We start from the raw sequence: 288358 nt of genomic DNA on the forward strand, positions 1-288358 counted from the left end.
AACCTTCTCAACCCTGAGAAACACAACATGTAACTACTTATAGTTACGTATCGCATTGTATTTAGTATTGTATGTCGTATTGTCATAAATAAAATGAATAATAATAATAAATGATATGGGGAAAAGAACCTTGCCGTTTTTCGGAGTCACGTGACTCAAGCGTCACATGTCATGTGCGTCACGCCGCACTCTGAAACAGGTGAACTTAATCCGGAAGTGAGATGCTTCGCGCACCGAGGATGGTGTCTTCCGCAGCGTAATGTCAGTCAAACAATACAAAAAATAAATGATAGATAGTTTAAGTCCAATTACAGACAAAGCGACAACATGAAATATCTTGTATGTGAGTGTCTGGCTGCTGATGTTAATTAATGAATCGCCTCTGAAGGCTAACAGGATGCACAACATCAGAGCTGTCGGAGGCTCCTACACGGTGAGGCACAGCACTTCACTTAGTTCACTTTTTAATCGTCGTTTCAGTTTATTATTATTTTTTCAAATGTTAAAACTACTTTAAGGACATTATTGTATGTGTATTTTATGTCTATCCACGTCAAAAAGTGTATTTAATAACAAAATACATGAGAATACAGCAGACTACGACAGTAAACAAAAGTGTCCTGAAGTACGATATGATAAGTGGCCACAGAGACGCAATGCTAATGGAAATACTCAACTGAAATCAATTTTTTGTTAAGTATACTATATAATTATTTATGCCAGTACCATGAATGAGTTTATTGAATGTAACAGACTGTTTCTTTCTTCTGTAGGACAATCTCATTGGGACTTTGCTTGCTATTTTTGGAAATGTACTTGTAAGCATCGCCTTAACTATTCAGGTAAAGAGGAACTTCTTCTATCACATAAATGCTGATATTTATATACTCTGGTGCCTGTTACCATATCCTTGATAATAAGGTATTAGCTCAAAGTAAAAGTACATTTATTAAGCCTTCTATATATCATTTAACCTCTTTATTGCTGTGCCTATTACGTCATTGCTCTGTGTCAGCATACATCATCTTCAGTAGGGCTACACTTCAATTGTTATATTAGCTATTAGCTTTCATACAAGCTTTTATGCATTCAATACTCTACCACCATGATACATTCGTTTTTCCCCTATTCCCCACTGTTGATTTATAATCTCTCAACTGCAAAACCATTTTGGCTTGTTTGTTTGGTTTAAGACTACTTTAAATGTTTGCAGTAGGTTTTCTGTTAATCTTCTGCCTTTCACCTGCAGAAACACAGCCACGTGACATTAGCAGGGACAAAAGACCCTCGTGCCTTCTACCGCACTAAAACCTGGTGGTGTGGTTTTCTGCTGACCTGTCTTGGGGAGGCTGCCAACTTTGTCTCTTATGCCTTTGCACCCCTCGCTCTCGTAGCTCCTCTTAATGCTGTGTCTGTCCTGGGTGAGTGTTTGTTTCACGTTCCATGATATATTACAAGTAATGTATGAACATAAATATTCAGCAAACCAAAAAAGTTTCACTCTGAAATAGCCTTTAAAATATGTATTGGCGGTATCAAACTTGTACATCAAATAAATGAAAAGTAAAGTTTTTATTAACATTTTGCATCATGCTTTGTTTTTCAGCAAGCTCAATTTTGGGCCTCATTTTTCTGCGTGAGAAATCTAAGCCAAAGGACTTCATAAGTAAGTTCAACATAAGTAAAAAGGGATTCTGCATGTATCTGCCAGCAATATGCAGCTGAATCAGGTGCTACTCAGATAAGGCACAGTACATTTTAGAAGGAAAAACTGTTTTATAGTGCCAACTGTAAACTATTAAAAGCTGCAAATCAATCAAATAGTTTTGCATGTGTGTTTGCCTGAAGATGCTGTTGCAGGGGAACTGTCACTGACACTCACAAGCAAATGATACTGAACGTATGCCATTATATGCAAATTCCTAATCAGTCTTATGGCAGACTGTATTCTGCCTCTTTAGCAGTTATACAGTGACTGAAATTACATTTGAAAGTTTTGCCCATGTACAGGCCTTATTTTGTTGAAAACTAATGCTATAAGATTTTTAAAAAGTACAATTTGTTGTGTCGTAAAATAAAAAGTTTCCTTCTTCTATCATCTTCTGTTTAACATTTTAACACTTTTCCTACTACACAGAAACTGAATACATGTAATTGTTTTTGCGTGTTATTTCAGAGCACTATGGGCTGTCCTTCCTGGGCTGTATCCTTACCGTGGGAGGAACGTACCTCTTTGTGGCATTTGGACCAAACTCTCATGAAAAGCTGAAAGCAGAAAACATTGTGTCGCACATTGTAGGATGGCCGGTTCTCTTGTATCTGGTGAGGGATATTCATTTCATTTATAGAAGCTCAAGGCTGTAGACGCATTGGATTGAGTTGTTTCCAGTCTTCAAATCTACTGTACTTCCACTTTACACTGAGATACAAAACTATTGGTTTCAGGTGTGGCAGACAAATGTATGAATATCGCTAAATAGTATATTCAACTTATAAAAGTAACAGCATTTTGAAAAATCAAATTTCTGCTCACTTTACACCCATCATTCATGTTACACCAATATAACAACAAGGTTTGGCAGTTCTCATGTTAGACTGTCAAATGTGTTCAATTCAATCAGTGCTGATTTTTTAGGCTGTAGTGTGTAGTGTTGATCTGGAAATGCACCATGTGTTTGAGTCAGAGTTAGAAGTGGTCTATTTATGAGTGTTGTTTGACAAAATGTGTAGTTCACCTTCCATAATTGTAGTTTATACATGCCAGATGTTCAGGCAGTAGCTACTGTAATCACAATTATAATGACATCTGCAGAAGTGAGTCATGAAATATTATGTTAAATACCAACTACTAGTATGTGTCATCATTGTCTGAGAGTCACCATTTTTATGAATGTTGAAGGCACCACATTTTCACTCCCTGAATTTCTGGTGTCACAAATCATCTTTTAAAGTGGCAAGAAGTAAATGTCTGAATAATCATACATACAGTATGGCAAACACTAGACAAGTGCAACATTAATTATGCTATCGTTGAATCTGCTGTGATCCCTGTTTTGTCTGTTTGATATTAATTTGGTGTTTATTGTTGTTATCATCCTTATTGACAGCTACTGGAGATCATCATGTTCTGCCTGCTTTTATACTTCTACAAACAGAGTAGTGCTAACTACCTCGTTATTATTCTGCTGCTGGTTGCTCTACTGGGTGAGTTTTCAGTATGAAGGCCAATCATTTTCCTACCATCTTTAAATTGACCCTATTACTATAATTTATTGGACCACATGGTGCAATATAGGGGTTTTCTCCTAATGTTTTGAATGTTCTTTGATTAACTGTACTTTTGTGTTTGGTGTGCAGGCTCTGTCACAGTTATAACAGTGAAAGCAGTGTCCGGCATGTTGGTTCTCACCATTGAAGGCAACATGCAGCTCAACTACCCGATCTTCAGTGTCATGTTTGTGTGCATGGTGGCTTCAGTGATCTTCCAAGCCAGGTGAGTGTCTGGAATGCCAAAAACAAAGTATTTACTGCAGTTGACTGTTGAGTAGCAAAAAGTCATAATGACAACAACTAAAGATACATACACTGTCATAAAAGAGCTTTTATATATTAACCAGGCGGGGAGTTCCGGTCCTCTGAAATGAGGCCATTGCGGAAGTAACTTAGAGCTGCATTCTATCAAAAGGCCACCAATTCAATCACTGTTCTGTGTGTTACTGTCTTCTTAGATTTCTCTCCCAAGCTTGTAAGCTGTACAACTCCTCTCTGATCGCCAGTGTTAACTACATACTCTCCACTATCTTTGCTGTGACCGCTGGTGAGTTATGGGATTCTTTGCTTCAGGGGGGATTTTTTTGTGTAGTGACATGTAGTTGTCAGTCTAACTGGGATTAACAGGTATGTGCAGTACACTAGCCAGAACAGAAGAAAAGCAGCAGTGTTGTGGAGCCTGAGGAGGAGTGCTCATTTGCTCCTTTTACACACCTTTACAGTCACAACATGTTGGTCATCAAAGGTTTGTTTGTTGTTTGTTTTTTTCAGGTGCTGTGTTTTACTTGGAGTTTAAAAAGGAAGATATTCTTCACATCTGCTTGTATTTGCTGGGGTGAGTGACCATCAACCAGTGCAGTATTTATAATGCTATAGGCCAACTCTAAGTTACACAGAAAACAGACATCTGACAAAGGCTGTAACTGATTACTTTGTACCATGTGCAGATCTGCAGCCTGTTTCCTGGGCGTCTTCCTCATCACCAAAAACAGGAAGAGGACCAAGACCTTTGAACCTTATGTCACAATGAATATGTCTAACGGTTGGTATTAACTGCACATGAATAGAAAATACTTTTAGTTAGATTTAAAGCTACACTTGGCACATTTCTTTATCAGTAGAGATACGTATCTATTTAGTTTAACTCATTACCATGCACACCTTTGAGTGTCTCACCAAACTTACCTAGTGTACCCTTGAAACACTAGATACAAGGACTGTGAAACTAAATATTTTCTATGAGATTTTAACTCTGCAGTTGCTTATTTGAAGTTGTCAAGGAAGTGTGTACGGAAGTTAAACTACATGTCTTTTCTGTGATCAGGTGTCCCAACTATTCATGACAAGGGCCTGGTAGTTCAGCCAGACTTCAACGGTTCTTTCTCTTATGGTGCTCTGGTCAACAACGATGGAGTGGCTCCTGCTAATCTACCCGTCAACCTCGAACAACCGTCAGTCAGCTCCAGATCCATCGATCCATCTCATGACCTGAAGAAAGATTAGAACCAACCATTTCTATCTTTTTTTTCGTCTTCACTCCATTTTACTATAAACACAACTCAAGGACCTTGAAAGGCAAATATGGGTAGCTTCAGTTTTCTTTTCACATAAACACCAGTAAAGGAAGATTTCCTGACTTTCCAAACTCTCCAGCAAGTTGAAGGTGTCCATTGGGTGCTTTAATGTTCTCTTTACTCTGTCTTGCACACCTCTCTACATACCTTTTTTTTTTTTTACATCTCTAAACCAAAACGTAACCTGTAGAAGCTTTCCTATTTTCAGATGATGTCAGCTATATTCATTCCAAAAATTAACAGAAGTAACCGGAAACTGCTGGATGTCAGTGTTTGTAGAGGCCACGTGGATTCACAAACATGGCTGCAGAAATACAACAGCAGATACAGTGTTGTGCCTTGAAGCTTACTGCCCTGTGTTAGCTTTGAGATGTGAGGGCTGACCTCTATGACTGTTAAGCAATGCTGTTCCCATTTACTCTTAAATGGGAACATACAATGATGCGTTCTTCCATTTGTAAAGAGGATGGTCTAGTTACTCCTCAATTTCAGGTCATTATCAACAATATTATGTACATAATGTTGCTGTAGACTTTTCCAGAAGACTTGCCAATGAACATTTAAACTTTGAAGCTGTTTTAAATATCTGCCTGTCTTCTTTGAGAAGTTTTCACTCCACAGTCTTCTGCCTCATTCGTGGGATTGTATTAATACTTTTTTCCGATGTGACCAAACAATAGTTGCAATTGTTCTAATTTATTGTAATTTATTTATTACATTTGAAGTATGCTTTTAATGTGCCTTTTTAAAAGTAGCTTTACACTGGGTATACTACGTAAAGGCTGTACAAGTTAGGTTAGGTGAGGGAAAACCTTACTGCAGCAGTTCAGTTATCAATGGGAATTGGATCTGTAATAATGGTTTTGACAAAACATTTGCATTTTTGAGATTGCTCATATACTGTATAAGTAGAGAAAGTCTATTTGAGTCTAAATAGCTTTTTTTGCCTTAAAATAACTAAAAAATGATTCATTTGGGTTGTCCTTTAACTTAATGCCTTGGAGTTGATGGCAAATCAAGAAAAACTGAAAACATGCAGTTGATGTTGTTAAATGACCATGTTTAGTGTATTTCTGATGTAAATTGTTCATGCATTTATCAGAAGCTGGAAGATACAGCACTAAGTGAAATGTCTTTTAAGTGCTCTGGGATAAATACTCCATAATGAACTAAAGGTAAATTGGATATATTCCACTTCTGCATACAGTATGTGGCAATGTGTGTATACAGTGTTAATAAAGCAAAGTCTTGGCACAGTATGTAGTACGTGATTATTTTGGTTTGGCCCATGATTGTTTACTGAAGTGTGTTGTGTGTCAACATTTGCATCTCTTTGTGAACTATCTGAAACCAGTTTTGCTGGACTTCTAATGAAACCCGAATAGCCTTCGAAACACTGTTAAACACTCTGATAAACATTTAATGCACAACATTTTCTCAGCATCGTAGTTTTTAAAGCTTGTTATAGGTCTAATAGCCTACTGTAGTCTGTAGAAATGGTTTTCTCACAGAATAAAATGAGGTAAAAGATGAGGATGAAACCTGATTTTCTCTGTAATTCACACTGGTCTACAACAGAACAGCCATGTTGTTGGATCATTCTACAAAAAGGAAATCTTCCAGCTCTTTCTGATGAAAAGTAAAATCTACTTCACAAACTGCACACTCCAGCTCTCCATACAAGCTCTGTGACAGCAATGAGGAGGATTATTTTGGAAAATATCAAAAATAGCAACTATTAAACGACCATTTAATTTATTTGGGTGTATGTGAATGTTGTCACAATCCCATAATCATGTGTGCAGTCTGGTGCGTAAAAATGCTACTAAAACCAACAACCTGGCCCCTTTTTGAAACCGTATGACCTCATGTTGTCTGCAACAAGTACATTGAAATATTTTGTCCTGTAAAAGTGTGAGCAACAGGTGGACCCAGAAGTATGCACTGCTATCTATCAAACAAACATTAAACCATTAAAAAGGTCGTAACAGATGTAACTACGTCGTAATGTAGTACATGTGATTATTAATTGATCCACAGGCGGAGTGACACGGCTCAAACAAACCGATGCGTGCGCGTGCAGCAGGGCGTGCACTGTACCACTTCGCCGTTTAATCGCCACCAATCTTGACCCGGAGCATCCGCCCCTTTGCTACAACGTGATTGGTCGCTTCGAGGCTCCGCCGGCATTTCATTGGTCGCACCTGCAGGCCCTGACGCTGGAATAGGCTGCATCAAATAGTGTCCAGTAATCCAGCAACAACAAACAACAACGACGGCTCTGACATCAGCATTTGAAATATAACAGCAGCTGTAACAAATAAAGCTGAAAATTCTCCTTTTAGTCCTTTAAAAAAATGAGTTGTCGTGGCTACTTTCTGTGACGGCAGTGAGGTGAGTTTGAAAGTCATTTAACAGTATTTGAACCGAGAAGAAATACATTATAACATTAACTTCATTTCTAGGGTTTTCTAGTCGTGTGAGGGCTATGACTCAATGGAAACTTTCCTTTCACTATAGGCTGAAAATAGTATTTAGTTTTGCAGATGAAAAAAGTGCCTTCAAGGAGAGAATCTGTTGTCTATCATAAACGTGCCGCAATTTTCACAGGAGCCCTGTGCGTAATGTGTGGAGTTTCCTGCTTATGCAATGCAAATCTTTGATGTCACGATCCTCTCCGGCCATTTATACATCATACAGGACCTGTGATGTTATTGGTGCCACTGCCTTCGTGTGCTCCAGCTCCACGTCATTGTACAGGTTTAAATTTACTGCAGGCTTTATATCTATAATCATCAGCCACTCTGTTCTCTGAATATGAGTTTTACGACGTTAATGTGATGAACAAAAATACAAATGAAGCTTCATTTGGTTAAACTTGCCGCTAGATGTCACTCTATACACAGTACAGTATTGGAAATGTTGGCGTTACAGAAAATCAGACAATTAAATATGTTAGTTTCAGACTTGGCTTCATCATAATATTTTCTTTAATCATTACAAATTATGTAAGAACATAAGATCCCAATTTTAAAAGCAGCCCAACAAAGAACTTGTACTAATATATATTTAAAGGGGAAAGTTTGTTAGGAGACTGTTAAGTTAGTATAGATATTAAGCATTAGATAACTATGATATTTTTATTATTATGGATTAGTGACAGTTACTCTTTGGATTAATCGATTAATAGTTTGGTCTATGAAAAAAAAACAAGAAAAAAGGCAAGGTGGAGTCTTCCGGTATTTATGTTTATCTTTATTTCCAACATATAGCAATTAAGAAAAAACTATAACAAAAAAAGAATACAAGTAAAATGAACAGTAAACATGCACTACAAACTCTTAATAAACAGATACTCATAAACAACTTAAATACACAGTATAAATATGTCTGAATAGCAGTAGGAAGAAGTATACGCTTATAGTCCCACCCCTTCTTTATAACTTTAACAACTGATTCATTGTTTATCATCAATACAACTCACAACCAACTACCTCAATTCTATAATGTATAACCCAAATATTCACCAAGTGCCAATCAGATTTAAAAAAAAAAAAAAAAAAAAACATAACCAAAAGATATTCAATTTCTCTTTGTCATATATTTAACTTTTAAGATGCTGGAATGTGAGAATGTTGCTTGAAAAATGACTGAAAGATGAACCCATTATAAATTGTTTTTCTGTTGATCAACTGATCATTTCAGCTACAAAAGCACCTCTGCAAAATTGCAAGATAGTTCTCTAGTGACTTTGTACTGGGAGCAGCTGCTATATTTTCTCTTATAGTCACCAATGAGTGCCCTGATGTAATTGAAGCATTAACAGGTATTTTAAGCAGGGAAACTGACATAAAAGAAGGATCTAAACATGGTACTTGAAGCTTTTTTTCTCCTCTCTGTTTTCCAATTATTTCTTTTTTTACTTCATCTTTGCTCCTGTTGACATTTCTTCCTCATTGTGTGCTTTTTACTGCCGCTCACTCCTTAATCTTCATTCTTGCCCATCTTCCCGTTTCTCTTTTATCTCTCCTGCACCTTGTGTAGTATCATCCCTTGATTAACACCTTACTGCGGTCCTGAAATCTTCACGCACCAGTGTCTCACTATCACCTCATTTTCTCCACAAACATCCAGCCAGTATATTCCCCTTATCTGCCAGCGTCTAATCTCTTAACCTACCCTTCTCCCTAGTCGGATCTTTCCCAGCCTCTGTGGTCCCACTCCTGCCTGTGTGCAGCCTCCTAAAAGGCTCAAGATGCTGCGAGAGAGCTCCAAGGCTTGGAGCAATGGCTCAGAGGCCTACAGCAGCGATCCTGAGGAGGACGAGGAGGAGGAGGAGGACATGGTGTTTGGGGAGAATGATCAGGACGGCATGGTAGAGGAGATGATGGATCTGAGTGACCTCCCCACGGCTCTCTTTGCATGCAGCGTCCATGATGCCGTGTTCGAAGAGGACATGCACAGGGTGAGATGGAGCAAACTCACTTTATTCACACTATTTTTTTTGTCTGTGTGTGTGTGTGTGTGTGTGTGTGTGTGTGTCCGAGTCATCTTGCTAAATGTGTCAGCACGTCCAAGACTCAGAGCCCAGCAACACGTGCATGACGTAATCCACAGCTTTTGCTCCTGTCTGTCAAAGTCCAGTCACCATTTCAAGCTGCGCTGCTGATTGCTCAATGGCACAGGCATACACACACACGCACCTGATGCCGGCTGTTTATTTTCCAAGGAGGAGAGGATAACAATATGACTTGCACGGAATCGTGAGCCTTAATCCATGTGCCTGTGCATGTCATTCAATCATCACCCAATGTCTCATACATGCCCACTTATTCTTCTAGATGTGGCAACAGGAATCATACAAATGCATCAAATACAGTCACACTTATGCATAAACATCCTTGCAGCTGGTATGCTTCATATCTTCTTTACTCTCTTTGTATTTTGCCCATTCCAAGTCTATGCTTTTGTCTCTATTGTATCTTAAAGCTGTCCATCTAATCTTCCTCTTAACACTTTTCTCTCATCTTTATCTTTCTGATCACAATATACACACTTGCATGTTAACTTTCTTCTATTCTTTTAATATTTCCCTTCCCTTCTTTCTTTCTATCTTTCTTTCTTTCTTTCTTTCTTTCTTTTGTTCTGGAAACTTGATATCAAGAAGCAAAACGTTGTTTGTTGTCTTTCTGAGAGTTTATTCGGTCATCTGCAGATGGACTCTTTGCTGTCTCAAGTGTGAGATGGCATGAGTGAGCCCAGAGCAGAGGAAGCTGTCAGATTATATACAATACATTATCTTGTCAAAAAGGGTGAACTTGTTCTACCATCAGAACAATGTCAGCACAATAGGCACATCATAATATGGACAATCAGGACAGTGGTTAATCAGTAGATTATAACACACATGATGTACACTTAATCAGCAGGTTATGACATACACAGGTCATGTAGCATAAATGGTGCCATGGTCATCAGATTATGAAACACACATAATCTTAATACATCAATAATCTTATGACATAGTTACTCATTTGATACAGAGAAGATGAATAATAAGAATTCCCATTAAGACTCTCTCTCTCTCTCTCTCTCTCTCTCTCTCTCTCTCTCTCTCTCTCGCTCTCTCTCTATCTCTCGCGCTCTCTCGCGCTCTCTCTCTCTCTCTCTCTCTCCCCCCCCTCTCTCTCCCTCTCTCTCTCTCCCTCTCCTAAGTGTTTGTTATTTATCCTCTCTGTGTATATAAATGCAAAGCAGAGAGGCTAAATCTGGCACATACACAAAATCCCTTTAAATGAATCACTCCTGCTTTGTGAGTTTGCTGTTTGTATACCCATTGCTCCTAGCAGGATCAACCCCCCCTCCCCTCCTCACTCTTTTCGTTTTGCCTCCACACTTCATTACGATTCACACTCCAGCTTTTAAGTGGAAATGCCACCCACGCACCCTTCAGTCAGAGCATGTCAATAGATTGTTCTCCATATGGTTCAATTGAATGAGCCATGCTAAAAATAGAACTTTTGACATTTATTTAAACTTTCAAAATGAGGACAGGAAAGGGATGAGGTATGAAATATAAAAAGCCAGGTTGCTTGTGATATTTTCAAAGCACGAACGGGGACTTTATTAGGTTGTTTTTGGCTTGTAGCAGTACTGGTTGGATTTGTACACTCACATACACACACAGATTCATTAACTTATTTTAAATTGCAAAATTTCAGCATTTTCTTAACTGATAAAAACTTGACATCTCTAAACTCTACATCATCAGTGAAGAACAGGGACATGGCAACCTACATTTTTGTGTCTTTGGGCTCTTGGCTCTCTCCCAACACCGACGTTACCTTCTGTTTCTGTTCTCAAAGGCCTGCATGCAGGAGGATGTGCTGTTACAGTAATCACGCTGTGCTCCTTTAGAGAAGGAGGGAGGCACAGAGAGAGAGAGCGAGAGAGATGTGCCCTCATATTTATAAGACACTCTTAGCAGGCTCTAAAAGCATTTTCCTTTCTTCTGCATTAGTGCAAAGAAAGTAAAACCTAGTGGCACACTTTCTCTTTTATGTGCAGTATTTGTTTCCTTGACCAGCTTTTAGATATAATGGAGAGACGCTTTAAAAGTGTTTGTTTGGAAGTTCAGCTTTATTAGGGCTGTGCGATATGACAATATATATATTGTGCAACAATAGAAAAACATATATTGTTTCATATAATGCTCTATCATATATTTAGTTGTGATGCAAATTACACACTTTACAGCAATATTTTGTCTGTCCATCTTTCACATTTATAAATTACTCTTCTTGGAGTACTGACCAACTATTTATTCATTGAATTAAAATGTCAGGTATCATTATTGGGGTATGAAAATGACCTACATCAGGATGTAAGATCTTGGTCATATTGCCCAACCCTAATTCTTGTATTTATGACAGAGCTGCACTTTCATATTTTTAAACATCTGTCAGATCAGTTGCTCAAATGGCCATTATTTTTAATTCTTCGTTCTCCATTTGAATTAAGTCTAGTAGCCCATTTTGTACTTTGTCTCAAAAGGTCAAAAGTCTGAATGCATTTTGAACAGCAAGACTATTTCTCAAAGCCTTTTTTAAGGATTTTAGATTACCGTAATTAATTTGTTGTTCGTACCTTCTGGACCACTATCAATAAATATCAAAATGAAAACATGAGACTTGCTCACAATGAAAAGCACGTCAGCAAGTCTTTCCTGTTGAATTCTTTGGAAAAATGTCATACCAATACCATTACATCCTTCATTCTATTTTTCTTCCTGAACTGTATTTTTATACATATGATTAAGTTTTGTTTTTTTTTAGTCAAATGCCTTTCTCCATCATCTAAAGGTTGGTGGACTGTATAAACAGCAGGAACAATAATTGGAAGTAAGGGACTTTATCGTGTTCTATTTCAATGTTGTCTATAACCCAAAATAAACCAAAAGAACCTTTACCCACCCTGCAATTGTTACCCAAATTGAATTGTACTGAATCTGCATTGAGCTATATCAGATTTGACTTGTAAAGTGCTGAGTTGGATATAGCCCTGATTAGCTTCCTTAGCCTGATTTTCATCTCATTACATTGTGAATACGATTAACAGTACTGCACAGAGTGAACGCAGCTGCAGCCAGTGAGGCTTCTAATTTTGACACGATTCATTATCTATAGCACACTCAGCAAACAAGTGTGCACAAAGAGTGAGGGAGGTAGAGACAGAGGTAAACGAGGCAAAGTGGTTACTGTGCCTGTCAAGAGAAAGGTCAGAGAAGGCATCATAAGTGGTCCCTCATAGGGCCCAGTGTATATCAGGCCTAATCAGCACAGAGCAAAGCTTTCATCACTGCTGCTGCTGCTGTCAGATTGAGCTCTCCTCAATCCATAACCAGCACAATCAAGCAAGCGCCAGCTGCAAGCTTAACACAGCACCAGGGAAAATGTTTTATCTGACATGTAATCAAAACCAAACAAAATGTTTTTAAGTTGGTGGTCTACATTGATGCAGGGTGATGCTAAATAATTGTTTTCAACTTGAAGCTGCACTAATCAGTATTTTTTTATATATTAAGAGTGAGTCAAATTGTCAAGTGCAATGTGAAAGATGTCACTCGTAGTGTTGAAGCCACACAGAGTTATCACCCAACGTAGGCCCTTATGAAGATAGGAGATAGGACAAGACCCCCCTGGAGTTTAGGCACTGGCGGTGGTAGAGTGGAGCCAGCAGGTGGTTGACGTCTTCCTCGATATGAAGCTACTGGTGGGGATGTGGAGGAGGTGGGTAGATGTGAAAGACAGAATAGCAGAGTTGAGTCATATGTAAAGAATGGCATCTAGAGGCATCCAATTGGCTTGAGGAATATGGGTAGAAATATTATTGGTCAGGTATGATGACATCAGAATTGTGAATGAAGGGATTTTGACAGCATGAGAAAACAGATGTTACGGAGAGAAATGGAAGGGGAGAGATAGCAGACATTCAGCTGTAGAGGAATAAAGTCAAAACACAGAGGTTCCTCCTTAAACTCTTGCCAAAGCTTCATTGCCCACTTTTTTTTGCTACATGCCCAGCACCAAATGATAGCTAGCAGGTAAACATAGTGGAGTATTTAGCAGCTAAAGAGCTAGATGTCTGCTTCAGGAGTTGATGGAGAGGTGAAGAACACATCACTCTAAATGAATGCAAATGTCGACCTTTGATTTCTGGATGTGTAAATTGGCAACTGTTTGCTAAGACATATTTATATAAGCGGATAATATGTCAATGGTGTGTTCACAGCTTGTTCTGCTGCCCCCAAGTGACCAAAAATATTAAGACTGCTTTCAAGGTTTGGCTTACCCAAATTACAAAAAACATATTTTCTCTCTTATCTATGCAGATTATAGTTTTGGTTTTACGTCTGTTTTTGAGATTTCTGCCTCTACATCATTAGAGTTGAATGTCATTTGTTTGTGTCGCCCACAGCATTGAAAACTTACATTTATAAAATTCACCAGTAGGGTTGTGTATCTTGAAATTCCTCCGATGACAATAATGCCTAAGTTTTTAAAGAGATCACCAAGCACAAAAAGAATATCTATTCTATCTGCATGGCTAGGTACTACTACTGTAGAGGAGAGAAAATATGTTCCTCTATTTGGGCCAGCCAACCCTTTAATGATATGCACATTGGTTTCCCAGTCCCAACAATACCAGCAGCAATGGATAACTTTCTCTATCTTTGCTGCAGAAGTGCTGCAAGGATTTTTCAAACAGTTCCACTTAAGGATGCATTAGCAGTGTAGCAGTAATAGAATACTGTAAGTATGTGAAAAGTTGAGCTGCTCTGATGGACCCACTTCAGTCTAATGTGTGTATATATATATATATAGTTCGGTGTGTGTGTGTGTGTGTTTTTTATATATATGTGTATATATATAATGTGTGTGTGTGTTTTTGTCAAAGTACAACAACGCCAACTCAGAGTGGAGCAATGAAACCCATCAGGGACTAAAGATAGCATGATACAGGATGTGAAAAGGGAGATGTAAAGTGAGTGTCAGTGTGTGTGTGTGTGTGTGTCATCCGCACACACAATACATGTACATACAGTGTGCATGCAAGCGCGTTGTAGTGATATGTTTGTCAGACTACAGTCTATTTTTGGGCGTTGGTCTCGGGGGGGGTGAACATGAGGGAGAGGGTGCTTGGCAGGCTGAAGGTCAGACATGATGCAGTGCAGAGTGAGTGAGTGCCGCTGGCCTCTGCTCCTGCTGCGGCCTAAATATATTATTCTGGTACACTGACTGGGGTTGTCTCACTGACCTGGTGTGCTTGTTTTGCATCTATTTATCAAACTGAGGAAAGCATAGAGCAATTTCATTTTTGAGCAGACTGTATGTGCAACACAATTCAAACAGAAATTTCTAAATTATTGATTTTTATTGAGATTAAACCAATTTTTGCAAAGGTTAAACACATAAAGGTATTTTTGTGTGGGCAGAACTTTAAACAGGGAAGAGATAAAGTAACAGATAATATTAAGGGCCTGTACACCCATGGGAAAGCCACACATGTCATTTTAATAGTTTTGGTTGATTAGATCTTCTCTCATGACTGTGCTGTGAGCAGATGTGATTGACATCTGCTTGACTCTCCTGTTAGCCTTGTTGTGTGTGTTAGGGCAGGACAAATTGGTGTGATCACACTAGATTTTACCTGGTGAAATGTGCTCATGTGGTGTGTTGAAAAGCAGACAGGACATGAAGTGATACCGGTGTGATTGTAAGCCTAAATCGCAGTCTATTTAGCTAGCTGGCTGTGTGTGTGTTCTCATAATTTTGAGACCATTAGTTCTGTCAATAAACAACTGTGACAATGATGATTATTTAATGTGTTAAACAAACAAAAATGCCAAACAAAAGCAGCAAACCTCATATTCTCAAACATGAGGTTTGCTGCTTTTTCCTAATTTCATATCATTGCTGGAGTGCTACTGATAAGCACCTTGAATATATCACATTGGGCTAACTATTTTCTGCCATTTTATTATCATTAATCAAATCATAACTTTTTATTCACACTGTCTTGTCCCTCTTTTTTATATTCTTCAAAGTGGTTGATCCCAGAGTTGGCTCATGTTGCATTTTTGAATCCATTAATCATATCTGTACTCTGATATTAGATTAGAAAATACCTCTTGAACATATTAATTGTGTTTCAATTCAATTGCAATTTGGGCAAAATGCTTCCCACAGCTTAGTTTATTATGTCTTGCTGTGCTTTCTAAATCCCTAATCTATAAACATCTATCTACAAACATCTATTTAAAGGCATCATGATATTCCCTCCATGATGAAAATCATTTCACAGCAACAGTTTGATCTTTTTTTTCACTTGACAGTCATACAGTACCACTCCCACACCTTCAAATAAAGAGCTTCAGGGAAACACATTTTTGGCTCTTTAATGAATGATTATGATTTGGTTTTGTGCACAGTTGCCTCAGTAAAAGCATCAGCTCTTCTTGCCCCCCCACTCTTCCTCGCCTACTACACAGGGGCTGATTATGAAACTATAAGATTTAGGATGCTATGTAAGCCGCTGTGTCATTTGTTCTTGTGCGATTCTATTTAAATTAAGATTATTTTCTGGTTCAATCAGTCTAAAAAAAGAAGTGATGCCAAGACTCCTATGAATTGAGGCGTAACTGCAATCATATAATCCATAAAATTAGCTAAAATACCGCACAAGCAACAGCAAGTTTAGCTAAACTGACTGTGAGGGTTTATGAGAAGCAGTCAAGTGAAGAAGAAAGGGTTTCCTCTTCACAGAAAATCTGCTGCACTGCAAACAATCATGAATGTGTCTCTCCACTATTCATATTTTGGTTCATGTTTATTTCTGTTTTTCTTTAGATCTTTCATTTGTTCATTTCTCCATTGAGTGTGTTTCTCCCTGTTAGTTAAATGTGCAGTGTGTACAATTTTAGTGGCATCTAACAGCAGACTTGGCAGAAATTGAATATAATATTCACAAGTGTGTTTCAATTAGTATATAACTACCTGAAAATAAGAATCATGTTTTCATTAACTTAGAATGAGCCCTTGAGGGAGCGGGTCCTCTTCCACGGAGCCCCCCATTTTTCTACAGAAGCCCAGACTGGACAAACCAAACACTGGCTTTGGAGAGGGCCTTTTACATTTTTTATGAGTTTCACGGCGACTGCAGGTTCTCCTACACCCTTGGAAGAGGAGGAAGTATTCAGTTTGTTACATTCTGCAACTTCACCTCTAGATGCCACTAAATCCCACACACTGCCACACTGCACCTTTAAGCGAGTCTGTGTTTGCATCTCCCTCTCTCTCCCTCTCACTGTCTTCATCATGTTGCTTGTTGACGGTCTGTACCCATGATAGCGACGTCTGGGGGCCCATGTGGCCGTCTGTTCCTGTGATTTGTACAGTTTGAGCATCTGTTGCTTTGGTGGCTGCTCAGTTTTCTGAAACAGATCTGAAGCTATATCAAAAATCCTTCTTTTCTTTTTCATTTAGTTTGCTTATGGGCCAGCCTCATCCTTTTAAAGTTTGCCATCTCATCGCACCAGTTTGCCACTTAGGCTCCTCTCAGTTGCCATATGGATCCCATGGCTTTAAATTAGATCTGTTTGAAGAGAAAGAATAGAGAGCTCTCTCTATCCTCTGGTGAAGCATCTATCATCTCTTTCTCCCTCTTTGTTTGCCTGCCTCAGAAAATGGCACCCACTTCTCAGATTGCTATGTTGTCTTCGGAGCAGTGTGTTTATGTAGATCTGAAACCGCCTCGGGTCCTTTCTTTCTTTTCTGACCTTTTTTTTTTTTCTTTTGTATTTTTTGTTGTGTCTGGTATTCTAGCAGTAGCAATGGCTGAATGGGGGTTAGAGAGTCTGCCTAACCCATCCTAGGATTTGACCTGATTTCAAAGCAAAGTAATCAGCAGAACCATCGGCACGTGTCGCTCTGTGCTTCCTCTGTCCCCCTCCTCTCCCTCTCTCTCTGTCCTGCTCACACAGCTATGGCAGCTCATCTCTGCAGCTCCTAAGCTGCTGGACTGGGTTAAAACACTGAACAGCTGCTGGTGGCCCACCAGATGTGGGCTGTGAACCAGAAACATACTATACTCTTATATATCGGTGGCACTGTTTCTCAATGTGTACTGTACATAAAGCAGCCTTTTTGACAGGTATTTGTATTTGTTTTACAAATTAACATCATCAAAAGGTATTCCCAAAGTAGTTTCTGTGATATCCTATAGCAAGCATGTTTTTCCCATCATGCCCTATCTCTTTTTGGGGTTAACATACCTTTTTACAATTGATCAAATAATCATCTAGTCTATACAAATGTGAAAAATGCACATCATCATCAAATCACATCATCTCAGACCTCAATCTGACCTCTCTATAACTTTGGTAAGTAATATATTTTTACCAAAAAATAAAACCACCAAAAAGTACAAGATTCTCACATTTGAGAAGCAGTAACCAGAAAATGTTTTCCTAAAAAAAAAAAAAACGACAAACATTGTTGAAGTATTTGCACAAAAACTATTCTAGTGAATTATCCTGCTTATTAGCCAGTACATTTAGTTTAGTGATGAAAATAAATAATCGAGGAGAAAATATTTGGATCAGTGCATCCCTCTTCCAAAACTCATCTATTAATATGTGTTTCCATCTCACACGTTCTTTTAGTACAAATGATTGTACACATTTCCCGTGAGAACACCGTTTTTGTTAATAAGGCGAAATGAGTTGGAGTCAGAGTGGCCTTTGGGAGTTGTCTATCACTAATAATTAAAACTTGATTGCCAGAGGCCATGTACTGTAAATCTATATCTGTCAACATTTTTAACATCCAAATGACTAAATGCTGCAGCAGCCACATTCCCTCCTGCACATTTCATCCTGTCAGCTCGTCTGCACAATTCAAACCACCAGAGAAACAAACTTGGAAAGAGTGTTTATCAAGGCTACTCGTGTTTGTCATTTACAGTGGATGACTGGTGCCTGCTCGTCGTCAGGTATTCATGCCGTCTTTTGCACCTGACGACCCTTCTGCCTGCATCTCTTTCTGTGTCGGTTTTTCTATGTTCATTCACCCTCTCACTACTTGTGTTCCCTCTGTGTTCTCCTGTCTCTCTGTGCCTCTCTGTTCTCCACTCCTCTGTCTCACCTACACTCTTTAGATCTGTCTCTTTGCCCTGTAGACACTCTTTTATCCTCCCATCCCTCTGTCTCCCCCTGGCTCCCTGCGCCTGTACTTGGCTGCTTGCTTTATAAATAGCTTGGCCTAGATTACAGCAGCTGCATTGGCGCTGGCACTAGGGGTTGATTTGGCAGAGCTAAGTGAGGTAGCCTGGTATAACAAGGGCTTGGCAATGAAGAGATTGTGTGTGTGTGTGTGTGTGTGTGTGTGTGTGTGTGTGTGTGTGTGTGTGTGTGTGTGTGTGTGTGTGTGTGTGTGTGTGTGTGTGTGTGTCTGCATGCAGGTGTGTGAAGAACATGAGGACTATCCACATGCCTGCTGTGGCCATTCACCAGAGTCATTCCTTTCATTCTTCTGCTTTCACATCATACACATACAGACTAAGCTCATATCGCTTGTGTGTCTGTGTGGACTCATATTTGTCATATGTTTATGCATTTCTATTTTGAGTTATTGTAGTGAATACATATTTAGTAATGCTCTCTGTTAGTATGTGTATGTATGTAGGTGTTTGTGTGTGTGTGCATCCACGTGTGTGTGTTTCTGTTTGAATCCAGCGATGTGTTATAGCATAAATACAATATATATTTGATTGCAGATTTCAGTGTTTGTGTTTGCTGCTTTGTTTACCTCCTGTGTGTGCGCCTGCATTCACATACATGTGTGTGTTATGAGCATGCGTATATCAGGACACCGTGATGATCCACTGCCCTGATTTCCTCCCTCCTGCTCCTCTGCAGAGCTCCACTTCAGAATACAAATTCTGCTCGTCAGTGAGACTGAGACACAGCATCTCACCCTTTGAGCCTCTCTGCTTGCTCCTCTTCTCATCTCTTACAAAGTGCATCATGCATTTTAAGACTCTGCTGTAACTAGATTTTTACTCTTCAATTAACTGTGTGGCTCATCAGTGAATTCATACCGTATGCATAACATTACAATACATTTATTGTAAATGAAAAAACAGGAAAATGAAACACTAGAGAAGCATAGATTTTCTTAATCTAACCATCTGTTTGTATTTTTTAAAAACAGTTATTATAATTATATTTTTACTTGCATGTAATTATACATATTACATATATTTGATGGACTAAAACAGCATTTCAGAGGTGCTGGTAGGTGGATTTTGTGACTGTTACGCATATGATACAGACATGAGTAGTATTGATCTTCTCATCTTACTCTTGGCAAGAACGTAAATGTATTTCCCAAAATTTCAAAATATTCCTTTGTTTACTGTGTATTAATCTATTCCATAAATTAGACATTTGAAAAGAATAGCATCTCCTATTTTGAAATACTTGACATTAAAGTAAAACACCTACTGTTATGAGCATTTGTTTATACTTTACAACATGGAGTCTTGTTCAGGCCGTGCTTACTGTGAGATCTAACAGAGGGAATTGTGAATGAGGAGCGGAGAATTGAGAATGAGGAGGAGGAGGAGAACTGCAGAATGAGGCCAGAGAGGAAGAAAAGTGCTTCATCATCCACAGCGATCCATCCAACTTATCAGCAGTGACAAAGGGATCAGAACAGCACATCGACGCAGTGCTTTGATAACCAAAAAACATTAATCCAATGGGCTGTATGTTTATAGCTAATACTATACAGCATGAAAACATGACACTAGATCATTTTAGACTGGACCAGATTAAAGTGCATGTGAGGTTTTAGTTCAGCCAGGGTGGCTTCGAGGACCCTGGTTCAAATCACTGTGCACCAGCAAGCATCTCCTCTGCTGAAGTTTCTTTGAGCAAGACGTTGAATCTCTACATTAGATCCCAAAAAAAACAGTGTAAATTCAAAAGAAAAGGTGACACAGGCACGCTGCTTTATCTTGTGATTAATGAGCTGCGGGGGTGACTCTGAAATCATATCTAAACTTGTCATGTAACATCATCTGTGTCGCCCGCTCTTACTACCGTGACACGAAAGAATGAAAGGGATTCGCTCCCAGCAGATGAGCGGGCTAACGATGCTGTCCTGGCTTATGGGCCAACATGCTATAGTGTCTGGTGTGTAGAGGCAGATTTTTTCCAGACTTGTGCGGGTGACTGACTGATGCTGTCTGGTTGAGGAATGTCACAGTCATCCTCACATATCTCACTCATGTTCTCCGTCTGCTCAGCATGGACAATGCCTGACACACACAGACATAAATAGCCCTTACCGCCTAGAGCCTTAATATTAATGGCTTATAGTGGACTTAGCTGTCTCAGTCAGCTTGGCAATTATTATTATGAAATGAAGGGAGGGAGCGAGAGAGAGATGATCTGAGTGATGGAAAGAAGACTTGGTTTGTTAGGATATTATGCAATGGCATAATGTCTATGGGATTTTTTTATGATCTGTCTTGAGCTGGAGTGGAAACTCACTGTATCATCGTAAAGAAAAAAAAGGAGCTGTAGCAGCAGTGGTGCAGTCCTCAGCTGCTGCTTTTATTGTGAGTGATAAAGAGACACGGTACAGTTAATCTCTCATCAACAAGTGAACACGAAAAGTACACTACAGCTCACTGAGAAGTTATTTTAAAGTTTTCATATGTTGGGTCTTAAATGAGATCAACAGAGTATCTGCATGGCCATTTTTTAACATTTAATGCCCAAATTAGGTGCCTATTTATTTTCTATCAATTGTACCATATCTATTAGCTGCATGTAGAGAGACACTGTACACATCAGCATGTTCACCATACACTGCAGCCATGAAATCGGTCTGTTATTCTTAAGCCAGCAAAGCCACAGATCATGTCAACTGAAGGCAGCTCTAACTCCGGAGCATGCAGCTGACAGGTTTGCTTATGCAATGTTGCATTGACGGGGTGGAAAAAGTGTTGCGGATGCCTACATTAGACAGTGAATGTTGACACCCAGTAATTTGAGCCCATTTACTGTATACAAATCAATATTTTATGAATGTTAATGTAACTGTTCAAATATAGCTCTTATATTATTGTAATTTGAATGATATCAGTGATCTAAAGCACTGAATCGTGTGTGTTGCTGGTACACAGATCACATGGGCACAAAAACAGGAACCTGTATAGTCTGATGCAGTGGTTTCCAACCTTTTATTTCTTGTGACCCCTTAATACAAAGCATCATCTACTTGTTTCACAAGGAATTTAAGACAGATTTTCCATTTTTCATTGGCTACTTTGAAGACTGAAGAAATACAGAAGAAACAATACAAAAATACACATACAATTATTCAAAAGGATTTAGATTTTCTTGTTTACGATCTCAGAAATGATCAAACAACACCTTAAATTCATCTCACAATATCCTGTGAGGGTCCAGAGTAGTAGGGAACCTCTACTCTAATGTAATCCAATAGACAACCCTTCTTTGACGTGACTGTGTCAGTGAGATGTTGGTTTAACTTGATGTTGATTTTTTTGAATATTAATTTTGCAACTTTGTCCACCTATCTCTACTTTTGCTTTCAAAATGGCCTCAACATCTCTTCAACACAGGCTGAACTGAAAAAAATCCATCAGCACAGTTATTGCAAGGCTGTTAAATGAGACTCGATGTGTGTCATACAGTGTAGATGTTCCTGTTTTTACGTCCAACCTCTATGGCACCTATTGTGTTCATTGTCAATACAGAAGAAAGACATCACCGCTAAATCACAGGCTGGCTCTCTGCTGGAATGCAGGGTTAATCAGGGACAGGGATGCTGCTGGTATGCCATGTAGCTATAGGTTGCCACAACACGCATTTTGTTTCTCCAACATCTCAGCAAACACAAAACACACCAACAAAAATATATAAGAAAAAAAAAAGCGGAATAAACCGGACCGTGAATTCTGCAGTGCCCGTGCCCGGTTCGTCGAGCACTGTAGTGGCGTAAAAACGACGAACGTGAGGATGGTAATGACGTCAATGTGAGGCAGAGGGGAGGGGGAGGACAGGAGAGAGTTTGTGCGGCTGCTGCAGCATCACTGTCAGCAGCGCGCCAGTGCAGTGAGGAGTCCAGCAACTCTACCAGCGCACACAAGACACCACAACAGTCCGCTGGACTTAACGTTGAGTTTGCGGAGGAAAAACAGATTCTGACTCTTTCTCTGCGACTAGATAAAGAGGGAAGAACTTCAACTCCATTTTGTTTTTTTTTTTCTCCCCCCCCAACCACGAAAGGGAATGCCATCGATAAATATGAAACTGGAGATGGTGACCATCATCGCCTGCGAAGTAGACACCGAGGTGTTTACGTCAGACAAAATGCAGGTACGGTTTTAGCACAAAACGCACGTTGCAACTAATCAGTAGGGTTTTGCCCTTGTGGTGTGGTTGTGCAGGAAGGTGCTCGGGACCGACTGCATGCTGCCCTGTACAAGTGCATGCATGTAGTGACGTTGAATGCAGCCCTATATCTCAGACGAGGATTTTTGTCAATGGGAGTCGCAGCTCGCCAAGACTCACGGCACAGTGATTGACGCTGGATGAATTGCAGAAATGGGTTAGATAAGAGAAAGAATGGCACAAGCATAAAACGATGCTTCATGCACCAATTGTTCTATCGTTTGGTTTTTAAGTTTTTACAGCACGAGTTTGTTGGGAGATGCTGCGCAACTTGAATGGGAGGGTGTGATGAATTTGATTGTCCATGCAAGGCACATGCAGTGGAAGAAGTGAGGCAGTTTTTAGACGCAGTGGCGGACAGACCCTCATTCTGCATCTCTGCTCTCTCCTCATCCCATCAGCATTGCAGGTGCGCTAGGTTAGATGATATATACTGTAAGAAAAAAGAGCTACAGCATACTACGTAAACATTTTGGAGAAATTTTATAGAAACGTCACATTATGCTAAAATATTGTATTAAATAAATAAAACTACTACAAATAAGGGTGGTGTTGATGCCATTGAACCTACAAATACAGTTGGCATAGGTAATGTGAAGGGTTTTTTCTTCTACGGTTTTACATTTTTAAAAAAATGAACACAATGTTCATTTAGGTCATAAACTTAGTACTGACTAACCAAAACACACCCTATAAAAGAATACAGATTAGTCTGAAAGGCAAGCACAGGAAGCCTATTTGATATGCAGCTTGTCAGTCACAGAGCAGGAAAGCAGTTGCACTTCATTGTGTTCAAAGTGAGCCTAGGATCCCTAACTTTGGCACTGTAAAGTGCCAGTTTGGGGGCTTAAAAGGCCACACAGATGGTCTACCAAAACTTGGCTCCCCCACTAAACCCTTTAGAAATTCCATGTCAGAATATATTCCCTCACTTGCTTGTCTGGTTTGACTCATCACCAAAGAGACGCAAAGAGATGCAGGAAGGGTAAGAGAGAGAGAGAGCGAGAGAGAGAAACACCAAGTTACAGTGCCACTCAGCAGTCTAACACCAGTGAGAACACCTCACCTTTGACCATGATCAGCATGTTTACAGACATCATATATATGCATAGTTCAACAAAAGCAGCCGGTGTAGACTGGGGATGGGTTTTTTTCTGTTGTGGAAACACAAAGAAACAATCAGATTTCTTTCTCTGTGCCAGTTACTCTTCCTTGCCAATGTGCTCTGGTGCGGTGAAGACTGAATTCAGCTGTTTCTCACAACTAATAGCAGCAGTTGCAGGTTTAAAGCATTGAGTCATCCCACACTCATCCCCCACAGCATCTTGATCATATTTTATATATTTATGTCTATCATTAACCTTACACTAGACACCCAATGTATATATGTGTGTATACTGTTCCTACAAAGGCATGATTTGCACGTAAGAACGGCATGTGCTTGTAATCTGATGTCACTGAAAAATGCTCACACAAACAATGCATGTTGAGCCACCCTGTGGTCAGTGTTTCCCCCTGTGAGCCAGGCAGCTGCTGTTCTATGTTTGCTTCCAACTCTCATTACACTTTCTAACCACTGCAAGGTGAAAGACACCAGTGTGTCACCCTGCAGTAGTGCTGTAATTATGTGGTTGTGGTTATATGTAAGATTTCCAAAGGCCTCAGATTGAAAGCAAATATACTGTGAAACCTCAGAGGTGTTGATTGTGCAGTGTTTCTGCTAAATCAAACTTCTAATACTCCTGATCATGACATAAAGCTAATGTCTCTAGTTGTGTTTTTCAATAGCAGATTTGGAACACACATGTCATTGTTTTGTCAGCTTTGTTAATGAAACTCGGTTAGCACTCTAAGATCAACCATCCTCTCCAGACAGGCTTGACACAGTCTCAGACAGGACAGTCTGATCAGAGTGTAGGCTTCACTAAAGCTCCCTGTCAACCAGCTCTTATCAGACAACCTTTCCCATACCCGTCCAAAGAAAAAGGGGGTCCGCACACAATTAAAAGAGCAGACAGAGGGTTGACTTTCGAATGGCACAAAGAACACCACTAATCCTGCTTTCTGGCTCACAGAGAATGATGGAGAGCGCTGGGGGAGAGGGCAGATTAAAGCTAGGGCACGTGGGGAACGGCTTCTGATTGAGCTCACCTCCCTGTCAGCCTGCTCTTGTTTTTGTTATCAGTCGACAAGATCTGAGCCCATCTTGAGGCTCCTGTTTTTATTAATATCCCTGACTCTGAAGATGAGAAGCAATAATCAGACTCCTGGTTTTTTACAAAGCACTTTGGGTGAACTAATATGTGGATTGCTGCTATTTATAGACACTTCAGGGAGAGATTAGGCAATGGCAGTGGTGCTTAAATGGGCGACATGAAGAAAATAAGTGAATGGTAGGCTTTTAATTAGAGGAGGAGGGTTTGTGAATGGGCTGTGGTGTTTCGGTGCCATTGTTTTGACACAGCTGAAATGGCTTGAATCTGGAAAGCCCACGCCTTGGCTCAATTCCTGCTGGTTACATCATTAATGAGCCAAACAGAGAGAGGCTGTAGACAGGACAGTTTATAATCATCATAATAATAATAATAATGGCAGAGCCTGTGGTAATGTACTGTACAGTAGGCTCTCACTCTAAAGTGCTGTGTGTCCATTTCGGAAAGAAACAAAAGGACTATTGTTGGGAGGTTTAGTGACAGCAGAGCTGTGGGTCGAGGCCAGACGCTGTAGTATGTGTCTGTTCGTCACAACACTATCATTACCTGGAAAATCTACCAGCATCAGCAGATGATAGCACAGGACACATGGTGAAGGTCATAGCATGTTGGCAGACCGGCTGTGAATGTATTACTGAACACAGAGTGTGACGCAAGCTTTTACAGTTACCTTGCATGCTTGATTTGATGCTGGCATTTACATAGAATCATTTATTTTGTTGCTTGTTAGTTTAAAGGTTGCCTATTTATTTGCTCTTTTTTATACATATAAATAAACAATCAGCCTGTCAACTTGTTCTTTCTCATGATAAAATGCCTCTCTGGCTTCAGCCGGTTACTAAATGAAATGTGTTTATTTTAATTAGGAAACATTTAACACATCAAGGTTTTTGCTTGGATACAGATTGGACATTACGGCCTGTTCTCACGTCATCATATATTTATTAAAATTAAACTCAATACCATATGGACTACATCACAAGACACAATTGACATTTATTTTCAACTTAAGCCTGCTTTCCCACACACAGAAAACTGTAGTAACACTGACACAGTCACACACTCCAACCACAACAGTGAGTCAGCGGACTCACAGACCTACAGACAAACACCTCTGTCAGCAAACACACACACACACACACACGCAAAAACTCTTCGCTGAGGATGCCTGGAGAAGTTTCCATCAGCCTGGGTCACTTTCCGTCTGTCCTCTTGTTTGTCTGACATTTGTGTCATGTCTGTTCTCAGGCTTTATCATCAAAGAAATTATGCTGGTAATAAGGAAGGAGGAGAGATTTGATGACTAATCTGCTATTTGTTGTTCAGCAGAACTGGAGTGAATTTTCTGACGTCTGTGATGTTTTCTTTCTCTCACAGTCTTTTTTGATGCACTGACTACCTTATGTAAGATGGTGTCATTCCCTTTGATTAGTGATGCTTATTTTGAGCATCTAAGCAACAAAGGAAGGCACAAACTACACATAACTGTATTATTTAACATGATTTCTCATCAAATGTGGAACTCTTTTCTGGGCCCACTAAATTACTGTGTGTAGCAGTGTAGGATGAGTTAGTGTCATGGTTGGTTTAAATATTATTTTTAATAGGATTGCAACTAACAATTAGTTTTTATCAATTGGTAGTCAGATTGTTTTCTACAATACGATACATCGAATGGTCAATAAGATGTCAGAAAATAGTGAAAATCAGCCTTCCCGTGTTCCCAGAGCCCAAGTGGAAATTGTTTGTTGAATCAGATGAACAATAAGAAAATATACACACGAGAAGCTGCAACCAGTGATGTTCTTTCTAATATATTACTAGATTCATCAATTCATCATGCTATTCATTAATCGTTTTATCTCTTGTTAGTTCTTTGTTAATTCGTCACCAGTGTCAATTTTAATTGATTGAACAAACGTTTACCGTTCATGTCGAATGTTCTTTGCCCCTTTTCTGAATCGCTCTTATTTTGGGTAAGGACACTACCAGACCTCTCAGGCCATGCTCATCAAACATACATCACATCTGATTGTTAATATGATCTAGGAGCAGCATTTGAAAACACTGTTGATGTACTCTGACCAGACATTGAGGTGAAGTAAAGAAGCAGAGGAGCACAGGCAGGACAGAGAGGATGGATGTAGACGGTGACAGTATCATGTTCTGAGCTGGTAGGAAACCAGATCTGCATCTTGGCAGGGTTGAGCGATCCTGGGCCAGAGCAGTGGGCTCAGGTGTGCCTGCCTCCCCCAGTCTGGGCACTAGGCAGGTGGAGATGGGCAGCTCACATTGGCCTGAAACCCTAGAGAAGTGCATGGGCTCAGGTGTCAGCTAAAGGTTAGCGCTGTGTCCGTTAGGGTGACGTAGAACAAAGGACAGTCTCCTGGGTGGGGTGTCTGGTTACCATGTGGCCAAGATGACACGACTGTGAAGTGATAAGATTAGAAGCAAAAAAAGGCCTCACAATAGATTGTAAAGGCCCACAATTTATCCGCCATGGAAGAACATGGCGGAACAGCGTCACACAATAATTAGCCTTTTGTCATTGAAATGACCAAATGAGCATTATTTTTGTGTCAGAATTTCCAATCGAATTTCCACCCTGACACAAATGCTTCTGGAAAGACTGTACTTCCAAAAATAGTACCACATATCATATATATATTTATATATACAGCACACGGCAAGCTTAAGGTAAACTCCAGCAGTGTTTGCTTTTCTGAGGACATGTTGAATCTGTAAATGGATTGACAAAAGTTAAATTGACTACAATTTTGACATTTGCTGGCTTCAGGCTTTCAAATGTGAGGGTTTGCAGATTTTCTTAGATGACTTCTTTCTTTGGACATGTAATGCTTGATCATCTGTAGAGCTGTGAGCTGCATCACCACCAAAGTGATGCACTGATGCCACCAGAGAGAAAGGGAAATGTAAGAGAGAGAGCAATAGAAAGAGCTCATCATATATCCTGTGGTGGCATAAGGTAGGAGCTGTCGGTGCGGCATCTCTTAGCCACCTTATGTAATGTTGTGTTTCTCTTTGGATTACTGCCGCCTTTCAAAGTGTGTGGGTCTGCATGGGAGACTGTGTGAACACTCTTGCATGATAAAAGTGTGTGATGTAAGAAGAATTTGTGCATGTGTGTTCAACTGAGCCTAAGTGCCACTGATGAGGAAAAGCTCCTGCTGCAATAAAAACCATAACGACCAGATTGCTGGTAATAGGATTAATGTGTCCCCGCATGCCGTAAACTGATTTCAATCTCCCTGCCATGGACAGAGTGTCCCCGAGGGAGCGACAGTGTAGCGCCGCAGCGTCGGCCCCTGTCGATAGCGCTCCCTGCTCGAGGTATTGATCCCGTTGTAATAACACTTGCCCCATTCATATGCTTCTGCAGCCATCACAATGCAGACAAAGCTATTATTCATCGGGTGTTTTTGTTGTTTTGTAATGCTGAGGATGTGCTGTTATGCTAATATTAATGGCTGCTTTGACAGGACTCATGTTTTTCTTTGTGTTGTGAATATTGGGTCACTGCACACACAGCCCCCACTTTATCCACTGCTGTGTTTTTCCTGTGACCACATATTACATCATCATAAGTAGTCAGCAAGCTAACTGCCGATTACAGTCTTTCTTAGTGCTAAACTATTGACCACTGAGTTACAGGCTAAGTGTACAGCCAGCAGTGTGAATAACATTCTTGGGTAGACTATGTATGTAATTAAAAGGCATTTATGGAAAGGATAAAATAAGGTAAGGGTGGGGAGGGGGGAGGGGTCACGAAAGTTAACGGACTCACTGATATCGAGATGTTGCAGATTCCCCCCATGTCGAAATGCACACGGTTGGACTATTATAACACACAAACAAATCAACCACACAGTTTCATTTCAAATCTACCAATTAAAACAGAGGGTAGTATTTTGAGCCTGTGATGCCACAGTGCTACTGTAAGCAGTGCTACTGTAAGCGTCTGCGTCACACACGTAGTGTTGCCAACTCTTAGCGACTTTTCTTCTCAACTTTTTCTGGTGTTATTGGAGAGTTTTCTGATATTTTGGAGACTCTGACATGACAGCATGTATCACACTGCATTTACTGACCTCAACGAGCAGCAGGTGCTGCCGTGAGCCCCTCCCCCACCCCAAAGCACTCACAGGCGGTCAGGTCCTAGCTGCAGTTAGAGCAGAGAGGAGACCCACACCACTCCACGCCCAGACTGAAAATGAATTGCGCATGTGCAAAGCTGCTGCTGTTCCCAACTGTACTGATAATAATAATAATAATAATAATACTCATTAATAATTTGGGGGGGTTGAGTGGGTGGCGCCGGGAGGGGGGGGGGGGGGTGGGTGGCAACTGCATTGAACCAGCTTTGGGGGGGCCTAGCTTGCAAAAGGTTGAGAACCCCTGATTTATCGTATTGTCAACAAATTCCTTAAAAAGACCAAAAGTGTGTAGCCAAAGAAGGCCCTTCAGTGTTATCCAAAAAACTCATCAGTGAGCCACACTGGGTGACATGTTCCTTTATTATAATGAAGACAGGCACTTCTTCAGTCAGTCCCACAAACACAATCCTGTCGCAGTAAATACTCACTAGAGCATCAAATGTGTAGTAATCTGCGGGTGAAGATGGTCCCCAACAAATGCACCATTTACTCCTGTTTGACTCATCATTTGGAGACAATCACAGTATCCAGGTTTGAAGAAAGTACTGAGTTGTTTTTTTAATGGAACATATTTGTAGCTTGTTTTATTTTTATTTTTTTTGCATTTACATTTATAGTAAGAGTCCCACAGACAGGGTATGGAAGTTAGACAGTATTAAGAGGCGGGTTGGTCAAATCAAACACTCTTTTTTCTTGCCCCAAATCCTTTGAAGATGCAGGTGTTTTAAAGCAATAAAATATTAGGCAGATACTTGATTCTAAATAATAGGTGGGGATATTCATTTGCATAATTTGGCACTTAGTAAAAGTAACTGTTATTTTTCAGCCCAGTTGCTGTAGACCAAGGCTGAAGACATGACAAAACGTAATGGAAACATTTTCATATTTTGAGTGTTTGTTTTGCTTTAGATAGTATTCCTATTGGAGTGTGGCGGCTGAAGGCTCTGCCCTGTTTCAACATAATATATTTTCATGTCACAAAAGATAGTTGTAGCTGCACACAGACAGAACCGCAATGGAAAGTTGGCTCTGCTTTATGGAACAGTCATGGAAAAAAATGTGGAATGTGATAAGCAAAAATGTGCTGGAACAGGCACGCATGCAGGTATGAGATTTTTCATCCAGCTCCGTCTGTTATCTATACAATCTGCCGCTCTTGTTCGACCTCATTAGACTGGTTCCAGTTTGGCCCTTCAGGGAGGACGGTAATTAAAAATGATGGTCTACACACTTAAGAAATGAATTTTCTTAATTATTCCAATGTGATTTGTCTATTTTTAGTGTAACCCTGTCCTTGACTCACCCTGAGGCTCCGTGGCCTAGTTTGTTGGTTTTCACCCAAATCCCATTCAAGCACAGGGGTCTGGATTAGACTGTGCTAAACCCATGCACGTGTCGCAGAGAAAGATGAGTGATTTGCCAAAGGAAAAAAAAAAACCTGAGTAACCCTTCTTTACGTCCCAATTATGTTCTCTTAATCTCTTCATTTTGATCCAAAATGCCAAATGGTGTAATTCAACATAAAATTGAACTAGCTTATGGATTACAGTGGTGGACTTTGGTATGGGAGTGTCAGTGTTACTTAAATACTATGTACTAGCTTAAATGAAAAACCAAACCAAATTAGGACAGTGACTCAGTCACTGAATTTAAATGCTACAACTGCAGACACTGCAGGCGCTGAATTAGGGCTGCAAAGAACAATTCTTTTCATTATTAATTAATCTGAATTCTTGATTGTTTGGACTAAAAAATGTCAGAAAGAGCCCATGTTAACTTCTTTAAATGACTTAAATTACAACAGTCTAACCTAATAGTATTACATTTACTATCATAGACAAAGAAAACTGGCAAATATTCAAATTTGATAAGACAAAACCAGTGAAATTTGCTTGAGTTACAAAATGACTAATATAATGAATGGCTTATTGAAAAAGCTGCAGATTAATTTCCCATTGATCAACTTTTTTTTTCAGTTCTATGCTAAATTCAGTTCTCAATTCCTACATGACTATTGTAGAGTTATCTCTATCAGTTGTCTACATGCTGCTCTCTGTCAGACTGAACTCCAGCAGTGTAATTGTATGCAGTTTGAAATCTATTTGGGGTGATTTTTGTACCTACCTCTGTGTGTTTAGTGCATATTTGAGGCACATGGTCAATCAAAAGGATGATGCAGTGTGTTGGTGTGTTGCAGACAATGTGACTCCTCACCAATGTGACTTCTCACCAGTGACAGAGAACAAACAGCTGAATATGTGAACCTTATTTAACTCCCTCAACTGCACGATGAGCTGACAATGACAACAATGAAAGTCGACATCATGCAGGAGCTTTTGTTGAACATCACAGTTTGCTGAGGATACATTCATAATATTTCATAATGTTTCTGTGCGTGCAAATGCATGTTTATCTATCTTTGTGTTTACTGTGCTAACAAAACAGCATAGACCTGCAGCTCTGTTAATTATCAGTGAAAACGTAATCTTGCCTTTACACGAGAAATCACTGAAGTCACAGTTGTCTGTCACAGGGTTACACCTAAGTTCGCCACTTGACTGATTCATTACCTGGAAGGTGTGATACATGTGCATATATTTTAATTCCTCAGCTTTATTACTCCTCCTGTCCTCCAGGTGCCTCTGCACTCTTCTGTCACTCACTGATGTTTATTGTTATGCCGCGGGACTTCGCCCCAGAAGAAACCTTGTCGTCATCACCAAATAAACCCCACGCCTCATCCCTAAGCTGACTGATCTTTTTTTCAGATGATTGTGTGTCAGGACTACTAGCTGGCTCTGCGCTGTGCTGTGCTGCTGAATGTGAGTCATGCCCACAGTCATGTCCTGTTGCCACCGTGATGACAGCCTTTCCATTACCGTCAGGAACATGACTGCCTCATTACCCAGGAGGCAATCTGCTGAAGGATGGCCCTGCAGCCACCATCGGAGTGGCTGCGGTTCACTAGCAAGCTTTACATCGCTCCACATTGGACTTTTTATGGTGCTTTCAGTCTCTTTGTTGGGCCTCTTGTATATAGCTTTTCTTTTCTTTGTCCATCTGTACTTCCTGTTTCCCTCTGGACATACAGGCTTTGCTACAGCAGTAACCTGAGTGAATGTTAGCACTCAAAAGTTGATTTACTTCACTTCCTTCTGTACATATATACATCATAGAAAGGGTTCATGCTACATAATATTAAAAACTGTGTGGAAATTTGACATTGAAAATACAATTAGAAGTGGAAAAACTAAAAAATGGCTGTCAAGAGGACTTTATTGTAAACGGATCAGTGTCCTTTTGCAGTGGATACTTGACCACTTTTGATTGTACGGGGGCATAATTTTCAAAATTGTAGTATATTTCCTTTTTATTAGCTTTTTTTCTGGATCACTTAATCAGTCGTGCAACAGCAGAGCTACAGTTAAAGCCACATTCTGGGAAAGGAGAGGAAGGAAATTGAACCTGTTGAGGTACACGCTGGCTGTTATGTAAAGGTGACATGGAGAAACATGCGGTCAACAATGACAGCACTTGCCGTTTCAATCAAGCCAAGTCATTAGCTATTTGAGAACTGTGACTTAACACCTCCTCCTCCTCCTCCTCTTCCTCGTCCTCCCAAAAATACATCATCTAGATTTCTCTTATCAGCTTAACAAAACGTGGGAGTAAAACATAGACTTTTACTTCATGTGAGAGGGAAACATGACAGTGATATCAGCAGAAACACATGAACTTTCTTTAAATTTGTTCTTTAAATAAATAATTTTTTTTTCCTAGCTACCAAGATAACTTACTATTACTCTACTATTTTCATCCAGCTTCCTCAGTAGATGTTGTCATTTGCCTCGTTGAGAATGAAAAACAAGAACACACTGTCCTTCCCAGCACTCTCACCTGTTGTCTTACAGCTCTCACTCACTGCAAAGACAGTGGCAGGTGCTGCATCAAGCTGTGTGCATGTGTGTCTTATGTGGTTAAAACCAGCCCGTCTTTGCTGGCAGACCAACAGTCATCTTTTATTGTCACGTTATTTTACCATGCAGACATGCCCTCCCTCTGTATGTGTGTGTGTGTGCCCGTGCTATATGAGCTTGGTTACCTACACAAATAGCAGCTAACTAATTGTGGAATCACAGGGAAAAATCCTGAGCACATCGTCCACATCACACACATGCTTACTCACTTGCTAAGTCTCCCTTTCTCTCTCACACACACACACACACATAGAGAACAAAGGGAGTGGGTCACCGCAGGGAACATTGCGATGGCAGATGAGTAGGCCACTTTTCAGCCGTGTGTAACTCAACACCCCTCTCCTCTTCCTCATTCCCCCTCCTCTTCCTCCTCTCATTCCCTCAGGATGTCCGCTCATAGAGCCCACATCAATTAGTGATCAGCATGCTCACTTGTTACACACGAATCCGTCGTGGGTGTATCACGGTCCATGTGCGGGGTTCAAAACAAACAGCGCATGCTATTATGGAACATGATCTTGGAGCTTTCCCACATCTCTCTTCATGCCAAAACATCAATTTAGGTTAAGGAAGTACCCACTGTGTGTATGTGTGTGTGTCTATTTATGTGAAAGACTACCTTATCAGTTATCACACATGGAGTTTCATGACATGTGAGTCATAGTAGCTGGCTAAGGCTCATGGAAAATTCACGGTTTGAATAAGGGCTTAAGTGGGCTGTGCAGACAGAGCAGCCTTGTTGTTGTTCTCAAGCTAATTATGATCAAACCCAAATCAAGACAGTTTGCAAAAAAAAGCAATAGCTGGTTACTGTAAAATGCTCTAAAATTAGTAGCTTGATTGTAATGCTGTTCTATAAGCCTTTTGATGTTTTAGTTTTATTTCAGAAATGATCCAAAATATACACAGACAGTTTTGGCCAAGATCATACTATGAAATGTTCACGCTGACACACAAGCTATATTTCTTGGCTTTGGAAATGATTGACCAACATTTCTTCAAAAAGTTACACTGATCAATATTTAAATTTTTTTTATAGCTGTTAATTGAATTAAATAATTGAAACAATGTGTAATTGAGTTTAATAGATTTACCAGCAATTTAGCATCTTTCAACTCACTGTTTTGGTTTTGCTCCCCACAAGGAACCTCATTTCTAGCAGCAGGCAGCGGTTTCCAGTGAAGAATCTCTGATATATGCAGGTCTACTGTACTGTACTCTACTTGCTCAGCACCAAACAGCAGACACCAGTTACCAACTAGCCAGTGAATATATAGTGAGCATTAAGCAGCTCCAGAGCCAGAGTGAGTTTTGGACTAGCATTGACCGGGTGGTAACTGCTGTACGTGTAAAAACAGTTTGCCAACATGTTTGCCATATCAGCTTTATAAGTTGATAAGATGTTAATGCTCTGCTTACGGCTTGTTGTGCTGCCTCCACATTGCCAGAAAAAATAAAAAATCAGTTAATCCATGTTTAAACAGCAACACTGTTTTAGAAAACGAAAAATCTAAAACTGCGCCTTACTGGGTCACATAAAAACTTGCTATGCCCATGTGAAAGCCATTTATAAACAGTTTTGCTGCAGGATGTGTCCTGGTTTCATGGGCACGCAACACCAGGAAATAGCCCCATAAACAAAGACTGTAATTAAAGGGCTGCTCCATGCTTTTCTCTTTTATTTCAATTAATTTTGGAACCTCAGAAGAGACTGAAGCTTAAAAGAACAATCAGAATCATTGTTTATTCAGATATTCAGATTTTGATTCCCTATAAAATTGGAGGAGTCAGCTTTTAATTCAGTATTTTGATATGTTGCTCCTTCTGCTGTCTATGTACAAGTAAAGAAAGGAAGGTCTTTGGTTAACTACTATTTTGCAGTTGACTGTGTTGTCTGTGGCTTGAGAGAATCAATTTTAAATGAGCACACTTAACACTTGGCTGCCCTTATCGTGGTGACTCACCCTCTTCTCTCTCCTCTGGCTCTTCGGGATTGTTGCGTTCTAGTTGCTAAGTTAGCTGGTAATTCTCCCCAAATGCAGAAAGATATTCACACATTCCTGACTTGACCTCTTTTCCTTGCTTCTCTTTTTAGAATGCACCTTGTAAGGAGCAGACCTGACTAAAAATGGTATCACAGAGCCTGGATGTGACGTTAGCTCTCGAGTTCAACCTGCAAACCCTTTAGGTGTTTTAGCAAGGGAACACCAGATGCTCTTACATGGGGAGAAGAAGGGGAAGTAAAACAAGAAGGGAATGGGAGGAATTATGAGCAAAACTGTTAATCTGCTTATTTTCTAAAATGCAAATTATTTTACCACAGTGTACACCACACTGCAGCATAACTGTGGCTCACAGCTTGCTGAATCATTAACAGCTCTGCATGTGTCAGACAGAGTGATGGTGTGATTTCTCCGCAGAGATGCAGTACAAGCTGTATTTTAGAGCATATTCACTGTCTCATAATAACAACTGCTAAAAGTACTTAGTACCTAACTGTAGTAAAAAAGGCACTTGATTCATAGGTTCATCATTATAAGACGTAACAATTGCTCTACTACACTTTAAAAGGAAAATCAACTAAGTTCAAATACTGTTACATCTATGTGTGTTTTTTGTCTTGTCACTTGTGATAGAATATGTATTTTTAGGTGTTCAAATTTGCAGATGATATAATAAGTATAATATACTACATTCTAACATAGTGACGGATAAAAGCAGTTATTTAAAGGTGACTTTAAGTGGATTTAAAGATGTATTTTGACTCTTTTCTGTATTTTGTTGATCCAACAATTAATTGCTTAATAGAGAATAAGTGGCAGATTACTGAGAGATAATAAAAATATTATCAGCCTCTTTCAAGTATTTTGTAATCAGTATGGAAGTAACATCATATTCAGCTTCACATTACGATAAGGTCCATGTAATAAGCACACCCAAAGCTTTGCAGTGTGTTGCTTTGTGACGTACACTTTTAAAATCTGTCGAAGCTGCCAAAAATAAACACATCAAAAAAGATAAGACTATAAAGTTTATGTGTTACAGTTTGTGGGGATTCACCAAGACTAACAGGACACATACTGTAGGCAGAACTAAGGTGCTGAGTTTACAGATAATCTCTCCCATCAGTAAACTGTCACTGATGTGCAGAGGCAGATCTCACAGCCTACATGCAGCCTGTGTTCCTTCAGGTAACAAGAACCCGCTCCATCCTGGTGAGTGGTGCTGTGTCAGCTCAACAAGGGAAGTGCTGTGGGAGTATTTCAGTCTTCTGTCTCCGACTGCCTGGAACTGAAAAGAATACATTTGGACATCTGCCACACAACAATACAATCACAGACTGATGCCATAGTGATACTGATATTGATGCCACTGCCTGCACACACGTGGTTCTTGTAAATGGGCATTGCACATTTGCCCTCAAATGTTTTCTTTGGTCACAGTTTCAATGCAGTGAAATGCAGTTGCGGAATGAGCAAAGCTGTAAATGTTGAGTAGAGAGCAGATTTGACACTTATATTATTATATTATGTGTTCATTCTTAAAAGGGCATGTTGATAGTTCAATCATTTCTGCATCGCTTTGTCAATGAACCTTGCACCCTTGGGAAGGGCCTGCAAGACTCAAAGCAGTCTGAATCAAGACTGTCATCAGAATGGCACATTCAGTCCGCCATCCATCTTGATTTTTAGAAAGAAGGCTCGGTTTCATCATCATGTTGCTGCAGGTGATGGGAGACGGTCGGTTAAAAGACAAAGAATGGTGCTACCGATTACTTAGAAACCAACTAGTCCCCACTGCCTTTTTTCCTTTTCCTTTAGCCCTCCTACTGAGCTGCTTGATTGAGTTCACAGCTGAGGAGGCCAATTTGGTGCCCATGGAGAGGACTGAGTAAAAAACATGGGAGGTGCAGGAACATAACGTATGGGTAAAAACAAAGTGCCATGAAAAAGGAGGAGGGGGAGTGTTAAGAGAAAGGAGAGTAGAGAGAACAGAAGAGTCAGAGGCAGGCAGCATCAGAGAAGATTGCAGGATAATGCAGCTGGAAATCTAATTTCCCAATTAACTCAATAGCAAATGAAATGGGGGCAGCGCAGTTAGAGTCACGTCTGCTGCTTCGATAGAGGTGTCACTGAATAACTTAAACTCCGGAAAGGTCTCATCTTCTTTGCTAAATAGTTGTAAAAAATGCACAGATGGCATAGTTTGTGTCAAATGATTGTGTAAGATGGCATTGACTGCTAGTCCAGGGGATATTTTACTGGAAGATAACCACTTCTCTGTGCAGCTAGGGCTGAAACAATAAGTTGGTTAAATGATTAGATGATGAACAGACAATTAATCAATTTAATTAATTGATTTTAATTAAATTGATTAATTTTTTTAATCATTTATCAAGGGAAAAAAAACCTATTCAAAAACCTATATAAACCAGCTTCCTAAATGTGGGAATTTGTTACTTTTTTCTTTTTTATATTCTTGTAAATTAAACATCTTGGGGAACAAGATGTCACCAGTGAGCCTAGTGGGAATTGTAACCAGCATTTTTTACTGTTTTTCTAGTTCTTGCCTTCTTGCTGTTGATACCGTCTCACTCACACTATTCACTTTTAAGTGCATCTTATCTAGATCAGATAATGGGAATTTTCTCCTACATTATCCACAGAGTATAAACATACACATCAAAAAAGTGTTGAACAGCAACTTCAAATCCATTTCCTTTTTTGCCCCTCTACAGGAGAGATTTGAGGCATTGTTTAGGATCTACGATGAACAGACGACTTTCCAGATGTTCAAAAGCTTTCGGAGAATCCGGATCAACTTCAGCACCCCAGAGGCTGCTGCCCGTGCTCGCATCGAGCTGCACGAGACAGAGTTCAACGGCAAGAAGCTCAAGCTCTACTTTGCCCAAGTGAGTGTCAGTTAAGGCTCTGGGATATGGACTATAAGATGAACAGCACATCATTTAGTCTAACATACATTCACTCACAAATACACTTGCAGAACAATGACTGAAAACTCTTTTCTAGTGATTCTCTCTACACCACACCTGACTGCCTCCTCAACCCACCAACCCACCTGTCAAAACCCATCAGTCATATGATTGATCTCATGAAAACAGTGGCTGTGTTTATGTGTGGGTGTATGTTACCTCTGGGAAAGAAAGAGACAAGAGAGTCGAGTTTTTCTAGTGTGCTGATAAATAAGAAGAGCATATATATTCAGCACTGTGATGGAATCATTATGAATATATCTACAGTACCAGTTGACAGTTTGGACACACCTTCCCATTCTTCTTCTTAAACTCTGTGTCCAAACTTTTGACTGGTACTGTTTATTATTTCATATCCATAAGAATAAGAGCGTACGCATGGATTTTATCATTTGGAGATGAAAAGCAGGTTAGTAGTTTAGATTAACATTTTTGAAATTGGACCTTTAGCTGCCTACAAATTAACAAAGCACGTCCTAACTACCACTGAAATGTCGCCATCGAAATTATGTCAAAACCTAGATTTCAAAAATGTAACCATGTTGTAGCTTACACGTCAAATCATAAAATTCATGCTTATTCATTCTTAGGAAATGTTATTGTATTCTAATTTGTGTTCACTTTTATCAAAAATATATCAGCAGTAAAGACCCCTGCTGCACCTCTCAGTACTTTGATATAAGAGGATTATGGATTTTACAGCTCAGACAGATGTCACATGTAGGTATTGTAATTATGGCAATTGGCAACTATCAAAACACCAAAATCCCCTCATAAGACAGACTTTGGAATTTGAGACTAAAAGTCCCGAAGCTGTGATTGCAAAGCTAATGTGCTTTTGACACTCTTAAGTACTGTATAAGAATTGCAAGTAATAAAAATAAAAGAGAAACTTTGACTGGTACAGTATATATCAGCAACAGTCTCATCCTCTTTATGTCTGTTTTAAAAAGTATAAATCTCAGACTAAGATCTAAAAACATAAAGCATAGAAAACAACACACTAAAGCATTTAACACACATCATTATCACATATCAAAAGCAGATCTGAAAAGGTGAATTTTGAATTTGTGATTTGAACATAGATCAGTGCAGTCTCGAGTGTGTTTGGAGAGAGAGTTCCAGGAGGAGTCGGTAGCTATGGAGAAGCCTCCGTTGCCCCAGGTCCCGTGCTTGGTCCTGTGTGGTGAAGACAGGAGGTAATTTTGTCATCTCCCTTTCCGACAGGTCCAGAACGGCGACGAGAACATTGACAAGTCGTACCTGGCCCCTCCTCAGCCGGTCAAACAGTTCCTGATTTCACCGCCTGCCTCGCCACCTGTGGGCTGGAGCCAGAGTGAAGATGCTACACCCGTTATCAACTACGACCTGCTGTGTGCAGTAGCCAAGCTAGGACCCGGTTAGTAGTCTCATTCATGCACACAATGAGCATAATGTGCACAACACTGTGGAAATAGTGTATAATGAAGGTATAAAAATCTAATTATAAAGTCTCTATTTGAGCTGTTCATCCTCATATAAAAAGGAAGTAATTTCACCCTCCTCAGTGGGGTGTTGCAGAAAGGTTATGTGGCTAGGAAGCAATTAGGACAAAGGAACTAGAGTGGATATTGTTGACTCATCACTGTTTTATTCTGGACGTTTCCTGCAGGCTTTTGTCTGTGAAGCAGGATCAGATCTAATTTGCTTGATCACAGACACAGATGCATTGTTATGTAAGAGTGCCATTACGTACCTTTTTATAATGTCATTACGGATTTAGAGTCATTTTGAAAATGTTCTGTGTGAAATGGCTGTCAACATAGAAATTCTACTGTGCCTGACACGTGGTCTTCGTCAGACAGCAAAAAAAAAAAAAAAAAGAATCTTAAAATCCATAAATTAAATACACAGTGTGAGTCACTTTCTGTCAATATGCTCTATACTTAGCCCTTACTTGCTGCATTCTGACATCAGTGCCAATGTGTGTAAGGTTTTTCTTAATGGATTTTCAAAAAGTCAGCCACAGATGCATTTTCAACCAACCCACAGAGCTAATGTTAGCATAATTAGAGCAAGCTATTCTATAAAGCAATACAGCTTATGAAATCTGTGAGCAACACTTGTCAATTAAGCCCACAAAATTGACAGTAGAAATAATAAGCCTGCTTTGTCTACCTTTGTTTGAAATCAAGGAAGAGTAACAAAGGATCCCTCCCAGTAGTGGTTTTGAACACTTCCAATCATAACTTTTATATGTCTTCAAAACTTTATTACTAATTCAACTCTTGTTTTCACTGTCATCTAATTGTAACTGTAATAATGGTCGAGGGTACTTATTTGTTCATTAAGTGGAAATGAAATAAAACCAACAGCTTGATTAAGCTGTACTTGGGCTACTTACGTGGTATTTGCACGAGTCAAGGGGTCACCTCATTAATCAAGCCTGTTCCAGTGTGCGCTGATAAACTTCCATACATTTGCTGTCTTAATGAGCATTTGGGCGCTGTTCGCAATTACTAAACATCAGTTTAAAGGATGTCACACTAAAGGGCACTTGGCTACTTGCAAATACCACAAATGTGGACTCTCAATTCTTCTAAAGAAGGCAATGAAAGGATTATTTTAAATGAACACGCCACCATAAACTGATATAATTATGAATATGGTTTAATCAGGAGTGACATGTGACTGACGTAAAGATAATTGTAATTGTACAGATGATATTGATAATTAGTGTGGTCAAAAGTCTTTGATTCTTAGACTCTACAAGGAGATTTTTATTATTGAGGGACATTAGTCCTCAGCAGCAGCAGCAAGATAAATCCCTCATGGAGTCCAGGAACTGAGACTGATGAGGATGTGGTGGAGTGCACATAATGGCAGCATGAAAGCATTAAGGCAGAGAGGGAGGCAAACATATTTAAAAAGACAGCAGCAAGATAATAGGCTGACATTAGAGGTGTGTCATCATGCTATTGGACAGATGTGACGAGATGGTGTGAACAACTGATAGCTAAATTGATAGCCCCAGATATGATCGCAAAGGAAATGATGAGTTAGTATGCGTGAGAGATGTAAAAGCTATGATGCTAGGAGGAATAAAACTACAGTCATATGTATGCAAAGATAGTCTCCCTGATTGCACTTTCACTATCAGTTTCTCTATACCAAGAATAGTCCTTTTTGCAGTTCCCATCCTATCACAGTTTCAGAAAGTACATGAAATGTGTGGGCAACTCAGCATAGCACCGTTAGATTTGGATGGTTTTCAAATCTTTCCCAGTAGCCTCACTCCCTGGTAGCTTTTCTGCTCAAAATAATGTCACCACTGTCTGCCTTGTCAACAAGATTTCAGATTGCAGCAACCTTTAGAAAATGTCACCTTACACACGTGAAAAGGTGCACCGTGGCAACAATGTCTTTCCATGTTTGTGTACTGTATGTGAATGTGGGTATACTCGTGCTGATGAAGTGGAAAACAGAACTTCTGAGTCTGTATTTATTTGTACTGTATTATCTTTTTTTATTATCAACAAAAACATGATTACACTTTCCACACGCACATACACACACGTCGTCCAGCCCTTAGGACCACTTTTGACACCTTCTTCTGTTACCATAGCAACACGAGGCATCAGGAAATGGCTTTGTTCTTTTGCCTCACATCCTGGCATCTAAAATCAGATTAGCACTGGGTTGCAGCACAGCGCGCTGACTCCCTCTGTCAACTCCCTGTGGTAACAGCAGGACTCTTATTCTCTGTCCATCTTTCTGTTTGGCACCACAGTGAAAAGCCTCTAGACCAATTTTGTCTGCCAGCCGTCTGATCTCATCTCCATGGAAACTGTGATACAATCTTGCGAGTTTACGTATGTTTTTCAATCCGAGTCAGCTGAGTTTGGCATCTGGACAAAGGAAAGCCTTTAGTTCTCTCTTGAATCCCTGTCCTTCCTTCCTTCCTTCCACCTCAATGACAAACTGATCTCCAACAGACAGACCAACAGCAGATTGTTTCTGTGCTGTAAAAATACCCCTAATATATAATACATTACCACAGTAAATAATACATTGAATAGTCATATTATTTGAAGTAGAGCTGCTTAAGGCTATCTTGAAAGACACATGGTTCTGGTCTCACCATCCACAGTACTCAGATCCTTCAGTAAATCCTTCAGTAAAATAGCAATACCACTGTATAAAAATACTCTACCTTAAAATTCTATACTCAAACTACATAAATATAAATTGAATTTATTATGATATTATTTATGAAAATTAAAGTATCACTATATATGTTATTTTGAATTCTGATTATTTGTGCCTTATCTTGTAAGCAGCATTTAAATGTTGAATGTCTAATAAATCTAATTTTATGAGTGTATCATAGGTTTTGTATGTAAAATCTTACTCTTAACAGCATGTATTGAGTACAGTTGTCAAATATGGAGAAGAATATATTTTCCACTGTCAAACAATTCCATTTAAAAGTAAAAACAACAGTGTTATATACTGTAATACTTTTCCAACTTCTCTACCCTGTCTGATGCTTCCAGCCCATTTGCAACTACTGAAGAGATGAAGATTTCAAAATGCGTCACAGATACATAGTTTAAAATAAGATTCATAGGCAAAGTAATATCTTTAAAATAGCTATGCACTGTAGATATACGTAAACGTCACTCAAACAGAAGTCAATTTTACATTTGCTGTGGGCAGTTTCTCAGATGCAAGCAAGTATTTAATTTAACTTATTTCAAAATCAAGACAGTATATGTTGGATCAACTCAAAATCAATGAGTGCAAGTGCCATTTCTTTTCATTTGTGTGTTTTTAGGTTTCAGTCAACAAAAGCTTTTGCTACATTAGGATTTGATTTACTATCCTTTTTTTGCCTCCCACAGCAGACATTTTGACAAGTCTTCCTTCGTCTTTAGTAACACATGCGTCTGCTTTTCATCTTTTCATGGGGTTTGCTGACCATAAGAAAAATATAGATTGACCCCAGCCTTATCCTTGAAGTACGTGACTTGAATACATGAATTATTTTCCTCTTTAACTCCTTTTTTTTTTCATCCCCTCTCCCACAGGTGAAAAGTACGAGCTCCACGCAGGTACAGAGTCCACCCCCAGTGTGGTCGTCCACGTGTGCGAGAGCGAGACAGAAGAGGATGAGGCAGCGCGGCCAAAGCAGCAGATTGTCCAGACCAGACGTCCCGACGGACCCCCCAAAGTCTTCAACTAGAGGGCCTCACCCCCGACACCGGCGCGGCCCCCGACCGCCCCTTAACCCGCAACACACCTGCCCTCTCTCTCTTGTCTCTGCACTCACAGAGAGCGTTGATGCCCCTCATTTCAGTTCAACTACAAGCAAAAACAAACCAACAAGCATTGCTCGAAACGGTGTTTGTGGGGAGCGTGGCGATGGAATGAGGCGGCTTGAAGGGGATGGATGAGAATCACACACACACTCATCACATTCTGCGGACAGCATAGGGAGCGGCGGGCAACGCTTGCCTCCACCCCACCAACCCCCCACTTGTTTTTAGCAAGAGGGGTCAAAATACCTGTCCCAACGCAGGCACCTGTCACTTGTCACACACACACTCAGCTCTCATTGCCTAGTCCTGCCCAGTAGCTTGCTCGTCCGTTAGCTTGTTAGCCATACCTCTCCCTCTGTCTCACAGTCATCTGTACAATAATCTTTGGTTGAGGACATGCAATACTTCAATATAGACATTTTCTTACATTTTCTTCTTTTTTTCTTCTTTTTTTTTTTACAATGAAATGTGTTTTCAGGTTGTTCTTTTTCTTCTTTTTCATCCATTTTCATATCTCCTGGTTTGTCGCTTCAGCTTGCATCAAGAATGAGTGTGTGATGTTCCCGCTCTTGTCTGCATGTATATACTGTATTACAAAAAATACGTACAGAAACACAAATACTAACAAGATATATCAAGAAAAAGGAACCTATTTAACATCACACACAGCACGAAGCGCCATATGTGACTAACAAAGTTGTGATGGTTGTTTGACTTTTTTTTTTCTTTTTTTCTTTTTTTTGCTTGTTTTTGCTTTCTGTCTTTTTTTTTTATTTGGAGAGGTGTTGTTTTTTGCTAAAACTACTAGATGTGTATTCTTAATATGTATTTGATACCCCAACACTTTTTGCATGCTTAGTTACTTCTGTAGATGAGGAGCTGAGGTGTTTTTTTAATTGTTGTTTGTGATGACAGGGAAATGGTGTGATGCTTTTGACGCAAAGTGCATATCCCCACGCAGAGGTTAAAGTGACGTCTTAGGGAGGGAGAAAAAAAAAGCGTAATGGTTCGGTCTTCAATTCAATGGCAAATTTGCATTTGTCGCTTTTGTCGGGATTTGATGGATCAGAGACAGTTCATCCCCCCTCATTTTCTTCAAGGGGTTTGGGGATGGGGTTTTTTTTTCTGATTATAATTGTTATAATTCACATCTCTAATTTAATCTCTTGGTTATGTTGTTTGATCAAATTCACTTTCTAATGTGTCAGGTTTTCCTCTGAAACCTACCACTTGCTTGTTTTGCACTGAGTATCTCTTGATATCTCCAAGCAATTTGGGGGCTCTCGACTCATCTTCTGCGCATCAGAGTACTGCGCTGCTTCTTGCTGTACATAGCTGAGCAGTAGATTTGTGGAAATAGTCCTTTTAGAGTTTGTAGTTTACCTGAAAGCATTTTGCTGAGAAAAGGGAAAATGATGTAGTATCATGAGATATCAACCAAAGCATTCAGTCACCTCATATTATCATAGCAACACAAAATGATTTTTCTTACTGAAAGATGGTATATCGTCAAACTGTGTGGAAAGAAATCATATTTTCCCAACACAACTGCAGTACTTTTTATTGTATTGTGTTTTTTTATTTTATACTAACCTACATACCTTTTTGCAGTATGTTGTTCAGCATAAACCCAAACAAATATACATGAGAGGTCATAAGCTCCTTACATTTATGGTTAATTCTCCCCAAAGTCCCTTACAGATCAGCATGTTTGACCTTCCCATTTGATTAATTCTTTCAGTGCTTTTGAAGCAACATGAACAAATGTTCCTAACAGGGCTTTAAGATGTCAACGGTGAGTCTGAACCTTATTTGTTATTAGGCAGCATGAAATCTAAAAAGACTTTTTTGCTATATAACAATATTAGTAAGCAAAAGACAAGTCTGTCTGCATGTGAGCACTTTATTGTCAGTGTTTGGTTTCCTTCACATAAAATAGTCTTTCTCAAGACAAAGTAGGAAGCACATTGCATTTCTTCTGTTTCTTTCTTGTGTTGTCTTTCTTTTATCTGAAGCTGAACACCTGGTTAGCCTTTTTCACCAGCATATTGCAGTGAGTGAAACACTCCACTTCCTTTTTGCTAGTGTAAACCTTGGAAAAAAAAATTCAGGCCTTTTGGATCTGTGGTGAGTGTGTGTAAAAGGTGTAGACATGCAGTACAGTTGTAGGTTTAAAATGGGGCAGGATGACACAGCAGAACAAAATCAGTGTCTTTGTTTTCGTGTTTGTCCACAAGAAACATTCATCTTATCTCCCGGAAAAGTTGAAGCAGGTCTTTGAAATGCGCCACGTTGGCAGATGTTGCAGATGTTTATTGGCACTACAGTAGGGCTGTCACAGTTATCTAAGCAGACTGCAGTTTGGTGGAACTACTGAGGTGAATTATAATAAAGAGGAAGCAAGAGGAAGATACTCGTGAAGACTTTTTTACTCTCTGTGGTCATGGTGTTTAAAACTGGGTGCATTTTGGTCACAGTTGAAATGAAAATGTATATTTATGTACATATGCCAAGTGTTTTTTCTTTTTTTTTTTTTTTTGTTGTTGCTGAGGCCAGTCCCAGTGTGCGGTTTGTTATGGCTTCTCTTGGCAATGTTGTAATGGAGAAATTTAAAAAACAACAAAAATGTGTAATAATAAGTTCTGAAGATGCTCGATCAAAACCAACTGTCATTGTGTTGTGTTCAACATGGACTCTGTTTGAATGTTTTATTTCTGGGGAACGTCTACTAAAAAGGTCAATAATACCGTTTGTCACTGTTGTACCGTTTTGTTGAAATATGAATATTGTGTCTTGTATTGTAGGAATCCAGAAAACAAAGTAGCAAAACAAGCAATAATTTACAGTTCTATAATACCGGTTTGTGTATTTTCATGTTCTGTACTTATTTCTCAGAGATGGTCTCTGTCTCTTACAGTATCCGCTTCTATTTGTGTAGTATAATAGTAATTTGTTTCACATAGAGAAATACATAAAGACTTATTCTTAAAGCCATGTTTAGTGTTGTTTATTTTAAATTTTACTTTCACTTTTAAAATGAACACCCTTTGGATGTAAATGCAGAAACATGAGCATTTAAGTTAATGGAAGTTTCATTAATTAAAGTTAGCTGTAAGTAATGTTAATATACATTCACAACTAACCTTTAGACCCAACTCCTCTTTTACATCACAGATCCAAGCATCTTTTCCTGAAAGACAAATTCCTGACAATCTCCAAAAACCCAGAAGGTTGTTTTACAACACCTGAATGTATTTCCTGAATCCTCAGACTTTGGTACAAATGAATTAAATAAAAAAGATTATGCTCTATAGCAAGTTGTGGCTTTATTTCCTAATATAAACGATGGCTGAAGTGATATATTGCCTTCCTTGCTTGTTCATCTTTTTACCATGTAAACCAAAATTTATCTTTTATTGATTTCAGAAATAAAGTCACAACTTAAAAAATGTAATTGAAATATTTGTTTGTATTGAGCAGTGGACAGAATATGTTTTACCCTTATGAACAAAAGAGTTTTTATGGATGGAAATAACAAAAACTGTGGTAAGTTATCAGTCTACCTTTAATTCTTTTTTCAGCCATGCTAGCAGCCTAGCTGTCTAGTCTCATTAGTCAGTTCACCACTTTGGTCCTGCTGTACATTGTGTTTAGTGATAATTAGCCAATGTTGGCATGAAAACACTATAAAGATTATGAGTGTAACATATATTATACCTGATAAACAGCATGTTGTCATTGTGAGCATTTTATCATGCTATCGTTAGCATTTAGCTCAAAGCACTACCTATAAGTACAGCTTTGTAGAAAGATTAAGAAATACAGATGTTTAGCTCCGAGTCAAATGTAATGATAATACATTAAAGACTCAAAATGGAGCCTACTGTCATTCGAACACACCAACACAACATATAGTGTTGATCATACACTCCACCCTCCTAAATTCTGCATTTCTTTGTTCTCTTTATTTCAAAAGAGTTCAGCCTAGCCCTGTGCCAGTGACTCAGAAGGGTTCAATTCCCATAGGACAGGTATTGATTTTTGTTTCACACAAGGCAATACAGTGAAAAGCCTTTATCACCACAGTGTCATGTATTTACATCTTGCTCTATAGAATACAGCAGTGGTACTGTCACTTGCACTTCACACCTCATATTTTCCCTAAAGGATCTGGCCAGAGATAATCACAGCAGGGTCAAGTTAATGATTCTTTTTGAGTGAGCAATACTAGACATGAAGTTTATAACATGAAAGACAAGGTGAATGTTTGGCAATACAGCCATGACCTACACTTCAGACACCCTATTGAATTTCACAGCTACAGTTTCGCCCCCTGTCAGCCATGAAGAAAAGACGAATGACTTCTTGTGAAATCAGTAACAATAGATTGCTCTTATCCATTTCCTTTCAGACAAACTCCACTTAATTATTGTGTCAAAACACAAAGCAAAAATGTTGGCACGTTGTCATCCCTGAATAGTGATGTTTTGCAAGCACATAGTTTCCTCACGAAGGGGGAAAATATGTTTATCTACATAAAAACGATATCTTTGATTATATAAACCTAAAATATCTGGTTTGTTTGACCTAACCTCTCCAAAACTACACGCTTCATGTTAAGAAGCAGCTGATCCAGGGTTGTAAAAGCTACCTGTGTCATTGCTGATGTACCTAAGTAACAGCTTAGTAACAGCTGTGAGATGAGGCATACTGTCGGTCTTCCTCTCCGTGACACAAAAAGCCCTCTCTTCAGGGTGCGTGGAATGGGGAATTCCTCCTCACAATGACCCCTACTGTTGAATGTGACGATGCGTGTACACCTAAGGGAAACAGATCAGGTTAAAACGTGGCTCTTGTGGGCTTTACTGGGGCCAGTAGATTCCCTCACAGGGACTCTACAGAATTACACAGCACAAAGTTGCTCAGTAATCCTAAATGATGCATTAGTCATGAGCTGAAAAGAATACTATAAATATAATGTTGTAAAGTGGATACTTAAAAGTACACAGTGGCGTGAGTGTAATCAATACTGGATAATGGGTTTGTTCGGTCTTAAATTTAACATTTTTACCTTTTACATTGATGTGCTCAATCATTCTTCCTCAGTAAGAAGAATATGTTTTCTACTGTCAGGAAATGTCCAAGAACAATTATCTTGTTAGATATAATATGAGAGAAATGTGATTCTTGGCATGGTATATGTGTTGTGTATATAAGAAATTATGACAAGAGACAAGAGGATATTAATTTATGGTTTTAGTCATGCTTGATGTCTTTAGTTTTCAGTCTGTAGGTTTTAGAAAATTGTCTCACCCCTTAATACCTGCTATGACCTTCCCACTATGCCCAGCTTTGTGTTTACTTTTAATAGGTACAGGTTAGCATACTAACATGTTATACTGAACATGGGAAACATATTATACCTATACATTAGTATGTTAAAGCGGCTATAATTCATTTTTTAATATCAAAAATGGCTCAAATGGCAGAGGCAGAGGCATCCCTCAGAGTGATGAACCTACAGAGAATTTTCCCAACTTTGCAGTTCCTCTCAGCTCCTCTCAGTGAGTTTCAGCTCATCATTTAGCTGTCCATTACAACGCCCTTGTTTGGTTCATTCTCACTGCTCTCACAGGCTACGTTCACACCGCAGTTAAAAGTGACCTGAATCCGATTTGTTCGCTCAAATGTGACCGATATCTGATTTGTTTCTGAAATGTGAACAGCACAAGTCACACTGAATCTGACATTTTCAAATCCAATTCAGGCCATTTTCAAATGTGGTACTGAATCATACATATCACTTTTTTTGAATGCGACTGCAATCTGAACAGTCAGGCCGCATTTAATGCGGCTTTGACGAGCAACACACAGCTAATGCTCCGCATAAAGACATCATTAAAGTATTAATTTTCTCCTGTTCCTCCTTTTTAACATCACCTGCTCATAAATTTGCCGGCTGCCGCCACACACTGTTTTTGACATTAGACCATAAATGAGACTACCAGTAACTTCACCAGCTGTTGCTGTTGCCATGTTCGCTTCGGTAAACACTGTTCTGTGCGTGACGTCATTAATGATCAACTGAGCATGCTGATCACTTCAGGAGCGTCAGCTGTTCACATCACAGTCCGCAGACAGGCCACATTTAAAAGTGTAATATGAACAGCCAAACAAAAAATCGTATTTGAGCAATAAATCGGAATTGAGCATTAAGGCCTGTGGTGTGAACGTAGCCCTAGCCCTAACCCAAAACTAACTGCATACTACCGGCTCAACCCCAAACGGCAAACAAACACAGTGACTATCTTGTGAACGTTGGCGCATTTAGGAGCTAAATAGCCAGATATTTCCCTCAGCAGTTGATATTGGACTTACTTTCAACAGATGGACAGAAAGAAACACAAGACAAATGAATGCCAATGTTGCTCCTTAACTGCTGGAGGTGTAAAGAAGTAATTGTTTGCTAGCAAGTTCAACATCATCAACTTAAGAGGTGATTTACAATTGTTTCTGCTGCCCCCAAGTGGCCAAAAATATTAGGTACTGCAGCTTTAAAATTGTCATTGCGAGCGTTTATTTTAAAAAGCTACTATGACTAGGAAGTACAGCTTCAGAACATGTTTAAGGATAAATACATGGATTCATTCTTCACCTATTAAATCCCTTTTAAGTACTTATTAACAAATAATGACTCTCCTGTCTTTTCACCTTCAAACTGTTTTGGCACATAGGGCATTTACACCATTTGTACTGGTCTGAGACCAACACAATGACAGGGTGCCATTTAGAAAGATGTTTTTCTCCTCTGTGAAATCTGACCTCCAGCTTTTAGACAATTTCTTATGTAATGGTCTTCCACAGCTGAACATTAGGACACAGGGACACCAACACTTAAGCAGGATGTAAACAGCACTCTCAGCCCATTGGGTAAAGCAGAACAATGTGTGTCTGCTCAGATGAAGTTTAGTTACACTTACTCACAAAAGCACAACACTGACTGGCTTCATAGTCATGGGCACCACCTAGCCCCTTGGGGTAACATGAGGCTCGATCCGGGCGACTTGTTGGCACTGTTTGAGGCAGGTGTGTTACAGCAGCTTGCTTACTACAATAAGACTTGGACAAGTAGTAGGACAGTTAGGAATGTGGGCTGACTTGCAAATTGATGCCTGTAAAAACATGTTTCCTATTCAGTACTCGACTTTCACATGAATACTGCCAAATGTTTGAATATCTTATTTTTTAAAAACAATCTCTCCTCCAGTTGTTGGAAATCACTGACACAAAAGAAAAGAAAAATTGTTACATAGTGTATTTTTACTGCAAACACACCCAGTACCCTTTGGACAGGCTTTGTAATTCACATAGTTAATTTTCAACTACATACATGAAATGCAAAGATGAACAGATTTGTGATAACATTGAAACCACATTGTCTATGTCTACACACTCTCACACAACAGGAGCACATTCAATGATTACATAATTACATGATACAACAAGATTAACAAAGACACACATAAACCTTACAGTATACACATGTTGCACCCTGGATTTTATTATATGAGGTATTATTTTTAAATCATGACTTATTTTCATCTTTTCTGACAATATGTAGTGAGCCAAACCCCGTGCAGTTCATGTGAGACATCCCACAGATGCAGCCAGTGTGATTTTGAGAAGTAAACATGATGGAAGCAGAGCAGAGCAGACAAACTATGGAGAGGAGCCTCGCTTTTTGATCAGTGGCCGCGTCACGCCTAGGGGCCAAGCGGAAGGACCTGAAAAACCAGCTGCCTGAGATTATTACTCTCAGAAAGGAGCACTGAGTGAGCAAGCGTGGAGCCTCCTCCTCCTCCTCCTCACTCTCCTCCTCCTCCTCTTATAAACACTCTGGTTCCCACACACGGAGGCATCTCTACTCAATTTTTGTTCCTGTTTGTATCTGTCCCGTCTGTTTGTACCTGTGGGACTGTCACTTTTAGCTGCAGGTGTGACATATTCCTCTCTTGGAGTAGCATACTTTTCCACTCCCTCCTGCCTCCCTTCCCAGACGTGGTGTTACTGTCACCCCTCTACCAGTGGACTATGCCCCCCTCAGTCAGCTGAGGGAGGGGGCCGTGCTCAGGTTGCTGCTCAGGCTCTCATCTGGAGAAAGCTTGGGCTGAAATCAAAGTGGAGACGGTTAGGTAAGTCTCAAGGCTAATCACTGCTCATGACTCATTTTTCTTCATAGCTTTTGTTTCCATCTAAGCTTTGTCTCTTGTTTTTAAGGGTAACTTCTCAGTGAGTTTGTCTGTTTATTCTCTGTGGGTGTGTGTGTCTGTGTGGTCCAGGTATTCCTCATGTTGTGGGGATGTAAACCCTTTCATCTAAATCATTCATGTTGGGGTGAAGACTTGGTTTAAAATGTATGGTTAGGGGCTTGGGCCAGGGTTAGACATGTGTTGGTCATGGTCAAGGTTACGATAAGTCTCCAGGAAATGAATATAAGTCAATGTAATGTCTTCTGAAGTGATGAAAACAACTGTCTGTGTTTGTGTGTGTGTGTGTGTGTGTGTGTGTGTGTGTGTGTGTGTGTGTGTGTGTGTGTGTGTGTGTGTGTGTGTGTTTTGTGAGAACCGGGGTTCTCCCAGACAATATGGCGAGACAGCAGGTGAATGTCAGGTGAATAGCTCACATTCCAAAGAGCTTTCATATTTAGAAATCCACTATTACTCCTGAACCAATAGAACGACACAGATTTGCGTCTGTGTTGGGAAGGTTAAATATAATTTCCCAACACTATCTGACCATGTATCTCTTATTGATAAGTGACTGTTTGATGGAACGGCTCCACTTATCCTTTCATCAGTTGCCACTACGTTGTAGGAAAATATGACTGCTGTTTGTATGGCACTGCTGCTGCTGTAGAGCTCACTGGTGTGTCTGCATCAGGGACATGTAGTCTATGATGATAATGTATTTACTCATTTGGAAATCGTGGCTTTGTTTGGGCTTATATTAAACAAATATACTCTAGTTTAATGAATTTGTAGTTTCTTGACAAAGGGAGTAATCATTTAAGCTCTAAACATAGGAAAGTTATTTGTTCTTACAGTCACTCCCCCAAAGGTTAATAACTATGTTTGCATACCAGCTACACCACTAGCTTGAGTGAAATGTGAGTGTAGCCTGTTACTTTGGCTTAGATTGAAAGAGTGACAGCGAGACTCGCATACATGTTGTATATTGAGTGAAGTAAGATTGCTTTGGCTTTTAGTGTCACCAGTGCCTTAAATTGACTGGGAACAGAAAGAAAAGAGTTGTAAGTGGGTAAGATATGAAAGGATAACTTTGATGAGTATTGTTTGAAAATATGCTCTATTATTTAGCCTTCGAAAACATATTTTACATATGAGCAAGAAAGGTTTTCGATTGAAAAAAGGCTATCAATTTACACCTCTTACTGGAAATGAAGCTGTATTTCAGGATACTAAATTGAGACATATCCTTGACATCAGCAGAAAAATTAATTAACTAATTAGAAAATGGGGGATTTGTTCCAAGACACATCAGAGCACAATGAAGTGTTAATATTTACAATAATAGGGGGGACTCAAAATGGATCATTTGAACAGGTTTATTTCATGATAATACAGAGATTAAAAAGACAATTATCAGCCTCCTGTAAATACCTTGCATGCATCTCTCTACTTCAGCCCTTTGCCTTCATGCCAAAAGCAGACAATTGTTGTCTATGGCTGACTAACATAGATGCACGTAATAGATTTTAACTACAGATTTAAGTTTATTACTTCGGAAAACATGTAACAGTGTGTCACAGTTAGACTTTTGGAGTTCCTTTTTACAGTGGCTGTCTAATTCTTTTTTTGTTACAGCTTTAAATGTGATGTGAAGACTATACACTGTTTTTCAGCATTACATCTCAGACAAGAGTTAATCTTCATGTATATTTTTCTATCTCAGCTCAAGTTCAATTCAAGTCACAACAACACGTGAGACACAAATAGTAATGGGTGCCTTTCAGTTTCTTTCAGTCTTTTGGACCAGAACAGACACTGAGGCTGTTCCAAACTCAGCTACATGCTGGTTTAGACAATGAATGGTTCAATCAAAGTATTTTTAAAAAGCGAAGACTTGTTTGTACTGTCAGCTCTTCATAACTGCGAAAAATACATTTAAAGCCAAGAAGTAACAAAGTGGTTTTCTTCTTCCATCTTATTTCTTTTGTGTGACGTTTTATATAAATAATTATTTCTAATATTCGTATTTTTTCTAAACCAGTTTGGTATTTGGATGACAGTTGCCCATCTTGATTTGTAGATATTTCAGGGACAATGCAGCCTGTATTTTCACTACGACATGAAGAGTTTATTGACGAACTCCAAAGACTTCATTTAACTCTTCCTGAGATTTCTGGCTGTCACAAACTCCCACACTGAAACACGGTCTGGATATATCGCCTCTTTACGACAAATATCTTTTTTAATTAGCAAGTTTTTAAATCTCTGATGTCATCTCATCATTTACATCAGTTACCGGCCACTGTGTGCCAAGCCAAAGGCCTGTCCGTGTTGTGACACACTCTTCTGTGACTTATTGAGGTCGTTAAAGTCATAGTTAAATCCCACTTCAGTGTGACATCCGGATAACAAATGGCATGGTAAAATTTATATCTGACTGGATGCAGATGACCTCTCTGCTGTGACTTCAGACTACATGGCTGCTCTTACAGAGAAAGCTGAAGCAATAACTCCGCCTGTGTCTTATCAACCTGGGAACTGCTTCAAATTGACTGCTCAAATATTGACTCAGACCATCATTTGACGAGGGTTATACTTTGAATGTGTTTGTGAACGTACATGCAGAAGATGCGTGTGTGGACGAACATGTACGCAGGGGAAAAGGTCGAGCCAGTCAACAGCCTTGTCTGGTTTTTCCTCATATAAAAAAGAGGAAACTAAATAGTTCCTGTTCTGCACATTGAGAGAACACTCTCTGAACAGGCAAATAAATTGTTTACTAAGGGTGGAAGAAAGGATATTGAATTTGCAGTGTGAGGGAATAGCCACAATTTGTGGAACAACAAACTAACTATAATTACATCAAGGGGAAACTGGCCAACGAGGAAGCAGATACAGTACAGTCAAAACAAAATGATTTATATTGGCTCCAGACTCCAAAGAAATGCATTGAAATGATTTCACAAAAATGATTTTTGCTTTGTACGTCAGCAAATATTTCAGACTGAAATGATATCTCGCAGTAATGTGACTGTTATGTCTTTTGAAATCCGATAAATGCAAATATTTCATAACTGTACATGACTGTCCTATACAGGGAAAACCAAAACTTTTAATTTTAGGTACTTTTACCCCGTAAATTGGATATTCTATCATGCTGCCATGATAGAATGGGAATGTGGGAGTAATGTGCTGATTGATAGAAATCCTCAAAACTTAACATAAAAAGTCAGAAATATCACTCAAGTCTGCATAATGATTGTGTAACACATGTGGTAGTTTAATGCTAAAGTTGGTTTCTACCAATATTCTTCTCACACACGGGAGATGTATTTTCTGCCCCTAGATCGAGAAATTGGCCAACACTGGCAGTAAAATTTGAATTTGCCTGCCAGATTTCCCTTCTCTGAGTTGGACAGTAAAAATGTGACGGTATAATTTAAATCTTTCAAATCTGTGTGTCATCCCATTGTTAAATGACTTTGATTTTGCTCCTGTGTTTGGTTAGTATGTGAGCCATAGCTATTGATGCTGACACTATGCTCTTAGGCTGAAGAGGTCACAATGTAACTGCTTCTTCAACACCCACCCAGCGCATCTCTCTTTAAAATATTATATATGTGTAAACAATTGTTTAGATGCATCAATCAAAATTGATTGGCATTCTAAAGCAATTCTGTTTTGCATGGTTTCAGTTGACATTAATATGGAACAAAAAACATTTTCCTGTTTAGCTTTCTACCTCTGTAGCTCTAGAGCTTCTCAATGGGCACCAGAAGAATGGTTGCCAGGCTCTTGTATGCTTAAAAGGAACACCTTTTCAGCATGTGGTAATTGGCTAATGTGTGTGCGTAATAGTTTTGGCAATGTGCACTGCTTAGAGCAATTATAGTATGTGATATTTAAACAGCCCCAAGTGCTGGTTGTTTGTATTCCTGGGAGTCCAAGTGAAGTCATGATCCGGCTGCAGAATGGCGGTGAGTACAAGGGTTAGGTGTACATTAAGAGTAATGATTTTGTTGAATGTAGGTGTTTGCTCAGTTGAAGGTTCTCCACATGTTTTACCACACCAAAGCTTCACCAAAACCTAACCTGCCATCAATCTGATGTATTACCTACGTCTATCGACACACCCCATTCTGTGGGAGTCAACACACCCACCTACCACTGATGAAATACCAGGGATGTGTCAGGTCATGCAGCTACATTGGATATATCCTGTATGTATTACCAAGAAGGTGGTGATTTGCCTAACTGGAGTGACTACGTGAACAAATGACAATATTTTGTTTGGCAATTGTTAGTTGCAACAACTTTGTGCTACTCGAGCAGTTAGATGTTGACAGGCACAGTTTTTATTTATTAATATCTTTTGCTTATTCCAACCATGACCTCAACTTTTCCTGATAAAATCTGATCACAATTCATGGCAAAATCATGTTGTGCTGGCCAAGACCGTGTTTGTTGAGAGATAGCAGTGATACCATCTGCAGATGCATCACCACTGCTGAAACTACAAAACACATGAATAACATTCAGTGAATTGTCACACTCAGACTCAAGATTCAATTAGTTGGATTGATCCATTTAAAACTATGTTGTAAAGGTTATATTCCAGCTGACTTTAGGTGATATATAGTATAGTGATGTGCAAAGTTGGAAGATCTCAGTTTCCAGACAGCACACTTTCTTGAGGTGTCATTTTGGTTGTCATGGTGATAGCAAGATGCTGTTGTGTTTTTTTCCTCTAAGAAGCCTTGTTGTGATAATTAAGCTTTTTTTTAAATTATAAAACAACTTTCCCATTTGTGACAGGACATTTTTCTTGTAATCACATACAGTATACCTTCTAATTATAAGAAGAAAACATCTGTGCAATCAGCACATTAACTGCATAAGTTTTAAACTGATTTTAGTAGTGTTTGCAGCTGCCATGTGTATAAAACCCTGTTTAAAACATTTTTTGATGATTTACCCTCAGTAAAACTTTCTTCTTGTTTCTTCTCATAATATTAAACCATATTGAAAATCTGACAATAGGCAGAAAATACATTTGTGTAATGAACTCCATTAATTTAAAAAAGTCAAATGTAAGGAGAGCATTTGTGGAATCTCATCTAAAATTTGTGAACAGGATGTGTCTTGTGGACTTAAATGTAATCCCATCAGTACACAATTGAATAACTCAGGCTTTATATTTATTTGTTTCTTTTTTTCTGTCAATATATACACGTCACTCTTAACGGCATACTGTTGGTCACTGAACTTTGCCAACATCAACAGCATGCTGTGTTACCAAAGCAATGGTGTTACCAACCTTAGACAGCATATGATCAGTTAGCCACTTATCAGAACCTGTCACCTTTGCAAACAGTAAATGTGATATATGTCATTACTAATCTGTATGGGTAATGGTATGTCAACAGTGGGAGAATTGGTTGTGTAATATTTACTGTTGAACAGGAAGCTGGATAAGGCACACAGTACACATGAGTATCAAGTACAGGCTTTGAGTATCTTTTGTTCATCACATCTGTGTGAGAAAAGCCAAAATTCTCCTTTTATGGATTATTTTTTACAAATCTTGTCCATAATATATGAAATGTGGTACTTTACTCTTTCCAGGATATGCACAGCAAAAATGTAGAAATGTACATTTTTACCCTCCATTAATTGGTTAACGATATGTAGACATGCTCAAACGTGGTATCCAGATATCATTCAAAAACTAATCTCACAACCTCTCCAAGATTTTATTAATGTAAAATACATTTGGAAGCCTTTTTATAACTACTTAAGATAAAACCTTAATTAAGAAACAACGCACAGCAGTGACAGCGAAAGAAAGAAAATAATTAAGCGTGAGATGTAGATGTAGATGTAGATGATGCACATACCTGAAATTTAACATGGATATTAAATTTGAATGCAAACTCAGTCAATAAACCGAAAATTAGCTACTGCATGTCTATCATTTATTTTCTCTATACACAAAGGTTTCCTGCTATCCTCAGTTAGTCTGACAGCAGTCTGATGTCTGTCAACAGCCTCTCATTAAGTTAATCTGTAGTTTATATAATTATTCATGTTCAGCGGTAACTTCACAGGCTGTGATGCCATGGAATCAAAGGTTTTGCATATTTTCTTGTGAATTTGAATACAATCAATAGCGCAATCAGTCTAACCTAGAGAAGAAAGACAGTGAGGGATGGACCAACACAGGGGTTACTCTTCCGTGTGCTACAGTTATTGAGCTTTTTATAGCTGATGCAAATTTTGTCCCCTTGAAGCACCTGCTCTGATTGTGCTGCTGTGCTTCACTCCCAGCAGACTTGGGATTAGTCACTGAGGCTGTGAAACAAAGTGAAAATGAGAACTGAGAGTGAATAAGCACAAAAAGCAAATTTCAAAAGTCAATAAAAAAAAAAAAAGTTTTAAACTGTCTACAAAAAGAATTAGACTTTGTATTAGGGTGACAAGTCAGGTGCTATAATCAAAGATGTGATGGCTCATTATACTTTTCTAATTAATGTTCACATATCTTTGTCATTGAGTCACACTTGAATGACTCAATGACCTCATTATTTACTTATTGTTTTACATTGCTCTACGTGAAAGGGATGAGGAACTCCCATGATGACGCGCATCCAGCTCCAGAGCCATTGAAGTGTAAAGTGAAATCCAACTGACATGCTAAAACAAACTCCCTGTGAAGATTTCTGCAATAAACTTCAAAGTATTCACATTTTATTGTTTTCCTTAAGGAACTTTAAAACAAAGTGACTCCAATTGTAATGCTTTCATGTGAAATGTCTGTCTCTGAGCATGCAAAGGCTTATTATCGTGACACTGGGGAAGTATTAGTTACAGGGACAGCCCTGACCTACAGCTGTGTGCGAATTGTTTCCTGAACAGTATCAGGGATCCTCCTAAATGACAGATGATCTCCGCATGACACATAACAATTACAGCACAGTAGATTAGATCATAATCAAGATTAAGATTTGCCAATATCAATAAAAAACATAATAAAGCTGCTCTGATAGTCTGCCTGAGGCCAAATAACATCTGAGAGCATACATTGATGATGATGTATGATTACATGAATCATGAGAGAGAAAACAAATGTTATCAGTCTGATCTTGATTTCACCTTTATTTATGACAGCATGTATAACATGTTGAAGAGACTGGAATGACAAATTCAAAGGAGGATGTGCTTCCTAATTTCACATGCAATTTTTCCTGACTGGACACCAAAATATAGCTCAGAAGGACTGTTGAAAAGACAGCACAGATTTTTCTCATGGAGTTACACATGACTCTAGAGGAGGAAATCTTTCAAAAGTCAGCTTGTGTCATTTTATATTTTTCTCACTGTCAACAAACCCCATAAAAAAGACCAAAACAGAAAACACATTTGTCTATTTCTGAATACTTTGCAACTTCCCTACAACGACCCAAGCCCATCTGCTCCCACTGAAGGTCTAAATCCTTTTTTTTTCCAAAACATTCAAAAATATATAGGTTATATTATTTCCTAAAACAGTTGGGCACTGTAGTTTTTTATCATATATTACTCAAACAGTAGTAATAGTGAATTTTGTTGGGGACTGTTTTAAGATGTGGTATGCTAGTGGGTATTCACGGCAGTAAGACAGTGTACGAGATTTAAAATAAACTACAATATCCATGTTTATCGTAATGAAGAAACATGTCATCCGGTGTAACGGTGTAGCTAACTCACATGTTTTTAATCGTTTTTTAACAGAAAGGAGGTCTATGGCACAGAGGAGTCATCTATATTAGACTTGACTGGATACACAATAGTTGTCAGAAGAATCAGTTCATTGTTGGTTTTGGTCTTTTCATGGGATTTATTGACAGTAAGATTAATAACCTACATCATCTCCAAGGAAACAACATAATAACTGTCATAAACAGTTTTAATCCATTTAAATCCTGTTGGACATTTGAGATGTGGAACCTTGAAAAACAAGGATTTGATAGGTTGCCTATATGTGTATACACTAAATGTGCGTGTGTGGTGAATCATCTCATGAATTCATTGTAAATAGCTTTGGGGCGAAAGGGTTTGATGTCTAATGAATGTAATGGAACTGTCACACCTGTCATCATTCTATCTAATGATAACACCTCTTAAACCGCAAATGTTTTTGTAAAACTGCGGCAGACAAGACAATGATGCATGACCCTGCTGTGTCATCCTAAAGCCAGAGAGGAAACACAAAGCTGTTCAGTCATGTCTTTGCAATACATTAAAGATCAATCATGTTGAGTGGAGATAGTTTTTCATTGCACTGTGATAAGTGATATAGGGAGTAGCATGTTTCTGCTTGGATAAGAAAAAGAAAGTGTACTTTATGAGCTGTACTTGTAAATGTCTTAATAATAGCTTTAGTCTGGATGACTGGCAGTGAGTTGTGTGGTAGTGAAATTTACTTTGTTCTGTACTTCGTCCATAATGCTCTGCTGAAGATCTTCATTCCTGTGGTTTATATAAAACATGAATTAATTTCTGCCACTTCCTCTGCTATTCCGCCTACTGTTTATACAAATCAAGTCACAAATGTTTTCCTATATTCTTCTTTCCTCAGTTATTTGTTGTATGACTGTGGCAGAAACAATATCTTGAAATATTTCCTTTTATAAATTATGTTTAATTTTGGTTTCAGGGAGTAAAACAATAGTCTTTTTTCTGTTTGTGCAGGTTATCACTGAAGATGCAAGCTTCAAGTGCCTCACCTGTGAGCAACACTACAACACCTTCAAACACAACCACCGTCACCAAATCAAAAGAACAAATACTGATCCAGAGTAAGGACATCACAAGTCACCTCTATGTGTGTGTGATTGTGTTTGTGTGGTGTGACTAAAGTCAATTTCAGAGGTACACACTAGACCTAGGACCAGTTGATTGGGAATGGCTTGAGGAACTGGGGACAAAAGCCCTGTCCTCAATTGGTAGGCAAGTAGTGGTTATGGGTAGGGTTAGGGTAATTCATATACCACAAAATGACTTCAGTAAACCTGTGTGTTTGTGTGTGTGTGTGGGAAAGTGTTTGTGCACATGTCCACACAGACATTCATGTCTGTGATTTATAAATAAATGACACCCTTATGAATGAGTTATTTGTTGTTGAGACAATCAGATCTCGATGTCTATCATGGTGGCGATTCAGATGAAAAAAGATATTAATAGCAACCTCTTGCATCATGCATGATAATCTGCATGGTTTGCATGGGAGTGGCGCCCGTGCATTTAATAGAAAATATTTAACATGTTCTGTTTGTGTTGCTAAGCTACTAGACAGGAGACAGGAGAAAAAGAAGTAGCACTGTGTGGAGCAGGGGAATATGTAAAATGTAAAATGCAAATTTTAAATGAGATGCAAGACTGAAAACAATTTCCAACATGTTCATCGCTCATTCGCTCTCTCTCTCTCTCTCTCTCTCTCTCTCTCTCTCTCTCTCTCTCTCTCTCTCTCTCTCTCTCTCTCTCTCTCTCTCTGTCTATCTCAGGTTCTGGGGCAATGATTGCTGTCATTGTCATAGGTATTATCATCATTCTTGCCATTCTACTGATCATCTTGAAGACATATAACAGGTGAGGCCACATTCTTCATAAACAGAACAGTTACTGCATACTGATTGTCATGAGTCATGAAAGACACAATGATACTATTTTTATCAACTACAAGGCAAGGCAATCTTATCTTATCTATGACATGAGGAGCACAAGAAACATAAAAACAAACAAAACACACAATCATAATAATACATTATATGCCTTAGAAAAACTAGTGCCTTCACTAGATCTGGATCATATTCTAGGTACAGTTAGACTACTGGACTGTAGTCAGTGAGCAGGTCAGTAATATACTAGAGACCCAAACCATTAAGTGTTTCAAGGGGGACTTGACATTTCATCAGGCTGCATCTATGAAATAATGTAAAGCATTCAAAGCAATCATATATATCATCATATTTTTTGTAACTCTGAATACTTTTTAGAGGCCAGAGGAGCAAAAACTATCCACAAGTTAAAAGAGAAACACAAAGTTGAATGTCAGAAATCTTTATAGACATAGACATAAGTTTTAAAAAGATTATTTCCTATCTCATTAATCATTTTCCAACTGCAATATTTGACTGTTATGACTCAGCCTGCAGTGGTGGCAGAAGTACTTAGATGTTTTACTGTGATAAAAGCAATACCTCAATTTAAAGATACTCTTCTGCAAGGAAACATTTTAAATATAATATCTAAAAGTATTAGTAGCAAATTATACTTAAAATATTAAAAGTAAAAGTACACTTTAGGCAGCAGAATAGCTCCTGTCTGTGATATTATATAATGGATTTTTCATCATGATATGCATAATTGTGTAAGCAGTATATCGGTGGTTTGTACTGGCGTGAGCTAATTGTAACTTCTTTATGCAGTTGGTTAGTTTGATCTACAACAAACCACCACATTTTATAAACTGAAGTATGTAAAATTGTACATAAGTACAGTACAGTACTTGAGTAAATGCATTCTGTTATGTTCTACTTTAAACATAACAAAAAAATAATGTTAAGAAAGGAGAGCATATAAAAAAAATAAAAATACTATATAGTTTCAGGCATCATACTCATTGCTTCATTTCAGTCATACTTTCAGTATACGGCGTACAGTGTAAGGTATAATATTAACAGTTATGACAGAAAATCCCAGCTTTATCTTTCTTATTTGTCCTCCATGTTTCTGTTCTTACTTTTTGGCAGTATTTATATTTCTCTTATGACTGATGTCACTGATGCTTGGTACCTTTAACTCAGTAATTAAATCATTATCTTTGTCATTTACAAATAAAGTATACCATGATCATACACATTTAATTGCTCAGTAAAATCAAATAACATTGTGAGTTACTGATGTGAGTTGTCTTAACATCATTGTCTCTTTGTGGCCAGGCGGACACATGTATCTCGAGTCCTGGGAGTCAACAGGGGCTCCAAACCTCGTCCAAAACTGTCACAATCCACAGTTCAGAGCAACATGCCACTGAGCACCTTGGGAGTCAGCTCTGTGTCAGGCATCATGGGCAACTCAAACCAAGGCTCACCGAACGGCTTCCAGTTTCCCAGAATGGAACTGAACAGCATGGAGGGAAACCAAATAGAGCAGTTCAGCACCACCAGTGAATCCACTGTAGTCACCATGCATGACCATCCATCACTAGGAAACACATAGCAACAAGACTGCGGTTTAGTCTCACAACAGGCATTGACTGATGTGTTGTCTTCATCCGTGACCACATGCTGCGTGCTGACTGAAATCTGTGGAAACTCAATCCGTGACGTTAGTGTTGTCACCGTCACTCTCCACCCACTGAGCCACTGCCCGCGATGACATGGATAACAAGACAAAAATATACATTATGAACAAAACTAGACCATAAACAGACACAATGGACTGCATGAAGGATGGGACAAAAAAAAAACTTCCTTGTGAAGAATCGTTTTTGGCTACAGTCAGTGTTCAAAGTATAGATGCCACAGGTTCCTGTACTCTTACAGATGTTCCATCACAACTAATACAATGAAGAAAATGTGTAGTAAAGACTGTAAAGTTGGTCTTAAGTGTGTACATTTCTGTATTAAAGAGGACCATATAGGTTCATGAGTAGAATTAGTATAAACTTTAGAAGAGACAAAGACAGTATGAAGTATGATAGTGGTAACCAGTAGGATTTATTTGTTAATATTGCAGATCTACACATTAACACAATCTAGTTTACCTTGTATCATGCTTCATATCTTTGTCTCCGGCACATAGATTTGTCAAGTTATTTTTTTGATTAAAAAAATCTATAAAATGTCTTTTTTTAAAAATCCTGTAGAGTGAAGAGACCACAGAGATATTTTATTTGATTATCAGCTCAATACGCTGATCCTTTTTTAGTTGGACCCCAAAGGATTTTGCACTTTATTTTTGTTGCTCCCCGTATTTGTATTGTTTGTGGTTCTTTAAATGAAATGAGATTAAAATAGTTAAAAGTTTCTAAATGTTTCTGGTTGTTTGGTTGTAATGTTTTCTGGTTGTTAGAATTGAGTGTTATTTATACAAAGAACATGATATGAATACTGGAAAGGACATTTGAAATAATGAAGCCTTGCAGGTGCAGAAAAAAGAAGAAAAGAAGAGAAAAGAGCTAAATGTACGTAAGTAATGCAAAGGACAGAAAGTCACATAATTGAAATCACACAGTCAAAGGTGAGTGATAAAGAATTTAGAGTAATTTAATGTAAATGATATAAACATGAACATACATAAAAAAAAATTGCCAGTTATTATCAGATTGTGTTTATGCATCAAAATATGTGGTAGCATGTTTCATTGTTTGTTTGTTTTTCTGTCAATTTTTCATTCCCACTTTAAAAAATGTGGCCTGAAATGTTGGACAGCATGGTGTTACTAATGTGGGACAATAATAAATGTTGTTAAATTAGTGAAATATGCATTTAGGCCCATTAAATATGTGATACCAATAGTTATTCGGGGGTCTTAGTCTTGTAATACTTTTTTTTTGTTAATTTAGGCAGACTGAAAAATATATTATTACTAATAATAATGCATAATATATACACTATTGTAACAGAAAAGACATTGTAATAACTGAAATGATATAACATGGGCATTTACTTTGTCCATGGGCATTTACTGATCAGCCTCCCAATGAGTGTCCCAGGTTTGAGCCTGAACTGTCCCAAATTAGAAGAGGCACATAAATTGGGACTATTATTAGCCAACCCTAACCCTACATAAAAACACAACACAAGTAAGGTAATAATAAGCAGAGCAATATTGACATTAAAAAAAAAGAAATATATTACTAAAGTGACAGTAACAACATTTTCCTGCATTACTCTAATCACAGACTGTCTTTTTAGTTGATGCCTAAATTCCCCCCATGTTGTGTAAGTTCTAAATTGCAGGCGCCCTCAGCTGCCAACTCCTGGCTTTACACCACTCAAAGCTGCATTCACGACAACAAGAAACGTTGCAAAACATTCACGAATGAGATTGTGCACATAAAATCGGTGCCTGTCTGGATTTTGACTTATCACTTAATCCTTTAATAACTGACGATAGACAGAAGCCGAAGCCTTTCATAAATCAGGGCGAGTATATTTAGGTTCACCAACAGTTGAAAAACAGTCTTGAATGCGACTTCACTGCGAGGTGTTTGTATAATCACGATGGTGACTATTGGTGAGTGGATAACAAGCTAATTTATCATCTGGAATCATGTATTTGCTGATGATTTTATTGCCTGATAGATTGCCTTTGTATTTTGTGTTTCATTATGTATTTCCAAGTGTCCGCTTTCTCTGTGGCATTAATAAAAACGGAACTAAGCCAAATGTAGCTATCATAATATACAGCTCATGCTAAGGAAGTAAGCTAAACTTCACCTTTCCAGCTAACGCAGGTGCTAACTAAAGCTACACAGCTATTTGGCATACACACAGAGACAGTACAATAACAGTATTTGATAGAAGTCGATATGATGCTCGATGTGTGACTTTGTGACGCCTATTTTACACCAATGGGGCCAGATGTCGAAGTGTTTAAAAAAATGTATGATCAAAAATGTAGCTGAAGAGACATCTGGTTAAATGAACAAAGTGTAAAATAGTAAAATGAGAGTGACGTGTGTCGTAGTGGAGCTGCTGAGTCTGCTGCTGGTGGCAGTGCTGTGGGGCTGCACCAACCCATTCCTGAAGAAGGGCACAGAGGGGATAGAAAATGTTTCAAAGACCAGCAGAGTCTCGCAGCTACTTGCTGAGGTCAAGTTTCTTCTCCTCAATCTCAAGGTAAACTCTTAGATCTTTTTTTTTTTTTTTTTTTGCACCATTGTGGAAGTCAAGAAATTATTGCAAAATAAATTGGTTTTAATTGCACCCTCTTCCTTGTCTTGCTGCCCAGTACCTCATCCCATTTCTGCTGAACCAGAGTGGCTCTCTGGTCTACTATTACACCCTTTCCACCACAGGTGAGCTGCTTCAAGTGTAACATCATCACTGTTTGACAGCAGCATTTAATTAAAAAGTTTTCAAAAGTCTAGGTGTTACTAATAATGTCAGTTACTGTATATATCAGTTTCACTAAGTCTCCCTAAATCATCCCAGTATGCACAATACCAGGGTCCCAGAGCCAGCTCATCTAAATAGTCATTTTCTTCATTAAAAACCTCTGTGCCTTCCCTGTGCTGTGATAAGTCATTATCGCTCATTTACTCATTTTCATGTATGTACTGCTTGCCCACACAAAAGAAGTCACCCACATTTTACTGATATTTTTTAAAGAAGGGGACTGTAAATATTTGTATTTTTTGAAACTAAAACAAATAAAATAAACATGCTTATGAAAAAGAGATCAACACTAAACTTTTCCATGACTTTTAAAAAAAAACCACACACACAAGATTCTTGTCCACCTACTCTACGTTCATGTTGGATGTACCGATATTGATATGAATGTGTGTAAAAGCCTTACAGCAGAGTCAGTCTGTCACCTTATCTTCTCTTCATAGGGTCAAAACTCATCAATAATATATTGCAGCTATTTATTGTGTATGAATTAGCCTAAATCTACTGTTGTAACTCCTGTTTTTAGTAGACATGATGGGTCCCTGATATATCACTTGTCTTCATTAAGAAAACCAGAGCTGACCTTTAATCAACATACATTTTTTTCCTCCATTTTGTGTGATAATTGAAACCTTATATAACAGAATATTATACTCAGATGTTCCTCCCTTTCTTCTTATCCAGAGTTATCGCTTGCTGTTCCTGTGGCCAACACTCTCACCTTCCTTTGCACTCTGCTCACTGGCAAGTTACTTGGTGAAGAGTTTGGAGGCAAACGTAAGTGACTCATGTTATGTTGGTGATATGGATACTGCTGTATTAGCATGCTTTTCAGCTCGGATGCAGTCACACAGTCGTTAACGTTGATTCACACAGGTGTAGGGGTAGCCTCACTACCCCTACACCTGTGTGGAGTGGAAGGGAGTTTGATTATGAATAATGACTAATAATTATCATAAATAATTATTAATAAGACATTAATTAATACTAATTATTAATTTGGGGCACCACCTCTTGTTGAGGGGGCCACAGGTCACAGGTTTTGTTGAAAAATACTGCTTGTGCTTTCTTTAAAGATATGCTTTTTTTTTTTTTTTTTAAAACATCCTCCCCTATATCTTTTTCTCTTTTCAGAGGCTGTTGCAGGAATGCTCCTCACCATGGTTGGCATCACTTTGTGTGTTATAAGCTCTATGGAGGATCCTGGCAAGCAGAATATGAATCAGACTGTGCGCTAATGGTAACCTGTCTCGATCATGAAGATCAGGGATATACCTTCCAGTCAGCTGTGAACGTGAAAGTACAGAAGTGCAAAGCAGAGCTGGCGCTGCACTGAGGAGGGGGGGGGGGCAATTTAGATTCAGGCAGCGACTCCTTAGAGCAACAGTTCTGGTGGGAGAGTTGTGCCTAAATGAACTCAGCGTAAGCTTCAAAAGACCTGCCCAGAAACTCATCCCAAATTGGAGGAGAAGTGGGTTCACGTAGGGTTCAGCCCCAGAGCGACACCAGATTTATGGAGCTAACATAGAAATCGGTGGTTGTTAACTTTGACTTTTTAGCAATGAGCTTCCCCACCATGTGACTGGCATCTGCATAAACGCTATAGAGACTACATACAAATAAAGCTGGGGTTTGAAATGGGCCAATTAAATGTCAGCCCCTGGTTTAACAGGACAGGAGCATTTTACTGCGACTGGCTTTTTCTCAGCAACGGTGTGTGGGAAAGCAGGACACAGGAGAGGACAAATTTCTCTTAAGCTTGAGGATAACATCGTTTTTTTCACAATTCTCTTCTCTTTCTTCTCCCTTGTTGCCTTGTATACATGATGTATTACTAAATTAGACACACTACAGTTAATTTGTTTAAAAAGATTAATAAGGACCTAGTTGCTTTAAAATCCAGTGACCTCGTTGTAGGTTCTTTAAACATGTGGACAAGTTATGAAGTATTCAGGAATATGTCTAATACATAGTAATATATATTTTTATTGTCACAGTATTTAATTGAACCAAGACATTGTTCTTGCATTGTTGTGATCTATTATTGTGAATACATTTAGTGTGGAAATGTCCCAAAATATTGTTTCTTATGTACCTTTTGTATATTGAATAAATTGCATCATTGAACAACTACACATTATCTGCATCAGAATTATTCTTGCATCATATTCTACCTTAAATATGTCATTTTCTTTGTTCAGACTGCATTGATTTAACTGTGTGATCATTTTCAAGGTGAGTTCATGGGATTATTGCAGTGAATTGTAATGCAAAGTAATAGATCATGTGATATTGTGTTCTTACAATTGCTATAAAAAAAATTCAATGTTGTAACTTGGCTCATAACCACAGGTAAAGTACAATAAATCAAACATTCATTAAGCCGCATAGGTCATATCAAAGCAGTAATTGCTAAGTTATCTGTTGTGCTTGTGGCTGCAGTTAAACTGATGGGGGTTATTAGGATGACGTGACCTCGTTGATGAAGCCTCTGTTCTCTTTGGCCACTGCTCCTTCCTCATGATGGTTCTGCTCCAGTTGTATTGAAGGGGAATCCTGCAAAAAAAGTGTAAAAGCAGAAAAAATCAAGCATATTTTCTTGGACCCTAGATATGCCTGCCTCCAAGAAAACTTGCCTCTTCTCCTTGAAATTCATTGTTCCTTCCTTCAATTCCTCTGCCAGAGCTGGATGATGGATGCCTTGACTTTGATGACGTTTGCTTCGGCTCAGGCTCCTTTTGAGTCAAGTGACATATTAATTGCTGATTATTTTTTTGTTCTCATTATAAGCTGTCAGACAGTACAAAGAGTTGCTAATGTAAGTGAGTGTCTGTACCAATATTTCAGCAGTAGACCCTTCAGCTCTTGGAGTATTTTCTGTCATATCCTGAGTATCTCTTAATGTCTTCTGTTCCACTTCCAACACCTTTAAAAGGCCAAAAGATAAAAAATAAATAAAATAAAATGTAGTTTTCCTGAACCCATTTATTGCAGAAAAAGTGAACTGAACCTTTTTATTAGGACTGGTCGACTGGATGATTATCTAAATGCAACCAACCACTCACACATACTGTACCTGCTTTATATTGTGTTTGTGTGGATGTTCTCCCTCTATAATTTGTCTCTTGAGAAAAATGTGGGAGGGGGGGTTAACACGTGTGCTTGTGACAGTGAATAAATAACTAGGGAATATTGCGGATATTAGTGTGTTAGACAGATGAATTTATACAATTGAATGTTTTTCTGGACTGGTTGCTATTTGTTTTTTGCATTTTCCGATAAAAATGTGTCACGTAATCTGGCAAGCAGTGGTGGTCGCCCCCCCTCGTGGCCCAATTGTTGAAAAACACGCGCTAAAGTGTCCTTTTGGGAGCCAAAACGCTTGCTAAGGTGCGCTCATTGGAGCCAGAACATGTGCTAAGGTGCCCTCTTGGGAGCCAGAACGTGTGCTAAGATGCTCTCTTGGGAGCCAGAATGCGTGCTAGGGTGCTCTCTTGGGAGTCAGAACGTGTGCTAAGGTGCCCTCCTGGTAGCCAGAACACGTGCTAAGGTGCCCTCTTGGGAGCCAAAACATGTGCTAAGGTGCCCTCTTGGGAGCCAAAACATGTGCTAAGGTGCCCTCCTGGTAGCCAGAACACGTGCTAAGGTGCCCTCCTGGTAGCCAGAACACGTGCTAAGATGCCCTCTTGGGAGCCAAAACATGTGCTAAGGTGCCCTCCTGGTTGGCAAAACACACGAAACTGCCCTCTTGGGTGGCAAAAACATGCACTAAAGTGTCCTCTTCAGTGGCGAGAATGCGCTGTATGTGCCCTTTTTTTTCTTTTCACCCCTGCCCTTCAAAAAGTCTGTGCACGCCACTGCTGGCAAGGGCACCATAATCAATGAATATATAAATATATTTCTTATCCAGACCATTATGGATCCATTTTGCCAAATTTTATTTTTTAAAATTGATTTTCTAAATCATACACTCTATGGCTTTCCCTTATGTAGAAAGTCGCCCTACGCTTTACCTGATAAATGAATGTGAATAACGTATATATATTCACATAGAGTTTGTGTTAGGCCTACCTGCTGTTTGCTGTGCAGATCATTTGTGTTGTTTTGTTCCTCATCCTCCACTATTTCTGCTACTCTCTTTAGATGGAAAGGGTGAGACAGATTTAGATTTGGTTATGTTTTAAACAATGAAAACATGCCTCCTTCAGGGCTATTTTATCACGTAGTTATAAGGCTGCAAGGACATTGAGATGACTGCAGAACTAACCTGGTCAACAGGAAGCTCTGTAGCTGTATTCTCATCTTCCTGCACCTCCTCAGCTCCTCTGACCTCCTCTCTCCTCTGCCGTGCTCCCCTTTTAAACATGCTGTGCTGGACTGCAATACAAACATTCAAAGATCCATTTAAAAATAAATATATTCAATTCTGAAAGAAAAACAGAACAGTGGAGATCCTAACCAGATCCATTGCTGAGTGGTGGTCTTGGCTGCCCTCGGTTTTTGCGGATCTTGACTGGCCTGGCGAAAAACATGGATGTCTCATCAGCCCCTTCTCTCCCACTCCTCTGCTGTGTGGATTGTGGAACTGCAGCTTCGTCTCCTGTTGACTTCACCCTCCGCCCGTCGGACATCTGAGATTCACAGGATACGACAGAATTAGAGTCACTCTACATAAAGATAAAACTTTTTTGTGTACTTGGTGTCTCACTGGTGTAATGACTGGGTTAGGCTATAATGGACAAGCAAATGAATAAACTGAATTGAACTCTTGTACTGAGAATACAAGCGAGAGGAGGATTGTTCTGTTTTGTTGTGTTTTTGGGTTGTTGTGTTTTACCTCTGGAGACTCGAGGAGAGCAGAGTCACTATACTGGTCTTCTGGGCCACTCCCTGCTTTCCTGTTCTGAGACAAACGCACAAAAGATGTCAATTATTTGTTTTTGTCTTTTAGTTATCTTTTTAGAGCTGACATGTTGTATATTAACTGCAGGCTGCAGTGTAAAGATGATCAGTAAGTATTTCTATGGCCTGAAAGTAAGCAAATGGATTAGTTACCGTAGCCCTCCTCAATATCCTTCTCTTTTCTGGGTAATACCTACAAAATAAAGAAAAGCAGCATTACTTCTGTCATTATTTTGTTTTAGAATAAACACACATAAACACACATCCTTATGCACACCCACACACACACACACACACATGCACATGCACATGCACACGCACACACACACACACACACACACACACACACACACACACACACACACACACACACACAAACACACACACACACACACGTACATCTGTCTTTATGTCTTTTTGAGGACACTGATTGACCTTAAAACCAAGTCTTTACCCTCAAATTGTCCTTTGCAGTTGTGAGGACCGGCCAAACCTCAAGACACAATAATGTTCTCACAATGCTAGTTTTCAACTGAAATTGGTTCTTTCAAAGATAGAAAGACATGTGCACACACACACACGCGCACACACAAGCAGGACCTTGCATAACAATACCTCTCTGTGGCTTTTGAAACCAGCAGCTCCACATATGGAAGTTTCTTGAACCTTTCTGTACCCACGGCAACATAACAGTGGCCAGTCTCCAGCTCCCCAACTGAAGACACAGTCACTCCTTCCAAAGAGCACAACCTGTTAAAGCACAGGGGGTAGAGCATAATTATTCACTGCATTTCTCTCTCTTTTTTTGTATTCAGCAGAGTGTGTGAGTATGTCTGTCAGTGTCACTGACCTGCGCACAGCTCCGGTCCGTAAGCTGACTTTCTCTGTGACCAGGCTCAGGATCTGCTCCAGGTCCTGCTGCATGCTCCGTGGGATGATGAATCGGAATGGCGGACACAGGAGATCTCCATTTCGGAAAACACTGAAACATTACAGGGAGTGATCTCAGATGCTTTGTACGTGTACTTTGGATGACTGTGTGTTTGCATGTATACTCTCCTACTCACTGTATAATGCAAGGTACAGGTATGAACTTCCTCCATCTGGCTGAAACATTTGGCCTCTGGATTATTTTTGCCTGCAGAGGACATTCAGAAAATATGATGCATTGTACAGCAGAACATCATAATATTGTTATTTGCTCAGTAATATGGAAAATTCCCTCTTCAGACTCACATCATCCATGTTCTGTGCATCAAATGCACTACACGTCCATTTCAGCCAAATCAGTTATCCAAAATGTGTAATGACTGAGTGATTATTCTGCTCATGTCATCTCAAGAGCTGCAGTCATGGAAACCAGCGTCACTCCAGCATTATTTCAATGGCGCATTCACATGCTGGGTCTGATCCAAGGTCTCCTCTCAAATTTGTTACCCATGTCTTCCTCATATCAATGAAATCTGGAGCCAATATCCGCGTCTGCCTCTGATAACGTGGCTGGACTAAATCAATCAGCTCGAGCAGACACTGATAATCTTACTTTATTGTTTTTTCATTTGAAGTGGCAAAGGTTTAATGCATTTACAGTGTGTCTGAAGGGAAAGAAAATAGGCATGGGGCGTTGGTTATGGGCATTAGGCCTGCCCAGACATGCACATAGCCCTGATAACACTGTGTGGAAAGCTAACTCTTTGTTTCACCTGCAGCATAAAATACACTCATATACGGACATACTTCCTGTATTGCTCCACAGCAACCACAACACAGGCATGTAAGACTTTAAAACCAAACACACAAGCTTAAAAAAAACCCCTTCTTTCCAAATGGCAGACTCCCAAGTCACACACAATTACTCTCCACTCTTTTATGTTTTTTAGAAGAGTGGCTCTGATGGCTTAAGACAGCAGAGAGCACACTCTGGGTCTGAAAAGCGAAGCAGTCTGACCCTCGCCAGCTGGTTGGAATATAAAGCCAGCACTTGTCAGCATGAGTGGCTCTATGTGTGTATTTTTGTGTGTGCGCCTTTGAAATTGATTTTGTGTGAGAATGCAAAGAGAGGCTGTCTTTGCATAATACCTGCCTTTCATTGTACAAAAAAAAGGTTCAGTTCTAACAACTCAAGAGTTCAGATTCATTCAGAGGATTTTCTTGAAATCATAACCTCTGATACAATCTCAAGTCAAGTCAAGTCAAATTGTATTTATAAAGCAACCAAAGTGCTGCACAGTTATTAAAATACAATATAATCACACACAATATAATAATAAATAAAAACAATAAAGGAATAGTAAGAGCTCAATCTGGAAACTTCTGATCTGACTATATCCTCATGTATTTACTGAATCTAATGTCACTTAAGAGCACTGAAAGGGCTCCCTGCGAGCTCTGGGTGACTGTTTGATGGACAGTACAATGATTAGCTCATTATTTCCGGTCATTTACATCACAACCAGTGACATCAAAAGGGACCGTCAGCGCAAAAAGGGTGCTTATTGAACTAATCTAACTAACGCTAACATAACAATGTGTTGTCAAATTTATAGGCAAATCTGAAAATCTCATCTGTAATGGAAAATCCTGTACTAAACCAAACACAGAGTAATTTTCATATTTGACTTGGCAGGAGTTCAACTTGATATGAGTACAGTGTGGTGTGGTGGTGCATTCCTCTTGGTTAGACTGGGATTAATGAGTGATGGACTGTTCTGTTGGTCTTAAAAGAAGTTGCCCACGTGAGAAAATACTGTAACAGCCTACCTGAGTTTCTTCACGGGCAGCGGTCTGCTTTTTCATCCCTGCGCTCAGGTAACTATACATGAGAAACAACACACATGATGAAGAAAAGCCTGCAATAACATTTCACCTCTCATTCTGCTGTATTATCCAAAAACAGCCTGAATTCATTCCTGAATTTAGAGCTCCAAAAACAATCTATTACAGGAAATAGATTTTGTACTCACTCCAGTTTTTTGAACCTCTCAAAACCAGCAGCAACATACTGGGATCCTGTCTGAAGATCCTGAAGCTCTGTGACCCTGTGGCCCTGTCTGGGGGTGTACAGAGTCCTGACAGCAAGCGGAGCACCAATGTTCTGGGTCACTTCATTTAGAAAGGCCTCCATAGTGATCACTTGTCGCTGGTTAACTATGAACCTCCGTCCGCTGTAGAAGGGGTCTCCATTCCTGTACACCACCACACTCTTCACCGGAGGTAGAAGAGTTGTGGCTACAGTGCCGGCAGCCATCTCTGGGCCAGCTGTTACACACACATACACTCAGATACAAATGTAGAGTGCTTTTGAGCCCAAATACACAGAATTCTCTCTCAAAACACACACATGTAGTGCCACTAATTAAACGTTGAGATGCATTTACAGACCACCTTTATACAGCCATAGCAACATTTCTTTGAGTCACACTTGTTCAACAACCACACATTAACACAAACAAATACAATGTGATCTTCCATACAGACACACTGTTCAGTCACTCACAACGTCTGGTGGAGGATGAAGAAGGGACAACCGCAGAATTGAAGCCAAAGGTGAAAATCAGTCCTTTCTGTTGTTGTGGTCTGTCTGGACTCCCACTCACTCTATTCCTCCTAACACACACACGCACACACACACTACTCCACTGACGGCAGTGAGTATTTCCTGGTTGCTATGGCAGCATGGCCAGCAATGACTGGCTTTGTGGGCCAAACCATCAGCAGCAACCACAACAAAAGAGACAGACAGAGGAGGGGAGAATGGGTGGATTGCTGCATTGTAAGCTGAATAAATAAGATAACTGCTAGACCTTGTCTGTCTTTTCCTAAACTGTGCCAAAATAACAATGAATAATAGCGATATCAAACAAGTTGAAGTACCTGAGGCTCACAGCAGCATTACTGAAAATCCAAACATTTGCAAAGCTGCACATCCATTTTTTTTACAACTTGACAGCACCTATTTTTTTACCATTTAAGTGCTTCTTCCCATGCGTGCTACTTTAATGACATTAATAGCCAAAGACAACAGCGGCTTAATAGGAGACTGCTGAGTGAATATTGGTGGGATGACCTTCTCCGGTGATTAGTGAGAGCTCATTCAAAGTGATCCAAATGGGAAATATGAGCTTGTGTGAGACAAAACACAAACTTGTTTACAGCGGAGTATCCTCCCCTGAATTCTTGTGATTTGACCTTCCTCCATCACAATAGTGGCTACCTCAGCCTCTCACAGTTCATGCTATTCTGAAGATAATATCAGTGGCAACAACAGCAGCAGAAAAAAGACTTATAGAAAAATACAATTTATTATTTTTTTTTACATCAACAAATAACTGTACAGGTTTATTCACTCTTAATTTTCTGTAAAACAAATAAACATTATTTGACAGCATTTTAATTTTCTGTGCAGTTGTATGTCCTCATATCATAATGGATTCCATTACAGCAAGTTCAGTTGGCTGACTGTAGTCAGGACGTCGCTTCCAGTTCAGATTACGTCTGCTGTCAGGATATGCTCAGCCTCTCCTTCAGTGACAAGTACTGGAGGGGAGAAGAAAGGAAAGGAAAAACAATCATTAAAAGTTTATTTTCTGCAGCAAAGTTATACCCTGCAATAAAATGTGTGGGTGAGCAAACTCCCTGTTCATGATAACAAGTCGATGAAAAGTTTGAGATTGTATAGTTGAAATAATTCAATATGTAAACATATATAGCAATTTTGAAATAGTGTTTAATTACGATTATTTTTTACTGATATTGCAATTTTGATGTAATTTGAGATATTAGAGGGAAAAACACAATTATAGCAATGCCCACTCATTCTTAGGTCTCCACCATGAACTATTCTTAGAATACAGCTAACGATTATTTTCATTACCAAAGAATCTGTCAATCATTTTCCTCAATTAGCCATTTGGTCAATGAAATGTCATAAATGGCAAGCACTGTTATCCAAAACCCCAGGAGATGCCCTCAAATGTCTTTTTATGTCCCGATCAAAGATATTTAAGTTTATTATCACAGAAAACCAAACAAACCGGTAAAAATCCACATTTAACACACAATTAATTGCTACAATGTTTAAGTTTTTATTACCAATACAAATTGCGTCCAAAATAAGATTGTGACAAACTACAACTGCACTTAAAACTGTATGATGTGTTCTCTGCACATTACTCCACATTTTGGCACCCTTTGGACTGCATGGTGGGTTCTGGAAGTAGTGATGTGGAATTCATGAAAAATAAATTGAAGGAGCAATTCAATGCTACACAGTCTGAGTGAAAATAGTGCATTGGCTCTTTCTTGACGTACTAACTACAAAAGTCAGATTCTGACCGATTGCACTAAATGTACAAACACTGAAACACTACATTTCTCCCTTGCTCTGCCTTACCTTTTTCCTGCTGTCAATGGCCTGTTGGAGCCAGACCAGCTCCATGGTCAGGGTGTTTCTATGGAGACGCAGGGCCTCTGAGGTACGTGGCACCTCCTGGGCCAGGCAGTACTGCTGGGGACCTGAGAGAGGGATGGCAAATTCAGAATGACTGATAAGGCCTTTACCCTGCAGGAGGCAAATGTGTTTGCAAACTAAACATGTTTCACAAAAAAGTATTTCTGCATTAATCTTTTAGGTGAGTGCCAAAATGTTCTTTCTTTTGGTTTTATTTCACCCATTTTGACCATTTTCTTGAAGCTATTCAAAATTTTAAGCATCTATATAGGTCACTTGACGTGTCTTATGTCAACCAACTGAGAGATTTGTTTTTTTTAGCCTTTTTTATAAAACCAAGACTGGAATACTCTTGGACAAAGATGGGCTTTCTCCACACAGTTTCTGAAATGTCATGGCCTATTCTATCTATTCTAATCTACTGTTAAAATGTTTATAAGTTTCAGCCCTAAGCAAAATGCTGTAACTGTGTCACTAATGAATAATGACAGATGGAGACACATACATTAAAAGTCTTATTTCAAAACCCTTAAATTGCCAAGCATATACAAAAAAATTAACAGGGAACATGAGTGCTAAATGCAAAAATTTCACCTTTGTGAGAGTGACTGTGGTTCATCTCCAGCTCTGAACTACTCCAGATGGTGGTGGAGTCTCCTGTGCTCTCCATCACCCCGACAGTGCATACTTTGTTGAAGTCTCTATCCTCTCTACCAGGGCTGCCATGGAAACAGTCCCTGGAAAGGCATATTGGGCTTTTGGTTTGACAGTCATCTCTCTCAGCTTCAATCTTCTGTGGAGGGAGATGATGATCCTCCCCTTTCTGCTTAGATAAGGGAAATGCTGCTGTTGCTGCTGGGCTCTGGTAACAAGTACTGACATCTAGTTTACTGGGTCGTAGAATTGGGCCATCCTGTTGATGCATGAAGCAACAGCATGAGTAAAGTACTGGGAAGCTTAATAAATCACGCTTTCGTTGCAGTTACACAAACTTACAGTGTCTGTGAAGTGGGGAATGGGGATAATTGTCTCTTTCCATTGCAAGTGGACCAGACCCCCATCAATCTCTTTCACGATGTCTTCAAAGTCTCCTCGTGCACGATGGACCTCTTTTCTCACCAGGTGTCCCCGTGCATATGACTATAGCGAAGGGAGGAGAGTTACAATAACTGTAGTAACAGTAACAGTAACTATAGTAACAGTAGAATAGACTTGCCTATAGTTACGTCAAAGCTAACAACAATAGCCGCTATTAGCAAATTCAGCTAAGCAACATAAATAACTAAATATCAATTGACAGCATTCACTACGAGCACAAGCACACAGGTTACCGCTTCACAGTAAGAAAGCCAATTAGTTAGCTGACGTTATTACCTGAAAACAGGTGAGTATCTTCTCCCATTTGCTTCTGTCCATTGCTATAGCAACACTACTCCGGAGTTCCGGAGCGGAGAGCGGGAGATGAACTCAAACTTTTGATTTGGTTCCGGTGTTACACTGAAAAATTAAAAGCATGTCATTTTAAAATTTGACCACATAAGTATGCTAGTTCAGTGTTAAGCTCGCTACATCGCCATAAATACAATATGCGGACATTTTTACTGTTGAAATTGTACTCAAATGTCTGAAACAGCGCTGGTGTCATACAGTTAATATCTATGTTGTGTTATATTTTGGAAACACGTGGCGGAAGTAACCCGGTGTTAGTATATATTCGTTTTGCAATGTAGCTGCACGTCACATGGCAGTTTCCACTATGTTTTTCGGCGTAACTATTGAAAATGAGTAGTGGTTCAAATCAGAGGACTTTGTTCCAGACCTGGGGTGCGTCTGTGTCTCAAAACAAAGTTGTACCGCCGAAGAATGACGGCAAGAAAGCTGCTGGGACGTGCAGGACAACCCCAGGCAACACTGCAAAGGTAGCTACAGCACATCCTCCTCGAAATCATTTATGGGATGAAATAGGTCAGGGGTCCACATACACGTCAGAGAGCCCTGTGAGGATAGGGGACCCTAAACCTGCGTACGAAGATGAAGAGGACGATGATGATGTGATGGTGGTCGCTGTCTATGAAGCTGAAAAGAGCCTGCAACTTGATAATGCAAACTTTTTTCCAGATGACAACACTGTAGGAACAGAGAACACTGCCCCCTCTCCAGTTGGATTAGGTGGACAGTCATATCCAGACTTTCCTGGCTTTGATAGCTCCTCAGCAAAGGTATGGATATACCCCACCAACTATCCCATCCGGGATTACCAGCTGAAGATATCAGAGGTTGCCCTGTTTCAGAATACACTGGTGTGTCTCCCCACTGGCTTGGGAAAGACTTTTATAGCCTCTGTGGTTATGTACAACTTCTACCGCTGGTATCCATCGGGGAAGATTGTTTTCATGGCTCCCACTAAACCCCTGGTGGCACAGCAGATTGAAGCCTGTTATAAAGTGATGGGGATTCCTCAGGCACATATGGCTGAGCTGACAGGTGTGTTCCAGTTCAACTTAACAACAGAAAACACTGCATTTTACTGATTTAGCTGTTATTAACCTCTCATCTCCTTATCTGCAGGCAGCACAGCAGCAAAGCAGAGGCAGGAGGTGTGGAGGTCAAAACGTGTCTTCTTCCTCACTCCTCAGGTCATGGTTAACGACCTGTCCAGAGACACCTGCCCAGCTCAGCAGGTCAAGTGTGTGGTGATTGATGAAGCCCACAAAGCGCTGGGCAACCATGCCTACTGTCAGGTACACAGACCTGATTATCACAATATTACCACTATCAGTGTTCCCCAAAGCCCAGTGTGATGTTCTCAAATGTATTGTCCGCCTGACCAATGGTCCACAACCCAAAGATATTCAGTTTATTGTCATAGAAGACCAAAGAAACCAGAACATTTTCAGAAGCTGGAGTTAGAGAATATGGGCATTTTCATCTTAAAAAGTAACTCAAAACAATTCATTGATTATCAAAATAGTTGCTGATTAATGAAATAGATGGCAACTAATTGATTGATTGACTGTTGTAGCTCAGCTGCAGTTACAACAAAATCATGTTGCAATCAGTGTATTGTTTCCTAGCAGCGACTATTCCTTTATTGTTTTTATTTATTAATATATTTGTGTATGATTATATTGTATTTTAATAACTGTGCAGCACTTTGGTTCAACTGAGGTTGTTTTTAAATATGCTTTATAAATAATTGACTTGACTTCATCGTTAGGTGGACAGTCAACATCTTTGGCAGCTTACATGTTTGTGTCCTGTACTTGCTTTCTCCCTGTTGTTCAGGTGATCAGACAGCTCGGCAGTCAGTCTCTACAATTCCGCATCCTGGCTCTTAGTGCCACTCCGGGGGGGGATACAAAGGTGAGAACGATATATTTTTGTTTCTATCCGACTTTAAAAAAAAAAAAAGATTCTCCATTTAACTTTCTCAAATCTGATTCCTTCTTGTCCCTCACTCTGTCTCTCCAGTCAGTGCAGTCGGTCATCTCTAATTTGCTCATCTCCCACATTGAGCTACGTTCAGAAGAAAGCCCAGATATCCAGGCCCATTCCCACCAGCGCAGTGTTGAAAAAATGGTGGTTCCTCTGGGAGAGGCCTTGGCTGCTCAACAGGCTCGCTACCTGGAGGTAGGCTCCCTCAGTGATGCTCCATATTTAGCTAAACCTTTCTGTACAGCCCCCCAACACATACACCACAATCATTTGCTCATAATTCAACCATGATATCATATTACACATGGATTTTTGAGTTGGTCTTTATCGTCCAGGACTTTCTTACATTCATTTTCATCAGTAATAAATGCACTAACACCTTCCAGACTTGGGCAACATCCCCTCATTGGTACTGTTGTTGTTTGATTATTTATTTCGGTCCTTTGCTGCCACCTTGTGGTCAGTGTTTGCTTGCTTCTGTTATAACTGATCCTTTTCTCAGCATCACGTCTTTCCTGTCTTTCCTCTGTGTGGTTCTTACTGGTTCAGTTAATATTAAACAGATTGATTTGTTTTGAGAGCAACATCCTGTTACACTTGGAGGTCTGGCTTTCAGTTTTTAAATGGTTCTGGATCATTAACAGGCTCCCCTCCTTGTTGCTGGTTGGTTGACTGTGTGTGTACTGTACTGTAAATCTGCAGCTTCACTTAATCTGTCTGAAGTGTCTGAACAGCTGGAATGTGACACCTGCATAAAAATTTAGGACCTGTTGTGTGTCAGCTCAGTTACAACCTCCTTCCAGATTCTTTTTGGATTGTTTGTCATTGTTTTTTTTTGCTTATGTTTTAATTACTTTGACTTCACTTCATTTTCACTTTCTCTGCATACCTCCAACCAGAAGGAGTCTGTAGCCCTCTTGTTAACCTCCTGTTCTCACTGCCCTTCCTTAATTTGATATGGCATTGCACAAAGAAGGGACACACTGTGCTCGGGTGTGAAATAAGCATTACTGCAGTCATTCAGGCAGAATTTAATGATTGCTGGACAAATCAGAAAAATGAACCAGCCACGCAGAGGATTTTATTTTAGGCTCAGTTGTATGTTTTGCTTACAGTTTTTGGCCCAGTTTATCAAATGCAGTGAACTGACAGAGAGAGGAGTATTCATCCATATAACCAGTGAAGGATACCTCTTTCCTTATGTCTTAATTTTCACTGAGTATGTTTGGAGATTATATTGAGTTCACAGTGCTGAGATATCCTTCATTCAATTTACACCGTGTGTTGTGTTGTGTAATGTGTGCTTAAATGTATGAACGAAACAAAAATAATCCATACATAAAGACAAACAGATGTCGCATAGGCACTATATTAATGTTTTGTTTTCACATTTATGCACATCTGTTAACCTTTGCCTTTGAAGCAAACTTCATGTTAGTTCCCATCAGCTTGTTGTAGTATCTCTATCATTATTGTAAAAAATGCTGTAGTATGATACACTGCTGTGTGTGTGTGTGTGTGCGTGCATGTGTGCGCATATTGTGTTGCTAGGCTGCACTTATGAAATAGGCTATACTATATGTTTCAGAACAAAGTAAGGTGTGGCCCTTTTTGTTTGCTGATCCCATAAAAAGGGTGGAATGCCCTTTAGGGATTATTCTATAGGAAGTGTACAGTACCTGTTGATTTGTAAAAACACATTAAGTCTGAAGCTCTGCCTGCTATGAATGCTTCTGTTAATGCTGAGTATGAGGTATATTGTGTGTAATAGGAAATTGTATGTGAATTGTTAATTATATTCTACATATTTAAACTGGAGGGATTTTATTAACAGTTGGAGCGGTTTTGTATTTTTCAACAAATGAGAATATGACTGTACAGCATTCACAGAAGCACTTTTCTGCAGTAATATCTGTGGAATTGTGTAGAAATCAAAGAACTATCATGGAGATTTGGACAATGATACTATAACTGCTTTAGCTGTAGCTACACTAATGTAAGAATGTCTGCTGCTGTCATGCTACTGTATGAACCAAACAAAACACAGCATCACTGTAGATTTTAAAAGACAGGAGACAAGCATGTTTATTGAACAAAGAAACCACAGTAGCTCTTGTTGTTGCACTTGAATTTTCACAGTACAGCACACATTTGCAAAACTAAAGTAAGCAAAAAGGAGAATGACTGTATCCTCAAACTTGATGTTCCCATATAACCAGGCTCTTAGAGGGAAATCCAACCCACATGAATCATGGCTTTGCAAGTGTTAACACACTACAATTGTCATATTAGCGCTACAATCATTTAATGTAATATAAATTCTTTGGATTTTGATGCCTTGAACCAAACATTAAGACTGGGCAACCTCCCTAACCCAAGACTCATGTTCTTGAATGATGAAGTCTTTGATTTGACCTGTTTGTGGATAATGAGATGAAACAGTTTCTTTTCTAGTTTAGGCTTAATTTTACTTGTATGTTTACACTTATTAAACAGGCCTCAACAGCAGCCTGCTTAAGTATCTAATAGAATGCCCCTGTCCTTATCGAATCCAACACTGTGATGATTTTGGTGATGATTTGGTTAGTTCACTTCCAGTTTTTGCGGATGCATAATAAAATGATTTGTGTGACACCAGGGCAGTAAATGTAACTTCCTTTAAAACAAAGCAGAAACATTTGACATTACTGTTAACTGTAAGTGTAGCTGGTACGATGCGGATCACTTCATTTTTGTTGCATTGCACTTTTAAGTTTTATTTTAAAACATAGTGAAGAGAAACATACATACTGTTACTCCGACTTTATAATCTGTCTGTACATCGGTGATAAAACATTAAAAATAGTTTTAACTAAAACAGAGTATACTTTTATCTATTTAAAAAACGATTATATCACAGTCGAGATATTCTCTGTGCTCCAATTCTTTTTGTAGTTGCATCGTCTCTACCTGGCAGCAGTGGAATTTTCAATACAGTAATGAATGCATACTCACTAACATTGACACAGACTGTAGCAAGTAGAAAGAGCATGAGAAAGAGGTACATAGGTAACTATTCCTGTGTGTGAGAACAAGACTTGTGGAAACATGAGGAATGCATCATTTTCTTGACAGAAAAAGGATGTATGTAGTTAAGTGCTTTGATTGTCATGCAGCAGCAAAATCAGTGAGAGTTTTCACTGTTTGGTTTGTAGAAGTGTGATATTTGTTTTCAGCCTCTCCTTGTAGCTGTACATTCATGTACAAACCACACACGGACATGTTGTGTTCAGATGTATTTGTTTGCTAAATTACTGTCACCTATTGTGTTGAGCTTATTGCTGGTTGAAAGTGAAACCCCAATATATTCCAAGTGTTAATGTAGTTTACTGTGTTGTGTTGCAGGCTACAGATCCCCTCTCCTCCCCTCCACAACTGAACACCATTAGATTTGGTTTAGGCTAGTGACCCATGAACTGTAAAACCAGCTTGTTGATTGTGGGTTATCCGATAAATATTGCACTTATAGTTGAATCATAGTAACTGTTTATGCAGCGTGACTGCATCCTATAAAGACTGCAACCTGTAGTGAGTTATATTATCCAGAGATAAAGACATTGCAGATCAACAGTGACAAAGTTTAAGTCACTCCAGAATGACTGATGTTCACCGACCTACACCCGACATGACAAGACATCATAGCTGTGCAACAAATAGAAAAGGAGCATAATAAGGCTGCATGTCCACTGGGAACCTGTTTTCCGTTGTGGAAAGACAGGTTGTTGCATGTTTCAGACAGAACTCCATGGTCATTGTGTTCACAGAGTGCTTAAGAGTTAAAACTATTTAACAGGAGGGCACTGTGCTTAGGAAAGGTTTTTAACCATCTCATAGTAAGAGCAGGAGATTAATGCTATGCTTCACCGTAGCATCTACGTTGTGCCCCATGAGAGTATGGCAGTGGTATAGTTTGGTTCTTTTGGGTGAAATGACAATCTGATGAGGATGTAAGAAAATTCTTTGAGGCTGGAACAAGGGCTGATTTTTCTTCTTTTTTTGCAAGGCCCAACTGATCTGGAGTGTGCTGGGCTGGTGTTCATTTCAGGTAGAGGTGGTGACTAAAGAGGATGTTGCACCTGAGGCTGTAGCTGAGCTGGGGCAGTGTTAAGGGAGTCTTAAGAAGCTCAAGAGGGCCACACATAGGACGCTGCTTTATCCTTTCACCCTTCAGTTTCGCTCAAGGAACCAGATCTCGTTTTGACGGTTGCTGTGAGCAGGGTTGGTGTAGCCGGCCACAATGAACGAGTCGTTGACACACACACCAGGAGAGTCTAGCAGCTCAGCCATGGCATTAATCTGATTAATGATGGTCACTTCATTGGTGGGACCGCCAAAAGGCCTGGAAGACAGAAGGAGGGATGCATGAGGAATTACATGTCCAGTCAATGCAGGAAAAGGAGGCCAATTTAATTCTCATGATAATTGTAATTTTTTTGGTTCTCTTCTTACCTTGTGTATACAACAGTGGCAGGCCAGATCTCTAAGACGATCTCATTGTCTTGAGGTGGAGGAGGCTGGGCCTGGTGGTGAGCAGGGAGGTAGTATGCCACCGTGACATCATTGGAGATCACAGAGTGGTTCTCATCCGTGCGCACCACTGTCACAATGGGCAACGTCATACCCAGGTAGTCCCCTAAACATGAAGACAGCAAAATGAGTGATGAAACAGTGTCCTTCACATATTGTGTTAGAAGACCATTGTTGCTTATAAGACCAGATTCTGATTGTATGTGTAAAATGTGTCCTTGCTTGTAGACTCACCTGAAGAGTTCTGCTCGCAGATGTATCTCATTATCCTCATAAAACCATAGCAGATACTCTGTTCATATGTGTCCTCACGCAGTGTTATACAAGCCCAGTGGCCTTTTTCATAGCGGCGTTTCTCATACAGCAGCTCCCCACACTGTTGACAAGAGACAAGGGAGTTAGTTAACTTTAATATCTTCTGATTAAATTGTGAAATTGAATCAAGTCTTCTTTCAGTAGCATTTTTTATTATAACTGGAAAAGGCACTGAGAATGCCAACAAATGTTCAGACTCATAAGAAGCTATTTTCTGTCTACAAATGTGTTGAAACACATCGCACACAACATCTGCTGTTGCAAATATAGTCATTCAAGATACACTGTGATTTGGCCTGTGTGTATTCAGGATGTGATGTGCTGTAGGAAGAGGGTCTTTCCTCCATCATATTTACAAAGGCCTGTTTGGACAGAGCTTTGGCATTTTCTCAGGGTACATATTGTAGTGTTATTACAGCCAGTGCATCTTTGTGATTTTAATAATTCTACAATTAAATTCCCAGTAAATAAGACCCCAGGATAAAGCAATCTTGTCCAGTTGATGTCTTTGAACTTTTCTGATAAATGTTTGATAGTGAATGAAAAATACATTTTGCAATCTTATTTTTCATCAATTATTTCAAGGCACTGAAACCCACTCTAATAATAGGGTGCCATAGTCGCCCTTTGTTTAACCCAAGTCTCCTGCCAAGTTTTAATGAACTAATTAACTCAAGTTAAACCAATTAGCCCTCTTTATTTATATGCCCCCCTAAGGAGTTTAAACAGCTTATTGTATTGGGTGACACAATCGTGTTGAAAATAAATAGCTGACCCATACTGGCACAGAAGATGTGTATGTGATCACAACCTGAAGATGATTCTGGTTAAGTTTTTTTCTTTCATGTCTAGTAAGGAGAACTGATTTGTTTCACTTTAAGTGCAGAGTAAAGTGTCCATTTCTTGTTGATTAAAACCAGAGGTACAAGTATATTGGTCACCCCAGCATCACAATTTGCACAGTCCTTTGTATGTTCATGTGGAGGCAATATCTGACCTAAAATGAATCAATAAATCAACTCAAACTAATTTAACTGGAACAGCAGAGAAGGAGCTCTGGAATAGTTTGTTCCTCCAGGAAAATCTTTAATCTCATCATGTTGTTATTCTCATATCCTGAATTATTCATTTATGGCAAAGTTGTTTTCATGAGCCACTCCAGTGCAGACATTTTGCATGTAGCAGCTCAATGTCTAACTGGTTACACTGCGTGCAAAAACTGTTGTCATGCAAAGTCCTAATTTGCAGGTCTAGTTCCTGGAGCACATGCACTTTAATACATTAAACTAGGTCACTGCTAACAACTTGGTAGCTTTTATAGGGCCCTATGAAATTAGTTTTCATTTTTTCCAGATCCCATGTCATGTTTTCCCAAATTTCAACTATTCAACAAGATATTATAAAAAAAATGTAATCATAAATGTAATCAAATGCCCTATTTTTTAATCAAAGAAAGAACTTAAGTACACAGTACACTTAGGTATTACTTATAATACTGAATGAAATTTAGAAAGAATTGAACTGAGTATTGAAGTGCTTTTGCTAACTCTTAAAATGCAAGCAAAGTTGCTGTGCATCTTATACAACATGTTGATGTGATTTCACACCTAAGACATCATCATGCAAACATTACACCCCTGTCCCAGCATGCCAGCTGTTCTTTTTACACAGGCGTAGATCCAATAATGTGACGTAATTAATGTACAAGAATTTCCAACAGATTTGTGACTAAAATACCCCATACAGATTGTTTTCATTTTAGCTTGTTCTTAATAATTCAATACACAACAATTTTTTCTCAAACGGGTTTTGATAAATTACTATAAATTACTCTTTTTGGCTTTTTACTCAGAAAGCTTTCATTAATCTTCCAGTAACTAATGTAGTATTCTGTGACTGGAGTAAAATTTGATCTTTTACTTAATGTGTGTCCATGGTGGCCTCTCTGCTCTGAGTATGCGTGTGTGGTGAAACTTCAACAGACAGAAGGAGGACAGAAGCAATTTGACCATAAATGACACCAATCATGATAGAGACTCTCAGCATAGTTTTTTTGTTTTCTCCTCATTCTGCTTACGTGCGGTTTATAAATCTTAAAATGGTGAACAAAATCCTGATTTTTATTAAATGCGTCCCCATTGTGTCTTCCACCATGCAGAAATCACAGGGCCCTAAAACTTTCCCCTCTTAATGCAGAAAAGGCTGGTGGTGCTGAGGATATAAAGATAATGCGTCATGATCATTGTAATAAAAGTAGAATGAATACCTTCTCTTTGCGTGTGAGGAGGGTGAACGGGATGTGTTCTCTATTACTGCGTCCTTGGTTGTTGCTGGTCAGCTGCTGAATGGGTCTTGACATTTCTGTCAACAGACAAACAAACAATACTTGTCAGTTTAAACCATGATCTAAAAATAAAGTATTGTTGACACATGTACTTTTGTGTAAGAGCATACATATATTGTCATTGTTTGTTTGTATGTGTTAGGTGAAGTCATAGCAAGTTTGTGTTAAACACAGGCAGCCTGAATCAGATAATCTATTGGTTGCGTACCAGACAGGAAGTGAAAACAGATGTTTCTGTCCATTAATTAAATACAATTACATCTTTTTCTTTCTGTATTCTGTGCATTTTAGGGCTGCATGTTAGGCACATATACAGTACAAACACTTCAATACAGCTCTACATGTTTCACATCATATCTACTCTTGAAATCTCCTGGCTCTAATCTGTATAACATCTGCACTTCCAGCAATCTGCTGGCAGGCGATGTTGGTAGTTTGTGTGTGAAGAGGCTGCCAGATGGGCAGAGTGCTGTGCCAGGATGTCGCAGAGAGTAATGTTTATTAGAGTTGATGGAGAGAACACTGACTAAAGCTGCCCAAGGCCAGGTATAGACTGTTATTAACAGAGAGGGACTACAGCAGTGATCATCGCTTTTGAAATACTGGAGCATATTTTACCGTCCTATTAAGCAACATTTGTATTAAATATTGTAGTTTCTATGCATCAACAAAGTCCTTATGTGTATATCAACAAAGTAGTTAACATATGTTTACACTTGTAAACAATGGTCAGGTTCATTTTGTGATGTGTGCATTACTTGCACAATACTTATGAAACAACAGGAATTCAAATCTAGGCTTGGATTGAATGCATTGTGGAGTGGACCGCAGAGGCAACTCATTTACAAACACGTTACTGTTGCAAACATTAACATCATCAACATAACAGACTCTTTTCTGATGCCCATGCTGTCAGATTAAACAATGGCATTATGCTCCATTGTTGAACTGTCAAACAAGGCGCTCAAGGTGAACCCATTTCAATCAAATTTTGTCAGTCAATACGATGGAGGACATCTAGGTCAGAGGGATCTGTGGTATTTAGGTGATCAATCATTTGTCAATGAACAATGCTGTGGGTTGGAGTGTGCGTGTGTCAGTACATCTCGGCAGTATAAAACTCATCTAGCATCATAAAAATGAGGGTTACACTGCAAGTCATTGATAGGAGGGCCGGCAAAGAAAAGATAATTAACTTTTGACAGGAAAATATTAGCTGCCAGTTTGCATGCAAGTATCCTAAATGAGAGAATGACAGAAAGGAGACAGCAGCCACACATACAGGCACGCACTGCACGTACACACATGCAAACTCATCTGTTTCTATGGCAGCACCTCTAGACTCGTTCAGTGTTAATAAAAGAAGACACACTTGCTTTTGTATCTGGATTTTCCTATCAATACAGAGCTGGAGTCACCTCCCACTTTCAGGCTGGAATTGCTGTTCCACTAACCTCTGACCCACAATGGTTTTTTTAGTAAATTCTCTGAAAAACTGACACATCATTTGAGGTATTCTATTCATAATTAGTAACTACACTTCCAATAAGGTTACACACTTTCCTACCATTACCACTTTCCCAATAGTGCTTTAATGCATATTCTTCATACATTACCAGATGCATATTACACAAACTGTGTTCACTTTTTGGGTAAAACTTTACTTCAAGTCCTCTTATTTTGCATTCAGAAGCACTATATAAACAGTTTACGACACTATTATTTATCTGTAAGCAGATACGAGGATATTAAGTGTTTATTAATTATATTAGCAGTATGTCAGCAATTATAACTTCTATGAAAAAGTTATAACCCACTTACTCATTATTGATACTATCGATGGAAAGAAACTTCTTAAAATAAGTTTTCAAACTTTATCAGCAACAGTAGAAACAGATTTAGGGCTGGTTAAAAAAGTAGTAGTAGTTTGAGTTCTATTACAATACTTAAGTGCCCAAATTAACATTGAAACAGGTTTTGCTTGCTGTAATCAATCCTCATGTTCGGACTGGCCCTAAAAAGAACCCTTCCTATTATGCTTAAAACTGCAAGTGATGGGGATAAAATCTACAGTCCTCCTCCAAAAATGTATTTAAAAGTGTATCTGAGCTGTTTAGTGTGACGCTATCCTTTTTAGTGGCAATCGTTCATTCCATTTGGAGATTTTATTACATACATTTGCATACTGTAATGCACATCAGTTAGACAGGTGTGTAGAATAAGGACATTGTGTACTGCCTTTAATCCCCCATGTGCCAATCTTAAATACGTCACTGGGTTGATCAGCTCTATACAATAACTTTAATGTTTTCAATTTGCCAAAGCTGAAGCCCGTTGTGGTTTAATAGTAGATGTGTGTTGACTGACTGACTATTATGTTAAACCCAAAATCACCTTGCTGTAGTGCTTCAGGGGTGATGCTGGCTATAGTTCAGCGTATACTTGCATGTCATCATAGGCTTTGCCAACCACTGCAGGGAAAATCTGATGAGCTGACTTGTCTGTAATATTAACTCTTGCATTACAGTGGCACTGCAGATAAAAGTAGCCAGAAACACTATTCACTGATGGGAACAGACCACATTAATGCAAATGTAAACTCCCGCCATATCACTAAAGATTAGTGTGGCAGAAGGAGAACAAAAGGTTTCCTCTGCAAAAAGGATCAACATGAACTTAAGTAGGGTATGTGCTATTTGGCATGAGAATACTGTTGCTTTGTTTGTCATTTCTTGGTAGTGCTAAAGGCACTAATAATTGTCAATATTTATGATGGGAGACTAAGACAATTTTGTTCATTAACTCCTCAATTGGCGTTCACTGATTTGAGGTTGAGACCGCTCTTGGCCTGAATCTATGGGAAATTAAATTCCATCTTGTTTACAAGCTAGAAGGCCTCAGTACATCCACTTCAGGTGATTGTTTCTGCTCCCCTGAACTCCTTTTAAATTGCAGTGAACCATTGTGTATTTTCATTGCAAATAATATCATCTTCGTTTCCAGCAAAGAGCTTTTCTGAGAGGGCATTAACATTATACAACTGTTTAAGGACTCTCTTACAACATGCAGTAGATTTCACTGCAGTGGGTCAAACACAAAAAACAGTATAGGTGGGTCTTGTGTTTATGGCCACCTAGTTTGCTGAAGGCTGCAACGCTTGTTACCATGGATACAAATGAAACCATAAGGTGTTTTCTTTTTTTTTTCACAATGAAGGACTATGAAGACAATTAACAGGTAGCTACAACAGACTTAAACTTGCATGTAGCATTAATGAAACCTGTAATAACTGATTTTATGGCCACTTGGGGATATTAGAAGAAAATATGTGAACACAATGTTGGCTTATTATCACTTTAAATTCTCTGTACGTAGCAGGTTCTCATGGAGGTACAGCAGCCTGCATGACAGGTAGTGCACCAACCCCCCCTTGTCTACCGGACTCCATCCCAATTAGAGCAAATTAATTTAGGGTGGCCTGGGCTTGTGTCCTTAGCTACAGTAGAGCATTGTAGAGCAGGACTTAGCGGGCACAAGCACCAGTACAGGCAAGGTAGCTAATCCCCCCTGAGACAGAAAGCCCCAGCAAGTGATTTGGTGTTAAGTCCTCAATTAGTGCTGAGGACAGGGGGAGGACGACATGCCAGTCTGTGATACTGTATTCTCAGTCGGCCCCCACAGAGAGGTTTTCAGTTAGATGGCAACCTGGGTGTCAGGGCTCCCCAACGGGATGCACAAAATTATAGTTTGACTTTCCTGTAATACACGAGCCAGAAAGGTTGAAACCGCCTGACAAACTAACAAATGTTTACCATACATTACCTAATAAAGACCACCTTGTTATTTACCTTGTATGTTTTGTTGACCCTAAACAACTTTACTCAATACCTTAAGTGTGTTTTGAAAATAGCACTTTATTGTTGTGAAGCGAAAAATTAAATTGCGGATGTTTAGTGCATCTCAACTGGTGTGTTGTTCTGGTCTGTAGATCCAACATGTGTTAATAGCAGTGGCTTAGCAGGTTTTAAAGTTCAAAACAACTGCTGTATTTGTCTCTAGCTGAGTGCCACGTTGGGAAATGATTGCCGTTTGTTTGATTGTTAGTTGAAGGCACCGAAAAACTGAAATTAATTCAGGTGTTATGAATTATAATGGAGAGAAAATGTTTGAAAAGTGTTAGACTTTGACGAATTGAGGGAAATTTATTAACGTCTTCTGTGTTTCCTCTGCCCATTAACCAATAGTCCACCTGAATCAGTAGATCAACCAAAGAATATGATTGCTCCACCGACCACTTTCATCCACTGTAGTAACCCTTATGTTGTGTTCCGGTCGAATCACACTACGGGAACCTTTGCCTGGTAGAGTTTCTCTCCTGTGGGAACACCACCTGTTGGCAGTTCTCACAGGCAGTTGCAACATTGTTTCAATAATATTGAACTTTTCTCATAGTTTTGGTAGCCTATATAATGTTTTTTGAGGCCTTGCTCACAATTCATTGTGTGGAAGCACCATGGCAGATTTGATCACCACACTGGTGAGGAGGAGAGAGGCCAGGAAACTGACAGTGAGGATGGATTAGAGGAGAAAGTGTCAGAAGATGAAGACCCCAGGACCTACAAAATATGCCGTATCCCGGATTGATTACATCAAATCCTGTTTTGAACTGTTCCTGACTGAGTCCTTCGAAACCATGGTGGTAAACTTGACCAACTTGGAGGGGAAACAGATTTACAAAGACAACTGGAAGGAGGTAACCCAGACAGACATGAAAGCATGCATGGGTGTTTTGATTTTGGCTGGTGTGTACAGATCCAGAAACAAATCTACCAGAACTTTATGGGAGGCAGAGTCTGGTCGGAAGAAGCAAGATGACTTGCTGCAAGAGAGGTGACAAAAGAGGTGCAGTCTGTGTGTGCCAACAGATGTGAAAACAAGCATAATGTGCCATAAACGCAATGCATATGTTTGCAAGGCACATGCAACAACCTGCACATATTGTCCAACATTGTCCACACCACTGAAGTTTGAGTAAACCCCCTCCATCAAGTTTAGAAGCCTGATTTTATTATCAGTTTTCAGCTGTTTTCTGTTATCAGGCAAAAACACATCTGCTAGACAGATGAACATGGTAATGTTATTGTTGTTGTTGTTAGTTCTTTAATGTATTCAGACATTGATCTTGGAATATTGTGAAATTGTCAAGTTTAGTTTTTGGATAATTTCCTTTGTACACAATAAAATGTTTCCGGTCAAAACACGACCGGGAACACGGCAGGTGTTACTTCATGTGACCGTATAATATTTTTAAATGATTTCAAAACAAATGTCCTTGATAACTTTTACCCAAAGTAGTCTGTGATAAACAGTGTACTATGAGTCTTAATGGAACAGTAATTTTTGACTGGGAACACAAAATTGTTTAACATGAAATGAAGACAACATGAGGGTAAAACATGGGGAGGCTGCAATGTTCTAATTGAAACCCAAAGTCACAAATCCAGTCAACTGAAGACTGCAACATTAAAGCCCAATTATGCCTGTGAAGCTACAGTTGTAAGTCAAACGTGGCAGGAACAAATACCAGTGATTGTAAATACAGCCCTCCGACATGGGAAGGTGAGGTCAGACTCACAATCTTTTAGTCAGCTTTACCTTACAAATTCTAGGTCAGCCGTAAAACCAAAGATTTAATTGTACAGTACAAAGCTCAAAAACATAAAACCATTTACAGTCCAGTTTACGTGGCGTTTAATCTTGTGTGTTTATCCAAGTAACCCTACTGAGCTCCTGGAGAATCAGGACGTAGTGTCAAATCAAAAGGTGAAGGTAAACCCATTATGTGAACGTGTTAACGGCCTGCTATTATCACAGCGTATTTATCATTATCCTCGGCATTTCTCTATCAAGACAAAGCAGCCCCTCATCTCATCAGATGCAGCAGCTGAGAACACAGCGTGTTGGCTGTACTGATGTGCTTTTTGGGACTATTTCATTTTGAGCTCCAAATAATAAAATAATTTAATTACAAATAACAGAGATTCCTCATTTCAATAAATATGAGATATACCAACACAGTTAAACAATTAATTTCATAACAGGCAATATTTTTGACAAACGATGGGCAGAGAAGCCTTACATTGTCAATATTTTGCTTTTTTTTGTTTGTCGACTTGGCTCTTTGTACACATCACAAAATGCCACATGATTATTTATGATTCATACTATTAATGTGGTAGTATTAGAGCATACTCTCACAGTAATGCCACTATTGTATGGTGTTATAATTGTACTGTATTATACTGTCTTTGGGTAAATTTAACCTAGCAAGAGGAAAAGGTTATTTGTTTTTATATATTTGATGATTTTTGTGAGGTGGTTCTGATGAAAAGCTTTGCCTTTCAAACATTAGTCTCCATGCTTTTTCCAAACACATTGTTGCAATTGTGATCTCCTGCTGTATGGTCAACTGTTAAGTGTGACAGAGGACTTTCACTCACAGGGCCTCTACATGTACACATATTATTGACTATAGACCCCCTGCCCCCATTTAATAAAGCGGGCCAAATAAACTTATCTTTGTTGCAGTGTTGTGGAACCTATAGGACACTACCAGTCAAATGTCATTTAAATAATAGGATACAAAACTATTGCTCACTTTTCTGGGGCCATGCTGAAATCCACACAGGGGACCTTAGAGATCTCATGACTACACTGAAAAAACAACTGTGTACTCCGTGTCTGTTATATAACAGTAAGCCCTTTTAAAATCCCAACCTGTTTGCGCGGTAGGAGTTTCACTGTAAAGTTTGGTTTTGCATTAAATGTATGGACTTTTAAACACAACTACAGTTTCAGTTTACAGTTTTTGTACTGGGGTCCTATCCTGTCTGGCAGGGGACGTGTTGTCCTAGCTTAAACTAGTTTGTGTGCCTCACTGTAAACTAGGTCAATGTACATGGTGGTATGGCTTGAGGAAGTTGAGCACAAGCAGCCTGAGTAAAGTAAAACATGTCTCTTGTTTGTATTCCTCGAGTGAAAGTCAATATTTCAAAGAGGGTTAGAGTAAGGGGTAAAACTTGCTAAGCTAACTAAACAAAAATATCTTTGTCTCAGTTGTTTGTTTTGTTTTTTTTTACCTTCGGCAACTTCCACTTGGTGTCCCCTCGCTACGTCCTGCCAGTAATGCAGCAGTCGTTCATCGTCTTCCTCCATGTTCTCACCCTCTTCTTCGAGACTGCCGTTGCCCGAGTCTGCCAGCTGGTCCTCGGAGAAAGACTCCAGGTCCTCCAGTGTGATCACAGCACCCTGTTGGTCGGGCCCGCCGCCGCCACCACCACCGCCACTCATTTGGCAGCCACCTCGATCCATTTCTGTCTGTAAGACTAACAACTAACCTACGAAAAATACCTCAAATGCTTCTTTACAGTAAAAAAAAAAAAAAAAAAGCTCAAATAACTTGTAAAACGTCGTGGGATTTGCGCTTCGTTTAAGTGCAAGCTTATCTTTTCGGACCTCGGTGTTTGTCCAGATTAAGCTCAGTCGTTACTTTCTTGTCAATAAACTGGCCGTAGCGCAGCTTTCCCCGACATATTTAGCCATATATACATTAGCAATGTTAGATCTAATTTAAACGAGCCATATTCCTTCCCCGGGTGTACTTTTTAGAGGCGAAAAAGCCCCAAGAAAGTAGTCGCCTCCTTCGACCGTGCAGCGTGACGGTTCCCTTGTCATAGCCGGAGCTGAATACGATGTTTATAGGAGATGAGGGCGGGCCACGTGACGCTGCGGGCTCGCGCCCCCTCCTCCTCCTGCTCCTCATACTCCACCTCCTCCTGCTCCTGCTGCTGGCCGAGGCGATAAATACCCCCACCCTTTACCCTCCATCTACCATCCACCTGGGCAATCTCCAAGACTTTACACAATATAATATAACATAATCATTTTAATTTTATTTGTACCACAATGTTCATTAATTCATTCAAAGAATAATAAAACCAAGAAAAGCAGCAACACGTCATTACATTTGTCAAGCTGGATCAAGATAATGTTTGGAATTAATCGATTCTAATCGATTAGTTGCTAGCTATTAAATTAAATGACAACTGATTGACTGACTGTCTTTTATTTAAATATAAAGATATCCAAACTCACTGATTCCAACTTCTCAAATGTGAATATTTCTGTCTTTAGTCTTTTATGACAATAAACTGAATATATTTTTGTGGGCAAAACATTTGAGAACATCACCTTGGGCTTTGGGTAAAAGCCATTTTTGCCATTTTCTAGACCAAATAACTAATCGATTCATCATAAGCTGTCAATAAGCAACAGATTTATCAAAATGAAATGAAAATAATTGTGTGCTGCAGCCCTAATGATAAATAACTTCAACATTTAATTAGGTATGAAAAACGGCAATTCATTTTCTGTCAGTCTACTAAATTTTGTTAACTCTGGAGACTATATTCCTGATCTTGTCTTTCTTTCTTTTATTTAATTTGATGAAAATGTGTCAATCTCATTTTATTCTATGTTTTCCTTATTTTGCTTCTTGTTGTGTTCTTTAAGAAAAACCCTGCCTTGTTTAGTGTTGTATATCAGCATTTTGAAGTCAGCCTATCCATTCATTTTGTGATATTTTAAACTATTAACATATAAAATATTGCCTGCAAATTATTACCTCCAACCTCTGTCAGTGTCTACTTACAGAGTAATAAGTAGAGGCTGCAGTTACGATGTTGCACACTGAAACCTGCTCTGCACTTGCGTGTAATTATTTGGATCCAGACCTTTTAAGAAATTGATGAATGCCTGACAATAGGACACCTCATTGGTAGAGGGTAGCAGGGAGTGAGTCAAGAGAGAGTGTGTGTGTGTGTGTGTGTGTATGCGAGCACATGCTTGCGTGACAACCATGACTGTCTTTGTAACTGTGATAGGAGAGGGATTAACAGACCCACTGCAATACTTTTAATACTAATACTTAATACACAGTAAGGTAAAATAATAGTAATAATCATGCATTTGCAATCATTATCTCTAGTGTACTAGTGCTCTTGAACATCTCTCCTCATGTTTAACCATTTTTTAATATTTTTCCTTTTGATGTGGATGATTGTAAACAATAACATTTCCCAGCCCAGGATGATAAACAAACATGAACTTGCGCGCTGAGGGATAGACAAGGCAGGATTTCCCCTGATCTGTATGTGGCTGCTACAGCCAACCACCATGTTGCACCCTGCAACATGCACGTAGAGAGGACATTATATAATCCTCTACAGTCTGTGGGGGAGTCTCCATGTAAATGCCCACATGCAAACACAAACACTGATGCGCACACACTCTACAGGGAAGAGAGAGTTAATAGGCCCCCTGCCGTAGGACCTACATCGGATTTGGGTTTTTTTGTGTTTTTTTTTTAAAGACTTTATTTAACAGGTTTTCAATTATATGAACAAACAAACATTTACACACATACAAAACATCAGTGAACTTAATCTCGTATACCTCCCCATAACCCTCCCGTTATACCTTCCCTTGGGACCAAGAGCACATGAGAGAAAGAGAGAAGCAAATAAAATACATAGATTAAAAATAAATAAATAATAAAAATTAAATTAAATTAAATTTAAAAAATGAATCGAAAAAATAAATAAATAGATAAACAGACCCATCGACATTTGACAAGATTTCAAACTTGGTAATGGCCATAGTGATCTTGGGATAATGACAATGACCACCGATTATCTAGATGTGTTTTTGTCTGTATGTGTATTCTGTAGAAATCCTCACATCCAGACGCTGATTGGACTTTTCATTTACAACCAAACGTTTGCAGCTACAATAATAAAGCATACTTCAATTTCTGCTCTTCATTTGTGTAGAGTAACCTGCTTACAAGTGTCAGTGATGGCAAGACAAGCTTTATCATGCAGACATACATGCCCACACGCACACACACACACACACACACACACACACCGATGAGTCCCTCCATTGTTGGCATGCAGTATTGAGAGTTCAGCTTAGTATAGGTTCTGTTATTAATAGTTGCCTACAGACTGGCTTTTTCTCAGATTCCCCACGTCAGTTAACTCAATGCCCCTCAACCAATCAGCTGTTGGCCCCTTCTGAGCATGCTCTGTGAGGCTGCTGTGGATGTACATGTCATTTGGCACACATCCTCTCCTCTCCTTTCCTTTCCTAATCCATAATTGCATCCATGCCATGTTGTTTGTGCTATATTTATGAGAACTGTACATTGATATCATTCATTCCTAACCCCTCATCCTAACATTAACTCTCTACATTATGCATATTTAATGTGAATGTCATCATTTTAATCATGATACATTACTAATGTTTGTGTAAAAATGTCAGTGCCTATCCCTACGGTATTGTTTATGTTAGTGTTGTAGAATCTGCCCTCCTTCTTTCTCTTGCCATTGCTTGAAACTATTCAGATTTATTTTCATTTAAACCTACAGTGCAGAACTTTTGTCTCCCCTTTCTGGCAGTAAGAGTAATTACACAAACACTACCAGTGCATGTTTGTGACATTATTGCCATAGACCCCTGATTCTTCTTTTACATGAGCTGGTCCCCACAGAGACTTAGTTGCCACAGACAGATTAATTTCGCAGATTCAAAAATACTGCGAAATACAGAGAGATTTACCTGGTGGTGTTAATCAATGTTGTGTGAACTCATTTGGTAAGGGCTTGAATGTAAAAGTCCTGCATTCCAGCTTTAAAGAACAGTATTTTCTTACAGTTTTTTGCATTAAAGTAAAAACAATTTTACGATTGAATGCAATATTATTTTTTTCACAAGTCATCTGCTTATCATATTCCTCTTTTCCTCTCTTTCCAATAGATACCTGTATCTGTCTTTCCATTCACTTTATCAAATATTTGTTAGCATTTCTATTAATTCAATGTTATTTGTGTCAGGATAAAGGTGGTGCTTGTTGCAGCACTCAGGCACATATACTCCCAGTTCAAATTGGTAAAGAAAATGTAAAGATTTTGAATTAGAAAAACATAGTTTGAAAAGCTGATCTGAACACTAATATCAACCTAAACACAGAATAAAAGTGCAAAAGTTTCATGCCTTTAAGCGTGGGGAACAAACTAGATCAAACTGCCACGTGAGGTGAAGGATAAATTCACCTCATGACGTGATAAATGTCTTGGACACGTGCAAATCTAGAGTCCGAAATCTGGAACTGAAGTTTTCATTTCACTCCACATACCAGCCAGACAAAAGCAGCGACCTCACTAATCTGGTTTTGTGTAATCTCATAATCTGGATCTGACCGCTGCGGACGCTTTCCCTCATTGAGCGCCACCTGTCAATTAACTAGAGAGATGTTGCCTTGTGGCCAGCTTGTGTCCCTTACGCTCAATGCTGTCTGCTTCTCTTACACACAGACGTGTGTGTGCCTGCAAAATACTTCATTTTAACATGCTAATCTGATAATTTGATAATTCTGAAGCTCTTCTGTGTTTATTTTTTGCTAACTCACAGACAAAATTACAAGATAAATGTTTAATGCTCACTTCAAATAAGGCTCTTCCTGACGAAGGCTCCTCAGCCAAAATGTTTTTTAACTTGTCCTGCCCTTAAAATAAAGGCATTTTATTTATTCCAAGATGAGTGCCTTGGTGTTTTCCTATTTTCAAGATGATAAAATAGTTAGAGAGATAAAAATGTCAAACCAACCATGCTATTTTTTACATTGTTGCCTCTAGTGGAGAAAAGAAAACCGAATATGAGACCAGGGTGGTACCAGAGGAAAATTGTGACTGAATTAGTATTAAGTGTTGGTTTGATTAATTAGATGAGGTTGTTTTTAAATGGTGTATTGGTACGAAGGTTTTTTAAAATCAATAAATATGTTAGCAGGAATTCAGAGGGAAAACAGCCCTGTGTATATAGATAATGGATTCATATAAAAACCTGAAACTTGGTCATTACTTTTATAGGTTTCCTGTCACTACCTGAAGTTATTGGACATGAAAATTCTGGTGACCATGCTGCTGTAGATAAAATCTCCAAAATAATTAATAGTCATTTTCTGGACACTATAACTACTTGCAAATTTAATGGTAAAATAGTCACATCTGGACTAAAATGTTGGATTGACGGAACTTGAATCCAAGCTGATGGTTTGTCTAAAATTGAAATTATTCAATTATCTGAGAAATGGGATGAACATGTTTTTGGCATTAAACCTCCATAAAAGTGTTTTGTCCAAAGCCATCTTAATATTATTTCAATTCTGTTCATCGTTTTTCAGATTATGTAATTCATCACTCTGATAAAGAGGCTGTGAAAGATAGATAGATAGATAGATAACGGGGTTGTTATTGTAACCTGGCAGTGTGAAGTGCATGTGCTCGTTACGCAGCTCAAGGCTATTAACTGATGTCAATGTCAAAAACAATTCAGCTGCAATCATGTACAGCTCATTTGAATGCATATACAGTAGATGTGTTTTTAGCTGCTGGCTAGTAAGTAACACATTGTAAAGGTATCATCAAATAATTATTAATCACAGCCTTTGTTTCTTCCTGTATCTATTTGGATATATTTAGTATTAGTTTCTTTTAAACTAAAACTCCCCATTTGGTCAAATCATCTTTTGCTGCCCCATATTCTAAATACTTCAGCTGTACCTTTTTATGTCTATAAACTTTTAAAATCTCACTTCATGGCAAACTGTTGAACACAAAACAAAAAAATTTGCAATATTTTTGAATTATGATAATACATCATTTCAGTAAAGCAGGCTTTGTTAAAAGTTATTCAACAGGCTTTTCTTCAATTCTGAGAAAATCAGTTTTGGAAATCAGTGGTCTGTTTGAATAAGTGATCTGGTTACAGGTTTGAACCATATCATATGTGATAAAGCACAATCCTAACCAGATGGGCTGGCCTCCTTACACGCGCATGTAAGAACACATCGAGATAGGTGATATAGCTGTTGATGTTTGCTGAAAGGTCAGGGGATTTAAGGGTTGTTATTTAACCCTTTGCTTTTGTCTTCATAAACTCTGAATACTTGCATTTCCAGCATCCTGAGTTTGAGCAGGGCGAGAGGCACCTTTCACTTCAAAAAGGAAAGCATGGTATATCCTTTATTTCTGTTCAAATTCATTACTGTTATTCCAGTAAAACTGTCAGTGTTGTTATATGATATATAATATGAGTCACCGTTATTGGCTTCAAGGGGATGGAATAGTGACTCTGAGAAACTATTTTCTCAAATAATCAATTTATTTCTATGTACAACTTTGATTCATTCCTCTGAAAGAAAAATATCTTTCAGAGTTTAACATTTTGTTAAACTATACTCTAAATGTAGTAGTGCCTATATTATTATTTAACTAAACAAAATGATGTACATCATCAGATTTGTGTGAATGTAGGCTGATGTCATGCAACCTTCTTTTTACATTGTACTACAATTAAGCTTTATTTCCACTCCATGACATAAACACCATTTGCAGAGCAACACAACTTGTGCTTGTCATCTTTTACAAAATCTTTGTTTTTCTCTTATTAGCAAATTATTGCAAAGGGCGACCCACTTCCTCTTTCAGAGCAAGCTTTCTTTTATTCTGGTCTGTTTCTTGAGCAGCCATTCCACATAGCTGAAATTGAAATTGTAATGTCCCATTACTTGCAGTTGTGAGGATGAATAGATTTTGTTAAAATTGTCTGTTTGACAAATTTTTTCTATCTCTCCTCCCATTATTCAGAAATGAGGACAGGAAGAAGAAAAAATAGGGTTATTATGTGTCTCTGTGTGTGAAGTAAGACTCCTTTTCAGCCTATGTAAGCCTGTTTACCAGTAGAAGTAACATCTATGTAAGTGGTCACAAAGTGCATGTGTGTGAATGTGTGGATGCACTTTCCAGCTTTGTCCCAGCAGGGAATAGCAAATGCATCACCCCTCCACACAGGAAATGGCCTTTTATTGATGACCTATATATCTGTTTGTTACTCTTCCTGCCAGGTGCTGGATAAATTCATGTCTCGTCTGGTCCAGAACCGGGTGATGGCACACAAAGACCTGCGGACTCTCACCAAATACCAGCTCATCCTCGCCCGGGATCAGTTTCGCAAGAACCCGCCAACAAACCTCAAGGCACGGACTCTGCAGGAATCATTGTGTGCTGTTGTGTGATATACTGTAGTCAATACTGTTTTCTGTTTTCATATGATCACCTCCCTGATTTACTGGCATGCCTTAGATGTGCCCATTCTAGACTGTAGTTAATAAATATGAATGGATTTTCTGGCCAGGTTTAGATAGCATGTCTGTCTAATGAAGCATTACAGTATTTATATTTAGGGAGAGTACATTAAATGAGACTACAATTTAAATACAACGATTCATTAGGTTAAATATATTACATTTTAATTGCAAATGACAGTTATTGATTAACATAAATTAAATACAGGATAAAATATGTTATTGGATCCACTCATAAAGCTCATAACTTAAATTTGTTATTTTTAAATTATTGTTTAAACATTTTTAATCAATTTCTTACTAGTTGTCTCATAATGGTCTTATGGACTCACATGCTCTCTCTACAGGGGCCTCAGCAGGGAATGCTGGAGGGTGACTTTGCTCTTTGCATCAGCCTGTACCACGGCTATGAGCTGCTCATGCAGATGGGGCTCCGATCGCTCTTCTTTTATATCCAGGGAATCATGGACGGGTCCAAAGGTCAGTCACCCCACCTCCAGGTTTTAAGGTTATATATCTGCACAAACAGCTGGGATGAAGAAGAGGATGTTTCTTCTTCACATATCTCATCTTATCTCAAACACTTTAATAACCCACATCCTTAATCCTTTATAGTTGATTTGTAAAACACATGCCTGATGTGAAGTCTCTCTCTCCTTTTTTCTGGTTCAGAGATGACCAGGGCCAGAAATGAGCTGCACAGGACTCCCACCTTCATGGACCTTTACCATGAGATGGAGACAATGTTTGTGAAACCATCTGCTGGTACCTGAGCACTCATTCATATCATATCATGTTTGGATTCTATTTCTCCCCAACTCAGAGAAAATGCCACAGTTTACAAGCAAATATAGCAGATAATACATTTACAGCCTATGTTTAAATAACCTCCTCTATGATCAATACTTCTAGGTCCAGATGAGCCATTCATTTACAGTCACCCCAAACTGAAAAAACTGGAGGAGGTGGTGCTGCAGCACTTCAGACTGTGGGCTGACAGCTCAGCAGACAATAACGGTAATTTACTTATCATAGTGGTGATATGTTGTGACTCATATACTGAGTTCAAGCTGAAATCTGCAATTCTTCTGATGTTCCAACTAGATCAAAGAGACATCATGTAGCAAGGCATAAAAAGATGTTTCATTTTGTTGCTATGGAGATTTACCTTGGGTAAGGTTTCTCTGAAGGATCCTATGCTTGTAGCTTATATACACTATATTGCCAAAAGTATTCACTCATGCATCCAAATAATTGAAATAAAGTGTTCCAATTACTTCCATCGCCACTTCCATCAAGCACCAAGGCATGCAGACTGTTTCTACAAACATTCGTGAAAGAATGGGTCGCTCTCAAGAGCTCAGTGAATTCCAGCGTGGTACTTTGATAGGATGCTGCCTGTGCAACAAGTCCAGTCGTGAAATTTTCTCGCTCCTAAGTATTCCACAGTCAACTGTCAGTGGTATTATAACAAAGTGGAAGCGGTTGGGAACGACAGCAACTCAGCCACGAAGTGGTAGGCCACGTAAAATGATGGACCGGGGTCAGCGGATGCTGAGGCGCATAGTGCACAGAGGTCACCAACTTTCTGCAGAGTCAATCTCTACAGGCCTCCAAACTTCATGTGGCCTTCAGATTAGGTCAAGAACAGTGTGTAGAGAGCTTCATAGAATGGGTTTCCATGGCCGAGCAGCTGCATCCAAGCCATACATCACCAAGTGCAATGCAAAGCGTCGGATGCAGTGGTGTAAAGCACGCCGCCACTGGCCTCTAGAGCAGTGGAGACGCGTTCTCTGGAGCGACGAATCACACTTCACCATCTGGCGATCTGAGTCTGGGTTTGCCAGCTGCAAAGGGTGGACCGACGTCATATTAAACCCTATGGATTGAGAATGGGATGTCACTTAAGTTCATATGCGAGTCAAGGCAGGTGAGCCAATACTTTTGGCAATATAGTGTATATCAATATATGTAAAATTAGAGAGGATCACAGAACAAAGCATTCAAGCAACTGAATCAAACAAGCATACTGTGTGTTGAAGCACTGTGAAAAAATTGGCTTGTGGTTACTGAACGACTTTTTATTGTCTTATTTGTGTCTCGTCTCTCATATTTATTTCCAGGTTCTCATCCTCAGGAAGTAAGCACCCGTGTGATGATCTTTTCGTCATTCCGTGAGAGTGTACAGGAGATCGCAGCCATGTTGAATTGCCATGCTCCGCTGATAAGGGTCATGACGTTTATGGGGCAAGCCTCAGGAAAGGGAGTCAAAGGTTTTACCCAAAAGGAACAACTTGAGGTAGACACTATGTTCCCTTTTGTAGACATATTTACTAAAGAGATATCAAAACAAATACTTTAGTTCATATTTTTCCTTTTTGGACAAAAAAAGTCAATCATCTGGAAATCATCTGTACCACAGATATTGCCCAACAATAAACTTATAGATTATTTCCTGCTTCAATCAAACACATAATTTATCTGAAGAAAGTTGAGTTCAAAGTCTTAAAAGCCTAGAAAACAGTAACAGTGGGAAATAACCGCGTTGTCAGTGATAGGAGGATATCAAATAAAAAGAAAAAGAGGACATTAAAATTTCAACAACAACTGTCACAATACTTTTTAGAGAGAAAGATTTGTATCATTTGGAAATTCAGATATCATTTAAAACTTTTCTTATTTTCTCCTTTTTGGGGCCACGTTCAATTTTCAAGTTGACAGGTCTCATTTAAATCTCATATAGTGGTGCTACAGGAGTGTACTGTGCAAAACAAACAAAACAAATATCTGTAATGCTTCATTGATTTTATTTCTGGTTTCCTAGCATTATAATTTATCTCTGCAGACTGTCTGTGCAATTTCCTCTAAATAAATAATGCTTGTATGGTATTTACATGTACATTTGGGTTGCTGTAGACATTTTATTAACTATAAATAGACCAGATGTAACTACTGATGTATGTACATACTGTAACACCAACTGTATACATCTAGGCAGACACATGAGATTAGGAAGACAACATAAAAGGGATAGATTTAAATGCTTCTGCTATTTATAGCTTCAGGTCTACGGTTCTCTTCTGTTTTAGGTAGTGCACAAGTTCCGACAAGGAGGCTTCAACACACTGGTGTCGACCTGTGTCGGGGAGGAGGGGCTGGATATCGGAGAGGTGGACCTCATTGTTTGCTTCGATGCACAGAAGAATCCCATCCGCCTGGTGCAGCGAATGGGACGTACGGGACGTAAACGGCAGGGACGCATCGTCATCATCTTGGCTGAGGGACGTGAGGAGAGGGTGAGTGTTTCCTACTCGCATCTAAAAACAACTGACCTTCAGCTAAAAAGTTTGACGCATTATGCATTTCATTACTCAGTGTTCAACAAGCTCAGAGTTGGTTAGCCAACATCTCGGATAAACTACCTAAAGCACAAATTTAACTCTTGTTTCTCTCAGACTTACAACCAGAGCCAGAGCAACAAGCGCAGTATTTACAAGTCAATCATTGGCAAGAAAAATGGGTTCCACATGTACCCCAACAGTCCCCATATGCTGCCCGAGGGGGTGAACCCCACCCTGCATAAGATGCACATTACCTGTGGCCAGTTTGACCACCAGGAGAGCAGCAGGCGGTCTACCAAGGGTAGACGATCACACTCTGAGGGTCGGGCCTCCCTCATCCATCCTCAAAATCTGAGTAAGACATCTTACAAACAAAATTCCAGTTTTCTTAATTGGGAAAACTGGACGTGGGTCACTGAGTATGTGTATGTATATTTCTGTAGTTCGGCAGGGCGGTGCAATGTGCAATGGTTTTCTGAGCAGCACAGAGTATTCACTGTGGGCGTCCAGCATGAGGCTGGAGGAAGATGAAGCTCATCCAACCTTGAAGCAGTCACACTTCATGTCCCTGCCCAGTGATCCGCCACCTCAGGTTTGTCTCTTCTTTTTCTTCTTTTTATTGTCTCTTTTTTCTTTCTCTCTTTTTTTCTTGTTTGAGAAATATAGAAAACAATGTACATTAAATAAAGAGGAAGCTGTGTGAACCCATTTAGAGGCTAGCATACACACCCATGCCATGTAACCCACATGTATGTTTTTTTAATTATTATCCTATAACAATTAAATAATACATTAAAAATAAAATATGCTTTTTGTCCATAGTTTACATAAACAATATGTTTGCAGTGTACATGGCAAAATAATATGAAGGGATGTCTGGCCTAGATTTGATTTTACATCTTGCTGCCATCTTGGACATTACTGGACAGATTTGCTGTGAAATGTCCCTCTCTTTAACATCTTCTTATGAAACAGATGTTTTCAAATTAATATTAGGAAACATATTATCAGTAAATAAATTACAAACCTTAACAACTTGAAGAAAAAACTCACTGCTAATTTTGATATTTTGAATGGATATCTGTGGATTTTGAGATTGGTTAGAGCCATTAATGGTTCTGCATCTTCATGCAAGGTGGCAGCTGTCACAACTGTAGTGATTTCAGGTGGCTACATTTTAAACCCAAGGTTGGAAAGTTACGTGTAAAAAAGATGTGCAAGGACCCTTCTACCTTCCCCTTTGTGTGTCCTTGTATATAATGTGACTATTTTATATTTTTATGACATCATTTCATGTTATGAAGGAGGACGTTTCCAAAAGTGGAACGCCATCCAGAGAGCTGTCACTGTGGGAATGGAGACACTGGCAGCACAAAGCACTTCCAACCCATGTTGTTGATCACTCCCTCCGCTGCCAGCACTTCGTGAAGGTGATGGGGCTGATAGATGCCATGAGAGAGGAAAATGAGGTGAGAACAAGTCCTGCTTTGTTCATAAAAAGTGAACTTGAATGTGTTTATAGCTTATTAAATCAATCGCTTTACCATCGAAGCAGCTCGGATTCAAAGTAGTCACCAATTAATCAGAGGTTTGGTTTTGCAGAATGACTTCAAACGTCATTCTTGCCTTGTTTTTCGTAAAAGAGAGAAAGTAGTAATATTTATGCCAGGGAACACCAAACTTTCTAAACCAGGCTGGAAGGAGTCAGCTGAGTTGCATGTGAATATATGATCGCGATCTGTGTTGAGTCACCACATTCATTGTTTAGACCTGGAAGGCAAATTCCTGGCATGATAAACAAGCTCCATGGCGTAATTGTGGTTTTAGCAAAATAAAATAAATAAAACAACAACAAAAACCATTGATACTGCTTTTCTTTTTTTCCTTCTCTTTCTCAAATTAGATGTTTTAAACACACAGAAAATGCTTCTATTTAAAAAAAAAAAAAAAAAGTCTTAATACGTAACACTGAAAAAGTTATTTAAGCTTGTTGCATGAATGATAATTTCCTGTGCTCCTGTATCCTATCGTGTGATCAGCTTTTTATAGAGAGACTATTTGTTCTCTCCCAAGCTGCTGTAAGTGCAAAAAAAAAAAATCAGCTTTCTTTCTTTCTTCATATGTTTTTTTGTGACCTAGTAGCAGCTAGGTTGTGGTCTTTGCTGCTGATTGATAGTAATCTTGTTTTGGTGGTTGGTTGAATGGATCAGTTATATCACCGACGTCATCAGATTTACTAGAACTAGTCACACAACAGTTAGATTGAAGCAACAGAACCTCTCTATCCGGGAAGACTTTCAAAAGGATTATGTTTACATACACAAAAACCACACTGTATTGTTTGGTGTGGCATGATAAGCAATGTCAGACGGGTAATCTAACTACTTTCTGATCTTGTGTCCATTTAGCCATTCTCTAATCACCTCCACATATCTCACACACCATCGACGAGTCCATATGCTCCAGACTCATCTCACCATCTGCTATTTCACAAGGTTGTGCCAGCGATAAGACCCCTGAATTTGGTCAAATCCTTGAAATTGGGTCGGAGATTATGGTAAAACTGATCATTGGCTGAACAGAAAGTGTGGTCTTATTACCTTTTTTTCTCCACCGTGAGTCTTTACCATACTAGGAAAGGAGAGAATTAGCCCACCGGTAAAAACAAAACAGGTTTACAGGGCAAGATGGCAGCTAATGTCTGATGTGTCTCAAAAAAGAAGATTTCAATTCAAAACATATGGTTGTACAGAGATGTGGCATAGATACAGTAATAGCTTTTCATTTTCTGCAGGTGAAACTGTGTGTTAGCTTTATTTCATATACTGTAAATTATCCCATAATGCTTCACTCGAAAGCACTCAGTTTTGTTTTGTGTTTTTTTATACTAATAATTAATGTATAGAAATGTTTAATCTGGATCCACATCATGTTACCCGTAGATTGAACAGTTTGAACACATGCTTCAGGTTTTTTATTCTGTAGTTTGAGAGACAGAGTTTTGAATGTTTTTCATATCTCTCAATAATAAGAAATAATCTTAATCTTAAAACCTTGAATTTGTATCTGCACCAAAAACAAATCACTTTTTTATCCATAGCCCAATGTTCCACAAAAGTAAGTTAAAGAGATTCAAACTGAGAAATAGGGAATACATTGTGTGTTATTTATGCAACATATCCAGGAAAAGGCATTAATGCTTTCTTGATTAAATAAGCCAGTCTGTTTTTGTTTTGTGTATGTTTTTTTTTTTCAACACACAACATTTTTCACAAATCTTTCTCCCCCTGCAGCATATTGGGGTTTTCCTCTGATATAAGAGACACAATTCTCCAAAGTATTCAGTAAACATGCTCTGATAAACTTACATTCTGTTTAGTGGTGATGAATTTAATTTATTCTAGCCCACGCACAGTAGACATTTATGGTCTTGTCACAGACACGTTCACATTAACAGACCAGATCATATTCTGTGAGGGAGAGTTAGCCGAGGCTCGCCTAAATGTACAGAGGCCTTCTGACCTTGTCGCTGAAGAAACATCAGACGGGAACAAAAGGGAAAGAGAGGGGGAAAAAAGCATCAAAATGAAAGGCCAAACTTAACATTTCTTTCACACATCTTTCTAACACATATCCTCCTTGCCTTAATAGCCTAACACTGCAGAAGCCATTATTTTCCTTTTGAAGTCATTTTCTGTCTGGGTGAGTTCAAAAGCATTCTGTGTTTTGCCTTTTTCTCTTTATGATGGAGAGACACAGAGCAGGCAGGCAGACATGCTTCTCCAGTCATTATGTAACCATTCTCTGAACTGTTACATAAAGCCAGGAAGTTGGAATTAGGTCAGGCTGTACAGCGCACTGTGCTGAGGAGACAAGAGAGCGGGAGATCGAAAAACAGAGGCAAAAAAAGTAAAAAAGTAAAAATAAATGAAAAACAAATTAAAAAACAGTTTTAATAGAAAAGTATTTTGTATAGAATAGCTTAAATGTGATCGTGTTTGAGTTGTTTAAAGCCTGCAACATACTGCAAGATAGTTTCCATAGATCACATTTACCTGTTTGAATTTATTCACACTCTTTGCATTAATCTAAATAAAGACAAAGAAATAGATATATTACAAGACATGTTAAGCTTTGAAGTTTCTTACATATAATATATATATATATATATATATATATATATATATATATATATATATATATATATATATATATACTCCCTAAAATTCACTGATTCCAGCATATCAAATATGTTGGTTTAATGTTTTTCTATTTAATATATGATACAAAAAACTGAGTATCTTTGAGGTTTTTGACTGTTGGTTGAATAAAACATCTCTCTGTTTTTTAGATTTTATATACGTACAGTTTATTTAGAAAATGATCTGCAGATTAACCCACAATTGAAACAAGTTAGTTGTCGTCCTATTCTCAAGTTATCATATCAGGGCCTATAAATTGAAATTTACCTGCAAATCCTAGCGATTCGCAAGTGTTGCTAATGTTTTCTCTATTGCGTATAGTTTGCAGGTTTCATGCCTTTTGAATAAGTTCAGCTGGGGTGGTCAGTGGATCAGCGTCTAGCAATTTGAGGACAAAGAAAGTCCTGAAACGTGATTCTTACCCTGAGCCGCTGCATGTTTGAAAACAAAGTCATGGAGACTGATTAATACGGATGATGAATTCTTTGTGTGTGCTCATGAGCATCAAATTTGTATGATTATTATAGTGCAGTGAGATAATCAACAGAGTGGAGTTTCCACTTTGCTGTCCGAACAACACAAACCTTTGACCACTCCAGCGTCTGCAGCGCTCTGTCATCGTCATCAAGTTTATTTTGGTCCGCAGCATCTCTACATCCAGAGACTTAATCTGATCATTAATTAATTGCATGGTGGAGGTTAAGGTTAATCCTGTGTGAATCAAGTTCTTTTCTTTATTTTTCAGGATAGGGTGTCTAAACTCACTAGAGACAAGATATTAGAACATTTATTCAAAGGAGGAACATGAAAATGGATTCCCCTAACATCTGACTAAAACCTTGCTGGCATAAAAGCCTGTGTTCCATGTTTTCATCATTGTGATGTTGAAGGGCACGCTGTGGCCTCTGTGCAAAGTGGACAACTATGAGCAAAGCTTGTGTCTGAGGGATACAGGAGTATTAAGGATTTGTATAAGATGGATTACCCTTTTAAAAAATGTGATTTATTTCTCAGATTTGGGGTAATACTTTCACAATATTTCACAATACTAACTTGAGAGCATGTTATGTAGCTGGAGTAAATATTCCTCTCTCCTTCTTGTTTAAAGAAAACAATACAATTGCTACTAACTAATGCTAGATAACCAAATCTATGTTGTTAATGTTTTATGCTGTTAAAAATATGTTTACTTGAGTAATGATTATAAACACAGGTGTAAACAGGAATACAGTATATTTTTCAATCTTGATCATCTAAGGAAAACACAATCTTTTTTTTTCAAATTCAAAACACAAATTGATTAAAATGTATCTTTTTTATTTTTATATTTTTTGTGAAATATGCCACTAATGAACATGGTCAGAAAATACAGGTTTGGATTGTGGATGGTAACAAAAAATGTATTTTAAAACACATTAAACAGGTTAAAAGTAGTTTAAAGAGGCTTTTCAAAATTATTCTTCTGTTTAAAGGTGCAGTGAAGTGCAGTAAATCTGTAAACCACCTTCTTGATAACATGAAGATTTTGTCTGGCTCACATCTAGATTTAAATACACTTAAATTAAAGATAATTCTTCTTTTTTTTCTGCATGTAGCTAATGGATCACACTAAACAACAACATACACTTGTCCTCCATAAGAACATTGCTGCATCAGTATGGTGTCAGAAGTATGGTTAAGAAGTGGATGAGTACCATTACAAGTAGCTAACCTGCCATTTCCAGTAATGTTTGTCAGTTTTCTCTTTTCAAAATGTAATTGTTGTTGCAGTTCAATTTAGGATCCAAATGCAAACACAGGGCAGGAGACACAGGAATGGTTAAAGGGTAGTTTATTGCAGAATTAATTGTAGATATATCTGATGGCTTAGCTTGTTGTGTGTGTTTGAATATGACAAAGGGGGCCTGGGAATGGTGGAGCAGAGCGTTGTAATCTGCGTGGTAACCTGCATTGGTGAACGATCTGGCAGAGAGCTGGAGACATGAACCGTGGCTTTATACTGCTGTGGCTTGTAGAGTTGATTAGTAGATCAACAAAGGGAAGTTGAGGAAGGAGAAATATAGCTGACTTCCTAACAATTATAATAATAGCTGTTAAGTAAATATATTTTTCCATCTGGTTTTGTTGTTCGATGAAGGAAGTAATGATCTTAAAACAGTTCTGTAGTTCTGTTACTGTTTGTTTGTTTTTACATGGAAAAACCAATTGTTTGGATTGTGTTCAGGGACAGTTCAGACATATTTTTCAATATAAAGTCTCCCCTGCATTGAGAAGTGCTGAATACTAACGTGTTAATTACAGCTCCTGTGTTAGCTGTACAGAGTATGACGCCTGCAAGCTGTTAAGGGTTTTCCCATGATTTGTTTGTCTAACTAAAGCATTATGCAAGGTAGTCCAATGTGTGAAGAGGTATATGTTCTAGTGTTGCTCATTATCACTGAAGTCATATATAGTTATTTAAGACAATGAACTTGTCAATCCCTTGTGCTGCTTTGAGTGTCCAAGTGGAATGTTAGACATGGTTTAAAGTGAAGTGGCTCCTTACATTATATGTGCTTTTGATTGCAAACTTAATGTATAACAGAAATTGTATTAGCTTTATATCCTCTCAAATGAATCTCACACACAATGTTCACTGGAACGTTATGTATAACATATATCTGTGTGCTACAGGCTGAACATTTCATAAGCTTGTTTGAATAAGTATATTGGCAAACAAACTCACCGGGACCATAATAGCGTGCTGATTAGGTGAGATAGACGTGAGAGAACAATAAAAACTGCAGGTGACACACTACCCTTCATACTAGCACCAGGTGTTAAAGTAAAGACCAATTTTTTCATACTTTCCCAGTATTCATTTTCTACCACATATGCAAGGTCCAATATATTTTGTGTAATGTTATATCTACATGTAAATTCTGATGAGCAGTTTGTTTGTGCTTAATAAAAAAAAGTAAAGTAAAAAAATAAAATAAAATAAAGTAAAGACCTGTTGAATCGAAGTACAGTACATTACTGATTATACTATTAAAATTACAAAACTAGATCAGCTGCAGAATTAATCAAAAGTAAATGAATTGAAAACATGTTTAATAAAAAGAAAACTGCAGTTGTACAGTTAATCAACCCATGTCATGATACGACAAAGCAGTGTCCCACAAACTCCATATTTGTGGCTTGTCATGCATGAAGCTTATCTGTCTGCACTAATGCTCAGTTTTATAACAGAATAAAGGGTGAAACAAGCAGTTTTTCATGTGAACCTTCACAAATGTTCTAAGTGAAACAAACTTGATTTAATACATTGACACAAGGTCCTCTCTCATCAGGTTTGATTTTATCTTTAGAGGATAAAACAGCATTTTGTTTTCCACATCTTAATTCTGTCCTTCTTTTCCAATCTCCGTTAACCACCATCTTTTCATTTTCCTCTCTCTGTACAATGAGCCTCTTCATCCTGCTGATCACAGGTTCGATAGCACCCTACTGGTCTAAGCAGGACACCACTCTAGATGAATCACTTCCAGGTCATATGGTTTGCACAGATGACTGGTGTTTAGGATGTATGTGCTTGTACGTAACACAGAGAACAGAAGGAAAAGGGAGAGAGGTTTTAATCTTAGACAGATTCATTAATTAAGCGAGAGAAAAATTGTGGCTTTTAAAATTTTTTGTGCAAGGGAACAGTGTGTAATTACAAGATGTTCCCATGTCTGTCTTCCTTGAAATTTTGGGAAAAACAAATAAATGGGATGTTACATCAGAACATTTTGTGTGTGCTCAGTGTGTGACTGCAATGTGATGTCTCTTCACAGGGTATTTCCTGATTAGATACTGTATGAACATGAACTGACAAGATGTTTTAGTGGGGAATTGGCTGCCCTAAAAATATTGTGTCATAAAAGGGTTAGAAAGTCCAGAGGCTGAAAAGCTCCCTGACCTTGCCTTCACCCGCAGAGGAATCTTTTCTTACACAAACTCTTTTCTTTGTTTGTGTGTGCATCTCCTCAGGGGGAATGCCGCTACGAACAGGATCTTCTTCCTTACTTCAGTGCCAACGGGGAAGTGATGCCCGATAAAACAGAAAAAAAGAAGAGACAGAGAAGCACAAAAAACAATCCTAGAACTGCCAGCAACAAATCCAAACCATCTCACAAGTCTTTGTCTGACCTGGAATGCATCGATGAGGAAACTGCACGAGGAATGGATTTCATTTTTACATCAGTCTCGAATAAACAGAAGCCTTTTGTTGAACATGAGAACGAGAAACCTCATGAGGACATCAGAGGTCACGCAATTTGTCCACTTCAGTCAAACAATGACTGTCCTGTCACTGACGTGAATGATGACTGTGCTTTTGTTATTGAGGACAACACAAAAGCAGAGTGTACAGAGAGAGATGCACTTAATTTAGACAATATTTCACAGGTGATCACTAGAATCGATGAGAGGGAACCTGATCTAGGTGAAGATGTTGAACTTCAGGCCATGTTCTATCTTCCGAAATGGGATTTAGTGGCTCCCTCCTCCACCAAACTCCTCCCGGGAAGAGATGAGGGTCTTAAGGTCATCCTGGCCAATGTGGCAGAGCTCCTGTCCCGATCACCACCACTGCTCACTGTAGACTTAGATGCTGCCATGGCCTCCCCATCACATCCTCCCTCTCCTCAGCGGGTGCAGGGGCTTCTTCAACCATTCCAGGTCAGCTTCGCCTTGGATATGGACAACGACGACGACGATGATGAAATAGTGATGAGTGACGCTGACGATGCTGACGGGTGTTTAGTGGAAAAAGAGGACAACACAATCTATCATAATAAGCAGTCTGTCCGCAGGGGCAGCACAGCAGCCGACAGTCCGACCTGGGATGAGGTTTTTGATGATGAAGAAGAGCGTGAGAGTCATGATGGCATGGAGATCGATGATGAAAAGGGCAATGATGTCATAAAACAACAGGCTGGCGAAGAAGCAGATAAGAGTGGTGGCAAGGAAACAGAGAATTATTTGGAAGATGTGAGGGATGATGTGATGAATGAAAGCATGGATTTGTTTGAGGATGACGAAGCTTTCCTGCAGATGACCATCCCAGAAATCCCCACCCCTGAACACAGTGTCATGCCCAGAACACCCCCCAGTGCTGAGGATAATGTTAAAAGCACAAAAAATATGTTAAAATCTTCTGATACGTGTACTCTGACAAATCCATGTAGCACTACAGACTCAACTAACACTCATTTAACTCAGGACACAATCACCCATAACATTACAGAGCCAGAACATCACACACACACAGCAGCACCAAATAAACATGCAACAGAAAATGCAGAGTCATCTGACAACTCCCATGACTACTTTCCCGTCAACTTTGACCTTGGATATACACTGGAGGACTCTGACGAGGAGGAGGAGGATGTAGTGGTCGTTCCTGCCCCATGTACAGCAACCTCCCCGCACCCTAAAAAGCAGGCTGACCCCACAGTGTCTTTGCCTGGCGTCTCAAAGTCATCCACTCCTTACAACAGCTTCCACAGACCTAAACATTACAGTGAATGCAAATTATCTACATCGGAAAGCACATTGGAGCACAGGAAGAAAGAAATGTCCTCTCCTCTGATTTCAACTTTGGTCTCTAAAGATAGCCCGCTACCATCTCCAATCACATCACCAGAAGCCAGGTGGAGGCTCATGTCAGGTCCAGCTGGGCCTCGCACCCCATCTTCACCCTCCATCTTGAAGCGGAGACGACCAGAAGGTTGGACCACTGAGGCAGAGACAGGGCCTGACATGGAAAAGAGCCCACGCCAAGAAATTGTGTTTGTGTCTGACTTTTCTCTTCATCCAGGTTTGTTTTCTCTTCAAAATGTACTTTAATAAAAGGTTGTGCTTTGTTAAGTTGGTACATTTCATTTCTCTCTGCTCCAATTAATATTTATATGTCAAGATGTTTCTGTTTGTCTCACCCTCATTCTCAGCGGAGTGCGACACTGACAGTGAAGAGGAGGTTGTGGTTCATAAAAGAAGACCTCAGAACAAGATCAACCCTTTGATGTCTCCACAAATGGTGAGAAACTGCTGTTTAATTCATTTTCTGCTCTTTCATAACATGAATGAAATGCTCACGTAAACGCTCATTCTGTTGGTATACATTAGAAATAAATTGAGGTAATCTGTCTGTTATGGTTCAATAACACCATCTTAGCAGGAGGTATCTAGTTCAAATGGTCCAGTCTGCCTCTGTCTGTCATTTCCAAGGTACCTGCAGTTGTCATGACAACCGCTTTGACCATGACAACCATCATCATTTACTGATAACAGAGTAATTTATATACACACTAACAACCTCTTCACACATATAGTGAAGAGATAGAAAATACACATTTGTATGCCATATGTAACATGTTTTGTCTCTTAGTCAAAGATCTCCAGTGATGTCGACTCCCCAGTGGTAGCAAACAGGAAACGTGTGGCTGCACTTAATACTGTAAGATTTTCTTTACTAGTGTGTAGAATGACACGGTACACCCTATTTAGCACAGCTGATATGATTTAAACAGTTTGACTCCATGCATTACTTATTCTGCTTTCTACATTATTTAATATCACGCAGCAATATAAATGAGAAGAGAGCGTACAATATGTGAATCATTTCTTTCTCTGATTCTCCAGTCTGATGAAACAGAGGGTGAAGCTGTTTCTGATGATGATTTCCAGAATGATTCTGTGTTCAAACGCAGAACCACAGCACACTCACCTGAGAGGCAGCGAGTCCAACAGGGCAAAACCAAGGTATGTGTGGCAGATGTTAACCTTTAAAACCACACAAGAAGTAACAACTGCTGTTTTTCACTTTCAAAAAAAGAATCATCGCACATTTCAGACTCATAAAATGACACCTCCCTCCTCACATAGAAATGTCAAGTCTTTAAATATCTTCCACCCTCAGCATTTGTCAACAGTGACATTTACCATTGTTCTTTTGTCAGCAAAATGTACGTCGAAAAGTTGGGCATCAGTTCCTGGATGTGGAAGCAGAGCTGTCTGAGGACGAGCGGGATGAAGTGTCATCTGATGAAGAAGATGGAGACGAACTGAACCATTCTCTAGACGGCTTTGTGGTCAACAACACACACTTCTCCCAGGGACTCAATGGTAAGGCACTATCTTTATTCCAAATAATGGTATTCAGCAGTATGGTTAGTGGATTTGATTTCATTTAATTACCTGAACCAAGTATTTCCATTTGAGGAGAGTTACTGTTTGTTCTCCCCTACATCAGACTCTGAGATGCACGGGATTTACCTGAAGTCAGTGAGAAGCCCTGCAGTCCAGGGCAAGTTCAAAATGTCCTACAGAAACCATCACAACATGGACATCTTTTCCCAGGTACATTTTATCCCAAAACAGCCGACTATCAGCTTAAGAACATATCCAGAGTGAAGGGTTTTATGTCCCAAACAGACCAGGAGAAGTTGATTTATGCTTTCATCTCCAGTAGACTCGACTAGTGTAACGGTCTTCTGACTGGACTCCCCCAAAAAAGCATTAAACAGCTGCAGCTCGAGTTTTAACCAGAACAAAGAGATCAGAGCACATTACTCCAGTTCTTAAGTAATTTTTAAATCCAGGTTAACCCTAACCCTTCTCCTTTGCTTATGATTGAGCTCTTTTAAAGCACTTTAAATTTCAATCTTTTATTTGCACTGTATGTCCTTTTTAATGATTTTACTACAAATCATTATTTTATGCTGCAAACTCATATTTTATGCTATATTTTAGTCTAGTTTTTGTTTTATTTTTCTCTCTTTCAATTTTTCTGTAGTTAGTTTTTTTATTATTATTAGGTTTTCTTGTTTTTAATTGTTTGTTTTAATGTGTCCAATTCTTACCATTATTGGGTTTTATTTGTATTTTTTTAATTGTATGTTTTTATGTTCTTTTTTTCCCTATTCTTACTGTTAAATGTTTGTTTTTATGTAAAGCACATTGCGTGCAAATAGCAAACTGAATTTTAAAGACAAGGTTGTTAAGATAACCTTTGGTCTAAACATAAACTTAAGCTATGTTCCTAATCTTGACCTTTGGTCCCAGGTGCCTGAGATGGATGAAACATATGCAGAGGACAGCTTTGTGGTGGGCAGTGAGGAGGAGCTGGAGAACAGTGAGGAAGAGGCCGAAGAAGAAGCTGTTGAACTTATGCCAGAGGATTCATATGTGGATGGGAAGAGGCAGTACGCTACTAGACGCCGTGTCTTCTTGCATAAAGCCAGAGCAAAGACTGGAGCAGGATCTGGGGCCAAAACCAAGGCTGAATCTCCTCCAGAGCAAAGGGCTGGGGTGAAAACCAAGCGCACCCGAGTCATACGCGTAACAGATTCTAGTGAGGAGGAGACAGGGGACATTGTTGAAGAGAAAGGCTTTGTAACAGGAAGGGATGTTGCTGTTGCCCTGCAGCCAAAGCCAGTACAGCATGACTCAGATCTCAGCAAGCAGAAACCTTCCTCCTCCTCCTCCTCTTCAACCTTAGCATCCAAAGTCTCACTCCTGAGCAGGGGACAGAGGGGCTCAGTGACTGAAGACCTGCAGAATGAGAGGTAATGAAATCCTCATGTAGTTGCACACATGCACAAACCTAAACATTTAACAAGTACTTGAGCATTGTTTGCACTCTCCTGCAGGTGTCGCCAGAGGTTTGAAAATCAACATCTGCTCTCTAACCAGCTAGACTTTGTGGAGTCAGACTCATTATTATCCTCCAAGAAACAACCTCAGGTAAAAGAGCCTGAGATGACACACATATACACACCTGCTGTTTATTACATTTAATAAAAGCAAAATGTTAAAATGAAATGCTAAACAAATGATTAAAACTTGAAGGAATCCACATTGGATTTTTGTTTTATACTATTCAGGAACCTCCTGCCACCTCTCAGCCTGCGAGGTCTATCAGACAGGATGTGTCAGTCAGCGAGGGCCCAGCACCACCTGCACCACCTGCACCCATCTGTATTCTGGTGGACAGTCGCTGCCTCAGTACTGGAGTGGAGCTGATGACCAGCCTCCGTCAACGCCACGCAGCCACCGTCCACGTCTGCTCGCTGGATGGCAGCTACTTCATCGTCAGCAACCGCATGGCAGTGGAGCGGCACAGCCAATCAGATCTGGCCGCAATGCAGAACCGGAAGCGATTGGCTGAGAGAGTGAACAGCTTGCAGGGATTGTTTGAGCGCATTTGCTTGATTGTGGAAAAGGACCGAATCAAGCCAGGTCAGTCAGCTCTATGGTCTGATGACTTTCTTTAAATATGCACTATGAATTTTGAGACATTACTTATTACTTACATTATTATTGTACTTTATATTTTTATACAGCATATACATACACATATTCAGCTATTAAATGTGCATTCTTGTGCAATTTAAAATATCAGTCAGCTAACTAAAAATATATGAAATCCATAAAAATGATAAATGTAGTTTTCATTATGTAACACAAATTTATTAAAAATTACCCTCGTTAACTACTGCACTGTACTGTCACTGCCCTAGGTGAGGCTGCACGTCCATTCCAGAGAACACGTTACTACGACAGCACGTTGGCGTCGCTGGTGCGAACCGGCGTGCGCCTGCTGTGGAGCGACGGTGCTGAGGAGAGCGCCGGCCTGCTGGCAGACCTGGCACGGCTGGAGCAGCGTAAAGGTCAGGGCATCGCTGTGCCCCTGGAGGTCAAAGGGCAGCACAGGCAGCAGACCTGGCAGCTGTACTTGAGCCTGCCCTCAGTCAACTATGTTCACGCTCTCAACATGAGCCACAACTTTAAGTCCATCGCCCAACTTATGAACAGGTAGATCAAAGCATGTGTACATACAGTATAGATAAAACAGGAACAGACAAGAATATGATGGAGTAGGGTGATTTTAGACATTGACATAAAGGTTTTCCCCTCCTCTCACCTCATCATCTTCTTCCTGCAGCCCCATTGAAGACATACAGAAAGGAGGCTGCATGAGTCGACCCAGAGCGGAGGAGATCTATCGCTTCCTGCGCTACTCCTGTGACTCTTTCCTCATGAGCACATCGAAAGCAGGAAATGCCTGCTAACAGCATGGGAGAGAAATCCATTTCTACTATTCATCTTCCGTATTCTTTTCTGTCCACTTTTTCTTTCTTACTAATACATCTTCAATTTCTTTTCTCTGCCCTTCTTGTCTTACTCACCAGGGACCAGAAGACACTTTTATCTTCTGCTTTATCTTAGTAAAAAAGGAGTCTCAGGATATCTTGCACAAGTTGAAGAGGAACACTACTCAACTCAATTTGTATGTTATAACATACAACATATTTGATATAAGACATACAATTTGTTTTGTGCTGTAACTTTATAGTGAGTGGTTTCCATACAGCTTGTACCGTTTCATCTGTTATTAGACTCATGCACTGGCATTATTGGTATCAGTGTAAAGGCATTACTGTGATCATAAGAACTCAATCAATATTTGATTGACACTTAAATAACTTGTTTCTGTTAAATTATGGATGTTTATTTAGAGCCCTCACAGTGTAACTTGAAATAACTAAATATGTTGCCAAATTTCCTCAATAAAGTCTATTTTTGTAAATTATTCTTTCAAAGTTTGTGTCTCATCTTAAAACCTATGACCTCTAAGGGCCACTAGAGGTCAGCCATTCATCTCTAATATGGTCAAAAGCACTTGCTATCAAATTAACTGCTTTCTGATTTTCCACTTAAATACAATTTCAGCATCCTCAAATGAAATGGTGTTAGAATCCAGATACTTTGAACATGAATAAGTTACTGGATTGTTTGACTTCTTTGGATCAGCTGACTGAAACACATCCAAATCCATCAATTTTTGAAAACCATTTTACAATTGTGTTTTAAAACTCTAAAATCTAAACATAATGTAGCAGTATCTCTACCAAGAACTGTGTCTGTCCGGGTATATTGTAAGGGCCTACGTACTGTGCATTCTGCTTTGGTGCAAGATGTTATAAAACAAGTACATAACACAAAATACAATATTGGATATTTAAAGCAACTCCTTTACAAAGATACAAGTTATTGTGTGTTATCCTCCAGTACAGTCAGATAAATCATATTTACATTAGAAAATACAGAACAAATCTTGGGACAGAAATAATATCGTAATTTATTAATTCAAAAGCCTAGAGATTTCACACATTGTACACCAAATTCACAGTATATACACACACACACACATCTCGCTATGTCTTTGGACAACCCCAAAGCAGTTTTAGACCTTCACTTCTGACCCTGTAGCCCCAGTCTACCCTGTCAAAATGAAGAGCAGCAGCAGTTCACAACTGCAGATGTAGATTAGACAGGGTGCCATCTACATGCAGGAGAAGTAATGGCTCCTGCAATTGTAACACTTCCAAGATTTTGTTTTTATTTCAGCTGCTGTTTATGGTTTACATGTTTAACTTGTGAAATGTGAAAAGTTTTAACTTCAGCAAATGTTAACAGGGTGGAGTACAGAGGTCACACTCTTTCTGTCCTGTCCTGGTTAATATGAAGAGGGAAGCAAGCTTAAAGACAACAAACATAAATAAATAGCAAAGTAAGTTGGCTCTGTCTTTGGTGGTGAATATTTGATACTAGTTGGTGTTTGTAGTTAGTGTCTGAAAAGGTTTTAAAGGCATTTAGAAAACCGAAAAGAAAAAAAAAAAAAGATAAATTCATTTGAAACATCTTTGAAAGTTCCCTTTACGTATTTCAAGTCACAACCTGAATTCTATTTCAGTTTGGGAGGTTATACTCATATTCATAGATATTTAATGTACAAATGTACATTCTTGAAACACACAAACAGCAGCTATTAAAAAAAAGAAGCTAAATCTGCAGTAGTAACAAGGACAAACAAAATCTGCAGCTACAAGTGCTAAACTTTTCGGACCAGTTACTTTCTCTGCCTCAAGGTGGCGGAGTTTAGTGTGTATGGAGCTTATCTCACAATAAACTCTATTCTGTGGAACATTGTGCTTCACATCTAATGAGAGGGAGAAGAGGCTTAAAAATACAGTTCAGATTTTTAAACAGTTTCGTTGACACTGTAACAGAATCATACTGGTGGGACATTTCAAATATCAAATGTAACTGTAGTGAAAAATCTGACTGCCATCAGTGTATTTTTACAGTAATGTGCTTAACATTATACCATAAGGTGCTTTCTTTGGACATTGCATGATGTCCAGAACAAAAAGATTAATACATGCTTTAAATTTGGTTTTCGACAAAGATTGTGTCAAATAAAAAACATTTCAAAGACATCAAGCCCACAATTAAACATACTTATTTTATATCTGGGTGAAATCTCTGCATTTACCTAAAGGGTATTTCTGTTTCCATCACACTACAAAGGGAAATTCATTGTCCAAGCCAGTCATATTTTCTCTGTAAATTTCAGAATTAAAAACAGGTTATTTAAGTACACAAAGAAATAAAGACACCTCATTTAATTAAAACCTCGACACCTCATGACATTTGGATTGCATTCCTATGACCTCTCATAGGAAAGTTCAACTACAAACACGGTTATGACCTCAGAGAAAGAAGAATATCTACATAAATGTACAGTGCATATGTCATGCTTTCTTTGTATTTGTAACCATTATGATAAAATGCTGTGTTCACACTAAGGAGGTAAATGGAAAGGGGACAACTATGGACACCATCAAAAAGATGATGGATTGGTCTGCTGCTTAAACTTCATGAATCTAAGCTTCAAAATACTTTATGGCACACAGTGAAGTTCAGGCATGTCTTGCATGTCTTTATACTTGATAAAGGTTTTAACATGAATTTCAGGTATACCTCCTTATAAACTGAACACAGCATTCAAAGTGTTTCTTTAACTGTAAATACATTTTGGGACATCCGTAACCATTACTGTATGTTACAGTAACTCTTGTAACCGTTAAGTTTCCTAAATTCAACATTTAAAAAAAAAAAAAGTGTACAAAACCAAGTTTTTAAAAAGAGACCATATTTACATGTGCTGCTTTTATCTTATAATATATTATTTAAATACTACATGCGGTCACTTGGCTGAAGCTCCAAGGGCGGATGAATACGTAGGATCAGTTCAACTTTGTCAATATGGACACCAGTTAACAGATCACAGACCTGCATGAAGCTGTAAATTCCATCTACACTGGATAGACTTGCTGACGACTGTAGTAATTAGTGCAGCTGCAGAGTGGCTTACATGCTGGTCGGCTGTGCCTGTGGTTGCAAAGGTTGCAGCGCAACAGCCTGTGGCTCTGAGTCCTGAATGCTACACTCTTCTCCGTCACGCATGTACATTAAAAATAGAGTCACAGTGGCAAATGTGGTAGCGTTCACTGGGAACGCGCGGAGCAGAGTGGATGTGAGTCCACGTGTGAACACCCTCCAGCCTTCCTTCTTTATGCTCTGTCTCACACAGTCCATTATGCCGTTGTACTGGTTGACACCACCGACCCCGTCCGCCTGCAGACGAGACTTGATCACGTCTACGGGATAGGTGGAGAGCCAGGAAGCGATCCCAGACATTCCACCACAAAACAACAGCTTTGGGATCATGTACGGGTCTTCCGGCTCACAACCCAGGGTACGCGTAAATGTGTCATAAGCGAGAAAGTACACACCGAACCCTGGCGTCTCACGGATCAGGGTGGTCACCATGCCGCGATTGATACCTCGGATTCCCTCCCTTTTGTAGATTCTTACCAGACAGTCCAAGGAGTTCTTATACATCTTCTTCTTCGACTTCTTTTCACCAGTCCCCTGCAGCTGCATGCGTGTCTTGGCCAGCTCCATGGGGCAGCATATGACACACTGGATGGCTCCTGCTGAGGCTCCAGCCAGGAACTGGTTGAGCGGTGTGTCCTTGCCGAGCTTCCGCATGGCGTTGCCCTGCACACCAAAAACTATGGCGTTGATGAAGGTCAGGCCCATCATTGGAGAGCCGATGCCTTTGTAAAGACCAAAAATCTACAGACACAAGAAAAGATTACTGGGATTGTTTGATGGTTCTTCTGACATTATCAGCATAAAAAACATTAATGCACAAGATTTGGTTTTAGACAATGATTAAAATGTTTCATTATTTGACACAAAGACATGAAACCCACAATTACACATAATTATTTTGTATCATGATGAGACATCTGCCCTAGACCACGTTTCGGTTTCTGTCACAATGAAATGGGAAATGTTCAACACAGCTGTGCAACCCCTGTACAAAATAATCAAAAAAAACTGTCTAGTCATGTCATGGACAATCTAAATGGACCACTAGGGTTTAGATTTTTATTTTAAATTCTGATTGATACATTCATATACTTCCAGTTTGAACTGTTTCTATCTTTCAACAATACAGTCTGATTGTGACATTTTTAAGTTAGTCTTCTATTAAACACTATGGGCCTGATTTACTAAAGGTTTGTGTGTGCAAAAACGTGTGCAAACTTGACATCACCCGCAAAAAAATGTGCATGCTGATCTACTAACGCAGCACACTGAGGCTTTCAAATGTGCAGGATAGTACACACTGTCCATTTAGTACGTTTGCCATAATGACTATGCAATATGGGGCGTTTCAACCCCAATGTGCAAAATACAGGGAGGAGAAAATGCAAATATGTGATTTACCAAACCTGAAGGTATTTTTTTCTGACACTAACTGCGTCTATAAATAATACCTTTGAAGGACAGGTATTAACTGGCTGTGCACTGCACACAGTTGACTGCTGTCACTGTGGAGATTAGGAGACGGAGGCACAATGACAATACGCACAGGACGGAGTTTTTCCACCTGTGTTATATTTTTGGAGTGGAATATTTTTGGTTTTACTAACAGCATTGACTTTGTCACAAATACTCTCCCGTATGCCGGTTTTTCTGGTAATATTTGTTTTTGTTATAACTCAATATATTTGTTGACCTCTTCCACTAGAACCTCATCACATTTCATTTTGCGCTTACAGCTTTCTGCTCATCCAAACTCTCCATTAAGACGTGCAAAACACAATTTAAATACTGCCGTCTCCACCCTGTTGCACATGTTTTCATTTACGCAGTTATTCTCAGTAGATCACCTGCAAAACACACACAAACGTTTGTCTATTGCACTGTGCACGCAATTTAGTACCCACTATTTGGGATCTTAGTAAATCAGGCCCTAAGTACCAAAAGTTGTGGACTGTATGTCATCTGCCATCAGATGTCAGCCATGTCATCATGAAAGCCTCGTGGCTATGACAGAGGCATTACTGAAAAATTACCAGACCTTTCAAATACCAATAAAACAAAGAACAGTCACATGTTCTTTAGCCTGCCCTAACAATTAGCATGTGCTAATATTGATATCTCTTACATAAATAATTAATTATTAAAGTGTTTTTATCCAAGTAGCCTTTCCAGTTCTGCAAGGACACTTTAAACTAAAATTGGAGTATGTGGTAGGAATACAGTTTCTGTATGAAACACGCATGACAAATTCATGGAGACCAAGCATACTGTCGCTTAGTTCAAATGCCATGATGTCCAAAGCTTAATTTAGCCCTCAGAGGGATAAGGCCCTCGTTGACCCTGGCTGACACACCTCCCTCTAACGCCCCATGTTAGGAACATGCTGCCTGTTCTCAGAGATGGGACTGTAACTGGACACTTTGATTAGCACACAGACTATTCTGACAGTAAGTAAGCAGCACATGGTGAAAGCTATGTTACTAACAGCCATGATGTGTTTGAATGCAACTCAAAAATTATTTGATTTAAAGCAAAAAACATGACTAAGCATTCACAGCAAAGATAAGCTTACCGACTCCTGGCGTACGATGGATTGGAAGCAATGGTACGTCCCCCGGTACAAAGGTTTGTCCACATTTTGAACTTGAAGTCGCACCTGTGGACAACAGTCATCACGTTAAAGTCGCATGCAAAGGTGACATGGCCAACGAGGACCACAATAGCTACAAGCCACATATTTTAATACATATTTACAGGGGAACAAGCAGGCAACTGTGCTTTGAAATGGTTTATTTCAAGGTACAAAAAAATTATGCTTAGGGATTGCATGATGTGGGGAGGGGGGAAAAAATTAACCCAGAATATTTTTACAAAAACAAGATGTCTTCTGTGTTTTAAAGTTGTAAAACAGGACATAGGGTGAGAGAAAGAAAGACCTTGACCGTACTTACTAGGTCACATTTCCGTGGAGAGGTTGTTTATTTCTCTCTCTCATCTACAACACAGTGACACTGCTGCTGTTAAAGACAGCCCCCCCGAGCCCCAAAGCAGACACCAGCTCGGGGAGAAATGACATTAAAAGCAAAGTATAAAAGAGCTACAACCAAACTACTGACCAGCTATGTATACCTCCTAAGTGGATGCTCCAATTTCAATGCGTTTCACTTTCAATTGCATTCATGTAAAATATTCTTGCCTTTTTATTAACAAATCAAGAGAATGATTTATGACAGCGAACTGAATATATTTGCAATATCAAAGCAATTAAAACATTTAAATGGTTTACATAACTCAAGTGCCAACAATACTTGCTGTGAATTAGCAGTTTGTGAAACGTTAGGACTGTACAGGACAGGGGAGCTCCACAGAAACGGATTTTATATAAATATGAAAAGTAGTGAGTGCATTTCATTATTCTGAATTTCAATGTAGACTGATGAAAAGCTAACCTGGAGCAACATTGCTAGCTTGTCTGGTGGTGCACAACACCATAAATAAGCTAAAGCTGCATCTTTAACAATCTGTCAAACATAACATGAGGACTCCTCCCCTCTTGCTCAATTATCTGACTTTTGTACCTTTTAAGTAATCTGGATTCACATTCAGGCTGCCAACAGAGTGGTCTGACCTACAACATTTTTATAGCAAACTCCTGAATCATGCCATTGCCTAACAAGAGCAAATCGTGGGGAGGATAGAGGAGGACACCCACCTTCACTGTGTCAAATGGATGTCCGACCAAAACACCAGCAGCACCTGAAAGACAGGAGGCAGGATTTTATTTATAACAATACAACCTGAAATGCCTCCAGATCTGATAAAGGTGATACAGCAACACATCCTTTAACCTATGGGGTACAATTTGGTATAAGGGAAGAAAAAGGTGTAAGATTAAATGGCTCATCTCACAACAGCAAACAGCCCACCCATTGTGAGACTGCACATCAGCCAAGAGGCATTCAATCATGTCAATCAATCAAATTTGGGAGGCACTCAAATAACTGCTGTTCTCCACCAATATTGTGCTTGTGTGTGAGACGTGATTGTAATTGATTTACTATGGTGAGTGTTCTTAAGATGCTTCTACCTTAAAACTGCAGTTTTTTAAAAATAGCATAAATGTTTATACTAATTGTATTTTATTATCTTTGGCATTGTGTTTTTCCACTAATATGTTTTCACTGTGATGTTGAAATAATTGACTTTATCAAGGCCTATTATTCCAGAGGGAGTCAATAAAAGTGACCTTGAAATTCCAGTTGAGAGTTTTTTTAAAGGTTTTGATTTATACTATAATTCATTCATTTGCACTGATGATACTTAGAAGGAGCACTTTGGATAAAAGCATCCATTTAACGCCATGTAATGATTAACCTGACACCTCAGTTATGTGTCTTTAGTGGTATGAAAATGTGGAATGCAAAGAGTAACAATAGAAAAATGCCTTTTACATTATTCAGAGGGTGGGGAAGCACTACTGAATGCATGTTCATGAAATTGAATCACAGTCCAGATTTACAAGTCTGCATCTTACTATAAGGATTAATAACCAGGCTTTAAATGTCCGTCCTGCTTTCTCTTAAGTGTAACTCTGGGGAAAGCTTGGGAATTCAGTGAATGAATAACAAACACAGTCATGTTATTGTGACTAGGGCCTGACCAATACTGGATTTTTGGAGCCGATACAGATATTAGAGAGCAAAGAAATTCCGAAATTGCATAAACTCAAATGTGCATAAACTCAAGTGCAGTGTAATAGGCCATGATATTTTACAGTATAACAGTAAACATTACCGTATAAAAATGAAATAGTCAACTTCACTGGGAATTTAATAATTAAAAATAACTTAATTAAAAAAAAACCCAAAAACATCTGTATGTATAGATTGATTTATGTAAAGATAAGTTTATATAAATAAAACAATAGTGGTACATATCAGACAACATATAGGCTGATACTGATATATGATAGACCAATATCGACTGACCAATATATGGTTCAGGCTCTAATGGTGACATGAACCAAGCTCCACATCATTATAATGCAGGTATTCCTAAACCACCATCATCACCCATCTCAGTTGAATGCAGCTGAATTTCAATGACTATTCAACCTAATTAGCATAACTGTAGGAGCTCTGACTCTCTTAATGGACAGAAAACACAACTTAACCTTACAACAGGCTCTGTGGTGCAGATGGTTTATCACATCTGTGCCTGTGGCTCTGTGGTGAGTTTATCTGGACTCCTTGATTGTGCTAAACTTCAGGAAGACCTTGGCCTTGGATAAAAGACAAAACAGCTGACAAGATTCCCAGGGATTCAGCGTGAGGTATGGAAAAAGTGCCTGTGAGCTGCCACTATTTAAACAGGAAGGCGTGAACTTAACTTTCTTGTAACGCAGTTTTTTCCCTCTAGAGGTTGAGGCTACTCCCTGAAGTGGAATGGAGGTTATTTCCCAATACAGGGTGGAAGAGATTATCAGATAATTTTTAAAAAAAGGATTAAAAAAGGATGATGGGGTACTCTGATTTGACACTGTAACAAAACTTACACCGGGATACACTAACTACATGTGTTTGTGTGAATGTGTGCAAGTTTAAAAAGAAAAACACTTTGATGAATGACGGCGTGACAACATTAAAATGCCACAGGTAATTTTACGTTATATACTAAGGCTACATCCGGGATTTTCACTAACATTAAGCTTTTTTTAAAACTGCTTAAACTTGGCTTTATATAATCAACCCGTCCCCCTTGTTATATGTTTGTAATAATTCACAGGTTTGACATGTGAAAAAAAACAAAACCCTAATTTGGCCGCTTGGTGTTGTCCACGCGTTGTGAAAAGCTGAAGCTAAAGCTAATGCTAGTCGTTAGCTGAAACTTGTTAATCTTGCTAATGTGGCTAACTCAGCTAACATTAAAGTGTCCATAAAACTACAACATAACTTACCTCCTATGCATCCTGCAGCGAAGTCCAATGCCATTCCCTCACAAAACTAACTCTTGAAAAATGTGGCTGACAAAAAAAAGCTGTAATACTTTTTTTAAGTACCTTTTCTGGGTACTTTGTTATAAATAGTCTGTCTCAACTTCGTTATTGTAAAAAAAAAAAAAAAAACAGACTTGGTGTTAGCCAAGCTGGTTAGCAATTTCTGCAATATCCTTCCCTATTTTAGGTATCTCACGTTGATGCTGAGGCAAAAGCGGAAGATAATCTCTGTAGTGAGACCCTGCTTGAAGCTGTGACAAGTTTATTTTTGCTGATGTGTCCTCACTCCTACTACCGGACGAGCGCTTTCTGCCAAACCTTTCTATTTCTGTGCAGCAGCAGCAGCAGCAGCAGCAGGAGGAAGAGGAGGAGGAGGAGGCTTCAAAGTAGAAAAGAGAGGAGCGTGTTTGGCTTTCTTTTAAGGAGGAGAGGGGGGGGCCCAATCAGATTACTTGGAGGTAGACAACTCCCCTAGCGGCTCCTGTCCGCCCCCAAAACCCATTGGAGGACTTTGAAGTGCACTGCTGATCCAACCCACCGTCAAAATCAACAGCGTTATCATGGGGGTCGTGACGAGTAACCCCTGTATTAACATATCTAGGGTTACCATTGACGTGGGACTAGTTGGCTTGCCTCTGCTTGTGATGACTGCTCTGATATCTGTCACTAAGTAGCCTATTTTAACCTTTCAGAAGTTCTCACAAGCATTATTCATACTCATACAATCATTTCCCTTCACACTTTCCACATTATAAATAAATGGTCAGGGTTGGGAAGGTTACTTTTGAAATGTAATTAGGTTAGAGATTACAATGTAATAAGTAATGTAACTATTTCAATCACCTAATCAAAGTAATGTAACTTATTACATTTTATTACTTTTTGATTACCATTCTAATGTTCTAATGAATGTTTTTATCTGTTAGCGTAAATGTACCCATTAAGCCCACCAAAATTATATAGTTAATTAATTAATAGTTCAGGTGTTTTTCATGGATACTGATGATGATGTATATGGGATATCATTTATTATGAAGCAAGATTTAACTCTCATTGGAAAATGTATTCATTAGTTCATGTAGGTTTTGGAATATAAAATAAAGATATTCTATGAAGAAAGTCAAAAGTCTGGCATGGGTTTAATTGGTACTGTGACACCATTTAAGCCCATGTGTGCTACAGATAAGGTCCACGTCATGATTTATTAACAAAATATTTAAAAAATGTTGTTTGCAAAGAATTAAAAACAGCAACATATGTATTCAGTAACATATTAAATATTACATTGTGGATTCATGTTTCTAATAGTGAGATTGGGTTTCCTGTGAAGGTTAAAATCCTCTCATTTTCCATAATGTACCATAATCATCTGCCTCTCTGAATACCTGCTGTCTGTACACACAGTTAATGTTTTGTCTTCTGCTCGTAAGCAAGCTCGAGTGAGTGTAAACTGTTCTGCAGCCTGAGCTGACAGATGGTTTCAGTAAATTTGCTGTTCATTATGTAACGGTCACTCACAAATACATAACCGTCCTCTGTTATTTTTAGGTTAAATATGTATTGACTGTTTGTTCATGTCAGAACAGTGTGAGTAAATGGTTTGGGTCTGGTGGAGGTGTAAGGGCCTGCTTCAGTCTGCTTCTGTCTCTGTGTCTCGGGTCTAACTCAGTGGGCCAATTGGTTTGAGGCCACAATCAAATATTTAAGAATTAATGAAAGAATAACAGGTCGACTGTCTGCAGTAGCCTGTCATGCCTGAAAATGACATCAATTGACTGACTGAAGTTAATTTTGGGTTTTGGAGTTTTTAGGACTCAGGGATCTGCCCTTCTCTGATATCTCATGTCTAAGGAATGTCACTATTTGTGATGATGAACTTGTTGATATTTCAACAATGTCACTGTGTCTATTACACATGGTTCTTGGTAAACAGATCACTAAGTCATCTTCATACTGTGTCAAAACACTACCCGCTCAGACCCTCCTAGTTGTACCTTTTTGAGTGGAGAAATAGGGTGACACAGAACATGGCACAATCAAAGCAGACTATTGGACACTGACATGATTCCATTAATGGCTCCTGGTTTCACTGGGTGCTGTTGTTGACATGGTTGATAAGGGTTTTTAGGTGTCTCACAAATGGGTGTCTCTGAAGAATGAAGTATCCACAGTGATCATGTTCATGTTTACCAACAATCCACACATTTCAGATGAAGATTTGACACAATGGATAATCCAATTAATAATTCCAACCTTTTTGGCTTTCGACATCTGACAAACAGCAGTGAGTAGTCAGGGTCACATTTCAGATGTCTATGAGTTGTTAACAGCTCCATGGTGATTTATCACTATTAACTTCTCACATGGTTTCATTTCAATGAATGTTCAAATGATCCAATATTTCAACCAAAAAACAAAAATTAGAAAAAAAGTCAAAAAGTTTAAACATTTGTGTATTTACTTTTCTTCTTTCCTCTCCCATTAATCATCTTGCAACTCCTCATATTTATCTGGTGACCCTTAGGAGGAGCCCGACCCCTAGGTTGGGAACCACTTGACTAAACTAGCTAAATGTACATAAAATAGTTAAACTGGCTCCACCTCACCTGGCACCACACACAGATGCTTCATTTGACTGCTAATATGTTTATAGTGCTTTTGTTTGAGTAGTATTTTTTATGCAGAATTTGTAATGGATTATTTTTACAATGCTGTATTGGTAAGTTTACCTTAGTAAAGGATCGAAGTACTTATTCCACCACTGCCAGCTGGCATACTTAATCAGGGTCAAAGGGAATCCACGTGCAGTATATTGTGCCAGACATTGCATCATGAGTGCCTATGCAAACAGCCCTTCAACAAATATCTGGCAGTTATATTCAATTTTGTGTGACTGAAAGAAGTGCTGTAGAAACTCTATTGTAATTTTTGGGTAGCAATTTTTTTAGTGGCCTTGACTTCAAAGTGTACTCTTGTGTATAGTTTATGGGGATATAAAATATTGAAGTCCCTCCTACACTTGAAAATGGTTTCTAGTGTAGTGGAGTGTAAATTCTGGTGTTAAATGAGATTAAAGAAAATGGTCCCTTTCTATCATTGTTATTGGTTGATGGAGTTGGTGACATCACATAATTCCCAACACCCAACAAACTAAAAGTCTAATTAGAGTAATTAAAAAAACACCTGTGTTGGTGTGCAGAGCCTTTAATGGAACATATCATGAAAAATGTATAAATTCCTCAAATAACTTCTATGATTTCACAACAGACATTTTGACTTGTTAGAGCAGGAACACACTGGTGACAGTAGTAACTAGCTCTGCTCTGTTCACATCAGTAAGCTATGATGGTGTATATGCAAGGACCTTGAAACTGAAGCAGCTAAATGGAATTCAGTCATCATTAATTCATTTATTTACAGCTGTGCCTTTGCTCCTGTGTCATGGCAAAATGTCTGTGGTACAGTTAATATGAGAAATATTGGTACTTCTGCTGTGTAACCATAGAAATATAAAAAGACATACAGACAATAATGTGACACTTACATTAAGTCAGATGTTTACTGCTGATAAATAAAACATGCTTTTAAAAGAACATTTTCTTTATGCAGTTTAATCTTTAGTCTGTGAATGAGTTGAATGAAAGGTCTTCTTCCCTTAGATGATGTTTAGAGAAAGACTCAGATCATTCAGCCTAATAATTGTATTTGTTTAGTTTCCTTGAGTCAGACACTGACAGTGGTGTAGTGGTGTGCTCAGACTCTGAGATGAATGTTTCATTATTTGTCATATTATCATACTAAGCCTATCTGTTAACATCATATACAACAGAGCTGCATTTGATAGTCAGTTTGTGTTCAGAAGGCTTTTTTCCAAGTGAAATTTAAGAGTTCTTGACCAATATTTTGCAAAAATGTGCCACTGTGCTGTTGTTGAGCAGATGTTTCAACATTATACATTTTTCTCTGCTTTAATCCTCAGCACTGCAAACACCAACACCTGATGAAAACAAACATGTACATTTAGCGCAGCAGGAAGCTAACAAGTAGCAAGACCATTAGCATGAGGGCATGTGCAATGCCATGCTTAATTTGACACAGAGGCACAAATTACTATTAGAGTAATTTATATCATCAGTCCTGATGCCAACTGTATTGTGTCTCTCTTTCAATGACAAATTCAAATGACAATGGTTTTAAATGGAAAAAGCTGGATTCATTATTTTTTTCTTGTATTGAGTTTAACAGCAGCAATGAACTTAGAGATCTCAGATGCTCGAGCAGGCTAGTTAAAATTTAAAGGTCTAGGTGTCATGAACTGCTTGACTGTGTCTTCTGTGACTTGTTTGCGTCGCTCTTGGTGTGCAGCAATCATTGGCTGCAAGGTCTCAGTCAAAATCTTCTTCAGTTCCCCTGTTAGAAGAGCTCCACTTGTGTAGTCCTGCCGACAAAGGAGATAGTGGGAGTGGATGAGAGGAGTGTCAAGAAAGGAATTTGTAGAGGAGGATGAAAGAGCAGAGTAGAATGATACAGAATGTAAAAGTTCAAAGAAAGATACAGAAAGCAGGATGGACGTCATGGAAAACAAAACAGATGAATGAGTGTTAAAGTTACATTTGCTTTGTCTGTTCTCTGAACCCCTTACCTGTCTGATCTTCTCCAGCTGTTCATCATCTTCCAAGAAGAAGGTCAAATACATGAAGGAGACGTCAACATCTGCATTACCACCATACTGTCTGTGCTCCTCCACTGTGTCTTTTCCTCCCGAAAATGCATGTTTGTTTATCTGCAAGTAATTGTAGATCAGATCAGTCAGAAATCGCAAGTTAAATACAGTAAATTTGACCAGTAGCTACAGATGAGGTCTTGTTTAGCGCCCCCCCCCCCCCCCACCCCTCCCTTTTCATTCATTCATGCACAAATAACAAAGATAAACTTCAACTAATCCTATCCTGGCAGCACCTTGTTTTTGATCTGTTTGGGTGTATCGGTGAGAAAGATGGAGGAGTTGGCGTCACTAGCGCTCATCTTGGTCTGCGCCCCCTGCAGGGCGGGGAAGAAAGTGGAGTGCAGCAGAGCTGGCTTGGGATAGCCGATTCTCGGAGCTACGTCGCGGGTCATCCTGAAGTAGGGGTCCTGGATGAGTGAGGGGGCAGACACATGTCTTTGTAGATAACAGTGATAGTATGTGGTATTGTTGTATTACTGTAATGCCGTTCTGACCTGGTCTATGGCACAGGGGATGAGACATTGTATATCTTTTCTGCCTTTGAAGATCTGTGGGAAGGAGTTGCTGAAGGATGGAGCTGCCTGGATGGCTGGGAAGCTGATCTTTCCTGGATAGATAACACATAACAAACTAAATTTGTAAACCTTTTTGAGAATGAGAAATAATCAGAACACAGTACTGATACTCAGCCTCAAAAGTGAATGAATTGATTAGCAACACAATAATTATTACTGTAGGGGTCAAAAGACTGGATTGACTTTATTTCATGTTTTTTCCTCTTTCCAAAGTAAAACTCCACAAGTAGATCTCTTATTGAAACCACTGACTAGTGTTCAGTTGTCTTACCGATGCAGTCACTATCTGTAAAGCCAAAGATGCCTTTGACCTGGTTGAATGTCACATGCTTCTGAATCTTTACCACATTCCTGTAGAACTCAGGAGATGAACTGGGAGCAGAAGAAAGAAAACATATTAAAAAAACAAAACAATTCTCAAATTATAAGATGACTGAAACTCGGTGGAAGCTTCTGCAGTAAGGCCTGTCCGATAAGAAGATATTTTATACCCCATGTAGTCGAGGTCAGAGAAGATAAAGGTCTTGTTGACATCAAAGCCACAAGCGATGATGTCTTTGGCGTTTTCCACAGCAAAGCGATTGCACTCTTCCAGTGTTAGATCCTTCCACAGGTACTTCTCATCGTCAGTCAGCTGGATCACCAGAGGGATATCAAACACATCCTGCAACCACCTACAAAAATGAAGTTTCAGTTGTAACAAATATAAAATCTTACAGTATGTAGATCATATTTTGGGATGGTGTCTTGCTGGGGACAGCTTGTTTTCTGTTCTGACACCCAAATGGTTAGAGAAATGTCCTATTGGATCACAAGCCTATTAATCTGATGGCTCATTATCCCGAAAACAAATGCCCATTGCCCTGAAAACACACACTCTGGAGTTGGTGGAGTTCAGTGACTGATGACACTGTGCAAACACACTGCCATTATTTGTAGCAAAGAGTTCAGATTAGTCTACTTCTGTCATCTTGTGGGTTAGGCTTAGGGAAGTATGCACTAAAAGCACTAAAAAGCAAGCATTATGTAAGTGGTATCTTCATATCAGCAAGTCAAATTAGAGATAAGATATTAAGGGAGAAAAACTCTGGGAGAGTGTATTTTCTGAGCAATGGGCTTTTGGAACAGTTGGCTTTTGTTTCCAGGTTATAGGACTGTCAGACTAATAGGCTTTTATTCCAGTGGAAAGTTTTCCGATCTATTGGGTTTTTGGAATAATGGGTGCCCTCTTGCTGATACAACACTTTTCTCTCTGTTCCGAAATGCATTTGTTGTTCAATAAGACATCAGTCAATCCTGCTTTTATCTTGACAGTTCTGTGAAAAGAAGAACTCACTTGGTGAAGATGAAGGGGATGAGGTGGCCAACGTGCATGGCCTCTGAGGACGGACCTCTGCCAGTGTAAAGGTAGAAGGACTTCTGCTTCTCATACGCATCCAGAACTTGATGCATATCTCTGCCAAAAACAGCGATAAGAGGAAAGTGATTTATTGATGTGTCAATTCCCGATGTCCTTTCTCACCGCCCTCCATTTTAAGAAAAGTGAATGATGGTGGCTAGATTAAAAGTTCCTGTGAGTTTCAAAATTACTGAGTCAGATAATGAAACACTTATTCACCACAAGTAAGAAACAAGAAACAACAAAGTCACACTGATTCAATATTTCCAGTCCCTAAAATGCTGACCTGTGTGAGAAGAAGATACCTCTTCGAAGAAAGCGATGTGGTTTCTGTCCACAGACCTTTTCTATTCTGTCCACCAGCTCCTTGTCAATTTTACTGCTGCCAAACCTCACTGAGGAAAAGACACCAAAATGAAAACAATTCCAATTTCGATTCACTTTAAATTACCCCGTGAGGATCATTTTAATCTTACCAATAAGTTTGTCGTAGTCTACTCCCTTGGCATTGGTGGTGGAAACGTTCCATGGGTCAACCATGTCGCCATCATCAGCACCATCTGCTGTTGGCCCGTTGTCAGGGGCAACAGAGTTTTCTGAGGGTGGACTTCCTGCTTTGTAATCCTGACCTGTCATCTGTTTGTAGTCCACTTTCAACTTTAGCAACATCTGGATAGCAGTGTCTATTTCAGCCTGAGGAATGCAAAAAGGAGCTATTATATTTAACTTAGGAGGCTGAAACACACACAGACACCAGTAGTGCCTAAGCACACAGGCAGTTTCAGTTTTAGTTGTCCAGGTTTTGGGATATCTGAGTTTCCTCCACCCTAATAATAAATAAATAATGCATTCAATTTGTACAGCACTTTTCATTTGCAGTGTACCTCAAAGTGCAACAGCATTATATAAGATATAACATTAGGAAAATAGCATGAGTTAAGATGAAACACTCTTCTTGAATAAAAAGGTTTTTTAAGCCAGTTTTAAAACAGTCCAGGGTCTGTGCTGCCCTCAGATGGTACAGAAGGCTGTTACACAAGTGTGGTCCAGCACAGCACAAGGCTTGATCACCATGGTGCCTGAGCTTGCTGCTGTGGGCCCAGAGGAGCAAGGAGTTTTGTTTATTTGGTTTATCTTTTGTAAAGTGTCCTTGGGTTTGTGAAAGGCGCTTTATAAATCACACCTATTATTATTATTACCATTGTTCTTATTACAAATAATACATATATTATAACTTTACAATAATAAACCATCTATTTACAAACAAGATGCACCATCTGAGATATCTTAAGAAAAATGTGTGCGATTTCAACATTGTGTCGTCTTGTTTTTTCTCGGATTGTTTTGCACAAAAGCTGATAGACAACATGTAGCACCATGTTCAATATATGAATGGTTGACCACAATATATTTCTTTTTAATAAATGTAAACATTGTGTGTATTAGAAAATGAAATTCCATATATCCAAATCATCACAATCACAGAAATCTGCGGTATCTCAAAACCTGGACAAATCAAATCAAAGCTGCTTGAACTAGCTCATATTAGCTGTAGATAAAACAGAAATTTAATATTAATCGTCTATTATTTCATTGTTTTACAAGCACTTACTTTCTCAGCTTTAGCTGTTTTCAAGGACCTCACTTTGTTTCCCTGTTCTGTCAGTCTCTCATAGAGCTCCATTGGACTCTTGGCTCCTTCCCCGTCTCCCTGACAGTCTGTCATCTTCTTCACACTGCGCCAAGACATATGAGGAATTGATTGATTGATTCATTTTAATTATGGATTCTCAGGCACAAAAAAGGGACAACGTTATCAAGGAGAAACACTGAGAAAATAAAGTTAGTAGCCACAAAACAATCACATTTTCTATTAAAGGATCAGTAGTACTTTATTTTTTATAGTTATATCTATTGTAGCGTTGGTGTATCTTCATCCACAGCAGCTGAGAGGATTCCCATATGTGATCAAATGGAGCTAACTAGCGACACTAGCTAAGCGTCTGACATTATTTACAACCCAAATCTAACGTACGATGGCTAGTTTCACTAATTATAAAACAATTATCAATTTTAAATATGCTGATGTTATATAATCATAGTGATAAGACAGCATACCGTATGATATCCCGTCTAGGACTGACAGCTCACTCATTCAACAACTTGCATCAGCCTGCTGCTCCTGTGTGTGTGAGCTGGTGTTCAGCTCAAATTCTTCCCATGCAAACTGTCTTGATCAAAGTTCCGCTATGAATTAATCAGTCTAACAATGCCACTTGGAAACTTGTTTAAAAAAAAGATCATTATATTATATTATATTTTCAAGGTACATTTCACGTGAAACCGACACACATTAACATGAAACACCCACACATTTGAAGTGGATCAATGGCGGAAGAGAGGAAGAGAGACACCTAAGGTTCCTACCGGCTGCTTCCACATTTTGCAGGATGTTGGAAAGCACAGATGATATTTGACTGCTTTGGCGCTTCAGAAATTGGATACAGTTGCTGGTAGGTACGCATGATTTTACTTAATATCTCCGTGTGTAAGCTAGCAAGGTCAAAGTCAGGCTTAGGGTCAGAAATGCGAAGAAGTAACGTTAGTATTACGATGTAACCATCAAGCACAAACATGCAAACTGTTAGTCGTCATTACTCATTCTGTAATATTAATTAAGCAGAAACAATATAACTGTCATAGATACAACGACCTTGCTATGTACAAGACAGTGAGTTAATTATGTATAAGAAGATAATTATAAGTGTACAATACTCTGTGTTTTGGCAGTGTTCACTGATAACAGAAACACAGTCTACAATATCGTTCCTTTCATCTTTTATTTTTGATGTTTTTCTTTAGATACTGTCAGGCTGTATATTAAGGTACTTATCTTTATATAAACTCTGCGGTCAGTGCCATTAGACATGTAAGTTCACTAATGAAGACAAACTACATTTTTTGTCAAATTTCCAAGTAATGCCAATTTAGTTAAGATGCTGTTGTAACAAGTACAAGTAGTAGTAGTGACTTAAAAGATAGGTTCACATTTTTAATTCTGTCTTAAAACAACAGTCAGATTCCCATTTGAACACAGCATCTAACTACTCATCATACTCGCTATTTAACAGTAGGGGCTGGCTCAATTTGCGGCAGCGGCATCTTCCGCGGCATTTCTTGCGGCACCCAGAGATGCCGCAGAAAGTGCCGCTGGCTGCCGCCGGCAGCAGCATCTTCCGCGGCATTTCTTGCGGCACCCAGAGATGCCGCAGAAAGTGCCGCTGGCTGCCGCCGGCAGCGGCATTTCTTGCGGCACCCAGAGATGCCGCAGCTAGATGTCGCTAGTAGGCACTTTCCGTGGCATTTTTTGCGGCATTTTCTGCGGCATTTCTTGCGGCACCCACAGATGCCGCGGCTAGATGTCGCTAGTAGGCACTTTCCGTGGCATTTTTTGCGGCACTTTCCGTGGCATTTTTTGCAGCACCCAGAGATGCCGCGGCTGCTGGGTGCAATTATGTGATACGGCATGCCGCTGTGTGCCGGGGGATAATGCTTGTGTCACCATGTGCTGGAGCATGGAGGAACACGTAGGGGGACGGGGCAGATGATAATAGCCTAAGTGCGGGATAGGCTATTAGTTTGAATTTCGGGGAAACCTGAGGAAGTATTTAGCAATGATATCCAAATTATAGCCTACTACAATTTGTCCAGATAAACCATCAACCACGAAACATCTCAAAATTATAGCCAAACAGATTAATAGATTTGTTCTGCTGTTTATTTATTATTATTTTTAATAATTCTCTTCATTTCTGCCCTGTTCCTAACTTTAAGCATACGTAATTTTGATGAATTCAACCCTTGAAATTACATTTTTATGGTTTCAATTAATAGCCTTGCAATGTTTTCCATAAAAATTTATTAACAAAAAGAAACAAACACAACAATTGAACAAGGTTGTGTGTGTGTGTGTGTGTGTGTGTGTGAGAGAGAGAGAGAGAGAGAGAGAGAGAGAGAGGGAGAGGGAGAGAGAGAGAGAGAGAGCTATATGCACACATCCACTACTTACTGAATTTCAGCCTGCTCCTGGTTTCCCGTCCTACATTATTGGACAAACGGATTAATCCAGGTGTGTCTGACCTCAACTTTTGGTCAGACACACCTGGATTAATCCGTTTGTAGGACGGGAAACCAGGAGCAGGCTGAAATTCAGTAAGTAGTGGATGTGTGCATAAAGCACATTAATCTTCAAATCTAGCCCACACTTTCAAGTCCATTTTATCTATCAATTCTTGATTGAAAGTGTCATATTCGGTCTTTTTTCCAAACACAAATGTGAGGTGTTCTGCTGGAGAACATTCGTCGTAGTCCTCGTTCCACACTTTCAGTTCCTCCAGCAGGTCCTTTTTTTCTTTGTTGTCCATTGAAAGAACCGCTGGCAGTTTCAATTGTCCTTCAAAGGATCTCTTTTTGCACCAGTCTGCAGCTGCCACAACATCGCGGAGAAACACATTTTGCTGCAGTGAAGATGAAAACATGGTCCAGGTATGGATGTCATTCTCAAATAGGGTTAAAATTTTGAATTTTTTAATTGCACACCATTAACCAATAGAGCCTAGTTCATAACTTGTACGTAATAAGGAGGACCTGTAAGGTGTTGCTGAGGTGATGAATATCTCAATTTCCAATAAGTTACCATTGTGATCTTTTTCCGGATAAGCAACAGCAGATAGATGTATGGATTTCATCTACCAATTTTGTATTTGTTTAGATCCACTTTTACAATATACAATAATGGATCTGGCAAAATGTTTAGATATCTGTGACATTTAATATTTTTGATATATGGTGTCTCTAAATGTGCTGTATGGCTTCCCCCAATCAGCACTCACTACTGATCAAGTTAAGTGGGCTATAACATAAACCTGTAATACAAAATTACTTTTTCATTTCACAATAAGATGCAGCAGTACTTTCTGAGAGCCAATATGTAAAGCTCTTTTGTTAGGTGCAGAAATAGTAACTTGTTACCTCTTCCTCTGTGTCTGCTGTTATCATATCTTCAGCACTGGAAAATAAAAAAGAAATTATATAGGTTAAGTGTATTGATGCAAAACCACTTTATGCCACAACTAGCGCCATAAATTATTTACTGGCACAAATTTGGCATCTACACCCACACTGCAAATAAGTTGTGTACCTTTGCTCTTCCCAGGTAGTTGAGCACTCCTGAAGCACTTTTTCAGCTCGATATCGGCACATGTTGCTGCTTGTTTGCAACCACCGGATCAAAACCTAAAAACCAAATAACAATAAATAGAGTGAAGTCACGTTTTCATTATGCTGTAGTTGTGGTATTATTTTAATTGTCAAATTACTTGAGTGGAAATAGCAGACGCTTTAAATTATACAACTAAAATCAAGGCACACATTTGACTAAATTGATTATGACTTACCTATGTTTCTCCAGTCGTCAATGTCTCTTTAGGGATTTGAAATACAGGACTGACAGTCGTACGCTGATGTGACAAATGAGTGGGCAGTCGTCAAAATGATTTGACACGCTCTCGGGTTGCCAGGTGTGACAGGTAACTCTCCAAAGTAGGTTATGATATTTAAAAATGCGGTTTTATACACAATTTTCCATAATTAAAAAAAAAAATCTCTCATAAAAATTAAGTATAGGCTATTTTAGTAGGCCTTGCCTCTTATTATGTCACATATCTCCAACACTATAACAAAAATACACAAATCCGTTTATCAGTATTATAGACCAATTGCCTAAAAAGCTGATGTTAAAAATGTGACGCAGTCTCATTGTGTCATAAAGTGTCACAAATCTTATTGTAAGTATTGCCTTAGCACACGTCCATTTTAGTTATAGTGGATAAAGAAAGATGAGGACAGGGAAACCCAAACATGGCAACCATTCTATATGTATTCTTTAGGCTACGTTTAACATGTGTGGCATCAAAACATAATTATTTTCTAACGTTGACATGTCTGTAAATTGCCATCTAAAGCCTAAAACCATGCCACAGTCATGAAATCATTGCCGCGTAAAGTGCCTACTACCGACATCTAGTTGCGGCATCTGTGGGTGCCGCAAGAAATGCCGCAGAAAATGCCGCAAAAAATGCCACGGAAAGTGCCTACAAGCGACATCTAGCTGCGGCATCTCTGGGTGCCGCAAGAAATGCCGCGGAAGATGCCGCTGCCGCAAATTGAGCCTGCCCTCTCTCCAGTGAAAAGATCCCCTTGTTTTCAATGTAAGTGATGGGGGGCCAAAATCCACAGTGTGTCCACACAGTCATTTTGTGCAAAAATGCTTTTAAAATTTTATTTGAAGTTTAAATAAAACTTCACCATTCTAAGATAGTCATATTAAGTAGATATCTTCCCCATTCACAGTGGTTTTAGCATAATTCAAAAAGAGGGCATTAAAAAGACTGAAGTTGAAATATATGTGCTGAATTTGACTAATTTGGACGCTTCATATTAGCATCAGACGAACTTTTAACATTTTTCATATAAATAGGCTTGTAGATTTTGGCCCCCAATCATTTACATTATCAATACATCATGAAGGGATATTCTAATGGTCAGTATGAACAGGAGAAAAGATGGGAAGAAAAACTTGTATCAATGTTCATTGGGGCACCTGACTGGTGTTTTAAGACAGACTTGAAAAACTGTGAAACTGTCCTTTTTAAATGTTACTGTAGGAGTAGAAATAACTAAGCAACCACTAGATGTCACTCTTGGGCCTGTATTGAATTAACCACACTGACAGCTCACATGTAGGCTCTTTATTTCCAAACAGATTGTCATGTGAGGATGTCTTCATTAGTGGCCTATGAGGACTCTGAGTCTGAGGATGATTCTTTGGATCAAAAAGAGGGAGGAGGATCCGCTTCTGTCCAAACTGAGTCTTGTGAACAGGCAAAAGACAACCAAGAAGTCAAGGGAAGTGATTTTTTTGAGGTAACGCCAAACCCTCGCATCTTCACATCTGACCCTGACAAGACAATGTTGGAATCACAACCACCGCAAAGCTGCTTTGGCAGGGAAGATAAATATTTTAGAGCAACTGCAGCTCCTCTCAGTTTATCTGGTACTCAGGGGAAGCACCCATCACTGCGGACTCTTCCTCACATGGCACAAAGCTTTGGTGATGGGTCAAACACAGCAAAAAGACCTCACACTGTCAAACCTGGTGTCAAACCATACATTCCCAAGAGACAGAGACTTTTCACTTCATTAGAGAAAGGAGACACAAAGTATATGGCTGAGCAAGCCCCAGAGACTCAGACCAGGGACAGCCAAATTCTCTCAGATGTGTCGCCAAAAGTGAAGCCATATCTTCCTCACAAGCCAGGAGCTGCAGGGATACCGAGGAGGCTTCTGATGAGCCTGGGAGGCCACCAGGGCCCGGTAAACACAGTGCAGTGGTGTCCAGTACCTCATCTCAGTCATCTGCTGCTGTCTGCCTCCATGGATAAGACGTTTAAGGTAATGATAACTAACGATTATTTTGATAATCGATTATTCAGTCGATTATTTTTTCGATTAATCGATGAATCGGATAAAAAAAATGTTTTTAAATTTCATTCAAAAACAAAACATTATTTCAAATTGACAATGCAAAAAAGTGCTCAAACAACATGTTGCTGCTTGCACGTCCCTGAGTTGTTAAAGTAATATTAAATTATAAATAATAATTTAAACAAAAGAACTAAATGTACATGTCTGATAGCTTTAAGAAAATAACATACACATGTATGCTACACAAAACGAGGCATTTTCTGTTGTTCAATGGACCTGAGCTGTTGGAACAATAAATAAAAGATAAATAATAAAGAAAATTGAAAATGATAAAACTGTTAACAGGATTTGTTCCAACATTCAGTGGTGGTTCAGTTATTTTATTTATCGCAAACTAACAAATTGGTAATAAAAAAACAATGTCACACAAATACAGCACACTTATAACATTTTAATCATGATCCTGCTGTCTGTCAGTAATGAAACTGCAGGTTTGGGCTTAAGGACTTGTTGCTATGACAACAGTTCCAGGTGAATTTTAAGCCAGTTTCTAACAACCAAAATATCCAAACTCATGTTCAAATCATCAACAATCTAATCATCCATATGAAGAACGAACCCTGATGTGCTTTAACTTGCAAGCTTTGAAAAACAATAAAGGAGAGATTAATCACTCATGCTTCCAATAATAAAGGCTATTTTATTGACTTTATTTAAACTGATTTATGCAATTACAGTAACCATATTAGTATCTCATTCTGCTGTTTTTTCCCCATGTGATAACATTTGACAGACCCAGTTATGAACTGCTCCATATACATTGTGGTCTGGCAAATAGTCCATTTATCAGAATAGTTAGGCAGGTGCCAAGTGCATTGGGGAAGTCTAAGGGGATAATCACTTACCTGACATTCTGTGTAATTGGCACAGCGACACAGGCAGAGACATCATATCTGCCCTGCTGCCTCACTTTATGAATGTACCACAAACCCCTTTCTTTAGAATCATATCTGTCACTGTCGGTTGAATGTGTGTCAGGACCCATGAGACTCCCTATCTCTTTCTCTCTCTCTGATTCCCCCTCACCCCTCCTTTTCTTTATTTCACTCCAGGAAAACAATTACTTTGTGAGGCAGCTGGATTCGCGAGGTCACAAGATCACGTGAGAATCCAGTCATGTGCCAATCAGCCTCCTATGAGGATTCTTTTGTGATCTTGTGAATCCAGCTGTATCTCAAAATAAGACGGTCATAGTCAGATGGTTTATCTGATCACTTACTAAGTACTGAATGAAAGTGTCTCTCCTTTTCCAAACAGTTTCCAAGGTCGACTTCCCAGATGGTTCTATGTCACAAAACCCGTCTGGTGCAGGGTTAGGAAAACAATCCCTCATATTTCTGTTTTAAAGGTCAAACAATGCAGGTGTCTTGCCGGCGGCTAAATATTTCTATCCCAGTACGAAATCACGCACCCCACCAGTATCCTACGAGGAATCTGAATAATTAATAATTTAAATATGCATGAGATCGTTTGCATAATCATACAAGTGCAGCAATATGGCAGCCACCTCCTCTGGCACCTGGAAGGGCCGATTGAAGCAGATGGTGGAGACGAGGAGGAGAGAGAAGGAGAAGGTTTGGTTGTTTGTATGCAAGGGTTTCTCCTCTTCTTCATCTCAGGCTACCTAACCAGGTGTTTTCTGTGAGGCCAATCGATAGAGAAGCGTATGATATATTCTTAATTGTTCATGCACAAGTCTCCTGAGCTATTTGGCTCATTTTCAGTAGGGGCATTTTTTAATTTTTAAGTTGTGTTTTGTACTTCAGCTTCCACATAGTCATTTTATTTAACAGTTAACTTGAAAATGTTAAATGTTTCTACTGCTGACAGTTTTCTAATTGTCTAGGCCAAGATTTATTATAATCATGATGTAATCTTTATAAATATTCAATAATAATAGGCATTTCTATATCTTAAAGTAACCAAGTAATAAGTGGGTGGGCAGAAAATAGGAGATGTTTCCCATCATAAAAATGATGTCAGAAGCCAGTCAGGCTTTTTATTGAAATAATAAATAAATAATAATAATAAAAACAAGTGGCCATGGGGTAATTGTTGATATCTTGTATGCCATGGCCACTGAAAATATTTCTAATTGGATGGCAGGTTTTGTCTTATCTACAGTTTATCTACCTGCAGGTAACCATAGCAACAATACTTCCCACAGCTACACTGTTACCTGTAACAATAGTAAAACCTGATGATGGTATAAACTGACTACAAACATTAAAAAAGTATGCAAAGTTGTATCATTATTGATTAATCTGAGGATTATTTCTAAAATTAACACATAAATCATTTGGTCTATAAAAAGGCTTACATTTTTTTTAAAGGTGACATATTGCTTTTTTTGTCAGACCAACAGTCCATAACATAACTCAAAGATATTAGTTTTAGTTTCACAAAAGACAAAGAATAGTGTCAATTTCTTTCTAATTGTGGCCTAGCTAGAACAATGGAATGTTTTGCATTGAGAGAAGTAACTTGAATGATTTATTAATTATTGCTGCAGATTATCTAAAAGATTCTTTAAGATAGAAAAAAAATCGAACATGATTTTGATGTTAACACGATATAAATACAGTTTAACAGTTTGTTTGGTAAGCAGTGATAGTATGAGTACTTTAATACATTCTGAGTTTTTTTTTGTTGTAGAAAACTAAAGGCTTGTATGTGAAAATACCTTTTTGTGTCACAATGTGGTTTTTATACTCTACAGCTTTATTGATTATGTCCTTCAGCACTCTTGCACTTTGACTGCAGCCTCTTCTTCTGAAGACAGAGAGGGGACACAGCCTATGAAGTCTCCCCATGATGATTTTCCTCCTCAGGCTGCCCGCTTCTCTTCTTCCATTCTCTATGTCCGTTTCCTCAGAGACAGAGTCAGACTATTATTATTCCAGCCTGTTTGGCAGCTTTTGTCGCCATGGCTACGGCAGGTGTAAGGCAGCAGTTTTAAGTTGATAACACGAATACCAATTTAGTTTTAATTACCCGAAGTCATTTAGAAAGCAGATTACCCAATGAGTCATCAGCAAGGATCCGCTCTGCATGTCTGTTAAGTGGCCGGTGAAATTAAAGGGGATGCAAATAAACAAGCCCATGCTCAGGTCTCTCATTGTATGGGATTTTTCCAATTGTGTGTGTATTGAATGGTGTCTTTCATATGAAGCTGCCTGGAGACAGACTTTAAGCAGCATGCATGTATAATCGACTGCCAGACTTGTCATGAAGAACTCTCTTTTTGGTTGACTATATTGAAGCTTTCGTGACTTTGTATTGTCATCAACAGATTTCAATGTTACCTTGAGATGGCAGTGTTTCCCTAAGCCACAGAGAAGGAGTCTATCCTGTTGCACAATTAACTAAAATATTCCAAAGGGATGCATTGCTGTAATATTTAGTGCTTCTTTTTTTTGCTATTTAACTTTCTCTGTCTCTCTCTGCCTGCTTTTTTCACACCCCGGAGGCATTTCTAGCATTCTGTTTGTTAAACTACCGCCTGCAGGATTGATATGTCACTCTCGCTCTCTTGTCCATCTCTCTTTCCCCTGTCTGTCTCCTGTGGGAGCTGTGGTTCACTACTTCTCAGTGTGTTCTCATATGCTGACTGGAGGAGTCATATTTAATAATGAAACACAGAGAGAGGCAGAGAAGGATCTGCAGTGCCCCACAGATCTTCAAAGTTCCTCTGTGGCCCTGGCAGTGCTGGGAGAACCAAAAAAAAAAGAGAGAAACTTCTCATCATTAGTGTAAAACCTCACCTCAGTGGGCACAAGATAAGACCACCCACTGTATTTCAGGCTGGGCTTCAGGGAAACGCTGTTGTATTCCTGACAGAAAATCATACTCTTGTGAACAGGAAATCAGATGAAAAGCATGTCACAAGATTGACCAGCGCAGTGCAAAAACATCACAATAATGATGATCACTTCATTGATACATCACTGCCTGTTTTTGTACTTTATTTACACCATGATATCAAAGCAGCAGGATATTAGATGCCATAGTCACAGCGGTAGCAACCAACAGAAGGCAGCACAGTGCTTTTCTCTGCTTCTCTGTCTGAGATCACAGGAAACCTTGACAATATAAAACCATTAAGCCATTACACCTCACTGCGAACTGATGTATAGGCACACTCAAGGGTAATTAGTGTGATTCATTAATTAGAAAGGTTGTTTTTGCTTTTAAATTCACCAAATAAGCCTGATTTGTACTTACCATTGCGTTTTTTCAGCAGCACTTTGCTCAGTAATTTCATTTAGTTTCATTTAGGCAAGGAAAGACTTTGATTATATCTTTCTTAGCTTTGAAGAGAAGAAGAGAAACACACAAAAAGAGAGAAATAGACATTGCCATTCATGTAGGAAAACATTTCAGAGCTTTGCACGTGTCAGTCCTGAAGACATGGAAGAAAAATACCAGCAAGTGGCCCGCCAAATCAGACCTAGAATATCTGGCTCTCAGTAAAGTTCCTTGAAACCTCGTCAAAAGCATGCAGGTCGCATGAAGGGAAGCACGGCGTGTCAGTCCTGTCTGTCTCTTATCACTGGTTCCTTCTGTCGTACTGCTTATTATTTCATCAGCTGTTTGTCTTGTAAAGGATGCAGGAGCAAGTGTCACCTATTAGCAATTCAGCACCTTTTTTTCTTTCATGTAACGTCAAAGCAACCTGGAAAGACTTATTTCTCAACCTGCATACACATATTATTATGTTGTCTTCTGGAATTGAAAACCATGAAGCAAAATAATTTCCTTTCAATTCAAGTCATCCAGTAGCACATTCTATAAATATCACAGAACTATGAAAGCTTTCTTTCCAAACTCTGAACTGAAAGAAATTTGCACATTATGTAAAAGATGTCTTTGTTGTTGCTGTCCAGGTGCGTCTGTGACTTTGTCTTGATGCGATGTGCCAAATGTGTCTGGCAGGTGTGGGATGGAGTAGAGAGCGGTCGATGCCTGAGGGTTTACACCTGCCATTCAGGAGCCGTGCGAGATGCTTGTTGGACCCCCTGCGGGCGAAGACTCCTCACTGGCTCATTTGACAACACTGCTGTGATCACAGACGTAGAGACAGGTGAGCACTTATTTCTGAAGGTCCGATGAAACACAGTGTCACACAAAAAACCGCTGTGTTTACTCTTTGAAGTATGTAACCTCAGCTGAACTCAGTATTATTTGGTACATCCAGCGTCCCTCTGTTGAGGTACTGAACCAGTTTAACAATGGTGGACCCTTTATATTCTTCTCTAATATTGAAAAAGTTACAGTCAAGCAGCATTAGATTTACTTAATTGAATTCAGCCTCAAGTGCTTTTCATCCAACATTTTTCTCTAAGCTATTGTTGTGGGAAAACCAAACTTTTTAGCCATTTCAATTCTTGCAATTGTGGCATTTTTCAAACTTGAATTTAAAGCTAGCATAGTAATTTAAGTGTGGAGTGACTTTAAATTGCAGTAAGCCCCAAAACCTGTTATACACCCATTGCAAAGCTGCTTCTCTCTCTCTTTTTCATTCTCATCTTGTGACCATTTCAAGGGGCTTCAAAATCTGCATTTGTAGAGCAAATGCATCATGACTGGTTACATTTTCCAAATCCAAAGACTCCTCCAAATGCAGCCAAGAAAAGCCACTTTCCCTTCCCCAAAAACTTAAATGTAACAACTGGCATTCCCTTTAAGCATGTAGTTTCCCAAGATCCCTTGTGGCCCAGTTAGTTTTAAGTTGTACATTTGATCCACTTCAGCTCATGACGTCTGATATTCATCATAATGTATATATACCATTATAACAGTGACAAAATATTAAGGAAAACAAACAAATGGAGTTTAATTATAATGTCATCATAAAATATTTAAATGTGCAATTATTATTTACTATATGTTAATTACTCTGTGCAATAAATGTTTTGTTGCTATGCAGCATTATTTGCTACAGACCTGAGAATCTGCAGCGACACTGCAGTGAATTATCTGAAGACAGTCTCATTTGAGGTTGATCCTCTAAATGAACTTCTATGAAGGCGACATGTTCATCTCAATGGAGACACATCTTCTCTATCTCAATGTATCTCTCTTACACATACAAACAGGCGTGTTTGGTGCACAGTTACAAAGAAAACAACCATTCTTAATATCTAAAAGTATTTATTTGAAGGCATTGTTTGTCTGCCAACAGTAAAATCTACTTTGAGACTAATCCACTGGCTTATTGTGTTTGCCCTTTTGTTTGATCATACAATGCATTTTCAAGGTGACATTCACAGAAGATCAATAATTTGGTTTGCTTTGGAAATGCTGAGCTTTCTGGCTAAGCGTACATTTAACAAGCGTGGCAGAAAGGATGAGAACAACTAAACTCAACTGCACACAATCTGTTGTCAGGAAAACTGCTTGTTCAGCTCTTAACATTTACTAATTTATTTTATTTTTAACAATTCATGAATTTCTAGAAAGCTGAATTTAAAAACATTGATATCTATTGAACATCTATAGAAAAAAAATCAGTCTGAACTGAACAGATTGAACAGGAATAATCATCTTAATCCCTTTATTTGTCCCTTCTGCCCATCGACCAACATGTAATGAAACATGTTGTGCTGCTTCTGTACAAGAAAGCACCACAGAGAAGCTTATCAGAATGAGCAAACATACAATAGACATCGTTTTGAAGCCCCCGTGGCATCATCTACATCTCTAGGGTCAACACATCGCTGTGGTGACGTGCTGCCGTTTGCATTTCCCCTCTCAGCATGTCTGTCAATACTGCCAATAAAGCCTACGGATAATAGCTTGGCCAGCCCATTAAACACACAGGCAGCTCCAGGAAAGGGATCAATAATGGATACATCACTGCAGGAGCAGCCACCATGACCTTACACTGGAACTTCACAAACCACAACCATAAACAAACACATGTTTATTTTGGTCTTATACATTTGGCAGCCACCAGTGCCTTGCTGAGCACTGCGGGATGCCCAATTGGGTTCACAGACAGTCAGTTTTGAAGTAATGTAAGATTTCCAAAGAGCTCCGATAATGCACCAGCCTTTCCCTTTTTCCCTCATTTTATCATTATTCTTATTTGTATTCACACTATGTTTGTTTTCTGTTTGAATTTAAATTCCGATAAACTATGTTGATGGTTTTTGGCAGATGTGTGCCGGCACAGCTGGGCAATAAGCATGCATTCCTATGGCAGCACAAGATTGAACATTTTCAATTTAGTTGCATATTAATATGGGAGTTGGGAATTCCAGTTCCTGTTTCTGAACAATTGCAGTGCATACAGCTAAGACCCGGGCACTGACACTTAATAACCAATCATACCCAAGCAGTGAGAAGAATACACAGGCTAAGCTGCATGCATAATTTGCCTCGTAATAATTTCAATACAGACGGACATAATTATGATTTCTCATCACAGTATTGTATAGCTTATCTCCCTTTTTTCAGGGGATTTATACCTGACATGTGACACACCAAGCTGTTGTTATAATTATGACAGCGATATGTGAAAAATTAATGAAGCTCGTGACGTTAATGCATTCTATGTGTTAACTCCAGCTCTACCAGGAGTGATGGGATACTGAGGGAGCAGAGTATGGAGTGTTTGGCTCTTCAGGCTGCAATCAGGATGAATGTGATCTTTACACTCTTCACATTAATGCAGAGCTGCTCACCTATAACAAGTAAGGCAGCTTGGACTTATTTGGTTCAATTGGGCTCTCTTTGGAGAGGTACGCAGTCCCTTTTAATGATCGGTGAGAGTCTTTCGCTTTCTTCATAGTACACCTGACCCTGTATTTCACCTTAGCATACCTAACCAAATGCTGCACCAATTGGTTTGTTTACAGAGAAATGGAATTATAGAAGAGTCTATGCGTCCAGATTGGTATGTCGGCCCATTTTACCCCAACCATCTTTGCAGTTGTTCCTGTGTCCAGTTTAATTTGTAGAATCTTATATCCACTCCTAGTGGGCCACAGGCAGATTGTCACAGATGAATGGCAATAGTAGAGGGGGAAAGAGGGATATAGGGAGGGGGGAGCAGGTTAAGAAGCATAATGCAGAAAGAGAAAGGTAGAGGAGAGGAAGAATGTAAGAGTGGGAAATCTAAAGGGGCAGAATAAATCCAGTGAAAGAGGAACAGAGAGAGCAAGAGTTGGGGAGTGGAATAAATGAATTTCATCTGGAGGGCATTAGTGTGAAGTGGCAGCTGTTGTCCAGCGCTTTCACGGCTGTCCTTGGAAAAGCTGATTGACGGAGGTTGGCATAGGAAAATAGGCTCGTACACCCACAGGCTGCCACAGGTTGATGTGTCAGGTTGTGCATGAGTATGCAGGACTTCTTCTGTCAAGATCCCTTCAGGCACTGCCAGAATCCTCCTTGCTCTCCAAAAACCAATAATACACAAAGATAGTGCCAGTGCTGGAGTGGGTTTGTGCAGTACACTTTCGCCTCACTTTGGCTTCACAAAATCATATTTGATGAATGTTGCTAACAATAGCTCACATCATTTTTCCTTACTAAGATTGAGCTTCAAACTACATGTGTCAGTAGTGCAAAGACAAAATAATGAGTCACAATGGTGGATTAAGTCTTGGGCTCATCCCACCAAAAACTACTGCAAAAACTGTTTTTTTTTTTTTCTCTTTATTTGTATAGCGCCAAATCACAACAAAGTCATCTCAAGGCACTTTACATGTAGAGCAGGTTCTAAACCGAACTCTTCAGGTTTTAACTTTAAAGAGACCCAACATTCCCACATGAGCAAGCACTTGGCAACAATGGCAAAAAAAACACCTTTTAACAGGAAGAAACCTCAGGCAGAACCAGACTCAGAGTGGGCGGCCATCTGCCTCGACCAGTTGGGGTAGAGAGGAGAGAGAGGAAGGATAGGAGAGAGAAGCACAATGAAAATCGACAATGAAGCTAGAAGGTCCGGGAATGGAATCTGTCATCCGGACGTCTACAGGCCCAGATTACCTGTGAGACGAGAAAACACAAACTCCGGGGAAGAAGTTTAGCTGCTGACACATTTTGACTTCACAAACACTTCAGCACTGAAGTATTTTCTTCAGTATCATCCATTTTACTTCCTGAACACCTCATTTGCACATTCAGCGAGGTAACCAGTAGAATGTGGCGGTATAATCACAGCAGCCTTAAGCAATGCACGCCACAAGACAATGTATGCAGTAGCACACACCAGAGCATTTACTCCAAATGCCACCCGCAAGCACATTTGCATTTTGACCTACTTTTGAAGGCTTCATTCTACAATAGTGACCTGCTTGGTTGACACAGGTTTACCCTGGTGAGTTACAAAAAAGGCCCCACTTTTCAAAGACACAACTAATGACTAAAACACAGATCTATTAGTAGATGTATAGTCATCAGGATGTGTTCCTACAGTTCTTTACATGTGGTGTTTTGTAGCTTTAGTACTTAGCACTCTACTCCAGTATTTATGCTTTAATGCCTCACTGAATATCTATAGTATTAAGTCCTGAAATGCAATACAAGTGTCATCAACAACCCTTTATTGGATAATCGTCACATGCTTGTGCTTTTAGAGTATTCTTTTTGTCGTGTTCGGTTATCAGTGGAGGGATGCTAATTAAGCACATGATCACTGAAGCGCACTGAAGTCCAATTATCAAGGGTAAGGTTCCATTATAATACATTAACACCTCTTAAATGTAGCTAAATGTGCCTTTTTCAAAGAGATTATACGTGCAGGCTTGCTGCCATGCCACTGTCTCTACTTTGGAGTTAGATTTCAGGTGAGTTTCAAGGTTCATTTTTGACCTTGGAAACTCCAGCTCGACAAAACAAATCTGAACACACTAGCTTTGCTTCCTTACTGTCATACTGTCGATCTGCAATATCTTAGCTTTCATGATGATCAGCAACACAGGAGCACAGTAAGTCTTGAAACTCGGTGTATAGTGTATTAGGAAACATATAAACTTTTCATTAAGATTGAAATAGTAAATTATTATTAAATCATTTTAAGTCTGCTCACCTTCTCATTTATTTGAACTCAGAACATACTCAATGTCAAATATCTTTAAAAGATCAAACTAGTAACAAATATGGCTTAATAAGCGTATTTTCCCATATTTTTTTGGATAGGACTTGTCAAAACCAAGTAATGTGTTTCTAACCTTTGCTTATGTGCAGTGACAGCACCCTGCTTTGGTGGAGCTGGTAATGAGGCAGAATATCCATTTCATCCCAGCCTCCCACGGCTCTAAAGGGCTCATCCCTGCCATCCCAATCATCCCTAATGTCCTCTGCTCTGCAGTCATCCACTGTGTGTCGGCTCTGCACAGTGATCACATTTCTTTCAGGACTACAAAGTAAACTATTGGGAGGGAGGGAAGGATCACCGCAGTCTTCCCTTATCTCCTCTCTCAAGCAAGCTAATTAATCTTGCTTAATCAAAACATGACGAGGCCCTATTTATTACTCGGAGAATGTTGATTTCGCATCGTCTTGCCAAACATGAGTTTTAAATCTAGATGACAGATCTTCTCTGTATCACCATGGGCTAAGCCAATTAAGCAGGAAGTGTGAGCGCAACGAAATTGCCTGTTAAAACTTTGGATCAATGCAATCGAGTTTGGGAACAAGCTAGTCCACCATTAAGTGAAAGGAGGTCCATTTCTGCTGCAGTTTATTAGCTGTGACTCATTGGCCTTTTTCTAAAAAGACTTGGTTGGAATGTTCTGGTACAAGTGTATAATGAAGTGCATTTTTGTTGTGGGCTAACAGCCTAAGACTGTTTTGGATGGGGTCTTTGTTGTTTGTTTGATGAATTTAATGAGGTGCCGTTGAACCCTGAGGTGTACTGCTTTGCATAGCCTTTGACTGGCTCGGTTCCTTATGTAGCCGTCTTCATTGTTTCCCAAGAAACTAATTTTTAGTCGCACCATGTCAGGCTTAATTATATTTAAACCCCTTGGTGTTTTTGTTTTGTTTTTAAATATGACACTTTTTAATTGATTTAGATAAAGCCGCCTCTAGCCATAACAGTGTTTTATATTCAGTTTTTTCTTTTTCTACATTACTACGTCTATGTCAGTTTAGATTATCTTTTTTATCCTGAGCAAGATATAAGTGATGTAGCTTCTCAAAGACTCAGACAGACAGGCTCAGACAGACCCACACAATAAACAACAAAAGCCACGCAATCTTACAGATGTTTGGTCAGTCCCTCAATGGAGTTCATGCTCATCATCATCACCATCATCATCATTAAAGTGAGTTAGAGACATGCAGTTCAGTTTTTGAGTTGCTCTGGGGCATCCAATGATAAAAAGTTAAATTTTTATCACAAGAAACTCTCCATGGTCCTTGTGTGAGATTATGTGAAGATTTTCTTTTTAGTGACAGAAAGATGTATCATAAAAAAAACCCTTGATGAGTTCAGCCTGTAAACTAGCTCTGACCCCTGCGTCTGACCTGAAGTCATCACAGAGAGCTTCTTTTCCTTTTAGTTCATTCCTTCATGAATTTCAGAAGGTACACTTAGTCAGGAGCATTAACTTTGGCAGCAACTTACAGCAAGATTTACTGTATCTTTTACTAGCGGGCTTGTTTTTGAATCAACAAAAGCGACAGCACAGTTTAATTACACCCACTGTTTACTGCACAGAAATCTAATGGGCCCCTTCACGAGGGGGATTGGATCCTCACTGTGTGCTCAATTAATAAACCAAAGAGAAATTTCAGCACAGTTTTGCATCTCAGGGGAAATGTAGTTGAAATTGATGTTGTGTTTAGTTTAGTCTTGACAGCTGAGAAAGTCAATGTCTAATCAAGCTTTTTGTTCAGCACAGACTTCAACAGTTTGGTCTGAAGCTTTTTTGTCCTGTGAATGGTGAATGGTGAAGTGTGTAGATGAATACACTCGCATACTGTAGGTGCCTTTTTTTGTTTGTTTCTGTCCAATGTACTTTTAATTTAAAAAAACAAAAAAGCTTACTAAGAGTCTTGCATGTGGAGTCTGTTTGTTTGTTCAGCAAGATGTGAGGACAGAAAATGTGTTGGAGTTCAGAGCCGATCAGAGCCGAGGCAACACGCTCTTCATGTTTTACTATAGAGAATAAATCATCACTCAGAGACACAGTGTTGTTTCAAGAAGATTATTAAATTAAGATTATGAAAGAAATTAACCTCTCGAACAGATTATACATTATTAAAGATTCAACAATCACAATTGGGGTCTTTTTTAAATACCTGGCAGTTTCCTGAATGTTATGAACTCTTTGATATTTGACTTTGAATTTGCATCATTGAAAATAAAATGGGAGCATGATGATTTTTTAAAATTAATTTCCAATTTATGTTGGATCTATATGCCCTTGATACCATTATATTGATATTGTTGGAGGTTATTTGAAAATATTGCTGATGAAAAGAAATATATTTTAGGCTGTATCCAGATTGAAAGTAACCATCTTTTTTGGATTCAGTGCTTCATAATTCAACACTCCACTGACAAAAAATGTAAAGATTTATAATTTAAGAAAGAATGTCTTGTTCTTCTCTCTGTGTGTCTCATCTTGCCTCATTGTGTGTCTGTCTACAGGGCAGCGAGTAGTGAAATTGGACAACGAATTCAAGGTGATGTGTGTGGCCTTACATCCCAGCAACCCTGAGATATTCCTGACTGGAGGTTACAGTTCAACAGTTAAAGCCTGGGACTCTCGCAGCAGCAAGGTCAAACATATTACAGTAGATCTATCATTTTTATTGACTCTGGTTCACAGACTGTTGTTTGACCTTTATAAATCTAAAGCAGGTAGGCTTTGAACAAATGCTCTTCACTTGCAGCTCCCTCCCACACACTCAAAGATAAACGCCTGCACAAACAAATTAGTCTACATTTGGCCATGCACAATGACCCATGCTGTATTTCACTCAAATTATTAAATATATAGAAGTAACATTGCAGGTTATCTCACTCATTTTTCAAAGAAAATTTCATTTCATTTGAGGCTCATAAATTCTAATACAACATTAAACCGTTACTGTGAAGTCATGCCAAACACACTCATGAGGTTGTGTGCTACAACATTATGATAATCAGAATCAGAAACAGGTTTATTGCCATGGAGGTTGCATTGATCTGATGGTGCATAACAATAAACATATTGAAAGGACAAAAACATGGAAGTACTTCTAAATACAAGAAACACAAGTGACAAATGAACAATAGGCGATATAAAAAAGTCTAAGAATAGATGCAATATGTCTGTTTTTAAAAGTAGAGAAGTGTACCGGTAGTTTTGTGCATAAGAAAAAGAGTTAAAAGTTTTGTGTGAGTTAGAAACAAGAAGGAGAATGGTTAAAGTTGCCTTTGGGGGATCAAATCAGTTACCATAGAGTGTAGCTGCTGTGTATTAGCTTTGAAGCTTGAAGCATTTGATTGGTGTCTCTCTTCTATTAACTTGGCCTAAACTGGTTTCAAGATTCAAAAGTTTAGTTCATTTGGGTCAACAATATACTTTTTGGCTGCTTTTTTAGTTTTGTCAGATCTGTCTTCTCAAAATTCTGATGATATTTTCTTTTAAGTTGCACAAAACTCTTATGTGGCATTCAGACTATGTGAGATGGATGGGAAGGACCGGAAAGGACTTGCCAGCATTCTCATTCAGCTCAAATTGTATGATACCGAGATGGTCGTATTGATACATTTTGGTTTAATTACACTGAACGACAGACTTTGGCTGATGTGTGGTGTCCATGTTTGCTTGTTACACTTATGTATTATTTGAGGTTGACATGAATGCTATTAACATGTCTTAACCTGTAATTATGTTATGTGATATGACATGAATGTGATATTACTCCCCTAGTTTAAGGGCAATGTGCTTTTTATGATAATATGATAATTATAGAATGATTTGATAGTAATGATCTAGTACTGATCTAATGGTATGGTGTGGTATAATAGGCCATTAGTGCCAGCTGTAAGTCAGACTTACCAAACAACATTTTGCATGGCAGATGAACATTTAAGTTAACTAAAGTATGAAAGTTTGATTTAAACATTTGATTCGGATGCTTTTTGGATTAAATATCAAAATGTACATTATATAATTTGTTGTTAGGATATTATTGCAACGTGATACAGCTTGAATTATTGCAACAGTGCAACAATAGTAGAAGCGCATTGAAACAAAAAACAGTGTATTATTACATAAAAGGCAAATAACTGAGTCTTTGTAGGAAAGGTCACTTACACGCTGTAGTTGTCATCTTGTCATCCTGCCTTCAAGGCAAGATGACAAGATGACAGATGTTTCCCTTCTTTCTTTTAATTGCTCATCTAAGCTCTGTGCTATGAACATTGTGTATTCACACAAGAGAAGAGGTGTGCCATAAAAGCATCATGAATAGCTTCAATACAAATTCCTAGTTAGTTGAATGTGGCATATTTATACTTAAGATTTTGACGTGCAGATTGTGTGGCATATGAACTAACTCAGAGCAGCCTGCATGTTTGTTTTTTCAATAAATTTAAGGGCTTCATGCTGATTTGTGCACATGTGTTTTGTGTGGGTTTAAGATGGTGGCAGTGTACAAAGCAGGAATCCAGCAGACCTTGGACATTCTGTTTCTGAGAGGTGGTGCGGACCTCATAACAAGCTCTGACTGCGTGAGCAGAGACTCTGCGGACCGCACCCTCATCGCCTGGGACTTCCAGACCACAGCCAAGGTCTCCAACCAGATCTACCATGTGAGGAAATCCATGTGTGAATGAGAAAAAAATGCCCTTGAATGAATATAGAGCTGAATAGCACATAATGCTGAAATTATCAGCTAATAGGTTTTAAAGCAGTCAGAATTTTAACAGCAAATCTCATTTCCTATTTAAGGAACGTTTCTGAGAATGTGTGAACCGATGTGAAACAAGCTGGTAATGAGGCAGTGGACCTAGCATATTCTGACAGTTACAGGGGATAAGAAGGGGCATACACTCCAGTGAGTGCCACCTATTTAAAACAGTTCTTTAATAACCTTTGTGTTTTCAGATTTCAGAGAATAGTTTCTCATTCTTGAATCAGTGTTTTGTGCAGTTGACGCATTAATTGTGCAGAACACTACTGTGTACAGGAGTTACTTTAAGTCTCTGTTCTACTCTGTTAGTTCTGCTGAATAGAATCTAGAAAACGTATTGTATCAGACATGAACATAGGGTTGAATCAACAGCATTCTGACACTGTGGATTGATTTCATCACATTATGAAGTGTTTCTGTGACTTCGTACACCCGTTAGTCCTCTTGACTTAATGCTTTTTCAGAGTAGACTAGTTGACATTCTGCTGCCGTTATGGTTAGTAACAGCAAGAAAAGGTCAAATGCTGAAGTCATTTCCCTTCTCGATTTTTCCTACACTCATTTGACCTCCAGGAGCGGTACACATGTCCAACCTTGGCTCTACATCCGCTGGAGGAGTCCTTCGTTGCCCAGACCAATGGGAACTACATTGCAGTGTTCTCCTCCCAGCAGCCCTATAGGATGAACAAGAGGCGGCGATACGAAGGACACAAGGTCAGTAACGACTGTGGCCTCGGGTGGGGATAGGGGGGTTCACAGACCTGATCAATACAGGAAAGTGCTGGCGTCGGATGTACACACACACACACACACACACACACACACAAAACCACTTGCAAGCAAAACTGCTAAACCGGAATCATAACCCTATAGACACTCATTATAACCCACACAACACACAGTTGATATATAAGATCCATAGCCTGAGCTGTTTACTCTACAGCACCCTCCCCCAAAGCAAACATACTAAGTACAATACAATATTTCCACTGAGTACATACTCTGTAGATTATAAATATCACTCAAAACATGTTGAGTTCATACTGCTGTGCTGCTGGATTGTTGATGTTCATGAAAAATACAAAATCGACAGGAAACAATCCCAGACTCCAGTTTTGTTTTGTTTTGTGTTTGTTTTTCTCTTGTTGATGGTCCTCAGGTACCAAACACAACATTTCACATCAACAAAAATGGATTCCAAAAAAAACAACAACAAAAAAGCCTGAGATGCTTTGCCAATTAACTTTGTCCATGGACTAATTGACCAATCGTCACATCTCTATTCAAATTCAACCACAACCTTGTTACAGGCACTGTCCAGGAGAGTTGGGTTGTCTGCTTTTGTCCTCCCCCTACTTCAGTTGCTTATGAAGGGAGGGGGCAGGTTGTGTTATGAAGCCTAGCCTACACCGAAGCCAAAAGCAAAGTTATATGGATAACTAGCTGCTAGCAACTTCTAATGAAATCAAGCAAGTGATCAACATAGTTAACATCAGGTTACTTCAAGCACAGTCATTTTTGCAGCGGCGCTGAATGTACATAGCGGAAACACTGCCGATGCTAATGTCTCTTGATGTAAGGTTAACACATGATGATTAAGAGTTGTTTCCTTGTTGTAGGTGGAGGGGTACGCGGTGCAGTGCGAGTTCTCTCTGGATGGAACTATGCTGGCCTCCGGGAGCTCCACCGGCTCCGCTCACTTCTACGACTACCAAAACACTCGTATGCTGCACACCCTCCTCGCTCACAGCCAGCCCTGCCTGTGTGTGTCTCAGCATCCTGTCCTGCCTGCGACTGCAGCCACTTGTGACTGGGCAGGCGAGATCAAGATCTGGCACTGACAACTCTGAATGTGAATACAGACTTTAAAAGTTATAAGAAGCAACAGATTGGCCAAATGAGATGGAAGACTGTATTAAACTGGAAACTCACGAGCACATTCATTTTCGAGACTTTACCTCCCATAATCTCCCATGATCTCTAAGCATGAATCCAGGGTGACGTTTCAGCATGAAACATATATTTTACTCTGCTCTGTGAGCAACAGATCTGCCCAACACCTTTCAGCATCACCTACACACTGCATTTACAGGGTTACTTCAACACATAAATATACAGTATATCTGTACATAGATCCATCAGAAATACATAATATACACTCTTAACAAATATTTACACACCCAAATATAAACCTAGTAAATATATTACACACATAAATACATTACAGTAAAACCAAACCCCTTTCCCGCTTATTGTTACCCTCCTGGAACTATTAAAAGGTGTGTGAGCCCCCAGGAGTTCTTACCCAAGCACCCTGGGAAAAGGATGACATGCAGAGAGGTAAGTTTATGCATGTCACAGACACATTGTTAGGATTAGTTTAGCGTCAGTCTTACACTGTACTCCTCAATTAACAAATGATTTGCTACTATTGAGTCATAAATCAATGCATGTTATTTGCTCATTCACAGGCGACCGACAAAGTGGAACAGCCAAGCGTCCCAGCTGTCAAACATCAGACTCAAACGAACTGCAATACACCATCAATCAATCAATAAATACATTTGTTCAAGTTACACATGTGTGTTTTATTTAGCCTGTGTACTAATGTATTTAAATGTGTGCTTCAATTAACTATTCTCATCTAGTAGTATTATTTACTTTTCACCTAGAGATATATTAATGGCGACTCCTTTTTACAGTGCTGGAAATCAGCAGGTCTGCTATCTACTGAAGCTAAAGAGAAACAGTTTTTACACTGTGTATGTTGCTATGCATTCACATTATTTCAACAACCACCCACATTTTCAGTCCCATTTATAACGACATCATATTGGCAGTATAGGTGTAGATCTTACTGTAAACATGTTATTCATATTTAGCCCATCCTGCATTGTTTTAAAATCCGGTAATCTCCCGTGGGTGAGATGAAGTCAGGCTAAATTACTGTGTTAGATCAAAGGAACTTTCTTCCACAGCATTTCAAAGTGAGCTATTGTTTTATCCAAAAGTAGTAGGCGGTACGAAAGTAGTCTAATATTTTGTAGGCCACACACATACACCTGACCTCAATGCCTTTATAACTTCCCACTCAGAATACATTTAGGAACTTTATCGTCCCACTTTTCTTGAAGATTTTGTCAAAACAAAAAGAAATCTCTGGGCATTTGAGCCTCCGTCGAGTTTTTCAATCACTTTTCTTCTGTTTCTGGCTCAAATATATATATTTTTTCACACTGAAAATTTAAGAGCCTCACAGAGAGACAAGCACTGAGCTCAAACAATATGCAGTCATCTGTCAAGGCATTGCCAGGTTCTTCCTACAATCCTGCCTGTCAACAACAGAGGAGTCAGTGAAGAGCAGACAGACGCTTATGATCTTTATTCAGTCTCTCTTGTAGAACAGTCCTTCACATACGCTTCACTGTTTGGCACTGATCCAGCCCCTGCGGATGTTTATGCTGCAGTTAATAATAGTTAAATTAAAAATGTTATTCTCTTAACGGACCACTAAGCAATTTGTGAAGTGAATACACACTTCCTCATTGCCAAAGTGTGTAAACCCATTGGGGAAAACTGATTTGTTGCAGTTCATATGTGTTTTGTACGGAAGCGTATTGCATTCAATAAAAAATAAATAAAAATCAGTTTTTTCTGAGTACGTTATTTTTTGTTCTGTTTTTCGAGGTAATTTTTTCTGTTTTTCTGAGTAATTTTTTCTCTCCTGTTTTTCTGACTAATCTTTTTTCCTGTTTTTCTGGCTATTCTTCCCCCTGTTTTTTGAGTAATTTTTCCTGTTTTTCGGGGTCATTATTTTTCTGTTTTTTGTGGTAATTTTTTGCTCCGAATTATCGAGATACTTCGAAAAAAAGCAATAACAGCCAACCTGCAAGTGACTCCCATCTACGGTGACTCCTGCTCCACACATATGCCCACTTTCTGAGCTTTTTGGTGGGACTTTGTCTTTTGACCAATAGCCTATATGCAATTAGAGAGAGAAAAGGCAAAGAGGGACAAAGATATATAATAATAGCAATACCATCTATATGACTTAAAGACAGGACAATCTCCCAGACAGTCTAAAACTTGATTAAACTAAATAAGCAGGTCATGTTTGCTTCCATTACATCGAGCTCTCAATAAAGAGTGAATGTGTCCAATGTTATGAATGCCCTCTAAACTCAGAAAAAACTTTGCCAGAAAAACAGAAAAGAAAGAAATTACTCAGAAAATCAGAAAAAAAAATTCCCCTGAAAAGCCAAGCACAAAAATAAATTACACTGGAAAACAGGAAAAAAATTACTCAGAAAAACAGAAATAATACCTCGAAAAACAGACCAAAAAATAAATTACTCAGAAAAAACTGATTTTCTTCTTTTTTTTTATTCGAGTGAATGCAATACGCTTCCGTAGTTTTGTGTTGTTTAGCTGGCTAGAAAGTCAGGTACAGAAGATCATTACTATCAAAAAAATGAGAGAGGATGTATAAAAAAGGATAAAGGAAAAACTTGAGACTAGCAACAGCAGAAATCAAAGGTAAACTTTTCAGGAAAGACCTCTTAGAAGATGGCCTTCTTTGACAGGGCTGTTTAAGCGCATGAGGTAGAAAGTCCATGGGAAGATACTAATGAGAACTCCCACACAGACGTAAATAAATATGCTATTTTAGGATAAATCATCTCCCAAAGATTTAAAAGCCCATGAAATCACAAAATCCAATAGAAACTTCATTAAGAGTAACAGAAAAAGTTGGGAAATGGCAAAAAAAAAAATCCTAACAAACAGAAAATGAAAATAGTCCGAAAATGTATGCTAGCCAAGTAGTCGCAAAACTTCCAAGTTATCCAACGCTCCCTCGCTAATGCTAACTTTTGCAACAAGGATGTGGAGATGGACTTTGGCTCAAAGAAATACTCATGGAAACTTCAGTAGGATTTCAAAGAAAGTCCCAAGAAATGAAGGATGAGATAAATAAATAATCAAGCCACAGGGAGTCTTTGACAAAGCCAAAAACGCATAGAGCCTAAAATCAGTCAAGGAAGTGGTGATGGTATTTTAAAAACTCCGGTCCCAGATGTAATTGCAAAAATGCACCAGAACAATAAATCTACACAAAATAACATCAGTACTTCTCGCTGAGAACAGGACATTTTTAGGTCCTAGAAATAAAATATGTAAAATAATATCCCTGGAAGTCTGTGATGTATTTCCCAACACCCATCTTTATTAAGTAAATAAACATACAGCAAAAATATATAACCATGCATCAGACAGACAAACATGTTAACATTTAGACAGTTGGCCTGTTGTTCCTGGAACAGCGCTGGAGGTAGGACAGGACAGAACTGCTTCAGCCTCATCATTCGGGGGTCAAAACATTCCATAAATATAATATCAACTGAAAGTGAATAAAAATAGTTTAATGACAGTAATGTTCGTTGCATCTATATCACTTAACTTTTTTTTATACATTATATCTTCAAAAAAAACCTATATAATTTCAAACCCCTTGTATAGTGGTTTTTAATCAGACCTTTTCTACTCTTTAGATTCCATACCAAATAAGCATATGATTGGAGACTTATCACAGCTGGTGTGGTGCAGTTTCACCTTAATTAACATGACATGGTTATAAAGAGGAAGAAAGGCAGTTTTAAAGTCTTTAAAACAGCCTTAAGCCAGTTCCCAGATCTGCAGGAATGGGAGAGGTAGAAGCATGACCTTCCAAAAAAAAAAAAAATCTATCCATGACTACTCGAGGTCAAAGCAGAGTTCCCTTTATTTAGCTTATCCCTGTCACCTCTCCTCTCTGATCTATAGAGCTAGAAATAGACATTTCTGTCTTGCTAAAGGCTGCACAAAAGTAGGATCATTTTAACTTTGACAACCTCACTGCAGGGTTCAACCCCAGTGAGTTTGTTTTATATCAAGTGGGGTTGGATTTTGCTTGTTTGATTCACCAACAGGTATTTATGTCTTTGCCGTTTTCTATGTGCTTATATATACACAGAAAAAAAACCCTAATTTAGCATGCTGGTTTAAAAACATACTGACTTTACATTTTTGTCTTTAATTAATTTTGCTATCTTTTTAGTAAACTTTTAGCAGGTAGATTGCCTGGTGAGTTTTCCAATATATTTTTACTAAAAGAATACTAGAAGAGGCGTCACTCATTTTTGATTTGTAATAGGTGTGGTACTTTTGTCAACAGTTTGTTTTAGGGTTAAAATGTGGTTTGTGGGCGCCTGGGTAGCCTAATATTTAGGATGCCCACCACATTACTGCAACATTCAACTAGGGACCTTTGTACATGTCATACCCTGTCTCCACATGTTTCTTATCTTTCTTAACTGGCAAATAAAGAAAAAAAGAAAGAATTTTGGCCGGTAGTTATACTCTGTGTGCTGGTTTTCTAGACATAGATTAAGCCTCTCAGCGAAAATATCCACTGAAAACTTTCCCCATTCTACTACAAGAATAGACTTAACCCTTCTCCAAAAAAACCCAGGCCTGTGTGTTATATCAAATAAGAAAAACACACAGTAACAGTAGTGTTTATGTAGACTAACAACACAGCAGATATACAGTATGTACAAAGTTGTTAGATGCTGTAAAGGAGACCATTCTGTCCACTGAACAGAATTAAGGCAATTTCACAAGTCCTGGTATGAGGGTGACTACTGCGCAGTACAGCCTCAGATTTAATGATCTCATTTTGATACAAAAATATTATATATTATTTATAATTCAAGCTCGGTAATCTTGCAGCTCATATCTGAATCCTCACGGTATTATTATATATTATTTGTGTTTAATTTAAACATTTCAAGACTGAAGCCTATCATTTTACAAAGCATTACATCTGGCACAGTAAATATATTTTAGGCTATTTTTGATACGATTATTCCAATAAAACTATGAAGGGGTTTTTAAGTTTCTAATTAACAATGGTGAAAACCTTCTATGAATATTACATGGAATTTAAATAAATACTTTTTTTTTAAGTATCTGTTATGCAGCCAATTTGGAAATTTTAATAAAACATCCCTCTTAGTAACTGGTGCTTCCAGATAATGTCCCTATGAGAAACAAATTAGCTTGAAATGTATTTTCCATCTGATTTATATGTATTATACAGCAAGTATTTTATTTAGGAGAAAATAGAGAATACATAAATCTATTTTTAACTGCTTGCAGTCATCAGGGTCCACAATCCATAATGGATAACCTTCCCTCTCCCAAACATGAGTAATTAAGTCATCCCATTATACAGGCTTTAGCCCCTTATCTATACTGTATATATTAGAACAGGAATGAATGGTCTTTTGCTGGTTTTACTAACAGTACTTAACACCGAAGACAGCACAGTATATTCATGGTCTGTGTTGCTTGGTTTCATCCCAGTGGCTCTAATTATCATCATTATCATTAAAATGAAAACATACTGAATAGCTGGTCTTGGGTAGCTACACCGTATAATGACATACAATAGAAAAAAGACTGCATGAAACGTGCCTTGGCTAAGATACATAAAACAACAACATCTTAATACCCTTATCACACCAAGTATGTGTTTGCTGCAGGGAACGTTTGAGACATACAGTACAGTACAGTAAGTTAGGAATCATCATCGTCATGCATAAATGAAAAGCTCTTTTTCTCTGCTCAGTTCAGCAGTGTACCGTATAGTTGTGCCTTGGTCAAACTGTCCTTCCTCGTCAGCCCTGTGCTGCCAAATTTTTGGTATCTTGGAGAGGTCTTCTTTGGGAGTGCGGGGCCAACACTGAGAGCAGAGCTAGAACTCGGGCGAGGCCGCACACTCGGCCTGGGGCTGGGATAGTGCTGGAGACTTGAGGCTTCTAGGGAGCTTTGGTGTAAGGACTCAGCCGAGCTGTCTGCACTCAGATTCACATAGTCCTTCTTGGCACTACTCGCCACTGTCGGTCCCCCACTGCTCTCTTTCTCCTTAGAGCTCCCTGAGAGGAACAGACTGCAGTCAGAGTCCTGACTGTCTTCCTTGGCTCTGTACAGCACAGAGGTTTTCTCCTGCTTGCGATGCTCCACTGGAGGATGTTTGGGACTGCAGCTAGGCGAAGGGGGACCCACAGCGAAACACTGGTCCAGCACCTGGCTGTGGAAGACGTCATCTCCTTCTTGGAAGCTGCTGTAGAGAGACCCCTTAACCTTACCAGAGGGGCCCATGGCAAAATGGCGCTCCGAGAAACTGTACGGAGAGACCCGCCCTGTGATGTTACGATAAGATGAGAATGTGTTCATGTCTTCCACGCTGAGCTGTTTCCAGCGGCTGTTCAAGTCGTCCTCAATGACCTGGATGTCACTTCTGCTGTCCAGAGCTCTGCCACGTGCCTGGCCTAAAACGGTTGTGGACCCCATGCTGTGAGAGGATGCCAAGCGGGGGGTACTGGAGTGGTATGGCTCACTGAAGCATGAAGCCGTCCTTGTGTACGCTGGTGAGGTGCCCTTCTGCGGACTCCTGGGCATCACCATGTGCTGGATGCTATGGGACTTGGGGAAGCTTGGGCTGTCTTTATCATAAGAGGACATGCTTTTGCGCTCATACTCCCCACTGCCACCATCTTGCCAGTTCATATAGAGACCTTGGTGGGAAGAAGATAAGGTGCTGCTGGTAGTGGGCCCACACCCACCACTAATTCCACCCTTTTCATCCGATGCAAGGCTGAAGCTAGAGTAAGAACTAGAGGCTGGGAGGCTGCCAGTGCCAAAGTCATCGTGGTGCTGGAAGGAGGATGGGGGCTCATGGTGGGAGAAACTTCCAGAGTGGTAGGCCACCTCATCTGGGTTGCTGTCAGTGGAGTTCTGGGCGTGGAACTGAAGCAGCCCGGTGCCATGGAGGTCGATGCTCTGTCTGCGCTCTGTGTCTTGCCAGCGTTCGGGGCAATAGAGGGCCGTGTCACTGCAATATAAGTCAGAGGTCTTGTATGCGATGCGGCGGTGCAGGTGATCAGTGCTTCCTGTTCCTGTTAGAAAGTCTCCATCCTGCGGCAGCGGGCTGGGCGAGCGTGTCACAGGGCAACTGCTTCCTGGTTCAGGCTTTTCCAAGACCTTGGCAATTACGGATGTGGGCACTGCGTCAGGGTAGTTGGAGTGACAAATGCCCATGGTGGCTCCACTACCCCGATTATGTTTCTCCATGTGGGAACTGATGCGTTCCTGGAAATCCTGTGGCAGCTGGCACACAGAGAAACAAAAGAAAGCTTGATTAAGATCAGAAATTAAAACAAAAATCTAAACAGATGTTTATTGTCAGAGCTGCTGTTTTTCAGATTAAGCTAGATAAGAACTCAACAGTCTTTTGTAAATTATTTCTAAAACCAACTTAATCTTTGTTTTTTATGTCTGCACTAGACGTATTTTTAGTGCTGTTCCTTTTAGGACTTTAATCTATATTCCAGGTTTAGAAAATAATGAATTCTCACAAAGCACACACTGTCCACACCAGTTCATGTATCTCAGGAGAACTGCACCACTTGGCCTCTCTGATGAACTTGTCAGAAAAATGCTGAAATACAACATTGATTTATGTATTCATTTATTTGTATGTTTTGTTCCCAATACAGTCACATGTTCCTTTTACCACAAATATTTCTGTTGTGTATCTACAATTTGTCAATATGTAAAGATGAGCAAACATACAGTAGATTCATTAATAATAATAATGATTCATTATATTGCTCACATATATTTTACTTGTATTTCTGAGACGTAACATTTACAAACATTTACAGTCCTGCTCTACCGTTTGTTTGTCAGTCTCTGTCTTTTCCTCTCTGGCCATCTCTCTCACTCATGTAGACAGACACATAATCTGTTTGATTGGCTCATGTTTGAGAAAACTGCTACAGTCAATTACAGACTGGTTCTTTATGCCTATTAAAGCTGGTCAGGGTCAGTAGGAACCGTTCCTGCCACACTGAGCTCTCTCTCTCATTCTCTACTTCTTTATCCTTTCATCTTTCTCCTCTTGCTCCACTGCCTTCTCAACCAAAAAGCCCTCATTCCCTCTCTCGCTGTCTTTTTCTCTGTGTCTCTTTCTTCTGTCTACCATCAAACACATATCAGTTCCACAGGGAACGGCTTAGATTCAAATTAAACCAGTGCTCCGGGTCTCCAGCTGGGAATAGAAAAAAAGATAAAATACTGACTTGGCTTTGTTAAGAAATAGAAGCTCGCCTCGGCATAAAATAACCTGCATCTTTTAAGTCGAGGCTATTTTTAGCAGCCACTGCCTGTCCCTGAGGGAATAGAGATGGAAAGTAGGTGAGGCTGTGGGGGGAACACAAGATAATATACAGTGTGTGCTCCAAGTAAGCTAGCTCAGCATTAGCTGCTATCTGAGGCACATCTTAATTAACAGCGACACAGTTCTGTAGTTTTAATCCACATGACAGCATACAAATCGACAGGTCTTGTTCCATTTACTGAAAGAAGTGGTTTAATAGCTTATGATGGTACTGATACTCGCTTTTTTAGCCCTTCTAGCAATTCTCTGCCCCTTTTTGTAAGTTATTAGTTTCAAATATTTGCCAATAATTAAACTCAACATTTAGAAGAGCTTTTCACTTCTTTTCACATTTTCTAATTTTTTTTAGATTTAAAGTGATACTATTTAACTTTTGAAAGAAGAAAAAACATTCTTCCTCTTACAAACTAATAATAGCAACTTAAGATGGATATTGTTGTGTAATAATAATCACTGAGTCAGTGTACTGACTTCATGACTATTTGCTGTGTTTTTAGCATTTATTGTCATCCCACAATTATCATTTGTGGCCACAGTGGCTGCTGTTTAGCAAAAGTTACACTTTAAGCTGGTTTGGTTTACCTCTATTCCTTAGCCTCATTTCCATTGCTGTTTCTGCAATGTATTTTTTGTATTTTTCTGAATCAGTTGTCATCTCAGGGTTTCATTCATTAATTATGTCCGGCCAGGATCCAGATGGCACTTGAGACAGCAGACCTTCATCAGTTTGACTGAGGAGGCTACCCAGTCTCCCATTAAAATGTGTAATAGTTAAATTGGTTCACAGCACAAAACATTAGTTAGTTTCACAATAATGGCCCTAAAATTGAGATGCCTTTTTTTTTGGTCTATAAATTCTGAATTTCAAATAATCTCTGCAGCACCCTAAAAACACTCTAATGGCTCTACACTATGAGATGCCTATGTTTCTGTTTGGTCTTTTCTTTTCAATGGTATGTGTCCATTTCATGTGACTGTCTGCAAAAACAAAAAGCTTCTATTTGCAAAAACAAACAAAATGGCTGACATTCCTTTTTTCCTCCATGGAAAATGTAATATTTTAAGATAGTTTCAGCATTAACAAATACATTTTGCACTGTAGAGGGACATAGCTATTGCATATTTCTATGTGAGACTGGGTTGGAAGAGGCCATGAGCACTATGACTCTGTCTAATTATGAAAACCACTCACCAAAGCTTCTAATGGGACACAACAGCAGAAACCTCTCTTCATTACTGGAATAATATATGGATATTTTTCCACCACATTAGCAAACTAATTATAAACAGCACAAGTTCAGTGATGAATACGAGGGAGCTTTAGCCCTGAAGCTCAGTAACACTCATGCATTGAGAAGTTTTATATTATTTTATTTTTCCCAAGTGTTTATATTCCCCAAAGTAAGGTAACATACAGGCACTAGTATCTACATTTAGCCCTGGATCTTCCTTAATTATTTAATTATTTTTTCTGGCCTTAAAAAAGTCTTTATATAGGCAGATCAAGTCTAAGCACACTAGAAACATATGCATACTAGTTTGTGAAATACTTGCCATGAAAAATCTTTGTTTTTAATTGTAGACTGTAAACTCTTCTTATATTGATAATATCCCCAAATTCAAAGAGAAAATACAGATATGACCTGAGTGTCATTAATGATAGCTACAATGCTGATCAAGTGGCTTAATTTTCATCTAATTTCAGCTAATATGGAGAAAGTAAAACACTAATAATGTAAACTTACAGTATTTTAAATAATGTAAAATATTTGCAATTAGAGTATTTTCCACTTCAATTGATTCAAAATCCAAACTCAGCAACATTTTTTGTCGCAGCACTCGTTGATGCAGCTGTAGCAGCACTGCTGGGGAGCTCACCTCAGACATCTTATGTGCTCTGTAGTGAGACTTGGAGCACTGCAGCAGCTGGGCTGCCAGGTTGCAGTCTTTCCTGTACAGGTCCTGAAAAAGGCAGAAAGATTATCCATCACTACATTCATGCTTTGAAATCTTGTTCATTTTGGCAGCCTGATGTTTCCTGCAAGCCTCCGCTCCCTCCTCCCCTCCCTCTGGGAAAAATCTGTAATTGTAAATCTGTAATTTACAACCTTATTTTGTGGTTTGTTATTACGGAGGACTTGGGTGGAAATTCTGTGGAACAATAGCAATAATATGTCAATTTACTATTTATGAGGTATTTATCAATTAATTATTGCTCATTGGGACACAAAACAAGAAGACTGGCATTATTATGATAACCATTCTTTAATTATGAGAAATTAAATTAATATACTGTTATGTACATTATAGAAATGATAATAAATAGTAAAGTCTGCTGGAAAAATTGGGATAAGAAGCCTACTGGATAGCATAATCCATTGATTTAGTGTCCCATCAAAAGGAAAGGAACAAATTCATCAATTAAGGCGGGTAGAGTTTAATTAGTATTTCACCTGGGCTATGTTTTTTCAGTCTGTTGACATCAGGGGTTTGTGGGATCTTAATAACTCCACTGAACTATTTCATTGGTAATTTATCTTCTATCTGACGGGTACAGTTTTACTATTAGAGTTGACTGAAACAGTATGGTTACTTATCTGCACCTTCCAGCCAAGGAAGCCCGTGCAGCCTTATTTATCTCTTTCTCTGTGCTTTCTTTCTACAATGGATTGTTTTTAGATTTTTACTTAATTACAGACCAGAGTGAAGGAGGTCTACTGGTGCAGTAGATGTTCAGTTTTGTTGTTTTCTGTTTGTCTGTGCATGCATGTGTTTGTGTTGGCAGTAAGCTGGTTTTCACTTTCTGTCGTTTCTTCTCTCCCCCTCTGTGAAATCCGTCCACTTATAAAGGTCAGTTGTTGCTGCTCTCTAGCCTCCCTTTGCCTCTGTAACACCACAGCCCTGACAATGCTACCCATGACATCAAAGCTTTTTCTATGACAGTTCCAACCCCCCCACTACCATCAGTTAACAGTGACTTCTTCTTGAAACGCTTGATTTCTTTTCATTTCGTCGCCAGGGCACATTCAGAGCTCCCTGTAGTTTTTGTGGATGGTTCAAAAAGATCTCTGAGACCTTGGTGATGTCTTACTTAACATGAGTTGGGCAGTGTGTTTCTCTGAGGAATGTCAGCCCGCAGCTTTGTGATTCCAGCTGGTGGCGGACCAGCATTTGTGAGGTCTCACGTTGAGGTCACATCATGCTGTATATATTTCAAATGAGGGCAAAATCTCAAGGGATGCAATATGGCATCCCTGTCTCACCTCTGAATGTGTGAATAGATGTAATACATTTTATTCAATAGCATATATGTGTTTTTCCTGTCACATCTAAAAGCATATTTTCTATCTCAAATTTTTAAGCAGTAAAGTCAAAGCTTGCTCTCTTGTGGCAATGTCCGCCTTGCTGCTGGCTCTGATGGGACAAATTCTCTTCCCTCTCAAAATGGACCTTGACTCCGATCAGCCTGGCCTGATCTGGAGGGATTGTCAAAATACTCTATAGCTCAAGAATGCTAAAAATGACCATCGACCAGAGAGAAAAAATCTAACCTGACCTGGAGCTCCCAGTAGATATACCAGTAAGATCACTTCAAAGAAAGAGAGGCACCAAATTGTCACATGCCCCTGAGCTCAGATCCATGCAGCCTCAGCTCAAACTTCTGGCTGCCCTGAGGTGGCCCATTGATTTCACTATCACTATAAAACACCCAGTGGCTTAGAGTTAATTCCCCTATCTGTTGTGGTTCCTTGAAGCACAAATATCCCGGATGTTGCAGAGATACAGTAGATGTGAGACTTTTAGCAAGGGTGGCTTCGTAGAGGAGGATGCTAAAGTGACAGGAGAAAATGTTTCCATAAATAACATGCAGCTTTTTTTTGTCGTTTCAGTCTCCTACAGTAAGTCAGCTATTGTATCTGTGCTAACAAGGTTGGTTTACTGACCAGGCAAAGAAGGAAACTGCCTCAGGGCCCCAGATCTCTGTGGCTCTGAATGCCCAAGGCTACTCTTTAATTTGTGGGTCTGCAGGCAAAAAATTATTTGAGTATGTCCTTTAGTCACCAAAAATGTTGAATGTGTTACAGTAATCTTGCTGTTGGTATATGCACAGCGCTAACAGGGATGTCAGTGGGAGCTCATAGTGCAGGATGTGGCCCCAATTACTTACATTGTCCTCTCTGAGTTTATTGATGGTGATCTTCGCCTCCATCAGGTGGTTGTTGAGGACAATGATCTCCCGGCTGAGGGCTCTCTTTTCCTCTTCATGGTGCTGGGACTGCAGTGCAGGAGAAAGAATCGACAAGGGAGCCATAGTAGAGGTAGATGGAGTAGATAATAAGAAAAAAGGGCAGGAAGTATGGGGTGAGAGGGAAGAGTTGAGATAAAAAAGAGAGAGATGGGTGAGCAAGTGTTGGAGAAGCAACAGAGGAAAAATAAGATGATAGAAGGGTTAAGAGGAAGAGAGCTGTAAGTCACTATCAGTCTGAAAAGCCTGTGCCAGCAGAGAGGTCTTAATTAAAAGAAGATTACACTTGCCAGACCTCATATCATATCAATTACTCTGGGACAAAGAAAAAGAAAAATAGATGAGGACAGAAAGAGAAAAATAAAGAGGGAGAGAGAGAGAGAGAGAGAGAGAGAGAGAGAGAGAGAGAGAAAGACAAATGAAACTCTGGTTCCATTTTCAGTGATTACTGTTAAAGAAATGCAAAATGACTGCTGAAGTGACAGTGACACTATAGGCTCCACTGACAGCAGAGCTTAATGCTGGTGATGGTGCCGCTGGTTGAATGGTGACTCTGTCTGCCCTTTTATCTTGACAGCAATTTTCCAGATTGTCCTGCAATTTGGCACGGCAGTCATGGCGCCCCAAGGATGTTTCCTAATGATTTGACTTGATCCTGGCCAAAACACGAAACATCAAAATCTAACCATGCGTATAGGAGTGTAACTTTCAGAGCATATTCTTGCTCCCTAGTACAGCAGTAGAGAACCCCTCCCAATTTAGACAGATAATGAGTTTCACTACGGTGGGCTTGTGCTCTCAGATGGAAGAGGACAACCACAACCTGCAAGGAGAGATCACTTGACCAACATAGATAGCTGAGCTAGCACTTCTGCTTGCAAGCTGTTTACTACTGACTGAAACACTATGAGAGCTGATACACTGTGTCACGTTAAGTCTTGAGGTTGTTGATGAGTTGTAATTATCATTGCAGCCTCTAGGGGCCAGTAAGGGGTCTTGCATTTTCATTTTCTCATTCTCACTCTCTGTCACACACAAACAAACAAACACGCACACACTGGTAATTGTGAAACCTGCCACACAGCACCGGCTGACAAATGATGCCGCTCTGGGTACTTGCTCGGCCTCTTCTAATCTCTCAATTGTGGTGATTGTTTTGAAATACAGGGGTGCAGAGCCAATCTAATAGGTGGCAATTAATGTCAGTTTAAGCAATAGGCCAGCATTGATATTCAAATCCAATCCTGTTAGGGTCTCATTAATCAGCTGTCAAGCCATGTAGCTCCCTCGCACTCTTTCTCCAGCTCATTACTCTGGATTTCTATTTGTATTTTTTAGACGCTGTGCAGATGACCACATAGAGCATTTTAAACCTCAAATCCATTATTGCTCCGGGTTGTGTCCGTGACTTTCTAAGCTGTTGATATGTGTGTAATGTATAATTGCTGTTTTTATTCTTAAAGTATAGCTCCCGGGGTGATATAAGTTATTAAAAACCTTTAAAACACGTGCACCGCTGTCTTAGATGAATGGTGGAAAATAAAACCACTCAAGGAAAAAGAAAACTATTCTTATATTAGGGTAATGTATGTCATCATGACAACAGTATGGATCACTATTTTAAGAAGCAGTCACATAGGAACCCACAGAAATGCTATTGGTTAGTTTAAAGCAAATTTCAGCATTTGCCCATGCATTCTCTGCCTTTGATGTAACAGGTCTTACATATATAATAGTAACATACAGTGGTGGATAACAACCACTCCATTAAAAGTAAAACTAAACTAAATATCTTACATAAACTGATTTTTTTGGTCATTTGGGGACAACACAACTAGCTCCAAACAGTGACTAGTTAGCACTGTATAAAGCTGTTATAAATTAGCCATTTGCAAAACATTTCCTATTTCAGTTGTGTTTCTGTCCAATATTCACACCCATAACTCTTTTTTAGTCTCCACTAACTCCAGAAAGAAACATCCAGTTCTTTAGCTGCAGCTACTTCACTATGTTCACCAGGCCGCTGCTAACTTTGTCTCTGTGCCATTTAGTCCTGGACACGTTGCGTACATTTGGTTTATCAGAGCGTTCTCACTGCAAACAGCAGCCTGTTGTGTCTGAGAACAACACTGATGGAAATGGTGACAGTGAATTAAAAGAGGAAAAAGTTGCGGCCCATAAGGCAAAAACAATAGGTTGGTAGAACTGAGGGGAACTGAGGTACAGTCATTCTGAATGGTATTACTCACTTGAGTGACATTTTTGACATTACACAGTAATTTGAGCGATATTGAATATAATAAACATTTTTAATATTAGTAATAAGCACAATACTGCCCATTTCAACAGGTTTAACTCTAATTCTAATTCTTCTTTCTGCTAAAATCTCTCTTGTGATAAATATGTTTCAAACAAGGAGTGATGTTTGGTGTACTGCCAACTAGAATGACCTTGTGTGTGGCAAAAAACTAATGAAAACTTTTGTACAGTTGAAAAAATAATGTGACACTCATTAAAAGTGTCACAATATTCAATTTTTTCTCACTTTAGCTGCAAATTTCTTGATCTTCTTACATAGTGATGCACCAGTTGGACATGAGAAAGGCAAAATTAGAGGGAAAATTGCAAATAGTCTACCTTAATAGGCTTGGTATGATGAACATGATCTTGTACTGTATTTTGGAGAAAGGGAGGGAGCGTGATTTTAATTACAGTGTTATGGCCAGTGGAGGCTGTGCACACTGGTTTTTGCTATCTCCTTCAGTCGCACTGTGTTGGATACACAAGCTGTCACTAAGATGTTCTTATCAGTTGGTGGTATACATATAAAGAGAGCAGCATCAAGGAAAATTAATATGCAAATTATATCTTAAGGAGCTTGACCCAGCAGAGGAGGCGGGATATTGTCTCTTACTAAATGGTTACTAAGAAACTTGCTCTCTGCTCGTTTTTCAACTGACAACTGATGTATGCAAGTTTCTTCAAAGCAAAAAGGTAACCATGTGAACACATATTAAAGTCTGCTAAGAAAGGACCTCTCCTCTATTATGCAGGTAGGGATATAATGAGAAAAAAACCTTGTAGAGCTTGTTTCAATTATTGATCAGGAGAATTTGTTGAATTGAGAGCACAGTGTCAGTGTATTTCAAGACACACCAATTTGTTTCCCATATTCTGCCTCTTCACTGGACAACAAATGAAGCCTAAATCTCATGAGACACAATTACTGAAGACTGCGGTTCACTGAGGAAAGCAGAAAACTACATTCCAGTTACAACAAATTAGATTTTCTAACCTCATTAAAGAGGATTTTCAAATCAAGACAGCAAAGATAAGCACTATTCTGCACAAAGCACATTTTAAACCTGTTTTCAGAAAGTAGGAAAGTTTCTAAAAATCGACATAGGAGACAAGAGAGATTCTCTGGAAGACTCAAAGTGATTACTCTCCTGATCAACTCTTTGTGTGAAACCAATATTCACAGCTGCACTGAGCCTCAGTTTGTACCTCGTGTGTGAGATACAGCTTCATTTTCTAACACAGTAAGTTTTCGATTGATTGTTCTACAGTACCTTTCAGGCACCTATTTGATTCAGTTCATGCCATGAATATAAACTGGAAGAGATTGACCCTCGTCTGATATAGCTAATCCATTACATTCAACATTTACTTCAGTTAATGAAGTTATTTATTTCAAGTAAAAGTTTTCTTTGATGATGCACTTATACCTCGCAAAAGTCAAAAAGCATCACATTCTCAAGCTATGTGGTAGTGTCTATTTTCAGGCACAAATTAAATCTCAAAGACTCAAAATAAACTCAACATAAACTGCAGTTCACATGTTCATGGTCATGAAGGAAAATGTCAACAGTGTGGTTCATTTATATGTATATAATGCATTTTGGCACAGAGGAGTAAGCCACTGTATGTCAGGCTTTGAAATCTACAAGCAATACCTGTTAATAGGATCAATTCATTGTTGGTTTGGGCTTTTCCTGGGAGTTGTTGACAAAAAGAGTATATACATGTATCACCAGATTGTGCTTGACATCTCTCAATTTTCATTAAAATAGTTTAATGTGGCGGAGCCTTAAACACATAACTGTATCTGTTCACAACAAATACAACAAATAACTAGCTAACATAAAGTGTATTAAGATTAATGAAATCACCACAGATGGTTTTCATGACCAATATATCAAATATAATGCAAGAATCCAATCTTAAATGCAGGGTAAAGTATGCCATTTGTCACTAACTGAATCTTTACATCAATTTTTTACAAACATTTTTTTGCCCCACTTCACTGCCCAGGCTGCTTTTCTGCTCCACAAGCAAAGTATCAGGAGTAAATAATTATGTGCATTGCATCGCCATGATGACGCTGCTCTGTCATGTGTAATTTGAATTCTTCATTTAAGTGTTATAAAAAATGCATGTAGTGTTAATAGCACTAATTGTTGTATTGCATACCAGCGTCACATATGTCCCACATTGACCAGGCTGTTATTCATCAACACCTCTCACACATGTAAACACAGACAAGGAAGCTATTATTTGCTATTTGGCCATTCTTTTGGGAATATAACATCAAAAACAACAAAAGATGCTCCCAGCAGCAGCTTTCTGTGACTACTTTGTTTCCCAACCACACTGAAGCAAACCTTTTTATTACATGAAACTTTCATATTGCATATTGAATTATTTTCTATTCTGCCTGCGGCACCATCATATGTTTAGTTTTTAAATGGTAAAATGACATTAGTAAATAGATATCAGCTGCACTAACAATTACTGCTGATATTGCCATGCATGATCAACTATGCAGCTAAAATGATCCTGACACAACTCATATTGATCATCTTAATGTTTGTTTGTTTTTTACAGGGGCTTGGCCAAGAAAGAACTGATCAGAGGCTCCAGAGATTAGACTGAGCCTCTGTGCTTCATAAATAATTCTGATTGATTCTGACAGGCAATAGATTAATAGATCTGTATACCAAGAACAAAGGAATACCACTTGGTTGATACTGCAACTAGGAGTCATTTTTCATCATTGATTACTCTATTGATTAAACCGTCAATTGAGCAATTACTCATTTAGACCGTAAATATAAAAAATAATGACAGAATGCCCATAATATGGTATTCAAGGTCCAGAGCGATGTCTTAGAATTGCATTTTTCCCCCTTGACCAGCTAATCAAATAAGCAGACCTCAATTTACAATAAAATTGAAATCCTTTCACTGGATAAGTAGCCAACTTTCCAGTTTACACCTCAGATTTAAGATTCAACACTCAGTGCAGGGCAAAGGGGAGACTGAGAGAGTTTCTGTTGGATGAAGCAAAGAGAATTTATATAAAGGTAAATCAGAGGCTGTGGATGTCCGACAGAGCAAGAGACCACGCATCAACATATGGGGTGGTATGTGAATATCTTTCATTGCTTCTTAGTGTTCTGTTTCCAGCTTTAAAGCAGGAAGATCTCCAAAAGGACCCTAAATGTTTAATGCCATCTTTCAATTTCTGAGTTGACATAACACTGGACCATTTTTCATGAATGTTTACAAGTGATTCACAGCACGGCAGTGCTTAGTGGCAACACTTTCTGATGAAGTGGACATTATTCTTATTAGCAGGGCAGTGAATGTGTAAGACTTTGATTTCCTGCCAGTTCCAGGGCAGTAGTTGGTTAGCTGACCCTGCCAGAGACTGTGAATATTGAGATAAACAATTATTTTCAGCACCATAGACAGCTCCTTTATATCTTCTTGTACTGTATATAAATAGGTCCTGCAATATAGACTCTTGTAATATTAATATGCATGTATTTTGTATTTCTAGTTAAAATTATGACTAGTTAATTACAGTGTACATTGCATCTTTAAAGTCTGTAATTTATGTTTGGGCACCACAGACAAAAATCTTACCTGACTAACAATTATATGCAAAATATTTCTTTTCTGCTTGCATCAGCACTTTCTTAGGGGGGGCTGAAAGATGAATTTGAACTCTAACTACACAGTTTCACAGGCACCAAGCCATAACTAGCCTGCACTGGTAGATGAAGTTTGTCTGTTTATCTAACTGCATATCAAAATGTACTGTAGACACTAATCCTCTCGATCCCATGTTGAGTACAACTATTCGAGTGTCATCACATCCAGTGTGTGTCAATTCTTCCAGGTGTTGATCTCTTATGTTGCTCTTTGTAAAATAGTTTCATTGTTTGCTGCTTTTCGGTTGACCTTGCCAGTTCAGGCCTCTCAGAACTTTTAATTACATGTCTGATTTGATTGGAGCTGCCTTTATCAGAGCCTGCCTGCCCAGGCTGTCTTCTACAAAGGAACATATTCCCCCCTTGAAATGCCATTGCATGACATGACATCAAAAGAAATGGCAATCCCAATGAGGCCTGCCTAAAAAAAAAACAACAAAAAACCCCATACTGTCTCTTGCCATGAAGACCGATTTGCTACACTGAGACTCTTTGCTCGACAGACAATCCGTTTGAAAAGCCAACAGTTTTCAAAATCATTTTCACATGACTAGAATACATTGAAGTCTGTGTACTGTATGGGCCTGTGTGAGAGGAGAGATCCATGATGGGAAGACATTTTGGACTCTTCATGTATTCATGGCATGACAAAGCAAGAAGTATTACAATGGAACATCACAAATAAAAGGCTGCAAATCCTGTGAGACAGCTGCTGTTGTAAATGACTGTCCCTTAAACGTACTGTATTTCACATGTGGGTTGATTTATTACAATTTTCACACCTCACTGGTTCACCACCATGCACACAGGTCACATGAAAATCAATCCAGCATCCATTATCTAGCACAAATCAAAACATAACTATTCATGTTACTTATTTTAAAGGGTAATTTCATCCAAATTGCAGAAACATTTTCTTGCTTACCTCTAATTTATATCTGCCTTTGAGATTTTATATTATCCCATTGCCTCCCTGCATAGCTTTAGAGGTGAGCAAGACTGAAGTAACTCTATATCAAGTTATTTTGGCAATTTGACAAACCATTACCACTAATGTACAGTGTCAACTACTCCTATGTAATTGTTGCCCTGCTTTGTGGAGGGTCCTGAGACAAAATATACTATGAACAAAAAGTCTTTAGGGTGAAAAAATGATGCAGATGACAATCATGTGATATGATCAAAAGCTCCAGAACAGGTGCTAACAGGACATTGAGGTGAAACGACTTCGTCAACAACCTTTTAACACGTGTACCTTTTTTTAATTTGAGTGGACAGGCAAGTGAAATACACCATGAGTATCAGCTGACTACAAAAAGGCCTTTTTAGCTCCATTGTGGGTCAATATTCATACAACTGGCTGCTGGTTCACTAATAATTTCAGTCTTCTTCCATTAGCGTGTGCTGGGTAGACTATCCCCATGGGTCAAACTTCTGATGAGATTACGATCTCATTTTATCAGGATACTGTAAGTCATAAGGCTGGACCACACTGTTGTGCAGGCTCATCTCGTGCACTGATTCTGCCCAATAAGTTCTAAAGCAGAGGCTGTGAGGGGTAAAACGCTCAGGGAACCTCTCAACCTGATGTGATTGGACAGCTGTTGCTGAGGTGACCAGAACAGCAGTTAGCTATAATAGTTTTCGAACAAGGTTAAATGGCAGGTAAGACCAATTACTTTAGACATTGATTGCACTCCCTGTCTTTGATCATGTAATTGTTTTGAGAGAGATGAGAGTGGTTCTGCTGCTAAACAGGTGTGTTCAAATCAATAATAGTAGATTTCTCATTTCTTAGACAAAAGACGGAGTGAGAGAAAGAGCAGACATAGAACATGTCAGCATCACACTTAAAACATGCAAGTGTACAACCACAGTTTAACGTTATATCATATATTATGATCACTGTATTTAACAATCTGAAGCTTGTGTGTTTAGCGATTTTTTATCTCTCTGCCTGTCAGCTTTAAACTCCAGTCTGGCACTTTTCCAGTTGTACTCTCTTTCAACTGAGGCCAAGGCCTCTCAGCGTGGCTCCAAACACTTGATGCATTCATTGATTTATATATGAGAAAGTGGATACCGATTAAATTACATCACATCCATTAGCCAGACACTTTTGTCTAGAACTACTTTCAATAAGATTTGGGATGTGATTGCAAACATGCTTACGTAATACATAGTTGCCAAGTGGGCAATTATGTTGAGTGTTTATTCTTGTACATACTCTGTTAGGTGACTGGCAGTTGAAGCACTCCTAAGGTTTGCATGGCAACAAAGTATCACACCACTGGTCCACTAGAGCAGTGGTTCTCAAACTGGGGTCCAGGAGGACCCCTGACTGGGGATTTCCACCAGGTCCGTCAGCGGCGCGGAACGGCTGCGCCACGGTTTAGCTCCGTCCTCTGCTCGGTGTCAACTCACACCAGGAGCGTTACAGCAGCGGAGCTCTGGGAGAGAAATTTGCCTTTTAAAATGAAGTTGCACTGTTAATACAGCAAATACGGCAGCCCAATCAAATCCGAACGAGTGTCTTTAGTCTACCGTAATTACTGTAGTAGCAGCACAATTAAATGGCCTGATTTTGTTAACTTGCTCAAATCTGGTTGATTTGGTCATTTTCTTATATTTTTGTGCTTATCTCATGTGTCAGTAGCTACGTAGCTAGATGGTCTTTATCTGTCTGTTTTATTCATGTTTGTTGCTGAAATACGATCAGTAGGCTGTATGGGTTGTTTTATTTTGAAAGACAGAAGTTTTATTATACCGATTCTGTGTCTGACTTCCTGTCTGGTGCGATCTGCTCTGTTGAGCTTGTCGCGAGTTAGAAACAGCTCCGTCAAAAATAGAAATGCTGCGGATTGATAGCGCTGCTGAGACGCTGCTGAGACACTCCCGGTGGAAACACTCTCATTGGTTATAGTGGCACCTATCAGCTCCGGTAACCGCGGCGCAGCTATAACGCGCCGCTGACGGACCGGTGGAAATTGGGCATGGCCACAGTTGGGTAGGTTCCAAGGGGTCCCCAGCAAAAAGGGCAATCATTTATTTTCTCGAGAATTCCATCCATAAGTAACACAACAACAAAATGTGTGACTATTGGTCATGGGTTTCATACAATCTCTGTAAAAAGATATCTATAAACTAAAATCTTATCAGATGGGGGACTGTGGGACAAAGTTGGTAAATGGTCTAATTTATGTCAGTTTAGGGGTCCTCAACATGAAAAAGTTTGAGAGGACACTGTGTCATCATATTTTGCCTCAACCAGATATGAAAAGTACATACATGCATGAAGGTACAATACCAATAGGGGCTGTACAGCTTTATGTTGTGACAACTCTGTGGTTAAGGTCTGGTTAGGGTTAGGCACAAAAAACGCTTGATTAGAGTTAGGGAAAGATGATTTGGGTTAAAATGATCACTTGGAATGTGGTAAGGGTAAAAGTTACTACTTCCATAAAGTTACGCAACGTTTGTCGTCACAGTGGTGTGAATCTTCACTGCCCTAACGATTTGAATCAATTCGATTCTACTATGCATCTTGATGCATCTCAACATATCACTTCCTGATTTTTCTATATTACTGCATGGCTCACTTTTCACTATTGTTACAAGAAGTCAGATAAATATGAATTCCCTTTTTTATTTAAAAGTACTTTCTGAATGTCAACATTCAACATAGATGTTAAACATAAATGTCTTCACATTAAAATAAGTAAATAGTACCTATAGACCTGGTAGGGTTGGATCTCACCTGTCTGAGAGTAACAAACTGATGGCGGAGTGTGGTGTTGTTTGTTATCATGTCTCCAGCAGTGGAGAGCAGCCTCTCTGCTGTACTGTTAGCTCCAGGACAGACATCACTGTCCAACACGCTGAACAGCTGCAGGGTTGTTGAGGTATGACAGACTGAGTTATTTTCTTCACCTCAGAGTTTACGTTGTTTCAGGCTGCAGTATGTGTTGGTCAGCTACTCTCGTTAGCTGCGCCTCTCCGCTAACGTTAGCTGAGTGACCACGTTTGAATTTCATGTAGCCTACATGTTAGACGCAATAAACACTACGTTTATATCTTCAACGACAGTTCCATACAGAATAACTCTTTTCATTGCAACGCCATAACATAATACACTGTGCACGCGTTCATGCTTGCCCAGAGTCAAAGGGTAAACACAAAGAGGGAAAATACAAGCTCACCTGATAATACTGTACAATTGGGAGTTTAAATCTGTCCATTTTCAGATTCTGGTTCAGTTCTGAATGAATTCAGCAATTATGGTGTAGTGTTTTGTTCCCAATTACAACAATTCTGTAATGCTACAGCTCTGATTTTCACCTCTCTATACATATAGTCATTCACCCCAAACAAACTAAAAACACCAATCCTCAGTGACAATGTTTTAATAATTAAAAATACACTTCTTAGTGTAGAGGAGATTAAACAGTTGCTGTCAAGACAACAACTTTTTCTTTGTTCAACAAGTGGAAAAAGTAGATAATAGTTTCATACAAAAGCCAAGTGATGGTTTCCTAGTAACTACAGGACTTCATATTCTTGAATAAATGGCTCCAGGTTGAGCTTCAAGTCATAAGCTATTTAGCTCTCTCTGTGTGTGTACGCGCACAAGTAGGCTATGCAATTGAGTTCACAAATCCCTGCCACATTCATACATCTTTTATGAGAGTCTTAGCGAGAACTCTGCGGTTCCCACAGATGCCATTAGGATTCTGCAGTCCTTGTTAATATCAATAAAAACAACCTCAGTGGTCAGGAAATGAAAGCTGAGAGAGAGAGGCAGAAAATGTAGTCGCACAGTGGTGATGCCTGTATGAGCTTTAAAGGTTGGAGAAGCTAGAAGGATGCCCACATAAATCTGTAGTCACATCCTTTGCCTATATAAAACTAGAAATACCAGGAAAAGAAAAACACTCACTTATCAGAAAGTACACTGTACACTGCACTGTACAGAAAGTGTCACAAGTAAAAGGACTCAATATGAAGAATTATAAGATGCATTATAATTATTGATGCATTAATATATAAGCAGCATTTTAATAGTGTAGCTGGTAGAAGTGGCAATAATTTTAACTGCTTTGTTGTATGTTGTTGGATATTTGAATCCTTGACAATGCATTATATATATGTATGTGTGTGTATAAAATAGAAAATATTACTTGAGTAATATTACTTGTTGATAAAGTAAAGTGTGACTACCTCAAAATTGTACAGTACTTATAGTAAATATACTGTTATTTCCCAACATCGCTTCTACTGTATGAGTACATCGCTACTAAGAAGTATACTTAAAGGACTTACAGCATATTTACAGCTGCCTACATTTACTTCACATTTTAATCTAATGCTATTCTATGCATGACAGATAAATAGATAAAAAAGAATGAATGAGAGAAAAGAGTTTCTTTTGAAGGTGAAACAAGCTTAATTAAACACCAGTTTATCCCTTTAACACATAAACATGTTGAACATGTTTGAATGATGTGATAATTTCAATGGTTAAAACAGCAAAAACACTGCAGCATGACTCTCTTACCGTCCTGTGCATCTTGTCCTCCAAATCCTGGTTGATCCTCTGAAGAGCTGCATAGCTACTCTGGATCCTGAGGGAACAGAGACAATTGTGTGCCGTTAAAATGAAAATCACGACATATGACACGACTAAAGAGTGCTTTACTGTTCATAAACCTAAATGAACGGCAGTAAGCTCCCCATAAATTCAGACGGAGAATGAAATAAATTATACTATCAGGGCCCTGACGGAGGCTCTCAGAGGGGATTTGCAGGATATTTTAAGTACTAACTCCAATTTGAAGATCACTCAGGATATAAATCTGCTGAGCTAAAACACTGTAAAAAGGTTTGATGATATGTTTAAGTGCTGAAGCAGGAGTTACCAAGAGAAAACTGTTTGATGATATGTTTAAGTGCTGAAGCAGGAGTTACCAAGAGAAAAAAAATATTATGTTATTGTAAAAAAGTTTAAGCCCTTAAATATTTTATGATAAACAAGCAGAGATGTACAGTAGCATTTACTGATTTAAAACTTGTCCTTTCTTTCCTTTCTTCAAATCCCCCTTCTGTTTTGGAGTCATATACTTCATCATTATTACTGTTTGGTATACTTTTAGTGCATTAGTAGGCTTAAAGTTCCCCTCCACCCAAAAATATATATTTCTTGGATGTTTGAGCTTCACTGTACAGAATGATGTATGTGCAGAGTTTGACATTGGAAGGCTGTTTTCAGATCCATTTGCTAAAAGTAGAAAGTTTCTCTGTGCTCATTGAAAATCTGGTTTATGAGCATAATTTGTGACATCATAGACAGTTTGGAAACCAATTATGGTCCAAAGTGTGATGTGGAAATGTGAAGCCTCCAGTGCCCAAACACTAAGACTGGAGATTGCAGTAACAAGATTATCAGACAATTATTATTCAAAGGGGAGTGTTTTTATGTAGGCTCCATCTTCAAACATGTCTAGAGGGGATCTTTAATGGAATAGGATCCAGACTTTCTCCTTGTTCATTTGTACCTGATGTTTTATTATGTCACCTCTCAATTCAGTATCATTTTCACATTAGCTCTGGGCCCTAAAAGGTTGTTGATAAACCAGCATTCATGGCTCCATTAACCAGGCAGATATATAGAGAGTGTGGGTAGGGGAGACAAAGAGCAAAGACAGATCATGAAATAAAGACCTGAAAGAGATTTGAGTGGTGGAGATGAAAATGAAGGAGTGGCACAGGGGGAGAGTGGTTCACAGATTGATGGAGAGCAAACAACTGTGGTCAAATCTGCCATTATGAGTGGTTACACTGAGTGCTGTTACTCATTAGTGAGGAGCATAAAGAGGAGGGACTGTTGGTTTTTTTTTTATGTGAACCTGAACCCACGGGCAGCACTTCCTTTCTTCAACAAGCTCTACAAATCAAACAGATGGTTAAGATTAGGCTAATGGTAGAGACTGGGCTCTGTCAATCATAAGAAAAACGATGGGATTTGTGCACAGCCTGAGAGGATCACACTCAGGGAGAGAAAGTCCCCAAGCACACACAAATCCCTCATGCATGCTGTCCAAGTTTACACATTTTTGGCCAGAGATGGGTTTCAAGAAAGAGTTTCAAGTATTTTAACAGCATATTTATCACATTTTTTAATACCACGGCCACATAGAACACTCTGTTCTCCCTGCCCAGAGGGTTTGTTCTATTTGCAGATAATCTCATTGCTCTGAGGTTATCATCATGATGCTAAATTAACACTCATAGCTGGAAGGCTGGAAATTTCAACTGTAACAAGGCTACAGCTTCTTGAAAGAATAAATTAATACATATTTTAAATTTGTCAAAGATAGTACAAAATAATGTTGTTTTTAAAGAGTATATTGCCCCAAAGTATGAAGGAATACATTGCTGGCAAGAGGCCATGGTTTAAGTGAGATGATTCACTCATACCATGCATAGTTGTGGTTTTGTTCTTGCTTATAGTAAAGTAAATAAGTAAAGGCTTGCGTGCATTAACTCTAAGTCTAATTTATTTTCATGTGGTATATAAATGAGCCTCAAAAAATGTCATATATACTTAGAATCTAAATAAATCACCATACCACAGCAATGGGAAAACTTGGTGCATGCAACTTACACAAGTGTGATGTGGAAACCAATATTCATTATAAGTGAGAATCTTTCTTCATTACATATAAAAGGGTCACTTCACTGTTCACAAACATCTGCATAATAACCATTCCTATGTAGTTGAATGTGTGTGTTACATGAAATGATAAATAAAAACCCTGCAGTCCTTTAGACAGGACTTATTACACAAGACCATCAAGAAGCATCTGAAAATTAGGTGCATTCACCAATTTTTGTAATCTTCTGAATCCGACAATCCAACAACCATGCCCCTGTCTCAATCGCATTTTCAAACGTTTCTCTCTCTAAATGTTTAGGTTTCTTACTGTAGACAGCACAAAGGCAACTATCACACACACACACACACACACACACACACACCTGCGTAGTTTCTCAGTGAATTTCTCCAGTTCCTCCTGGGCCCGGCGCAGCTCCGTCTCCAGGTACTGCCGAGTGGAGTCGAACTCTGTTTCCACCATCTCTAGTTTGTGGGTGGTGTAGGAGAGGCGCTTGCGGAGGTCATCCTTGTGGTCGTGGAAAGAGCTGAACAGGCAGCAAAGAGTTTAGAGGACAGGATTCGTAAAGACAATGCTGACTGTACTTGCTTTGCTGTCAAAGTTTGTCAGATTCATAAAGTCATAAAGCACAGTTGGTGAGAAAAAACAGAGAGACAAGCAGATAGAGGCAATAGAGTAAAAGTAAAGTGTTTGTGTGAGAGTGAAGAAGGATGAAGTGTAGTGAGAGTGTAATTAAGTTTAGAGTGAGAGAAGTCTCAGGCAGAGGAAAGGCAGTGAGGCCGGTGGGGCAGTAGGAGATGGATGGAGGACGACTACTAATCATTTCCCATTCACAGGGTGGGAGCAGGGCTGGGAAAGGAGCTCCCATCGGTGTAATGGTGAATTCCATTACACAACCACACTATGGAATCTCTGAAAGAATAGGAAAGGATTTTGGCCCCCAGACACCGAACATGGGTGGAAATACAGAATGGACCAAGGCTTTGAGTGTGAGTAAGCTTTAAAGGAGAGAAGAGACAGAAAAAGAGAAAGAAAAAGCACAAGGGAGAGAGAATGAGTGAGAGGCCAGAATAGCAACGTTTCGACACCACCACCATCAACAACACACCAGACAGGGAATAACATTTGGTTTGTGTGTGTGATGCTGGTTTGAGCACAAGGGGATGAAAACACGCCAACAAGATTGACAGAAGGAATGGATGTGGTAATGAAAGGCTGGAGATGGGGAGCAGGGGCAGTGTGTGCTCTGGTGGATTTAATATTTTGCCAGACTGATGGATACTTGGCTCACGGAGGAATTTGATGGCTAAGTGCTGCCAACCAGCAGGCGCAATGAGAGCACCTCCAAGTTCACTGCAGCCTACAGCCTCAATTAGGAAGCTGGCACTAAAGGAGGAAAAAACAATGCCCATTGAAAGACTTACAGACTGTGTTGTGTCAATACACCACACAGTGTATGCTAGGGCAATAGACTACCCTCATTGTGTGGGTTCTTGATTGAATATCTCTGCTAATGAGTGTAGTATACTAATGTGGGCAGCCACGCAACAGTAAGCTAATAATATATCAACATTGTGCCTAACATTTTTAAAGGAATACTTCAACATTTAGGGGAAATATGCTTATTTTCTTTCTTCTTCTTCTTCTTCTTCTTCTTCTTCTTCTTCTTCTTCTTCTTCTTCTTCTTCTTCTTCTTCTTCCTCTTCTTCTTCTTCTTCTTCTTCTTCTGTTTTTTTTTAGAAGTGTGTGATGAGAGTGGTATCAGGATTTCCATCTGACTAAGTATTTCCTAAAATGTTTAAATATTTCTTTAAGTATGGAGCAACAGTCAGGATTTCTTAGCTTGCTTAGCAGAGAGGCTGGAAGCAAGAGTAAACAGCTTAACAGCTCTGATTCTGTCTAAGTAAAGAAATACACCTGCCTGTACCTCTAAAGCTCGCTAAATAACACAGTACATTTGCTTTAACCCCTATAGATACAGACATATAGACGAGTCGTTCAAAGAGTTTATGCATCCAAAATGCTGAGGCTTTCAGGTTCAGCCCTCTCCGCTTCCCTGACATTACAGGAAAAACAAAATCTTTACAACCTCTCGGCTGTCTTAACAGCTCCAAGTGATGTTGTAAAATCACATGGCGAGGAGCCACAAAGCTATTGTAAGTACATGTGAAAATTGCTCTGGGCTGTTATCACTGAATAATGCTAGATTAATTAAGTCTGAGCACACAACCATTGATTTTTTTTAAGGGTATTAGGTTTTTGTTTGGCATCCAGAAGTGTAAGAGTGTTGTTGGCAGGACACACTACAGCTTGGATGTAGATGTCAGCTGATACATGACAAGTGATATGACAGTGACTAATGGGAATGAATGTATGCCACGTTATGTTTTAAATGGCATCGCAATGAGAATCCATTTAGTCAAAATGAATGAAATGAATTCCCCAAAAATGAAGCTGATGTTTAGCGTACGTATAAAACACTCCTCAGACTGACTCATCTTACCTTCTTTTTTGATGTTTGCAACCATTTCTCTGGGTTTTGAGGGCAGTTTTGCCAATATATATCTTTTTCATATTTTTCTCTCTGCCTTGGCTCTCATGTGTGTATAGTCGTTGCCTCTGCTGCTGTTGCTGTTGCTGCTGCTGGTCGGCTGAATGTTGAAGCCAAGTTTGAACTCTAACCACAAACCAACAGTCAAAGCTCTAAGTCTTGCCTGGGGAGGCAGATAGGAGTTGGCTATCTGTGATGACCCTGGCAAGAGAGCAGAGAAAAACAGCTTTGAAGTCCCACAAATTTAGCAGCACATTTAGTTCTGTTGACTCTGGAGAAAAATACAGATTTCTGTGTGCATTCAGAAAATGAGCAAATTTGGTACGATGGAGCAGAACTGCAGGATCAATTAAATGAGGTTGGTAAACAAATGTAATGCAATACTTTGAATTATTGCTCCTATAGCTGAACTTTGCACTTCCCATTGAATGGTCTGATAATCTATTTAATTTCATTTTCATTTTACAAGCTGAAATATAACCAAAGCTTGAATGAATGACATACAAAGTTAAAGAAATCTACAGCAATAAATGTAGAGTGCTTCATCACTTCAGCATGCTTTTTCATCATGAAATTCTCTCTCTTGTTGGGAGCAATTGAATGGAGCCACTGCAAACTGCAGGACCCTATGGAATAGTGAGTTATTGACCAGCTGACCACAGAGGTTATTCCTCAATAAATCAGTGTTATGATGAATGTGCGTGTGTTTCCATTTCCATCCCTTTGCTGTTGCTCTGCAGTGCCTCTGCTTGAACTCTGGTCTCCTGTACCATAACAGCTTAATAACCTGCCAGTGGCAAACATAACATGCCAAAACAAACCTTTCCAGTTCTACATCACCCTTCATTCAGCCACAATTGATAAGTCTTGTTGACAGCAAAAATATGATGTTACAGGTCATTAACTGTCAAATCATTTCTGATAGAAATGGAAGATCTAGTGAGAGAGAAACAATTTACCTCAACAAATATCTCCACTAACAATCACTGACTGTAAATGGGAGCGCAAACATTTCAGTGTGTCCATATATTTGCTTTCTGGATACACAGTGTCTTGTCCTTTAGAGCCAAGAAAGCATAAATCTATAAATACAAACAGGGGTTTTCAGCAGCATAACTTTTATCAGTCCCTGCAGAGTGGCAGGGTAGCAGGGTAGCAGTTCAACAACAAACTAGAATGAATATTTTGTGGCCTGCTGCCATTTCTAATGGCACCACTAATTATTTTTAATCTTCTTTCGACACCGGCTGAGGAAACAATGGCAGTTTCTGGAAACGCTGTTAATACGGATGCTATTGAGTTTTCTTATCTGCAATTCACAGAGGAAAAGAGAGAGAAAGAGGACAGAAGTTGTTGCTGAATTGGTGAGGAAGTGTGGTTGTATATGGACTCCATGCTCACACACACCTCCTTGCAGTGTATATGAAGTACTGTACCCCGCATGTATTATAATGCCTCCCTGAGGGGGATAAACAACAGATCTTGGTGCCTCAGGTGTTGTTTGGCAAGGTAAACACTAGCCACATGAAGGAACAAGTCAAAGTCCTACTGCTGTGTTTTACACTGCCAGAGAAACTCGAAACATTAAAAGATATGTAAATTAAGTGCATTTTCCCCTCTACAGCTTTGACTCATAACTATTAAGAGAAGTCTATAGTGTGGATGGAAACACAAGTAAACCCTGTTTATCTGAAATACTATCCCTAGGTGTTACAGCTTGTCATAATGATCAGACAATGCACACAACAGGGAGTAGAACAAATGGTTGTAAAGCTGCAGATGATAACCTACTTCAGGCAGACAGTTTCCACCTCCCACTCTGCCTGTATACTTCCTCTCTTTCATGAGTATATCTGTTATTAATGCAGCTTCAAACTCACCAAAGGTCACTACCAGCTAGCATCCATCTTGGATCTACAATTGGGATCCTTTACAGTGCCCACAGGTTGATTTACTAGCAATGAGTCACTAGAGGTGAGCAAGGTAGAGCTACTGCCTGCTGCATATATTATTCACAGTGACCAAATGAGGACATTAAACATTAATGCCAACCCACCTGAAGTGTGCTAAAGTCAACAGCTCACAGAGACACAACAGTAAGCCTTCATATTCTAAATAAGAGGTAAAGTCCAGTGTATTACAATTTAGATGCTATTTATGTTGTTTTGGCCATATTCATATTATGAATATGTTCATATAATGATATGTCATACTAAACTAAGAACACTGCAACATCAATCTAAACCACATTTCAACAAATCTTCTCATCTTCCGAATATGTATTTGTCATTGCCTTGACATCTGACATCCTAAAGGTATTAAAAAAAAACAACATAAAATCACAAACAGCATACTGTGTCCCATTTAAGGTTAGGGAGAAATTGTAGTCAAGGTTAGAAGGAACTAACAATTAGTTTTTTTGTCAGTCTCAATGATAATATGCAAAACGTTGGAAATACTAATCCCTCATTGAACAGGTTAGTACAGTCAGTGCAGGGAGTTTGTCTGTTTCTGTAAAAATGTTACCATTAAAGAACAAGAATGATCCTTTAACAGCATCTCAGCTAGTTATAACAATACTACAACACCAGAGGTGACCGCACATATGCAGAAATGGTGATAATTAGAAACACTGTGTGAAAATTCAATGGTTTTCCCCTTGGTGTGCTCTGCCACAGTGGTAGAAGCTTTTTCTTGAGAGCCACGTGTTGTGTATTTCCTCTGATGCAAGACTCCAGAAATACAAGTCTCTTGTGCATGCTCCACTACCAGCAGCCAGGAAAACAGCTCTGTGGATTAAATCACCAGAGCACAGATGATGACTAGTCAACACAATTTGCAGCCTGAAGACAACCGAGGAGTGATCTCCACACTGTTTATGTCTCCTTTAATTTCTATCTACATATCAAAAGAGACACAACCTTAACTGGGTAAGAGGAAGAACTCGTTGGCCTTGAAAATAATGAAAAAGTTACAGAGCACTCTAACTTCTTACATTGAACGCCTACACCTGTCTTGGCTCAAATTATCGAAAAATGTCATTGATAATATTTCAACTGTGGTTTAGAGACCTGACCATAATTGTGCAGGTGAAGTTAAACACACTTCAGGGCCAGAAAGCTAATTTGTTTGAATTCACAGTTGGGTTTTGTCACTATAATGCTGTTTCCCAACACAAAGGGCTCCTGGGGATAAATTAACTGATAATGAATAGTTTCCCCTGCTGTGCTATGACTCATCAAACTCCCTCCAGCTCCTCTGTGTAACCTTGGCCCCTAAACAGCATGTCAACAAAGTTTTATTCGTGCAAGTGGAAATGTGCGTGTGTGTAATGAGCTTCAGAGGAAACAGCAGGCGTTCAATCAATTTTAAAATTTGTAGGCTGATTTCACACCATTCCTGATCAGATCACATCACATCGGGGGGGCAGCAGCAGGAACCGCCGCAGGGAATCTTTCCCGCATCATGCTGTGATGTGTATGCATTGTGAAGCTCAGGCTGCTGTGTAGCACTGTGATGCTTTTGGGTGTTTGTGGTTCAGACTTTAGGAATGATAGGGGCTGATTCAATAAAATGCCTGATTAGTCTTCTCATTTCTGTAATCCCCAAATAAGAGTTGATACCATCTCACTACAGAATGTCTTTAAGATAAGTCATGACATAATAACCATTTGGCCTTGATGTCAGTCAGAGCTGAATGATGGAAGCTTTAGGTGATGTACTACACCTTTAAATGGTGAGTAAACTGCAATCCCATCTGTAACTTCCTCCTGCCAAATCACACTCACTACAGTATGGCACTGGCAGCACAGTCCTCCTTATAGTCCAATTTAAACCTGTTTATTATGCTGCAGAATCTGCAAAATATATTTGCATTGACTGGATGGCCATCTGTCACAGCACAGCAATGTGGATCTGGATCTAACTGGTCCATCGTGAGAGAGACATTACACAGATATTTACTTGCACTTAGAGGGAAGTTTTGTTGATTTTACTTGTCAAAGTCAGTTAACTGGTCACAGGGAGTAATACACAGCATGAGAAAACAATTAAATGAATGGTGGTTCTAGAGTGAGCTTTGAAAGGTCTAAGAAAATTACTCAAGTGACATTATTATACATCTCATTTAACACTAACTGCAAAGATGCTCAGGATCCAGTGGTTCTGAAGGTTGACCCATAAAGGGATTAAAAGTCTGATGTTCTCATCTGTCTCTAGCAATTTATCCAATTTTATAGATGTGTAACACTACATCAGCTTTAGTAGTCCTTACTTTGTGGCAATAAGTAGGTTTTCTTTATGTAAACAGAGAAATAGGGTTTCCACTAAAGGTTAAAAGTCCTGAAAACCTTTGTTTCTATGCAATGGTGTCTTACTGACACACAATTTTCAAACATTGACCAGTTTTGGTTATTTCACTTCAGAAGTGTGTGTATTTCTCAGTTGAAAAAATGATGTCACATGCTGTACACAGCCATGCACCAATGAGCTCATTTCTAATCAAATGACAGTTGTGTTGTTATTTGCATATGTTAAACACACAAAGCCCTGATGAAGCTACTAGATTGTTGTTTATTTTATCATGAATATTCAGCTTTCATGAAATAATTAGGTAGGTACAAGGATAATTAGGTAGGTAAAGGAAAACTTCACTGCTGTGAATATGATGATTTCTTAAAACTATGTTACCTATGTAGTAGAAATGTGCAATGACCTATAGTATGACTAAAGAAAAATGAGAACTAAGTCATTGTACATGTCAAATGTCGGTAGTGCCGGAAGAACAACAGCTTTTGCAGCTGCACCCTAGACACTCAGAGAACATCTGCAATAACTTCAGGCAATTTTCCACACTATATCCCTAATTTGGAAGTAAATAAAGTTGAAATTTAACCTTTAACCAGGTTTCATAAAGCTTCATATTAACACTAAATCAAAGGAGTGCTTGCAAAACGGAAAAAATTCAACTGCAAAAGCTTTTTGTCAGCCTTAGGTCACTTTAAGATCACAGGTGTGTATGGTTAATTGCTTCAATATAAATATTAATATAAATATAAATATTCATGTGTCAAATTTCAGTCTCAGATTTGGCAGTTATCCATTTGTGTCTGATTCAGGTACAAATCCCACTTTTAGATCAGTGAAACACTCTAGTGTACATACAGTTATTGGCAAGTCAGGGTGAAATTGGCCTTCGGCTAAAACACAGACTTCATCCTTTTTTCTGTGTGGCTCAGAACTTCTGTCAGAGAAACTCAACAATTAATGTCAAAATATAATATAAAATCTATCAGAAATGTTTTCTGAAGAGACTGCATGCCTCAGATTTATTCTTCCTGATTTATTCTGAAGAACTGGAGAAAAAAATGAAGATTTGAAGCCAACAGCTGTGCCCACATTGCAACATTGGTCCAGCTGAGCTTTTGTTTGCCCTGCAGTTTACTTTTACCTTGATCAGTCACACAAAAGGTACAACATTGTGCTCTGAAAATATTTATTTCAACATTGTGTAAGTGTGTTAATGATGGAAGAAGATCCTTCAGTGTCTGTGGAAGATCAACAAAACTTCAGATTTGCCCAAAAGAATATTTTGTAAGATTACCTTGATAAGGTAAGAACAACTTGATGATGTAATGGACTCCAGATTCATCAGGTCAAATATAGTTAACTACAATTAATTACTACAGATGTTTCCTTTCTCATCAAGAAAAACAATTCCTGCCTGCCTAAATTTAATTCCTTTTTATCCCAAGGCAACGCAGTGAGATCTCTTTATATTTTGACTCTAATATTTTCAATAGCAACTTCATAGTATTAACAATTAAAAAGGCAAAGTTTATAAACTTGATGAAGCTTTTGTGCTTTTGATATCGCTGTTCCTGCATGTATTGACAAAATGTCTCCCTGACATAAGTAGACAATATTAAAGCTCCAGAGTTACACGGTGCTGCAGGCCAGCAGTGCATTGTGCTCCTCACGCCTGAGACAGCGAGGTTCATACAGAGAAACAGGAGATACTGAAGAGAAGATTCACACATTTTAAATGTTGGTGTGTTAAAACCCCATTCTCGATCTCTCAGTTTCTCCATTGTCAAACTTCTCTGAAAGAGGCTGAGTTCACTCTTCACTAAGGTTGCCAGGACAACAACACAGTCGTGACATACCTGTGCTCCCACTCTGGCAAAATAATCAACTCACAGATTGTTTAGAAGCAGCACTGTGTCGACAGAGAGTTACTATTTATGTCTAGTGTATAAACTTGAGTATTTAATTCCTTTCTTATGCTTCATTTCATATATAGCAGATGATCATAATGTAGCCCACAGTATACTGAATTGTAAGTTACTTAAATACACTATACATCAGTCTTGTACATCTGCTGCTGTAGCACTCCGTATGATCCATAAAATGTACCTTATCTTAGCTTATTTGTAGTTGTCCCATAGTTGGCTTCATATAGCATACATTATACAGTCATTTAAAACACAGAAACAAGCTGTGAATACACTGCTGGAATATTATCACATTTTAGTTGATTGTATTAGTTATAAATTGCCTATTAACACATCCAGCAGATACAGAGCAACATTAGCATCCATTTGAAGTTGTGTTTCTGGTTCTATATCATAGCTTTGTTTGATCCTCACCAATCCCTGAGGAAAATATGTGACTTTTAAGCTGCTAAATGCTCCACTGTGCTCATAACCTAGTTTGTCAGGTGGGGCAGGAGGCATATTTGTCACTCTTTAGCTTTTTCTGCAAAAACAGCTGCCTGCTGTGGCTGAAAACAACACTACGAGAGCAATGAGACTGAACCAAAACAGTAAGGATGCAGGCCACAAAGCCAAAACATTGAGCTGAAAGATGCTCCAGAGCTCCATTGAGCTGAGGTGAACTGCAGTGTGGGATAATAAGCAACCCCTTTCACATACAAATCAGTTGTGTTAAAAATATTGATTATAGGCGCTTTATAGGAAATTAAGATTGTATTGGTTTGCAGATATATAGCCTACAGCAGCAGTCTATGTCCACAAAAAACCTCAACAAACTCTTTTTTTCTGTTTATAAATCAAACTTTTACAAAAAAACAATTAACTCTAGCCAAACATTATGACACAGATTGCTTTCACAGACACACAAATGAACCAACTTCTGAATCTCACTGCAGAGATTTACAGTCTACATAAGCTCCAGTCCCTCCTGTAAAGAGAAGCATATTTACAGTAGCACGGCCCTGAACTGCAGAGCATAAAGAAGTACAAAGGGCCATGACGACCACATTTCGCCTTTGAAGAAAGAATCCTGCGCTTTTCACCTTCGAGCCTTTCCTCTTTATCATCACAGCCCAGATTGGACATTTGAAAACCCTTGCATTACACAGCAGGAGGTGACCAGGGGTTGTTACGATTGTGTGCATGAAGGCTGAACACACAGATGCATGCACAGCCCTCCAGGGTGCAATTAAGTATTTACTGAGGTGTAATGGGTGGGTGCAATAGGTGCACAATTTGTTCAACATGTAGCTCATAAGAGTGCTGTATACATGTGTTTGACAACAAGCCTCTTGTCTGGTGATACAGCGTGTTTTGCACAACATGCTGTATCAACAATTATTCTTGATATAATAGGAGCAGCTCCTGAACCATGACACTGAACAACAAGAGATCAGGACTGAAGCTAATGCATTAATAAGAACAAAGAAAAAGTCATTAATTCATCAGAGATTAAAGAGTCTGTGTGAGGACAGCAAGATCAAGTTAAAACCTCGGCGTTGCAGAGCTTCACCCTCTATATTTTATCTGTGACAATAAATATGCCACTCATCCTCCTCTCTGGACATACAGCACGTGTGTTTGTAAGACACTTGAGATCTCCAGCATGTGCGCTCCATAGGCTCATGTTGCTCAGCCGACCCTATCCCGTTGGCTTTGACGTAGCCGCATAAATGCTCTGTGGCAGACAGGCGTATCTCCAATAGTCCAGGGAGAGATGAGGGTGGCGAGGTAGGAAGTCAAAGAGGGAAGGAGTCTTAAGACAAGCGATTCACTGAGTCCGAACCAAAGCATACGAACACATGTGCACACACAAAGCCAACCCCTTGAGTATGCTCCAGGGCAGATCCCTCATCTACCACTTCCAGATGCTACAAAAGTCCACCCTCACAAATGTCTTCTGTATAAATCTCTGATCTCACCATCTTGGAAATAATTAGACAGAAGAATAAGAGAGTGGGGAGGTGGTAAACTGCTCCAGGCTAACCTGAAGGGAGCATTCGTATAGCATCTGCTTTCGGATGCTATGTGCCTAGCTTAGGGAAATGCGAGAAATGAACAAACAAAGCCTCTTAAGGTTTATTCCTCAAAGTCTGAGTGAAGCAGTGGGCCAACAACGTCTCCCGGGGGCTAGTGCCAGAGGCAAAGTGGATCATGTGTACACGAAACTGATGAAGGTAAGCTGAAACATTTGTAGAAACCTAATTAAAAGTCGGAGCAAGTCAAAGGAAGCTAGTGCAACTTTTTTTTTCTCTTTCAACGCCCTTTTTATTGAACTGGCTGTTGGTAACGTTTGAATCACATTTCTGTTCCTTGGTTTATCCATAACTAATCTCAGCAGCTATGACTGTCATTTTGTGTGGCCTATGTACACAAAGAAACTTTCACAACCCATGGACTGTGAGTTTTCAAGCTGTCAGCAAACACGTTGTTTTTTTTTTTTTAACTAAAGACACTCCTTTGGGCCTCCCCATTTCGTCTTTCAGTTTCAGTTTCAAAGTGAGACTTGTATTACACTCTTGGAAAGTTGAGCATTTCTTCTGTCTGATGTGTAAGTCACCTCATAAAGAAGACATTAATAACCTAAAAATAAAAGAATAGCAATTACAGTAATCTACAATTGGCTGAACCTTGAAGCAGAACATTAGCACAAGAAGGTGGAAAGTATGAGTTCCAGTTAAAAGAATACCATAAAAATGTGTTAATCTCATTTTATAAATGACTAATATTCTTTTTATGTGCTCCTCTTCTCTTGTGTGCCACTCACATTGTTCATATTGCGTGTCAAGACAGTGAGTTTGTGGTGTTTTGTCAGTGCGTGATGATCTCTGTTTAGTTGGCATCGATCTGATTCAGCTTACAAATGAGGAACAGAAAAGCCTTTGGTGATAAGCTTTGGCTTATTATCAACGACAAGAATCATTTCAGAAAACTGAGGAGGAGCAGAGCATGGTGTGCTGCTGGGGTTTGGTGGAGCTGATGATTTGTTTGGACAGCCTTCAAGAATGATTAATTCTCATATTTGGGTGAGTTTTAAGCATTTGGAAATCCATGTCAGTAGATCTTTTGGTAATATCACCAGAAAACTGGTTACTGTGATGAATTATCCTTAAACCTTTCTGAATTTAGTTGTCATTGTGTATTTATTGACAAGATGAAGCTGTCATTCCTAAAGTTTAATATACTGAATATAATTTTAGCATGATCTTTAAATGAATGATACACACAATACTCACAAACTAACATAATGCAAAAATATAACACTGTGGTGCAGAAAGGGTTAGGAGTTAGGACACATTGTTAACTTTTCTTTATTAATTAAAGCTCTTTCCTCAGTACAGGAAGTTGAAACTCACTTCAAAGACTTAAAAGTTTCCCTCTGGACAGCACCTTATCCAATGTGCTGTTTGCTTTAATTATAACATAGAATAATTAACAGGAAGTGCAGATCATCTTTTAAAAAATCAATGTTTCCTCTCTAGCTGGAGGTTAAGACTGGAGGTGAAAGCAATTGACTTCTAGATGTTATGATTATGTTACACTGACATGTAAAATGCCACCTGACAGCAACATATGGACGATGTCATAATTTACTCCCTTAAATAAGTAATCATGTGTCTTTTCCCCACACAATGCATCACAATAGATTCCCTCTTCTCCTCTTCTCTAAACCAGGCAAGGAGTTTGGTTTAATGAGAACAACTTTCTCTCTCATGATGCACTTGTTCAGCTTATAATTGCCTCTCTGTGGTATCATCTTGCCCAGTGAATGAATATGAGAGGTAATTTAGGGCTGTGAAAACATTTGGTGCCTCATTATTCTCACGCTAGTCAAATCCAAATGACAGCTGAATCGACTGAGCACAAAGCGCAGATACTTCCACTAAACCAAACAATCGCCTGTAGCCTCACTTCAATTGCTGCAGAGATCACAGTGACAAAACGCTTCAGTTAACTCCCAAGCATGCTGCACAACATGTTTTCGTTTTCTCAATACTCCTGAACACACTGCACATGTTTTAATATTCTCCATCCATACAGCACTGTTGAATCCACAGCATACTATCCATAAGCCTACACAACCATTTTGTCAGACCACTCAGAATGTGCAACACATGGACAGAATGACACAACAACTGCAGAAGAGCCCTTACAACAATCATTATTGTGTTGCAAGTGTTGCAAAGCAACTATGTACACTTATCTCAGAGCACCTAATAAATCCAGACATGCACTTCCCCCTTCTTGCCTTACCGTTTATATGCTTTTCGCCTCATTTTCAGCAGATAAGATCACAATATTCATGTGCCTGTGCATCCCCCTCAGAGCGGCATGCATTTAGAAAAGCCTCCTCTAATTCTGACTGGAGACAGGCTGGTAGGCAGAGAGTGAGAGAGAGAGAGAGAGCGAGAGCGAGAGCGAGAGAGGGAGCTGAGAATTGAATGAAGCAGGAGGAGGTGTATGGGAAAAGGAGGGGTTATGGGAGTGATGGAGAGAATAAAAAGAGAGAGAGAGGTGTGGTGGTGTCACTGTCGGGAGGAGAGAGAGGAGGTAAAAGTGAAGGTGGCTAACCTCATGTCATGCTGCATCTCTCCATCAGATTCCTGGTAAGAAGAAAAGAAGAGAGGGTGAAATGATTAGATTTATTTATCAAGCAGATTTATCTGGCGCCGCTGCTGCCACTGCATGCTGTGGAGTACCTCTTATCTGGTGTTTAACGAGCTCTGAGTGGCTATGTCTCTGCAAACAAATATATCCATTATTTTTCACTCTCAACACACACTATATCATTATTAAGAGCATTAAGTGAAAGAGAGAGCATTAAGTGAAAGAGGTAGAAGGGGAGAGACAGAGCAAGAAATGACAGATTAACAGTGCAGAAGAAAAACGCTGCCTGCTGCAGAATTTGAGAGAAAGTGCCCAATGGGGACACTTACATACTGTTGATGTTAAAAGGAGAAAAGAGAAACAGAAAAAGATGAATGAAAAGAAATGGAAAGTTCCAGCAGAAGAAATAAGGTAAACAACACATATGAAAATAAACAGAAATTTTGAAATATCACTCAAGATGGAGGTTACACCTCACTTGGCTCGCCTATGTTTAATCACGTCTTCATACATGTAAACCTGAAAAGAGATAAATGACAAACAGGTGCTTGTGTGCACACATTTGTTTGCTGCACATGCATTATGCATGATATGGATTTCACAAGAGCATTTACAATTTACATTTTCAATTGGGTTTAATTCTTTGGTGCAGAACCAATTACTCACTGCATCCCCTGGACAGAGTCGAAATGGCGAAGCATATACATACAGCCAAGTTCCAAAACAAAGAATATTTGGCTCAGTTCAGGAAGTTCAGACACAGTTTGTGTGTTTGTGCTGCAGGAGGTTAGTGTGTTAGTGTGTGCCAAGTTGCAGAGCTACACACAGGTCCAGCTAGCCTCAGGATTTATGGCCAAGGATCCAGTGAGGTATAATGAATGTCACAGTTATATGGCATCAACATGCGGGTTGTGAGAGTGCAGCGAGCATGTGTATGCTGTGCTTTGTGGTGTTGTGTGGGTGCTGCAAACAGTACGAGTGATACAACAGGATGACTCATACAGCTACTGAATGAAACAACATTCAGCAATCCTCTCTGTCCATCCCAGCTTCCCTCTGTGTGGGGAGGGCAAGCCTAGAGAGAAGAAGGAGGAGGAGTTGATCGGTGTTCCTGGAAGGCATCACTGACTGATAATCTACAGCCTAAGCTACTGTGGATGTATGTTCATTCAGTAAAAAACATTCAATGTTAGCCTTTTGTTATTGTTTAAGCTACAATGCTGCAATTAAATGCTAATTTTCTGAATAATGATTAGCTGACAACAACGCAGATTTGTCATCATTAAACAGCAACTTTACAGCAGCTACAATTCTGTGCTTTACTTATCTCTGGTGGTTTAAGTGTAGCAGGCTCTGTTCACTTTGACATCATTGTTCGGTGTCATCAGAGATGCAACAGATGAGTGAAACTTTTCAGCCTATTGTTCTTTGCGAGTAGCAAAGTCTGTGTTTTCCACATTTTTGTAACTGACACATGGATTCACAAAATGATGCATTAAATATTGAACAATAATTTTTTTGATTGATGTTTTATGATTAATATTGTGGAAAGATTTTTCAGATGTTTTAAAGAATACTTAAGAAGTTTTAAAATTTAAGACAAACTGACAATATATGTTAGATTTAATCAGTTTACCTTTAGTATGTTAAGAATTGATAATTTGCCCTCAATTAAACCTAAAAGCTACAGTATGTAAGTTTTTTCTTTTTCTTTTTTAGGTGAAATCTAAAAAGCATTGTATATCTTAAAGTGGAAACACATTGTCAATGAGTTTTTTTTCACCCAGGCTCATTGAACAACCTGGCAGCAGTACAGGAATACTCCCCTCTCAAGATTTTAAGTGGGCCTCGCTCGTCTAACCAATCAAACGAGGCAAAAGTCAGGAATGGGTGCGCAGAACTGTCCATCAATATGCGAATGCACTTCTAGTATACTACTCCTCGCGTACTGAGACTCCAAGCTAGCGTAAACTGCTGGAAGGCATTGTTATGGCTTACTCACAGGCTGGCAAGCTCCCAATACTTGAATTAGTCAAATGCAAGAACTCTGTTACCTCCAGTACATAAACATATGGGTGTGCACAGTCATGGGGATGCAGGTGAGGGCTGTGCACAGCACAATGGTGCAGGGAGAGGGGGCGGAGGGAGGAGTGGTTTGTTTTTTTGTTTCTCATATAACAATTGATTTTCAGAACTTGGTTATTGTAGCTTTCATATTGATTGTCTGGCTCAGTTTAATGCATAGCCTTTTGACACACTGTTAACAGTTGAATGAGTTACTCTACAAACCTGCCGTTTTATAATATAATAGATATACAGGATGTATTAAGTGCACATGTAGAATTAATCTTATACAATATTTAACAGAGGGACTATGTACTGTATCTCTGCCTTCTCCTAGCTTTTCTACCCACTAACTGCAGAGAACATTTTCCTTTTTTCCTTCCTTCCTGCCTTTAAAGAATTACCCTCTTTATCTGTCCAATGTCCAACTCTCAAGTCACAATTTGTGTGCTGCCATACAGCAGTTTACTCTCTTTATACTGAATGTATGCCTTTCAATGCATACACCTACTCATCGGCTCAACAGTTGCTAGGGAGCTTACACTGGGTGAATAATTTCTAATCAATAAGCTGCATCCCAAATATCTCCTGCTCCCTCGCTGTTGGACATTGGTCAAGGTCTACTCATTTAGCAGCAAATGTTAGTACGACAGGGTGTAAGAGGCCAGAGTACTGAGTCTAAGCCTGAGGCTCAAACAGACAAAAAATGGAGGAAAGTGTTTAAATTATTAATGTATTAGCTACCTCCACACAGGCAGCCAAGCAGGATAGGGACATTTGTTTGAAACCTAAATCATATTTCTCTCTTTTACTCTAGGCTCTGAGTGAATAAGCAGTAAATAAGGGTGAATGTATTTTTAATATTGCTTGCCATAGGGACCAATGCTTCCACTTTGCTATCTCTCTGTTGGATGCTTGGAGGGCAGAAAGATGCTAATGCATTTAAATGAGAAGTAATATAGACCTTTACCGTAGCACTCCTTTGAGAAAATCCCAGCTATGAAAATACACTAGTGAGAAAGATTCATTGAGACTGTAGGTCATGCTTTGATTGAGAGCATCTGAAAAGATCGAGAAAGAGCATGGATATGTTCTGCATATGCAATACATTCCTGTACATGCTCAGTACAAAATGGTACAAATTCCCCATTCACATCATATTAATGAATAATCATGTTTGCAGATTTTGTTTATTATGGTATGTGTCAGATGCAATTAAACAAAACACCAAACATAAATGATTCACTTCTAATAACTCAGGGAAGAGTAATTTTCAGCTAACAAGGAGGACTGTGATGCAATTTGCTCTATCAAAGCCTTGGATAAAGACAGAGCGAAACCATCAGAGGCTTGTTTAGTCTTCCTTTGGCCCCTCATTTCTAGCAATCTGCCTTGATGTGTATGATGTAATAACTGCATAAAATGTTATAAAGTCTCGTCTATATCATCACAAGTGTTAAAGGTAGAAATACACTTTCAACAGTAAGATCCTGCATCACTTCAAAAACTGTACAGTCAGCAAAAATGTCCACATATAAATATACTGACCTGCACTAAGCTGATCATTGAGTCATGACCCACCTTCTAACAAATACTTTTCACAGTATAGACAATGCATGCATGTTTAGATGCATACATCCGTGTTCACAATATAGTAATTAAACTGACGCAATGCAACCCTGGTGTATTCTTATATAAGCATTTTTCAGACTGTATGTTCTTATAAAAATGTTTTTAAAAATATATACTGAGTGTTGGAAGAGCCCCTCCAAATTTGTTTACAATTGATGTGATCACGGACTAAATCCACAGTTAAAAGAAGATAGAAGAAAATGAGTCTTCAGTAAAAAATGGCCCTCTTTGTGTCTTGATGGACAAGGTTGTAACAAAAAGAAGTCATTTGGCACTAAAAAGACAGTAACTTTGAAAAATACTGACATATGTACAGGAGGAATGATTACAGGGAAAAAAATAATTGTAATGTTAATTTGGGACACTGAATGTGAACAGATAATATAAAAAGGAATCATTTTGAAAACGGTGGCACAAACAGGATTGACCAAAATCAGCATTATGATCTGGTGACAAGATTGTGGACTATATAGAATAATAAGGACGCTCTCTCTTTTCAAAGATATTGATGTTAAACCCAATTGAAAATGTAAATGGTAAATTGATATCATTTTGTTATTTATCACTTTGAGCAACACAAATGAACTAAATAACTATATGCCTGACTAGATACCAGTAAAGGTAAGCGGGAAAATATGCTTTTTGTAATTTTGTTGAACCGAACCTTTAACTGTACTTGTTTACTCACAGTGATATTAACAGGTCTGGGTAGTGATGTAGACCTGTAGGACATTCTGGGATATCCCTCTGGCCAGCTGAAGACAGGGCAAGGGTTACTCCGTCCACTGGAAGCCACTTGCGAAGAAGGGTGCTCATAACTGGGAATTGCCACTTTCTTCTCCTTTTCTCTCCCTCTTTCTGTTATTCTGTCTTTCTCCCAGGGCCTTTCCTTCCCTTTTTCACCTCCTCTGTCTCTCTCCCAAGGGCTCTCTTTTCTCTTCTCCCTCTCCTTCCCTTTCTCTACCCCTAAGCCTCCATTTCTCTCCCACAGATTCTTGTTTTTCTTCTCCTTTCCTCTCTCCTTACCCTTCTCCAGTCCTTTCTCACTCCTCTCTTTCCCCAGGGTACCATTAGCTACCAGTTCATCAAGTCGTCTCACTCTGTCAATGTCTGTCTCTAGATAAAGTCTCCCAGTGGAGGGCTGCGCCTGGATCTTTGTACATAGCTCCAGGTCGTGCTCTGGGTATGAGTGACTTTCCCCTTTCACTTTCATCAACTCATCCCCAGGTTCCAAGATCTTACAGCTGGGTAATGTCTTGCTCCATTGGTGGATGGAGCTGGTAATGTCCTTTGAATCATACTCCTTGATGGTCTGGAGGTTTGAGCTTGTTGGGCTGTACCACATGTTTGTCGCTGATGCAGATGGTGGAGTGACTGCTGGTGTTGAATGTAGAGTGGTTGTTAGTGGTGGGTGAGAGGGGGTTGATGGTGGTGGCGGTGGAGGAGACGCGTGGCGATGTCGGAGGGTGGACTGTTGTTGAGGAGGACCACCATTCGTTTTCAGCACCCTGCAGGTCACCTCATTCAGAAACTGTGAGAATTTACGCCTCTCCTCTGTCTTGTTGTCTTTCTGATAGGATGTAGCAGAATTCTTGCTCAGGCAAGAAGAGGAAACACTTTGGGTTCCTACATCTTTTTTTAGTGCTGTGGAAGTCCTCTCTGGAGCACAATCTGCTTTGCTTTCAGTTGTAGCAGCAGGGTGTGAAAAGATAAGATTTTGGTAAATGATTTCAGGTTCAGCCTGCTCAGTGGTGCAAGGCTTTCCACCTGATTCCCCTGATGTCTCATTGCTATCTTGTTTAACAGGTGTTCGTAGGAGGCAAGTGGCCCCTGAGCTCCAGCTATTGGTGTCCCAGCTGCCATCATCATCACTAGAGCTGCCATTGCCGCTTTGTAGGCTGGGGCTGGTACTCCTCTCGCTAAGGCAATGGTTGGAGTTGTCCAGGCTACCCAGTGACCGCCTCTTGAACCGAGAGACTGATTCCCGTAAGTTGGGTAAAGAGCCCTGGTAGCTGGGCAGAGATTCTTGGAGACTTGGTAATGATCCTTGGAGGGAGGTAACAGTCCCCTGGAGGCTGGAAAGAGAACCTTTGGGGCTTGGACAGATAGAGCTGTGTATATTTGAGAGAGAGCCTTTGAGTAAAGGAGAAGATTGGCGGCGTATTGGAGGGTCTTCTTCTTGGTCACTATATTGTCCAGAAAAAACAGGGCATGAAGCAGTAGAAGAGCAGGAGCCACGATCCTGCCGAGTTGAGGCTGCTCTGGATCTTGGTTGGCGCCGCAAAGTAGCCATTTCAATTGCCTTCCTTCCTCTACTTCGCGCAGTCTTTGATGATCCTTTTTGTACAGATTCGAGCCTGAGACCATCATTTGAAATGGTTACACACAAGTGAACCATGTCAGGCTGAGTGGAACAGATTTCCAATGGTTTTCTGTCCTCTGGCTTTGCCCAATCTCAATTGTCTGCCCTAGTTGTCCAGGCCACCAACAGTGTACCCAAGCTGTTGCAATGTGACACACTTTCAATGCTCCAGCTCAGCACACAATGAGAACCCAAAGAGGTTCGAGTCTGATACTGTCACTTGGGTGCCAGCCAACCTACTTTCATTACCATTCATACATTGACACTGACAATTCTATTTTTTTCTTTTTTATAATAGCATTATAGATCAACAGCTGCATCACCAGCATTTTGTTAGTGTGGGCATCATCTGTAATGAATTGTGTATTGACATGGATTGTGCTGGAAAACAGCTGGATATCCAGGTCAGAGATATTGACCAAAGCTACCACGTGAAATCTGCTTTGCTGTTGGCAGCAAGCAAGCAAAGTGGCCATTAATCAATGGGTCACACATGGTAGTTTTAGTGGTTTGTTGTTGTGTTTGTTATGCTGTGGTGTGGAGATGAACATACATGACTAGGTTCATTAATTTGAACTTGTCCCTCGTGGCATACATAGTAGGAATGTTTAATGTCATGAATTTGTCAGACTTAAAATCTGTTTTATCTTAAGACAGAACATCGCTATGGAGGCAGTATGGTGCAGAGGCATCTCTTGCATCTTGCTTGGATGAAAAGGAGCCTCCCCAGCAGATGTTACCTAGTCTTTAAAGATGCAACTCCTTTCAGAGGAAAAGTTCATACAGGTACCTTATTTCATTAACAAATCATTGAGGTCTCAAACTACCTCGTTTGAGAGTCTTATAACAACCAAACAGGTTCATTGTTTATTCTGTAAAAACAGAATAACAAGATAATGACATATCTTGTGCTGATGCTAAAACTCAAGAAGACAATATGAAAAAAAACCCAGTAGAAAACCAAAGATAGAAAGAGAACATTACAAACAGAAGATACAAAAGGCTCAATGTGTGGCCTCTGTGACTCTGCTCTACAAACACAATGTAACCACATATAGACTTTGATAGTGGGACATTAACGCCATACTAAACACTGAACCAGTCTTGCGTAAGAGCAACTAATTGCATTGTTGGTGCAAAGGTCAAACCTTGCATCTATTAATAGACTCATAATGGAAAGGTCAGCAGTAAAACCAAACCCATGAAATACATGCTATAGGCTGAAAAATAGGCCATTTGTTAAATTTGTACTCATCTGATTTCCAGTCCTCAAACTAGTGAAAGTATTACACACAGACAAGAAAACAATAGATGAAGCAGTGTCGCAAATTTCCATTTGCGTTTGCTTCACCAAATCATTCATACAAAATAGAATAATAATCTGGCCAGTAGATGTTAAAATGTCTTGCTCAGTGGACCAACGTTTTGTAGTATGATAGACTGGATTTTTATAGCTTAATATCATGGCTGTGGATAATAAGTAAATAAGAACATCACTAAGAACATTGACTTATTCTTTGCTCTCTATGTGTTTATTTCACATGTCCCTGGGTACAATTTCCCACAAACTGTGCAAGACTGATTACAACACAAAAGAGAGTACTCAACCAAAGCAGGAGGAGGACTGTTTCACTACAAGTGAGCAGTGTAAAGCTCCTATAAATGGCATATTGCAGAACTATTGGGGAAAAAGCCACACTATCAGCAGCTGTACCCTCTTTAATAAAATGTAAGAAGGAGCGTTTTAAGGAAGAAACCGAGCCCAGTAATATCATAGTAAACCTAAGAAGACATTAACGTGTTTGAAAAAAACATACTTTCTTTCTATTACACAACTGAGTTGTCTGTTGCTAAGTAGTTACAAGTCCAAATATGTTACTGTTATTATGACGTTGTTAAACAATTCCTCTGAGGGGCTCTCGGCATCTCCAAGTAATCAAATTAAAAATTCAACTTGTAATTACAATTCGCTTAAAGCCAAGAGGTAGTCGTCCATACCCAATACACAGGGCAGCTCCACTGTGATACATCTTGTCCCTGATAATCATGATCACACCCAACACAAACTAACTTCTACAGCAGGTTTGTGGCTGATGAAGCTTTATTTTGCCTCATGGTAATGAACACAAATTAAAAATTAAGAGAAAAGGTTGAGTTGTAGACATGGCGATCTTCATTGGTTCTCTGGATGGTGATGTCAATCTATCCACCAATTTTGTCCAGTTTGAAATATCTTAACAAATGTTGGATTGATTGACATGTTGTATACATATTCATTGTCCGGATGAATTCTGCTGACTTTTGTAAAGAGATCCCATCACTTTACCTCTAGTGCCAAAGGCAGCATAACATTTTTGGTTTCTAAGTGAAATGTCTTGACAACTGTTGTATGGACTGCTATGTCATTTGCTACTGATATTCAAAGTTCTTAGAGGATCGGTTCTTATAATGCTGGCAATCTTAATTGAGCATCACCATCAGGTCAGTATTGCCATTTATCTAATACCTCAGTTTATGTCCAAATACCTAAAATTTCCATTAGCCTCAGTTGTACATTTTGTTCAGTGCAAATTACTCACTTCAGTTCAAAGTAGTTTATTTGTCCCTCCAGGGGCCATTTGAGTCAAGTGAGTTTGCGAACACATATTCAATTAATTTACACACATAAAAAACAATCTAAAAAATGTAAATGTTATGATGCTAAGAGACAAAACTGCAATGGTGAACAGGGTAATAATTGCCTGGTAATCAGACAGTTTGTTTTCGCTGTGAGCTTGCCGATGTTGGAATTTAGCTCAAAGCACGCCATGCCTAAATACAGCCTCATAGAGCTGTGAGTGTGGCTTAAAACTTAAGTTTTAGGATTTGGCATCCTTCAATCACATGCACTTAAATAAGGAAATCTTTCTTTGGCAACTCTCCACCACCCTGTTTATAGCAGGAAATATATGTAGGTTACTGAGTAACCACAGTGTCATTTAAAAAAAAAAAAAATTCTGTTCCAATGTGTCCTGACATGTGTCCTAAATATTCATTACCAAAAAAGAGGCTAGTTATCAAAAATCAAATCAGATTCACCAGGATAATAATGATTTAATCAGATGCAACAACACAAGCAACCCCCAGCTCTTTGAATAATACACACTGGTTTTGCTAATAAGATCTTTGCCAACTCATCATTTCCTCTGAGTGCATCCCGATTCCCCTAAGCCTCCACAACTGAAACAAAAAGATCAGATGCCTCATTTCATCCCTTCAAGCATCTGCCTGATGAACTCTTCAGAGATATGCTTTGACATCTTGAAAACACTTTAGATTCACAAATGGGGAAATGCTGCTTACAATACCATGAACCAAACCTATTGACATGTAAGACATACTGTCTTCAGGGTAATGGACATTTTTTTTTATTGTTAAGGATAAAAATTACATGGTGTAAATGTGTGTATACATGTGGTCAATAAGTGTTTTCTGCCCTCAGGAACTGTTTAATACACACATAGCAGTTTATTTTTCATCTAAAATGAAGACTAGTGTTATCTTTACATGGGCCTACAGTGATCTACATTAGCACCCACTGTGAGCATTCCTCTGGCTAACATACTTAAGCCTGTAATACTTTGGAGTCTGGCTACTCAGCTCAGCATGAGACGTTTTCAGCACAAATTGCTGCTGAGGAAAAAGAGCCAACTTTGAGAGTAGCAACATTCAACCTTAATGTAATCTCGGCCACTTCCATTCAGCTCCCACATGTTGTTAAATGGCAGAACCCAATTTCCCTTGGTGTCAACATTGATGTTGTCATGGAAACAATGATTGTAATCCAGATCTGTCTTTTTTTCCCCTTCTGTCCAGCTATGTGCCAAAGAGATCTGTATAGCTTCCCCTCTAAATGCCAAAGCAATAAAACAGACACCTATAGGAAATGTCAGCTGCACTGTCTGACCAAGGATATGGAGTCTGACAGCCATGACAAGCAATATTTTTCATTTCCATGTCAAGGGGAGCCCAGTGGTGGTGCATCTCTTTCACTTACGGGAGAGAAAGACAGTAAGTAACAGCAAATTGAAATAAATGGCTCTGCTGTATACTGAAAGCTTTGGATATGAGATTACTGGTCCAATTAACATAATTGAAATTCACCAAACTATTACACACAATTGTATATACACATGCACACTGCAAGACAAGACCCATGCATGCTCACATGATCTAGTCTGAATGTCCATGTGCAAACTCTCAGTCACTCTATTTCCCAGTGCAATTACTATTGTCCATTGTTTATGTATGCAACAGTGCTCTCCAGTGGTCACTTTTGGTAAAACAGAATCCATTTTTCAGCCTCTGTATTTCATACTGTAGTGTCTCTCTGCTCATTCATCTGTGCACCACTGCTTGTTGCCACCGACAGAGTCAGGTGGGTGCAAAACAACCTTTTCATGATACGCTTGTGCCTCAGTTTGACAGAATCAAAAACAATATCTAGTTGTTCATACTGATGTGAAGTTGAACTGGTTAGAAAATGTTGACAAAGATGCAGCTCAGGTTGTTTCTTCTCAGGAAAATAAAGCCCTTCATGGTCAGTAAGAAGCTTAATGTTTTCTTCCAGAGCTTTGTAGCCTCTGTCTTGTTGTATGCTGTTGTATGGCAACTATAAAAACTGGATTAACACATGTGTTCTTTAAAAGACCGGTTCTGTCATTGGTTTGGCTCCCAATTTTGAACAGAACAGAACCAGGAGGAGACGTCAAATCATACTTAAGTTTAAAGGTTAATACCTGTTTGACGTTTTTAGTGGTCTAAAAAGCTCCACTGATTTACCCACAACTATGAAGCTAAAAATGGCATGTGATGTTAGTTTGTTGTCGGAGATACATTTATTTATTCATTTATTTTTAACTTGATTTTAAGATTTAATTTCTATCAATTGGTATTACAATATGTATTGTCTAGTTTACTGTTCTTGTTTTTAGGTCCATCACTTATGACTGGCCTTTCATTGCTGCAATTCATCAATGTTGATGATTTGCCCAATTTAAAAACAATAGTCACATCCTGAACCATACAATATATAGATACAATTATAGGCTGATCACCTGCAGGTATGTGTATATGTGTATGAAGTATCTGCAGTGCAGTGATATTGTAGAGAACATCACAGTGAAGATTTAAATTTAAATATTTAAATATGTAAAAACTGTACACCTATTCTGGCACGAAGGCGTTTGTGTGTGTGTGTGCATGCGCGTTAATTTGTTAAAAGGTACTGTAGGCGGATAAATGGGATGCAGAACAGCATGTGAAGCTCCTCTGTCTTTTTCTGTTTATTCAGCTTCTCTCACTCCTATGTGTTCATTGCCTTTCCATTTTGTCATCTTAATCAGTGGTTAGTAATATCTGTGTTATGTTAATATCAGGTAATACAATACATGTTCAGTGCCAGTTTGCAAGACCAATTATAATTCCATATGAAAGTGCACTCAGGAAGGGAAAACGCTTTTTGTAATAATATGCAATGATCAAGCCAAAGAACACAGACACAAACACACATAAAGAGACTAAGTAATGCAACCTGCAGATGATTGAGATAAACATGAAAAAAAGGAAGAAAAAAGAGCTGTCATCAGTGTTTAGTGCTGTCGCGTACTGCGGGTAATGCCTATTTTATATGTCTGAGCAGGATTCATGAATATCAATAAGGAAATCACACACTGCACATCCACATGAGAGAAAAATGAATGGCAGAGATGGAAATGATAATACTGTGAAGAGAATCTAAAGAAGACAGATTGTTTCTTTTGCACGGCAACAGCCTTCAACTTGAATGCATGTGGGAGTACTGAGATTAAGGATGTTTTCATTAGTTTGCACCAACTATCAAGTGCACCCTGGCCTCTTTTATAAAAATGTCTGCAACACAAATTCTATGTGGAATAAAAAGAAAGGTTTATTTTCACCTTGATACAGCACAAACCTTTAAGCTTTAAGAGTCTATACTGTCAGTTGAAGAGCATAATTGGTACTATACAAATTCAGTATTTGTAATATGCGGAGGATTTTGAAAATTGACACAGAAAGAGTCTTGGGAAAGTAATTCTGAGCAATTTCAACACTGAGATAATTCATTATTAAAATTCAAAACAGGTGTCTTATGCTTAAAATTCTCTAATGTTCAAAGATGACAAGATTGACTCAATTATAAACTTCTCGCATAGCTACGCCTTAGACATTTTATCCTTTAATCTCACATTTTGAAATGTCAGTTTGACACCAAAATCCATTTTGTAAATTAGGCTTGAGGGCATCCGGTATCTTCTGGCACAACTACAGAATAATGAACACACAAGGGGAAAGAAATGCCGTAGTGTGTTTATCGCTAATTAACTATTAAATTACGATAAGCACCTCTAAGGGGCTTAGTTTTACAATTATTATCTGCACTGAAGAGACAAAACGGATAAAGGAAAGTGGATCTTCTGCTGATGTGAAACTGCACTGCTACTCACTGCTTGGAATTCCACCATAAATAACAGCACCACACAACAAATACAATTCAGTTTATTACTGATTTTTATTTATCTGCTCTGAGTCAGCGCCATCTACTCTCCTTGTCTCATACACTGGTTGGTATAATACAAGCTAGATGTCCCCATTAATTCAATAATGCTCCCCATAACATCTTATAGTGTTTTACAGCGCAGAGGCTGTTTGATTTGCAGTGTTACATAATCGACTTTTTCACGAGTTATAGTATAAAGTATAAAACAAATCTGACTTTAATATTTTGAAAAAGTTTTCAGGTTGAACTGGTTTTTAAACATGTTCTTGCATTGTTTTCTTCTATAAACAAATACACAAAAGTCTGACTGTAGCATGTATTCTGACCCACAATGTTACATTGAACAGTAGTTGGATGTAACATATGTAACAATGTCGAAACATACAATTACTCAAGTACTATAATTAAGTTCTGTTTTGAGGTACTTGTGCTTTACTGAATATTTCGAATTTCTGTTACTTCAGAGGGACATATTGTATGTTTTACACTTTTACACCACTGCATTTATCTGACAGTTGCAGTAACTTTGTAGATTCAGATTTCACTGACACTCTAAGTACCTTTGCTGACAGATTTCAAGTGGAGTGCTTTTATTTCTAATGATATTTTTAAACTGCAGTACTGCCACTTTTATTTAAAGATGCCCTCCAGACATTTCTTAAGATATTGTACATATATTTTGAATAACAATATGTGTCTGATATGGCTTTTCCAAAAATGTAACTAGTTTAAAATAGTTAAAGCTACATCTAGTCCTTCCTCCTCACCAAGAAATCTAGTATGTATGAATATGCAAATATTTTTAATTTTAAAAGTTTAACTGCTGGATACAAGATGTCTCCTTCTTCACTGAAAAGTGAATTCTCAGTTTTTGTGCACTAGAGGTTTCAGGTTTTGGCATCACACTTGTTTAAGTTGAATAATGGCCCATGACTGGCTCTAAATTAGTTATGAAGAGAACAGCACAGGTAATATAAGTACCCAGAATTCTAGCTGCTATTCAGAATGATTAAAGTAGCACACAGTGCCAATGCAACATACATTACCACTGTTAATTACAACTTATTCACCACTAATATAACATATGTTTTGTCAGTATGTGTTCTTATTGACTCTGAAACTATGTGCACATTGATAACACAAATGTTTGCTGTTAATCAAGCACAGTGAAGTGACAATAATATCATTTTTCAAAATAATAAATAAAGCACAGTGAGAATACTCTGTATCTACTCAGGTTTCCACTAATATTCCTTGTAATTGATTTAAAGCATTGCAGTCATTACTCACCATGACAGTGGATCAAACTGTTGCTGGCTGTCTCTCCAGGGGCCTGTAAATGAATAAACACATTGGTTGTGTGGTTATAAATAACAGCAGTAGGGAAATGTTGGGACACTTTTTTAAAAACAAGACTGAAACATGAATCAAAATACTCCTTAACTGCTAGATTATTCTATGTAAGTAATTTGGTAATCATTTAAATATTATTATTACTACTGCTATTAATAAATGAACATTGGCATTGTTACTGTATAATATACTATACTGGAGTGCAGTAATTTTAATCACCTCAGTACTGGAATGAACAGCAACGTACATCTTTTATTCTGGAAACCACAGATAATTTATCCAAGCAGTGACCTTCAGCTCATCATTTGTGCGACCTGCAAAGATCAAGTAATTAATATCAAGATTTCACCTCACACTTATATATTGTATTTTTGTTGTTGTTGGAAACCATCTTGCTCAACCAATGACCATGTTACTATATATAGCAGCAAATATTCCTTGCAATCTTTTGTAGAAGAAGAGAAGAAGCAGAAAGCAGATGGACATGATGAGTAGGCGATCTTTCAAGGGAGTGCAGCTAAAGAGAAAGATGGAGGGATTTAGTGGCTTTATGGTTTTATTGATGTGTGTTTGCTCAAATAAAGTTGGGGTATCAATGCAACTCTCTGTTACCATGGCTACAGCAGAGCCTCTCTGTGCATATAGAGTATGAAGACGGCTGTGCAGCCACAGAGGGACCAATTATCTCTTTTTGAATGAGTTATACCCTGCATCCTCTGTGCATACAGGAAAGGAGCTAAAAGAAGTTCATACAATGTAATTGTGCATATTATGAGAACATTACTAGAATGAGAATGATAAGGAGAATATGTGTAGAATAATAATGTGAGAGGAGACTTTCAGAAGATTTCAGTCAATCAATAAACGGTGTGTTGTGTGTATTATCTAAAGTGTGTCTTATTTGGTTTGACATGTTAGGAAATAATTTAAAAAGTTAATTTGCTCTGAATAATTGAAATTGTAGATAAAATCTCTAAATACAACAGAATGTCATCCACATTAATTATAGACACTGAAATATATTCTTGTCCAAAAAACATTCTATTGTTTTTTAATGTAGTCGTTACTGTTAAACCATGAGGTGACAACAACTTCTAAATGTATATTTTTTTGCATACCATTTTGTGAGATAAGTAAACATTATGAACATTTAGTTGCATGGCAGAAAAGTACTTTTTTCATTTCATTCCTGACTTTAAAGGCTCTGACACTCTAAAGTTTAGATTGTTAACCCAACAGACCTACATGTGCTCTATCACTTTCTGGGTGATTACAGTATAATCATTACCTTGAGGTTAGTTACATTTGCATTCCCTCTACGGTGTAATTATGAAAATTCAAAATTACTAGGCTTGAATAATTGGCGGGATCAAATCATAGCCTTTATCTACAGAAAGAAAGTGCACTGTAGATGAAAAGAAATGGCTGGCGAATTGAATTCACATGTGTTTGACATTATGAAACCAATTTTGATTGATTAGATTACCCCCATAAAGAAATGATGTCTTTGTTGGCAATTGTTATTTTCGCATATAAACAACAAAAAGGAATAATTCATTTCTGTGCAAAGGTTATATTCCTTATTCACGTCACTAGCCTCCACACTGAGTAACATCCAACTTATTAAATAAACATTCATCAGCACTCATTAGAAAGTGGGTAGTGCAACATGATATAGAGCAAATGGAAACATGCACAGGCACATGTCTTTGTAATTATGTTGATGGGCATTTTATGGAGGTGGCATATCATATTTTGACAGCTGTACTGTTAAGGGCGCTTGAAAAAACATGAAAAAGAATTTAGAGGAGCTACTTCAATTTTCCTTGCAGGTAAGTCGTGGATGTTTGTACCTCTTTAACCAACAAAGCACTGCTGGAAAATCTGATGGACTACAAATGCATAACACAGCTTTAGCTTTAGGTTGTCTGTACCTTTGGATTGAGGATGATCAGCTCTTTTTGCCTCACACATGGTGATGAGAAATATTAAGAATGGTATAAACTCTGCAGTTCACATAGTTGAGGGCATATGTCATGAACTGGTATAATGAGTAGATTAGCAAGTTATTACACACTTAAACTCATTTTTCTGTATCTCCTGGTGTGCATTTATGCCCAGTCAATCAGGATGAGCCTATTCAAGCTTATGGGTGCTGCCACTGTAAGAGAACTGTCTGGGAATTTAAGAAAACATTTTAAAAATCATACCAAAATGCTGACCTATAACATAATAAACATATAAACCATGACTCGAAATTAATAACTTTTCTAGATGATAACTAAGCTTTCATTAATAACCTTGCGTCACATTACTCACCTTGCATCACTGATAAAATATCATCTGACTTCTACAGTGCCCCTATGCTTTAAAAAATTCAATGTGAGGCTGTTTAATTGAAGGCAAAGCTTCAGCGTTCACATGCTTCGCCCTCTAACAGGACTTGGCGGGTGAAAACTGATAACTGCGCCTCCTGCTGTGATTCTGACAGTGTAGATTAAAGGTGTATAACAGGTCAACACAGCGTCGCTGGATTCATTTCAGAAGTGTGGAGGCCAAAAAATGTGTGTGTATGTGTGTTAGCATGTGTGTGTAGCAAAAGTGTAGTCTCTTGTGTGTTTGACTGAGTGATGAGGGGAACACTTTCACTTTTGGCTCCAATCTACCATTTATCCTGGTAACAACAGAATGGTACTAGGTCTCCCAACAGCCACTTTTACAGTAACAAGCTCAAGAAAATAGAAAAAGCTCATTTCAACATATAAAGCACGTACAACAGACTTTTACTTATAAAATAAAGTTAAAGGTTCTCTATGCAAGACTTGGCCAGATGTTTAGTTTAAAACATTCAAAAATAAACTGAAATTATCAACAGAATGTAAAGAAATGAGAGAGGATACAGTCAAAAATCACGTGACAGTTTTCCCTCCGGCTTTAAAGATTGAGAGTGATGGACACACATAAGCTGTCCAGAGTCAGTGGAACACCTAGAAAATCCTCCCTGCTGTTATCCTCGAGGGCATCTTGAGGGCCAATTGTGTCAGTCAAAGACTGGGGCCAGAGCCAACTCATTGCAGTGATTCAGATCCCCTGCTGAGCCTGAACTCTGTCCTTTCCCTAGTGTCAACAGTCAACAGGTTGTTGACTGCTGTCACTAACTGCTGAGAGAATCATCTTATTAAGATGTTAAACAATCTTCTTATACTAGGCCTGCAGATAATCAATCTTCCCTTCCACTCTGATGAGTCAAGGATGCCAGATAGAAACTTAATCTTTGCTTGAGGTTGTTGTGGGGAAAGACCACCACAGCACATATTCATACCCTAATGAATTAGTGAACGAAGAATATTGGCTCCTCTGTTGCTTTGTCCAGGAGGTGGCAGCCAGCTAATTGTATTAGAGTTGAGAAGTCTTTGCTGCCTAACTGAAATGGAGGCGGAGGAACACGATACTGTCTGGGTAAAGACACTCAAGGGTGAGTAGTAGCGACTGCTCTCTTAGAGAGACAGATGGGCAGAGCTCAGGAGAGCTGCCCAAACACTGCACCGTGCTTTCCTTCTCTGGGCTTTTGAACCCCAGGGGATTTTTCTTCCCCACATTCAAGCAAAAACCATCAGCTGAGCCAGTCTGGATGCAGCAGACACTAGTGAAGCATGTCAACCATGTTGATGAAGACAGGATGGGAAGAGTTATGCAGAGTCTATGTACTGTTATCATCCATCTAGATTAATTTTTTATTATTCATGAAGAGTAGTGTGACCACAGCCACTTTTAAACAAGCTGTCCTTGTGGGATTGATTACCTGCTTCCCTGAGCATGCACATGTATCATCATCATAGAGGTTAAGCCTAAAGCACCCCAGTAGAGAGTAAAGCCTGTATGAAATAAAAGGAAAAAATGATGTACCCTATACTTTTCTCAACACAACAGCACAGAAACGGGAGGAATTTCCATGAAGAATAAACAAATTTGTTTCACATCACTCTGCTTGGATTATAATCCTCATGAGATGCAAAGTTAGAACAGCAAAGCACTGGTGTTGCCTCTCTGACACTTAATTACACAAATAGATCAGCAGCGGTGAAGCTGAAAGCATATGAAGATAATAATCTAACAGTGTTTCTAAGCAACACATTCCTTTAACACATTTACATCTATTTGCAATGTGTTATCTTACACAGCTTTGAGTGTTCTATTTCTCACAGCAGAAGTTGTTGATCTGAAACAATGATAGACCACAGAGATCAGATATGAAATCGCAAAAAAATCACAAAAACTTTTAATAGGGTGTAACTTTCACTGATAAACTGTAGACCATATTGAGTCTTCTCCTCTCCTTTTTCCTGCGTAAGTTATTATGCTGAAAATTACCTGTGACTGCTGTTATGAATCATGCTGAATTTTCTCCATGACCAATATAACGATGCACTAATCAGACATCTCATTTCCTGAGGCTTATACCTAATTAGATACCTTACTGCTTTTTCTGTTCTTTCCTCCCTCACACCCACATGATCACACAATCAGCCAATAATTGCATTAACCCACTGAGGAAAAAAAGAAGCAAATATACTATATATATTGTAATGTGGGATATTTTGTCTACTTGAATGTGTTATTTTGGTTTTTTCTTTAAAAAGAAGAAAAAATCCTGACAGTTTCCAGTCTAATTTGGGTATCAGCTTGTTGTTTGGCATTTTCAGTCCTGCAGGGAGTTTGGAGTTTGTGTATCGGCAAGCTTTAATGAGCCTCACAACTACAAGAAAACAATACATGGCATCTCATCACAGAGAGATGAAACTGGGCTTCATAAATATTTTGTAGGCTAACTTGCATAATGTTTCCAATCTTAATTTAGGGTTAGGGTTATCGTCACTGTTTTCATTTGAAATCACAGTCAAACTCACACCTTTACTTTAAATTTAACTTTTGTGATGCACCTTCCTCCTTTCACACAGGTACAAATTAAAATCTACAGAATTATCTCTCCGACTGTAGACTTATTGGAGACGACAAGGCGTTCTTGGCACATAAAGCTAGCTGTTTCTAAGCAACAGAGTGAAACGAACTCAACTTTACAGGGATTATAATTAGATTACATGTCAATCAAACCCATTTTTTCATTCCAGTCACAACACATCGACATGACAAAGGAAATTACACTCTGTAAAGATCATTATCATTTTATACTTTGGCGGTAAGCTTGCTGTCTTTCATCTTCAATTGATATTTGCATAAAGACAATCACATTCATTATATAGTGTATGATTATGAGATCAATGCAGCATGTGGGTTCAGTGGTTAGCGAAGATCTTACCTGAGTTACTGCTGTGATGGACTTTGTTTTTCCTCTTTAATGCCGAGATTAAGGATTTAGAAATAACAGACTATCAACTATATATAAATTGCTTTTGTACTTTTCACTCAGTGTTTAAAATAAAATTTACAGTTAAGTTAAAAATGAGTTTTTCATGTCTTGATCTGCTGACATTTGTTAAAAATACAACACAGTGTGTGATTCTTCTGCATTACCATTCAAAGGCTACTCAGTGGGAAGCACTGCCAAAGATATGCACCACTCGCTGTGAGGAAATCATGATTATAGAGTCAAAAACAAAAGCCAACAAGCTCATTGTGCACCTGATGGATGGATGTGTGGGAATCAAATCGGTTTCTTCATAACCAGTGAGACCATGCTGGGGTATCATGCTGTAATGAGGGAAAATTAGCAGAACTTTGGGTTTTGCCCTTCAAAATAATTTATCTACTATTTGGAAGACATGACTTATTCACTGCAACAATGCTGAGATAACCATAAAACCCATGCAGTATGTCTCTCTGTCAAAATCATGACTGATCTTTGAGGTCTTTTTTTGCTCCTGACTGAAGCCACAAAAACCAAAGGGGATGGAAAACAACCCCAAGTGACAAACAACAGAGATGAAAGCTTACAACTCATTAGATTACACAGCTTGTCAATCAGTGTCATCTGTGATCAGACTGTATGTAGACTTTTGTTCTACTGGCATCCAGTATCCAAACTCAAAAGCAGGGATTAAAGGGGAATGACATCGAAATGGACATTTATGTTATTATTCTGCAGGGGTAAACTTCTTTTTTTACATTTAGAGTGCTTTATATTAGAGATCTGGCAGCTATAATCCCCCACATGCCAAGATACTGGACTCCAAATTGTTCCTGATAGTCCTACCAGCACCTTGCATGTTAGTTTTCTGCCATTAGTGTGTGTGTGTGTGTGTGTGTGTGTGTGTGTGTGTGAATGGGTGATTGATGGAATTACTGTAGCCATTCACCATATAGATCTGTACATTCTTAAAGGTATTTAAATAATCACACTGGAAGGAACAGTTATATAATTGGGTACTAACTGCAGGTAAATACATAGTTCAGCTGGTAATATTCCACATAATTAATTCCACTGAATTTTTTAAGCTATTCAGTACACAGCAGGCGAGCTGAAAATAACAAAATATGTTAAATCTGTCTACAGGAAAGCATGCAAATGGAAATATATAGAGAGGAAGTGGTTTTGGTATTATATGTTGGTGCCACTTGGAAATTGAGTGAAGTCTTCCTGGATTTTATATTCTTTGTATATGTTTGCAATCTACCTACCAGGTATTGTCATTCTGTTTGCACATAACTTCACCATTGTTATTTCTGTCTACTCTGCACACATACTGTATGTCTTGTACATCTATCTGTCCTAGAAGTTTCTTCCTTTTTTCAGAATTAGGGGTCTAAGAATAAAAGGTTCTCATATGCTTGTTTTTTATTTTATAGAGCACATAAAATCTTGTACATGGCTCTTCATAATTACTGAGTAGATAACAATGTTAACAAAAGGCTCATATAAATCCCAATAAATGTAACTTTGTAATATCTTATAAATGTTCAAGGTTTGCAGGTTTATACAACATCATGTGGCCTATCTGACCAGAACAGATTGGACAGATAAGCATGCGTCATCCATAAATGAAGCAGCCCACTGTTTATTGTATCGAAAAGCTATCAGTGACATTTCTAGTATTGTAGTGGAATACAAAAGATATGTTCATATTTGCTAACACTTTTGCTAAATTAGTATTAAGTTAAGCTGCTGTTACTTCATTAGCCCTCACTTACTAGTTGTTAAATAAGCAATGTATTCTTGAAATAACCAAAATATATTCAGCTTTATTTTCACCATGCCTGCAGTATGTAGGCATGATGAAACAACCCCCTACCCACCCTGCCATTGAGCACTGCTGAAAAAACAACTGCCGATAGTTGAATTTTCAGTAAATTAAGTAAAAATAATAAATTAATGATGAAAACATGTTTACTTGAGTTTAAATTGAGCAGTTCTTAGTTTGTACTGGTTTTAATTATTCATATTTAATAAAAGAAAATGTTGTCCTTCCCACATTATGCATACAGAATTACTGAATAAAGGTGATTTTGTTGCAAGGATGAGATTGTTTCTACAATCCTCTCAAGGATTACAGTGCAATTTCATTATCTCAAATCTCCTAGAATAAGATTCTTTCAAATGTTCAGGCAAATATGAATATTTAAAGAACATGTTTACAAGCAGAGGTGTAATTGCTTATTCTGTTCACATCTTTGTGTCTCACAGCATGACCATACTGGACACGAGTTATCCTCCTTTACACTGATTGCTCCTGATTGTGGATTTTTAGCCATGGGGATTTGTCACTGCAATTCATAGGATCTGACCTGACTCTCCTGAGTAGGCTATATACTGTCTGTGCACTCTAGCTCTCTTTCTCTTTCTCTTTCTATATCTACTTCATCTTTATTTTTTTCCATCAACATCCCTCTGCGGTGGAACAGGAGAGCCACTTCATACTGCACCTTCTCACTCTCTTTTGTCAGCCTCCACCTATTCATCTGGTCTTTCTGTCTTTCTTCAGTCTTCTTTCACTTCTTCCCTTTTCAGCAGAAGTGACAGAAATTGTTAGTGAAAGAAGAACAAGAGAGAGACAGCAAGTGACAAAAACAGATTGAGTGGCACAAGGACAAACTGGCTCGTTCCTGTCATGCATATCTGTCTCTTTTTGTCTGTCGATATTTAATTTAGCTGTAGAAGTTAGTTTTAATGTTTGCAACTTTGCAATTTATTTTTCAGGCAAAGTTTTACATACAAGTCTTGAAAAAACCTCATCCAATGTCACCTTCTGTATTCTTTTATATGTTTTAAATTTTAAATTCAGGCAGTTTTTAAAATATGTTGTTGAAAAATTATTCTAAAGGCACACATTATTCCCCAACTTCAATGTTTGTGTCTTTTTCATTAAAATGATAACCCTTGCTTAGCGGCTGACAGAATGGTTGTCCTGTTGCATCATGGGAGATGGGGAAACATCCGAGGAAATTAGGTCCATCATGTTGGTTACAGTTGGAGGAACACTGACACTTTCATTATCTGGTTCTAGTCTGTGTGAGGGAGAAATTGATGGAAAATTTCAGGAAGGTCATGACTACCATCTTTAAATGTCAGTCAACCGGAGCAGTTTGTGGTGTATAATGATTTGACATGGACATTGTCTCACTCATAAGTATGTTGTGGAATCGATAGGCACATAAAACAGAAAATACACCCTAGGAAAGCAAAATGCTACAGGCCAAAGTGCTTTTCTAAAGAATGTTTTATATACAGGAGCTTGATCTAAAAGCCTGAGTTTATCTCCCCTTGCACTGGCCTGTTTTCAGCTGTGACTGTGCATGTGAATAATTCATAGCGGGGGACTGTAGTGTGCGAGAGCGAGCAGAGAGGCAATATCAACACTGCCTTAACCTTGGGTTGGCAGCCACAGGTGAGATTCAATTAGACGAGAAGAGGAGGATCTTGTCCTCTGCTTGATTTCTCCTCGACTGCAGCTCAACAGTGCTCAGCAAGGTTATGTGTGAGAGGGTTATGGTGGCAGCAAATAATCAGTAATAAATAATGAGCATGTTCATAAATACATCACTATTAAATACTCATGAGCAACATGTTGATGTGGACACCTGTTGATGTTTTACACTGTGATTAATTTAACTGCAGGGTGGCAAAATCGATTAAAAATAACAATGATAAATTATTTAAATAGTAATTATTAAGTGTATATCATTACAGGAAATTGTCTTTATTCTCTTTCATGCAGATAATTACAGGTGTAGAAAAAGTTTTTAAAACATTTTTTTCATTTCAGCCTAAAATGTTCTCTTTTCCAATTCAGGATTTTGGTTAAAGTAATGATCAACTTTGGATAGATTAAAATGAGGAAATCTCTGTGTCCTCAGTGATTCATACAAATAACAGATGTTTACTCTATGTATGAATATTAAGGTATATAGTGCTTTGAAGCACACTTTGTAATACTGAATTCAGAAACATCATTGTTGTGGGTTGGGCAGGAGTTAGCAAGTGGTGCAACAGTAGCAAAATGATTTTTACTCTAGGTTGGCGGTAAAGGTTAAAGGTGTAAAACATCCATATTCATTTTTTATGAGACATGAGCAAATTACTTCACAAGGTATTGTGGGATTCCAGTCATAGTGTGGGACTAACCAGCTGTGGGAATAAAGGAAGGGGTTAAAAAAAAAGCCAGCATTATTCAAATGAGGGTGAAATTCACCAGGAAGTAATATAGTGAAACTAACAAAGGTCACTATAGGAAGATGTCCGTGGAGGAAAAAGCTCCCCAAAATTATATATGGTTTGTTTAATCTGTACAAAAATGTTCAATTCTTTTAGAATTTATTTCAGCCACTGTCAAGACATGTAGGACACCTCCATGCATCCGTGCTGCAGAAAACATTCACAGTAAAAGTCACAGAACTGGACGAGTTATGCTGTTTGACAGTGAGGCAACAGCAGAGAAACAAGCATTGATGAGCAACACTTGTAGACCCCTGCTGATAAATGATGATCAATTTGTGCAAAGAGCCAGTAAAATCCTTTGCTGATTACTGATTGCGCCTTTTAGCAATGACAGTTAAGGTTTAAACAGCTGAGTGGAGAGATATCAAAGACTGGCTGAGGGAATTTGTATAGAAATGTCAAGTTTTTTAGGAGGCTTTGCAATCATTTTAAGCCAGCTGAGTTCTTTAGAAGTACTGAAAACTTTTCAAAGTGCAATTGGATTTGACAGTTTTATTTTTGTTATTGATCAGCCTTACTCACAAAACAGCTGGTGATGTTGAAGCGATCACAAGTTATCACCTACCCAGACTGCACAATCGATTTGAGATTGTCTGCCTTCATTGCTCACTTCTTCAACACCTGCAGGTGGTGTTATGGATGCCTGGCCTCAAGAAAGAAGATGCTGCCAAAACATCTTCATCATAATGAGTGACAGTTCTTGGGCCTTAGATTTCTATCTTCAAAGAGATGCAAGACATGATTTTTAGATTGAAATATAGCTTCTAATGCCTGAGGATGTGCTAAAACACATTATGGATTTTTGTGAAGATGAACAACAGTTTATTTTTCAGTCTTTGTGAGAGAAAGCGTCAGATCATTTGAGATGAGTCACCCTGGAATAAGGGCTGAGCAAGTGTCATCACAGGCTCCCTGTTATTGTTGTGTTAGCTCAGGTCTTTTCTCTCTGTCTGTTTTCCTCCCACTCTTCTATTGGTTAGAATGCATGCAGGTTGATAATGGATAGAACTTGAGGACTATAGTGGGGGAGAATAAAACAGATTGCTATAACAATGCCATTCATCTCCATTATATTCTGAGGCAAGCATATGGACACAACAATGGCAGCAGAGCACCTCCAGGGCATGAACTGGCCTCACATTAATAAACTAAAACTACAACTAAATGGGAGCCAGCTGTGTAGACAGCTGCATGATATTTCATGAAACAACTTAATATATTTATATTATAGTCATTTTTCAAGCAAAAATCAAATTCACTGGTTCCAGCTTCTAACGCGTGTTTGATGTTTTTCTTTGCATATATCAATTCTTGGTCGTATAAGAAAAGCACTGTGAATGTTACCTTGGGCTCTGGAATATTACAATATTGTATTGACATTAAAACAATTAATCAAGAAAAGAATAATTAATTGCAGCCCTTAAGATATTAAACAACAAATTAAGTACCAACCCTCAGCCAATCTGTTACATACAGTAAATCACAAAATCTACTGCCTGTGTTTGCTTGCACTTAAAGGTCTGTGTTTAATCTGTACCGAGGGAAAAACAATATAGAGCAGACAGATTCAGTCAGTGTTGTGGGCTATTTACCTATTCTGTCTGTCAGTTCTGGTATTTGTTTACTTCAGTGGCTGGCTATCAACTCTTGCCAGCACCTGTGCAATTTTGCTCCCTCCGTTGGGTTCCTAGGTCTGCAAGGAGACCAGTTAAATAGATAAAAACAACTTAACACTCCTGCACCTTTGCACTGGACACTCCCAAATGCAGGCACACAAAATGCACATACACACACACACACACACACACACACACACACACACACACACAAACATATGTTTTACTTGCCTGAAAATGTCAAAGGGAACGTTCAAGAAAGCATTCGACAAGAATAGCTGTTTGGCTTTATGAGAAGGGTAGCCTTTTTTTCAGTAAACATGCCATGTGATGCGATGTGAAGTCAGTGGGGATTTTGAAACAGATGGACCCATTAACAGTGCAGCTGAATATGATGGAAAATGTAAAACTGTCTCTCCTTGCACGAGTGAGCTCAGATAATCAGTTTCTTAACTTGGAGCCAGTGAAGCATTAAATCACTACTAACAGGATGTCAATTCATGCACTTACTTTTACTTAGACTTCACACAAAGGAATATGGCAGCAGTTTTCTGCCTTATTTATTAATATGTGAATTTACACTGATGTGTCTGGATCACTTTTAATATCATGCTATTTTATTGTCTTTTAGGGTGAACAGGTGATTTACGTCTAATATCTTGATGACACAAGCCCATACCAAGGTGCAACACACCTGTAAAGCATCATCTTCCCATTCCCATAGTAACAAGAACAACAGGCCAGGGATTTTGTTGTTTTCCCCTCATTCTTTTTCTTTTCTCCTGCCTCTGCTCTCTCCTCTCTCCTTCTCTCCTACTCTCTCACAAACTATCAGTCTTGTCCATCTATCTGCCTCCACGACCTTAGCGTTTTCCTGACAATGAGAGGCTACAGTTGCTATGGAGATAACGACAGCGCTATCTCCATTAATGAAATTTTGTTCACATTTCAACACACTGGCTCACATCCCAGTAGATGGCAAATTACACAAATATCATCATTTAGTTTCTGTCTCTTACAGAGCTATACCGTTTATGGCTTTTTGCATCAGGTAGCTGCTTTTTCTGGAGCTGCAATGCCAGGAACAATAATATTACCTGCCAGAGAAAAGAGCATTGTGGCAATATTAAAGATTAAGGTGTCCTCTGTGATTGCTACACATGATGGAAATGTGTTTTTTCTTGACAGCAAACACCACTAATCAACAGAACACTCCTATACTGCCTTAATATTAAAAAGGATACTCATAACCCTGAGAACTGTCCTGTCATGTTTTGAAGACGCATTTTGGAGTTTAAATGGCCAGAGATTAAATGAAGTGTTGCAGCAGAAAATCAAAGAGAGTGTGGTTTCCCCTTTTGAGCTGGAGGAGCAGTGTGTTCTGAGAGAAGCTTAAGATAGGATATGAGTAAAAGCTACATTTAAAAAATAAATAAATAAATAAGGGAAGATTAATCACATCCTTTTCGGCACAGCATAAACTTTCAAGTTGATGTAACAGCAGTGCAAGATAGTTAGTAGGAAGCATGCACAATGTGTCCTGCAGGAAGAGTGGGAGATTGAAAGAGCATTGAGGTAAAAAGGGATGATGGGACACTTTATGTAACATATTTATTTTATTTTATTAGTTTATTTGTCAGGGACAGTGCATATCGGTAAATATGCCAGAATTAGCTCAAAGGCTAGTTTTCACCTGTTGTCCCTGGGCAGGTGTGAGTTGGCCGCCTAAAATCAAGATCAAGAAACAGATTTAAAACATTAAAAGACAAGTTAGTTACAATAAGACACAGAGTGACATAAGCAGCACACAGTAAAAACAAAGCAAACTACGACTGAACAAAGCAACAAGCAAACAGTTACAGAGCAGCTTGACAGGAGCAAACATAAGCAAGAACTAATGTGAGCCAAAATGGACGTAAGCAGGTAAAACACATATGAGTAGCAATCAACAGAAGCAGGACAACAGTAACAACAGGGCAATTCGACTGCATAAACAGGGACAGACATGAGAAAAACAAGTGCAAGAAACATGATAAAAATTAAACTAAGGCATAGATATACTAAGACAGTTAGTCTGACTGGCAAAAGAAGCAACATATGATACGATCAATCATTCTGTATGAACACTAAGATCAATATGTTGATATGAAATGACTCATTGCCTTCAAACAGTTCTTGAATTAACTAATTTTCCAACACCATCAGTTTGCTCTCTTTTGAGGTTTTAATTGCTTATTTATGCAGTAACAGGAACCGAGAATCAAAGGTTTCTGTAAAGGTTTCTCTCACCTTTTTCTAATTCAAGAACATTGTCGAGCCAATTCTGCACAAGCCTGAACGCCAGAGTGGAAGGTGCTTGAAGTTGTGACAACATCCCAGAGGCTGGAGCTACAAAGTAGATAGCCTGTAGGAAATTGCCAAGGAAATATATAGTATGCCGCCAGTCAGCAGGAGACAGATCAGCTTGACTCCACCTTCCACATAATTGGTATGTTTGAAAGAGAGATGTGCACTCACTTTCCATTCACCATCCCAGACTTCTGCAGGAGCACTTGGTCTAAAAAAGAGATAGTGTTTTTTGCTCTTCTCAGCATGCTGAGAATAAAGAGACTGATGTAGCTATTATCTGAGTGCACCTGGACTATGTAAGCTGTCGTTGTTTGGTACTGAAAGCATCTTCTCTGGAACTGAGGTGTTTTGTAGTCATGAGTAATGTAGCATTTGTCAAACTGCCTAAGGGTCTCATTGAAGAAGACACAATGACTTCTATATCCAGTCTAGTAATCATACTGTAGGTATCCCAGCTGTTGGAAGCCTTGTAGGGAGACTCATATCACAGAAACAGAAAGAATGAGGAGGCAAATCACTGAGGAAATGACAGCATTATTTCACCCAGCGGCGCTATTAAATAAGCTGCTTATCCCCAAAGGCAGACACAGGTTTCTCCTTTGTGACTAATTATTGCATGTATTTGGAAGTTGAGAACCCAGCAAATAGAAAGAGTCGATATATTGCACATTTTCCCTCTCTGATTCTGTCTGTCACCCACAGACACAGGAGGACTGAAGCTGGTGTGATGATACCGTCTTGAAATCATGGGCCATCATAAAATCTTCATGACAATGAAAATTGGTGTCAAGAGACCAAACTGTCTGAAATATGTCTTCTATCAACTCCAGGAATGTCTCTGGTGGGCTACACACTCCTTTATGATTCGGCAGCACACTCATTTCATGTCTTTTGCACAATTTATCTTTAGCTCTTCTAAATGGGTTCATCGTCATGTTAGCAGTATGATTTTCTAACCAATAAAAACAGCAATTATCTGCTTCACATGCTCATGTGTGCTTATCTGTGTGCACATAAAGTATATTATGTGTAATGGCAGCTTAACTACTGTTAAATGGGCCTCATTGAGTCCTCATTGAGTCCCACCTAGCACAATCATCTGTCTAATGATCCGACCCAAAGCCAACAGACAGGGAGGAACTGGCCAGCCATCACGTGTTATTATCCAGCTAATTGTGTTGAGACTTCAATACTCAAGGTACATTTCCTGCAAACCAACATGTGCCAACTGAAAGCTTGGATGAAATGATCTGTATCAAAACCTGCAGGTTGGGGTGGTGCATGTTGACTGAAGGGGATTTTTTAAATCATATATCAGAGTGTGCTGATAGACTTTTCACCATATTGCTTCTGCGTGCTGAGAATTCAGATGAAATCTATACAGGTAATATGCATGGCCATGCCTGTGTGGCATGAAATGCTTGCTGCACAGTGTGGGGTGAACATTTGTGGAGATTAGAAATAACACTCTGATACTGAGATCTGGAGCAATGCCCATTTCCTGCTGATGCATAATTACTGCAGTAAGATTTCAATTTAACCTGTCACATAAACACACACCTTCAGTAGAGCTGCAAATGCTGCTCATTATTCATTAATCTGTTGGTTATTTCCCTGATTAATTAAGTGCTTGATATATAAAATGCCAGAAATCACAATTTCCAAGAGCCCAAGGTGACATAATAATTAATGTGTTTCAAGGTTAATATAATTGATAAATCGGAAAACCAGCAAAGACTGACATTTGAGAAGTTGCAATAGAATATTTTATATTTTTTCTCAAAGCAGTTATAATTAATATTTTTATACTAACAATGGGTCACATGACTACTTCTATGTGGATGAGGTTGCTGATAATGATAACTCTGCAGTTCTTCTCAGCTCTACAGAGCTTTAGTGCAATTTCAGCTTATTGTTTTAGTTTTCTGGCTCACAACTTTACTGTTTTGGTTCAGTTTCATGGCTCTCATCATCAGTGGTTCACATGGAGCAAAAATCGACACTGTTCAGCACCAGACAGCAATGTTAGCAACTATCTGGTTAACACAATATAGCATTTTGCAGCTAAAGAACCTGATATTTTCTCAGGAGGTGATGAAAGGAGAGACTTACAGACCCTTTGACTCTACTGTATGTTTGCCAGGTTGCTAGAATCATAACTCCAAATAAAAGCTAAAGTAATGTTAGTACTTTTCTGCAAGATGTGTAAAACAGGCAGCTGTTTGCTAGCATGAGGTCTGCTGTATCAGTTTTAAAGGTGATAATATGTCAGTGTTATGTTCACAGTTCACTGCCCCAAAGTGACCCCATAAAATCAGATATTGTAGGTTTAAGAAATGACTTAATATCAAAATGGTTAAAGCAGCTATAATGAATATTTCTTATAACAATGTATCACATTACAATGTGTCGTGGCAGATTCTTCAGTTGCCCTCAGCTTTACGAAACTATAATTTGATTTTTGGCAGCACCAGGCAGCTGTTTTCAAGGGGAAAGAACTGTGCACTACACACTCAGCACCAAGTGACAAACAGCCATTGTTAGTGACTAGCTGGGGAATATAGTGGAACCAAAGAGCCAGATAATGTCGTCAGAATTTTGTGAAGACTAAAAACAGAGCTAAAAGAGAGTGAATATTGAGCTTCCATTCACCAGGTGGACACAACTTCAAATGAATGATAATGTTGCTAGGTAACTGCTGGATGTGTAAAGAAGTGACTGCTTGCTAACAAGTTCAACATATCAACTTAAAAGGTGATGATAGTGTCAATGATATGTCCCCAAAATGGCTAAAAAAATCGGTTAATTCAGATTTAAATTTGAATTTAATTTGTTTCATCTCCAATTTAAACATCCAGCATCCTGGACTGGAGCAGGTTAAAGATCAGATACCAGATGAGAGCAGCGCTGTGAAAAACAAGACTATGTCAAAACCATGTGTGAAACACTATAGCTTCTAATTCAAAATGACAGATACAGGAGGTGGCATCGCTCAGCCAACTGTTGATGACTGATGAGTAACTTCATCACTATGTCGATCAGTGAAGTAACTCATAACTTCATCACTCAGTCAGGGACAGACTTTTGCGTTTCAAGGGCTGGCCCTGCTGTGATCCGGCCAAAAATGAATCAATGGACGACTCCTTCACTTTAATAAAGCACATACAAACCTCAGACATTTCATTAAAAAAGGAGTGACTGATGTGGATCTAGTAGGTGGCTGTGACAGGGAATCACATCAATGCTGCAATGTTACGCCTTGACTGAGCTCAGCCTCTTGAGGCTTGGAAAGTAAACACACAATCCAAATTGAACCAGGGGATATTAGACTGGAAACCTCTCAAAAGATTATATCAAATATGAGGGGACTTTCCATTTCTCCTCAACTCACATTTCTTTATTACATGTGTTCTTGTTTCTCTCTCGCGCTCTCTCTCTCTATCTGGAAAATGTAGATTGATTTTGAGTGAGCGTAAAGAGAGCTACCTTGTACTCTCTTTGCCCCCATTTCATTGAAGAAAACAATTGATTTGTTTCTTATTTGCATTCATATATGGATCCCCTGTGCTATTGCTGTCTAGACCGCAAACCCACACACCTGTCTCATCAACAAACATCCACTCTGGATGATTTCTTTAGAGAAATCTATATAAAAAGCCAGAAGGCTGGTTTTCTTTCACCATTGCCTAAAACTGGACACATGTTACAACTTCACATGTAAAGAGATCAAAACGGCAGATCTGATGGTTGCATGGCCCTGGCACCCAGCCATTTTCAACATCTTTACTGCCTATCAAATGACATCTGAGAGGAGTGAAACTTATAATAAGGCCTTTAATCTAAGTCATGTACTTTATGGGAAGGAAATTTCGTTCACTGCCTTTGGGAAGGACGAATGTGGACAGCAAAGAGTGGATTAAAAATAGAATAGGGCATTATTATGTATGACAGGTACTGAGGTGCTATGGTAGCCTATGTAAGTTATTCAATATCATTTTAAAATAGGGAAATGAGTAAAACAATCCCTTTGCTTTACAATATTGTATAAATGAATTATTTTACACTGCAACAGAAGACAACTTGGATTGTGTTTTAATATAAAATGGAGAGCAAAGAACGAACAAGAAACCCTGTTTTGGAAGTGTTTATCACCTACTGGCACCATCTCACTTTCCCCAAAGACTTTTTAAACCAGTTGCAAACCATCAACTGATGTAAAATACAGGCACGTAATGATTGCACTCCTCTCCCGGGGGGTCAGACTGGCGCACACATTCTCTCTCTTAAGGTGGGAGGAGCGTGTTGCACTGGGACGCCTCACGATGCAGCAGTCCAGTCAAAACCTTAAGTCCTCCTCTCGCACGCGGACGCCTGTACACCTGTAGTGTCACTTTCAAGGGTACGTCGCTTGGATTAAAAAAAAAAAAAAGTCAAATCAATTCCGTGAAATATGACCGAAGCCACTTGGAAACAGAGCGCCGGTGCGACATAGGTGAGGCACTTCTCCGGATGCCATATGATCATTTTAGTTAATGAAGGTTTTTTTCGGTGGTGAGAAATGTATTGATTTTGGGATGAAATCGCTTTTCTCTTTGTCTGCATGCTTGTGCGTAATGGACACCTTTGGAAGCAGACACGTTATGCTTCAGGTGCGCCAATTATCAGAAGACAAAAACACTGAATTATTGAAGTAATGTTTAGAGCGTGTTTTAATTAATTGGTTAGGTTATCGTTACAGTAAAAAAAAAAGTGTATATATTTTGACAAGAAATCCCAAAATTTGCCGTATTTGTAAATCATCCCACTGAATGATCTCCTCTTAAGGCTTGTTTCCTTTTCATAAAAATGAACTTTTGAGTACTGTGATCCCTTTTGTGTAGAAAATAATCGCTTCTTCACACTCTGAGACCTGTTTTTGCGACTTAACCCTGTGATTTTTTTTTTGCAGGACAAAGGGGGGTCTCGCTCGAAATTACGATGCATCTCACAGCGGTGGTCTTAATTCTGGTCGTGACGGGCATCGCCAAAGGTAATCGGATATTTTGATCAGTCCACTGAGACAGCTGACAGCGACACAAAGAGATTTTAGTCATGGCACATGAAAACAAACTCTTTTCTTTTTACCAACTGCGTGGAAAAGAAAGTACGACGAATGAATATTTGATGGCTTTGAATGTTTTATGTATTATTTTAGTTTTTTTTTAATGCAAACATGTAACACGCTGCTGTCTCTTTCTCTCTCTCTCAAAAGGTTGGGAATGCAACGCAGGGTGTAACACAGAAAATGGGTTTTGTGAGAAGCCAGGGAAGTGCAGGTACTAAAACGACCATAGATTCCTGTGTAGATTGTGTCCTGTGGGGATTTGCAACCTTATTATCATAAATCGCTGGAGCTATAAATGTTCCTCTCTTAGATAAAATGCAATCACAAAGCAGCCAACTGGATTCTTCTGAGCTTTTTTTCTACATTTGTTTGGTGCTTGTATTGTGTAAAGTCAACTGCCAAATCAGTCCTTTGTTTGAACAGTAAAAAGCATTGTTATCCTAACAGATAGCTCCAAAGCTTTTGTTTGAAAAGCTTTCCTGGCAAAGACAGCTGTGCTCTTGAGCCAAAATAATTGTATTCCATATAGTATATTCAATTCTCCACAAGGGCAGGCAGGCAGGCATTATGGGAACAAGCCTGCAGAGCTCTGTGGGTGGTAAATTAATAGTTCAGGATTGTTTCCTTTCCAGGTGCAAACCAGGGTGGCAAGGAGACAACTGCGACCGGTGCGTTCCTTTCCCTGGCTGCCTGCACGGCTCATGTGAAAAAGCCTGGCAGTGTAACTGCGAGGAGGGCTGGGTGGGTAGCCTGTGTGACAAAGGTGAGTCTCATTATGCTCCCCATACATCGCCTCTGCCCCTGACTACTGGCTGCCAGAGGTTAGAGTCAAGTGTATTTTAGATGGGAAAAGTTGGCGCAGAAAAGATCTGGTAAAATTCAGTTCTGGGTCAGTAATAAAAGAAGACACTTCACTGCCATTATGTGCTTTTGTGCCATTAAGCAAGATATGTACTATACATTTAACAAAACCTCAACTTGGCTGCTGCAATTTAAATGTTAAAGCAGTATAAAAGTCACATTTCCATTTCAGTAGGCACCCTATTAAAATTAAGCACGTAATAATTCCTATTGTATCTAAAATGGACATTATCGCATAAAAATAACTTGCTTCCCAAGCCTCTTCTCAAGCGAAAAGGGGAAAAAGAACAAGAAAAGATTCGAAAAAAGATCTCTTTTGGCTTCTTGCTCAGTTTGACCTCCTTATCAGTGCCACATTAAATCTCCTAATCTGTTGGAGTGTATGAGCTGCTTGTCTGTGTAACACGGTTGTTCTTGGTGACAAGATGCTGTGGTGGGGAATGTGAGTGAGAGTTGACTCTAAAGAGGAAGGGGAAAACAGGCACATATGGGGAAGCAAGAGAGATCAAGCATGAGCTAAAAACAGCACGCTTTATCTTCTTTCCTTTTTTTTTTTTTACCCCCCTTTACACAACAGATACTCGGCTGTGCTCATCCAGGCCTTGTGCTGGTAATGCCACCTGCATAGAGACGGGAGAAGGGGGATACCTGTGCATCTGTCCCCATGGCTACGCTGGTGAAAACTGCCACCTGAAGAGAGGACTATGTCTCACAAACGGGTACTAGCATCTTTTGTTTCTATTTTAAGTAACGGAACACTCAGATGCTTTCCAGCCTTATCTCCATTTGTTCATCATTAGGAGCAATAATCAATACCCCTCTCTCTCTCTTTCTCTCTCTCTCTCTCTCTCTCTCTCTCTCTCTCTCTCTCTCTCTCTCTCTCTCTCTCTCTCTCTCTCTCTCTCTCTCTCTCTCTCTCTCTCTCTCTCTCTCTCCCTCTCCCTCTCCCTCTCCCTCTCTCAACAGGATGCTCTCTTGTCTTACATGCACTCAAAGTAGCCACTGCTATGACTCATAACAAGTTGTATGCCGTTTGCACACTTTATCAGACAAAGAGAAACGCTTACTTTCATACTCTTCTGACACAAACATGAGAATGCTAAAATTGAGAAACTGGCAGGTCTCCAGCTTTGTGAAGGAAGACTTCGCTTGAAAGGGCCTCCAGCTCATATCTTGTTAAGAAGTACATTTTTCTCTGAGGAGTGACTTTTCTGATGTGCAATTCCCAAAAAAGAAGAATCCTTTTTTTTGCCTGGTATATATTTACCAAGATAGCAGGAAAATTAAGATGATCCATGTAAAATTAAGTAAACTGGCCCTGGCATCATATTGGTACCTTGATTTAAATATTGTTATCAATAATTTTTATATAAACATGACAATAGTGACAAACCCATAGACAATTTATTATCCAGCTCTGCAGTTCCTGTCAGCTCTACAGAGCGCAATAGTGCATTTCAGCTCATTGTTTTGGTTTCAATTTATCTTTACTAATTTTTGTATGATACTCAGTATTGTTTCCAGCTGCAGTTGTTTTCGACAAAATAACCAAAAAAAACCAAATATACACTACCTGCCCACAACCAACCAAATGGCAGCTAATTTGAAATTATAATTTCCCAGTCTGACAAAGACCCAGAAAGCAGAAAGGAGCAGCTGTAAAATGTTGGATAAATGTATTTTAGTATCACACCTGCGAAATGTCTTCTATCACTAAGGCCACATGATTGAATTATTGTATCTCTATTCAAGTTACCTGGAGGGCTAAACCAGAAGCTAGCTGTCTCAGCCAGCAGAAGTCTCTAGTGAGCATAATCCATGTGCACAAGCAAGGGGCACATAGTGTGTGCAAAATATTTTCATCAGGGTAATTTCTTTACCATTGAAAGTGGCTCTCTTGGCCTCATGCCCCACAGAACAAATTTAATAGGAAAGAATGGAGCCCCGCCTCCGAATGCTGTATCCAATTCTCTTCACACATCCATGCATTTAACAGCTAGAGTGTCAGATATTTTCCTTTGGAGACACACATCTAAATGAATAGTCATGTTAGTCCTTGTCTGTTGGATATGTAAATAGGCAACTGTTTGCTAACATGTTGCTAAGGGCTTTGCACATTGATGTTTACAGCTTGCTGTGCTGCCTCCAAGTTGCCAAAAATCCATTAATGCAGGTTTAAGGATATATTTAACTGCTACATTTCCCCTCGGCATCATGTTGATACCTTCATTTAAAATTAAATCTTTATATTTATTGGCTTTAAACAGTAGTAGCAAAATGTGATGTTGGTTGTGCCCTTCTGTCGTCGACAAGCAGATATCTTTATACCGTATCTGGCAGTGTGTGTCTAGGCAGCATCATAAGCTGCATCTCAGTACTGAGGCTGCATCTTATTGAAGTCGAATACATCATAATCTCTCCACAAGGCTGTCACATTTCAAAGGCTGTGACCTCAGTATGTGACCAGAAATTCAGCACCCTGTGGCTTGTATTTGGATACAGCTCATATCAGCATATCTGTATCCCACAATCCACTCACAGTATAATGGTGCATTCAGTCAGACCATGTCTGCTCATATCACTGGGAAACATTAACTATTACTTGTTTGCCAGGAATTTGCATTCACATGGTCATCAATCACTGATAATTATATCACATGAATTGAACTAAGTACTGTAAAAAGCCACTGCAGAATGTAATCAATAGTAGCAAGCAACAATATTTAATAGTGTTAAGAGCTGGGATATGTAATAGCAGAACATCACAGACAGACATGGACATACAGGATTTCCCATTAATCTGGCACACTGTCTGGTATTTCTTCATTATGTATTTAATAAGTGTAAAATTCGGTGTCATGACACTGCAAAGTCACGAAACTTGAGGGCCACATGACTGCATTGTTAGTTTTGTTCTCATTTGGAGACACATGGCAACTTCACGGGTTGCATCTTTCAAAGAATCTGGCCTGAATTGGCACACAGACAAAGTGTGACTAAATCGCAGAATACAGCCTTTAAAATGGATGCTGAAGAACAATTTGAAACAAAATACACCTCTATCATTCAGGATTGATATAACACATAACATAACATCAGGTCCTGAAAATCACCTTATGGTACATCTTTTCACTGCTGGATGACAGACAGGACTGATCCGTGGAATCCATCTCTTGTCCATTCAATGCACATGAAAGACTCTCAGGGGATGCAGTGAGCTGACACAGCCCACAGACTCTGAACCCTGCCATGTTTGTTCTCTGTCAGATAGCCTTGTTATTGTATAGAAAGACACACCTAAAATTCAGAAGCTTACAGCTCATTGTCAGTGAGTGGAAAGCTCCTCTTCCTCAATCCAAAAAAAATCATTAGAGTCTTATTATAATTTTCACAACGAGATGAGTAGAGCCTCACTTGCATGCCAGGGGAATTAATCTCCATTAAAAGGCCTGCATGAGATCTCATTAATCAGATCCTCTATGAGGGACCACAGATGTGTACAAAGTATGCCACAGCAATTATTCTTTTGACTAGCAGGGACAGAATGTGTGTGTGTGTGTGTGTGTGTGTGTGTGTGTGTGTGTGTGTGTGTGTGTGTCTAATTACACAAGATATAGTACTATTAGAGATGTTGATTGCTGTTATCCTGGGTTTTCATCAGTGCACTTTCACTTGTTTTACGTGTAGCTGCATTGATCAAATATGCTGGGAATGTGGGTGCAGGATGTTTACTGAAGAGGCAAAGCTAACACTTTTATGTCTTGTCACTGCTGCAGATTTGTAATTTATACACTGTTTTCATTAGGGATGTTTGACACAGCTGACATCAATATTACAGTATTAGTAAGTATAATATTTTAGAGGTCAAACCAACTCTTCAGATTAAGTGTTTCGAAGGAGAGGTTTCAGTTCTCAATTTTAAGTGTTTACTGCTTATATTTCCTCCTATGATATACTGTAGTAAACGGAACATTTTTAGCTTTTCTTCAGACAAAACAAGCAGTTTCATGACACCAGCCATGGGCTTTAGGAATTTTTTTTATTGGAAATATTCCTTATCAATCATTCAGGAATCATTATTAATTGCAACCCTACTGTATTTTATTATGATATTGATATCATACATAACAAATATATGCAAAATTGCAGGTAACATAATTGAAATCATGTTCAACGCAGTGTTTCATTGAGAAAATCCTCAGTAAGCTCATATACAATGATATCAAATTGATGTCTTGTAAAGCTGTGTATTTCCTTTGTGGTGAGTAAATGTAAAATGACGTCTTAAATTTGGGTATAACAGGTTAAAAACAAACAGACTTAACATTAACAAACACTGCTTCATCTCAAAGTCAGCTGTTTCTTCAAGAACAAGTAGTGTGAGTTTTACTTTTGATGAGTTGTGGGTATCCTCTGCTGCTCTACAGGAAGGTGGCACCATAGTCAAAGTGAACTAGTTTTTTTTTTTTTAGTTGCTCCGTCCTATGGTAGGGCTGCTTTCCTGACCAAAAATCTAAAATGCAACCTAACTGTTGTTTTTGCTCACCGACTAACCTGCCTCAACTAAAAATTCTGGATTTTTGCTTCCCAATTTATTAAGCAACACAAATCTTTTTCTGAAACATTCAAAATTACCAAATTTGTAGATGCATTTCATTGGATAGCGACGATACTCTTATATGAGGCTATCAATGTAGAATGTTCTGTATAAAGAATGATAAGCATGCAGGCATAAGTCAGCAGATGTTAAATCATCAATACATAGTAAAAAACATAATGTCACCTCAAGTCATGAACTTGATTTGGACTAGAAAGCATCCCATTAAAATCCAACTTTTGAAATCTAGACAGGACTGAACGCAGTCGATAGCGGCTTCATTGCTATTATATAATATATGCTGTAGTGAATCTGTGTACTAGATAGCAGGCCCCACTTCCTCTACTGTATATTCATGCTGTGCTGCTCTGCCCTACAGCTCTCCTTGTCAGAACGGAGGCACATGTACAGATACGGATGGCTCAGCAGCTGATTCTTCCTGTCAATGTCCCTCTGGATATGCTGGAGACTTCTGTGAAATCAGTGTTGACAGCTGCAAACCTAACCCCTGCCTAAACGGTGGCAACTGTACAAACCACAGTCTGGCCTTCGCGTGTATCTGTCCACACGGCTTCACTGGTTTCACTTGTAATGACACCACCAGCCTCTCTCCTTGCGCCGGAAGGCCATGTGCCAATGGAGCCACGTGTGTCGGTCAACCTGATGGAACGTTCAGGTGTGTTTGCCAGAAATGGTTTACAGGTCCCACGTGTTCGCTACAACACAGACCGAAGGCCAGGTCCAAACCGGTTGGTGCCAGACCTGCAGAACACAGAGTGTTCGCGCTGACCCCGCAGCACTACTCTCTCCCTGCTCACGCCTTCCACAAGCTCCTCAGACCACCAGAGAGAGACCTGCTCAAGATAACTCTGAAGGAGACCGTACACTCCCCTGGTGTGCTGGTCACCCACGGTCAGCTCATCTGCTTCGGCATGCTGGCCTTGCTAACCTGCCTTGTCATCCTGGGCACTACAGGCATTGTGTTTTTTGGCCGGTGTGAGACGTGGCTGGCTAATGCAAAGTACAGCCAGCTTGTTCGGCAGCAAAGGGAACACCTGCTGAGAGAGGCAGGAAGTGCAAGCCAGGACGAGCCAGAGCATTCAGTAAACATCATTCTGCCAGAGAAAATTAGGCTCACCAGCTTTGGGAGACACTACACCTCCATCTGATTAATGTGTCTCTCCCTCTTTCCTCTCTCCCTCTCTGGAAGGAGTCTAATTATATCAATGTCTCTGAACAGCCACAACAAATAAAATACTATGACTGTTGTACAGTTGTGTTTATACAGTGAGAGATACTGGACTACCTTTTAAAGTGTATGTGAATATATATTCTACTGGACTAAGCGGACAAACCACTGGATTTTAAATGTACTTCTATGATTTCATGAAATGTATACAATTAGAAGACATGTTATACCAAATAGCACCTTAATGGCTGGTTAAAAAGGTGTCATTGTGTGGTGTTTCTTGAGTTCATTTCTGACTTTACAATGCTCTGTTTGGAATACAGTAATGGGTTTTAATATTAGAAAATGTTTATCAATGATGGCTAGTAACAGCATGTGCAACCGTGACCAAATTTTCTTCAGTATTTGTAATTTATTACTTGTAACAATGATTTTTAAATGATCAAATTGTTGTGAAAATTTGATATCCATTGCCAAATTTGCCAAATAACATTCTGTGAATTTGCCATATCAGAGTTAATGCAAAAATACATGTTGTGAGTTTGTATAGTACATTCAGTTAATTAGATATTACTACACAATGCCACACAGACAGCTTTCAAATCCTGCATGTCATAACTTCAATATTAATAATGTTCCCTTTTTAATTACGTAAGTTTAGCATTGATTTCTATAGGAATTTCACAGGTAATCCACTATGCTTCACTGAGCCCTGAAATCAATCCGGTACCATCTGTTATTGATTTGTCTTATCATGCATAAGAAGGCCACCCACATCTGATGATGGCAATGTGATTTCATGAATACTGAATGTCTGGAAAACACATGTCTGTTTCAAGATATAAACATGTGGTTGCAGTGCAAACATCAAAATTCATTAACTGCTGAGATGAGGATTGCTGACATTGTATTCCTCTTCTCCCTCTCACAACAAGTCCCATTCAGCCCCATGTTCATACTGTAGAAAGATGCTGTTAATGTGGTGGGCTTCGTTTATCATTATTCTTTGAAAGGGGGGTGGTTATCTTGTGCTTGTAACATCAACCAAGCGTAACTGAAGTATTTATCAGTATGTGTTACAGTCTGGGATTATTTGCAATTGTGCTTTGGTCAAATAATGTTTAATAAAATACATTGAGTGTCCACCTGACAAAGATTATTGCAGTGATACACATCTATATACCAAAAGGTGACTTTAGTCTTTTTGATCTGCTCTCATCATTTTATTTAGTCACTTTTGCTACCTGAAAATCACCACATATGTATTGAGTCATTTCTCTCTGAGCTGCTTTTGTCTTGACACAACTAGGTTAAGACCAGATCGGATTCTTCATCAGATGTTTTACAGTATGAAATCTAACCAATGGCCTTACTGTACTGAACTTACCGATGCCACCTACCTGTTCTGAAAACAGTGCAATATCTACTGCTCTGTGATGCTTAATACATTACTCCCCCGGGGCCAGCTCACCGATTATCATCTGAAAGATAACAATGACTCTTGTTAGCACTCCACTCTTGCCCCCCGAAGGCCAACAAGTTTCCGATTACAGTCTCTGTCTCCACCTTGTGGTGCAAGTTATTTACACCACCAGGACTTGAGCTGCAGTAGTTCTCTGCTATAAGCAGGATCTCTATGTAGACAGCATGTTGTTTGTAAATGGTTTAGTATTGCCTGGTGGTAACAAGTCAAAATTTAAGTGGGAAATGCAAATTATCTCTTTAAAGGGTAGATCTCTTCATGCCTGACTTAAAACTTAAAAATAGCCAGGTTTCTATATAAATTTTGAAATGTTTTTGTTGCTGTAATCATTCCTACTGTTCAATCTAACCATTAGAGGGTCCCCTCTAAATTAATTTACAATGTAAGTTGGGGCAAAGAAGGTGCCTTATTGCCTTCATTTATTAAGTACTCATAATACACACACACACACACACACACACACACACACACACACACACACACACACACACACACACACACACACACACACACACAGACATTAATAAATAATACCTTGGCTAGTCGAGCTGTTTTTACTGCTTGTGCATTTCCTGTTTAAAATGTTGATGGTTTTGCTTTAGGACTCATAGACAGACATTTCCCCTTCCATCTTTGACACAGAAAATCTCAGCTGTGTGAAATCAGAATCTTTTTTAATATCTTGAAGTAGGCATGAGCGAAAGTCAGCTGTTTTGCTTTCCTATCAAGGAATTTTCAACCTGTAGAGAGCAGTGCAGCAGTAGGGTTCTGCCCTGCGTTTTATGCTTACATTTTAAGAGCCCCTAAAAATAATGTAATCTAGAGTATGACCACAAGGTGTCATCCATTTAAAAGGAGACAGAGATCGGACAAGATGCTGAAGTCAGGAGTCTAGCATGAAATGATGCACTAAAAAACAGACTTTGTTTTTTTACCAAGTTGCATTTAGCAAGTAATTGACTGTTTTCACATGTTTGCAATAAACTAACACCAATATTCAACAAGAAAAGTACAAGAAAAATAACCCTAATATAGCTAAACACTACTCTGGTTAGTATTATTTGATACCTGTATCATATTGAGAAAGAATTATGTTTGAAAACAAGAATCCATTGACAGTAGCAGATGGTATTACCCACAGGTAATGTTTCTAAGTTTGCTTTTCACTGCCTTTCTTCAGACAGACATCGCAGGAGTCAAGGATGCCTATCCCACATAACAGATCATTTTCCACTTTGTTGCTGCAGAGTTTTCACTGGTTTATTTTTTTCTGCATTACATCGAACTGTTTCTCTCTCATACTGAACCTTGAAATGTCTGGCAGACTCCTGCTATGTTACTGCATATCCCAGACCCATACGGAGCAGCCTTAAAACTGTCTGACAACCTGGCAGATCTGCGTATCTGGTAGCAGTTATATAAGTGAAAGTGGTTTCAATGTTAAACTCCATATAAGTTATTTAATCAGCAGGGATTACAATCTTCCCATGATGCTACAATTTGGCAGTAAATCTGTCCATGGCTAATTCAGTAAGTACTTGAGAAATTGTTGTATTACCTGGGCTAATAAATGTTTCTGAATAAACCTTTATTTATAACAACACAGTTCTTGACAATTACAGTTATGTAATAGTGTCTGTATTCCTGGAAAATGTGTTAAAACTGGCCTCCTGATTTTTGTTGCTCAAAGGATTAAGTGTTTTTATATCTATCAGTTTAAAAGGACATTGGGTGCTTGGTTATATGTTGACACATTGAACCTGAATCACACACTGAAACACTTTTGTGTGCAGGGGCCCAGGGTCCCCACTACCAGACATTCATTTGTGGAGTTATGACCCTGGGGAGAGAGGGGCCCTCACCTTCAAAGCTGACCAGAGAAGCTAAAAAAACACAAAAAACACCTCAGCAGAGACATTCTGCTCCCTTCCCAAGTCATAAAACAAAACAGAACAGCAAAAGTTAAATCTCTCCCGCTTGCCCGAGACCCTTAACCCTTTGTTCCCGCCGGCCTCTCCGCTGACAGATGAGACTCAACATCCATGGAAAATCGCACATGGAAAGAATCCAGATTCAAAGAATTCCAGGCAGGGTTTCTTTCAGGGGTGCAACACCGCAAGTTATATTTCATTTAGGCAGGTACCCCTCGGTCAGCTGTCAGCTCCACATAAATACTGTGCGTTTGTGTGTTAAATGGGTTCCAGATGAGCAGTAAAGTAAGGTCACTTGTGAAACCCCTGCAGTCAGATATCGCCAGTTAAGCTGCACACTCTCTGATGGCACTGGACATATTCTCTTTTTTGTTACATTGGGTCATAATGTTTTTGGGCTGTGACTCTTTTAAATGAAGCAATGTCTACTTGTGACCCATTGCACATATCTACAGGAGTTAAAGTTCTCAGGCGCCATGCTGGATTTCAGGCATGGAGTTTTAAATTCCTACAATACTTAATTCAATACATTGTACACATTTTCTCCTGGACAACTTCACAGGCTCACCAATCATTTCTTGCTTTAATACCTGTATTTATAGGTTATGAACAAAACTGACAAGTTTCCCACTTGCTTTATGAGTTTCACAGTGCTGAAGGTGTAATTCACACAAAAAAGGAGGAATATATAGAATTTTCTGGCATATGATTTGGTCAGCTTTCCTTTAACTGTATTAAATTACATGTCTGAATCTAATAACTTTCATTATTGATAAATCGATAGATTTTTTTTTGTCCAAAAAATATTTAATATGGCAGCAATTCTTCACATTTGAGAAGATGGAACAAAGAATGGAATAAAGTATTCAAACAGTTAATTGATTATCTGTAGTGCTGCGGGGTTGCTGTGGATTGATTAATCCATTAATGGACCAACTGTTTGAGGCCTTGTGTTGTGACCCCTTAGATTTATCTTATGATCCCTTTGCTTTATGATACAGATATTGGATAAGGGTTCACTGCAAAGAAACATGGCAGAAGTTAAAATTCAGGAAATTGTTGACTTGTTTCTGCAAACCTGACGTGCCAATGTCATAGCCTGACTCTGTCCAACAGCATCATTACATTAAGTATTTCTCCATATGTGGATGTACGTGTCAAGGACTGGTGGAGTAAAACAGTGAAGGGGCGGCAGGAGTTGAGATGTGTACTTCTGGGACCACACACACACACACAACACACATAACACACATAACACACACACACACACCTTATAGCCAAGGACTAAAAACTGGACATGATCTAGTTTGCTGCCACACCTTCATTCTGAAGACAAACAAGGATCCCTTTCTTCCCTGACCCATAACAACCACTTTCTCTTGTTTTCCTCAACTTCATTACAACTCCTAATTTCAGACATTCAGTCATATTTATAGCAGAAAGGCTGTCTCAGTTTGTCCAAAAGCTGTGATTCATAGTCAGAGTTTTCTGATAAAAATTTCAACAATGAGAATCCTTGTGTTGTCACTACATTTGAGGGTCTAAACGCCTGTTGTGTCTGCTGTAGTCCCAGTTGCCTCTCTGCAGGAGGTAATGGCTCCATGCTCTCCAGTTAGTTGACTATGAATAATGGCAATGTTGACGTTTGACATACAGGGAACATTTAACAAGATGTTGCTCCATACTCAGGTTATGTCAGCGTTATTATGTGGTCTCCTGAGTCACGGTGTCTGAAGCATTGCCCCCCTGCTGTGTCTTTATGCCTCCAATCTGAAGCCTCTGAAGGGATTTTCCTTCACTTCTATTGATCGTTTTTTCAGGAAAAGAAATGCAGGCAGTTTTCACTGATTATCATGATGCTTTCCATGGTATTTAATGTATGTTTTCAGATATGCTGAATGCTCATGGGAGAGATAATAATTTGACATTAAACAGAGCTTTATGATTGTGTCGGTTACTTCAATGGGAAAGTCTGCATAATTCCTGCAAACACAGATTTTCTGCTCAGCCATTGGCGCACTAAGCTATTGTGTGTTTAGACCCTCATATAGATGGTGGATATATCACTCAGCATAATAGGATCAGGTGTGATTATCCTCATTTAATTGTAAGAGGTCAGAGTCTTATGAAGGGGCCGTGGAAAATAAAACATGGCTTCTCTGTCGCGATATTAACCCAATATAGTCAGGATTTCTAACGTTTTAAAAAGGCACTTGACCACAATACAGTTAACTCTGACTGCACAGAGTGAACGTGTTTGCAGGACACGGATGATTTTAGAAAAAAAATTAGTTAAATGGATTGTTAAAAAATCCTTCAAGTTTAGGGAAATTGTTTAAAATTGACGAGCTCGAACAATTAGGACAATAATGTAGGGATTCTTTGTTTCTCTTCACCACGAGAATAAGTTTGAGGATCTCCAATAATCTCTGCTTGAAGTTATGTAATAATTTCTGTTTTAAATACTTTTTGTATTAGGAGATCTTGTTCTTCATTTTCCAAATGATTTCATGTCTCTGCTCCAACTTGAATGACTGCACCTCACATTTCCAGAGGGATCCATGCAGAGGTCTGGTTCGCCTTACTGTGCAGGAAATTGAGCATTTATCCCTTTGTCTTCTTACTGTAAGAGAGCAAATTACTGTAAAATCTATACAAAGCGTGTTGTTATTACAAAAGAATAATAATAATAAAAAAACACCACCCAAGCTCTCCATCCTTCATGCGAACATACATGATGGACATCATACAACACATGGTCTTAAATACAAATAGGCCTGCAATGAAGAAGTAGATCAAAGCATTTTATTGTATGAAAAATGTATCCATAAAACGGAACAATATTTACAGAACAGTTTGCGCCACGCTGAGCAGAGAGCAGCACCTTCACAGTGATCTTCAGTATAAAAATACATCAGTATCGGTTCCCTGGATTCACACCGTTTAAAAACCGAACTTCACAACTATACTGAGGTGCACAGAGATGCGCACTGCTCGCCACCCCGACTGACTCCTTACAGGCGCATTTACACAGGAATAAAGCAATGAAAAACAAAACTTTTGACAAAGATTAATACTTTTGTTCACAAACGAAACAAAAAAAAAGGTCCAGACAAACTGACCTCTGGGATGCTAACAGGATGTATAAATGCCCAGTATTAAACAGGAAAGAGACTACTGCAGTACATCCTACAATGGTGAACAAATTACTTCGATCCAACGATATAAAAAATAAATACAACCATTATTGACGGAGAAATGTACCTAACTGGGGTTAGAATACTGAAAATGTGCAGCATTTATGTTTGATTGTTTGAACAGCAGCTCTAAAAAGATCAAAAATGATTCTACACATTGATGACTAGATTATTGGGTTTTCCCAGCCTTTCTCTGTATTGCTCTAGCCAGTCTCTGAGCTCTTGGATCCGATACCCCTCAGGTCCTCTGCCACCCTGGTAAACTATCTTTCCCTCCTGCAGTATATAAAGTCTGTCGAAATAAGCTCCGTACGCAGCGTTGGAGGAGTTTTCCATGCTGTCGACCACAACGATGCAACCGGGCACCTCCAGATGCATCAGTTGCGCAGCTTTCAGCCGGTCCTCTAGGCACCGGTGCTTGGGGATCTGGTAGGGCGCGTCAGTGCTCATCCAGCCGTCGGAGGGGTGTGCTTCTTCGATGTACAAAACTAAAGAGTCTGCTATGTCTGCATTCTGCTGCACAACCCCCTGGAAAGCCTTCAGACGCGCCATGAACGGTGGTCAGGTGCAGCTGCCAAAGTTGAGGATGAGCGGTCTCTTGTCCTTTGCGTAATCGAGGATGCGACTGCGCCGCTGATCCTTTAGCTGAACCACTTCGGTGTTGGGCGCTCTGTGTCCGAGATGCGCTGCTTTCAGAAAGTCCAGTTTATGGCCGTGCCAGACTGCCTTGAGGGACTCTAAACTGAAGAGACGATTGGAGTCGGATATGCACACAGGAGGATCGATAGCATCGCCCTCCTGCTCCTTCATCCTGAAAAAAACCCTTTTCCGTATGCATAAAAAGTCCAGCAGCCAAAACATGACAGCTGCCACCAGAAAACGGGGCAGCAGGACCAGACAAACTATTGCATTTTTAATTGCCTTAACAATATTCATTATCACTTAAATGACAACCCGAGTGGTTTTGCGCTGTGTCACGATCTTGTGGGTTGAAGTTAGGTTACTTGCAACTTCCCCCCTTTTTATAGCACCGGCAGATTTGAATGAATCACACCCCGCCTCCAAACCGGGGCCGAGGCCTCACATGGTGGGGATTACCTTCTGTCAACTCCACAGCTTTGAGTCCCAGCCAAAAGCTAAGGGTGCAGGAAAGAGTGCTCTGCAGTAGTGCGGAGAGAGTTTGTCACACTCTTCAAATGCTCCAGATGTGTGACCAGTGAAAATGATGTACATGCTCTCTGCTGTTTGATAACAGACAGAAGATGCTGCTGCTTCAGACTTCATATTTCAGCTGTAATTCAACAATCAAGACTCTCTCTGGAGTATATATCAGCAGATTAAAGGCATGGTCTGTGTACACTGCCCTCATATCAGCCCACATGGACCAATGTGAGCCTACATGACACATATCAGTACAGAGGAGTTCAATGGGTTTTAATAGCTTATGTCACATATATAAGTAAATACTGTGTTATAAATCAGAATTAGACTCTATAGTCAAGTACAGTGTAGAGATGGAGGGGTAATGGAGCAACTTTAATGCCCAATACAAAAGTTCTCAGATCACTCAGATGTCTTTTTTGGAAAATCATTTGAGAAAAGGATGAATTCAATATAATAGAAGTCTGATGTCTGTGTTAAAAAGTTAAAATTTTTATAAAAGGTAAACTCTGAGAAGAAAACCCCAACTAAACAAATGCAATTAAAGTTATTAAAACATTCAAGGGTTGAATAACTATTCACGTCTTTTTTGGTGGAATGATCATATTTCTATAGTTTGGGTAATGCATGAATCAAATTTAGGGGAAACAAGATTTTTCAACCACAATTGTGAATACTTTTGCTTTCAGATTCTACATTAATCAAAGTGCTTGTTTTATCCTTTTATCACTCTCTCACTCTCTCACACACACACACACACACACACACTCACACTCTCTCACACACACACACGTTATGAATCACAATCCTAAATCACCTCGAATGTATTTGTGGAATCCAAAGAAAAACAGCATCATCTTCTACTGTGGTCAGAAATCTCCCAGATGTATTCTGTGTCCTAGCTAATATCTGAGGGTTCATAAAACCGCAAAGGATGTTGAAAACAGTCACTGTTGGTTGCTTGTGAGGTGTCTGAAGAGCTGCCGTCTTTAAACATCATTCTCTTTAATTACTTTCCAAAGAACTAATCAGATTGTTTAAACACAAAAAAGTTGCTTCTGCACCCCTGACCTTCTGCCCAGTGCCATTTGTGGTTTACAATATATTATACAAGAAATTTAAAAAGGAATAGTTGAACTTCAGGGAGATTTTCATGAAACTCATCAGTATATTGTTAATTCTGTTCAATATGCTGGCATAAGTATAGGAAATATACTTATTATGTCATAATGTACCACACTGGCTAACACAAATTTTGACTGTTTGGTTTTGTAGCTTCTGCTAATAGAGCTAAACAAGATTGAGGGCTGTTGGTCGGGACAAAACGAGACATTTTAGGTTGTATCTTGGGATTTGGGATACAGTGATCAGCATTTACTGAGTTTTTAATAGACTAAAATGTCAACAATTATATAAATGAAGAAAATAATTAATTCAAATGAAAATAATCATTGGTACCAAACTGGACAACATGAGAGATAACTGCCTCAGGTCTATTTACAAAATGCAGTTTGATAAAAGTTTTTACTGATGGGAATTCATTGTGAACAATAAACATGTACAAAAGATTCAAACTCACAATATTGTGTTTAGGTCTCATAAACCAGGGATAACTGACTGGGCTACGGGCATTTCCTCAATCAAATCAGTGTTTAATAGTTGCTAACTTGTCCGACACACAAACCGAAAACAATAAGATGTTAGGTGTTGGACTACTGAAGGTTTTCACAGGGAAAGTCACAGCAGGAAGTTGGATAACTGTGACAAGAAAAGAAGAAAGAGTCACACACATTACAAGATTAGGTAAACCTGGTGCAGACAGCAAATGAATACTGTGATATCACACCTCTTATATTGGATACAGACTCCAATTTATTCAGTTTTTCAACATCTTCAATAATTTGACAGATTCATCTACAGCAGATATTTTACTGCTATGATCTGAAAGCAGTGATATTAATGCTTGTGATTATATGATGTCATTTTATATATCACAGTATCAGTAGTGCTTTTCCTCTCTAATCCTGCAAATTAAACACCTGACAAATGAGAGCACTTCCTTACATTGATGTAATAATGATGCTAAGTGATATGATTTTAAAATATGACTTGATGATCATTATTACCCACAATACCCTAATGCACTCAGAGATATACCACAGTATAAACAGTATGGCAAAATCTCTGACAGGAAACCAATTTATACCACCCTATAGTAAGCCTATACATCATTATAAATGTTATGTTTGCTGCTTGTCTGACCTTGTGTTATTCTGCAGTCTTGGATCAACTGAACTCCCCCCCCCCTCCCTCCAAAAAGTCAGCAGTGGCTACCTCAAAGATTTCTTATGCATTCCTATCAATACGTACAGTCAGTCCAAATTTTCTCACCACAGCAGTTTCAGAATCACACTCCACCCCATGAAGCAGGAAACACTTTAGAAACTCTAGAAAGAAACTGCACAGAAAAAAAAGTATTCAAGGAAAGTGCCAGACTCATTTAAAAAACACTTCCTCTCACCAGGGGGCTGAAGGGCATCAGCGACAAACCACTCACAGAAATACACACAACTTCACACATTAAATGTATAACAAGACCACCAACTTGCTTCCAGAGGAAAAGCTATTGTTAATGCCTCCCTTCACTGCAGTTTTGCATAGTAAAGACAATTTTACGCACATTCTTGTCCAGCGTCTGCTGTGCGCTTCAGCTGGTGCGTATGAGTCTCAACAGACTGCGAAAAGACAGCAACTGAACCAGAAAACTGAGCTGTTGACACACTTGTTAGTATTTATAGTGGCTGTCTTTAAATCAAGACAGAAGCGAGAGAAAGACTTGACATTAACTAACACAAACAAGCAGGTAACAATATTTAGAAAATATAAAAAAAGGAGACTAAATAATAAGACTGTGCAATGATAAAGCCGACCCAACAGATGGTCAGGTCCTGCTGGAGACATTTTTATTTGACTGTGGGCTTTAATGTGGTCACTTGAAGTATTGCTGCTCCTCCTCACACATCACATCTTGATTTGAGTCATTTTTATTTCTCTGTCCTCATCGTAAAGAGTTTTAATGTCTCTGATTTCAAAATGTGTTCCAGCTTTTGGCAGAAATAGTTCTCAAATATTACTCAACATTTATGGCTTCTCTGCAACATGTTCACATGTTGATTGCTCAAGGACTTTGAGAGTGACAAATAATTCTCTGTCCCTCCAAAACTGATTGGCCCAGTTATATACTGTTGCATTACTGTCTGTTATGCCAAATGTAAGTGTGTGCAAAGCAGTTAATCTGGGAAGGAAACTCTGCTGTATGCACTAACAATCATTAAAGCTACACTTTGGTCAGTCAACTTTAAATTTCCCTTCACCATAATTGATAGGTGTGCATCAATGCAGGCGCTCTGAACTGAACTGAACTGAACTGAGCTGAGTAAGTGTGTGTTTGTTTAAGAGGTTTATTTTAGAGTAATTTCCAATGTAATTTTCTAAAACTTTGTTATATTAAGTTCTTCTTCAGGGATAATTTTGCATATTTTTGACAAACTCCATGATTAAAACATTTTTGGATATCCTCATCCTCATCTCACCTTGTCACAGTCTGTTCTACTCTTCTCCAGGTGCTGGTAAATTTCCATTCACCACACCCCTGCTCCACTCCTGCTAATCAGCCACACCCACGTCATCAGTTAACTCTGTTCACCTGGGCACTCAGCTGCAGCTCATAAGTAATCACCTGGACTCTCAGCTGCACCCCATCTGTATCAAGCCAGTACATATACTCCTGTTGTCCACTCACTCTTTGCCAGATTGTCATTTGCATCTGCTTCATCTACATGCCAGACCTACCTGCACTGATTCACAGACTGATTCCCTGGTTTCGACCCTGCTGCTTTTGACCTCCTTTGCCTGTGGCTGTGTGGCGTCCTCTGGCTTCGATCCTGTCAGGAGAGCCCAGAAACTCCAGTTTGGTCAACCTCATGTCCATGAGTGCTGAAAAATCTGTCTCTGGTGACCCTGAGCCCAGCCTGCCCACCTACACATCCTGCCAGATACCTGTTCTGTTACCTTGCTATAGATATAATAAAAAATAATTTAAAACTACTCCCTGGTTCTGTGCTGCTATTGGGTCCTACCTCTTCCACACCCGTTACAGACCTGAGGCGCTAATGATTCATTAACTGAAATTTGTTTCTCTCAAATCAAAACCAGTAAACTTAAACCGATATCTTTCTCCACTTCTTTTGCTGCTACTATTTCTGCTGCATCTGTCAGTATTATTATTATTATTACAGCTACTACTGCTAATCATAGCTACAACTTCAACTACTGCTGCCACTGTAAATACTACTGCAGGGAGCTTAATGTTTGCTCAGTGCTCAGTAACATCAAGTTGTTTTCTTTTTTTATCATTACACAATCTTGGTTTCTGAAATTAAACCGTGAAAGAAAAATAATATAACTCTTAAATCGACCATAAACCTCTCTGTTCAGGTAGTGATTCATAACCCAGTTATATATCACATTGTGATGTTGATACATAAGGAGCACATATTGGAATATCCTCACACAAAGATTAATGTTAATGAGTCAGTCAGCATCAGGTCATGTGTATTGGAGCTCATTCTGTTCAGCGTCTGTCTCTGTTCTCCGCAGAGATTCAACATCTGGACACACATATTAGCCATTACTGGCTGAATGCCATTTACCAGTCTGGTCTGCTTATTCAACAAAAGCATTCCAGGTCTAGAGAGCACATGGTATATTGGTTAAGCTATAATCTCCTGTTACAGTAAATCCATGTCATATTTGACTGCAGGGTGGCCGTGAACCAGACATGTAAGGAGGATGTCATTTGTCTGCCGCTCACAGTCGTCCTGATGGCTCAGACAACAGACCGTGTGGAGTCTGACGGTAAACTGATATCTCTGTCAAAAGGTTTAATTCGGCTTATTAGTCTATTTTTAATTTACGACTTAATGTAGCAGGGAACAAAGAAAAACCTTTAAAATTCCACAAATGTCCCAGGACACTATAATTCTCAAATTAGCTTGTGTGTTTTGCCAGTAATGGTCAAACTAATGTACTGGGCCAGCGTTCCTTTTCTACATTAAAAGTTTGATTAATTATTAATGTTGAAAAGATTAGTTGGTATAGACTGACCGAAACCAAAGACAACAATTTGGACAGAGTACAGTAACCTGGCAAATCTTTTAAGTCATTTATCAAGTGAAAACGCCAAACATTCAACTTGATCCAGCCACTCAAACGTGATGATTTGCTCCTTTTATCGATTGTATATCATTGGAAATTGAATATCCTTCAGTTTTGGACAAAACAAGCAATTTGAAGGAGTCCTGCTGGGCTGTGTGGGACTGTGATAGACATTTTTCACTGTTTGACATTTTAAATGGAGCTTTCATTTATATGGTGCTTTCCTGTCTTAACAATTTGCCTGTCTTTGACACACGTAAGCCAACGGCAGCGCAGCTGCAATGCTGGAGTGCTGGACACCCCATAAAGAACAGTTTGGGTTCTGGTATAATAGTTAACCCACTGCGCCTGCTATTTTATTTCAATTTTAGACTTATTTCATTGATAACACCTGTTTAATAATAGTATTAGTGATACTGTAATTGTGTTATCACCATTATCATGCTCCTGCAAATGAAATATTGCTTAAATGAAATGTATATACATAGTCTCAGATCATACTCTAGTTTGATCTTGATTGTATGAAAGATACACTTCTAAAAAAAACAACACTGAATATGAGCATAATGTTTGACTTCACACTCTCACTAATAATGTGATTGGTATGCGTCAGTGTAACAGCACTTGATGACAGACAGACTTCTTTGTGAGGGCAGCGCATGCAGATTGGGAAACAGAATGACGGCTGTAGAAGCTGTAATGAGTTCAACAGCTGACTCATCTGCTGGAGCATTCCTCACACTGCCACACTCTTTTTTTGGAAGACATTTTAACATATCTGTTGTCTTTCTGTTCCTCTGTTCTTTCACTCTGAGGCAGTTTCCCCCCCTCCATCCTTCTACTTCACCACCCCCCCTCCCTGCCCTCACTGAAACTGTATTAACACTCTATTAAACCCTCTTTGCTTTCTCACAACAACAAAACAGAAGTGTTTTCATGAAGAAAAAAGTGCTCACCTGCTGTGCATAAATTTGCTTTGAGGAATTACTCTTTTGTTGTTGCGGCTGAAAACCAGACATGTATTCTAACCTGCTTACTTTTACCTCCTATAAACTTTGCTGGAGTCTTGGCAGCGTTTCCAGGTTCATCTGAGGACAACGCAGATCTGGGAAAACAGCCCTTTTTCTGCTGCTTACTTATTGAGATGGCGGAGTTCCAGAAACCACAACTGGAATATCATAAAGACTAACCCACAAAACAGATTTATGATAAGTTTCAATGCTGGCTCCTTCTCTTTCAAGTCACTGATATCTCTCTCCTTCCACAGAATAGAATAGAGGATAAAAATCTACCTCTTCCCCATCCTCCGCTTCACCTTCCACGACCCTGTTTAAATCAAAGAGCACTAGTGTTCACGCTCAACTTGAATGAACTGCTGTTGCCTGCCCTGTGGGTTGTTTGTATCTCGACAACTGGCGAGCCAATGAAAAATGGACTAACATATTATAATAATCTGTCTCATCTTGCAAGTCACATCGCTCACAAGGTTTAAGCTATTCAAAGTCTCAGCTTGGACATTTTCTCCGACTAAGACTGGCATACATGCAGCAGTGAATGAAACCGTAAAACCAACCATTTTTTAAATCTATATTATGTTGTCAAACAGCTGTAAGACCAGGTAATGCAGTCTGAGAGAGCACGAAGACAGCAGCATGTTTTAGAAATGTGTCCCTGTAGTGTAGCTACAAACTGAAGTTTAGTGATCAGGTGTCTGTCTGTCTATCTGTCTGTCTGTCTGTCTGTGGTTAAGCTAAACAACACGTGTCAGAGCCAAAATCTGAGCACTGATATCTGATCCATTGTATAGCAAGTTAGAATTTAATTTTTGAATAATGATATCTGAGAGTTTTAGCAAAATCTTGAAACAATATTCTTCACATAAATAACACCATAATTAAAAAATAAGGATGCCTTAATTTTTTTGCAGAAGAAATATGCACCGAGCAGGACAGTTAACAGTGGAAAAAACTAATTTAAACATTTTCTAAATGATTTAAAACATATCTTTGGCATTTCTTGGTATGTACCGACTGTGATTTATCATATAGTGATAAGTCCTCCAAATGAAATAACAAATACAACATTTGTAATTGTCTTATATAATGACACATATGTGTTTTCTGGGCGTTAGTCTTTATTAGCCTGCCAAACAACGACAACAACAAACAGCATTTCTGGCACTGCGATGGGTCGGGTTTGGTTATTTAAGTACAAAAAGGTTATTAATTGTGGTAATGGTTACAAGGAATCAGTGTTGACTGGAACTGTGGACTCTTTTGCCAAAAGCCGTTATTCTGTTGACTCATCCAACCAGGAAGACCTCCTCCTTCTGCAAATTTTGTTCTCTGACTCTTTTACCATCACACAATTTCAATCTCTGCTTATTCTGGCCCCTAGACGACTTTGTCATTTGAACATAATCATCGTTTCTGGGCATTTGCAGACAGCTCCACTCTAGCAAACACATACAGTAAGTTAGGTTTTTATATGTTACATTTTAAAACTACAATAATTCACACTAAAAGCAGCTTTTAAAGAAACCACAGCTGTAATAGTCATTGCCTGAGGGTGGCGCAAGAGCCAAAATTGCAGAAATGAATACTTCCCTTGCCTGTAGATGGTGCACATCTGCAGCTGTAAACTTACAGTATGGTACTCTTACTTCCTGCCAATAGATGTCACCGATTGAACTGGAACTGCAGGTGTTAAACTGTTCAACTGAAATTGCAATTTGATGATTTGAATTTTTGCTTACCCTGGTTTCGGGTGATTTGCATAAATTGCACTGTGTTTATATTTGATCCCTTTTTCCTATGATGTTTCTGCATCAAGGCTCCAATAACCTCAGATTCTGAGATATATTATTTCTGCAGCTTGGGGGTTCCTGGCAGGTCCTCAAACAAGTTCTCCAGTTGTCTCTGACCTTATTTGCACTCTACAAATCATGGTGATGGTGAGCATTATCAGAGGATGTCCTCATGTGACTTCTTTCACTGCTGCCTGTTTGAGCTTATTAGTGGGTGGCTGTCTGTACACTCACTGGTGCCAGTCCTCAGGACAGATGGTGGCAAGACCGGGTGAGTGAGAAAACCTCTGACACACACAGACACACACACACACACACTCCCTCCCTCCCTGCCTCTCCCTCTCTTACTAAAGTGTCTGCAGCTGCTGTGAACAATTTTCTTTATTGATTTATTGTGTGATGTTTATCAATTTGTGAATCATAATGGTGATAGTGAAACGGAGGTGGCTGGTGTCCTTACAACAAAACTGTCTCAGCACTACAGGAATGAATTAAATGACATAGTAGACACTGTGAAGCTTTAACTATTCTATTAAGGGATTTGTATATTAATCAGCTTGTAGTAGCACTGTGTGCCAAGTCTACATACATTTATCCCAGTTTGTTTGTGTGTAATGTACACCAGCTAGAGGTGAGATGTGCCTCTTTTTTTAAACACTCTTGTTTTTGAATTTATCAGGTTTTGTCGGTGTACATGTTTAAAGAGTATAAAAGGTTAATGTGAGGTTTATGTGTTTACTAAAAGCTAAAGCCCTAGAAGGGGAATCAAAGTACTGCTGTCCTCATAAGGACATTGTGCACTCAACAGTGTTTAATAGGATGTGTTTTCTGCCTTGAGTTGTCTCTTCGGGATACCACTAAAGCAACGGGACAAACATCAGTTGGCAGCATTTGTGATGCTGGACAGGAAGGTGAAGCAGAACTCTGATGGCTGAGATCTTCAGGCGAGCCGAGGGCAGTCACAGGGCTGTCACAATTCTTTTTTGATGGATTTATTTTGAATTGCTAATTATTATTATTACTTATTGTGTAATAAGAATCTCAGTTAATCCTGAGATTTAAATTATACATAAAAGAAACAAGTCAGGATGGTGGCAACAAAGCCTAGCTCTTCATGTTATTTTTAAGTTTTATTTATTTATCTATTTGTTGTTGTTGACCAGACTCATTATCTTTCACTATTTGCATCTTGTGAACAGATTTAGTAGCTAGTGAACTGCTATGGACAGGTTTGATTATTTCTATGATATTAATCCTAAACCGATTAACTCAGTCAGGCATTTAAAAAACAAGCTTCTTCCAAAATGTCATATCTTAATCAACTCCATAATTCTTTTTTTTCTTTCTTCTATTTTCTGACTTTAACAACATCAGCATAAATCTTCAGAGTTTATCCAGTGTGTAACAAGCCAAAAACAACAGTTTCGACATATGTGATGATTACAAGGAGGATCTGTGGGGACAGATACAAGAACGGCAAACCTGTTTGAGATAACTTCTGTTGTGATTTGGTGCTATAAATAAAATTGGCATGACTTGTTTGTGTGGGTTAAGCTTTGGGCATATTATTTCCAGTGAAGAATTTTGGAAACACATAATTTATTTTTACGACTAAACATGCTCATTCATTTACTTTGAAGGAACTGTGAAAAAATATGATTTTTAATTAACTTCTTTTAACCTTGGGCTCAGTAGTTGTGTCTATGTCTCACACAGGCAGACGCGTCTTTGTCAAAAGGTTGGTGATAAAGGGAACTAAAAAAGGAGCCTAGTGTGTGGTACTTTTTCCTATGTATCCTGTCTTACTTTCACTCTTAATACCAGCATCTTACAAAGATTTTACTCCTTTCCATCTCTGTGACACAGACATGGTTGTTAGTTCACAACTTCAATCAGAGGAATCCACACATGACTGAAAAGCATGATGTTGTGCTTCCTTATTTGTCTTATTAGTTTAAATGTTTAAACATTCAGAAAAAGAAAAAAAAAGGCTGAACTTTTTTTTTTTTCTACAGCGGCTTTCTTGGCATATTGTTTCTTGTTTGTTTTCATGTCATGCATAAAGAATCCATCTCTAGCTTCTTGTGGAAACAGAGAACAATAAATAAAGCTCTAATGCAATCCAAGAGGCTTGTGTGAATGTACACAAGCAAGAGAGATAATAACATGTTTCACCTCTGCCAGAAATAAGGCTTGCTATGACATGGCGACATCTGGGCAGGCGGACTGAGAGAGGTGTGTTTAAATGAATGAGAGGTGATGAGAGAAAGTCCAAACACTTTCGACTCGTCTGTTTGGATTTAACTTTTGATGATGATTTGACGTTAAGTACATCAAAATGTCAATGTTTTATAGTCCAATGCAAGCTGAGAGGATTTACTGAATCCAGCTGCTTCACAACCATTTATTTGCACAATCTAAATGTGGAGTTAGATAAATTGTTTCCTCTAGTTATTTCAGGCTTATAAAATAAAGCCAGGCATTAAAGAATTTGCACATTACAGAACATTGTTGTGCATTACTTTATTTACACACTGCCAATTGATGGGCTTTATTTTCTCCCCATCTCCCTAACCCCTCCAATCAGTCTCGTCTTCCTTATTTTCCCCTCTCTCTCACCAATCTGTAACGATACACCTCCTCCCTCGCCCACAAGTCTCCTCTCCTCTTCATTATTGCCTTGGCTTTGTAAGACCCCCTGGTGAATCCTGGCATCACACTCCCATTTCAAAGGAATGAAAATGCAGCGCTGGTCTGTGCCATCAGTTTGCTCTGTTCCTCCTTTCATCTGCCTGGACATATTAAGACAAGAAATACGAAGCTCTGCAGCAGCTCCCACATGAATCAGTATAAGCCTCCCAGTGGGAACGTATGCTGGTCATTTTAGGTCCCGTTCCAGACAAGGGCGAGAGAGAGAGAGAGAGAGACAGATTAAGTTACAGCAGGTATAAGTACAAGAGATAGTGAGACAAGAACAGAGAGACAACTTACAGAGAAAGACAGAGGGCATGTGGCCCATTTTTGAGGATACAGCTTTGCTTTGCTGTCTCTGTTTTCTTTCTGTGATCCTCTGACCATCCAAGTAAAAGGCGGCAGAGGGCATCCAAGCATAATATATGTCAATACTAGCACAAAAACAGTATTCAAAGATGTATTAAGATGCAAATCTGGAAAACAGAAGTACCTATCTTTCACTGACAGATTACTAGAGGTAGATTGTTATATAATCAATTAATTATTAACCAGCAAAAATGTTGAATATTCTCTGGCTGCAGCCTTTCCAATGTGAGGATTTGGTGTTTTTCTCTGTTTTATATCATTGTAAGCTGGCTTTGAGTTTTGGACTGTTGGTCGAACAAAACAACAACAACATTTGATGATGTCACCTTACATGGACTCAAGGAAATGATGTTTTTTTTTGCACTATTGTCTGACATTTTCTACACCAAATCATTCATAGAAACAATATAACCACTGCACCTTCAGCCCTCTCAATAATTGAATAAAGGCTTAGGTATCACCCAACATCCAGAATGAATGGGGACAGTTCCTGCTTCATCCAAAATAGAACAATATGGTTAAAGACCCTGGGTGCATTTTGTTTGTATAGTAAATTGCCAATAAGACAAAGGGCGAGGTGTTTTGGATAAGGGCTTTGGAGCAATAAAAGAGAGGTTAAGAGGACCCATGTGTCGAAGCTTTCAAAGCAGAGATAACTGGAAAAGGAATGTAGGCAAGAGGAAAGGTAGCCAAAGGTGCACACATAAGGAGGATAAAATTAGCATGAGGGTCTTAAGAAGAAAATATCCCTACACAGTTAATTAAGGCTATGTCTGTTGAATTACTGTATATACATTAGAGAGTAAAATGAAAGATAAAAATACATGGGCATATGCCAGGAGTGCACTGTATGGATGCCTAATTGAGCCACCAGAGTATCATCAGGATAGCATTGATTGTTAGTGCTTTCAAAATTGCCTAAGGCCATCACAAAAATGATTCATTAAAAGTCAAGCTTTTTTTTTTTTTACCTTTAACACAGCACCGTTCAGCGGACTGGTCTGACTCCCTGTCCTTCAGCAGCTGACTGAACATCTTGAACACTTCAGTCTTTTAATGTGTTGTTTGTAGAAGTTAGCAGATGTAGTCATCTGCCCAAATATCAAGAAAGCAATGTGCTTTGTTGCCACCACAAACAAACCACTCCAGAGTTTGTTTTTGACTGCAAGGAGGTCCTTTAGAGGAAGTGGTCTCTATGCAGTTGATTTGGTCCACACTCGAGAACAATTGGTGTTTTCAGATCTTCCCAAACATCCAATAATACCAAGGTAGGAAACGAACCAGAGTTTGACTGATCCAGACTACACACATGGGCTTGAAAATGCCCTAAAACCACTTAAGTCTAAGGAAATGGTTAAAATAAACCAGCATTAATTGTTGGTAGGAGACAGGATACAAACAAAGGTCTCCGGTGTCAGAGTCAGATGTTTTGTATGCCGATGTGGCAGGGTATGCTTGAAGCTAGTTTGTTTGAGATGTCCCTCAAACACATCTAAAGGCAAAAGTGTTTGTTGCTGTTCAGAATAGAATGTGGACCAAAAAGCCTGGGGTCATATAGGGTGAATATGGTAATCGTTCAAATGGGGATATTCTCTTCTTAAAGGAGTTTATGGTGTTGCACTCATTTGTACAATTACAGTTAATGGAAAAAAAGCTGTACCTCAAATGCAATGTCTGAAAGGTGTGGAGGAGGGACTGCTGCATTAAAATGATCCTTAAACATCCTCCTTCCAAAGAGGTTTTGTGGTGCTATAATATCATTATGCTACTTCTGCTTTTATTGCTGCGAGAGGAAAGTCATCAATCATACAATCACAAGAGCTTGCCTGTCAGAAAAACAAACATAGGTGGTTTTTTAGTGTTTGATCATACAGCCGTTGTTGTTGTATTTCTCTGGTCTCTGAGTTTACTTTTTCCATCCATGCAAGTGACTGACTAAATGAACTACAATAATTTATGAGCTGTAAGATTAAAGAGTATACAGTTCCTCTCTGACAGGACTTCACTTAACAGTATGTCTTATAAAAAGGAAAACAAGAAAAAAAACTTCTCCAAACATGAGTTTCAGTCTGGCAAAAGCTTGTGTCGATGTCCTCTGCCACCTACACAGTACTGAGAACTTTTTGTTCAAACCATCACATCCTGACAGTCTGGTTACATAAGGAGTCAACACAAGTCCACTTTCAATTTGTGATTCCATATTTAATGTGTTTGTGGAGGAGGTGAGAGGTTTTTTAAGGAGTAAACACCTGCCTACGTACCAGTCAATGTGTTAGAGCTGTCTGGAAGGGAAAAAAAGAGAGAGCCATAAGGAAAGTTGCAAACTACAAGTTTCAACTGTAGACTACTGAACAAGTTAGGCTTAATAAAGTCATATTTAGAGACATTCAAACACGTTTTTAATAAACTCAGGTAGGCCACTATGATCAGTTTCGATCAAATAAATATTTTTGTTCTGGGGGCAAGAAATTGGAAGTTGCAAACCCCAAATTTAACAAAAACGTGTATAGTTTTGTGGCCATTGAGCATTGCAGCAATGTACTATCATCTATCATTATTATTTACATTAACTATATAGGGAATATGAATTTGCTTATATAAACACAGCTTTTAAAAGGATGTGTAGGCAGGATGTTGAATTGAATGTGTCAGATGGTTGTTAGTTCAGTGGTGGGAAGACTATTAGTTTCCTTTTGTGTGCCACTATTGGATCCTGTTAATATTTACTTTGGAGTAATGAATTTCATATAGCTTTATCCATACTGCTACACTGGATCCACTATTGTTATTGTGTGCCAATGTTCTGATTATGTATTACGTTTCAACTTCTCATGGATGGCAACTATGTAGGACTTCAGGTAATTCATATTTTCAATTATTATTTTTGTCAAACACTTTCTTGATTATTTGATTAGTCATTAGTTATAAATGGTGAAAAATGTGTTCACTATTCCACGAAGCCCAGTGATGCGACCTAAAATGTCTTGTTTAGTCCAGATCTACAGTCCACAGCCCAAAGTCCACAATCTCTTCTTAAAAATGTACTTTTTAAGTTGATTATCAAAATAGTTGGTGATTAATTTCTATTGACTGAATTTGCTATTTAATCCAAACCACACTGATTATTTACATAATGTTACCACGAGAAGAACTTGTAATATGAAACAGATCAACTTTTGAGTCAGCTTTTCAAGAACAAGAATAAAGACAGAGGTAACCAGATGAGGTCATTAGCTCAAACGAAGCACTGGCAGGGTGAATTAAACCCCAGATGAGATGGAGAAAGAAAAACCTGGCCTGACAACATTTACACCTGGTATTAAAGTGCTATTAGAAAATCTAAATCTGAAGTGTGATCAGAATGTGATCTAGCCTGCCAGATCTCCAGAGGTGGTCTGGCTCACACTGTGATGAGATCTCAGTCAGTCTGCCAGGTGTAATTTAATGCAATCCATAAAATGTGTTTCATTTGTAACAAAGAAAGTAGATAGGTCATAACTTATTCTGAAGTTGCTGGGTTTTTTTACCACTCAGAAATTACATTATTTATCCATTGTGAAGGAGTCGCAGCTGCAAACACTGTTGTGGCAACAAATTACCTTTCATCGTTTCTGTTGCCTCCAACAAAAGAAGACATAAAAACTAAGCCTTTCTGTCTCACATGGAAAGCAAACACAGGCTATACGGTATCATGTCAATTGGCGCCCCATGTTTCCTAGACAGCCAGCTGAATCAGGTTGATTGCAGCCGAGTGTCGACACACTGCTGTGTACTGGCAGTGGAGGACAAAATGTGAGACTGCTTTGGCCATTATAGCAGCCATATGGGGATCATGCATATTATAGCGCCTTAGTCATTATAAGTTCAACATAAGTCCACCAACAGTCGTGTCACATGTAGTCTGCTGTTCGGCCACACTATTTGGACTAACGGGGCTGTGTCCAAAATCATTCCCTATCATCTAATGCACCATTTACTGTCAACCTTTCTACATTTCATTCTATTCAGTGTCTGCCAATTTATTTGAGTTCCTGCATTTGTGTGAAATTACATGTGATTTGAGTATGAAATGTATGTACTACACCGTGCCTTAAGAAAATTTCAGCAATGAAAAAAATGGCATTCATGGCATGGACATTACAATGCAACACTACACCTGTACAAGTGATGAAGCAAATTATGATTATTCATAAATGGCCATTATACACCTGTTATATAGGCATATAGAAAGAGATTTCAGACCAGCCTTTGTGCTCCGCCTCCTTTTACTCTTCTGCTTTTAAACAACAAATGTAAAACAAGTGCAGACAATAATCCATTTCAATCTAGGAGATGCATTATTTGCATTGACTTATTAAGTGACAGCAACCATGACCTGAGTAGTGTATGATTTTAAGACAATGTATTTATTTTTTGTAAATAGGAAGTATCACTGATATCATGGTCTCTATTTCAAGAGAGACCAGTGTACAAGAATAAATATACAGTTTAAACAGGAAATTCACCCACATGAGTTAGTCATTATAGTAAGAATAGTATTTGAATCTAGTTGTTCCAAGCTCAGCTAGAACATGTGATACAGCTAATGTTAAAATGTCCTGTGACGTGACATTGCTTGTTTTTATGTGGCCAGAGAGCAGAGGCAGTTTTACTGTAGAGCCTTTTAGACACATCATATAATGCAGCTCCCTCCTGTTGGTGGAGGTGGTCAGGTGGACCATCCCTGATGCAACTGTGAGTGCATATCGGATGTGCAGAATGGTCTTCCAAACAGTTTGTTTAAAATAAATAATTTTTTTTTCAGTTTTGCACATTGTGGAGCTGCAACGATTAGTTCTAAAATCTAATTATTTATGCTTTTCTTTGTTGTACATGTTAACGGATGGAATATCTTTGGGTTTTGGACTCTTCAGACAAAATAAGGCATTTAAAGTAGTAAATTTGGACTCTGGGACATTTACAAGACATTTCATAAACAAAATGATTAATCAAGAAAATAACCTGCAATTTAATTGGTAATAAATATAATTGTGTTTGCAGCCCTAAAACAATGCCCACCTACATTTCCACTGGCCAACATAACACTTGTCATAAGCACTGCAGTGATGAAATCATAAGGGTTGAAAGATACTAATGTAGTGGACATCTGTCCTGTAATTACATCCTGAAAAATCGGTCCCAAATATTCATCTACCCAATCAACAGGCACTAACCTGACTTTTTGGATCGGATGAGTTCGGGTCTCTATCTGGCCAACTCCATTATGTGTAAAGTTGTTAATATATGCACCATCTTTTTAATCAAACTCTCATATGGATAGACTGTGGAGACACACTCTTCTTGGCCTCTCATCTCATACATAAAGAACATCTGGATTTCAATCAATTTGTTCCTCAAGAATTTCACAGTAGAGTCTACAAATCAGTGATGAGAAGCATCAACAACCTGTGTATAATGCATGACAACAGCTTTTTGCAATTGAGTGGCAGATTATTTTGATTTTGCTTGTGTATCATCCTTGTTTTGGACTATATTCTGGGTAGCGTGACGATGGAACAAAGCTGTGGCCACGCAAACACAAGTCGCAGAGATTTGATGTTATGACGCAATGCAGTATTTCTGGTTTTCCCGCTCCTTCCGTCACACTGGTTGCCACAGAATTAAAGCCCCTTTATACATCTATGTCATCAGTGCACTTTTCATTAGGAGTGAGATGACCGGATAGCTTTGCCTACTGTTTATACAATGTGGCTGTGCGTCTGTGTGCGTGTATGTGTGTCTCCTGTGTTGATTGACTCTAAACCTCGGTGTCTCTGTCTGCTGCTTCCTCTGCTGTGAATTCCTAATGACATTCCGCTCACATATTTAGAGCTGATATGAGTCCAACTTGACACAGTCGCATCTCAGATCTTACTTGTTGACATGCTGTGAGCAGGCGGGAGGCCATGGAGCAAAGCAAGCTAATGCTGAGCAGAGAGAGAGAGAGCGAGAGAGAGAGAGAGAGAGAGAGATAGAGAGAGAGAGAGGCTGTGCAGCAGCAGAACTCAGCTGAGTATTTGCCGTTTCATCCTCCCGAAGTTCAGATGAGGACAGCCTTGTACACTCACTGCCTTGAGATTAGTTTTTTGGAAGGCAGCAGACAGGAGAGAAGGGTGAATTTCAACCATACAAAACGCATTCCATTACTATTATATTTACACAAGGATATACCACAAGCCAAAAATTACAATCTTAATCTTTTTTGACAATTTGGTCTTGTAATGTTTTTAAGGTTTACAATGAATATTCAGGCTACATAGGGGGACTTTAGGGGACATCAAGGAGGGACAGATCACATATGGAGTTACACATTTGAGCAGAACAAAGGGCTAAAGAAGGAGATGAGACAAGGAAGCTTCTCCGTGGTAATTCTGTTGACATATAAATGGCTAAAAGGGTATAGGCCTGGGGGAAGGATGGCCGGAACATAATGAGAAGCATGTAAGTGAGCATAATTAGAAGCAGAACGTATGTGGAGGACTCCTACGTGCTCTGCATGTGTGAGGTCCAGCATATTTGTTAACTGGCTTATGTTAGACCTTGCTCTTTTCTTACAAATACTTGTTTTCATTCCCTTTTTTTTGATGCTCAGAAAGCACAAAACATTAATGTCCTCACAAAGGTTGAAACTTGATGCAGACTGACAGAGAAAATTGTTCTTTAGTGTCCCAGCTTATGTTCTGCGTTATGTCTCTTGCATTTATGGTGAACTATTCCCTGAGGTTTCCATAAACTATGCAGTGAGGCCCTCTTTCTATAGCCTACACTATGAACCTCTCAGAGAATCTGGGGGGTTGTTAACTTAAAACAGCTTTCTCTTGCCAAAAAAACCCAACAACTTTTGAATGTCAGCCCAACAGCTTGTCCTTGAAATAACCGGTAAAGAGCTTGTCTGAATGAGAGCCCATGGTTGATTTCCACATTAGCCTTTCACCCAAAAATGTTCAGGTTTTCATGTATGAGGTGTGTTTAGAAAACAAGGCTGCCAAATGTATTCCGCAGCAACTGCTTGTGTGAATATGTTTTTTAAGGCTTTATAGTAAGAATTAAATGTTGTCAAATGAGAAGAACAACAAATAAAGAACTATGCAAATTCATTTGTAACAGCTTGCGTGAGCCAAGAATACATTGACCTACTTGATAGAGAGGTTTACATAGACATTTGCTATCATTTGGTATGAAAAAAAAAATGCTGAATGGGCATATTTCTTTCATATTCAGAGTTTGTGTGACATAGGTCTCTTTCTTCTACTATGTGAATTACTTACAGTAAATTTCACATGAAGGGCTAACTCATGACTAATTGTTTTTACAGTCTCGAGAAAATTGCCAGGATTTGCCAAGAGACAGCAAGGTTTTGTTGAAAAAGGGGCATGCTTTTGTGATTTGCAGTTGCATCAGCCAGGGCTCAACTTACTTTGTATAAGAAATGATGCATTTCCAGTACAGGCTTGGGACTAGTCAAGATACTTTTACTGGAAGCATCAAAGAATGGTTGACAACACGTTGACTCACTCAAGTTCAGCTGCAACAACACGGTTTCTGACATAATGTTGTGTCAGAGCCAAGACTGCTCTAAAGATGTTTGTTACAGTTCAACATGTTTATTTAATTTGCCTGTGAGTAACTGAAATTACATTCATTCCTTACACATCCATGGTATGCATCCATTAGAGAATTGATTCAGCTAAAACTTACTGGCATAAAACATGTACAGTATGCCTTATTCATTTCTATCTGAAATTAGCTACTTATCCATGAAATTGACATTTCTTTTCTAGAAAGAAAATCATTCCTTTACATTAGTTATGCTGCAGACAACTGGATGGTGTGGTTGACATTCATATGCTCCTTGGGTTTTTCAAGGTTGGAGATGCTTGTTATGTCAGTACACAGAAAGAAAAGGTCCAGGACGCTGCCATAATGTTTCACCGACAAGCTTACAATTTGCAAATATTGAATATCTGGGGTATGTGTAATAGGTAGACCTTTGGCCTAGTAATGCCACTATCGTATTCTCTTATGTAGCCCTATTGATGCATTGTGTCCAATATAAATAGTAAACATGCAGGCTAGACCTTGTTTTATCCCTAATGAGCTTTATGAACTATATAGATTTTGTGTGTGTGCTCTTGTGATTTCTGTCAAACTTCATTTGATTTTCTTGAGGATTCTAACCCCAGATGGCATTGTCTAGTCTTGAGGTCCACTAGTCTTATTGCTTTGCCCCAGTTACTTATGCTAAATGTTTGGGGTGGAATTATTGTTAGAAGATGAAGTTATTTCCTGGGTTCAGGTCAGAATAAAATCAGGGTTAAGATTACATAATCTGTAGTCAGCTAACCTTTTTTAGCCTCCAGAGACTGTCTTAGAATTTAGTTTTTCATTTAAGGCTCTTTTTGTGGCCTTGATCCTTGCTATATTTTGGTTATTTTAATCCCATACAAACCTATAAGTAGCTAGAGTTGTTCAACAACCTGCCAGAGAAAATAAGACTGGTCAGATCAATCTAATTTAAATCTCTTACAACATAACTTAAATCAGAATTTATTAGACCTGTATCTTATTTGATTTTACTTGAACTGCCTCTCTATGTTTTTCTTGACTGGAATTGTTTGCACTAGCATTTGGTTTAATCATTTAATTCTGGTCCAGTTAATGTCTTTTGATACCTAAAAGTTTTTGCTAGTGTTGAATTAACTTGAAATTTGTAACCTTTGAACATTGAAAAGTGCACATTTAAAAAAGATCATATCATTATTACCTCTACAGTTAAGCAGTGTTTAGCAGACTGCAAATAAAATGTTGCCATTCCTCTAATAGCCACTAGAAAATAGATCAACTGTACCACAGAACGTGATTAGATAAAAGTGTACAGTTATATGTGAGTTTAAATCATGACTTCAAATCTTAAAGTGTTGTTCCAATGTTGGCCTGCTGATGTCCCACCTTACCTAATTTTACTGTTTGCATATCAGCTTGTGACTTAATCTTAATCATGTTTAACTGAATAACTAATTGTCGAATAATACTTTGAAACTCATAGTCACATTGTGTGAAACTTGGTGATGGAAAAAAAGCACCTTTTAAAAATCTGACCAGTCAAACTCAAGTCTAGTAGTGTACGGTCACATACAAGGTGACAGGTGTACAAGTGTCATGGCCCCAGCGTTCATGCAATTGCCTAGCCACTTAAGAATTGTAGGACTGAGCCTAGATCCCTCGGTCCTACAGTTACAGACCAATTTCCACACCAACTTCTTTTTGAAATCCTTTAAAATGTAGTTTGTAACCAGCTGTTATCTTTCCTGGCTAGAAGCTGCCTTTCTGAACATCTGGGTTCAGGGCTTTTCACAGTACTGAATCTGAATTAATAAGAGTAACAAATTACCTCCTCCTTACTGCTGACTCAAGTAACTGCTCTACTCACCTGCTTTTAGCTGTAAGTGCAGTCTCAAAGGCCACTCCATCTTCACTCATGGGTCAAACCACTGGTCGAGGGACTCCAGTTATGTCTTAAAGTTTCCATCCAAATGTTGCAAAAAGCTTTGAATCAATCCATGTTTCCATCTTCTAGTGTTACAAAAATATAAGGAACCAAAAAGTTGGTAATGCCAATTCTCCAGTCGGATGCCATAAAATCCTTGCAGAAAATGGTAAACCTAGATGATGTAACATGATGACTCCAAGCTCAAATGATAGAAAAAATTATGAAAATAATGGCATTTGAATGTTGAATGTGTGTATATGAAATTCATACATTTATGTTTTGATTAGAATAACATTAATCTCCTTGTTGGCCCATGCAGATCTGATTATTCCATTTGCTGCTACTTTGTCTCTTCAGAAAAGAAACCTGAGACACATTTCAGTCACATGCTTCATGTACGCCGTGATTTATTTGTTAGTTCCGTTTTTTCACCAACTTTTTCAACTAAAAACTTATTTGCATTATTTCTTTAGGATTTTTACAATCAGGTATTTTTGTGCACAAAGTTTAAAACACATAACAACAGGTGTATGAAAACACACTTACAGTCTGATAACTCCTCTTCAACCTCAGTCTCCATCTCCTGTTGGATCCCCAAAGGTTCTGTACTTAGTTCAATCCTCTTCTCTAGCCATATGCTCCCATTAGGTCATAGCATTCAAAAACATAACTTCTTCTTTTCCTGTTATGCAGATAACACACAGATTTTACTCTCCCTAGAGCCTAATATGTCAAACTAATTGACCGTATTACATCACTTTCAATACATAAAATTGTGGATGGCTGCAAATGTCCTCCAGCTCAATGATAATTCATCAAATTGCATTTAAATACAGCATCAAACTATGATTTCTCCTCATTTTGGTATTCCCCTTCTGTGAAATCCCACTGGCAAAAAAACACCTTGGGGTCATTTGATTACAGCATCAAAGTCAACACACACATCAGTCAGGAAATTGAATGAAGTTCCATTCATTTTCTCCAAACTCTGATGAATTATCTGTTTCTGACCTGGAGAAATGAATCCATACCTGCAACTCTTTATTTTAGTATCACTTAGTCTCCTTTACCCAGTTTCTTATTTCAGAATGCTGCAGCAGAAATCAAAGTCAAAAAAGGGAGCACATTACTCACAATCTCTTTAAATTCAAATCTTTCTGTATGTCAAAAAAGTATTAAATGATCTTGCTCCTGCTTGCATTACATAATTCCTGTCCCCATGTCACATTGTCAGACACCAGACTAAAAACTTCTATCTGTTCAAGGATCTATGAGCTAAGTGTTGTGAGGACAGGGTCTCCTCTATAGTTATTATCCTCCTCCCTCTACCTTTCTATTGAGGTTTTCTCGAGTCAATTTACAGTAAAATGCACTTCTAACGAACTAACATTACTTTTAACATTTCTTTTAAAGCCTGTGTAGGTGTATGTCTCTATGTGCATTGTTTGACCATGTGGTTTTATTATCATTATTGCTCTCTCTATATATTAGTACTGATGTTTGCTTAACTTTTTTGACCTTTTTTCTCTTGTGTTGGTCTCTTTTCCTTGTTCTGTTATTCTTTGTTGTGCTATAAAACACTTTGTATCAACTGTGTTGTCTGTAAAGTGCTTTATAAATAGATCTTAAGAGTTATTTGCTTGTAAGATTTAATTGTGATTTGGTCAATTTGTGGGAGAAATAACAAATAGCAATGCTTCATAATTAAAAACAACTGCGCAAAAAGAAATTAAAACCTGTTTATGTCACGCAATGGCTTTGAATGAAAGAAACGGAGGAAAACAAACTTTCTGTGCTTTGTTTTGAAATTCACTTGCTGCCATGTTTCCTGTAAAAGCTGTACCTTCTTGCCAATCAGGTCACGGTGAGAGATACACTGAATGTATTCACCAAATGAAATGAGCCTGATTAATTTTTAAGCAATTGAGGAGGGGAGTGCAAAACAAAACCCTTTTCAGCACCTGCAGCACAGACCCCAGTTTGTTTCAATGGGGTCAGAATGAGGTGAGACCAGGGCATTTGGATGACCCACTGAAGATATTGAGAGTCATTAGAGATAGAAAAGCAGAGATACAAAAGGCAACAACGAGGCAGTAAGATATGTGTCAGTCATCAATCTACACAAAGGAATTTTTCCACTTTTAATAATTTAGTTTGCTTTTCGTAACTAATTACTAACAGTCATCGTTGACCTGAAAAGCTGTATTATTTTTATGTTTGTCCCATCTCCACCAATGAATCCCAAACCAACCCCCGCAGTACATGTGGCATCGTGATGCCATCCACACATCATATCAAAACACAAAGCTCAAAGCTAACCTGCCGAGTCAGGGAGCAGAGAGATGAAAAACCTACCGTAACTGCTCCAGTCCATGTGCTTACTGAGGCCAGGGTTCAAAGTGAGGGCTTACTGTAATTCTCTAGCACAACAGGATTTGTGTTAGTCCCTGAAGGGTCAGTGAGGTTAAGAGCTGCTAAGTAGTAGTGTTTAAATCCTTCCTAAGCTTAGCCACCACAATGCAGGGCCCCCCACACTCCACTGGACTCATTTCACCTAAGGGTGTGGTTTGGACAACTAGGAAACCAAAGGGGAAGGTTACAGGGTCCGTATGTGCAAGCCAATTCTTCCCCAAGCATTTTGAGTACATGTCAAATGACATATTATGCATATGAAGGTGGTTTGTTCAGCGTTGTTGGGTTGGTTTTGACTTAATTGTTTGGTCAGGCTTGTTTACAGCTCCAGTTTCAAGGGTCATATCAGGTTAGGCAGACTCCCAGGGTTTATAGTGTGTCACTGGCTAATGTGACTTTTCTATCCACAGAGTAATTAACTTGACTTAAATGAGATCTATTTACGAGTGTGAAAACATATCAACAAACAACTCTCCATCGAAGAATCACAAAATGTGACATCCAAGCCTAATAATGCATAGAAATAGTTAGAAAATGTTTTAAGGCCAGCATTCCCTTCATTTTTCTAAATGAGAACCAGGTGATCTTTGTTGTAATTCAGCACAGATTTATTCAAGATGTTGGGCAGATTTCATTGCACATTGGTATCAGCCATGACAGGCATAATAAAGTATGGTGACCTGGTTACAGATCTTGACCTTTAGGTCAGAGGACAGGACATCACCATGCATTAGCTGAAATCAATTTGAACTTGACACAGTGCCCAACTGAACAAGATGAAATGAAAATGAGTCAATGGTAAAGCTCCACAAATACAAAGTACGAAAAAAAGTGGAAATCCATGTTCAGACAAGTAGGGATTATTCCGTGACACAAAATGTTCTGGAGATGGCAATGTTGGTCAATGGGGCAGTAGGTCTTCATCAATATCAATTTATTGATATTGATAAGAACATTCATTTTCATACAGTGTCACCAACAAACTGTCCATGTGTGAAAAGCTGCAGTTCATAATTTCTGTAAAATTTATGACCACATTCCAGCAGTTCCCTATGACTGTGAAACTCTGCTGTGCTGTGTTTTTAAAAAATATGAATATTACAAGTGGGTCATTCAAATATAGTTTTCTCATGAATACCACTGCCACACTTAAGGCAGTTACAGCTAAGTACTATCTAGAATAATGAAAGAGCTGAACCTGACAAGCTGAGCCTATGATGTCTCTCCTCTGAAACCTCAAGCCAAACTGTTTTTTTGTCCCACTATTGGTAAATATGGCAATAAAGTCTCAAAGAATGGCAAAATGTCTCCAGCCTTGTCTGATAGGCTTTCTGGTGTGTTTGAGGAACTAAAGCCTCATGATGCTGGCACCAAGACTTTTGGTCTTGTATAATTAGGTAATACATAGACAGATAAAGTACATAGTTGACATCAAAGGGTAAATTTATTACATGCTTGATAACACATCCATTTTCAGACAGGAGAACACTTGTTCATTGCAAACAACTTTTCAGAATGTCGGTCTGAAGTGCATCCCTTATGGTGGTGATTGTTTACCCAGTGCAGATTTACCTTGGATGAACCAAAGTATTTGGCTGCGGGTAGACGAGGGAGAGAGAGAGACAGTGATAGAGAGAGAGAGAGAGCAGAGTGAGAGAGAGCAGTGTGAGCAATCTGAGCAGGCTGAGCAGCAAGAGGTTGATTTATAATTAGAGTGAATGTCTGTTCAATACCCCTGCTGTTCTGGTGATGGCTCCATTGCAAAGAGAGGCAGCTTTGCCGCTGTGAACTTAATTTGAATTCTGAAGCACAACACATCTTCCAGCTTTTACGGATAGCCTTGTATGTCTCAGATAATAATAATATTTTTATTTTTGGATGTACTATACCATATCCTGGAACATCATTAATGCTGAAAATTACAGATTTGATTTGGATCCTTTTCTGTTAGTATATCTCTTATATTAAGAATTATTACATATAAGTACTTCATAGAAGTCTTTTTATAAATAAGCACAAGTGAGACAATGAAAACTTAGTGGAATTGATCAGTCATTTACATCATGAGTAAGACATTTGTCAACACTTTGTCTTACAAAAGAAAGATCTGGTGTGGCAAAATTGGGATGATCTAAAACATGTTTACATTCAAGAGACAGAGATTTACTAAAGCATACACTGACATTTAGGTTGCAGCTACTGTTTTAGCCAATTTACCAATTTGGCGGGGTAAAAGCAAAATTTAAGCTTCTATTAAAATAGATTCAGTGAGCCAAAAGTGTTACATATCAGCAGTGTTGCGTCTGAAAAAACTAGAACAAATTAGGAATGAATCTGGAACTCAGTGGACAGATAACAATGAAAGCCTGTGTACCTCTGAATCAAAACTATGTGCAAGGAATCAGCCTGCAGACTAACCTAGGATCTTCTTGCTGTGAGGTGACAGTACTATTGTACACAGTATTGAGCCACGGTGTCAGCTCAAACTAATAATAAAGGCATATTGCAAACAGAAAAAACAATCATACATCATCAATACCAGAGCTAATATCAAAAAGATTTCTTCTATTATCTAAAGTCCATTGAGGCTTCAGTCATCTGAGTTTATCAAATCAAGAGGGGATCTTTCAAATTTACGGTCTGCTTAGCACATAATTCCCTGTTTGTTTTCCCTTAGTCAGTTTTGCTGCATTGAGAAGCGGTGGAGGAATGATAACACAAAGAGGGAATTTTGTACTAAAAGACAGATTTTGGATGATACTCATTTATTTGTCTAACTCCAACAGCTAAGTCCTCATATTGATGAAATTCTCTCTGATGCATGTCAAGAGATTGCAGTCACACTACTTCGCCTAAGTCAGTGGGATTTAACACCTAGAGAACATACAGGTCTGTACAAAACGGAATGCCAGTCGATCCAAAAGCTGTCAAGGTATCCCAGACCAAGCAACCAAACATGTACTACCATCCACAAAGCCATTAAATCTGTATGACTGAATACATATCTATACAGTATAGTACATACAACCATCACAATTAAACAAATGCACCAGAGTTGATCAATCATGAGTACTGTATAAAGTTCAGTGTTTACTATAATCACCAATTCATCACTGATGCTGTTTTCAACCTTATCCACTGTGCAAATGTATAAATTAGGTATCAATGACAGTAATGATGGTGATGATTTGCACTCAGCATCATATTCAACAGCTCTCTAAGGACTTGCTGAATTTTATTAGGAGTTTACTGCCAAATGTGCTTACCACTTTGACGTGAACATACAAACCAACAAAGATGAGCTCTCACGGATTCCTGCAGTCTCCATACCACCCAAAAGGCTTGTTAGTCCATTACATGCAATCTTTTTCGAAGTTTAAACTGCCAGTCATATTTAAGTAGTCAGATTAGCTAATGCATGTTCATGTTTGTACTGAGGCAAGACGTTAATGTATAAACACTGGAGATATTACATTCTCTTTTATTATGGATGTGGCCATTTTCTCTGTACTGTCTGAAAAGTTTTCTTCAAAGATTGAAAACATTTAATAACTACACACAAGACTAAAAATAGATGCTTGGTGATGGTTGAACTTTCCATCCTCTCATAATTAGCTTCAAATCTGACTCAAATCTCCAGGATATTTGGCTCATAAAAGTAAATGGTACCCTTTTTCACCTAATAAAAGACACAAATCAGCTTACATCCGCATAATTACTTAAACTGTTAGTATGCCACGCCATATAGGATGTGGATGTATATAGTTCGACAAACATGGTCATTACTGAGGTGCCAGTATGAACGTCTTTCCTTCTCATTAAATTGATGCCATTAAAGTTCATGCCATTAACCTCACACATTAAACCAGTATGCTTTAACAATGCACATCTGTATGTTTGTCACATAGATGCCTTGAAAAGTTTGCAGGTTTCCATATGATCACAGATTTCAACAATTAGTGGCTGTCAGTAACCAAACTCCTACAGCATTTTTTTTATCCTAAATTGGAATGTAATGGAGGAGATGTCTGAGGGGCAGAGTACAGAACATGTGCAGTAACTCAAACATGTAGACCATATGGGGAGATCAGCGAGAGACACTAATGCAATAAAAGAGGAAATGTCAGAAAAACAGCTTGCATGTGGGAGGAGTGCAAGCCAGATAATCATTAGTCAGTGTTGAACATTTTCTCCATCACTACCAAATTCATCTGCAGAAAATGTTCTACTTCTTTTCTCTTATCTAAACAGATTAGATAATAGAAAAGATATAGCTAGGTTTATAAAATAATATGATAAAAACTACTTTGAGTTTTTGTCATTAAATTGATTAAATGTGTGCAAACAGCTTCACGAGCACTTTAATAATATAACACCACTCCCATGACGTAGCTCAGAATTAGTGTTGGGGATAAGACTGGAGCCGCTGACGTCAATTGGAGCAACTGACGCACAAATAAATATAAATAAATATTTTCTCAGAATAAAAATTGAATATCCTTACTAGTTAAAATAGCACTGCACAATACTATGTGCTAGTATCTCAAACCAGCATTTGTTGCACAGTACTGATCTGATAAATCAGGATATGTGCAGACATTTATTCCTGTTGTAATAACATTGCTGTCTTATTCTCAAATTGTAAACTTCACTGCATGGACCATTTAAAGCATTTCTATGTAGGTCAATATGAGAGCAGGCTTTGCCACAGCCCTAAAAACCTAGCGAGCCAGTTACTTCTTTTTGACCATTAACTGTATATAAAGACAAAAACATCTCAATCTCCCCCTGGTGGCTGGCTTCAGTATAGGTCATAAATCCCGCCTTCTCCATGTTAGCGGATGGGATATGAGCCCAACTAAAACATCAAAGCACAGATCAATTAAATGGTTTCAATGTTTGTGTTGTTTTGATGATGATATAAAAAGGCTGTGCATGACTGACAGCTGTGATAGCCGCTCTCAAACATCCGCCAAACAGCTAGAACAACTGAAGGGGGCCTGAAGCCTACCTCCGTGTCACAGGAAGGAAATCTGTCATGCGACTGGTGACTTTGTTTTCAGCGGATCCTTCCAGGACGCTTTGACACTGCCAAATATGCGGGAGAGGAGGCAAAACAAAGGCAGGTTGAGCAGGAAGAGTTGGATCCCCCAGGAGGAGCTAGAGATCCTTGTTGGGGAGAAGGATGTCTGGGTTTCCTTACTCAGCCTAATGCCACCCTGGATAAGCAGCAGAAAAAAGATGGACGGGTGAATCATTCTTTGAGGAGATTTGGAAGATATTTACATGCTGGTAACGGATGGTGCATCCATGATGGCAGGCAGGACACGTGGCCTGTCCACTAGATTGGCAGTTATGGCTCCTCAGTGGAGATTGCTACATTGCGTTATCCACCAAATCCCTTTGTGTGCCAAACTAAGTGGTGAGTTAAAAGAGACCATGGACTCAGTCATGGCAATTATGAACTTTATCCGTTGCACCACATTTTCCACCAGTTGCTGTCAGACATGTCTGTTCAATATAATAATTTGCTTATCCACAATTACATTAGATGGTTTAGCAAAGGAAACGTAATGAAACGATTTTGTGAACTAAGGGAGAAGATCCTGGCATTATTTTGTAATAAAAAGCAGAAAATAGACCATACTGTTCTGTCTCTAATGGAAAATGGTGAGTTTTCCACTGCTGTTTGATTTTTGAGTGATGTTTTCCATCACTTGAACCAACTCAATGTGGAGCTGCAGGGCAGAGATAAAACATTCATGAAACTTGTGGAGAGACTTCATGCATTTCAAAGTTATCTCACATTTTTTTCTGCTGATTTTTGTTCAGGCAAAATGATCCACTTCCCCACATTGCGCAAATCACAGGCATGCCTAAAAATCACTGAAGTGATGACAGGATTTATAGACGCATTGAAAACCAACTTTGCCACTAGGTTGGATAATTTCAGCATCCCCACTAAAGTGATGAGATTTGTGAAGGACCTTTTCTGTGTGAATGTTGAGGGAGAGTTTGCATTGAAAGCAAAGGAGCTGGTAACGTCATTGAATGAGGCGTCTTTACAACCCGAACTCATTGACATTCAGTCATCAGATGACCTGCGACAGTCATTCCAGCTGGCAGATTCTGAAAAGTTCTGGACTCATGAAGTCAGCGACGAGAAATTCTCTCATTCAACGGATCTTGCGCTTTTTTATCTTGACAGAAAAATGTTTGGCTCAACTTACACATGCAAACCGTCATTCTCACACATGAATGCCATTAAAACTAATAATGGCACATACCTCACTGCCCAGCATCAGCACCACTCTATGTGTATTTCCCTGACGACCTGACTTCACTTCCTGACTTCCACAATAAATTGAAAAAAATGTAATGTCTCTCAGACGGCAAATGTTGACTAAGTAAATATCAATGAATCAATCACTCAAATTGTATTTATATAGCACCTTTCATACAGACTAGTATAGTTCAAAGTGCTTAACAGTTATTTGATTGACAAGCTGATAATAAAACAGAACAAATTAAAAAAGAGGGGAAAATAACAGCAATAATAACAATAGTAATTCTAAAAAGAAATAAAATATAGAACAATTTAAAGAAAAAACTGGAGACCAATGCACGCAAGATATATTAGACAACAAGATCGATTTTTGAACAGGTTGTTGTAATTTGAATAATACTTAAAGACTGTGTAAAGTGAATTCAGACATTTTCATCTAAACACATTAAATAGTTCATAAATAATAATAATGACATACATTTAATGTAGCTATTGATGTGGTATGGCTTATGGACTGATGGTCTGAGGTCTCTAGTATAATTTCAAAACAGAAATAATTTGACTTGAGAAAAAAAAGCACTGATATGTTGTGATAACTCCATTCAATACCTGTTTGTTTTTTGTTGGTACAGTTGTGTGCACTTAAATTTATGGATGTTGTAAGTTAAATGATTGAAATTCTAAATGTCTGTGATATGGCTCATTTGAACTGATATCTGAGCATGGTGTATACTGCCATTTGAATGAAGAAATCCCTTGGGCCTATGTGTCTTGATACAATACAGTGCACTGATGTTGTTATGCATTTGGGAAATACAATATATGCACTCTTATGTTGTTGCACTTCACTGTATCTGCAGCTGTTAATGTGATTACTCAAATTTTAAGCCATATTTCTCGGGCTCCCCATTCGGGATCCTTTTCATGAACTGGCCCCCATTCCAAACTAATTGAATAGTCTTGCTCTAATATAAACCCTGTGTTTCCTTTGTACTCCATGTTAACTAGATTCAACACTAGGAACACAGCACAAGCACAAGTAGCTAACTAGCTTATTACCATGTGTTTGAATGATCTATTTTTGTTCCAAACAGTTCCCTATTGAAAACTTGACACAGAGTGATTAGAAAAGCACAGACAGACCTTATCAAGTTCTCAAACCACTAACAGCCTATAACATTTTTATTTAGTATTTTTTGCCAAGTCACATTGTTTTCTCGCAGCCAGGTAGTAAATGTTCTAGGGCCCAATATAACGGGATGCAAACCACAGGACTAATCACCTTATCATTTCAGGACTGCTGTACATTTTACATACAAAAGGTATCAAACTGTTCCTTAAATGCATAGATCAATCCTACCTAGTGTTACCAGTAAAGAAAGTTAGTGGTGTCTGGGGAATGTCTGTGAAAGGTACAGTAGATCAAAGAATATGACAATAACATTACTTTAATTCTGATCTCAGGTCAGCAAAGCTTTTGTTTAAGTGGCAGAATGCTGCAGAAAATGTTGAAATGACTTACTCTAGCATCTTATTATCTCAGGACAGGTCTGAAAATGTCTGTTTTGGAGTCATGCTCTGTGGTCTCTTTTTGATGAAAGGAGATTTAACCAGCGTGAAGTTGTCATGAAATGTACAAATTATGGGAAACTGAATTAGAAGAAAATTTTACAAACAGAACAATATGAATAGGATATTGTCACTAACTGTACACTGATACTCTTGATTGCTGTCCGTTATCTGTGTGTGATAGTCTATCATGTGCCTCATAAGCAAAAAACGACAGTAATTAAAAATGACATCCAAGTAACTTGTAAGCATTGTGCATGTGCAACAAGAAATGTGTTTGTAATTTGTTCTAATTTGCTCCGATTTCAACGCTGGATGTCCTGGTTGCTGCTACAGTGCAGGAACCCACTGAGCAACATGCAAAACAAATACTCACTGGAGGATTTAGCATTGCTAAGCCTTATTTATTTCATGTTTTAAAGAGGTTGTCACACAGTGCATTTCATGCATCTCTGCTGAGGATTAAGTCATTATAATAAAACCAAACTGTCAGTATAATATAATTAAAAACTCATCACAAGTGTCTTGAAGCTAGGGTAGGCAATTCATTTTAAAGGCATTTTTTGTTATATTTGTAGGAATTCTCTGTACATCCTGACAGCAATCGATAAATCAAATGCTCTGACAAACAATGAAAGAAAAAGGAAAAGAAAATAATGAGCTTGTCCAATTGTTTAATTTGGCCCACAGGAAATGACTGAATGGTCTACCCACCTGTCTAAATACCTACTTGTGTGCTGCCTGTGCGGTCACAGGAGTCTTCCACAAGGCTAAGCAGACATATTGCTAAAGCCAGCAAACTAGTTGCACAAGAATGGCAGAGAAAGTGCTTCCGGTTACACCCATACCTACAACAGCTTGCACTGCTAAACAAAGGTCAAACCAGAGTCAACATATGTTTTCAACTACGGTGACAACTAAGGGAGTTAAAGGCCTTAGAAAGTGACGCCAAAGCTGCTGTAGTTCGGTTAGACTAGTAATTATCAAGTTTGTTTTGATTTTTGGGGGATTTGTTATTTTCCTGATCTAAGTAGCCACTCAACTTGCTACTTATGCATCTACCTTATGTAACAAGCCAAAGCTAATATTAGCATTGCTGGTGGTGTAAGCCAGTAGACTATGTGGATATGTTTTTCTTTTTTTTTGAAGATTTATTTTTGGGCTTTTTATGCCTTTATTCAGACAGTCTGGCAGAGAGGCTGACAGGAAACAGAGAGAGAGGGGAATGACCTACATCATAGGTCCCTAGCCGGATTCAAACCAGGGACGCTATGATTATATGGCACGCGCTCTAACCACTCGACCACCAGGGAGATCTGTGGATATGTTTAAACCAACCTTGTATCTAATTTGTTAATAACAAGACGATTTTTAAATGGAGTGTGGTAGCCTATTTGTGTGTTTTATTAGTCAGCTTCCAAACCCTTGAAACATGGATTGATGAGATAACCATGCCCCGCTGTTTCCACCATTTTTTTTGGAGATAAGACCACTGTTCTCTTTGATGGGTCATATTAATATGTATCTTTCTTTCATATCTAGCTTGTTTGCTTTATGTACATGAAGGTGCTCCTTGGCAGAGATACATTTTGAAAAAAAAACCCTGCACATTTTCATTGGCTGTACCACCATGTTTCCAGTACTGGTTCTAACAGTCATATTTTAGCCTACCAATTGAGATCATTTCTGCCTTTGGTAAAACATTTTTTGACTCTGCCGGCTGGCCAAAGTAGAACATGGAAAACACTGTTTATAACTGCTGCACATAAAACACCATACAACCCTCTTAAATAATTACTTGCCACCCTTTAAACTATCTTCCCACCTACTGACTAACCCAAGACTTCTATTTCTTTGTTGCTACAAAGAGAACGAAGAACAATTTTATGTCTTGTAAACACGTTCAGATGTTATTCTGCAATTATCGTCATTTGCAGAGATGACTTTTCAGAAGCTGGAGCTGAAGAGTTGGACAACAGTAGTGTTCACGAGACAGCTATTCAGCAATTGGATGCAAGATATGGTAATTGTGACACATGTTTAAATTATTTCCCAAGTACAATTTATAAATAAAGTCTTGGTCACTGCATTACTTCAGCAATGAGTGGTCCTCTTTTTTCAGGATCCAGGACTCTTACTGTGTGGACACTATAAAGGACTTCTGCAATGAGAAGGGAGTCATAATCATCACCCAACTTCAGTCTAAAGGTGGATTTATGGAAATTCACTTGATACCTTTGATAAGTGTTGCTCAACAGAAAAATGTAAGAGTTGGGCAACATTTTCAATATATGCTTCAGCAAAGAGTTTCACTCATCTCCATGGTAACCAGCTACTGTCCTCCAGTTGGGTTGTCTAATTACATTATATCATTCTGACCAGGACTAATTAAACAAGGACGTTGCAAGTTATCTAAAGTCACAGACCAAGTCATCTAAAGACACTCAAGAAAGTTGAGTGAAAACTACAATCTGCATGCGTATGTTAGTAACACTACCCAATCACCATAAACCTACTATAAAATACCTAACAATCTGCCATAAATCAGCCTTAAAGGCCTGTTGTTGCCCTGGGTGAGTTTGACACACATGCATGCCTGTACACACTGATGCACACACACAGACACACACACAAACTATAGAGCCCTTCACAGCTTGTAAACAGTGTGACATATTCTGGGGGCGGGGCTTAGCTGGAGGCAAAACATCTCAAACACGCTAGCTTGTAAACACCGGTTAGCATGTTTTAACATACAGTCTATGGTTTTAACGGGCTGTTTTAGCAAGAATGGACGAGGAAAACGCATGTTTTAGTGAATATGCAAATACACTCACTCTCCAAGACTGTGAATGTTATTTTAAAAAGTTGACTCTGACTGATGGGACGACATTCACCGACCCCTACACTCTCACTCACTGGATGGACGATTTAACAGGACTGCCCACCATGCAATGGCCAGACATTTATATCTACCTAATTGAGAAACCGAGCATGTACACAAAAGAAAAACTGAAGGCATATAAATCGTTAGACGCCTATAAGTACGTCTTGAATGGACACGTTCAAGATTTGAGCAATGACTTTTGTGTCGTGCGGTCTCGTGTTGCCCAGTCAACGACAAGGGCAGAAGACAAGCATGACCAGGCATGGGCTATCTTGAACAGGAAAAGCAGTTCCATCTTGACGGCAAACTGCACATGCATGGCAGGGTAAGTAAGAAACTTTAACCCACATCTCATATTTTTAAGTTTGAGAGTTAATATATAATCGGAGACTGCATTATCAGCTACTGCTAAGTTACTCTCGCTAACTTTATCATAACTGCTGCTGCTACGAACTCGATTCTACTTCTTCTACAGTGACTTTTACTACTAATACTGACCTTCTGCTATTGTTATTACACCTGCTGCTGCTGTTGCTACTACTTCTACTACTACTAACTTACTGCTTTCACGAGTGTTGTTGATGGTACTTTCAGTGCAATCCTTTCGTCTAATCGTGTTCAATCGTCTTTTGCGGTTTGGGCACCCAAAAAAAAAAAAACAAGACGACATTTTCGCATGTTACAGTGAGAGCGTTCGCCTCAAGCTTCCCTTTGTTTCGCCTCCTATGTGCCTTTTTTGGAATAGGCCAACTTATTTATGTTGACAAAGACCTCCTCAGTGCTTAAGTAGCCTAATTTAAGAGATCTGTGTCTTCATTTGTTATAAGCCTAAAGCACGCTGTTCCGTGTACGGGACGGATCGGAAGTTGGGAGGTAGCGACACGTTCTTCTGAATGTTTTAAACACCAACCCTTAAACATATTCATGCCGTACATTGTTAGAAAGCATAGATTGCCCTGATTCATTCAAGACCACTCACGAATTATATGGTTGATCACAGCCGTAATTGTATTAGCAATTGTCTCGGCAAGCCACTCAGCTAAAGTAAGCTAACAGCTATAATGCTACATACCTTCAAAGTCTTTATCCACAACGATCATCCTATGACTCAGGACTTTTTGTACAGCTCGCCAAGTATCCATTCTTGTGAAATATGAAATCCGTTTCCATAAAACCGAAATACTTTCCTCAATATGTCCATGTATTTCGTCCAACACGTAACGTAACACACGGGGAACAAACCATATGCGGCCCGTTTACGTCATTTCCTGACCTGCAAGTCCAGCTCAGAGTACACGTGACTAGATGTTTACGACCGTGAGCATAGATACATTTATTTCGGGTAGGCTTTATTCAGACAATTGAGAACTGATGCCAGGCTATTTTGGCTTTTGTGTATGACTTTTGAATAGATGTTGACAATATTTTCAAGGTTTGTCAGATATGAAGCACTACAATGACCTGTGATTGTTCAATCTTGTTTCAAGCAGTCTGAGCAGCATAAAATGACACGTTTAACTCATTATTGAACTGGATAGTCACGCTTTGTGTTCTTTTAATTTTTTTCAAGGGAGATGCTTGGATGGACAGTCATGGATCCTGAGTGAAATATTACACACTAACATGGAAAATTAGTCCAAACATATCATCTGCCTGGTCAAAATGAACAGGCAAAAGACACTGAGTAACTCTGTTGTCATAGAGAAGGGGTGCTTCATGCGTACGTTTGAGACACCCTGTCAAGAGCTGAACATAACAGAAATTCACATAGATGCTCAAACCCAAATATCAGCCCTCTTCAGTAAACTGATTTATTGTAGTTTTCTTTGGGGGTTGATGCAGCAAGCCAACTTTCTGCATCAAATCCCAGACCACATTCATCACTTACATTATTACGACTGGACGCTGTTTTTCATTATTCCACAGCATATTATGTGTTAGAAAGACAGCGGTGTCGACCACACCCTGGACATCTGGCATGGGTCCAAAAACTTTGGCAGAAAAATTAATGTAGTAAATTCTATATAGATAGTTAGATGGATAGATAGATCAACCCTTTTATCATAAACCTAGTTGACGTCCTATCAAAATGTATTTTGTTCAATGTCCAGGCAGGGCAGCAAAAGCGCTGCTCCATTCTACAGATGTGGAGCAAAGACATCTGCAACCACTTCTGGCATTGCTGTAAAATAACTGTAATACTGTTCTGCTTTATAGGCTTTATGAACAGCGCCTGGATTTGTTTACTCACACTCAATAATAATAATACTACCTGTACTATGTACTTATGATGTGTATTGCGTGGGTGTCTGTCTACTTTGTAAATTAAAAACACTATTAAAATGTGTGTGGTCTCATTGCTCACTGATTAAACCCCCACAGAATAATACACATTAAACACTTTAAACCACAAAATCAAAACATTTACTTAAATGTTAGGCCTTAATAACTATAAAATAAAACATAATAACCATCCAATTACTTGTTGTAGGAAAATCTCATATAAACCAGCATATTATACACCAGTTGAGGATGTCACTCGTTTCCTGCCTGCCGTGAAATATACTGCTCAACATCACTTACTTGCTAGTTGAAATACAACAATTGTGTGTAAAGGACACTTTAAACACTTGCACCTTCAATGATCTTGCTCAAAGGGTTTCAACAATATAGGCATGCACTCACAATATCGGTGGGCCCACACTCTAATTAAAACAAAATAAAAATGCAGCAAAGTCATTTTATTTAACCCGTGGTATAAGCCTGGTCTAAGCTGGTGTGCCTTGGACCTTTAAAATGACTGACCATTCATAAAATGAGTTTACTAACCACCTAGAAGTCCCATTTTGGTTATCATGCTCATCTTCAGTTGTGAAAACTGGGTTTGATTTCGTGTTCGGAATTCAGAAAACATTTGTAATTAATTGTTTTGTAATCGTTTTTCCTCAGGACAGGTGAATTGGACCCCTCTACCATGTCAAAGAAGAGCATGCATGGGCCCTTGGTGCTTGTCACCATGGCCCCATGGTGGAGAGTAGATAGAAGGAGTGAATCAAGAAGGGTTCGGTGGCACACCAGAGACTGACAGAATTTATTCATGATGCACACTGGCTAAATGACATCTACAAGTGTCTGTGTTTCAGGTATATCAGCACAGGTCTATGTTAAACTTCCTGTTTTACCCAATGCAAATGTTTCACTGTAATTCTGAATTGGTGCAGCAATGTGTTGAATTGTATTACCAGAACAGGAAGCAATTGTACATTGTTTCCACTGTGTTCTCAAGTCAGCTGCAGAACTGGAGTCTTTCCACAATTCCATACTCATGAATGCAGACAAGAGCTTCAGCTTCTCCCCATCTGGCCTGCGCTACAACCACCACAACCACAGACCAGTGAGCTGATGGCTCAATTCATTATGTTGTACTATAAGTACTTCTATGCAGTCAGTATATTAACAGGTGCCGTGTCAAGGCAGATCCAATAGTATGATAAATACAGCTACAATGTTTTGTGTTTGTAACAAGAACAAAATGCATGGTGCTGACTTAGTGTTGATGGCATTTTATGTGGAAATGCAAACTACTGTGCATTGTAAGGTAATATGAACATTTCCTTATACTTAAATCCTTTTCTCTTATGCCAGCTACTGTAAGATATACAGCAAGAGGTCCAGGAAGTGAGGCCTTTACACACTGAAGGTGGAGAAGGACAACAGCTACATCGCAGACCTCCGTAAAGCCATCCTGTGGTGAAGGTTGTTTGCTACTGATGGGACCCCACAGAGCAAAACCAGGAGGCCTGGTGATCCCCATCAGCACGTCTGTCAGGTGTCCCTGTCTCAATCACCCAGGAGCTCTTGCAAATGCAAGTCAGCAGAGGGCTGGGTGAGTTGGCTTGCAATATTGTAGCTTGAGCATGAAATGGAAACATACTTGTGTGTAAAAGCTAGTTTAAAGCCCATGTGGCTCAGTTGTAAAGAATTCAAAAGACATTTATGCCAGATTCCACATACCATCTTCAGGTCTGTTTTTACAGATTCTGACCCTCAGAACTACTTATTAAGATCAACAATAGTTATCTAAAAGTCAAGGCACAACTATATGACTTGGCTTTGTGGCCAAACACAGACATAGTAACAGATACAATGGTGAAACTATGCAAATGGCTGAAAGTGAAGTGTTGCTAACTCTAAAATAACTAGAATCACTATCAAATGACTGTAAACAGCAAAATGAATGTACAAATTTGATATAGCAGAGGCCTTCACCTATTTCTGGCCAATATAAAATGTGGCGAAATAACACTTGGCTCCCAAAATGGTATGACATTGTTATTAATGTTTGTCACTGCACAGCATGCAGCCAAAGTTAGAGTAGTCTTATCATGCTTTGACAGTAATGTTGGTGTCTTTGAAATGCAGTAATTACTGACAGATATGTAATTGTGATATTCTTTGTAAAGGACAATCACTACCAAAACATTAGAAGTTGCCATATGGGTGTCCATATGATGTGACATAAGTGACATCATATGGGTGCTATGGCAATAAACCTTTAGACACATATTTTTTTCTTCCTGTACATATATTGTTTATGGTAATTATGTGTTGTATATCTTATATATAAGTTATGGTATTTTTATAGAAGAAGATATTGTATATTTTATTGTGTTCTAAAACTACGGAGCCCGTAAAGGGACATGGTAAAAAAAGAAAACGAGACTATGGTTTCTCATGCTCACCAGAAATGTTTCTCGTGAGCACAAGATACTTTCTGGTGAGCACGAGATAATTTTTGGTGAGCACAAGATACTTTTCTCGTGAGCACAAAAAACATTTCTCGTGCATTTCTCGGAATTAACTATGCGATCCAAGAAAGTTTCTTGCGCACCAGAAATATTTAATTTTTTTTCTTTCCCCCATGTCCCTTTATGAGCTCCGTATAAAACATACCACATGTGATTGTATTTTTTGTGCAGCATGTAACAAGATAAAAAAATAATGGCTTGATACTCTAAGTGTAAAGGAAAGGCATTTGTCATTCAAGATTTTTTCAAAGTGAGAACAGATCAAGAAATAAATAAAACATACTTTGTATTATTGTCGACACCTGCCTGTGGTTAAAAAAAAAAAACTATTTAAATCTGCAATGTTCATATGTTTGTCCACTCAGTGTCAATATTGTATTGTACAATGTAAATTACTGCCTGACACAATACTATTACAACTTACATCCTAGGAATGAAACCCTTGTATTGTACATGTGGATCTGGGTAATGGTCCCCTATCTTCCAGACACAGCAGCTGGGTATAACAACTCTAACACTGACCCTGTCCCATGGCTCCACATTGCTACACAACTAATTGTTTGTAATCTGTGTAGTGAACTGTCTGATACTCTCCTGTATCTGGAAGAACAGCCACTGCCCAGATAACATTCCAGATCTGTCTGGCAAGGTGCAGCTGCAGCCCCGTCCTGCAAAATATAGATTTCCATATGTGGCAGTATGAAAACACAGGAGCCAGGATATTACCCACAGGACTTTCTTTCTACAACTGTGGGCATTTCTCTGCACTTCTGGCAGACACACCAAGTGACATGTAACAGGAGGGCCTGGTAGAGGAGCATCTATTCAAGTGGAGAATATCAAAGATCAGGCTTGGATCACATTCAGCACTTGATGCAATTGATTCAAGGCCAGTCCTCAAATTTTGGCCTGTAAAGCAATAGATCATCAACATGATTAGATTTTTTTTTGTTGAACAGAGCTTTATTGTCCTCTAAGAGGACTTGTGTGTCTGTGGTATATGTCAGGTCAATATATAAAGAGAATCCATTGACCATCATATCCACAGACTAAGACAAAACATTGTAGTTATTGGTGGTGTTGGTGGTGTCTGTGGAGTGAGGCCTGAAGTGAAGGGATGGGATGTTTTCGGTTAGATACTTCTAAAATATAGCTTACTCTTGCTGGTTTCTCCAAAGTTGCCTATCCCATATATATACATATTATCCTAGACATGATTCTTAGGGCCTGATTTACTTAAGGTTTGCATGTGTTAAAATGTGTGTAAACTTGACATCACCTGTAAAAAAATGTGCAAGCTGATCTATTTACGGGGTGCACTGAGGCTTGCGTCTTTCAAATGTGTTAGATAATATGTGCTGTCCATTAAGTACATTTGCCATAATGAATATGCAATATGGGATGTGTTTACAGTGTGCAAAATACAGGTAAGAGGAGAAAATGCATAAAGTACACACATTGTGATCTACCAAACCTGAAGGTAATTTTGCTGTAACTGCGTCTATAAATAATACATTTAAAGGACAGGTCTTAACCAGCTGCGCACAGATGACTTCTGTTACTGTGGTGAGGAGAAGATAGAGACACAATGGCAGAATATGTAGAGAACAGATTTTTTCCACCTGTATTTTTAGAGTGGAATATTTTTGGTTTTATGAACAGCATTGACTTTGTCTTTTTCGTTTTGCACTTGCAGGCTTTCTGCTCATCGAAACTCTCCATTAAGACATGCAAAAAAATAAAATACTGCTATCTGCACTTGGGTTGGGAAGGAGTTGCTGCCCCAAGTGGAGGAGTTGTATCTCGGGGTCTTATTCACGAGTGAGGGTAGAATGGAATGTGAGATCGACAGGTAGATCGGTGCGGCATCAGCAGTGATGCAGGTGTTGCACCAAACTGTCCTGGTGAAGATGGAGCTGAGCCTGAAGGCTCAATTTACAGATCGAGCTACAGTGGCCGAAATGAATTTCCTCCGGAGAGTGTCTAGGGTCAGGAGTTCAGACGTCCGGGGGAGACTAGGAAGAGCCCCTGCTCCTCCACATCGAAAGGAGCCAGCTTAGGTGGTTCGGGCATCTGGTCAGGATGCCTCCTGGACGCATCCCTTTAGAGGTGTTCCAGGCACGTCCGACTGGGAGGGTAGACCCCAGGGTAGACCCAGAATATTGGAGGAGGGATTATATATCTCTCCTGGCCTGGGAGCACCGCGGAATCCCCCAGGAGCAGTTGACGAGTGTTGCTGGGGAGAAGGATGTCTGGGTTACATTGCTTAGCCTAATGCCACTGTGATATGACCCCGGATGAGCAGCAGACAATGGATGGATGGATGGATGGATGCCTGCACCTGTTGTTATTTGCACAGCTATTGTTAGTACATCACCCGCAAAAATGCATGCTAACCAAACATGCAATCTGTTGCACTACACATGCAATTTAGTACCCTTTATTTGGGATCTTAGTAAATCAGGCCCTTGGAGTATTATGTGAGTTTCACTGCACTTTTTCCTGCCCCACAACTAAGCACCTTCAGAAACACCCAAGGGTCTCTTATAAGCACAACAAAAAGCTGAAACACCTCCCAAATTAATGATGGCAATCATTGTACAAAATAACGGAGGCCTGCATGGCACAACGTTTGACTTCTTAGTCAGTTTATGCAGAGTTTTGGCATCTAGGCTCTGGCCTCATAAGTATTTATAGCAAACATTGGGGAATGCTGATAATAGGATTAAGGACGGCATTGGCAAGAGTTTGTAGCGACAGCACAGATGTAATGTGACAATACCCAATATTTTGAGTGAAACATTTATCTTGTGGCTAACTGATAATGGTGTGTGGAAAATGCATAAAGGTGACTACATGGTACAAGAAATATATATGGACTGAGCAAGATACCAGTCACGTTAATGTTCCTAAAGCATTACGCATAACCTAATCTAAGTCTTCAAAGCCTGAAGTGTGTCAATTCAGGCCACAACAGTATGATAATGAAATATCACAACTAAACTAATTAGAAGCTGAAAGTATCATTAATTGCACAGAGAAAAAACAGCCAACAGAAAAATAAGGCACCAAGAGACACTGGCTAATCAATATATTGTCGAGTAACAACAAAATGACTGAACAAGAGTGTCATCATATTGAGAAGTGTGCCTTGCATAGCTAGCTAGTAGGAAGTCAGCACTGAAGTACTCAGACATTTTCCTTAAAGGACCAGTGTGTAGGATTTGTGGCATCTAGTGGTGAGGTTACAGAGTGCAGCCCACTGAAACCCTTCCCCTCCCCCTCCCCCTCACCTTCCAAGCATGTAGAAGAAACTATGGTAGCTGTGAAAAACCTGAAAGGCCTCCTCTAGAGCCAGTGTTTGGGTTTGTCCTTTCTGGGCTACTGTAGAAACATGGCGATGCAACCATGGAGGGCTCTGTGGAAGAGGTCTCACTCCCTATGTAGATATAAAGGATTAATTCAAAGGTAATGAATACACAATTCATCTTTTCAGGTGATTACACTAATTCAAACCTTCTTATGTATGTTATATTCCATTTCTGCCAAGGCCGTTTCGCTAGATGCCACTTAATTTTACACACTGCTCCCTTAAATAAAAACAGTGGTGGAAAGTAACTTTTGAGGTACTTGTACTTTACGTGAGTATTTCCATTTCATGCTATTTTATACTTCTAGTCCACTACATTTTAAAGGATAATATTATCATACATTACTTTCTATGCTACTACATTTTTATTTGACAGCTTTAGTTACATTTCAGATTACAATTTTTGACAATAGATAATATGACAAGCATTTAAAATACA

At 39.0% G+C, this 288358-nt stretch overlaps 14 protein-coding genes across 14 annotated transcripts; 7 read left to right on the forward strand and 7 right to left on the reverse strand.

The window, feature by feature from the left end:
- Positions 1-224: 224 nt before the first annotated feature.
- nipal3 (NIPA like domain containing 3) lies at positions 225-6123 on the forward strand. The gene is made up of 11 exons (XM_053335664.1): positions 225-433; positions 774-842; positions 1250-1421; positions 1607-1666; positions 2177-2322; positions 3108-3204; positions 3358-3493; positions 3729-3817; positions 4042-4105; positions 4218-4312; positions 4595-6123. The coding sequence occupies exons 1-11, from the start codon at positions 362-364 to the stop codon at positions 4771-4773; spliced, it is 1179 nt and encodes a 392-aa protein (XP_053191639.1). The 5' UTR covers positions 225-361; the 3' UTR covers positions 4774-6123.
- Positions 6124-7118: 995 nt separating this feature from the next.
- On the forward strand, positions 7119-44063 carry rcan3 (regulator of calcineurin 3). The gene is made up of 5 exons (XM_053335644.1): positions 7119-7238; positions 9036-9309; positions 37997-38170; positions 39479-39650; positions 43321-44063. The coding sequence occupies exons 2-5, from the start codon at positions 9100-9102 to the stop codon at positions 43473-43475; spliced, it is 711 nt and encodes a 236-aa protein (XP_053191619.1). The 5' UTR covers positions 7119-7238; positions 9036-9099; the 3' UTR covers positions 43476-44063.
- A 16480-nt stretch (positions 44064-60543) lies between these two features.
- On the forward strand, positions 60544-63059 carry ncmap (non-compact myelin associated protein). Its single transcript, XM_053335142.1, has 3 exons — positions 60544-60637; positions 61343-61427; positions 62780-63059. Exons 1-3 carry the CDS (start codon positions 60544-60546, stop codon positions 63057-63059), a joined length of 459 nt encoding a protein of 152 aa, XP_053191117.1.
- Positions 63060-64885: 1826 nt separating this feature from the next.
- tmem234 (transmembrane protein 234) lies at positions 64886-68039 on the forward strand. Its single transcript, XM_053335734.1, has 5 exons — positions 64886-65081; positions 65535-65686; positions 65799-65865; positions 66647-66739; positions 67097-68039. The coding sequence occupies exons 1-5, from the start codon at positions 65069-65071 to the stop codon at positions 67198-67200; spliced, it is 429 nt and encodes a 142-aa protein (XP_053191709.1). The 5' UTR covers positions 64886-65068; the 3' UTR covers positions 67201-68039.
- Positions 68040-68422: 383 nt separating this feature from the next.
- Positions 68423-74111, reverse strand: dcdc2b (doublecortin domain containing 2B). The gene is made up of 12 exons (XM_053335143.1): positions 73828-74111; positions 73625-73676; positions 71932-72017; positions 71715-71846; positions 71480-71614; positions 71018-71057; positions 70800-70865; positions 70422-70593; positions 70230-70339; positions 70034-70099; positions 68799-68888; positions 68423-68518 (listed from the first exon to the last, which is right to left on the reverse strand). The coding sequence occupies exons 1-12, from the start codon at positions 74109-74111 to the stop codon at positions 68423-68425; spliced, it is 1329 nt and encodes a 442-aa protein (XP_053191118.1).
- A 1128-nt stretch (positions 74112-75239) lies between these two features.
- Positions 75240-77744, reverse strand: iqcc (IQ motif containing C). The gene is made up of 5 exons (XM_053336079.1): positions 77688-77744; positions 77310-77453; positions 76908-77226; positions 76257-76378; positions 75240-75400 (listed from the first exon to the last, which is right to left on the reverse strand). The coding sequence occupies exons 1-5, from the start codon at positions 77727-77729 to the stop codon at positions 75365-75367; spliced, it is 663 nt and encodes a 220-aa protein (XP_053192054.1). The 5' UTR covers positions 77730-77744; the 3' UTR covers positions 75240-75364.
- Positions 77745-78094: 350 nt separating this feature from the next.
- On the forward strand, positions 78095-118970 carry fancm (FA complementation group M). The gene is made up of 24 exons (XM_053335144.1): positions 78095-78797; positions 78882-79054; positions 79599-79676; positions 79785-79943; positions 101003-101134; positions 101590-101722; positions 101915-102007; positions 102155-102259; positions 103366-103541; positions 104332-104538; positions 104698-104938; positions 105027-105175; positions 105891-106052; positions 112800-114630; positions 114761-114849; positions 115201-115269; positions 115455-115574; positions 115772-115937; positions 116065-116171; positions 116877-117379; positions 117464-117557; positions 117698-118052; positions 118334-118628; positions 118759-118970. Exons 1-24 carry the CDS (start codon positions 78095-78097, stop codon positions 118883-118885), a joined length of 6267 nt encoding a protein of 2088 aa, XP_053191119.1. The 3' UTR covers positions 118886-118970.
- Positions 81818-94686, reverse strand: soul3 (heme-binding protein soul3). Its single transcript, XM_053336015.1, has 5 exons — positions 94113-94686; positions 86896-86990; positions 84549-84690; positions 84237-84420; positions 81818-84126 (listed from the first exon to the last, which is right to left on the reverse strand). Exons 1-5 carry the CDS (start codon positions 94342-94344, stop codon positions 83955-83957), a joined length of 825 nt encoding a protein of 274 aa, XP_053191990.1. The 5' UTR covers positions 94345-94686; the 3' UTR covers positions 81818-83954.
- Positions 118971-119929: 959 nt separating the features above from the next.
- LOC128375129 (mitochondrial basic amino acids transporter) lies at positions 119930-128444 on the reverse strand. The gene is made up of 4 exons (XM_053335400.1): positions 128017-128444; positions 125773-125816; positions 124633-124716; positions 119930-122801 (listed from the first exon to the last, which is right to left on the reverse strand). Exons 1-4 carry the CDS (start codon positions 128048-128050, stop codon positions 122031-122033), a joined length of 933 nt encoding a protein of 310 aa, XP_053191375.1. The 5' UTR covers positions 128051-128444; the 3' UTR covers positions 119930-122030.
- A 2805-nt stretch (positions 128445-131249) lies between these two features.
- Positions 131250-136948, reverse strand: LOC128375630 (tryptophan--tRNA ligase, cytoplasmic). The gene is made up of 11 exons (XM_053336013.1): positions 136874-136948; positions 136368-136491; positions 135232-135448; positions 135042-135150; positions 134693-134812; positions 133848-134030; positions 133628-133728; positions 133276-133388; positions 133015-133188; positions 132698-132838; positions 131250-132493 (listed from the first exon to the last, which is right to left on the reverse strand). The coding sequence occupies exons 2-11, from the start codon at positions 136479-136481 to the stop codon at positions 132338-132340; spliced, it is 1428 nt and encodes a 475-aa protein (XP_053191988.1). The 5' UTR covers positions 136482-136491; positions 136874-136948; the 3' UTR covers positions 131250-132337.
- A 216-nt stretch (positions 136949-137164) lies between these two features.
- On the forward strand, positions 137165-159798 carry wdr25 (WD repeat domain 25). Its single transcript, XM_053335700.1, has 8 exons — positions 137165-137272; positions 141579-142267; positions 147296-147443; positions 154968-155098; positions 156951-157121; positions 157796-157936; positions 158842-159562; positions 159694-159798. The coding sequence occupies exons 2-7, from the start codon at positions 141593-141595 to the stop codon at positions 159061-159063; spliced, it is 1488 nt and encodes a 495-aa protein (XP_053191675.1). The 5' UTR covers positions 137165-137272; positions 141579-141592; the 3' UTR covers positions 159064-159562; positions 159694-159798.
- Positions 159799-164887: 5089 nt separating this feature from the next.
- On the reverse strand, positions 164888-204839 carry LOC128374925 (brain-enriched guanylate kinase-associated protein). Its single transcript, XM_053335145.1, has 7 exons — positions 203573-204839; positions 187923-188070; positions 185784-185945; positions 183304-183370; positions 171673-171780; positions 169383-169466; positions 164888-166432 (listed from the first exon to the last, which is right to left on the reverse strand). Exons 1-7 carry the CDS (start codon positions 204837-204839, stop codon positions 164888-164890), a joined length of 3381 nt encoding a protein of 1126 aa, XP_053191120.1.
- Positions 204840-231432: 26593 nt separating this feature from the next.
- Positions 231433-238186, forward strand: LOC128375554 (protein delta homolog 1). The gene is made up of 5 exons (XM_053335933.1): positions 231433-231484; positions 231707-231770; positions 232192-232322; positions 232998-233139; positions 237397-238186. The coding sequence occupies exons 1-5, from the start codon at positions 231433-231435 to the stop codon at positions 238184-238186; spliced, it is 1179 nt and encodes a 392-aa protein (XP_053191908.1).
- A 6781-nt stretch (positions 238187-244967) lies between these two features.
- dio3a (iodothyronine deiodinase 3a) lies at positions 244968-245753 on the reverse strand. The gene has a single exon (XM_053335729.1). The coding sequence runs from the start codon at positions 245751-245753 to the stop codon at positions 244968-244970; it is 786 nt and encodes a 261-aa protein (XP_053191704.1).
- Between the last annotated feature and the right edge of the window lie 42605 nt (positions 245754-288358).

Source organism: Scomber japonicus, chromosome 16, assembly GCF_027409825.1.
Source record: "Scomber japonicus isolate fScoJap1 chromosome 16, fScoJap1.pri, whole genome shotgun sequence".
NCBI classification, from domain to species: domain Eukaryota; kingdom Metazoa; phylum Chordata; class Actinopteri; order Scombriformes; family Scombridae; genus Scomber; species Scomber japonicus.

Excerpts from the sequence above, each read along its gene's own strand:
- nipal3 (XM_053335664.1), top strand. The coding sequence starts at position 362 with ATGTTAATTAATGAATCGCCTCTGAAGGCTAACAGGATGCACAACATC. Across the intron at positions 434-773 it reads CTGTCGGAGGCTCCTACACG|GACAATCTCATTGGGACTTT; the intron begins GTGAGGCACAGC and ends TTTCTTCTGTAG. Across the intron at positions 3,818-4,041 it reads TATCTTTGCTGTGACCGCTG|GTGCTGTGTTTTACTTGGAG; the intron begins GTGAGTTATGGG and ends TGTTTTTTTCAG.
- rcan3 (XM_053335644.1), top strand. The coding sequence starts at position 9,100 with ATGCTGCGAGAGAGCTCCAAGGCTTGGAGCAATGGCTCAGAGGCCTAC. Across the intron at positions 9,310-37,996 it reads TCGAAGAGGACATGCACAGG|GAGAGATTTGAGGCATTGTT; the intron begins GTGAGATGGAGC and ends GCCCCTCTACAG. Across the intron at positions 39,651-43,320 it reads AGTAGCCAAGCTAGGACCCG|GTGAAAAGTACGAGCTCCAC; the intron begins GTTAGTAGTCTC and ends CCTCTCCCACAG.
- ncmap (XM_053335142.1), top strand. The coding sequence starts at position 60,544 with ATGCAAGCTTCAAGTGCCTCACCTGTGAGCAACACTACAACACCTTCA. Across the intron at positions 60,638-61,342 it reads AGAACAAATACTGATCCAGA|GTTCTGGGGCAATGATTGCT; the intron begins GTAAGGACATCA and ends TGTCTATCTCAG. Across the intron at positions 61,428-62,779 it reads ATCTTGAAGACATATAACAG|GCGGACACATGTATCTCGAG; the intron begins GTGAGGCCACAT and ends CTTTGTGGCCAG.
- tmem234 (XM_053335734.1), top strand. Across the intron at positions 65,687-65,798 it reads TTCTTCTCCTCAATCTCAAG|TACCTCATCCCATTTCTGCT; the intron begins GTAAACTCTTAG and ends CTTGCTGCCCAG. Across the intron at positions 66,740-67,096 it reads TGAAGAGTTTGGAGGCAAAC|AGGCTGTTGCAGGAATGCTC; the intron begins GTAAGTGACTCA and ends TTCTCTTTTCAG.
- dcdc2b (XM_053335143.1), bottom strand. The coding sequence starts at position 74,111 with ATGGCTGCCGGCACTGTAGCCACAACTCTTCTACCTCCGGTGAAGAGT. Across the intron at positions 73,677-73,827 it reads GAGAGGTTCAAAAAACTGGA|TTACCTGAGCGCAGGGATGA; the intron begins GTGAGTACAAAA and ends TCTCATGTATAG. Across the intron at positions 70,866-71,017 it reads GGATATTGAGGAGGGCTACG|AACAGGAAAGCAGGGAGTGG; the intron begins GTAACTAATCCA and ends CGTTTGTCTCAG.
- iqcc (XM_053336079.1), bottom strand. The coding sequence starts at position 77,729 with ATGGACAGAAGCAAATGGGAGAAGATACTCACCTGTTTTCAG. Across the intron at positions 77,454-77,687 it reads AGATACTCACCTGTTTTCAG|TCATATGCACGGGGACACCT; the intron begins GTAATAACGTCA and ends CCTTCGCTATAG. Across the intron at positions 76,379-76,907 it reads CCACAGTCACTCTCACAAAG|GTCCCCAGCAGTACTGCCTG; the intron begins GTGAAATTTTTG and ends TCCCTCTCTCAG.
- fancm (XM_053335144.1), top strand. The coding sequence starts at position 78,095 with ATGAGTAGTGGTTCAAATCAGAGGACTTTGTTCCAGACCTGGGGTGCG. Across the intron at positions 114,850-115,200 it reads CTTTGATGTCTCCACAAATG|TCAAAGATCTCCAGTGATGT; the intron begins GTGAGAAACTGC and ends TTTGTCTCTTAG. Across the intron at positions 115,575-115,771 it reads TCCAACAGGGCAAAACCAAG|CAAAATGTACGTCGAAAAGT; the intron begins GTATGTGTGGCA and ends TTCTTTTGTCAG.
- soul3 (XM_053336015.1), bottom strand. The coding sequence starts at position 94,344 with ATGGATCGAGGTGGCTGCCAAATGAGTGGCGGTGGTGGTGGCGGCGGC. Across the intron at positions 86,991-94,112 it reads CCAAGTGGAAGTTGCCGAAG|AAATGTCAAGACCCATTCAG; the intron begins GTAAAAAAAAAC and ends GTCTGTTGACAG. Across the intron at positions 84,127-84,236 it reads GCCACTGTTGTATACACAAG|GCCTTTTGGCGGTCCCACCA; the intron begins GTAAGAAGAGAA and ends TCTGTCTTCCAG.
- LOC128375129 (XM_053335400.1), bottom strand. The coding sequence starts at position 128,050 with ATGGCATTGGACTTCGCTGCAGGATGCATAGGAG. Across the intron at positions 125,817-128,016 it reads CGCTGCAGGATGCATAGGAG|GTGCTGCTGGTGTTTTGGTC; the intron begins GTAAGTTATGTT and ends CCTGTCTTTCAG. Across the intron at positions 124,717-125,772 it reads ATCCATTTGACACAGTGAAG|GTGCGACTTCAAGTTCAAAA; the intron begins GTGGGTGTCCTC and ends TGTTGTCCACAG.
- LOC128375630 (XM_053336013.1), bottom strand. The coding sequence starts at position 136,481 with ATGACAGACTGTCAGGGAGACGGGGAAGGAGCCAAGAGTCCAATGGAG. Across the intron at positions 134,813-135,041 it reads GGTATCTTCTTCTCACACAG|AGATATGCATCAAGTTCTGG; the intron begins GTCAGCATTTTA and ends TGTTTTTGGCAG. Across the intron at positions 133,389-133,627 it reads TACAGATAGTGACTGCATCG|GAAAGATCAGCTTCCCAGCC; the intron begins GTAAGACAACTG and ends TTATCTATCCAG.
- wdr25 (XM_053335700.1), top strand. The coding sequence starts at position 141,593 with ATGTCTTCATTAGTGGCCTATGAGGACTCTGAGTCTGAGGATGATTCT. Across the intron at positions 155,099-156,950 it reads GGGACTCTCGCAGCAGCAAG|ATGGTGGCAGTGTACAAAGC; the intron begins GTCAAACATATT and ends TGTGGGTTTAAG. Across the intron at positions 157,122-157,795 it reads TCTCCAACCAGATCTACCAT|GAGCGGTACACATGTCCAAC; the intron begins GTGAGGAAATCC and ends TTTGACCTCCAG.
- LOC128374925 (XM_053335145.1), bottom strand. The coding sequence starts at position 204,839 with ATGGCTACTTTGCGGCGCCAACCAAGATCCAGAGCAGCCTCAACTCGG. Across the intron at positions 183,371-185,783 it reads TTCACTGAGAAACTACGCAG|GATCCAGAGTAGCTATGCAG; the intron begins GTGTGTGTGTGT and ends CTGTTCCCTCAG. Across the intron at positions 166,433-169,382 it reads GAGCACATAAGATGTCTGAG|CTGCCACAGGATTTCCAGGA; the intron begins GTGAGCTCCCCA and ends TCTGTGTGCCAG.
- LOC128375554 (XM_053335933.1), top strand. The coding sequence starts at position 231,433 with ATGCATCTCACAGCGGTGGTCTTAATTCTGGTCGTGACGGGCATCGCC. Across the intron at positions 231,771-232,191 it reads GAGAAGCCAGGGAAGTGCAG|GTGCAAACCAGGGTGGCAAG; the intron begins GTACTAAAACGA and ends TTTCCTTTCCAG. Across the intron at positions 232,323-232,997 it reads GGGTAGCCTGTGTGACAAAG|ATACTCGGCTGTGCTCATCC; the intron begins GTGAGTCTCATT and ends TTTACACAACAG.